A 236664-nucleotide genomic window follows, 5' to 3' on the forward strand; every position below is an offset into this window, starting at 1 on the left:
AGATGCTGGAGAGGATGTGGAGAAACGGGAACCCTCTTGCACTGTTGGTGGGAATGCAAATTGGTGCAGCCACTCTGGAAAGCAGTGTGGAGGTTCCTCAGAAAATTAAAAATAGACCTACCCTATGACCCAGCAATAGCACTGCTAGGAATTTATCCAAGGGACACAGGAGTACTGATGCATAGGGGCACTTGTACCCCAATGTTCATAGCAGCACTCTCAACAATAGCCAAATTATGGAAAGAGCCTAAATGTCCATCAACTGATGAATGGATAAAGAAATTGTGGTTTATATACACAATGGAGTACTACGTGGCAATGAGAAAAAATGAAATATGGCCTTTTGTAGCAACGTGGATGGAACTGGAGAGTGTGATGCTAAGTGAAATAAGCCATACAGAGAAAGACAGATACCATATGGTTTCACTCTTATGTGGATCCTGAGAAACTTAAGAGAAACCCATGGGGGAGGGGAACAAAAAAAAAAAAAAAAAAAAAAAAAAAGAGGTTAGAGTGGGAGAGAGCCAAAACATAAGAGACTGTTGAAAACTGAGAACAAACTAAGGGTTGATGGGGGGTGGGAGGGAGGAGAGGGTGGGTGATGGGTACTGAGGAGGGCACCTTTTGGGATGAGCACTGGGTGTTGTATGGAAACCAATTTGACAATAAATTTCATATATAAATAAAAAAAAAAAAAAGAAAAAAAAAAAAAAAAAAAAAAAAAAAAAAAAAATAAAAAACATTGCAGTGCATGACGTCATAAAAGGATTATGTGAACACACACTGAGACCTTTTATGTTGAAATGTTGTAGGTACACTGTGTTTTATTTACTTCATGGTAACTGATGACTACATATCTGGGTAAAATGGAGGACTTTATGTGAAAATGAAATGAAAAGCTATATATCAAATCATATCTGTAATCCCCTAGCTCTTGGCCTGTGTAGTCTGAACTCTATAGTAACAGCCATGTAATGACCACTGGGATCAATTACAAGCAAGTTGTCTTGGAATTACAGTGCATTCATTTTTCACACTGATGTAAGGAAACTAACATATGCTGTGCAAGAAAACCATTTAATGCTTGTTGAAAAATAATTTCTATTTGGTTTTGTAACATATTTCTTGAAATATCTATTTCTGGTATTTTGGAGTTTGACTAAAGCACACAGGCAGTTTTAAATGCTTGTGATTGGGGTTATCTATATTGTTCAATTTTAAGGGGCGCCTGGATGGCCCAGTCGGTTAAGTGTCCGACTCTTGGTTTTGGCTTAGGTCATGATCTCACGGTTTGTGAGTTTGAGCCCCACATTGGGCTCTGTGCTGATGGTGCAGAGCCTGCTTGGGATTCTCTCTCTCTCTCCCTCTCTCTCTGCCCCTCCCCCACTTGCTCTGTCTCTTTCACAAAAATAAACTTAAAAAATTTTTTTAAAAATCCACTTAATGAGACTATCCAAGAAGAGTTAGCATGTGAAAAGAAAATTATAGGTCAGTTAACGTGATTGTGTTCCTTGCGATTGCTGCCATAGTGCTGTCTCTCTAAACTTTTGCACAGAGAAGACATTTTCCGTCAGCTGTGTATTTTCTGACAATACACGGGAGAATGCTCACAGAATAGAAGCATTTAGAAAGCAACATTTAGGAGATGTAACAGCCTTCACGCAAAATCTCCACAGTAAGTTGTTCTTTATCAGTGTCCCTGAAAACAGCTTTGTAAGAAAAAAAAATCTCGCCATTCATTGTGGGTTTTTTTTTTTTTTTCTATTAGTTGGGTTTTCCTGTGACTCATACAATTGGCATGATTTCTTTGGAGAGATCAGAGTGCTGGGTGTGTAAATATCATTCGGTGGCCAATGAAGAGATCGGTTAGGAAAAATGTTAATGGATCTATGCTCCACTTTGCTTCTCCTGACCCTTCTAATCCCCCATTGTGACAGAGGTTGCTGATTGTGCCCCCATATGTGTTTTCCTCTTCTCACATAAAGTCAGAACTCCTCATTTCCAGTTGGACACATGGCTGCCTGGAATAGATACTATGTCTCCAAGCTTCTCGTGCAGCTAGGCTGCCCTGTCCACCTTGTAGACAGATGTGAATGGAAGGGGTGCATACCACTTCCATCGCGAGCCACTTAGGAAGGGAGCGTGCCTCTCCTCTCCCCTTCCTTCTTCAGGTAGGCCGACTCTAGAGATAGTAGCCAGAACTTAAGCAGACCTCACGGATCAGGATGGGACCTGAGGGACTGTGGTAGTTATCTATTGCTGCATAATAAGTTACCCCACGATTTAGCAGCTTAAAACCACAAACGCGATCTTGCAGTTTTTGCGGCATGTCAGCTGGCTTCTCCCTAAGTGCGGAAGCCAAGAGCGAGCCAGGAGGAAGCTGCAGTATCTCTTGTGACGTAGTTTTGTACGTGTCACGTCAGCATTTCCACCATACTCTATTCGTCGTTAAGTAGCCCGCTACAACTAGTCCACATTCAAGAAGCGTGGAACAGATGCCACCTTTTTTTAAAACTTGTTTTAAATGTTTACGCTTTGAGAGAGAGAGAGACAGAGACAGAGTATGAGTGGGGAAGGGGCAGAAAGAGAGAGAGGGAGACACAGAATCGGAAGCAGGCTCCAGGCTCTGAGCTGTCAGCACAGAGCCCGACGCGGGGCTCGAACTCGTGAACCTAGATGCCACTTCTTGAAGGTATGAGCACCGTGGTAGATAAAATTGTTGCCCCTGCCCATCCCCCTCTCCCAAAGGCACCCATGTTCTAATCCCCAGAACCAGCGAATATGGTACCTGGCATGGAATAAAGAATTTTGCTGATGTAATTAAGGGCAGAAACAGGGAAATTTCATGGATTATGTGGATAGCCTTAACACAATCATAAGGGGGTCAGAGTGAGAATAGGAAATGTCAGGATGGAAACAGGTCAGTGTGAGGTTGCCACGAGTCAAGGGATGCAGAGGCCTCTAGAAGCGGGAAAAGGTAAGGAATAGATTTTCCTTTAGAGCCTCCAGAAATGCAGCCTTTGTAAGGCCAATTTTGGACTTCTGACCTCCAGAAATGTAATAAATTGTTGTTGAAGTTTGTGGTAAGTTGTTACAGTAACAAGAAACTAATACACCAAAGAACTTGTGGACATAGTTCAAAACTGCCACAGTCCACCCTCTGGTCACTACTTATTCATAGTTCCCTCACTTGCAACAAGTGCTCCCCCTTCCCGAGGACCCCCCGGTCTTATCTCATTATAGCATTCACTCGAAGTCCAGAGTCTTGTCCTCTAAATAGGTCCTGGGGCAGAGGAGTCTTCTTGGATATAGTTCCTTACATTTGGCCACTTGAGTATAGTGCCTCTTAATCTGAAGTCCTGTGAACTAAAGGAAAAAGCTATACGCTCTCTTCCTGCAACAACCAATTAAAATGGCAGGACAGATAGGGAGACATTCCAGTTTCAAGGGGCAGAAAACAGGTTTGCAGAAGCCCCCAGTCCATAGCAGTTCTGAAAGTCACTTGGGTATAGGCTGGCAGTTCCATATGAAAGGCCTGGGAATAATTCTCCATGGATTTTCATTCTATCTTCTAGGCTTTTGGTTTTACCCTTGAAGCCATCTTTATTCCATTAAAGGTAGCATATATTCACGTGGAAATAGTTTTCTCAGCCTGCTTCCTGCTTATAGAGCTTGAGGGTCCAAAGACCTCTTTCCTTTTCATGCTCTGACTCCTTCAGCCCAAGCTGGCAGTGTTTCTGACAATTACAATACTCTTTAAAAAAAATTATGAATCTCCTGCAAATCTTGATTGGGTTTCAGTCCCATAAAATAAAAGCCCTACCCATAAATATCTTTGAGTTAAATCTTTTGCTACCTCGGGCTTCTGCAGAAGGACAAAAGCCTTAAGCTTCTTAGAAGCCATATTATTTGAATGAGAGGATCCAAGAAGCATAACCTTAAAATCTTTTGAGAGTCTTTTGCCTGCGATATCTCCCTTAAGCCACCACTGGAATAAATGCCAGTGGAGCAGTAAAATAGAAGACTGTGTCCTTGCAACTATGGTTAGCAATATTCACCCTTGAGTGACCATCTCTGAACCTCTCGAATGTGAGAAATAAAATTCTATCTTGCTTAGGCCACTGTTATTTAGGGATTTTCTGTTAGGTGAAAGAATCTAATCCTAACTACTATACTCTTGGTGCTATTTGGTGAGCGTCTCTGAAACTGACTAATACAGTAACTAACTCATCAATAGACTCAATACTAACAAACTACAAGTGCTCAAGATTGTGCAGCGTCCACAATCTGGTGATCAGACAGACTGAAACCATTATAATCGTTACACGTTAGAAGTTGATGCCTTATGAATAGATGGCAAATGGGCTCAGCTCATTAACAGAGGTGGACTGTAAACAGTGTGTGTGGGTAGGTGGGGAAGTAGGGAATGGAGGGTGGGGTGTTTACAAAAATAAAGGACATGGTCTCAGCACTCATTACTTACAGACTGTTGAGGGACATAAAACACGTACATGTTAAAAGTACTAAAGAATGCCTACACAACAGGATTTGAGATATAAACGGGCACAAGTATCTCTGAAGTAATTAAATGTTTTAACATTTTTTGAGCACTGCATAAACATTTTTGAATTATCACAATTCTGAACGAATGAGAAAACTGAGGCTTAGAGAGCTTAGTTTGCCCCACTGCATACAGTAAATAATTAGGATAATTGACTCAATAATTGAATTTGCATAGATCCAGCTCTAAAGTCCACGCTGCTCACCACAATGTTAACAACGGAGAGCTCAGGTTGGCTCAATCACTGTGAATTTTACCTTTTTGAAAATTTACCTTTACACCTCAAATCATGAGCTTTAGGGGGAAAGTATTTGCAAAACGCTCTCCGCTTGACAGAACATTTACGACTGTAAATGTAGCAAAAACCTTAAAAATGATCAATTTCACTGTCTTGGATTCGTACAACGTTTTAGCGACATAATATTTGGGGCGAGCCGTGAAAAATCGCTTTGTGTCTTTTACCAGTAACATTTCATCTGCAGCATGCACACACACAAGAAATTGATCTTCGAAGAAACACAAAGCATCTCTTCCCAAAGTAAGCGTTAGTCCTCTGAAGGGCAGCCTGGAACCGATTTCAGCAAAGTGTCGGGACAAAGAGCTCTGCGCTGTTGTCCGGTACAGAGCGGTAGAAACCAAGAAGGATGGAATGCTTTCGAAGGCAGGGCGGGAAGTCTTCAAAGGATGGATACAGGATAAGCCTGAAAAGATGTCAGACTGGGGCGGGGCACTGCACCAGGGAAGGAAGAGAGCTGCAGGAAGGGTAGGGAGTGCGGGAAGGACGGCGAAATCCAGGTGCCGGGAGGACAGCGCGCGGGGAGGAGCTCGCGTCTGGGCCGCCGGGCGGGGCCAGGTGAGGTCACAGGCCCTTGTGAGGTGGGGTGGAGCCGCGGGGCCGCAGCGCTGTCCAGTCGGCGCGGAGGCGGCGGCGAGCTCAGCCGCTCCCCGCTGCCCCGGAGCCCCTGCGCGGTGGCGGAGGCGGTGGCGGTGGCGGTGGCGGTGCCCTGGGTCCCGCACTCTTCCAGCGCGGGCCGCTCAGTGGGCGGAGCGTCGGCCTCGGTCAGGTGACCTGGGGGCGGGGCTTCGTCGCGTGGGATCCCGGGAAGGCGGCGCAGCGAGAGCGCCGGGCCACGCGGGGTGGGGGGGGGGCGGGGGCTGAGCGGCCTGCAGCTAGGACCTTCGGATCCCATGGGGCTAGGGCCTCGGCCCTTGAGGCGGGAGGAGGGGGACACCCTTGGGAGCCCGAGGGGGTTCACGGTGGGAGCCCCCCCCCCCCCCCCCCCCCCCGAGGGGACACAGGTGGAGAGGCAAGACTTGCCGAGGAGCGTGCCACCCGGTGCGAGGGACAAAGTGGAACAATTACGGAGATGGACGAAGGTTCCAGAAGGGACAGCGATGTGACTGGGCGGGCGGGGCACTAAAGGGGCAGACGCGGCTGGATCCGATGGTGCCTCGGAAATGGTGGTGGTTCTAGAAGGGTGGAGGTCATGGTGGCTGGGAAGCTTCCCTGCTTCTTGAGCAAACCCTCAAACCACTAGTAGAGCACTTGTTTTCATCTGGTGAGTAGTTTAACGTGTTCACAGGTCTACTCACTTTCTTCGCCAGAAGGCTAAACGAGCAGGGCCTGTTGGAATGTTCCACAGCACAGGTTCTTCCATGAAGTGGAAGTTCAGTCAGTATTGTTAAAGGTGGTAGTTGGGGGTGGTGCCGGTCGTGTGTGAACGTTAAGGGCAACGGGTGCAGTGAAGAGGTGTCTGCAGTTGCTGTTAATGGACGTTTGCGGTCATCGCTGCAAGGGAAGTGAGGGAGGAAGTGAGGGGGCGGCTTGGAAGGGAACCCAAATGGAAAGAGTAGAAAGTACTTTGCAGAAGGCTGTCGCCCTTGGGTGATGGGAGGGAAGCAGATGAGGAGGTGGTGGTAACTCAGCAAGTGAGAAAGTGCAGTTGTGAAAGCGCAATGCAAACATCAGAGCACTGAAAACAAAACAAAGTTAGATTCTCCATATTTCTGCCTAGCTGTGCCTCTGGGTTTACTAAGCAGCAGTGTAAATTTAGTGAAAGTATCCCTGGAGTTGGGAGTCAGGGACCTGAATTTTGCTACTATTTTGTGTACGTTGTGTGAGCAAATCACAATCTTTCTGTGTATCAGCTTCCTTATATATAATTAAGGTATTAGACCAGAAAGATTTCTTTTTTTAAAATGTTTGTTTATTTTTGAGAGAAAGAGAGTACAAGTGGGGCAGGGGCAGAGAGAGAGGAAGACACAGAATCTGCAGCAGCCCCCAGACTCTGAATTGTCAGCACAGAGCCCGATGTGGGGCTCGAACCCCCCCCCCCCCCATAAGATCATGAACTGAGCTGAAGTCAGAAGCTTAACCCACTGAGCCACTCAGGCACCCCTGACCAGAAAGATTTCTGAAATCATCCTAGCTCTGTTGTGGATTCTATGATTTCATGTAACAATAAGCACTCCTCCCCAACTTCATTTACGGCCTTTAAAGTTTGTTTATTTAAATTTCAATATAGTTAACATAAAGTGTTAGTTTTAGGTGTACAATATTCAGCAATTGTATACATTACTTAGTGCTCATCATGATAAGTGTACTCTTAATCCCTTCAGCTATTTGACCCATTCTCTACCCACCTCCCCTCTTGTAACCATTAGTTTATTTTCTATAGTTAAGAGTGTTTCTTGGTTTGTCCCTTTTTTTCCCTTTGTTTCTTAACATATGAGTGAAATCTTGTGGTATTTGTCTTTTCTGACACATTTCACTTAGCATTATACTGTCTAGCTCCATCCGTGCTGTTGCAAATGGCAAGATTATTCATTCTTTTTTATGGCTGAGTAATATTCCTCTGTGTGTGTGTGTGTGTGTGTGTGTGTGTGTATACCACCTCTTTATCCATCCATCTATCAATGGATAGATGGGCTGCTAACACTTGAGCTGCTTCCAAAATTTGGCTATTGTAGATAATGCTGCAGTAAACATAGGGGTGCATATAGTTTTTAAAAAAAATTTAATGTTTATTTTTGAGAGAGAGAGACCGAGCGCAAGCAGGGGAGGGGCAGAGAGAAAGGGAGACACAGAATCTGAAGCAGGCTCCAGGGTCTGAGCTGTCAGTACAGAGACCAATCAATGTGGAGCTTGAACCCACAAACCATGAGACCGTGACCTGAACCAAATTGGTTGCTTAACTGACTGAGCCGCCCAGGTACCCCCATATATCTTTTTGAATTACTGTTTTTGTATTCTTTGGGTAAATATCCAATCGTCTGATACTGGATCATATGGTAATTCTATTTTTAACTTTTTAAGGAACCTCCATACTGTTTTCCGTAGTGGCTGCACCAACTTGCATTCCCACCAACAGTGCACAAGGATTCCTTTTTCTCTATATCCTCACTAACATTTGTTTCTTGTGTTTTTGAATTTAGCCATTCTGACAGGTGTGATGTGATATCTCATTGTGCTTTTGATCTGTATTTCCCTGATGATGAGTGATGTTGAGCATCTTTTCATGTGTCTGTTGGCCATCTGTATGTCTTCCTCCCCTAATTTTAATGTGTGTATTAAATTGTAAAATTTTGAAAATTCTATATTCTGCCAAGGAATGGAAAACCCTTTAATAATAATATGACAGCTTGATCTACATGGGGACTGAATCAGTCACGATACTTAAAAAAATACTTGTGATGTATCAGACGGTTTTGAATTTCCTTCTTTTTGGGAGTTTTTGATGAATCAGATAGCGACCACCAAGATGTAAGGGAAAATGAGGAAAGACTGCGTATCTGGGAATGTGGTGGGCAGAACATAGGTATGGCTGGTGGTGGTGGTTTTCTCTCTCACTCTCCTAGTACTACCGGGACTAGAGGGTGAGTAGATGACCCCTTCTTGATTCTCATAGGTGCTTCCAGACATTTCTTCGTTCCGTTTTCAAAATGCTCAGTTTTGCACCTCGCATTATCAGATTATACCACCCACTACCACTCCTTGTTGCTTTAGTTAAATTTCAGCTCCTGGCTTTCTGCGGCTCTAACTGTACTCCTGTCATGATTCTTGTGACTTTAGCATTCGTGTAGATGATCCTTCCAGTACTCTGATCTCTCAGTTCCTGTCTTCCTACGATTATTTCACCTTTCCTCAGTCACTTGTCCCTTTTTCGTATTCTCAGTATGAAAAATTAATTCTCAATTAATTTATTAATTATTGCTAATTTCTTACTGTGCCTTATTTGGAAATTAAACTTTATTGTAGGTATTTGTGTTTAGGTAAAAACAATATATACTGGGTTTGGTACTCTGTAGTTTGAGGCTTCCACTGGGGGTCTGTGAACAGGTCTCCACGCATAAGGTGGGGGAATACTGTGTGCCATTCTCCAACCATCACATTCCTGTCTTTCAGGCTCACTCTGACTCTGATAATCCTTGGACCCCACCAGGATCTTCAGTCTACCTTTTTTTTTTTTTTTTTTTAGATGTCACTCACCGTCTCTCATACTTATTTCCCACGCACCTACTCCGTTTGTTACATGGTCAATAATTAAAACCATTCCCTTTCATTTCCCCCCGTTTCCTTATCACATTTTCAGTTCATTTTCCTTTCTTGGCTAAGTCATAATCTTAGATTAAATCTAGATCTCTGCATTGAACACAGCTAGAGAAAAAAACCACAACCATGCTTCCTGGTTTCACTTTAAGTTCACTGTCCTTTCCTCAAGGGACCCTTGAGGCTGCCCAGCAACTTTATCAGGTACCCCTGGGCTATTAATTCTTCCATTCTCCTCGATGACTGTTGTATAACAATACCTCTATCCTCAAACCTCTAGCATCTTCTCTCACATCCTTGTTCTCAGTTGATTATGCTGCTTCCTGTTTCACTAAGAAAACTAAAGCAATCGAGAGCAGCTGGCTGGCTCAGTCAGTAAAGCATATGAGTCTTGATGTCAGGGTTGTGGTTTCAAGCCCCACATTGGGTGTGGAGCCTACTTAAAAGCATATATATATACGAAATAATAAACGCTTATCTATATATCAAATAATAAAAGAGAACTCAGCAATCAGATGGTTTCCATCTTAAAATAAAAGTTTATATATATAATATAGATATTAAATAATAAAAGAAAACTCACAGCAATCAGATGATTTTCACAAGCCTCTACAACCACATCTGCTTACTTGGTCTTCATGTAATTAAGCCCAATTACTCTGTCATGTCTCCTATTCTTATAAGTATATTCTCAGCTAAGGACAGACCCTGCCCTTGTGCCCTAAATCTCATCTCCTTTATCCTACTTGAGAATATTGTTTCAGTAATTCTCCCCTCCAGTGTGATCAACTTTTGCTTCTCCACTAGATTATTCTTATCAGCGTATGAACATGCCTTTATTTTCCCCCATCTTCAACCCTCGTAACCCCTTTGCCCCTCACCTACTACCTCATTTCTTTTCCCCTTTAAAGCATACTCTTTGAAAGAGTCCTCTTCTGTTTGTCTCTGTTTTCTCTCCTCCGTTCTCTCTTGAACTCACTCCAAGGACATTATTTCCTTACCATACTACCCAAATGGCTCCTCTTAGGGTCGTTGGTGTCCTCCATGTTGGAAAACCTAATCAGCCATTCAGTACTCCTCTCACTTCACCTGTTGGCAGCATTTGTCACAGCTGATTACTCATTCTTCTTTTTTTTGAAATTTACTTTGAGAGACAGAGAGAGCGAGCAGGGTAGGGGCAGAGAGAGAGGGAAAGAGAGAATCCCAAGCACTGACAGAATCTCTGCACTGACAGTGCAGAGCCTGATGAGGGGCTGGACCTCATGAACCTTGAGATCATGACCTGAGCTGAAATCAAGAGTCAGACCCTTAACCAACTGAGCCACCCAGGCAATTGCTCATTCTTCTTTTGGAGTACTTTTTTCCACTTGGCTTTTAGGAATCTAGCCCCACCTGGTTATCCTCTTTGTGACGACTAGAGTGATCCTTTCAGAAAGGACTTTACATCATGTCATCTCCCTTCTCAAAACGGTCTCATGGCTTCCCATCTCAGAGCACAAGCCAAAGTTTTTACAATGATTTAAGGGCCCTCTATTTCTGCCCCCCTTCCTTGACCCCTCTGATCCCCACTTCTTTCACTTTGCTTTTTCTGCTTCAGCTTTGTGGGCTTTCCCACTGTTCCTTGAACAATGAAGCTGCTTCTTCCTTCTGAGCCTATGTACTTGCTTTTCTCTGGCTGAAATGCTGTCCCCTAACACATTCATTGGCTTCCTACTTTCATGCCTTCAGATCTGTATGCACAAGTCTCCCTCTAAGTAAGGTCTTTCTTGGCTACCCTATCTGTTCCCTGCTTCTCTTCCCTAACACCGTACTTCACTTTTTCCCCGTACTTTACATTTTTTTCCCTTTTAGTACTTATCACAGATAACATACTCCTTGACTAGGATGTAAGCTCCATGAGGAGCCAGATAAATAAACAGGATTTGTTTTTTCCTATTTTTTCACTGCTGTATCCCTGTTGTCTCTGTTTTCAGCCTGGAGGAGAGCCTAATACATAGTAAGCATGCAGTATATATGTGTTGAATTCATGGATGGAGAGACAAACGGATAGATTGGACAAGAGAAATACAACTTCATCTCTCTTGGTTTGTCCTTGCAAGTTCATATATGTATCATAGGATTGAAAGACTCGAGACATCTTTTGTCAGATTTATGGGGAAGGGACTTCCTGTACTATTTTTGCTCTTAGCTTGGAGAGGGTTATGTAGTATTTGATTCATCCAGCAGATGAAAACCAGTCAACTTTTTGATAGGTCAAAAATTATGAAACAATTCTTCCTTTCATGGTTTATTTAAATAAAACTCACTGTGCTTAATTAGGTACTTTGATAACTTAAGAAGCTGTTGGTGAGTAATCTCCATAAGGAAGACGTGCCTCCTTTCCTTTCCTTTCCTTTCCTTTCCTTTCCTTTCCTTTCCTTTCCTTTCCTTTCCTTTCCTTTCCTTTCCTTTCCTTCTTCTCTCCTCCCTCTCTTCCCCCCTCCTTCTTTCTTTCCTTCCTTTTATACATATAGCATTGTGCTTGTTATTGTGAGAAATAGTTCAAAGAATGTTAAGATACCAATCCATTCGTTTCAGTCCATCCATGAAATTTAGGTTATAGTTGATATAGGAGATGTACATGTGGCAAATAAAAATATAAGGCAAATGATTAATGCCAGTTGAGTAATGAAGACAGTTACAATGGTGGAGACCATACTATACCAACTAGTTGCTGAGTAAAGATTGAGCTCATTAGAGAAGACCTCGAAGAGGTAACATCGAGTGGGTTGCTGGGGAAATCTGCATAGCCAGCTAATGTCTTCTGAGATGGCTATTTGTCACATGGTTTCATTGGATTTTTAACATGGTTTGAATTCCAGGAATGTTGGACATACCACATTCAGCAGTAATTAGTATAACATTTCAGAAGTAAGTGATTTTAAAGTACTATCTCTGTTAAGAATATTAATACTTGCAGTTAAACTTCATGGTATGAAAATGACCCTGATCATTGTAACAATGTAATATAACTAGCAATGTAATAAATAGCACATCCACTGTAACTCAGATAGAAGTAAAAAAAACCTGTGAAAATGCGAGGAATTTTGAAAATTGGTTGGTATGTGATGTGGAAGTCTTTGATTTAAAACAGGCTGAGGCATCTTTTGTTTACAATAGTATTTTTTTGAGAGGCGATGCTATAGGGTGCTGAAGACCACGGCTCTTGAGTTAGGCTGTCTGACTTCAGATTCTGACTCTGCTATTTGTTGGTGGTTTAATCTTGGACAACTTGATCTGAGTCTTTATTTTCCTCATCTGTAAAATAAAGATAATGATAATTCCTTAAAAAATATCTGTAAGGAATAAATGAAATAATGTTAAAGTGTTCATCGTAATGTCTAGTATATAGTAAGCATTTAATAACATTGGGAATTGCTGCTATGTTAGTAGTTCTGTTTCTCTGGGTTTATTTGAATAAATAAATATAACTGGATTTCTCTGCCTTTTATGTCATTTGTTTTGGATTTCTCTACTTCTTATACCACAAAAGGTAAAATTAAGGGACGGTGTGATCTGTGAATTAGAATCTGCTAACTGCTTTTTCTAGTTTTTGTACACATATATGGCTTGCGGAATATCTATTTGGTATCATACTGTGTTACATTACAGGGATAACCAGGTAGGTAAGTGTAATTAAGTCTCTTAAGCAGACATATGATTTTTTTCTTATCTTTTTTTTTTTTTTTTGGCAGGAAATCCTTTTGTGCTCATTCATACTTGTTCATCAAGACCTTTGAGTCCTCAAGGGCCGCACTTACCTCTAAACTGAAAAATGGAAAGTAAAGTACCTTTATTCTGCCAGGTATTTTTTTCTAAAACAGTTTCTAAAGGCGGCGGCTGCTTCTTCTTCTTCTTCTTCTTCTTCTTCTTCTTCTTCTTCTTTAAAAATAGTTTACATTAAAAAATTAGTTTATGTTTATCTCACACCCATAATCAGTAAGCAGATTCATAGAGCAATATAGTTATAGGATCTTTTAATACCTAAGGTGAGTTTTGAGTTCTTTTAGTGGGCATATAATGAACTTTCATCCCAGCAATATCAAGAGGTCTGTGGTGTATGTTGAGAGTATTTTGTGGGGTAGGGGACTGGGATAATTTTTTGGGAGAATAAAGGATTTAAACCTACATAAACGGTTGTAGGTAACATAATTAATGATGTGGGAGTCTAACCAGAAGGTAATCGAAAAGATACCAAGTGTCTCTAGCCTTCTTCCCTGTGATTCAGGGGATGTTCTTATCCATTGGCCGGTATTGTGTCAAACAAAAAACAAACCCGGACTTAGTAAGGAGAGACTTTATTTGAAAGGAGTATTCCAAGGGAGGAAAGGGACTATTTATTGAAATAGGAGAGGGAAGGCTGTGACCATAAGATCCTCAAGGAGCTCAAGGGCCAGGCAAAAATGGCTTTTCTTTCATGGAGAGGAGTCAACAAGGCTAGGAACTGGATTTGGGGAAGTGGGATGAAAGAGTGGCATGATGAGATAAACAGATCAGAGAATATTGTAGGGGCCTGGAGGAAGGAGGAAAGCTTAACCACAGTTTGGCTAATAATCCTTCTGTTCTAATTAATCAGTGGGGTTAAAACAGTTTAGCTAATCATTCGTAGAACAAAGAAAAGGAATTTTGAAGGTATTTGGCCTCGTCATAGGTAAACAAGGGGGGCATCTGTGAGTTTTATCTAAAGCTTATGGGGGGGGGGGGAAGGGTGATTCCTTGCAGCAAGCCATTTTCCAGAACACAAAGGGGTAAAGGGATTCCTTTAATCTTCACTGTTTTCCAGGAGCACAAGGCTCAGGAAAAATTCAACATTGTCAACTCAGAGTCTTAACCTTTTAAATTTATGCTTTCAATGGATCTGGTGCTACCATATGACATGTACCTACACTGTAATCCGAAAGAAATTAAAAAAAATTTTTTTAACGTTTATTTATTTATTTTGAGAGAGAGCACATGTGCGCTAGAGAGAATATGAGTGGGAGAGGGGCAGAGAAAAGTAGAGAGAGGATCCCAAGCAGGCTCTGTGCTGTCAGCAGACAGTGTGGTGTGAGGCTGGATCTCACAAACTGTGAGATCATGACCTGAGCTGAAATCAAAAGTTAGGGGCACCTGGGCAGCTCAGTCGGTTAAGCATCCATCTTTGGTTCAGATCATGATCTCATGGTTCTTGGGTTCAAGCCCCACAACGGGCTATGTGCTGACAGCTCAGAGTCTGGAGCCTGCTTTGGATTCTGTGTCTTCCTCTCTCTCTGCCATTCTCCCACTCATCTGTGTCTCATTTTCTCTCAAAAATAAATAAACATTAAAAAAATTAAAAACAAAAGTCAGATGTTTAACCAACTGAGCCACTCAGGCGCCCCCCCACCCCCGCAAAAAAAAAACAAAACAAAACAAAACAAAAAAAACAATTTCAAGGCTTCTTGCTAAGTACCAAGATGTGTGATATGTCTACTAACCTGTTCCACTTTTTTATACCTAATACTTAGTTGATTGTATCCTCATGAGCTGATTTGGAAGAGCTGATTCTTAAAAGTTAAAAGAATTAACAGTATTAATATATCATACCAGTTTGTCTTAGGCTGTGTAGTTTATACTTCACAGACGGTTCACCTTTAACCACAGAATTTCAGAGATTATTTTCTTCCTTTTCTGTATCATCAAAGTTTCTGTTCACTCTTTGACTGCTTCTGTTCATCTGGTCTTTGATAACAGGTTTTTGTGCCTCTCTGTCTGTTTAGATCTTCCTCCTTTTATTTTCCTGGTTTCTGTTTTGAGTCATTTTTCTCAACATCTCTAGGAAACTTTTCATCATCCCTAATAAATATTAGGGCAGCAAATCAGATTGCCTTTTTGAAGCAGGTTGTTAAAGGTGTGCCTCTGTTGTAAGATGAATGTATGCAGACCCTAAAAGTCACTGAAATAGTTCCCTTAATTTACATTTTGTGTAGAAATAGAGATTCTCTAAACCCCCTTAGTGATCTGCTTTATACATTGCCTTTTGTAATTTGTTCAGGGGTTAAAAACTAATGTACCTTTGATCAGCTAGATGCAGTCCAGTTGTTTTAAGCAAGCAGCCATGTGTTTTTTTTTTTTTTAAGTTTATTTATTTTTGAGAGAGAGAGAGAGAAAGTGAGGATGAACAGTGGAGGGGCAGAGAGAGAGAAAGAGAGAGAGAATCCCAAGCAGGCTCTGCGCTGTCAGCAAGGAGCCCGATGCAGGGCTCGAATTCGTGAACTGTGAGATCATGTCCTAAGCTGAAACCAAGAGCTGGATGCTTAACCCACTGAGCTACCCAGATGACCTGCAAACAGCCACATTTCAAAAGAGTATATTTCTCACTTCGTTCCTCTTTTTCTAAACATGTTCGTTGCTCCTAGGCTCTAGTTCCTTTTTTGGAGGGGGAGGTGTCTGTTTAGAAGCAATATAGCTGCTTTATTTTTTTTCTCGATAGACTTTTATTTTTTAGAGCAGTTTTAGATTCACAGCAAAGTTGAGTGGGGAGTTCCCATATACTCCCTGCCTCTATACATGTGCAGCCTCCTCCACTATCAACATCCTACACCACCGTGGTACATTTGTTACAATCAATAAACCTACACGGACATATCTTTATCACCCAAAGTCCATACTTTACATTGGGGTTGATTCAGTATTGTGCATTCTGTGAGTTTGGACAAACGTATAGTGACATGTAGCCATTATTATAGTATATAGAATAGTTTCACTGCCCTACATATCTTCTGTGCTCTGCTTATTCGTTTTTCCCCTCCACCACTGACTACCGCTGGTCTCTGTAGTCTTCATAGGTTAACCTATTCAGAATGTCGTATAGTTGGAATCATATAGTATGTAGCCTTTGCAGATGGGCTTATTTTACTTAGCGATACGTATTTAAGTTTCCTCCGTGTCTTTTCATGGCTTGATAGTTCCTTTCTTTTTAGTGCCAGATAGTATTCCATTTTCTAGACGTACCACAGTTCCTGTACTGAATCTACTGCCATTCATCTGCTGAAGGGCACTGTTTTTTCCCCAAGTTTTGGCAATTCAGAAGAAAGCTGTTTTAAGCATCTGTGTGCAGGTTTTTGTGTGGATATATGTTTTCTACTCCTTTGGTAAATACCAATAAGGTGTAATTGCTGCCAAATATGGTATAAGTATGTTTAGTACTGTCTTTCAAAGTGGTTGTACCATTTTGCATTCCCACCAGCAATGAATAAGAGTTCCTCTTGCTCCACATCCTTGCCAGCATTTGGTTTTGTCAGTAGTTTGGATTTGGCCACTTGAACAGATGTGTAGTGGTATCTTGATGTTTTAATTTGCACTTTCCTATTGACATGATGTTGAGCAAATGATCTTTTCCTTTGCTTGTTTGCCATCTGCACGTCTTCTTTGGTAAGATGTCTGTTAAGATCTTTTGCCCACTTTTAAGTTGGGTTGTGCTTTTTCTTATTGTTAAGTGTTCTTTGTACATATATATATATTTTTTTAATTTTTTTTTTCAACGTTTATTTATTTTTGGGACAGAGAGAAACAGAGCATGAACGGGGGAGGGGCAGAGAGAGAGAGGGAGACACAGAATCGGAAACAGGCTCCAGGCTCTGAGCCATCAGCCCAGAGCCCGACGCGGGGCTTGAACTCACGGACCGCGAGATCGTGACCTGGCTGAAGTCGGACGCTTAACCGACTGCGCCACCCAGGCGCCCCAATGTCTTTTTTGACAAAATAATGTATTTAAGTCTATAATGTGAAGATTTGATATATGTTTACATTGTGAAATGATTACCACCTTTTACTCATTTCACATATTTACCTTATTTACTTAACTATGTTGGTGAGAACACTTAGGTTCTACTCTCTTAGCAAATTTCCATTGTGCAATGTAGTGTTATCAACTATAGCCATAATGTTATACACTAGGCCTACAGACCTTATTTATCTTTTAACTGAAAGTTTCTACCCTTTACCAGCCTCTCCCTTTTCTTATTTCCCCCACCTCCATCCCCGGAAACCACCCTTCTACTCTCTGTTTCTATGAATTTGGCTTTTTTAGAGTCCACATATATATAAGATCATCCAGTATTTGCCTTTCTATGTCTGACCTATTTTTACTTCACATGATGCCCTCAAGGTCCATCCATGTTGCATGGCTGGGTAGCATTCCTGTGTGTGTGTGTGTGTGTGTGTGTGTGTGTGTGTGTGTGTGTGATGACACATCTTTAGCCATTTATCTGTTGATTGACATTTATATTGTTTCCATACCTTGGCTGTTGTGAATAATGCTGTGATGAATCTAGGAGTGCAGATATCTCTTTGAGAGTGTTTTCATTGCCTTCAGATATATAGCCAGAAATGGAATTGCAGTATCATATTGTAGTTATATTTTTAATTTTTTGAGGAAGCTCCACATTATTTTCCATAGCGGCTGCACCAATTTACATGCCCACCAGCAGTGCACAAGTGTTTCCTTTCCTCCACATTCTTGCCAATACTTGTTTCTTGTCTCCTTGAAAACAGCTATTCTAACAGGTGTGAGATGATACGTCATTATGGTTTTGATTTGCATTTCCCTGATGATGAGCGATTGTGAGCCATTTCATGTACCTGTCGGCCATTTGTATGTCTTTTTTTGGAAAAATGTCTATTCAAGTCCTTTTAAAATTGGATTATTTATGTTATTGAGTTGTATGAATTCCTTGTATATTTGAATATTAACTCATCAGATATATGGTTTGCAAATATTTTCTCCCATTGTATAGATTCCCTTTTCATTTTGCTGATGGTTTCCTTTGCTGTCCAGAAACTTTTTAGTTTGATGTAGTCCCGCTTGTTAATTTTGCTTTTGTTGCCTTTGCTTTTTGTGTCAAATCCAAAACATTATTGTCCAGTGTCGAAGAGCTTACTATGTTCTACAAGTGTTACTATTTCCTTTTCAAAATTGCTTTAGCTCTTTGAGGTCTCTTGTGATTCTATACAAATTTTAGGATTATTTATTCTACTTCTGTGCAAAAAATGCCAGTGGAATTTGGACAGGAATTGCATTTAATATATAAATCACTTTGGGTAGTATAAGACATTTAAAAAATATTAATTCTTCCAGTCCACAAACACAAAACATCCTGCCATTTATTTGTGTCTTCTTCAGTGTTTTTCATTAATGTTTTATGGTTTTCGGTGTACTCATCTTTCACCTCCTTGGTTAAATCTGTTTCTAAGTATTTTGTTTTTTGATGCTATTGTAAGTGGGATTGTTTTCTTAATTTATCTTTCTGATAGTTTCTTGTTAGTGTATAGAAATACAACTGATTTTTGTCTATTGATTTTGTAATCTGTTTGACTTGGGTACAGATCAGAGGTTCCCATGATCCCTACTCAGGTTTAATTAATTGCTAGAGCATCTCACAGAACTCAGGGAAACATTTATGTTCAGCAGTTTATTAAAGGACATGACTGAGTATACAGAAGAATAGTCCCATGAAGATATTCATTGGGTGAGGTTTGGGAGGGTCCCAAGCACAGGAGCTTCTGTCCCCATGGGGTTGGGGTGTGTCACCCTCCTAGTCTGTGGATGTGTTCACCAACCTAGAAGTTCTCCAGAGAGGGGAAGGGGACTGGAAATGGAATTAATAATTGATCCTACCTACATGAATAAGCCTCCATAAAAATCTCAATAATATAGGCCTGTTCAGAGACCTTCCAGGTTGGTAAACACCTCCACATACCAGGAGGCTGATGTCCTCCCAAATCCTTGGGGACAGAAGCTCCTGTGCTAAGATCCTGCCAGACATTGCCCTATGTATCCCTTCATCTGGCTATTCACCTGTATCTTTTATCATATTTAAAAAAGTAAACTGGTAAACATATGTAACTATTTTTCTAAGTTCTGTGAGCTCTTGTAGCAAATTAATCAAATCCAAGGAGAGTCTTTTGGGAGCCTCTCATTTATAGGCGATGAGTCCGAAGCACAGGTCACAATCTGGAGTTGTGATTGGCATAAGTGGGGTGGGAGCAGCCTTGTGGGACAGATCCCTTAACCTGTGGAATCTGACAGTATATCCAAGTAGATAGTGTTAGAATTGAGGTAAATTGTAGGACCCAGTTGGTGCCACACCCAGTTGGTGTGGCAGAGAATTGCTTGGTGGTGGGGAAGAATACCTCACACATCTGGTGTCAGAAGTGTTGTGAGTGTGGTAGTCGTGGAGGAGTAAAGGAGAAACACAGAAGAAGAATGGGTTTTTCCCTATCACATTTGGGGTATCACATGTGGGGTGTCACATTTACTGTTTTGCCTATGTTGAACCATCCTTGAATTCCAGAAATAAATCCCACTAGATCATGGTCTATGATCCTCTTAATGTACAATTGAAATATTAGTATATTGTACTAATACTGTACAATATTAGTATTGTACTAATTAGTATTAGTATTGTATTGTACTAATATTGTACTAATATAATGTACTATTGAAATATTGTGTTGAGAATTTTTGCATCTATGTTTATCAGGGATATTGGACGGCAGATTTCTTTCTTGTAGTGTCCTTGTCTGGTTTTGTTACCTGTAATGTTGGCCTCATAAAACAAGTTTGGAAGTGTTCCCTCCTGTTCAGTTTTTGGGAAGAGTTTGAGAAGGATTGGTGTTAATTCTTAAATGTTTAGTAGAAATCACCAGTGAAGCCATCTTGGACTTTGTGGGGAGGTCTTTGATTACTGATTCAATCTCCTTACTAATAATTGGTCTGTTCCCATTTTCTATGTCTTCATGATTCAGGCTTGTATGTTTCTAGAAATTTATAAATTTCTTTTAGGTTATCTAATTTGTTGGCATATAATTGTTCATAGTAATTTCTTATGAGCTTTAGTATTTCTGTTATCAGTTGAATGTCTCCTCTTTATTTCTGATTTTGAGACTTTTCTTTTTTTCTTAGTCTAGTAAGATTTGTCAGTTTTGGTTATTTTTTCAAAAGACAAACTCTTAGCTTCTTTTATCTTTTCTATTGTCTTTTTAGTTTATGTTTCTGAGCTTGGTTATTTCCTTCTATTAACTTTGGGCTTAGTTCCTTTTTTCCTTCCAGTTCCTTGAGGTATAAAATTAAGTTGTTTATTCGAGATCTTTCTTTTTTCTTTTTTTTAAGTTTTATTTTTTAACGTTTATTCATTTTTGAGACACAGAGACAGAGTGTGAGTGGGGGAGGGGCAGAGAGAGAGGGTGACACAGAATCCAAAGCAGGCTCCAGGCTCTGTGCTATCAGCTGTCATGTGAGATCATGACCTGAGCCGATCGGACTCTCAACCAACTGAGCCACCCAGGTGCCCCTCTTTTTTCTTGATGTAGGTGTTTATCTCTATAAACATTTTTCTTAGAACAGCTTTTGCTGCATCCAGTCAGTTTTGGTATATTGTGTTTTCATTTACTTTGTCTCCAGGTATTTTTTATTTCCCTTTTGATTTTCTCTTTGACCAATTGGTTGTTCAGGAACATAGTGTTTAATCGCTACATATGTGATTTTTTTCAGGTTTTTTTCTTGTAATTGATTTCTTGTTTTATACCTTTGTGGTCACAGAAGATGTTTGATATGATTTCAGTCTTCTTAAGATTTTAAAGACGTGTTTTGTGGCCTAACAAATTATCTATCCTGGAGAATGTTGCCTGTGTGCTTGAGAGAATGTATATGCTGCTGCTGTTGGATAGAATGCTCTCTATATGTCTGTTAGGTCCATTTGGTTTCCAGTATAGTTGAAGTTCAGTGTTCTCCTTCATTTTTCTCTAGTTAGTCTATCTACTGTTGAAAGTGGGGTATTTAAGTGTCCCTTACTATTGCTGCATTGCTGTCTATTTCTCCCGTCAGATCTGTTAGTATTTGTTTTATATGTTTAGATGCTCTAATATTGGATACATAAACACTGCAGTTGCTATATCCTCTTGATTAATTCACCCCTTTATCATTATGTAATGATTCTTGTTTGTCTCTTGTTATAATTTTTGGCTTAAGAACATACATTGAGGGGCACATGAGTGGCTCAGTCGGTTGAGCGTCCGACTACAGCTCAGGTCATTATCTCACGGTTCGTGAATTGGAGCTCCTCATGGGGTTCTGTGCTGACAGCTCAGATTCAGATTCTGTGTCTCCCTCTCTCTCTCTGCCCCTCCCTCAATCATGCTCTCTCTCTCTCTCTCAAAAATAAACATTAAAAAAAAAACACGTATTGAGGGGTGCCTGGGTGGCTCAGTTGGTTAAGTGACTGACGTTCGCTCAGGCCGTGATCCCATGGTTCATGGGTTTGAGCCCCGTGTTGCTCTCTGTGCTGACAGCTCAGAGCCTGGAGCCTGCTTTGGATTCAGTGTCTCCCTCTGTCTCTGCCCCTCCCCCGCTCACTCTCTGTGTCTCTCTCTCTCAAAAATAAGCAAACATTAAAAAAATTAAAAAAACAAAAAATATTTATTGAAATTTATTTTGTCTAATATGAATATAGCTAGATTTGCCCTCTTTTGGTTTCCATTTTCATGGAATATCTTTTTCCATCCCTTCACTTTCAGTCTATAAGTGTCCTTAAAGCTGCAGGGAGTCTCTAGGAGGCAGCAGATATTTGGGTCTTTTTTTTTTTTTTTTTTCTTTTAATCTATTCAGCCACTCTGTCTTTTGATTGGAGAATTTAGTCCATTTACATTGAAGGTGATTATTGATAGGTATGGATTTACTATTGCCATTTTGTTGCTTGTTTTCTGGCTTGGTTGCTTGTTTTCTTTGTTCCTTTCTTCCTCTTACTCTCTCCCTTTGTGATTTGATGATTTTCCCTAGTGATATACTTAAAATTATATTTTTTAACTTTTAAGTAATCTTTACAACCAATGTGGGGCTCAAACTTACAACCTCGAGATCAAGAGTCACATGTTCCACTGACTGAGCCAGCCAGGTGCCCTTCTAGTGATATACTTTGATTCCTTTCTTTTTATCTTTTGTATATTTACTGTAGGTTTTTGCTTTGTGGTTACCATAAGGCTTATATAAAACATCTTATAAGCCTATTTTAAACTGGTAACAACTTAACTTCAAATGTATACAAAAGTTCAGCATTTTTACACCTCACTCTCATTTTGTTTTTGATGTCACCACTTACGTCTTTTTATATTTGTGTATCCATTAACAGATTATTGTTGTTATAGTTGTTTTAATACATTTATCTTTTAACCTATATGTGAGTTATATGTGATTTACCTTCCACCATTACAAGATGTCAGTATTCCGAATTTAACTATATGTTTACCTCTACCAGTGAGATTTACACTTTCATTTGTTTTCATGTTACTAATTAGCATCCTTTCATTTTAGCTTGAAGAACTCCCTTTAACATTTCTTTTTTCTTTTTTAATGTTTATTTATTATTTTTGAGAGAGAGAGAGAGAGAGAGAGAGAGAGACAGACAGTGTGAGCAAGGGAAGGGCAGAGAGAGAGGGAGACACAGAATCTAAAACAGGCTCCAGGCTCTGAGCTTTGAGCACAGAACCTGACGTGGGGCTCGAATTCACGAGCTATGCGATCGTGACCTGAGCTGAAGGTGGACGTTCAACCGACTGAGCCATCCCGGCACCCCCACTTTAACATTTCTTATAAGGTCAGTCTATCTAGTGTGATGAACTCCTTTAGCCTTTTTTTTTTTTTTTTTTTGTCTGGGAAACTATCTGTCTTTCAGTTCTGTAGGACAGCTTTGGGGGGTAGAGTACTCTTGGTTGGCAGGTTTTTGTTTTTGGTATTTTTTGCCCCCAGGATTTTAAATATACCATACCACTGCCTTCTGGCCTGCAAGGTTGCTGCTGACAAATCTGGTGATAATCTCATGGAGAATCCCACTATTCCTTTATGTTCAGTGACAAAAGGCAAAATAATTATTTCTAGAACATCGCAATAAAACTTGTCACCTAGGAAGGAATGGGAGATGGTGGAAGTGTTCCTTTACATTCTTTCATTAGCACTGTATAAACTAGGTTACCTGGGAGACACAATGCCCTAGAAGAATAGGGTACAGAACAAATGTTTTCACTTATTCATTATTTATAGTAAGTCATCCCAATTCTGTAAAATGTTTGAGGCAGCTCATAACATAAACACACTTATACTTTAGAAAAATAATAAAGGATTTGAAAAATCATGTAGTAATGTGGAAATCATAATTGTTCCAGAAATATGAAGATCTCAATGGAGATATATGGGTAGAGGATGGGTGATATAAAGTAGCAGTAGATTCTAGATTATGACTCACTTGTGTGTTATAAAATCAACTTAGGAGGTCACTAACTGGTATTTTGTTTAAAAAGAAATTCGAATAGTATTGAAGACACTAGAGTGTTTTTCACATAATAAGTATTACTTTGCGAACTTACTTCAGTTCTCTCTCTTTGTATACGTGTACTACATCTCAATAGAAATGTATTTTATACTCTGGGTCATAATCAAAAGAGTTAAAGTCATTCCCTGTGTGAGTGGAGGACTGCAGAGGAGACTAATAATAGGGCAGATTCAGGGGGGCTAAGAGCAAGGTAATGGCGCTCCGAGGGCAGGAATTCATGGGATTGGACTTAAAGGGATAGAGAGTCAAAAGGGCAAGGCACCTGCTAAGGAAGGGCAGTGAGGTAGGTGCATGATAAAAATTACCTCTATATCACAATTTTGCTTGGGGCCAAATTCATCTGAAGATGTTATAGATTCAATCCATTCATTGTCCTTTGTATTACTTAAGTAGCCCTTGTATAGCAGGTTACTCTAAAAAGGAGCCACTTCTGCTAAAGAGCTTTTAGTTTTGCTTTTAGTTCCTTTATAAGGAAGAATAAGGTATTTCTTATAAAATACTGAGTTATAGACCAATTGATGGGAGCTCTGAATAGGAACAAGCCTGTGGTTGTTTGCATAGCGACTATCAAATTTATCTACACGTTAAAATCACCTGGCTATCTTTTTTAAGTTTTAATTTGAATTCCAGTTAACATATAGTATAATATTGGTTTTAGGTGTACAATTTAGTGGTTCAACCCTTAATCTGTTGAAGTTAATCTGATCAAGTCTTTAAAATTCTACAACCATGGTGATATAATTAGCAAAATCCAGACTGTGGAAAATCTATAGGACAAATTGCCTGGCAATAGTGATAATGAGGATGATAAAAGACATGGAAAAAGAGCCTATAGGTAAAAAAGAGATCTAAATAAGACACATCAATCAACAAACTGTAATGGTGACCTTCCTGAATCCTGATGCAGCGTGTTAATAAATTTTGACATTTACGAAACAATTGGAAATTTGAACACTGATCATGTTTGATGATACTAAGAAATTATTGTTAACTTTTAGGGTGTCATAATTGTGTTTTAAGTGTGTTTTTTTTTAAAAGAAAAAACACCTTGGGGCACCTGGGTGGCTTAGTCAGTTAAGCGTCTGACTTCTGCTCAGGTCATGATCTCGCAGTTTGTGAGTTCGAGCCCTGCGTTGGGAGCCTGGGGCCTGCTTCGGATTCTGTCTCTCTTTCTCTCTCTCTCTCTCTCTCTCTCTGCCCCTCCTCTGCTTGTGCTCTGCCTCTCTCAAAAATAAACATTAAAAATTTTTTTTCAAAAATAAAAGAAAAAACACCTTGTAGAAATTAATATTAAAATTTTCACTCATGAAATAATATGATGTTGGAATTTGCTTCAAAATAATAAGAAACGGGAGTAGGGATATAGCTGAAATAGGATTGGCTATTATTGAAGCTGGGTGATGGGTACATGGGAAGCTTGTCACATTATTCTTTTTAACGTCTATTTATTTTTGAGAGCCAGAGACAGAGCATGAGTGGGGGAGGGACAGAGAGAGAGGGAGACACAGAATCTGAAGCAGGCTCCAGACCCTGAGCTGTCAGCACAGAGTCCAATGCGGGGCTCCAGCCCATGAACCATGAGATCATGATCTGAACCAAAGTCAGACACTTAACCGACTGAGCCACCCAGTCGCCCCAATCATCGCATTAGTCTGTCTACTTTTGTATATGCTTGAGATTTTCTATAGATAAAAGATGAAAAAAAGAAAAAGTAAGAAAAAAAGCAACTCAGGAATTATTCCAATTTTCTGTGCAATTTAGGTATGAAACATCAATATTCCTCTGTGGAGAAGAGAAATCCTCCGATTTTTCAGGAGAGAAAAAGTTCAGAAGAAAGAAAAGTTTACAAGTACAGTTGCATACTGAAAGAACTGAGGTACTTATGATCTGAAAATATTTTACTTTTGAGCGTTGTTTTTAGCTTTCAAACATTCCATCACATTTTAGTCCAAGTATTGAAATGTCACATCAATCAAAATCATTTTTTTTTTTTTTTTGAGAGAAGAGAGAGAGTGCGAGCAGGGGAAAGGGGCAGAGGGGCAGAGGAAAAGGGAGAGAGAGAATCCTAAGCAGGCTCCACACCCAGCATAGAGCCTGACATGGACTTGATCTCATGACCATGAGATCATGACCTTAACTGAAATTCGTGCAGACACTTAACCTACTGAGCCACCTAGGTACCCCTGAAATGTCACAATCTTAAATATTTCTTCTTTCTCTTCCTTCCCCTGTTCCTCCTCTTTTTCTTCTTTTTCTTCTTCCTCCTCCTCCTCCTCCTCCTTTTTTTTTTTTTTTTTTTTTACAAAAAATGTAACAAGGAACCCATTCAGAAGAATATGACATTTTCCCCTTCCTTCTCCATTAGATCTTTATTTTTATTACTTTGCTCTCTGTTAACACTTCTGCTGTTGTAACAGTGACCCTGAGCATTCCTTGGCTGTGGCAGCATAACTTTAATCTTGGCCCCCATCTTGCTCTGTATATGGTCTTCTCCCCTGTGTTTATATCTCAAGTCTCCTTCCATTTTTATAAACACTTCATTGTATATCTCATCTTGAGATCCTTAACTTTGTTCCCTCTCCACAGACCTTTTATCCAAATAAAGTCACATATACAGGTTCCAAGGAGTAGGATATGGACATATCTTTTTGGGGCCACCATTCAGCCTGCCTCATTCACTATATGATGTACTTAGATATACTGTCTATCTCATCTGGGTAATTTCTCCCATCTGCTTTCTAGTTTATCTTTCTCCAGCTGAATCTAATCTCTAGTTTAAACTGTCTATTGAGAATTTAATTTCAGTGCCTATATTTTTTACCTCTAGAAACTTTATTTGGTTCTTCTTTTTTTTCAATTAAAAAAAATTTTTTTAACGTTTATTTATTTTTGAGACAGAGCAAGACAGAGCACGAACGGGGGAGGGTCAGAGAGAGAGGGAGGCACAGAATCTGAAACAGGATCCAGGCTCTGAGTTGTCAGCACAGGGCCCGATGCGGGGCTGGAACTCACGGACCGCGAGATCATGACCTGAGCCGAAGTCGGACGCTCAGCCGACCGAGCCACCCAGGCGCCCCTGGTTCTTCTTTCTAAAAAGAATTTTTTTTAACATTTATTTATTTTTGAGAGACAGAGAGAGACAGAGCATGAGCAGGGGAGAGGCAGAGAGAGAGGGAGACACAGAATCTGAAGCAGGCTCCAGGCTCTGAGCTTTGAGCACAGAGCCTGACGCGGGGCTTGAACTCACAAACCGCCAGATCATGACCCGAGCCGAAGTCAGACGCTCAACCGACTGAGCCACCCTGGCACCCCCATTTGGTTCTTCTTATAATCTGCCTTATGTCATGTTTTTTGGTCATGTTCTTTAGTTGTTTCAAGACTGATACCTGATAAAGATAATATAAAGTCCCTGGGGGATCTAAGTCTTCTGTTTATTGCTTTGTCTGCTTCTTACTCATTAACTTATGTCCTTGGGTACTTTGTACTTTTTGTTTATTTTCTCATATATTGTTGATCTAAATCTGTGGGAATCTCACGTGAGTCTGGATCTAGAGTATTCTCCTCCAAGAGAATTTGAATTCTCTTCTGCACTGCACTTCAGAGATGTGATGAACATGGGACAACTTTAAATGACTTTTTTGGTTTCTGTGCTCCTACCCCACATATTTAGTGTAGATTTGAGTTCTGTACTCATGTGTGGGTAGATCTATCACCATAACTAATCCAGAGGAGTACACTTTCTTCTCTCTCTCTCTCTCTCTCTCTCTTTTTTTCCAGCCTGGAGCTGAGACAAAGACAGATTTTACTCTGCATACTTCTGTGCTTCAAAAGGGGCCTAGACTCCATGTAAACAAGGTTCTAGACTCCACGTAAAATTGAAGACACCTATTATTACAGTCCTCGTTTTCTAAAGTGATGCTTTTCTGTCTACCCAGCTACTTGCCACTTTTGAATCATGCTTATGCATACATGTTAAGTGGATAATTTTCTCAATCATGAGGATGATTTAAAGCATGAGTACCTGTGTTATTTGAAGAACTGTGTTGATTCTCCACATTATTTTGCTCATATAGTCAAAGCCCATATATGTAGCCTAGAATCTGGTGGTCTTCTCTTCACTATACCATAGATTTGTCCTGCTTTGTGAAATCCACTATTTTAAATTGACACGACATTAATTAGATGATTTAGTTGCATACTTAGAAAGACATGACTCTGCAAAAAAAATTCCATAGTTTATTTAAAATTTTAGTGTATGTAAACTCTAATTCCATTACAAAAAGCAATTTTACATCAGTGAGGAACCCAGATATGATTAGCTGTCTTTTTAAGAGGTTTATTTTCCAGTAATGCTGGCTTACCAGTGTGATCTCAGGCACCCACATTCCTGCATTTGGCTCTAGATTGCCTCTTCCTCAGTGAAGCTGTTGAAGGAGAAGATGACTAAGAAAGAAAGGTCTTCACTCAAGTTTCCGAATCAGTACAGTGTTCACAAGGCTTTATCACCCCTTTGTACATCTTCCTCAGTTATTCGGTATTTAAATCATTGTTTTTTTCCCTTAAATGTTGCATTAAGATTTGGGTTTTTCTTTCCAGAATCATCTATCATTTCCACATAAAGTATGCAAAATAGTTTGTGCAAACTAAGACTATGCTCTAGGGAGGGTGGCGTAGAGCTAACTAAGATCACTGTATGTGGAATTCACAAACTTAACGTTGAGTCCTTATCGACCTCCCTTGCTAGCTTAGGCTCTTGTACAATTCACTTTCTATCTCTGGGCCTCAGTCTCCACATCTGTACAAGAATCTTGTACTAGACGGACCCTTGAGATTCCTTCTAACACTAACATTCTATGATTTGAGTTATTTACGTGTTAGGGGATTAGATAAGTCATCTTTTCAAAAAATTTTTACTGACAGGTTGTGGCATCTGGGATTCTTTGCTATTTAAAGATACTCTTGTTTTTCCTTACTATAATAACTTTCTATAAAATTTGCTGTGACTTGAATTAAGAGTAGCAAAAATTGGACGACAGCCAAAGGATAGTGAATCATGGGCACTACTTACTGACCAGGGTAAATTCTGCTCCATAGAGAGATGTCTAAAAGAAGCAAGGTGGGAATTCTGGGATGAAGAGTATATAATTCACTGTCACTTGGATGGTCTTTCAATAAAGGTTTTTATGGAGTAAGAGACTGGAGAATCTCAAACTGTTGATAGGCTTGCTAGTATTTTAATGGAAAAATGGCATAAATACTTTGTGTGTGTGGTGTTTTGTTTTGTTTCGTTTTTGTGCTGCTTTCTAATGTGGCTGTTTCTTTGACAGGGAAAGGGAAATGCTTTCTAGCCTCTGCAAGACATCATGTAATGAAGTACCTCAAGGACACTGACACTCACAAGAATTAAGCGGTAATAATGGATTCTAGAACTTCGTGAATAAATTCCCTGATTGTGTACATTTTAGAAATTGTTTCCGTGATTAGTGTCGCTTTCTTTACTCCTAATGGCATATGGTATCAACTAATATTACATGATGTGACAAATGCTGTAGTCTGTGAGTAAGCATGAGCAAACTAGGTAAAATAAGTATTCATAAATATCTTTTTTTAGAAATATCTTCTGTCATATTGATAGGCAAAATGTAACATATGTGCTTATTTTAGTTAAAATATTTCGGGAAAAAAGTCTGACTATTACATCCAACGAATATATTAGTAAGCACTAGAGTCACTGATTTTACTAGGATTTAGTTCTTGGTACATAGTACCCTTCGCTTCTTTTTTTTCCCCCTTCGCTTCTTGACACTGAACTCTCCCGTATCTTGGGCCTCTTCTTTATATTTATGGAGTCATTTAGCACATTTTTCCTTTCTGATCATCATATTAGGCATCTTTTTATTTATTTTTTTTTTTCATAAGTAATCTCTGTGCTCAACGTGGGCCTTAAACTCACAACCCTGAGATCAGAAGTTGCGTGTTCTACTAACTGAGCCAGCCAGGTGCCCCTATGTTAGGCATCTTTTCTTTTTCTTTAAATTTTTAATGTTTATTTATGTTTGAGAGAGAGAGAGAGAGACAGACAGAACGTGAGCAGGGGAGGGGCAGAGAGTGAGGGAGACACAGAATCGTAAGCAGGCCCCAGGCTCTGAGCTGTCAGCACACAGCCCAATGTGGGGCTTGAACTCACGAACCACGAGATTATCACCTGAGCTGCAGTCGGATGCTTAATCAACTGACTCACCCACGTGCCCCAGACATCTTTTATCCTCCAGTTTTATTGGGATATAATTAAGATGTAGCACTGTGTAAGTTTAAGGTGTATAGCATAATGACTTGACTTACATATATTGTCAGATGATTACCACAGTAAGTTTAATTAATATCCATCATCTCATATAGATACAGAAAAAAAGGAAAAAAAGTTTTCCTCACGAGGAGAACTGTTAGGATTGTAAACAACATCCATAGCCTTCCCTATTTTCTCATTGGAGAAGATTCCCTTTCATGTCACTAATCCCTTCACTCTTAATTTTCTTCCATTGAATTTTCTTCTGCTTCCTCAGGGACTGTGTCAGTATTATACTGTATGTTTTTCAAAGAAGCTTCTTTTTTTTTTTTTTAATTTTTTTTTTTTCAACGTTTATTTATTTTTGGGACAGAGAGAGACAGAGCATGAACGGGGGAGGGGCAGAGAGAGAGGGAGACACAGAATCGGAAACAGGCTCCAGGCTCTGAGCCATCAGCCCAGAGCCCGACGCCGGGCTCAAACTCACGGACCGCGAGATCGTGACCTGGCTGAAGTCGGACGCTTAACCGACTGCGCCACCCAGGCGCCCCCAAAGAAGCTTCTTGAAAGAGTTGGTTTCCTTAATTATTTATTTACTTCCCATTTCACTGAAACCTGGTTTCCACCCCTAATACTCTACTAAAACTCCTGTTATTAAAGCCATCGTGGGGCGCCTGGGTGGCTCAGTCGGCTAAGCATCCAACTTCGGCCCAGGTCATGATTTTGCAGTTCATGGGTTCGAGCCTCACATAGGTTGTACTGACAGCTCAGAGCCTGGAGCCTGCTTCAGATTCTCTGTCTCCAGCTCTCTCTCTGCCCCTCCCCAGCTTGCACTCTGTTTTTCTCTCTCTCTCAAGAATAGATAAACATTAAAAACAAAAACAAAAACATTGTTACCAATATGTTAGTCTTTCTCTGGTATTTAGCACTGTCATCTAGCACCTCTTTTTCTGAAAACTAAGGGTAGTACCCACTGAACTAAATTCAGTTTAATTCAACAGACATTTTTTGAGGATCTGTTCTGAAGTAGACACTGGCACTTGAAGAATGAAAAACCTTGCCCCCTAGAGCCTGATAGTTGAGTGAGGGATATTGACATGCAAGCAATCACAATACCAATGGCTTTGTCTGAGATATGTACCGAGTGATAATGGGAGCATGGAAGAAGGATTTAAACATTCCCAGGGAAAATTGTGACTGCCTTTGCTATGTGAGCTTTGCATGACTTTTCTCAGTTTCTGAGAGTTGTTTAGGAAACCTGTAGACTTGGAGGTCATTTACTCTAGACATACCTAAATAAATCATGAGATTGATTTAAAAAATTTTTTTTCTCAACGTTTATTTATTTTTGGGACAGAGAGAGACAGAGCATGAATGGGGGAGGGGCAGAGAGAGAGGGAGACACAGAATCGGAAACAGGCTCCAGGCTCCGAGCCATCAGCCCAGAGCCTGACGCGGGGCTCGAACTCCCGGACCGCGAGATCGTGACCTGGCTGAAGTCGGACGCTTAACCGACTGCGCCACCCAGGCGCCCCTTGAGATTGATTTTAAAGCAAAGAATTAGAACACAAAGACTTGCTCCTCTTTCTTCCTTTACTGATCATTGTTTTTTCATTGGGAGAGAGTGTAGCGGGGATGACGATAATTATTCGTTTGAATTAATTAACCGTTTTGTCGTGTGTATTTAGCACTTCAGAAGGCCTGTAAAAGTTTTAGCAAAATTCAAAGTGGTAAAATTTATGTGAATGATCTGCCAACGATCCATCACACCTTGAAGATTTTTATAAGTGCTTCGGAAATGCAAAAGGCACTAAAGACTGTTGCTATTGATGGTAAGTTTTGTGTTTTCATTATTAGTTTAAGGTTTGCAAACATGGATGTAAGTTATATGTTGGTCAGATTAATTACAAATCATAGGAAAGCTAAGCTTTATAATATGTCCTAAAAACGTTTTTTGCACCTTTACGATAATATTAAAAAATTGGGCCTCCAGTATAATTGGATTGATTGATTACCAGATTTGATTATGACATACTTTCATCAACATCTGATATTTTTAGACTTTTAATTTTTGCTACTTGCATACGATAGGGAAGATTTCTTAAGGCAAAGTGTTTGAGTATAAAAGACCAGATTAATATATTTAACTATGTTAAAATTAAGAACTTTTATTTATCAAAAGACACTTTAAAGTAAAAAGACAAGTTATGAACTTGGAAATATTTGCAATTCACAGAAGTGACAAAGGATTAGTTTTCAGAATGTGTAAAGAACTCATAGAAATTAGTAACAAACAATGGAATGGAAAAGTGAGTAAGACTCACGGATAAGAATATCACATACAAGAAAATATATGTAGCCAATAATCATATAAAAATATTTTCCATCCTCAGTAGTCAAAAAAATGCAAATCAAAATCCTAATAATTTTATTTTAAAACATCTGGAAAAGTAATTGTTCTTTTGTTGTCAGTGTCCAATACTTTAATCAAAGAGGTAAATAATAGAGAACTGATTACATTTACAGATCATTCCAAGCTTATTAAGGAGGAGAGATAAGTTTAGAATAAAAATGGTATAGGTAAGTTGAAGGATTGGTCAGAAATAAAATAAACTTAATACACACAATGGCACAGTAATACTCTGAGGTTAAAAGCATCAAGCTACTCAAATAAAAGATGTGGATTGGTTATTATAAAAAATTTGTAGATGGAGAATACTAGGAGTCAAATGGACCACCAATAGAATGTTACTTAGCAACCTAACAGGAATTGACAAGTTGCAATGGTGTCATTCGTCTATCTATCCGAGTCACCCCAACATTTTTTGAGTGCCTACTGTACACAACTTTCAGAGGGTATAAAAATAAAATAATAAATATAAATCTAACTTTTAGAAAGACTAAAAAGCAACTCTATTTTTTCTGACATGTTTATTTACCCATATGTTAATTCTCTTGACATATAATTTTTTGGGGATTTATTATTAAAATAATTATTCAAAGTGGAAATAACTTTATTCTCTGAAAGCATAGGAGAATAGAAAGGAGAAAATAAAACTTATGTGTAATCCCACTACCCAGAGCTGAACTTTGGTATTTTTACATATATTTTTCTAGGATTTTTCTAAGCATGTGTGTGCGTGTGTGTGTGTAACTGTGGTATATACATACGCATAAACACATAATTGGAAAATATATATGTTGACTCACATGCATACAATTTTGTTACCTTTTTCTATTAACTTTATATGTTAGGCAACCTTCCATGTAAACAAATATAGATCCACACTGCCTTTTTAAATATTTAATTTTTTTTTTTAACATTTATTCATTTTTGAGAGAGAGAGAGAGAGACAGAGCATGAGTGGGGGAGGGGCAGAGAGAGTGGGAGACACAGAAGCAGAAGCAGGCTCCAGGCTCTGAGCTGTCAGCACAGAGCCCGGCGTGGGGCTCGAACTCACAAACCGGGAGATCATGACCTGAGCCGAGGTTGGACGCTTAACCGACTGAGCCACCCAGGCACCCCAACACTGCCTTTTTAAATGGCTGTGCGCCGGGGTCCAGCCCCAGCAGGTCCAGGGGTTCCCGAAGGATGCACGGCGTCGGCGAAAATAACAAATGGACACGGACAACAACAGTGTGTTAGACTGGCCGCTTTATTGCGGCAAACGTGGCATTATATTTGTTAGCAATTTCCTTGTAGCGTGCGTCATCTATGTTTCTTGGCTTTACCTATTTCTAAAAATGTTCCTTTGATCACCCATTAAGGGACAACATGGTTATTTTCTTGTAACGTTACAAGAAATTGATTAATTTCTTCATATTATTTTCATTATGTATCTACGTTTATTTATAGTCTATAAAGCGTTTGCTTTGCTATTTTCATGAAAGGTCATCTATCTCTCAACACCTCAAGTGGAACATTTACAGGGACATGACTTCTTAATTGTTTCTTTGAACCATTTGCGTATAAGGAACAAAAGTTATTCGCTTTGGTCTGGGGTGCCGGGAGGGAGCCAAGAGGGCCCTGGGAACCCACGCCTTCTGCGCTCCCAGGGAGACAATGTATACCTAGGAACTAATGAACCCTTCTGTACCGTAACCCACCAGGTCCAGTTATCATCTGGAATGCCTCCTGGGGGCCAAGTGGGCCTAGGGGTTGGAGTAATTTGTATCCATAGATACATTCCTTTGTTGCCAGGGTGGGGATTTCAAATCCATTTGTCCCCCTCCCTGGCTGGGAAATATATGGGGCTATCCTTCCTTTAGGTAGAGGAGTCTTTACAGGGGGTGGCAAGGGCTGGATGTAGGCCCGCATAATTTCCCTGCGGAATCTTCTTTCTTTCCCCCGTGGTCCTTTTCCCAGGGGGCCTGTCATGGGCAATTCCCCAACCGACAAATCCCCAGTATACTTTCATTGGTAGGGGGGCTGCCCTGACCAATGCTAAGGCCAAATTACATAAAAGCAGGGGTACAAGAAGCTTCACTGTCGGTGGGCCACCATGCAGTCCCGATCCATCCATCACCCGGGCCCTGCCATCAGGCTGGTTGGAGAGCTTGGCTTTTGGCAGCTGTGAATTATTCTGTGGAACAGGTCAAAGCACAAAAACAAATTGTTTTGAAAAATAAGCTATATAACAAATAATCTAAATAAATATGTTATTTCTAATATTTTTGCTGTTATAAGCAGGGTTTTTTCTCTTTATCTCATCAGACAAAAGATAGGTCACTAAAATTGAAATTGCTAGGTCAAAGGATGTGAACATTTTAAGGCTTTTAAGTAATACTGTTATTATAAATCTTTAGAACTTTAGATTTCAAGACTTCAGATGTAGTTTCTTCCAGTTACCTGGATTTACAGTTGGGGAAACTGAGGGACAGAAAGATAAAAGTCTACTCCAAAGCCATACAACCTATTTTATTTTATTTTATTTGTTTTTATTTTATTTTAATTCTAGTTAGTTAGCATACAGTGTTGTATTAGTTTCAGGTGTACAATATAGTGATTCAGCAATTCCCTATATTACGCAGTGCTCATCAAGATAAGTATCCTTTTCATCCCCTTCACCTATTTCATCCATCCCCTCATCCACTTTCCCTCTGGTAACCCCCAGTTTGTTCTCTATAGTTAAGAGTATGTTTGTTGGTTTGTCCTGTTCCCCACCCCCGCCCCCCACCACTTTGTTCATTTGTTTTGTTTCATAAATTCTACATGTGAGTAAAATCATATGGTATTTGTGTTTCTCTGACTGGCTTATTTCACTCAGCATTATACTCCCTAGCTCCATCCATGTTTTTGCAAATGGCAAGATCTAATTCTTTTTATGGCTGAATAATATTCCTCTGTGTGTGTGTGTGTGTGTGTGTGTGTGTGTATCACATCTTCATTCATCTGTCGATGGACATTTGGACTGCTCCCATAATTTGGCTATTTTAAATAATGCTGCAATAAACCTAGGGATGCCTATATACCTATGAATTAATGTTTATTCTTTGGGTAAATTCCCAGAGGTACAATTACTGGATCATATGGTAGTTTTAATTTTTTGAGGAATCTCCATACTGTATTCCACAGTGGCTACACCAGTTTGCATTCCCACCAACAATGCACAAGGGTTCCTTTTTTTTTTCTACATCATTGCCAACACTTGTTTTTCCTTGTGTTTTTAAATTTAGCCATTTTGATAGGTGTGAGGTGATATCTCATTGTGGTTTTGATTTGCATTTCCCTGATGATGAGTGATGTTGAACACCTTTTCATGTGTCTGTTGGCCATATGTAGGTCTTCTTTGAAGAAATGTCTGTTCCTGTCTTCTGCCCATTTAAAATGGATTATTTGTTTTTCTGGTGTTGAATTATATAAGTTCTTTATATATTTTGGATACTAACCCTTTATTGGGTATGTCATTTGCAAACATCTTACCCCATTCAGTAGGTTATTGTTTAGTTTTATTGCTTGTTTCCTTTGCTGTACCAAAGCTTTTTATTCTGTGGTAATCCCAGTAGTTTATTTTTACTTTTGTTTCCCTTGCCTCAGGAGATGTATCTAAAAAGATGTTGCTATAGCTGATGTCAGAGAAATTACTGCCTCTGCTCTCTGTTAGGATTTTTATGGTTTTAGGTCTAACATTTAAATTCTTAATCCATTTTGAACTTTTGTGTATAGTGTAAGAAAGTGGTCCAGTTTCATTCTGTTGCATGTTGCTGTCCAGTTTTCCCAACACCGTTTGTTGAAGGGACTCTCTTTTCCAAATGCATATTCTTGTCTCCTTTGTTGAAGATTAATTGGCCATTTAACTGTATGTTTACTTCTGTGTTTTCTATTCTGTTCCATTGACCTATGTGTCTATTTTTGTGCCAGTACCACACTGTTTTGATTACTACTGCTTTGTAATATAACTCGAAATCTGGAATTATGATACCTCCAGCTTTCTTTTTATTTTTGAAGGTTGTTTTGGCTATTTGGAGTCATTTCTGTTTCCATACAGATTTTAGGATTGTTAGTTCTAGTTCTGTGAAATGCTGTTGGTATTTTGATAGGGATTGCATTACATTTGTAGATTGCTTTGGGTAGTATGGATATTTTAACAATATTCTTCTAATTCGTGAGCCCGGAATGTCTTTCCATTTGTTTGTGTTATCTTCACATTCTTTCATCAATGCTTTATAGTTTTCTGAGTACAGATCTTTCACCTCCTTGCTTAAGTTTATTCTTGGTATTTTATTCTTTTTGGTGCCATTGTACATGGGATTGTTTTCTTAATTTCTCTTTCTGCTGCTTCATTATTAGTGTCCATACAAACAATTTTAGATAACATATGTTAGTTTAAATTTGTATTCCTTAATTTTTACATTGAAAAAAGTGTAGACCTATATTGAATATCTTGGTAAAAATTGCAAATACAAGAAAAAGTTTAATAACTGAATATAAAGGTTTTTTTTGTTTTAAGTTAGTATTTTTAGCTTAAAGAAGTTTACAAATTACAAAATGGAAATTATCTCTTCACCTCAATCTTTCACTACAATTCTTCATAGTACACACTGTTAATAATTTGGTAGGTAGTCTTCCTGGATATTTGTTATATACCTTTTAATTGGTCTCATATTGATTAGTGGTGAAGTTACCTCTAAAATTTTTGCTATTACAAATAATGCTATAAAGAGCATCCTTGTTCATCAATTCTTGCACATTTGTGTAAATATTTTTATAGGATAGATTTCTAGAAATGAAGAAGCTGGGTCATAGGATATGCATATACCTATAGGAACATGGTTTATGTCAAGTCATGTTATCTTGTCCAGCTTTAATGAGATATAATTGACAAATACAAATTGCATATATTTAAAGTGTACAACGTAATGATTTGATATACATATACATTGTGAAATGATTACCAGCTATCAAGTAAATAACATCTCCATCACCTCACATAGTTACCTTTTTTGTGTGTGATGAGAACACTACTCTCTTAGGATATACTCTCTCAGCAAATTTCAAAGATACAATATAGTATTATTAACTATAGTCACCATGCTGTACATCAGATTCCCAGAACTTGTTCATCTTATACCTAAAGTTTGTATCCTTTGACAAACATCTGCCCATTCCCTCCACCCTCCAGAATATGTCATATACATAGAGGTTACATTTTCTTTATTCATCTGTTGGTGAGCATTTAGGCTGTTTCCATTTCTTGGCTATTGGGCATAATGCTGCAATGTTTGAAGTGCACATAGCTCTTTGAGATAGTGCTTTTATTTCCTTTGGGTATCTATCCAAAAGTGAGCTTGCTGGATGATATGATAGTTCTGTTTTTAATTTTTAGACAAAACCTCCGTACTGTTTTTTGGAATTGGCTATTTCAATGGATTTTAAATTATCTGCGTATTTTATAGTTTTATTGAGGTATATACTTGACATATTTAAAGTCTACAATTTGAAAATTTCTACATATGTATATACTTGTGAAAACTCAATCCCATTATACCCCTTGGTAAGCCCCCATTCTCTTTCCACAACCCCCCCTCACTACTTCCCAAGCAAACACTAACCTGCTTCTGTCACTACAGATTGTTTGTATTTTCTAGAACTTTATATAAATGATATCATGCAGTAAGTACTCATTTTTTTTAGTTTGATTTCTTTCACTCAGCGTAATTATACTGAGATTCATCTATGCTTTGGTACATATCAGGTTTATTTCTTTTTATTGCTAAGCAGCGTTCTCTCTTATGGATGTACCATGATTTGTTCATCCATTCCTTAATTGATGATGTTTGGATTGTTTCTGGTTTTTGGCTATTACAAATAAAGCTGGTGTAAACATTCATTTATGTGTCTTTGTGTAGTCATATACTTTCATTTATCTTGGGTAAATACCTGATGGTAGGATAACTGGGTCATATGGTAGGTATATTTGAATTTTTTAGAAACTGCTAAACTGTGCTTGCAAAGCAGCTGAATTATTTTACATTGTTATGAACAATTTATGACAGTTTCAGATGCTCCTCATCCTTGTCAATCCTGGAATTGGTGAGCCTTTAAAAATTGTCATTCTAATAGATGTATGGTGTTTTCTCATTGTGGTTTTAATTTGCATTTCCTGAATGATCAAATGATTTTGAATATATCTTCATGTGCTTTTTTGCTACCTGTATATCTTATGCCCATTGAAAATGTGTTTGTGTTCCTACTATTGCGTTTTGAATGTATATATTCTGAATACGAGTCCTTTACTGGATATGTGAGAGAGAGCACAGGCAAGGGAGGAACAGAGAGGAAAGAGAGAATCCCAAGCAGGCTCTGCCCTGTCAGCACAGAGCCCTATGCGGGGCTTGAACTCACCAACTGTGAGATCATGACCTGAGCCCAAATCAAGAGTCGGAATTTAACCAGCTGAGCCACCCAGGCACCCCAATTTTTGAAGAATATCTTTCAACTTAAGTTCATACTTCTGAAGAAGTCTAGTCTACAACTATTTCTTGTATGGATTGTGCTCTTGATGTTTTATCTATAAGGTTTTTGTTTAAACCTAAGTCACATAGAAGTCAGAAAACAAATCAAAATAATTGATTGAAATTTGCACAGATGTTTCATTGTTTCTTTGAAGGAAAGGAGAAACCACTCTCAAGTTATGACACTGAAAAAGAAATTTCGAGGTAGACAACTTGACAAATTTTCCAATCCAGAAACTGTTTCTGTGGTTTAGCAATGAGAACAACTAAGCCTTGTCAATTTCTCTGACAGTAGAAGCCTGCAGACCACCAGAAGCACTGAAATGTTCTTTTATAAGTTACTTTGTTCAGATTACATTAATTTAAAATGTAAATTTATAATAAGTTTCTTCCAAACACAGATAAACCCTTTCCAAATTGGCCTCATTTACTATATGAAGAGGAAAATGACGTTAGAGTTATTTAACTTGAAGAATCTTGAAAAATTCAGATGTTCCTTGACGCAGATCTATGCTTGTCTAGAAAATGAGACAGAAGAATCCTGATTCTGTGTTTTGTCACACTTTGTAAATCTGGATTTTCAGCTCTAGTTGCTCATCAGAGATGACCTGTGCATTATCATGCAGAAAAAAAAGCTCCATAATTTCAACTTCTCATTCAAACCAAGCAATAATTTCTTACTGAAATTTTCATTTGTACAATTTAGATTTCTTTCTTTCTTTTAATAAATAGGCATTACTTTTTGCACGATAAATGAGAGGATTTTTTGGGTGAAGACTTTAATATTGTGCAATATTTTGTGCATTTGTTCAATGCATTTGTGTGTGTGTGTGTGTGTGTGTGTGTGTGTGTAATGAGAGAGAGAGAGAGAGAGGAAAGGAGGAGAGGAGAGAAGGAGATGGAATGATTTGAGGCAAAGCTTTCATTAGAGTCTCATCTGGATCTGTAATCTCCCCTAAAACCACTGGTATAGAGGGTCTTAGCTAGAACACAATGAAATCAGTCCTATTCTTTTCAGGTAAAACCATTATATATGTAAAATTGACAAGTTGCATGACTTTTTTGCATCTAATGACAAGTATAAAAATTAGAGCTTTGAGTAAAGAATATTGCAGTATCTTAAATTCTAGTCTATATCATTTTGATTATTGCTGGGCACTATTTACTACATAATTAAAATGTGTAATTATGTTTTATGATAGGTTTTCTTTTTACAGTCTATATTTAATGTTAGTGCTCCTCTAGACTATCAGTTAATTCTACTCACATTTTTAGTTTGCATTTTTATCTTATATTCTTAATGAGTTTGCTAATGCAGGTTTTTTCCTTCTGTTTCTGAACCATTATTATAGTTAATGGAATGCTGGATTTTTCAGATTTCCTTAAGACTGTGAATGATGTTTTGTTATTTGGTCTCCCAGGATCCAGGTAAAAAAACGATTCTTCAAAATTGCAGAAAAGAATGATTTTGATTGTCACTGATTTTAGGGTGGGATGGTTATATGGATTTATGTTTTTTTCAGATCTCTCACATAGTGTTTTCCCCTGTAGCCTAGGTTGAGAAAAATTCGACACGAGTTATTTCATAAAAGGCACTAAAAACCTGTCCACAGTATCCTAATTTTCTATCCATAATCTCCACTTTTTCCTGCATGCAACGGCTAGATTTTCTTAACACACGATTTTTGTCATATCATTCTCCTGCCCAAAAATGTAGATGCTTTTTCCTGTGATGAAATGAATGTGGTCCAAACCCTTATGCTTGACCTCCTCACCCCCTTATAATTTTTCTTGCCACTTTCCTCTTGGTAGAATCTTTTCCAGGCAAGAACCCCGTGCTCCAGTTAGAGACACAAATGTCTATACATGCCAATTTCATTCTTGTTTCCAGGCCTTTCTTTGTTCATGTGGTTTTTTTCTTTTTTCCCTTTGAAATCTCATATCTGCTTTCTTCTCCAATGTGAATAGTACTTTCTTTGCTCTCTTTGGAATCTGCTTGTATTTCTCCCTAAAAGTTTCAGACACTGATGGATCTCCTAACAACGTTTAGTTTACACTCCTGTAAATAGCAAAGAAAGTGATTGGAAGAAATATTCCTGTTACTGATAGAAACAGTGCTTCCAATATTCTGAAATCTCTAGGGTTTGTGACCTAATTTTAACAGTTCTTTGTGTTAGAACAAATCAAAACAGAAACCAGTTCCTTGGTTTTGCCATTAGGCAAGATCAAATTCCTATAATCTGTCCTTGGGGTTATATATTTCTGTCAACCAGCCTGTACTTTCTTGGAATCAAGGATATATGAATGTGATAATCTTCATATACCTGGATAAGAAGCAAGAGGCAAGAAAACTCTTTAATGTTTATTCATTAATGTAGTGAATGTTATTTAATACATTACCGTATGCATCAATTAGCAATATAGATGTGATGCTTGGCTTGCTTTCCCTCTTTGAATTTCTTCCTACTTGGCATTTTGATGAACTCCTATAGCACTGGGTTTCCTCTTTGTCTACTTGGTTTTCAGCTTATAGCTTTTTCTTGACTATAGATTTGTAAGTGTGTTTGGGTACCTAAGTACGGCCTGCTTGTCGAGCCCCAGTTGAGCTATCATGTATTCCTTTGTTTTTGAAGTTCTGGTTTTCTATTTTGACCTATTTTTTATTTATGGTCCAGTGTTCTGAGACCAACCAAGAAGTGCCAAATTTCTTTTCTTCCTCTTAAAACAGTATGCCTAATTCTCAAATACACTATTTTTAGTAAAATATCCAAGCAATATAATAGTATATAAATGTAAAATACCCTCTTTAATCCTTCCTATCTTAAAGTTAATGTTGACTTTAGCATCTTTTATTATATGCACTTATGAATGTATATAAATATTTACATATTACATATTTTGTAAGAGAAAATGAGTTATCAGTTACTAGGCAGAAGAGAACTAGAGTACCTGGGTCTTATAGAGGCAAGTGAAAAGATCAAGCATACAGGTAGAAATCAAGAGACCCTAAGAAAATAAAAGGGGAAAATATGATCATCTTATACTTTAAGAGAAAGGGATCATGCTATGTACTTTGTTGTCTAGCATGATTTTTTTTTTTTTTAACTGAGTAATATGTCTTGGAAAATTTTCCCCGTGCCAGTAAGTGTAGGTCAGCCTTTTACTTAAAAAAAAATTGTTTTTAAGTTTATTTTTATTTATTTTGAGAGAGAGAGATACAGAGCAAGTGAGGGAAGGGCAGAAAGTAAGGGAGACAGAATCCCAAGCAGGCTCCATGCTGTCAGTGCAGAGCCTGATGTGGGGCTTGATCTTAGCATCCATGAGGTCATGACCTGAGCCAAAATAAGGGGTCGGGTGCTTAACCAACTGAGCCACCGAAGTGCTCGATCCTTTTATTTTTTAATAGCTGCATGGTGTCTGAAAAATGTAGATATACTATAATTTATTTAATCCTTTATTGATTCTAATTATCTTCCTAGTATAGACACTTTCACAATGAATATCTTTTCTTATATTTCATACATATTTATTTTCACATTATAGTTTATACATGTATGCTTGTGTCCTTAAGTGCCTTTTAAGGCAAAATTAGTTGCCAATTATTAGGTAGAGGAGAACCAGAGGGACCCTATGTGTGCATTGGGGCATGCCTTCAACACTCAAACAGATAGTTTTCAACTCTTCCTTAGCCTTCATTTTCTGCGTGTGTATATCCTCAACGTAAGCCAGACCTGAGAGTTCAGAACCTACTCTGGTTTTCCTGGGTACAGACCTGTTTATGTGTGCAGCCATCTAGATGCTCAGGAATATGTTGGAACTTTTCAAAGACATCTCATTTCCCAGATTTTCCTTTTAAGCTTGTTTGCTAGCCTATTATTTGCCCCAATTGTTTTTTTTTTTTTTTAATGGCATGAATCTACATTTATTGACTTGTAAATAGGTCCATGGCATATTTTTAGTGAAAAGGCAGTATACTATATGTACTGTCTTAATTGAGTGAAATGTTCACAATCGTTGATGAACGTAAAGAGACATAGAAAGGTATCCAAGTAGGATATGAATCAAAATCCATCATTTTTTGCATGCCCTGGATGGGAAATTTGTGTTGCTTTTATCTTTCTTCTTTGTACAGTTGTGGGTTTATTTGATTTTTAAAAATCATTGTGTCGGGGCCCCTGGGTGGCTTAGTCAGTGGAGTATCTAACTCTTGATTTTGGCTCAGGTCACAATCCCAGGGTTGTGGGATCAAGCCCCAAGTCAAGCTCCACATTGAGCATGGAGCCTGCTTGGGATTCTCTCTCTCTCTCTCTCTCTCTCTCTCTCTCTCCTCCCTCCCTCCCTCCCTCCCTCCCTCCCTCCCTCCCTCCGTCCCTCCCTCCCTCTGCCCCTCTCCCCTGTTCTTTCTCTCTCTCCAAAAAAAAAACTTTTTTTTTAATCTTAAAAAATATTAGTATGTCATTGGAAGAGCAGCAATAGCATTTAAGAGCCAGGCTCCTGAATCTGACTGGTTTTGGTTCATTTGTCTCAAGTTTTTACTTAAACTAATTAGTTAGTATATAGTATAATACTGGTTTCAGGAGTGGAATTTAGTGCTTCATCATTTACATGTAACATCCAGTGCTTGCTCCAACTATTACCCACCACTTCAGACAGTTATAATGTTAACTAATTGCCTCTGATTGTGTTTGAGGAGTACTTCCAGGGAAAAGGCTCTTTGCCTTGGGCAAGCTTTGAGTCCCGTCAAATAAGGCAGCTTGGCAAGTAGGGTCTTCCAGGGAGCCACAAGGCAGGTCTAATAATGAGAGTTCTTAGAGAATGGGGCTTTGAAGAAGTTCCAAACTCATTCTTCTCCATTGGCTGTCAGGCTGCTGTTTTTCATCATGAGGGTAGGCTCTTAGTTTTCAAGGCTCCTGGGAAGCTGGGATGGTAAGATGGGAATAATGGCAAGCTAAAATGCCACAAAGCTCACGATTACTGAGGTTCAGCCGTTTTTCTGAAAGAAAACACTCTTTGGATGACTCTAAGCCTTTGATTTATAGCCAGAGTTTTGAAAAAAGTTGATTCTGACAGTTTGCGTCCATGTTCTCACAGCTTTTATGGAGGAGAGGATTCTCAGAGGTCCTTCCTCTGCTACTTTTGCTCGCCTGGTCAATAACAACTGGTTGGTTGGATGAGTGAATAATGCCCAGTTCTTCCTCCATGACTGTGCAAATCTAAGAACTTGTGGATCAGTAGGCTCGTTATATCCTGAATTCCGAGAAAATGTAGTCTGACAAAAAGTGATTTGCTCTCTGAAGTGGATTATGGGAATTGTGTTTCCTTATCAAATTAAGGGGTGCGGTAGTCTGAGGATCACTTAAATTTAGCATTAGGACGCAGGTATCAATCTGTTTAGATTTTAAGGAGGACATCTGTTTAGGGAAAATTCTCTCATTAATATGAATATTTTCATTTAGCTGTGTTCTTTCCAATTCATTTTAAAAAAATCATTTATTTAGGGGCGCCTGGGTGGCGCAGTCGGTTAAGCGTCCGACTTCAGCCAGGTCACGATCTCGTGGTCCGTGAGTTGGAGCCCCGCGTCAGGCTCTGGGCTGATGGCTCAGAGCCTGGAGCCTGTTTCCGATTCTGTGTCTCCCTCTCTCTCTGCCCCTCCCCCGTTCATGCTCTGTCTCCCTCTGTCCCAAAAATAAATAAACGTTGAAAAAAAAAATAAAAAAATAAAAAATAAAAAAAAATTATTTATTTAAAGTCAAATTAGTTAACATACAGTGTAGTATTGGTTTCAGGAGTAGAACCCACTGATTCATCACTTACATAGAATACCCAGTGCTCATCCCAACAAGTGCCCTCCTTAATACCCCTCCCCCATTTAGCCCATCCCCCTACCCACCTCCCCTCCAGCAACCCTCAGTTTGTTCTCTGTATTTAAGAGTCTCTTATTGTTTTTATCTTATTTTTCCTTTCCTTCCCCTATGTTCATCTGTTGTGTTTTTTAAATTCCATATATGAGTGAAAACCTATTTGTCTTCTTCTAACTGACTTATTTCACTTACACAATACACTTGTTCTATCCATATTGTTGCAAATCTTTCCAATTCATTTTTGATGTTAAGGACTGTTAGCATAAGAAAATGAAGTTTCTATGGAGAAATAGAAGACCTTTAAATAGTGGTTAAACCATTGCTAAACTCTTTGTAATATAAAAAAATCTGAAGAGAAATTTTGCATCTGTTCTGTTCTTTCTTTTACACTATTTTTTCTAAATTACATTTTAAAACAATTAATGATGCCCTCAAATTTTAGATTAAGCTGCCTTGCTATTATAGATTATACCACTGATAGATATGAAATTATTTTAGTTACAAGGCTTAACTAAGCGGTGAATATAGTATAATGAGATAATCCAGAGCTTTTAGCACAATGTTTGGCATATAAATAGCATTCAATAAATAGCACCTATCTTTGCTAATATTATATCAGTAGTGATAATAGCAAAAATTACATTTTATATTAGGAATGTGGTCAGAATTGGGCAAATGCCTACTTGCAGGTACATTTTTAGAAAACCCTATGCCTATGGAAAGGTATTGTACCCTGGTAGGCTATTGACACAAAATCAGCCCCTCCAAGAAAAGCTGTTGATTCTCATGATAAAATAACTTCTTTGTTTATTATATTTTTGCAGCATTCCAGAATGCCTTGAAGATTTTCTGTAGGATAAAAAGTGGTCGAGTTGCGACTGATGAACTGGCTGCTGTTTTGGATAGCATGGATATTCCTGTAATTCCTGAAACTTTTCAGGAAGTGATAAAACATGCTAGTATAGACAGTGAGTTATTTGAATTACTATGTAAATATATCTTTCTTGGATATCAGTGTTCTGATTCATCCTTCATCTCTCCTTCTTGATTCTTACCTCTTGCCACCTATCAACATTGCTTACTGGTGTCTGTGGTAAGAGATAGTCTAGAAAAATTAAATGAGAAATTTCTAAAATTATTAGATTTTGGTATGTTTGATAAAAATGTAAGAAAAAAATGTATTTATTTTCTTTTCAAACGTTCCTCTCTTTTCCATTTCTTGTTTGTGGAGAGATGGTTTCTTTAATGTCAAGGGCATTGGCTTCACAAATTAGGAGACCTAAATTTCTTGAATTTTTAACTTTATTAGATAGCTTTGATTACACAATCTTCTCATGCTATTCAGTTACTCTTTGCAAAATGTAGATTTTTAAAAAAACATTATGGAGATATTTAGCAGATGTTTTGTATTATATGTTTATATGTCACCAGGGGGTGTCTGATAATAATGGATTGATAAACGATTGATTCATTGATTATCCATGTATTTAATGAGTCAGATAGTCATTTAATATCTACTGTGCTTGGAACTATGCAAGGTGATACAGAGATGAATAGAACACATTTCTTTTTCCAAAGGAGTTCCCATTCTAGTGTGGAAAGAGTCAAATAAAATGAAAATGATAATGTTGTATAGCAAATACTGTTATAGAATGTAGTTAGGCTGCAAATGTATACTGGAAACACCAGGGAAAGATCATCAGAGGATGTGATGTCTGAGCTAAATCTTGAAGGATCAATAGGGGTTAGTTGGTTGAAGGTGGTAATGAAGGTGGTAATGAAAGACATTTTAGACTGAGGGAACAGTTTGTGTAAATATGGCAGGAACATTATCAGACATGGCATCCTTTTCCATGGGCTTCCACAGGTTTTTGTCATTTGTCAGTGGTGGCTTTTAGGGGGTCTTTGGTGGCTGGGATGTACTGTGAAGATAGAACCAGGCTGCATGAATTTTAGTAGGTAGTCATTTATGGTGAGTTCTGGGTTGATAGACATAAGTGGAGGGATGTTCTGGAGCATAAAGATGCCCATAAAATAGGGATTTTAAAGCTTAATCTCAAGTCATATTATTAAATAGCCTTTAGGGCATGCTCTACCAGAAGCAACAGAAATTACATATGAAACCACTGTGGCTTTTTTTTTTTTTTTTTTTTTTTGGCTTATGGAATTCTGGTCTGGATTTCCAGGCTTTGTACTTGGGGAGCTAAACTGAAAAATTATGCTGATATCATAGATTGTTGTAGGAATTAAATAGAACCTATTGGCACTAGAATAGTCTCAAGAAATAGGAAGCAGAAACCTGGGAATTATCCTTGGCAACTCTGTTTTCTCTGTTCTCCTCATGCAACCGTTGTGAATTACTATTATTTTAAACTTCTAGATATCTCTTAAATCTCTCTATTTTCCACCATTACCTTAGTCCGAGTTACCATAATTTTTCCTTAGGACCATCACTGTTCATCCTAACAAGTCCACCCACATCCAGTCTTTTTTTTTTTTTTAATGTTTATTTATTTTTGAGAGGGACAGAGACAGAATGCGAGTGGGTTAGGGGCAGAGAGAGAGGGAGAATCCGAAGCAGGCTCCAGGCTCTGAGCTGTCAGCACAGAGCCCAACGGGGGGCTCGAACTCACGAGCTGTGAGATCATGACCTGAGCCGAAGTCAGACGCTCAACCGACTGAGCCACCCAGGTGCCCCCACCCACACCCAGTCTTATCCCCCTTAACACTATGGACAGAATGATCTTTTCAAAACACACATCTGTGGGGTGCCTGGGTGGCTCAGTCAGTTAAGTGTCCGACTTTGGCTCAAGTTATGATCTCAGGCTTGTGGTTTCAAGCCCCATGTTGGGCTCTGTGTTGACAGTTCGGAGCCTGGAGCCTGCTTCGGATTCTGTCTCCCTCTCTCTCTCTGCCCCTCCTCCCCTCTCAAAAATAAATAAACATAATAAAAAAAATAAAAAAACCCCACACATCTGATCATGTTACCTCCTTGCATAAACTCTAATAATACTTCTTGGGATGAAGAGCCCTTTAAGGTCACGTACAAGGACTTGCAATGTCTGGCCTTTACCTTAGATCTCCAGCTTCATCTCAGACCACATTCTGCTTTGCTTACTGTGCCTTCTTAGAGTTTCAGTGATATACCAGGCTTCCTCCTGCCATAGCCTTTACATATAGTCTTTTCTTTTCCTGGAGCATTCTTCCCCTCCTAGTGAATTACTACTTATACTTTGGATCTAAACTCAACTCTATTCTTTAAGGATGCTTCCATGACTTTTCTGACTAGGTCAAGTTCTCATACACTCTCACAGCACTAATCACAGTTGCAACTTTTATTTCTTATATTTTTTAAAAAGTTTTTCAATGTTTATTTTTGAGAGAGAGAAATAGAGTGTGAGTGAGGGAGGGGCAGGGAGAGAGAGGAAGACACAGAATCTGAAGCAGGGTCCAGGCTCTGAGCTGTCAGCACAGAGCCCAATGCGGGGCTCGAACTCACAAACCACGAGATCACGACCTGAGCCAAAATCAGATGCCCAACCGACTGAGCCACCCAGGTACCCCTATTTCTTATTGTTTTGTGAAGATCTGTATCTCAGATAAGACGAAATACCAAGAAAGCAGATATCATGTGTACTTTTGCTCAATATTGTATCCTCAGTACTCCATACAGTGCTTATGGCACATATTAACTGCTCAACAAATATATGTTGAATGAATTAATAAGTCTCACCCTTCACTCCATCTCCTCCAACCAGAGAGAATAAGATTTTTTCATTTTGTCATTTTTAATAACCTGGCTGTGACTTAAGGTAAAATTCCTCATTGGGGAGGTCCTTGTCTTTTGACTAGGAAAATCATTTTAACAGGTATGTTTGATTATGAGAGCTAAAGCCTATTGGGAGATACCTAGTTTGAGCAAAAAGGTAAGGTAAAGTACTCTATATAAGAAAACGACAGGAACTTAGAATACAACAGTGGCTAATCGGCAGCTGGAAGAGGAACACTGAGGGAACCTGAGAGTGGATGGGGTTCTAGCAATCAATAGAGAGTGGCTGTAGAACTCTAGGACAATACTATGTAGTGCTTGCTGTGCTATAAAGAAATCCCTGACTCTCATTAATTTCAAGTTATCTAGTAAGAGTTGGTTATATACAATAGCCTTGTGTTAGTCATATGGTGGGTCTATTTTCTTTTTCAAGGAAAAAGGTCTGTAGGTTCTGTGTTAGGTAGGCTTGGGGTGGAGAGAAGATAGCACCTATAGGATGTGATAATGTGAGAGAGATCAGGAGTCCACGGGAATAGAAAACAAAACGAAAATCAACTGCCAGCGTATAAAGCACTCAGGAATCTTCAAATTTTGGAGGGAGTATTGATTGCTGTTCATATAATGTATGGTGTGGGGTCGGGGCTATTTTACTTAAACATTAAAGGAAAGGACACCCTCAGAATGCCAAAAGTTTTGGGTTACCCCGGTAGTGGATATGGATTCTTCTGTGACAGAATTTTGAAGTAAGGAGTGATATAAGTCAGTTATCCCACTAGTGGAAGCCGTAGCACCCTGGTATAGGTACTGTTTTAACATCTTGTTTTTGTATTTGGTTTGGTTTTTTGGAGCAATACTGATACCATGGAGAATATCTTCATGAGTATGCATGATGAAGAGGAATGCCGCTGGAATTTGCAAGGAAGTCCAACAAGCATTTGCTTCATTAAGATCTGGCAAGAGGAATATGGAAAATCACTGTGTGACAGTTCTGGTAGTTTGGTTTCTGAGATAGGATATTGGTGCAGTAGTTTTTTCTCTCGTGGTATTTACCGATCTAGTAATTGAACTGGGTGAAAAGTAGTAACTAGCACGATTTTTGATGAGAAGGTCTTTGATATTGTGGAGCTATTGTGGAGATTATGGAAATGTGTTAATAGTCATTTTACACCTTCAAAGTAATGTTGCCCTGAATATGACTTTGATGATGAGGATAATTTTTTTTCACATTAGATAGTTACATTTTCCAGGTTGAATGGAAAGGAAAGTTCCAATATGAGCTTCCTCCAGAAGGACAAATGTAAGAGTGGGAAGCTGTTTTGAACTTCTCTTATGAAGTAAATGCTACCTGTAACTATACTGATTGTCTCAGTCTCAACCAGGAATTATTCATTGAGGTTTTGATAAGCTAGGTAGGGGTCAAAATAGTAATTTCAGATTCTGTAATGCTTATTTGGCCACCAGAGACTATATAGATGGATAGTATTTGTCTTAGAGGTGTGTGAGAAATGTTTGTCATTGCATAGAAGAAGGAATAAATTTGAGCGAGAGCTAGTAAATCTGTAAATGGTTGGCTACTGCATGCTCACTGCAATGTTGGACCTCTTTCCAGAAAGGGGAGTTCTTTAAGTAGAGACCAGATATAAACAATACAGCCTTCTCCATTGGATTAATTTATGGATGATCCAACAGAATACTTTTCACTGATCAAATTCAGGAGTTTGAGGGCTGAAGCCTTGAATGATTTTAGGACTTATGCTTTGATCTAAGAACTTGGGATATGGACTCTACAGAAGTTCCAGAAGTTCACTGGGGTGTTAGAACCACAACCAAGAACAGAATGAGAATAAGTACCAAGAAAATAAAAAAACAGAATGTAAGAGTGGCGCCTGGGTGGCTCAGTCAGTTAAGCGTCCAACTTCGGCTCAGGTCATGATCTCGTGGCTCATGAGTTCAAGCCCCATGTCAGGTTCTGTGCTGACAGCTCAGAGCCTGGAACCTGCTTCAGATTCTGTGTCTCCCTCTCTCTCTGCCCCAACCCACTTGCATTCTGTCTCTGTCTCTCTCAAAAATAAAGAAACATTAAAAATTAAAACAAAACAAAACAAAACAAAACAAAACAAAACAAAACAAAAACCCAGAATGTAAGAAGCAGTTCTAATCAGAAGACAACTTAACATCAATTGGGCTAGCACTTCTTTGGTTGGTCAAATACTTACTTGCTTTGCAGTGATTTAAAGTCCTGGACCTGACATAGCTTACCAATTTTTAAAGAAGCAGAATGAAGCAATCTTACCCAACACCGAAACCATAGTGTATATAATAATTCTTGGACTCAAAAGGCACTTTAAAAACTGGCATCTTCTTTTCAGGGTCTTTGCTTATGCTTATAACTGAATAGTTGATTTTTTAGGCATAGGCTGAAGAACGAACCTAGTATTTTTTTTTTAAATTTTTTTTTTCAACGTTTTATTTATTTTTGGGACAGAGAGAGACAGAGCATGAACGGGCGAGGGGCAGAGAGAGAGGGAGACACAGAATCGGAAACAGGCTCCAGGCTCTGAGCCATCAGCCCAGAGCCCGACGCGGGGCTCGAACTCACGGACCGCGAGATCGCGACCTGGTTGAAGTCGGACGCTTAACCGACTGCGCCACCCAGGCGCCCCCCTAGTATTTTTATAAGTAGGTAAGTCAACACCTGGTCTTTCTCACTCACCTTGGATGTCAAGCGAAGCCAGACATTTGGAGGCAAGAACTATTGGGTGTCCAATTGGAACAACATTATTTGAGGTCACTGTCTCTGACCCCATTCTCTGTCATACACTGTCCAAGAAGGAAAATGGTTTGAGACAGAGGCAAGGGCAGGAATGGTAGGAAGTTATAATTATGGGAGTGCTGTACATGTGTAAGACGCCAAGTAAATGGTTTACTGCTATCCACAATGTAGACATTGCATGATTCTTTACAGCCTTTAGTATATTTATTCATTCAAAAATATTTTTTTAATTTAATTTTTTATTTTTTTAAATTTACGTCCAAATTAGTTAGTATGTAGCGCAAGGATGACTTCCGGAGTAGATTCCTTAGTGCCCCTTACCCATTTAGCCCACCCTCTCTCCCACAACCCCTCCAGTAACCCTCAATTTGTTCTCCATGTTTACAAGTCTCTTATGTTTTGTCCCCCTCCCTGTTTTATCAAAAATAATTTTTAAAAAATAATTTTTTTAAAGTCTGTTTATTTATTTTGAGAGAGAGACAGTGCAAGTGGGAGAGGGGCAGAGAGAGAAGGAAAGAGAGAATCCCAAGCAGGCTCTGCACTGTCAGCGCAGAGCCCAACGTGGGGCTCGAACCCATGAACTCTGAGATCATGACCTGAGCCCCAATCAAGAGTCAAACACTCAACTGACTGAGCCACTCAGGTGCCCCTCAAAAAAATTAGTTTTTAAGTGCTAGGAAGTATATAATTTGCTAGGCATTGGGGAAACAAATGACATCCTGTACTCTTGAAGAGCTCACAATCCAGTGAGAAAGACAAAAGAGCTAAAACTTGAAATTCTACCTATAGTAAATTCTCAAAACACTATTTATTAAATGAATGAAATATTAACCTGATTACCTAGCTGTGGAGCTTAAAATGTGACTAATTTCTTTTGATGGGAAACTCTTTTATTAAGGGAAAAAGACAATAATGGTCTTTTATGTTTCAGTGTGTACTGAGCTATTAACAATTCTAGATATTATTCACAACCTCTGTTCCTACTTTCACACATCTCTGTGTTGTTTTTGTATTAGAATGGGATGGAAACTAGATTTGTGTTCAAAAAAGAAATAACAGTACTTGAACTTACTCTTTCTATTACAGGTAACCACATGGTGGATATTAGAGATATTCTATTTATTTTGGATGAACTACAGCACCAGTATGAAGATTTTTGTAAGTGAGCTCTCGTTGCTACAGCAAGTATTATTTATAAATAAGTTGCCTTTAAATTAAATCCTAATTTGTAGGTTTTATCATATGGACTCTGAAAGCCTTCTCTGACCCCATGACTCTAACTCTTTAAAATTTTTTTTTTAATGTTTTATTTATTTTTTGAGAGCAAGAGAGACAGAGCGTGAGCGGGGGAGGGGCAGAAAGAGAGGGGGAGACACAGAATCCAAAACAGGCTCCAGGCTCTGAGCTGCCAGCACAGAGCCCGACGCGGGGCTCGAACTCACACACTGCGAGATCACGACCTGAGCTGAAGTTGGACGCTTAACCGACTGACCCACCCGTGTGCACCCCCCCCCCCATAGATAACTCTAAACTCTAACTCTTTAGATAAAAGTTTAAATCCTAAACATACCTAATCAGTATTGATTATGTAACTACCATAATTTTCTTTTATCTTTCCCTTAATATTTTGCAACATGAAGTCAACTTTAAAACAAAATAATAACACTAAGAAAAAAAAACGTAATTTGCAACTTGTGGGTCATTCTGACATCCTGACATTGACAGTTAAAAATTTTTAATATAGGGGTGCCTGAGTGGCTCAGTCAGTTAAATGTCCAAATTCGGCTCAGGTCATGATCTCATGGTCCGTGAGCTCAAGCCCCTCATCAGGCTCTGTGCTGACTGCTCAGAGCCTGGAGGCTGAGGCAGATTCTGTGTCTCCCTTTCTCTCTCTGACCCTCCCCTGCTTGTGCTTTGTCTGTCTCAAAAATAAATAAACATTAAAACATTTTTTAAAAATTGTTTTTAGTATATTATTCAGTATCATTCATGATTAGTTTTGTTTTTCTTCATTAAGTACGTTTTTAAAAATCTCTTCCTGTTGCACATGGTGTCACTCCCTTTTCTTTCTCTGTCCGGACATCCTTTGGTCAAGATTATCTATGTGTATAATTTTAAGCTCAATTTGGCTCAGTTGGTTGAGCGTCTGACTTCAGCTCAGGTCGTGATCTCACGGTTCGTGAGATCCTCAGCTGCTTCGGATTCTGTGTCTCCCTCTCTCTCTCTTCCTCCCCTGCTCACAGTCTGTCTCTGCCTCTCTCAAAAATAAATAAAGATTTCAAAAGATTAAAAAAAAAGAATTATATAGTTCTAATAAACTTGCTACAAATAGAGCAGCCTCTTGCCTGATCCTTTCCTCAGTTTCTCCAGAGGCAAACATTTTAGCTGATTACCTGATATTTGTTTTCATGACTGTAAATAACATGTTTGTATTGCTTCTTGTTGATTTTTTTAAATTTTGGGTAGACCTAGTAAACTCCCTAATATGAAAAATAAGGATTTAGCTCTGTTTCATTTTCCCTGTCCCCACCACATCCACTTCCCATACCTATCCATCCTCCTAATATAGTCATAGGGTAATTGAGTAAGTTTTAATTCTGTATTTATGTGAATATATTTATGTACACACTATTCACTGCTGAGCCACATGTAAGTATCTTGTGGCTACTTTCTCTTTCTGTACAATTTTTCCCTCTTTGAGTTGTCTTACTTACTTATTTGCTTGGTTTAAAAAAAAAGTATATATATTACTGATTGAAGCTTAAACTCTGCCAACTGTCTAAATATCCTCTTCGTAAGTTTGTCTGCACAAGGTATTCTAGTAGTTTTGTCTTCTTGAAGAAATCTTCTTTAGAGTATTTTGATGTTCTTCAGTATGAATTTGTTGCCCTCTACATTTTGTGTGCAACTGTCATCTTGAGATCTTTCTTCATTAACATGCTGGAGACTTTTCACTTCTCTCCTCCTATGACAGATTCTGTCTTCGTATTTTATGGATGGTTTGGGTACAGAATTCTAGATTGTAAATAATTTTCTATGTTTTCTAGTTTTCAGTATTGCCATTGAAGTGCAAAATTTTCTGACTCTTGACTTTGACACTGATTTTTTTTTTTTTTCAAGCATATAGGATATTTTCTAGTCTTCTGAAAGTCTCCTGGAAAGAAGTTTCTTTGTAACGATTGTGCTGAATACAGCGTCCTTTGATTCTGGAAAATTAAAATAATTTGTTGATGATTTCCTTTCCTCTATTTTTTCTGTCTCTGTGGAAATCTTGATATTTGGATATGTGACATAATGGGATGATTCCTTTTTTTTTTTTTTTAACCTTTTTCTCTTATCTCTTTGTTATGCTTTATTTATTTATTATTTATTTATTTATATTTATTACACGAGTGGGAGTGGAAGAGGGGCAAAGGGAGAGGGAGAGGGAGTCTTAAGCAGGCTCCACACCCAGCGCAGAACCCAACATAGGGCTCAGTCTCACGACTGTGAGATCATGACCTGGGCTGAAATCAAGAGTCGGATGCTTAACTGACTGAGCCACCCAGGTGGCTTCTGAGAGAGTTCCTTAAATTTATCTTCCAATGCTTCTATTTCGTTTTTCATTTGTACTTTTAAATTTCCAATAATTTCTTTCCCCTCTGTTATTGTATTATAATAGCCTCCTCTTATTTCATGGGCATTTCTATTGTTCCACAAACAATATCTTCTGTTGCAACTACGAACTTCTGTTGCAGTGCTTTCGAGATTTCCTTTTTCATTCATATTCTGTCTCCTCCAAGGTATTTTTTTCTGTTTGTTTTTCATTGTAGAACTGTTCCTCAAATGTCTGGTGATCTTTGGTTGTCTACTCATATTTGAGAATGGTGAACTCAAAAGCTATTTGGAAGCTCTGAGACTGAGGGCAAAACTAGCTGATTATGAGCTGTAGGATAGTGATTCTTAACCAGAGATGATTTGGAGATTTCCCCCACCCCCCACCCTGAACTTCCCCTTCCCCCAGGAACATTTGGAAACATTTGGAGACATTTTTGGTCATCACAATCTGTGTTACTGGCATCAAGTGATGAGAGGCCAGGGATGCTTCTGAGTATCCTACAATACACAGGACAGCTCTCTCAATAAAGAAGTATCTGTCTCTGGGGCGCCTGGGTGGCGCAGTCGGTTAAGCGTCCGACTTCAGCCAGGTCACGATCTTGCAGTCCGTGAGTTCGAGCCCCGCGTCGGGCTCTGGGCTGATGGCTCAGAGCCTGGAGCCTGTTTCCGATTCTGTGTCTCCCTCTCTCTCTGCCCCTCGCCCGTTCATGCTCTGTCTCTCTCTGTCCCAAAAATAAATAAACGTTGAAAAAAAATTTAAAAAAAAAAAGAAAAAAAAAGAAGTATCTGTCTCAAAATGCCAGTACTGCTGAGATTGAGAAACCCTGCTATCATCGGCTGGTCTGGCTGGGCTATTTGCCTGGAAAACCCTTAATATGACTGTCTTTAGGGTATATTTCCTTTTGAGATGGTCAGAGTGTTCAAAGAAACTTTGAATATCCTTCCCGGAGGTATAGCCTTGCTTCATAGAATTCCAGGTGTTAAATAAGACGAAAGACTGAAGTTCCCATTATTCAGTGTAAGCCTCCCTCCGAGTTTTGCAGGTAACACTCCTACCCTCTATTGTGTTTAGTATTCCATAATCCAGAGACCTTGTGTTTAACCCTTTCTGATGAATTGTCACTTTCCTGCTGGAGTAGGAGAAGATCAATAACTGGCTGTGCCCAGTGGATAAAAGTGAATATCTGGCCGTGTGAAGAGACCCTAGGTATCAAATTACTACTTAAAGGGATTTTAACCAGTTCTTTCTTTTTAGCTTCACTCTTACCCTCACTTTTAGACGTACCTAAATGCTACTAATTTATGAGCTTTTGGAGTTTTTGTGTTATGAATTGGGTTGCTTCTTGGCTTTCCCCATTCTGCCTTATGGTTCAGCCTTTTCAGGTCTACTAAGTTCATCCGCTTTCCAGATTCCAAAATTTAATTGTAGTAGTTTCTTTTCCTCTTCTTTTTGTTATTATGGATTTGTGATGGTTTAAAAATTCCTTTAGTTTATTTTTGAGAGAGAGAGAGAGAGAGAGAGAGAGAGAGCGAGCCGGGGAGGGCAGAGAGAGGGGAAGACACAGAATCCAAAGCAGGCTCCAGGCTTCAAGCTGTTAGTACAGAGCCTGATGTGGGGCTCCAACTCACAAACCGCGAGATCATGGCCTGAGCTGAAGTTGGACACCTAACTGACTGGACCACCGAGGCATCCCCAAAATTCCTTAGTTTAAATGGAGTGTTTTGGGGCGCCTGGGTGGCGCAGTCGGTTAAGCGTCCGACTTCAGCCAGGTCACGATCTCGCGGTCTGTGAGTTCGAGCCCCGCGTCAGGCTCTGGGCTGATGGCTCAGAGCCTGGAGCCTGTTTCCGATTCTGTGTCTCCCTCTCTCTCTGCCCCTCCCCCATTCATGCTCTGTCTCTCTCTGTCCCAAAAATAAATAAACGTTGAAAAAAAAAAAATTTAAATGGAGTGTTTGAAGGCTGTTCAATTTGCTATTTTTACCTGAACGTTTCAAAGTTTATTTTGAGGGGCACCTGGGTGGCTCAGTCGGCTAAGCGTCCGACTTCGGCTCAGGTCATCATCTCACGGTCTGTGAGTTCGAGCCCCGCATCGGGCTCTGTGCTGACCTCTCGGAGCCTGGAGCCTGTTTCGGATTCTGTGTCTCCCTCTCTCTCTGACCCTCCCCTGTTCATGCTCTGTCTCTCTCTGTCTCAAAAATAAATAAACGTTAAAAAAAATTAAAAAAAAAAAAAAAACAAAGTTTATTTTGAATTCTAATTTTGTCTTTGATGTAGAAGTTTTTTCATTAATTATTCTTTTCTGACATAGATATTCCTAATAATCACATACCCACTCCCATGCATAATAATTCATGTTATTCATTCTTCTGTATCTTTGCTGATTTTTAAAAAAAATTTTTTTTTTTAACGTTTATTTATTTTTTTGGGACAGAGAGAGACAGAGCATGAACGGGGGAGGGGCAGAGAGTGAGGGAGACACAGAATCAGAAACAGGCTCCAGGCGCCGAGCCATCAGCCCAGAGCCCGACGCGGGGCTCGAACTCACGGACCGCGAGATCGTGACCTGGCTGAAGTCGGACGCTTAACCGACTGCGCCACCCAGGCGCCCCTCTTTGCTGATTTTTTTTACTAGTTCTGTTATAGAGAAAGGAACATTGTCTCCAAATATAATTGTAGATTTGTCTATTTCTCCGTTCAGTTTTGTCAGGTTTTGGTTCATGCATTTTGAAGCTCTGTTGCTAGGTGAATTCACATTTAGAATAGTTCTATCTTCTTGGTGAGCTGATTCTTTTATCATTATGCAATATGTATGTGATCACTGGTAATTTTCTTTTCTCTCAAGTTTACTTTTTCTGATTCTAATATAACTCCAGTTTTCTTTTGATTAGTGCTTAGATGGTAAGTATTTTCCATCCTTTTACTTTTAACCTTCTTATATCACCAGTCTTGAAGTGTTTTGTAAACCACACAGAGTTGGGTGATGTTTTTTGTATTTATTTGTATAATTCCTATATTTTAATTGGAGTGTTTAAATCATATGTAATGTAATTACTTATACATTCAGACCAGGTATACCATATTATTATTTGTTTTCTATTTTTTCCTCTGTTTTTCAACCATTTTATCCCTTCTTTTTTGGGGAGCATTTTTTTAGTATGTGAATTTATTCCATATGTATTTTCACTATATCTCTGTATTTTTCCAGTGGTTGTTTTAAGGATTATAGTATACATACTTAACCTTTTCTAGTATACTAAAATAAATATTTTACCACTTCAAGTGGAATATAGAAGTTTTACCATTATATAGACCTTTTTACCCTCCCTCCGTTAAGCTGTAATTTTATTATGTATTACCACTATACACACTGAAAGCTTCGGACAATGTTTTATAAGTTTTGCCTTCAATGATCAAACATATTTTAAACTTCTAAGAGGAGAATAATAGTCTATCATAAAATCAAGTATTATAACATTTGAAATACTTTAAAATGTGTTATTCAAATGTAAGGTACTATTCTGAGCCGTCAGATGAATTTTATAAAGGAAGCCCCAGTGGGACATTGTATTAATATCTTTCTGAAGAGGTTATTTTATATATAAACTATTTTTTCCCACAAGTACTGAGAATCTTTAGGAGAGTAAATATTTGTATTCTGATGTTAAATTAAAAACAATTTTTTTAATGTTTATTTTTGAGAGAGAGGGAGACAGAACGTGAGTGGGGGAGGGGCAGAGAGTGAGGGAGACAGATTCTGAAGCAGGCTCCAGGCTCTGAGATGTCAGCACAGAGCCCAATGTGGGGCTCAAACCCATGAGCAGTGAGATCATGACCCGAGCCGAAGTGGGATGCCCAACGAACTGAGCCACCCAGGTGCCCCTGTATTCTGATTTTATAAGTAAAAATTTCCCCACTCCAACTTCCTTATACTTCAGTATGCTCATAACTAAGGGATTTGTAGCTGTATTGGCATATTTAGCCTATAATCTTTCAAAATTGGCAGAGTGGGGAATGAGAACTACAAACTTCAGTAGGCTATCACTTTTGATTTGGTGTAACTTCAAATAGCTTTGGATAAAAGAATTTAAATATATTAAACCAGAAGATTATATTTAAAAATTTTTTTTCAACGTTTATTTATTTTGGGGGGGACAGAGAGAGACAGAGCATGAATGGGGGAGGGGCAGAGAGAGAGGGAGACACAGAATCGGAAACAGGCTCCAGGCTCCGAGCCATCAGCCCAGAGCCTGACGCGGAGCTCGAACTCCCGGACCGCGAGATCGTGACCTGGCTGAAGTCGGACGCTTAACCGACTGCGCCACCCAGGCGCCCCCAGAAGATTATATTTAACCTAGTTAATATTTCAGTCTTAGTTATCAGCTCTGTTAGTTTTTCAACATATTAACCTTATTTAACTTTTTAAACTGTGTTTATTTAAGCAATTGATAATTTCTTGAATAGTTTTCATGAGGACTTAGTTGTTACTTTTTAAAAACTATTACAAATGGTACAGGTAAATAGAATAATTAAATATGTTTCTCTTGCTTAGCAGTTATGGAATCATCAGCCTTGGATGAGTCTACTTCAAACAGAAAGTTATCAAATATATCAGAATGTTATCCACAGTATAGGATGAAAAGCAGTTTCTCTTCCAGACTACGTGAACCATCATTATTCCCAAAGTTAAATAGAAAACACCTCCAATATCATAAAGTTATGGAGGATAATGATTACCTTGAATTTAAAAGATCAAAAAATCCTTTGCAAAGAAAAAAAATCCTAAATGGGGTTGATAGCAGTGATATAGGATTCTGGGAACCATATTCAAAGGATGGCATAAACTTTAAGAAAAGTTCAGAGAAGATTGAAATTCATGACTCAAAGTCTACGTCACATAGCTTGAAGAGCATCACAAGCCTCAAAAAGTCTCTGGATAAAAGTGATCATTTTAGTACCCCCAAACTTCAGAAGCCAGCTGTGAGAAGGCATTCCAGCCTCCTAAAACAGGTTTCGTCGAAAGAAAAGATTGCAGTGAATGCTCTGGGTCAGTATCATATATGTAAGTCAAAATATAGGTCCTGGAGTTCTTGAGTCATCACAGAAACAAGCTGAATTAACCATTGATTAGACCGTTGTTTGCATTTCATTTGTCAATACTAATGAGTAATCACCACTTCTGGTATATAGACCAGTGTATGTAACACTGTGGTTTTAAGTTGTGCCTTTTCAGATGGTTGTGTTCCCTTTTTCAGATGCCTAACTTTGACCAAGAAGTTTATTCAGAGATTAATCCAACTCACTCAAGTTCCCTAGAAATAGAGGGCCTGTTTTCTTTTGGAAATGCTTGTTTTATAATTTTTAAGCTAAATATGTAAGGAGTCTATGTGAAATTTTTGTTCAGGTTCCATCATTTAAATATATGATATCCATATCCAATATGATATGATAATGCTTCAGATATCATCTCTTTTGGACATGGGAATATGAGGAAAGATAAAATAACTACTATTTTACAGTTTGGTTCCCCAGGGCGTTATGGTCTTTCTCCAAGATGAGCAAGGTTTTCCAACCAATGTATAGTTTCCTCCTTCCGTGGTACCTCTATCACAGAAGTCCTGTGTGTGGAACTTAATTAAATACTCCTTCCTATAGTCCTTGGCTGAAGTTACTTAAGTTGTTTATTTTCTTGAAAGAGACTTATCTTTTTATTGCATTTAATATTGAAGGCAATTGTTAAAATGAGTGCTTAGTGAAATACTAGTGGTTCTTACACAGTAATACATATTTTAAACAACTCAGTTGAACAGAAAATGTGCTCTTTTAAGGAGGCACAACAATGTTCTTTCTGATTCCTTTACCGATACGCTACTATTACTCTGTGCCTCATTCCTAATTCTGAGTTCTTTATATTCCAGTAAGATGAAAACCCTTGTTAAAGGAACAGTGGAGTAGTAGGCATTTAGCCCTTGGGTAGAAGAAGCCTGTGGAAGAAAGCGCTTATCTATCTTGCTGGTGTCGCCAACCTTTGCCATACTTAATATTCTTTGTAAAGAGAAGTGTGAAATCGTTTATCTGGTATAACTTCTCAAGATAAATTGATGGTAATTGAACATTTCTGAAATGTGACTGTCATTGGATATACATTTTAAAAACATTTTTAACTTTTCATTGTTATGATAATTTTTAAATCATAAGAATTACACAAAGGGAAAGACGTTTCTATATACTCTTCATCTCGTTTTCCCAGGTGTTAAGATCTTGTATAATCACAGTACAGTGAACTAAATCAGGAAATTGACACTGATACAATATTATTTATATTCTGAAGATCTTATTCAAGTTTTTTCAATTGGTCCATAAATGTATTTTTCCTGGTTCAAGGTCTCATCTAGGATCACACATTACATTCAGTTGTCACGTGTCCCTTAGTCTCCTCTGACCTAGGATAATTTCATGACCATGACACTTTCGAAGAGTATTGACTAGTTAATTTGTAAAATGTCCCTCATTTTGGGTTTTCCTTATATTTCTTCGTAAGTTCAGGCTATGCATTTTTGGTGGGAATTACAGAGAAGTGATACTATGCCTATCTCAGTGCATGATATGAGGGGACTCACGATGGCCATGTGTATCTCCTGCGAAGATTGTATGATTTTGAAGATTGTGAACTGAAAACATGGTAGCCTAAAATGATGGGAAGGGGAAGAACTCTCATTGTTTGCTTGGAATCCTGGAATTTAAACTAAACACTTTGTTGTTGTGATCTCTTGAACTCGTTCATTATATTTTAATCAGAACCAAGCAGCATTGGCTGGGTCACTGGAACAGGCTGTTCCTCCAAACAAGTAGTTTATAAACATTTATAGAACTTCAAGATTGTTTTCTGTTTGAGCTATATGGGAAATATTTAGGTATAATGTAAGACACAACAGAAATACGAAGAAAAAAGCAGTCATATGAGGTAATAATAATTAGATAAAACTTGTTTTCTAATTGCTAAAGACTTTGGGTGCTAATTATTGCTTAAGACACATAAATTCTGTGGCTGAATAGTTTTCTACATTTTGTATATTTAGAAAACATCTGTGAAGCTATCAATAAACTCCAAGAAAATTGCATTGCTACAGAAGAACTTCAGTCAGGGGCGCCTGGGTGGCGCAGTCGGTTGAGCGTCCGACTTCAGCCAGGTCACGATCTCGCGGTCCGTGAGTTCGAGCCCCGCGTCGGGCTCTGGGCTGATGGCTCAGAGCCTGGAGCCTGTTTCCGATTCTGTGTCTCCCTCTCTCTCTGCCCCTCCCCCGTTCATGCTCTGTCTCTCTCTGTCCCAAAAATAAATAAACGTTGAAAAAAAAAATTTAAAAAAAGAAGAACTTCAGTCCATTTTGCCTTCAATGGGAGTTACTTTATCAGACAAAGAGTTCAAGGAGATTGTGGCAAAGACTGCTCAAAATGGTGAGACTGATAATACCAAACTTTTTGAAAAAATTAGATACTTTTATGGGATAGTATTAAATGATGGAGTAAGTTCTCAACTAGGAATGGAACAGAATGGGCCATGCTAAAGAAGATTCTAAAAGAACAGATATAAAAATGGAAAGTGGAAAAAAAATTCCTGGAAAATCTGCCCTAATGGATTGGTTTGGAGGGACTAGTCCTTTTATAGCTCAGAATTGTTATGTAACACTCTATCACTATCCCTAGCTATGCCTTCCCGTATGGGACAGGTACTGGAAAGGCTGACCCAGTTGTGGGGAGGTTCAGGCAATAAGAGCACAAAATCCAAGGGGTACAAAAATCTCTGAGCAAATAGCCTAAGCATCCAAGAAGAAATAACTGGAGATTCCAAAATGGTAAGGAAGTGCTACAACTAGGAATTTAGGGCTAATGATACTTAACCAATCAAGGCAGATGATTAGCATCTAGATGTTAAATAGCATATCCCAGTCACCAGCCTAAGTTCAAGGCAGATTTTAAGTTTCCAGGAAGAGCTTTTGTATTGGAGAAGTTGTTTTATCATTAAGTAAGAACCATCCACAACAGAAGTTCAGCTGAGGAGAGGGCAGAGGCAACATTTTGGGGAAAGACTGACTTGGGAATATATTAGAAATGAATTCTTAGAACCTGAGCAAAATTTCTTAGCTAAGGCAAATGGGAAAGAAGATTAAAAAAAAAAAAAAATCTAAGGTGTAGGTAGGTGCTACTAAAATTATTGAGCCCTTTCATGTTGCTTATCAGGATTGGTAGGATCACTGTGGAGGGTGTATATCTAAAAATAGGTAGTTAATTGGATCAGCTGATAGTAATGGGGACACTTGGGTCTGTCAGGATTGGTCAGTATTGTCAAGGTGTCTTAATGGATAGCATTTTGACTGGGTTTTCATGATGGTATGAAATAGACTCCTTAAGTTTCTCATGGTCCATCTATATGGTCACCTTTCCTTTTTCCTATATCTATCAAAAATTGAGGACCTAGCTCAGTCCATTGCACTTTATAATAGGTGTTTAAAAATTATTGAGTAATTATCAAAATGAAACGAACTGACCTAATTCAGAGACAGGATATGAAAGGAGAAATAGAATTACGATGAAGTGAAGAAGTAGTTTTTTTTCATAGTTGTATGAAACTATGAATTTACCTTTTATGCAAAAATATAAAGAATGCATGATCTAAAGTCTTTATTTTACAGGAAATGGAATGGTGAAGTTAGATGACTTTATGAGCGCTCTCTCCAAGGAGCAAAGTCTCCCTGAATGTGATGGTAGGTAGGAAATTTATTTTAAAATGATTTGGAGGAAAGAAGTGGTTAGGTTGAAAAGAGGTTCAACTGAACCGAGTTTGCTTTTTGGGTAGGTACTTAATAGTTCTGAAATTCTCAGGCAAGCCATGAAAACTTGATGTATTAGGGTAGTGATAGCTAACTTGCTTCCCTCACAGAATTGTTAGATGGATTTTAAAAACTGTAAAGTACTACACAAATGTAGAGTAAGGTAATGAGGAATTCCAATAGGGGATTAGCCCCATTTTTAGCAATGGATGGGTGATTTGATTTTTAATTTTTTTATAAGGAACTTGTTTGAATGAAATACTGGTTGTGTTTCCCTTGTTTTAGAACATTTCTAAAAAAAATTGTATTAAGCTATAATTTACATACATAAAACTCACTCACGCACTAATTTTCATGAAATGTATAGAGTCATACAATCAACACCACAATCAGTTTGTTAAAAATTTTTGCTTGCAATGATTTTGGGTTTTTATGCAAATAATTAAATATTTTTCAGCAAGATTAACATGAGAAATGAAAGATACTAAGCCTTGGTGTTTTTATTTCCTTTTGTTTATTCATATGCTGAAAAGGAAAGATAAGCTTTTTGTGTCTTCCCAAAGGATTTCTCAGATAGAGAAAAATTAATCCAAAGGAAGAGATTTTTTCTCTCATACTTACATGAAGTCTCATGTTAAAAACTACATTATTGTGGCGCCTAGGTGGCTCAGTCAGTTAAGTGTCCGACTCTTGGTTTCGGCTCCGGTCATGATCTCACAGTTTGTGAGTTCAAGCCCTGTGTTGGACTTCTTGTGGACAACACAGGGCCTGCTTGGGATTCTCTCTTTCTCTCTCCGCCCCTACCCTGTGTGCTCTCTCTCTCTCAAAATAAATAAACTTAAAAAAAAAGCTACATTATAATTTGTCATGAATTGCTTAAGTGGTGTTCTTAAAGACACTATTAGCAAATTTCTTGAGTGCTTTACCTTGTAATCATTCATTCACGAACTCAGTCACCGTTTCATTGCTGTTTTGTGAAGTAGTGTCTTGGTTGTAGCCGACTCCTCCCTCCCATTTCCCCCATTATACTGTTTTTAAAATTTATTTTATTTTAACGTTTTATTTATTTAAATAATCTCTACACCCCACATGGGGCTCAGACTCACAACCCCAAGATCAATTGTCTCATGCTCTTTGGACTGAGCCAGCCAGGTGCCCCTAAAATTTATTTTTAATGGTGGTATCTGACACGTAACATAAAATTTGCCATCTTAACCATTTGTAACTGTACAGTTCAAGAACATTAGGGTTAAGTATATTCACACGGCTGTACAACGAATCTCTAGAACTTTTTCACCTTGCAACACTGAAACTCTATACCCAGTGAACAACAACTACCCATCTGTGCCTCTCCAGCTTCTGACGACCATCATTCTACTTCCTGTTTCTGTGAATTTGCCTACTCCAGATACTTGACTGGAATCATATAGTATTTGTCTTTATGAATGAATGGCTTATTTCACTTATCATAATGCCCTCAGGATTCATCCATGTTGTAGCACGTGTCAGATTTTTCTTTCCTTTTCGTGCTAATATCACATTGCATGTATATGCCACATTCTGTTTGTCCATTCACCCGTTAATAGACACCCTCTTGGCAATTGTGAGTAGTGCTGCTGTGAATGTGGGTATGCAAATACCTCTTTGAGCCCCTGCTTTCAATTCTTTGGGATATATAATCAGAAGTGGACACAATCCAGGTCTGTAACATTTCCTTCACTCCTAAAATTCTCTTGTGCCCATTTACCGTTAATCTCTACCTCCATTCCCAGGCGACCACTGATTTGCTTTCTGTTTCCATAAAGTTGCCTTTTTTTTTTTTTTTTTAACATTCAATATAAATGAAATCATAAAACATGTGGTCTTTTGTGCCTGACTTCACTTTTTTGAGGCTAATTCATGTTGTCGTATGTATCAGTGGTTTGTTCCTTTGTATGGTTAAATAAGTCCATATTACATTTTATAGGTATGTTCCCTTTTGTTGATGGTTCACCAGCTTATGACATTTGCTTATTTGCAGTTTGGGACTGGTATGCATAATGTTGAAATTAACATTTGCATTGCAGTCTTTCTGTGGACATGTTTCCATGTCTTTTGGGTAGATTCCTAGGAGAATAATTGCTAGTGTGTATGGTAAATTTATGTTTTACTTTTAAAGAAATTACCAAACTGTTTTCCAAAGTGGCTCTACCATTTTCATTCTCACCAGCAATGTGTAAGGATTCTGGTTTCTTCCTATCCGCCACATGTAGGTATTATCTTTTTGTTTATAATCATTATAATAATTGTGTAGCGGAATTTCATTATGGTTCTAATTTTGCATTTCCCTAATGACTGATAATGTCAAATTTATTTGCACATGCTTCCCAGCTGTTCATATATCTTTGGTGAAATAGATATTCAAATCTTTGGCCCGCATTTAGAATTCCATTTTGATTCATCTATAGTGTTTCGGAGTATATCTCTCTGTATACCTTTTAAAGTTGTTGCTTCAGGTATATATACATAACTTATCACACTCTATTGGTGTCATCATTTTGCCAGTTCAAGTGAAATACAGAAGCCTTATCTCCATATACATCCCTCCCTCCTTCCTTTATGATATAATTATCTTAAATATTTCCTTACATATATTTAAAACCACATCAGGTGGTATTACTTTTACTTCAACCATCAGACTTGATTAAAAAATTCAAGAGAAGGAAAGCCTACTATATTTACCCATATTTTGACTTACCATTTTCTTTTTTCCTTCTTGATATTCCAGAGTTTTTTTTGTTTTATCCTTTGTTTTCTGTTTAAGAACTTCCTTTATCCATTCTTAGGTCTACTGACAACCAATTCTTTTAGTTTCCTCTCATCTGAGAACATCTTGATTTCCTCTTCCTTCCTCAAGAATAGTTTTTCTGAATATGGGATTTTACGTTGATAGTTCTTTACGTTCAGCACTTGAAAAATATTGTGTCACTTATTTCTGGCTTCCATGGTTTCTGCTGGAAATCCTGTCATTCAAATTGGTTTTCTTTCCCTAAAGTGTTTTTCTTAGGCTGCTTTCAAAATGTTCCCTTGTCTTTAGTTTTCAGAAGTTTAATTATGATGGATCTTGACATGGATTTCTTTGGATTTATCCTGTTTGAGGTCCACTTTTGTCTTGGATCTGTAGGTTAATGTCTCTTGATAAAAATTTGGGAAGTGTGCAGGCATTATTTCTTTGAGTGCCTTTTTAAGTCTCTTTCTCTTCTTCTGGGACTCTGATGGACACAAATGTTAGATCATTTTTATATTCCTACAGGTCTCTGGAACTGTTCGTTTTTTCTTCAGTTTATTTTCTCAGTGTTGTTCATCGGATGATTTCAGTTGCTGTCAATTCATTGATTCTTACCTTTCTCTCCTCCTTTCAGCTGTTGAGTCCATCCACTGAACTTTTAATTTCAGTCATCATATTTTTTAGTCATTAAATTTCCATTTGGACTTTCTGTGTTGGTGTTTGTGCAAGAGAAAAAGCAGGCAGCTGTCCCAGTCCTCACATACTGTCCCTATACAGGAGAAGACCCCCACCCATCGGCCCAGCCTGATAGGCCCTAGGCCTCTACCACCTTTTTCCTTCCCCAGGCTCTAGGACTGACGAGATAAGCTGATGGTTCTTTGGGACGCCCTGAAAAAGTTGACGTGCTGGATAAACTCTTTACCTCTCCAGGAGGAAACTAAGAGCTGGGAATTTTAATCTCATCCTGTGCTGAACAGAGGGGAGGATCACTGCCTTCTACCAGCCCAAGCCATCGCTTTATTCTACCCCAAATACTAGACTGTGCTAGACCCATCAGAGCTCCAAGGCTGGCAAAACAGAAGCCAATCTTCTGGGGAGGCATTTTGGAAAAGCTGAATTTCTGGATATGTGGACCAAACTCTTCTTCCCCTTGGGTGAAGCTGGGAGCTAGAGTCTTTTTTTTTTTTTTTTTTTTTTTGGATCCTATGGTGCTGCATTGGAGGCAGCACTTGTGGGAGGGTGTCCCAAATGTCTGTACCAGCTTCAGTACGTCTTGTTTTGCATTCTCCTGGGATACAAGAGCCTGTCAGTTAGTTTCTAATTTATCACAAAAGGAATTTATTTTTTAATTTCTGCTGAATCAGTGTGTTTGTGGGGAGAAGAAGGGTCCAGGGCGTCCTACTTAACCATCTTACTGACATCACTCACAAGCTGTTTACTTTAAAAAAAAAAAAATTTAATGTTTATTTCTATTTGAGAGAGAGAGACAGAGAACGAGAGTGGGAGAGGGGCAGAGAGAGACGGAGACAGAATCTGAAGGTTTCAGGCTCTGCGCTGTCAGCACAGTGCTCAACACAGAGCTTAAACCCATGAGTCATGAGATCGTGACCTGAGCTGATGTCAGGTGCCCAACCAACTGAGCCACCCAGGTGCCCCATCAGCTATTTACTTTTAAGTGAGAATTTTTTTCTTCTAAAAAGTCCTTTCACAAGATAGTATCATATATCTTGTTCTACATATTTATACATAAAAATTACCTTTTTAAGAATCATTTTAAGAATCATCTAATTCAGACATCATTTTGATCATTTCTTTGTTTAGTAATCCATAATGACGTCCAGTGACTGCCTAAAGTCGATTAACTCCTGATAATGGCTTTAATGCCCTCCACTGCCCAGCTTCCTCGCTTTACCTATCCTGATCTTCTATTAGAGAAAATCTATTTGAGTTTAGTTTGTTCCAAAATTGACACAAAAACACACCCGCATGCATACCTGTCGACCCCCTTAATAATTCTATGTGTTTGTAAGTTATTTTAAGAAAATTTTATTGCGTAGGCACCTGGGTGGCTCAGTTGATTGAGGGTCCACTTTGGCTCAGGTCATGATCTCGCCGTTCCTGAGTTTGAGCCCCATGTCTGGCTCTGTGTTGACAGCCTGGAGCCTGCTTCAGATTCTGTGTCTCCCTCTCTCTCTGCCCCTCCCCGACTCATGCTGTGCCTTTCTCTCTCTCTCAAAAATAAACATTAAAGCTTTCATTGCAGTAAAAATTTGTTTAAATTTAATGGAGGGAATACTGCCCAAATTTGTGAAGCATATATTCCAAAGTATCATAAAAAGACATGTGGGATAGTTATTTCCAAGTGATAATATTTATGTATACAGAAGATAAAAGATTAACCAGGGACTGAGCCATGTATTGCTACAAAACCTTACCCCAATTCATTATTCAGGACTGAAAGTTTTCTACTTATTTCTGTATCTGCTACCGAGAAACAGACTACTAAGAAAGTTTAAATTGTTAGAAAATTAAATGGGGAAATTGTATAATATTTTTGTTCCTATGCACTTAAATTGCAATTAAATTGGCACTTCCTTCGATACAGAGATGATAGCAAAGTAGAATATATTTTTGGCTCTCATTTTGTACTTTGTTGGTTTTCAGTATTAAAGATCTGGTAATTCTTTTCACATATAACATTTCTGAAGTTATTTTCTATGCTTGTTTATTTAGTGTTAGAACTAAAATTCATCTTACTATTGGTGTTTTCTTTTTGACTTATATTTAATACTCATTAGCATACTGCTTTATTTTCAGTGTTGACTGATGTCATTAAAGCCATTGATAAAATTAAAGATGAAAATATTGATTATGAGGATATGAATACTTGTCTTCAGCATTTTGGAGGTTACCTTTCTAAGCCAGAATTTGAGAAGATCGCAGAGTTGACTGAAGCTGACAGTAAGTGAAAACTGGGTTGACACATGTGAAAAGATGGTCACTTTGCGATTTTTTTTCCCTCAGAATAATGACTTTATTTTTTTGATTAGAAAAAAGTCCATTAAAATGAAGTCAATACAGAAAAATGCTCAAAAGTACAACAAAACATACAAAATCCCATGATCCAGAAATATCCAGTATTAACAGTCTTTCCAGACACTTTTTTCCTACAGGCAAAAGTACAAACAAAAAGAAAGTAGAGTTTATGGTTTTGCTTTCTGACAAGGAAGAGGTCAGGACAAAAGTCGTTAAATGGGACAAACGACTCTTTATTATGCCAAAGCCTATAATTCATAAGGAAGGTACTAGTTTTGAGTATCTATACCCTTATAACTTAGCAGCATCTTTTCTAAAGAGAAAGGGTGGTTGTGAGATAGACAAGTGTGTGGGGCTATAGATGAAATAAGAATGGCCATGAAGAGTATGTGAAGAGTACAGGAAGAGTATGTGAACTTTTGTTACAATATATTTCTTCTTTTGCGTGTATTAACATTTTTCCATAATGAAAAGCAAAAAAGGAATAGAACAAATGTAAGTTATGTGCCTTACGTGAGAAAATGATAAGACTTTGTTAAAAGACATTATAGAATACCTAAATAAATTGGAATATATCCCATATTAATGGACTCAGAGACCCCCAAGTCTGCCAATTCTCATAATTAGTTTACTTATCTAAAGCAATTCTAATAAAACCCTGACTTTTTGATGAATTAATTCTAATATTGGTATGCATAAACAAAGATCAAGAGTAGCTAAAACACTCTTGAGGAAGAAAAACGTGGATAGGGTGTGTGAGTGGTGTTGGAGGGATCTTGCTACCCTGGATATTAAGACTCATTATAAAGTTACAGTAAGTAAAACAGTGTGAAAATGGCACAGGGATAGAGAAATTGATAGGACAGGATAAGTAACTTCCAAATATATCTACACACATATAAGGAAACATATATAATGAGGTGGCAGATTACTGGGGGGGAGGGGAAGCACCAGTTAATAAATGGTGCTGGAATAATTAATTATTCAAATGTAAAAAATAGAATTGGATCCCTACCTATGTATCATATTCAGTAATGCTTTCCAGATACGAACACTAAAATTCTCGTTAGAGAAAGAAGAAAAATTTTCTGACTTGGAGTTACAAGGAATTATTTTTAAGATACAAAATCACTAACCAGAAAAGATTTATACATTTGACTACATTAAAAATAAGAACTTCTCTTTATTAAAAGGTAATACAAACAGAATGAAAATACAAGCCACAAATGGAGCAAAGATTATTATTAAAAAAAATTTTTTTAATGTTTATTTATTTTTGAGAGAGAGAGAGGTGCAGAGTATGAGTGGGGGAGGAGCAGAGAGAGAGGGAGACAGAATCTGAAGCAGGCTCCAGGCTCCCAGCTGTCAGCACAGAGTCCTAAGCGGGGCTTGAACTCATGAATTGCGAGATCATGACCTGAGCCAAAGTTGGATGCTTAGCCGACTGGGCCACCCAGGCATTCCAGAGTAAAGATTATCTGTAACACTCATAACAGCGAAAGATCATTGTGGAGAATAAATAGGAAACCCCTATAAATTAACAACCCAAGAGAAAAATGGCCAAATTACAAGAACAGCCATTGCCAGATGAAGCAACGTAAGTTGCTAATAATCATATGAAGTCTTTTTATACATCATAGTAATCAGGGAAATGCAGAATTTAGGTCACAATGAAATACCTTTTGATGCTGACCAAATTGGCAAAAATTAAGGTCTGTTAATTTAATTGTTGGTAAATAAGGCAAAAGTGGTAAAAGAACTTTGAAAAACATTATGTAGTATTCTGTAAGGTTTTCATACTTCATGGCTTAGAAAATCCATTTTTTAGTGATACATCCCAGAAAATCTCTGCACTGATGTGCAAGGAGACATGTTAAAAATGCTCATAGCAGCTCTGATCTTAATAGAAGAAGGAAGGAAGGAAGGAAGGAAGGAAGGATGGAAGGAAGGAAGGAAGGAAGGAAGGAAGGAAGGAAAAGGAAGGAAGGAAGGAAGGAAGGAAAAGGAAGGAAGGAAGGAAAGAATGAACAAAAAGAAACAACATGATCGGTGATAGAATGTATAAATAAATTGTGGTATTTACCACTGATGCATGATGAAATACTGATAATGTGTACATTAGTGAAAATGAACTATAGCAATATACTATATGGATGGTTCTTGGAAATATAATATTGAATGAAAAAAGCAAGTCTAGATTGCTATAGTGTGATAATTTTTATAGAGCTGTAAAACAAAATTAAGGAATATTTTGTTTATCCTGTGTAAAATTATATGTAAAAAAGCAAGACCTTGGTTAATTTTAAAAAATTCAGCAATGTTCTCTCTGTAAAGAAGCAGTAGAATAGAATGGGGGAAGCACAGAAGCAGATGCAGTGGTGTTAATAATGTTCTTCAACTGTGAGGGAGAGGAAGGGGGAAAAACGTTACGGAGAGGGAGTGAGGCAAACCATAAGGGACTCTTAAATACTGAGAACAAACTGAGGGTTGATGGGGGTGGGGGAGAGGGGAAAGTGGCTGATGGGCATTGAGGAGGGCACTTGTTGGGATGAGTACTGGGTGTTGTATGGAAACCAATTTGACAATAAACTATATTAAAAAAATAATAAAAATAAAAAGTAATTTTGTCCTTAAAACAATAATGTTCTTCAAATGGGAGGCGGGTTCAGTGGTTCAGCTAAAACATTTGTGTATCAAATAGACATTATCAAAAATAGGGAATCTATTGCTTTAGAAAGTTATATGTTCCTGTTAGTGGATGTAAATCTTCATTAACTCTAACATTCCCCTAGGATTTTTCAAAGTCTCATTTTTTTCAAGTCTTTAAATATTTGGTTAAGAATACAAAGTAATTTGGTGCTCCTTAAAGTAAACTTCTCAAAGATTCTTTATCTTGGAAATAGGCAATAGGCTGTGCCTTATCTTTTATAGATTAGAATTGGAATTTGATGTTTTTAGTGGGATAAACAAAGGAGTAGTGTTATCAAAAGCTCATCCTATTTATATAAAACCTGTATATGCGGCCTTAGAAAATTCTTAGACATCTTTATCCATTCTAATATTGGGATATTATATATAATCAAGGAAAGACATTTTCTAAGTATAGAATGACTATTAAAACGTTTAATAGTTTCAAAAGTATACTGGAATAAAGATAACAATGTGAATGGTAGCCTGAGGTGGGAGAAACCAGAGGTCAAGAAAACTCACTTCTAATCTCTGATCTCGTATTTCCTTTTGTGACCTGGGGAAAAAAAATCATGATATCATGTCTAAGTATTTTTTAAAATGTATAAAACAATACACTAATCCTTTACCGACATATCTTTGAGTTGTTGTCAGGCCAAGACAAGATAATGTAAGTTAAAATTACAAATGTTGTGCGCTTGTAACTAGAAGGATTTTGATTAACTTTCCTGGCATTTTTCAGTTTTACTTTCTCCTTGTGTGTTGAATTGCTTTTTCCTCTTAGAACCGTATATTTTGAGTGGTATTAGCTGATGGCTATAATCATGTTATCTCCCTATAATTTATTTTACATAATTCAATAGTTGTCATAATTAACATTTGAAGATATTGAAGAAAATATTCTTTTCTCCTTAGAAACGAAAAAAGTGAATTTTAAAGGTTTCATTGATACAATGATGACCAATACGGAACGCTTCTCTGAAAAATTATGTAAGAACATCACATTTTGTGCTTTCATTTACTTTTTCAAGTTTATTTATTTATTTTGAGAGACAGAGAAAGAGCAGGGGCAGGGCAGAGAGAGAGAAAGGGAGAGAGAGAGAATCCCAAGAAGACTCCACACTGTCAGTACAGAGCCCAGTGCACAGCTCGATCTCACAAACCATGAGATCGTGACCTGAGCGGAACTCAAGAGTTGGACACACTTACCCGACTGAGCCACCCACCCCAACATATGTTGTGCTTTTAGTGGACCAACTGGTGTGACAAACTTTAGAAGAGTGTAGTAGACTAAAAGAGGCAGTCATCCTGTAGGTCGTCAGCCAAACAGATGCCTGGCTTACTGCTGATGTTTGGTTTCAATCTTCTCTGTTCATGATTTCTAAATCTCGAGCACTTCCACGTGCAAATGAATTGAAAGTTTTTACGAGCTTACTGTTTATCCTCACACTTACTGTAAAGAGCTAGAACCGTGTATATAAAATTCCTTTTTGGAAGATGTAAAATGTCTTCCCAATTTGGGGAAGTGATGCCATCTAGTGACTAGCGCTGGGTACTCACATGCAAAATTTCCTCTTTCATTTGTTTATATATTTTTTTCCATCTTCCAATTTATTCAGTAATATTTACTGAGCCATTGTTATATATGCTTTCTGTTAAGCTGATGAGCTGTTAAGATGAGAAAGACAGTCTTGGCCACTCAGAAGCTCACTGTAAAGAAATATAAGGTCCTATATGTATATTTTAAATGGAGTGAAGTTAGTTTAGAAATTGAAGCTAAAAGTAGCATTTTGTTATTTTGTGCTTAGCTATTGGGTAATAGTGCATTTTAAGTAACAGTTATTTTACCTTACACTAGAAATCAATTTAATTTGCTTTCTATACAAGGTGGAACATAATAGATTAATTGGATGAAGAGATTATTTGCATGGTTAGTCACTTCATTTATCCTAGGAATTTTAGTTTCATGGAAATAAAAAGTTTTTGTTTTTGTTTTTAAACATTTTTATTATTTTTGAGAGACAGAGAGAGAGAGAGCACGAGCCGGGGAGGGGCAGAAAGAGACAGAAACACAGAATCTAAGCAGACTCTAGGCTCCGAGCTGTCAGCACAGAGCCCGACGTGGGGCTCGAACTCACAAACAGCGAGGTCATGACCCAAGCCGAAGTAGGATGCTTAACCAACTGATCCACCCAGGCACTCTGAGTTAAAAAGTTTTATTAGCACAGAGTTGTATAGTATATTATCTTACTCGTATCTAGAGTTAAATTTCCTTTCTTGTTGTTAAATATTGCACATTTATATTCACTGCTTTCCTTTTTTCTTCATCTGGCTGCTCATTTCTTCACCAGACAGCTTATTGGTTCTGTATACCTCATTGGGACCTTCCATCCATTTATCCCTCAACTTCGTCCTTACCCACCAGTCTCCCTGTTTTCACTTTTCTTCCTTATCCACTTGAAAATCTCTGGTCTGTGTACCTCGAATACCCTAAAGTCTTCAGTACCCTAAAGTGCCCTTTGGTTGCACCTGTCTGACAAAACTCCCAACCCTGGCTTCTCCTCGTGGCTGACATCATTTCTAGAGAAAATCATATAGCTCAGCAGATTGAACACTTTGAAATCTTGACCATCAGTGTCTGGTGGCCCTCAGCACTACCTAGGAATTATGTGATTCCCACCCTCTCCCAGTTAGTTTATTCTTTTACTCTCTGAAATAACTAATTAACAATCTCCATTCTCTCAAACTTCCATTCCTACTCCAACCTTAGCCCTTCTCACATTTAGCAGATAACTTAGCCTTTATAAGGAAAATAGAAGCCTGTCACTATTTTGAGGACGTTAAGGTATTTCCCAATATTTTCTCCTAAAAGTTCTTAAGTTTTTCTTTTTCATAGTTAAGTCTTTAATTCACCTGAAATTGATTTTTATGTTTAGAGTGAAATTGGGATCCAATTTAGTTTTTTTCCATAAAGATATTAGCTGGTGACCGTTTTATATTAATTCTTTGAGATTTACGTATTGTATAAATTGATTTGGAACCTGACACTCACACATGATGGCCTTGGGATTTAGGTTATCATTGGAGATTTTATTCCTTCTATCCATACCTCTGGCAGAGAACAGCCTTTCTTCTTGAATTCCTAAAAAGGTGACTAAAGTGTTTTTATTAATAATTTTCAGATGGAAAGATTTTCCGGGGCCCTGTCTTTTTTGGGAAAAGTTTTCAATTAGCAATAATCGCGCCTCGGATAAACCTCATTGGCTATGATACTGCCACTGTGCAAAGCTGGGCCCTGTCTTTTGTTTGTTTGTTTGTTTGTTTTGTATTAAGATTTTTTTTTAATGTTTGTTTATTTTTGAGAGAGCAAGGGACAAAGTGCGAGCAGCGGATAGGCAGAGAGAGAGGGAGACACACAATCCGAAAGAGGCTCCAGGTTCTGAGCTGTCAGCACAGAGCCCAATGGGGGACTCGAACTCACAAACTGAGAGATCGTGACCTGAGTTGAAGTCGACGCTTAACTGACTGAGCCACCCAGGCCCTGGTTTTAAGTAGGCATCTCAATTATAATTCTAGACTTGTCTGTACCAAGTAATAACAATAATACTTATTATCTTACTCACATTTATTGAGGGTTTACTGTGTGCCAGTACTGTTTTAAATGTTTTATTTATTAACTCATTTAATTCTCACATCAACTCTATTATTTTTATTTTATGGATGGGAAAACCACGGCACAGAGGTTAAAGAAGTCACATAGCTAGTATGTGGTAGAATTAAGATTAGAACTCGGGTAGAGTGGTGCCTGGTTGGTTCAGTCAGTTGAGTGTCCGACTCTTGATTTTAGCTCAGGTCGTGACCGCAGCGTTGTGAGATGGAGCCCCACATCAGGCTCTGTGCTGGGCATGGATCCTGCTTAAGATTCTATCTTGAGAGGCCCTGTGTCAGCTTGGCAGAGTGGTGCCACCCCAGAACCGGGTGTGTGGAGTGGGATCCTTTAAGATGTTGGGGTTTGAATCCCAGCTGAGCGCCTGGGAGGTGCAGGAGACTGTGGAGCGGGACAAACTGACCAGCTCGTGCCTGTGCTGTGCTGTGAGGGCTGCCTGAACAGGGTGGTTTGGTCTAGGGAGGAGAAACTGCCATGATGCCATTTTCCTCCAATCACCAACATGGTGGGGCTTCAGGGAACAGGACAGCAGGCCCCCAGGGGAGGTTGGACTGCTTACACCAAACCCTGCCTCACCATGCCTGGCAGCTGCATATCTGCTGGAGGGAGAATTGCCACTTACCCAACCAGAGGGTCCCTCCTCCAGACCAGCACAACCGCTGGCTCCAGGGCACCTTCGGACAACGGTCCGGCAGTTTCTCATTTTCTGATTTGATTTTTGGTGATACCTATTTTCTTTTCTTGTCTTTTCTCCTCCTTCTTCTTCCTTCCCTTCTCTATTCTGGTTGTTAAGTTGTGTAAGCAGGCATTTTTAATCTATGCATTTTACACCTCTTCTGTATCTCTTCCTCTAGATTAAGCCGTATAGTTTCTCTGATTCTCTGTCCGCTCAATTTTTTTCCTCTTTCCCTGCCCCTGTCATTTCCCTCTTTCTATGGGATAAGGCTTCTTCCACCCCCTCCCCTTTTTAGTTTTTTCCAGGGTTACTTCAATGAACAAATCGAAGCACGCCTGGTGGAAGGTCCACACCACCAGTGCGAGTAGGGGTATAAAGCAACCAGAGTCACAACAACAGAGAGCATGCGACACACTCCAAAAACACCTCCTGAAGGGTCAGGCCCTGGATAGTATATGACCCCTTTTTAACACAGTAGTACTCACAGGGGCAGGACACATAACAAACTATTAAAACACGTAAAAGACAGAAAACTAGACAAAATGACTAGACAGAAGAATTCTCAAAAATTCTAGGAAGAAATGACAGCCAGAAAAATTGCTCAAAACAGATATAAACAATATATCTAAACAAGAATTTGGAATAATCGTCATAAGACTAGGAGCTGGGCTTGAAAAAAACTATAGAAGACAGCAGAGAATCTATTGCTGCAGAGATCAAGGACACAAGAGATAGTCATGATGAATTAAAAAATGCAGTAAATGAGATGCAAAATAAACTAGATGCAGAGACAGCAAGGATGAAGGAGCAGAGGGAAGAATAAGTGAAATAGAAGATAACATTATGGAAAATGATGAAGCTTAAAAAAGAGAGAGAGAGGAAAATATTAGACCATGAGGGGAGAATTAGAGACCTAAGTGATTCAATGAGATATAATAATATCTGTATCATAGGAGTTCCAGAAGGAGAAGAAAGAGAAAGGGGCAGAAGGTTTATTTCACCAAATTATAGTTGAGAGCTTCCCTAATCTGGGGAAGGAAGCAGACATCCAAGTCCAGGAGGCACAGAGAAATCCCTTCAGAATTAACAGAAACAGGTCAGCCCCAAGGCATATCATAGTGAAATTGGCAAAATACAAAGATAAAGAGAGAATTCTGAAAGCAGCTAGGGACAAATGGGCCTTAACCTACAAGGGCAGACACATAAGGGTAGTAGCAGACCTGTCCACTGAAACTTGGCAGGCCACAAGGGAGTAGCTGGAAATATTCAATGTGCTGAATAGGAAAAATATGCAGCCAGGAATCCTTTATCCATCAAGGCTGTCATTCAGAACGAAAGGAGAGATCAAGGCTTTTCCAGACAAACAAAAACTGAAGGAATTCATGACCACTAAACCAACCCTGCAGGCACTCTGTGAGTGGAATGCTGCAAAGACTACAAAGGCCCAGAGACATTGCCACAATCATGAAACCTACAGATAACACAATGACACTAAATCCATATCTTTCAGTCATAACTCTGAATGTAAATGGGCTAAATGCCTCACTCAAAAGGCATAGGGTATCAAAACGGATAAAAAACCAAGTTCCATCTATATGCTGTCTACAAGAGACTCATTTTAGACCTGAGGACACCTGAAAATTGGAAGTGAGGGGATGGAGAACCATATATCATGCTACTGGAAGTCAAAAGAGAGCTGGAATAGCCATACTTCTATCAGACAAACTAGATTTTAAAGTAAAGACGGTAGCAAATGATAAAGAAGGGCATTATTGTCATAATTAAGGGGTCTATCCATCAAGAAGAGATAACAATCGTAAATGTTTATGCCCCCAACTTGGTAGAACCCAAATTTATAAATTAATCACAAACATAAGCAATCTCACTGATAATAATACGGTAATTGTAGATGACTATTTTTTTTCAATATATGAAATTTATTGTCAACTTGGTTTCCATACAACACCCAGTGCTCATCCCAAAAGGTGCCCTCCTCAGTACCCATCACCCACCCTCCCCTCCCTCCCACCCCCCACCAACCCTCAGTTTGGTCTCAGTTTTTAAGAGTCTCTTAGGCTTTGGCTCTCTCCCACTCTAACCTCTTTTTTTTTTTTTTTTTTTCTCCTTCCCCTCCCCCATGGGTTTCTGTTAAGTTTCTTAGGATCCACGTAAGAGTGAAACCATATGGTATCTGTCTTTCTCTGTATGGCTTATTTCACTCAGCATCACACTCTCCAGTTCCATCCACGTTGCTACAAAAGGCCATATTTCATTTTTTCTCATTGTCACGTAGTATTCCATTGTGTATATAAACCACAATTTCTTTATCCATTCATCAGTTGATGGACATTTAGGCTCTTTCCATCATTTGGCTATTGTTGAGAGTGCTGCTATAAACATTGGGGTACAAGTGCCCCTATGCATCAGTACTCCTGTATCCCTTGGGTAAATTCCTAGCAGGTGCTATTGCTGGGTCATAGGGTAGGTCTATTTTTAATTTTTTGAGGAACATCCACACTGTTTTCCAGAGTGGCTGCACCAGTTTGCATTCCCACCAGCAGTGCAAGAGGGTTCCCGTTTCCCCACATCCTCTCCAGCATCTATAGTTTCCTGATTTGTTCATTTTGGCCACTCTGACTGGCGTGAGGTGATATCTGAGTGTGGTTTTGATTTGTATTTCCCTGATGAGGAGTGACGTTGAGCATCTTTGCATGTGCCTGTTGGCCACCCGGATGTCTTCTTTAGAGAAGTGTCTATTCATGTTTTCTGCCCATTTCTTCACTGGGTTATTTGTTTTTCGGGTGTGGAGTTTGGTGACCTCTTTATAGATTTTGGATACTAGCCCTTTGTCCAAATGATATGTCATTTGCAAATATATTTTCCCATTCCGTTGGTTGCCTTTTAGTTTTGTTGGTTGTTTCCTATGCTGTGCAGAAGCTTTTTGTCTTCATAAGGTCCCAGTAGTTCATTTTTGCTTTTAATTCCCTTGCCTTTGGGGATGTGTCGAGTAAGAGATTGCTACGACTGAGGTCAGAGAGGTCTTTTCCTGCTTTCTCCTCTAGGGTTTTGATGGTTTCCTGTCTCCCATTCAGGTCCTTTATCCATTTTGAGTTTATTTTTGTGAATGGTGTGAGAAAGTGGTCTAGTTTCATTCTTCTGCATGTTGCTGTCCAGTTCTCCCAGCACCATTTGTTAAAGAGACTGTCTTTTTTCCATTGGATGTTCTTTCCTGCTTTGTCAAAGATGAGTTGGCCATACGTTTGTGGGTCTAGTTCTGGGGTTTCTATTCTATTCCATTGGTCTATGTGTCTGTTTTTGTGCCAATACCATGCTGTCTTGATGATTATAGCTTTGTAGTAGAGGTTAAAGTCTGGGATTGTGATGCCTCCTGCTTTGGTCTTCTTCTTCAAAATTACTTTGGCTATTCGGGGCCTTTTGTGGTTCCATATGAATTTTAGGATTGCTTGTTCTAGTTTTGAGAAGAATGCTGGTGCAATTTTGATTGGGATTGCATTGAATGTGTAGATAGCTTTGGGTAGTATTGACATTTTGACAATATTTATTCTTCCAATCCATGAGCACGGGATGTTTTTCCATTTCTTTATATCTTCTTCAATTTCCTTCATAAGCTTTCTATAATTTTCAGCTTACAGATCTTTTACATCTTTAGTTAGATTTAGCCCTAGGTATTTTATGCTTCTTGGTGCCATTGTGAATGGGATCAGTTTCTTTATTTGTCTTTCTGTTGCTTCATTATTAGTATATAAGAATGCAACTGATTTCTGTACATTGATTTTGTATCCTGCAACTTTGCTGAATTCATGTATCAGTTCTAGCAGACTTTTGGTGGAGTCTATCGGATTTTCCATGTATAATAACATGTCTTCTGCAAAAAGTAAAAGCTTAACTTCATCTTTGCCAATTTTGATGCCTTTGATTTCCTTTTGTTGTCTGATTGCTGATGCTAGAACTTCCAACACTGTGTTAAACAACAGCGGTGAGAGTGGGCATCCCTGTCGTGTTCCTGATCTCAGGGAAAAGGCTCTCAGTTTTTCCCCATTGAGGATGATGTTAGCTGTGGGCTTGTCATAAATAGCTTTGATGATGTTTAAGTATGTTCCTTCTATCCCAACTTTCTCGAGGGTTTTTATTAGGAAAGGATGCTGAATTTTGTCAAATGCCTTTTCTGCATCAATTGACAGGATCATATGGTTGTTATCTTTTCTTTTATTAATGTGATGTATCACATTGATTGATTTGCAAATGTTGAACCAGCCCTGCAGCCAGGAATGAATCCCACTTGATCATGGAGAATAATTCTTTGTAGAAGCTGTTGAATTCAATTTGCTAGTATCTTATTGAGAATTTTTGCATCCATATTCATCAGGGATATTGGCCTATAGTTCTCTTTTATTACTGGGTCTCTGTCTGGTTTAGGAATCAAAGTAATACTGGCTTCATAGAATGAGTCTGGAAGTTTTCCTTCCCTTTCTATTTTTTGGAATAGCTTGAGAAGGATAGGTATTATCTCTGCTTTAAACGTCTGGTAGAACTCCCCTGGGAAGCCATCTGGTCCTGGACTCTTATTTGTTGGGAGATTTTTGATAACTGATTCAATGTCGTCGCTGGTTATGGGTCTGTTCAAGCTTTCTATTTCCTCCTGATTGAGTTTTGGAAGTGTGTGGGTGTTTAGGAATTTGTCCATTTCTTCCAGGTTGTCCAGTTTGTTGGCATATAATTTTTCATAGTATTCCCTGATAATTGCTTGTATCTCTGAGGGATTGGTTGTAATAATTCCATTTTCATTCATGATTTTATCAGTTTGGGTCCTCTCCCTTTTCTTTTTGAGAAGCCTGGCTAGAAGTTTCTCAATTTTGTTTATTTTTTCAAAAAACCAACTCTTGGTTCATTGATCTGCTCTACAGTTTTTTAGATTCTGTATTGTTTATTTCTGCTCTGATCTTTATTATTTCTCTTCTTCTTCTGGGTTTAGGCTGTCATTGCTGTTCTGCTTCTATTTCCTTTAGGTGTGCTGTTAGATTTTGTATTTGGGATTTTTCTTAATTCTTGAGATAGGCCTGGATTCCAATGTATTTTCCTCTCAGGACTGCCTTCGCTGCGTCCCAAAGCGTTTGGATTGTTGTATTTTCATTTTCGCTTGTTTCCATATATTTTTTAATTTCTTCTCTAATTGCCTGGTTGACCCACACATTCTTTAGTAGGGTGTTCTTTAACCTCCATGCTTTTGGAGGTTTTCCAGACTTTTTCCTGTGGTTGATTTCAAGCTTCATAGCATTGTGGTCTGAAAGTATGCATGGTATGATCTCAATTCTTGTATACTTATGAAGGGCTGTTTTGTGACCCAGTATGTGATCTATCTTGGAGAATGTTCCATGTGCACTCGAGAAGAAAGTATATTCTGTTGCTTTGGGATGCAGAGCTCTAAATATATTGGTCAAGTCCATCTGATCCAATGTATCATTCAGGGCCCTTGTTTCTTTATTGACCGTGTGTCTAGATGATCTGTCCATTTCTGTAAGTGGGGTGTTAAAGTCCCCTGCAACTACCACATTCTTATCAATAAGGTTGCTTATGTTTGTGAGTAATTGTTGTATATATTTGGGGGTTCCCATATTTGGCGCATAGACATTTATAATTATTAGCTCTTCCTGATGGATAGACCCTGTAATTATTATATCATGCCCTTCTTCATCTCTTGTTACAGCCTTTATTTTTTTATTTATTTATTTTTTTTAATTTTTTTTTTTTCAACGTTTATTTATTTTTGGGACAGAGAGAGACAGAGCATGAACGGGGGAGGAGCAGAGAGAGAGGGAGACACAGAATCGGAAACAGGCTCCAGGCTCTGAGCCGTCAGCCCAGAGCCCGACGCGGGGCTCGAACTCCCGGACCGCGAGATCGTGACCTGGCTGAAGTCGGACGCTTAACCGACTGCGCCACCCAGGCGCCCCTCTTGTTACAGCCTTTAATTTATTTTTTTTCTTTTTTTTTTTTCTTTTTTTTTTTTTTTAATTTTTTTTTTCAACGTTTTTTTTATTTATTTTTGGGACAGAGAGAGACAGAGCATGAACGGGGGAGGGGCAGAGAGAGAGGGAGACACAGAATCGGAAACAGGCTCCAGGCTCTGAGCCATCAGCCCAGAGCCCGACGCGGGGCTCGAACCCACGGACCGCGAGATCGTGACCTGGCTGAAGTCGGACGCTTAACCGACTGTGCCACCCAGGCGCCCCCAGCCTTTAATTTAAAGTCTAGTTTGTCTGATATAAGTATGGCTATTCCAGCTTTCTTTTGACTTCCAGTGGCATGATAAATACTTCTCCATCCCCTCACTCTCAATCTGAAGGTGTCCTCAGGTCTCAAATGAGTCTCTTGTAGAAAGCAAATAGATGGGTCTTGCTTTTTTATCCATTCTGATACCCTATGTCTTTTGGCGCATTTAGTCCATTTACATTCAGTCTTATTATAGAAAGATATGGGTTTAGAGTCATTGTGATGTCTGTAGGTTTCATGCTTGTAGCGATGTCTCTGGTACTTTGTCTCACAGGATCCCCCTTAGGATCTCTTGTAGGGGTGGTTTAGTGGTGACGAATTCCTTCAGTTTTTGTTTGTTTGGGAAGACCTTTATCTCTCCTTCTATTCTAAATGACAGACTTGCTGGATAAAGGATTCTCGGCTGCATATTTTTTCTGTTCATCACATTGAAGATCTCCTGCCATTCCTTTCTGGCCTGCCAAGTTTCAGAAGAGAGATCGGTCACGAGTCTTATAGGTCTCCCTCTATATGTTAGAGCACGTTTATCCCTCGCTGCTTTCAGAATTTTCTCTTTATCCTTGTATTTTGCCAGTTTCACGATGATATGTCATGTAGAAGATCGATTCAAGTTACGTCTGAAGGGACTTCTCTGTGCCTCTTGGATTTCAATGCCCTTTTCCTTCCCCAGATCAGGGAAGTTCTCAGCTATGATTTCTTCAAGTACACCTTCAGCACCTTTCCCTCTCTCTTCCTCCTCTGGAATACCAATTATGCGTAGATTATTTCTCTTTAGTGCATCACTTAGTTCTCTAGTTTTCTCCTCATACTCCTGGATTTTTTTTATCTTTTTCTCAGCTCTCTCTTTTTCCATAATTTTATCTTCTAGTGCACCTATTCTCTCCTCTGCCTCTTCAATCCGAGCCGTGGTTGTTTCCCTTTTATTTTGCAGCTTATTTATAGCATTTTTTAGCTCCTCCTGGCTGTTCCTTAGTCCCTTGATCTCTGTAGCAATAGATTCTCTGCTGTCCTCTATACTGTTTTCAAGCCCAGCAATTAATTTTATGACTATTATTGTATATTCACTTTCTGTTATATTGTTTAAATCCTTTTTGATCAGTTCATTAGCTGTTGTTATTTCCTGGAGATTCTTTTGAGGGGAATTCTTCCGTTTGGTCATTTTGGACAGTCCCTGGAGTGGTGCGGGACTGCAGGGCACTTCCCCTGTGCTGTCTCGAATAACTTGCGTTGGTGGGTGGGGCCGCAGTCAGACCTGATGTCTGCCCCCAGCCCACTGCTGGGGCCACAGTCAGACTGGTGTGTACCTTCTCTTCCCCTCTCCTAGGGGCAGGATTCACTGTGGGGTGGCGTGGCCCGTCTGGGCTACTTGCACACTGCCAGGCTTATGGTGCTGGGGATCTGGCGTATTAGCTGCGGTGGATCGGCAAGGTGCACAGGGGCAGGAGGGGCAGGCTTCGCTCGCTTATCCTTCTGTGATCAGCTTTGGGAGGGGCCCTGCGGCACCGGGAGGGAGTCAGATCCGCCTCCGGTGGGATGGATCTGCAGTAGCACAACGTTGGATGTTTGCGCAGTGCAAGCAAGTTCCCTGGCAGGAACTGGTTCCCTTTGGGATTTTGGCTGGGGGATGGGCAAGGGAGATGGCACTGGCGAGCGCCTTTGTTCCCCACCAAGCTGAGCTTTGTTGTCCGGGGCTCAACAACTCTCGCTCCCATTGTCCTCCAGCCTTCCCGCTCTCTGAGCAGAGCTGTTAACTTAACTTATAACCTTCCAGATGTTAAGTCCTGCTTGCCGTCCGAACACACTCCGTCCGGCCCCTCTGCTTTTGCAAGCCAGACTCGGGGCCTCTGCTTGGCCGACAGGCTGCCCCTCTGCCCCGACTCCCTCCCGCCAGTCTGTAGCATGCACCGCCTCTCCACCCTTCCTACCCTCTTCTGTGGTTCTCTCGTCTACGCTTGGCTCTGGAGAATCCGTTCTGCTAGTCTTCTGGCAGTTTTCTGGGTTATTTAGGCAGGTGTAGGTGGAATCTAAGTGATCAGCAGGATGCGGTGAGCCCAGCGTCCTCCTACGCCACCATCTTCCCTGTAGAGGACTTTCATACTCCACTTACAGTAATGGAGAGATGACCTAGGCAGAAAATTAATAAAGAAACAACGGTCTTGAATGATACACTGGACCAGATGGACTTGACAAATATATTCAGAACTTTTTATCCAAAGCAGCAGAATACACATTCTTCTCGAGTGCACATGGAACATTCTCCAAAATAGATCACATACTGGGTCACAAAGCAACCCTAAATAAATATAAAAGGATTGAGATCATACCATGCATATTTTCAGATCACAATGCTATGAAACTTGAAATCAACCACAAGACAAAATTTGGAAAGCCTCCTAATGCATGGAGGTTAAAGAACATCCTACTAAAGAATCAGTGGGTCAATTAGGCAGTTAAAGAAGAAATTTAAAAATATACGGAAGCAAATGAAAATGAAAATATAACATTCCCAACCCTTTGGGATGCAGCAAAGGCAGTCCTAAGAGGAAAATACACTGCAATCCAGGCCTATCTCAAGAAACAAGAAAAATCCCAAATACAGAATCTACCCTCACACCTAAAGGAACTAGAAGCAGAGCAGCAAAGAAACCCCAAAGCCAGCAGAAGAAGAGAAATAACAAAGATTAGAGCAGAACTAAACAATAGGGAATCCAAAAAAAAAACCCCAAAAAACAAAAAACACAGTAGAACAGATCAATTAATCTAAGAGGTGGCTTTTGGAAACAATACACAAAATTGATAAAACCCTAGCCAGACTTCTCAAAAAGAAAAGAGAGAGAACCCAAATAGATAAAATCACCGATGAAAGAGGAGAGATCACAACCAACACCACAGAAATACAATTATTAGAGAATACTGTGAAAAATTATATGCCAACAAACTGGACAATCTGTAAGAAATTGGACAAATTCCTAGACACCCACACACTACCAAAACTCAAACTGGAAGAAATAGAAAATTTGAACAGACCCACAACCAGTGAAGAAATTGAATCAGTTATCAAAAATATCCCAACAAATGAGTCCCAACAAATGGGCCAGATGGCTACCCAAGGGACTTCTACCAGACATTTAAAGCAGAGTTAGTACCTATTCTTCTCAAGCTGTTCCAAACAATAGAAATGGAAGGAAGGCTTCTGGACTAATTCTATGTAGCCAGCATTACCTTGATTCCCAAACCAGACAGAGACCCCACTAAAAAGGAGAATTACAGGCCAATATCCCCGATGAACATGGATGCAAAAATTCTCAACAAGATACTAGCAAATTGAATTCAACAGTATATTAAAAGAATTATTAACCATGATCAAGTGGGATTCATTCCTGGGCTGCAGGACTGGTTCAGTATTCGCAAATCAATCAATGTGGTATATCACATCGATAGAAGAAAGGATGAGAACAATATGATCCTGTCAGTAGGTGCAGAAAAAGCATCTGACAAAATACAGCATCATTGTGTAAAAACCCTCCAGAAAGTTGGGATAGAAGGAACATATCCTAACATCATCAAATCTACATATGAAAAGCCCAAGCTAATATCATCCTCAATGGGGAAAAACTGAGAGTTTACCCCCTGAGATCAGGAATACAACAGGGATGTCTACTCTCACCACTGTTGTTTAATATAGTGTGGGAAGTCCTAGCCTCAGCAATCAGACAAAAAAAGGAAATAAAAGGCATCCAAATTGGCAAAGAAGTCAAACTTTCATTTTTTGCAGATGACATGATACTCTACATGGAAAACTCAAAAGACTCCACCAAAAAACTTCTAGAACTGATACATGAATTCAGCAAAGTTGCAGGATATAAAACCTATGTACAGAAATTGGTTGCATTTCTATACAGCAAGAATGAAGCAATAGTAAGAGAAATCAAAGAATCGATCCCATTTACATTTGTATCAAGAACCATAAAATACCTAGGAATAAGTTTAACCAAAGAGGTAAAAGATCTGTATGCTAAAAACTGTAGAAAACTTATGAAAGAAATTGAAGAAGACACAAAGAATGGAAAGGCATTCCAGGCTCATGGATTGGAAGAAAAAATATTGTTAAAATGTGGATAGTACCCAAAGCAATCTACACATTCAGTGTAATCCCACTCAAAATTGCACCAGCATTCTTCTCAGAGCTAGAACAAACAATCTTTCAATTTGTAGGGAACCACACAAGACCCCGAATAGCCAAAGTAATGTTGAACAGGAAAACCAAAGTAGGAAGCATCACAATCCCAGACTTCAGCCTCTACTACAAAGCTGTAATCATCAAGACAGTATGGTATTGGCACAAAAATAGGCACATAGACCAGTGGAATAGAATACAGAACCCAGAACTGGACCCACAAATGTATGGCCAACTAATCTTTGATGAAGCAGGGAAGAGTATCCAAGGAAAAAAAGAAAGTCTCTTTAGCAAATGGTGCTGGAAGAACTGTACAGTAACATGCAGAAGAAGGAAACTGGACCACTCTCTCACACCATACACAAAAATAAACTCAAAGTGGACGAAGGGCCTAAATGTGAGACAGGAAACCATCAAAACCCTAGAGGGGAAAACAGTCAACAACCTCTTTGACCTCAGCCACAGCAACTTCTTACTTGATACGTCTCTGAAGGCAAGGGAGATAAAAGCAAAAATGAACTATTGGGACCTCATCAAGATAAAAAGTTTCTGCACAGCAAAGGAAACAATCAACAAAACTAAAAGGCAACTGATCGAATGGAAGAAGATATTTACAAATGACATGTCAGATAAAGGGCTAGTATCCAAAGTCTATAAAGAACTTACCAAGCTCAACACCCGACAAACAAACCAGTGAAGAAACGGACAGATGACGTGAGCAGACGCTTTTCCAAAGAAGACATCCAGATGGCCAGCAGACACATGAAAAGATGCTCAACATCGCTCATCATTAGGGAAATACAAATCAAAACCACACTGAGATACCACCTCACACAGGTCAGAGTGGCTAAAATTAACAACTCAGGAAACAACAGATGTTGGTGAGGATGTGGAGAAATGGGAGCCCTCTTGCACTTTTGGTGGGAGTGCAAACTGGTGCAGCCTCTCTGGAAAACAGTGTAGAGGTTCCTCAAGAAATTAAAAATAGGATTACCCTACAACCCAGCAATAGCACTACTAGGAATTTATCCAAAGGATACAGGAGTGCTGATTCATAGGGGCACATGTACCCCAATGTTTATAATAGCACTATCAACAATAGCCACATTATGGAAAGAGCCAATGTCCATCCACTGATGAATGGATAAAAAAGATGTGATACACACACACACACACACACACACACACACACACACACACACACACACAGACACATACCAGAATACTACCGGCAATGAGAAAGAATGAAATCTTGTCATTTGCAACAACATGGATGGAACTGGAGGGTATTATGTTAAGTGAAATAAGTCAGAGCAAGAGAGATATCATGTTTTCACTCATATGTAGAATTTGAGAAACTTAACCGAAGACCATGAGGGAAGGGAAGAGGAAAAAATAGTTTCAAACAAAGAGGGAGGAAGGCAAACCATAAGAGACTTCTGAATACAGAGAACAGACTGAGGATTGATGGGGAGACTGTGGGGGAGGGGAAAATGGGTGATGGGCATTGAGGAGGGTACTTGTTGGGATGAGTACTGGGTGTTGTATGTAAGCGATGAATCATGGGAATCTACTCTTAAAGCCAAGAGCACACTGTATGTTAGCTAACTTGACAATAAGTTATATTTTTAAAAAAAAGCATTCTGTCTCTCTCTCTCTCTCTCTGCCCCTCTCCCATATGCACACACTCTGTCTCTCAAAAAAAAAAAGGCAACTCATGGGGCGCCTCGGTGGCTCAGTCAGTTAAGCATCTGACTGTTGATCTCGGCTCAGGTCATGATTTCACAGTTTGTGAGCTCAAGCCCTGCATCAGGCTCCATGCAACGGTGAGAAGCCTGCTTGGGATTCCCTCTCTCTGCCCCTTCCACATGCTCTCTCTCTCTCTCTCTCACTCAAAATAAATGAATTAATTACAAAAAAAAAAAAAGCAACTCAGAGCTTATGTTCTCTACTTATGCGTTATACCATCTGACTGCCATGGCGTCAGCTCAGGCACACACACGATAATTCTTCCTCACTTCTGGCATCTGGTGATTTCCGTTTCTATTGAGCTTAGCATTCAGTTGTTTAGGCTGAAAAGTTAGGAGTCATTCTTGGTCTTTTTTTTTCCTTATGGCCCTAGCTCCACCACTTCCACTTCTCTGATTCAGTTCATCACCAAATATTATTTTTATTGATATTTTAACTCAGTATAGAGTGTGTTTTGCATTGGAAATTGAAGGGGAATCTGGCTATCGTCATTCTATATTGCCAGTTCTCTCCTTATAGGGGGCACCTGGGTGGCTCAGTCGGCTAAGCGTTCGACTTTGCCTCAGGTCATGATCATGCTGTTCATGAGCCCTGTGTCAGGCTCTGTGCTGTTTGAGCCGTTTGAGCCCTGTGTCAGGCTCTGTGCTGACAGCTCAGAGCCTGGAACCTGCTTCAGAGTCTGTGTCTCCCTCTTTCTCTCTGTCCCTCACCAGCTCATGCTCTGTCTCTCTCTCTCTCTCTCTCAAAAATAAACATTCAAAAATAAAAAATAAAAACACTCATTCATGGGGTGCTTTGGTGGCTCCGTTGGTTGAGCATCCAACTCTCGATTTTGGCTCGGGTCATGGTCTCACAGTTTTGTGGGTTCAAGCCCTATGTTGGCCTCTGTGCTGACTGACAGCATGGAGCCTGCTTGGGATTCTCTCTCTCTCACTGTCTCTCTGTCCCTTCCCTGCTCTCATTCTCTCTGTCTCTCTCAAAATAGAAATAAAATAAACTTAAAAAACCCCACTCATTCAGGTTTTTGACCTTGACATTCCACCTTAGCTTTTTACAAAAGTTAAATCTCACTTTGTTAACTCCATTTGCCAATTTTCTGTTTTCATCTTGTTTACCTCTAGTAGTTTTTTTTAACTCAAGTATAATTAACATACAGTATTACATTAGTTTCAGGTGTGCAGCATAATGATTCAACCATTATTATTTTTTTTTTATTAAAAAAATTTTTTTTCAACGTTTATTTATTTTTGGGACAGAGAGAGACAGAGCATGAACGGGGGAGGGGCAGAGAGAGAGGGAGACACAGAATCGGAAACAGGCTCCAGGCTCTGAGCCATCAGCCCAGAGCCCGACGCGGGGCTCGAACTCACGGACCGCGAGATCGTGACCTGGCTGAAGTCGGACGCTCAACCGACTGCGCCACCCAGGCGCCCCTACATGTTTATTTAAAAACCACATTAGGGGTGCCTGGGTGGCTCAGTCGGTTGAGCGTCCAACTTTGGCTCAGGTCATGATCTCGCGGTCTGTGAGTTCGAGCCCTGCGTCCGGCTCTGTGCTGACAGCTCAGAGCCTGGAGCCTGCTTCAGATTCTGGGTCTCCCTCTCTCTCTGCCCCTCCCCCACTCATGCTCTGTCTCTCTCTGTCTCAGAAATAAACATTAAAAAAAAATTTTTTTAAAAACCACATTAGTGGGTTTCAGGGACAGGCTAATCGTAATGTACACTGATCCTACTGTTTGTCTTGGAAATCCTTATGACTTTTTGAAGCAGCCCATTCCGTAATTTTTGGACAGCTGTAGAACGAGTCAATTGTTTCACATATTTGATGGAAATCCTGCCTTATAATTCCATTCCCAAACTTAACATTTGGACTCTTCCCCCTGTCAGTAGCCCTCCAGGGATGGGAGGAGAGCTCTTATATTTTCTTTCTTTTACGTTGAATCGTCTTTTCTCTGGACTCAGATTTCCCTTCAACCATTCCTCACATGGCCTATTTTTGAAACTTCTTACCAATGACTAATGACTAACTCATGGAACAACATAATATATTAAATTATACTTTCACATAAATTAGCTAATTTTAAAGGAATTTATTATATATTTCTCTTAATGAATTCTGAAAGATTATTTTTTTAGACATGTACTTTAGAAATGTGAAGAGGTTTTTGTTTGTTTGTTTGTTTTAAGGGGGGGGGGTGGTCAGTCATGGATTTCCTAGTTCAGATGTTTGATATTATCATGCTAAACATAATAGGCTTTGCTGATTCTCTAAATTGGGTAAAGTGAGCTGACAGGAGCAAGGGGTGTAGGGAAAGAAAGTAGAAAGGGAAGGATTGGAGTTTGGGAGCAGTTGTGACGAATGGAGGGTATTTTTTATGAAATGGTGAGCTCGTTAATAGAATGACTAGAGAAACTTTGGCATACTTTTTTGTTCATAAAGGAATAGCCCACGCAGAACCCGGAGTTTTAACAAAATAATCTTAAGAATAAAGATAAGGGACTATAGAAAACTATAGTGGAGAATGGATTGCTCTACCTTTTTAAATGGCCACATGTGGGTAGTGGCTGCCATTTTGGACAGTGCAAAACTGGAAGAATCCATCAGTTTTACTGTTATGTTCCAAAAATTTAGATCCGTGGACTGAATTACATGTTGCATGTATATTCTCTGTGTTTGTAGCATTGAATGACATCATCGGTACATTGGAATGTATGGAGGAAAGTGATCAGTCTGGCAAGGACAACTATGCAGATGTACTTGGAAACACCAATAGAATTTATTTCACTGATAATAGTTTTCAAGAAATGCTGGATGATTCCTTGCTCGACGGTGAGTTGATTGAGCAGATAACCAGTAACTTGTAATAAAAATTTCTTCTAAAATTTTATCCAAGGTTTTAAAATATTTTACCAAATACTTAATTAATTAAATCTTAATACTTAGTTCCTAAATCCTACTGTAAATGTATTGAAATGCAATTTACTACAGATCAGATTTAGAGATCTATCTTATATTCTATATTCACGGAGGTTTAGTTATTACAATATCAAATTCCTGGATGATCTCTTGGACTGCATTGTAAACTTGGTCTGAAAGTATTTATATATATTGTCATATGGCTTTAAAATGTTTCTTTCGGGGCGCCTGGGTGGCGCAGTCGTTTAAGCGTCCGACTTCAGCCAGGTCACGATCTCGCGGTCCGGGAGTTCGAGCCCCGCGTCGGGCTCTGGGCTGATGGCTCAGAGCCTGGAGCCTGTTTCCGATTCTGTGTCTCCCTCTCTCTCTGCCCCTCCCCCGTTCATGCTCTGTCTCTCTCTGTCCCAAAAATAAATAAACGTTGAAAAAAAAAATTAAAAAAAAAATAAAATTTTTCTTTCTAGAGTAATTTTATTTCAAAGTTAATCCCTTTCCTTTTATGAATTTTAGAGAGGTCCTAATAGTTGTCTAGCTTTCTTTTTCTTTTAGGTGAAAGGCTCTTTGAAAAATACAAGTTATTGTTGAACAATTAAACCGTTGGTCTATATAACATTCTGTGTAAGTGTTGATCTGGCTATTTGCTCTATTTACAAAGAATTTACCTGATCCATCCATATTCTTATCTGGGATATACCCAGATGGATTTTATCAATACTTGGAAAGCCATCTCCTGCCTTTAAATTTAACTTCAGCTAAAAAATGAGATCAGATCTGTGTCTCAGGGAAAAACTGGCAATATGCAAAGACAGTTTAGATTGTCAAAACTGATGGGGGAGGAGTGCTGGGATCTGGTGAGTAGAGGTGAGGGATGCTGCTAACCACCCTATAATGTAGAGGACAGCACTCCCCCACATAATTAGCTGGCCCCAAATGTAATTTTGCTCAGGTTGAGAAATTCTGTTTTAGAGTTATCTTGTAAAATTGCCAAACCTACTATTTTGAAAGTACTTTTTAATAGGTTAGTTATATTTTTTTTAATCCTGCTTAGATCACATTTTAAAAACTAATGTAAATATAATGTATCTTGATTCTAACCCCCTTTTGCTTCAAGGTAATACCTGTACTAGTTGTGAGTTATTCTAAACTGCTCTCTAACTGCAATGTGGTCCATCTATGCAAATGGACATATTTTGTTTCTGTCACTTGTCCCTCAAATAGATCTCTGTATCAATTTGCATTTTTGTAGAAAATGTATAGGATGAAGGGTATCACTGCACCTTGTCCTTAGGAAAAGCTCCAGAATTACATAGATAGATAGATAGATAGATAGATAGATAGATAGACAGACAGACAGACAGACAGACAGACAGGCAGGACTAAAGAAGGACAATTCAGACTAATAATTAAACATGTTATTGAATATATGAGCCTGGGGATTAAGCTGTTCTCTTAGGGATAAAGGAAGCATTTGTAACATTAGAATCTCAGCCACATTTAAGAAGCTTGGTGGAGCTTGACGAATCCATGGAGTCTAAGAAGTAAGAGGAAGATGAGTAGAGAACGTTATTCTGGAAGCTAGTGGAGGATTTTGAGAAGAAGGGAATGGTCAATGCTAAATGTTATTGAGAAATGAAGTATGTAATTTATCCATTGGTTTTCTTCCAAACTGGGTAAAATCATTATGCTGTTCCTTATGGCCTAATCTCTCTATTTAAATTTGCAGACTTTAGGAAAGAGGCTTTGTCTTCAAATCTGAAACTACCAACAGCAGATGGTAAGGACTTTATATATGTATACAAGAAAGCATTCCCTATGAAAGAGTTATTTTTTAGGATCATTGCCAGGTGCCAATGGATTCCTAGTCCATTCGTCCCACTCCAGCCAGAGTAATTGTTTTTTTTCAAAAAAGTAATCTGATTGTGTGATGTCCCCCTATTTTCAACTCTTTAAACATTTTCCATTGTTGTTAAAGATCAAAATCCTGCATGTCCTAGCTCTCTGGTATAATTTTGTACCATTACCCTTGCTTTCTGCATTTTCTTTCATTTCCTTCGAAATCCAACTACAAAGCTTTTGCGTATTTTGTTCCCTGGAATAGGTTTCCCTGACACTCTTTGCCTAGTTAATGTTTACTCATCTTTCAAATGAGTGATGGGGTGCCTGGGTGACTCAGTTGGTTAAGTGTCTCACTTTGGCTCAGGTCATGATGTCGTAGTCTGTGAGTTTGAGCTCTGTGCTGAGCTTCGTGCTGACAGCTCAGAGCATGGAGCCTGCTTCAGATTCTGTGTCTCCTTCTCTGTCTCAAAAATAGACATTAAAAAAAAAAATTGAATGAATGTCAATTTCCTCTAGGGAGCCTGTCATTATCTGGTAGTCGAGGTCAGCTTCTTTTATTATAAGCTTTCATTAAACTATGTCTTTTTCATAGCATTTACTTCATACTATAAATACCCATTAATATTTTTTTAAATGACACTAGAAATGCTCAATATATTTTAGCTTATAAAGTGACAAAAGTAGGAGCATCTGACTGGTTCAGTTGGTAGAACATGCAACTCTTGACCTCAGGGTCATGAGTTCAAGCCCCATGTTGGGTGTAGAGCTTACTTAGGAAAAAAAGTAGCAAAAATATTAGAGAACTTTGAATTATCTTAATTCATTAAGACCAAAATAATATAATTTCTCATTAAATTTTTTTATTTGAGTACGGTGGACACACAATGTTATATTCGTTTCAGGTGTAGTGATTATACATTTTGCTATGCTCACCACAAACATAGCCATTTGTCACCATACAACAATATTACAGTATCACTGACTATATTCCCTTTCCTGTGCCTTTTATTCCCATGACATAGTCATTACATTCCTGGAAACCCGTATCTCCTACTCCCCTTTACCCATTTTACCCATTATCCCCCCTTCTCTCTGGCCACCATCAGTTTGTTCCTGTATTTTTAGGTCTGATTTTGCTTTTCTTTTTTTTTTATTTGTTTTTTAGATTCCACCTATGAGTGCAATCATATGGTGTTTGTCTTTCTCAGTCTGACATATTTCACTTAGTATAATACCCTCTAGGTCCATCCATGTTGTTGCAAATGGCAAAAAAACAATCTCATTCTTTTCCATGGTTGTGTCAAATTCCATAATATACCACCTCTTTATTCATTCACCTATTGATAGATAGTTGAGATACTTCCATATCATGGCTATTGTAAATAATGCTGCAATAAACATATAGGGGTGCATATACCTTTTTGAATTAGTGTTTTTGTTCTCTTTGGGTAAATACCCAGTAGTGGAATTGTTGGGTCAAATAGTATTTCTGTTTTTACTTTTTGAGGAACCTCCATACTGTTTCCACATCAGCCGTACCAATTTACATTCCACCAACATTGCACAAGGGCTGCTTTTTCTCCACGTCCTCGCCAGCACTTGTTACTTCTTATGTTTTTGATTTTAGTCATTCTGACATGTGTAAGGTGATATCTCATTGTTGTTGTGATTTGCATTTCCCTGAGATTGGTGATGAATATCTTTTCGTGTGTCTGTTGGCCATCTGTATGTCTTCTTCAGAAAAAGGTCTATTTAGGTCTTCTGCCCATGTTAAAATCTGGTTGTTTTCTAGTCATATTTTTGATTATTTGGTTAATGATTCTTTTTCTTACGTGCCTGGAAGCATCATTGGGCCAAGAACCATGTTTCCATTTTGCCAGAAGTCCTAGCATTGTTTCTCCAGATCCTAGCACAATTTTGGCTTTCAGAAGCCCCTTATTAATAGCTAATTTAATAGCTAATATTATATGATATTTACTGTGCTAGGCATTGTTTCAAATCTTTTATATTATTGACTTATATAATTGTGAATATTTATGGAATTAAAGAATGACAATAAATCTGTCTTCTTATCTCATTAGCCTCATCTCTCATCACTTCTGCATTTGTATTTATTCTGTAGCCATATTACTTATTATAATTTAAATTGGTTCCATATCTTCCATGTGCTTTTGGTTCCATATATTTGCATGTGCTGTTTCCTTTCTGTATATTTTCTGTCAAACAAATTCACATTTTCCCCCCAAACTCAGCTCAAACATCACTCCTCAACCCATAAGACTTTTCAGAGTTATAGGTTAGGTGAACTGTCTCAGTGCTTTATATCTGAGTGCTCAGTGCTCATATCTGGCACACATTTTTCTCATAGTACCAACTATATAATGTATTATAATTTTATTTATAGACAAGACAAATTCTAAAGTCCCTGTCTTCAAGGAATTTAAAGGAAACTCTTTAAGAGGGCTGAAATTTTCATTGTTGGTTTTAGTAGCTATAAAATAAATGTTAGTAAAAATGAATATAGGTCTAAAATGGTATTATGGTATTCTTTCCAACTGAAGGTTTAGATCTGTTAGTATAATGCAACGATTTTCGGACTATGGAAACATACACGACAACTTCATTTTGGGGTTGAGAGAGAAATGGGGTGAGAAATGGTATTGACAAAAAATTGAAACTCCCAGTAATGATCATGTTTTATATTTTAAATTGGTGTGGTATCAACAGGACTACATTTGGTTGCATGGGTTGTGCTTGCACAGAGATGCCTGGTTGAAAGGGTACAAGTAGAGACTGAAATGCATTCTACATTCCACTGTGCTCTCCAGGCTGGGACCACCAATGCTAGATTGCAGCTACCTAGAGGAAGGTATGCCTCTTTGTAATTGATACATAGAGAGGGGTGCCTTTTTTCAATTCACACAAAAGCACAATATAGACTGGTAGTGGCCCTGGAGATCAAGAGCTTTAATCTCAAATTTTAGCTTTTTTTTTTTTTTTTTTTTTGGTTTATTTCATCAGTTGATAGAAGTCTTTAGATCTACATGTACAGGACGTTACTATTATTTAAGAAAGGGTCACAGCTTATTCAGTATTTAATGGATGAATGGATTCAGATAACCCATCAAATTCTGCATATAATTTTTTGGTTTAATTTTTCTTTTCTTAAATGTTTAGTTTTAAGAGAGAGAGAGAGAGAGAACAAGTGGAAGAGGGGCAGAGAGAGAGACACAGAATCTGAAGCAGGCTCTAGGCTCTGAGTTTTTAGCCCAGAGCCCAATGCGGGGCTTAAACCCAGGAACCATGCGATCATGACCTGAGCTGAAGTTGGATGGCTAACCGACTGAGCCACCTAGGCGCCCTTAATTTTTTTAAATGCTGCTTGAAATAAATAGGTTGTCAGTTACAAGTAGAAAATACTTTGCTTTTTTTCTGCAGAGATTTTAGTTAAATATATATACTTAAATTGAGAGTTCACCTATAGTGGACTCTGGACAAACTATTTTGCATTTTTTAAAATAATAGTATCTTATATATATTTATTTATCTTTGTAGCATTTAAAGAAGCTGCTTGTATCTTGACAAGTGTTGATAATGGCAAGATTGGCATACGTAACTTGGAGCATGCCCTGAAAAGTTTGAATGTTAATTTAGCTGCGGAGGACGGCAGTGAAGCCCTTAAATATTGTGACATCAGTGGTGAGCATTTTTTTGGCTTGAGATTCTGCTCATTTTTCCCTGTTTATAGGAACCAGTTTTAGAGTGTTTTATATGGAGGTAAAATGCTAAAGGCAGTCGCGATGAGGCTTAGGTTGATATAAATTAGAGCCAAAATAGTCTGCTAATTTATTTACTGACCATATCTATCTGTTCATACTCTACATATGCTAATTTAGATAATTAGCATTCATTTCTTGTAAGCATGGGTGGGAAAATACCATTATGTAATAAAACAAAGACATGACATCAGCAGCTTCATTTTGATCTGCAGTCTTTCTTCAGAGGAGACCCACTTTCACCTTTTATTTTGCTTGTCCCATTCTGCTTTTTTAACCAAAGGAAATACCCAAAGTTTCATTACATCTCAGAAGAATAATTATTTAGTCTTGATCATTGTTTCCAAGTGGTCACATATTTATCTTTGTTTTCCATCTTTGACTTCATGTATTGTGTACTTGATCTCCTTTCCTATTTACATCCACTCTTAAGTGTCAAATCGTGTGGGAATACTTCTAGAAGCTGGTGAGTTTTACCAGTTTTAGGTGGCTTTTTATTTGGGGTTTATCTTAACCAGCTTGTTTTTTCTATGGGAATCCCATGAGCATGTCTTAGGTTTAAGAGTACCTCCCCAGCATTGTTTGGTTATTGCTTTTGCCATAGATTATTATTGACCTCAATCAATTTTTATGTTTTGACCTGGGGTTTTTCATATCATGGGAGTGGTATAAATTTAGGCCCTAAGCCCACATGAGATGCAGGAGATTTTTCACAGGTGATCTTTTTTACCCACTGCCTCTCAAAATTGGGAAGATTTAGGTCACCTTGGTGTTTACATGGGCCAGTGAATATAATATTTTAATCTCCCTTTCACTGGATTGAAATTCTTTAAGCATCCCAGTTTCATTTGGTATCTAAATTCAAACTCTCTGTGTAGCAGGACCCAAGTTTTCTTTTATGAATATGCATGAACATTTAAATCAAGCACCTTGCTGCTTTTGGATCTAATATGTATCCCCAAATAGCTGTAGGCTTAGTATTCACTTGGTTTTCCCCTCTGGATCTCTGTGCCCACTTAACGTTTTATTATTTCCTTTTCATACAACTTGATAATGCATTTATAGAATAAAATATTTCATACAGCATCTTTAGGAATTTGTAATCGTTCCTGTGCTACCCAGCTTGCCATTTTGTTATAAGTTAAAGTCTTTTCAATGTAGTTATAGCCCTATATTTTCTGCTGTGGTTACATTACTGCATTTTATTTCCTGTGTGTGTGTGTGTGTGTGTGTGTGTGTGTGTGTGTGTGTGTGTCCCAATAGTTAACATTGTCACCTCTGGCCTTAGACTGCCTTAGTTCAAATACAGCCTCGAGCACTTTCTGGCTCTTGTGACCTAGACAAGTTATTTAATTTCTCTTTGCTTTCATCTTTTAAGGATAGGCATATCAAGCATGTTATAGAATTCTTGTGCATATTTTAGTTAATAAATGTGAAGCATCATAAAAGGATACTTAGTATATATACATAAGGAACTCAAAGTTATTTTAAGTTCTTACTTTTGAGTAAGAAGTCAAAAAAAGTGAACTATTAATATCATTAACTGATCAATGGGTGTGGTTCCTGAAAGTATGAAAAATTACATTGAAATAGTTTCAGCCATTTGAGAGAGAAATGAGGTAGAATGAGATTTTAGGTATTGTTAGTCAGAGCCTTTATTTTGTGTACCGATTGAGTATCAGGGTTTTAATGACAATATGCTTGATTTTGATATTTCCAGATGATAATGAGGTGAATTTAAAAGATTTCTTTGAAAGAATTAAAGGAAGTCCACCTTTCAAAGAGTCCATAGGTAAGTGAATACTTCCAGTTTAAAGAAGTGACTGTAAAATAAAGATAATGAAATCACATTTAAAAAAAATCACTAAATGGATTTCAAGTGTTTAATTTGTAGTGTCTATAGTTTCAAAAAGGATTTCAAGCAGCTTATGTGATATAAAAAAAAAACAAGTGAAAATGGGGCAAAGTTATAAAGGAGGGAAAAGAAATAAAACAGCGTTGAAGAAGATACACAGTAAATACCTTTGCTGTTAATATAAAGTCCTTCCTCAAGAGGAGATAAATTTTTCTTCACTCAAGGGGTTCTGGATCTATGAATTAAATCAGGTGTGGAAATTGGGTGAGGGACCACTACTACCCTCTGTGCTGTCTCAAGTCAGGCCTTTGGAGTTTTCAGGTTTACCCAAATGGACTGGCCACTGATTTCACTTATAGAAATCTTAGCTTCATCTAGCTAGTTTCTTTAAATGCTTGGGCCATTAATCCCTGTATCATTCTTACTACCATGTCATTTCTGTGGCCTAACCACATCGTTTTGCCCCTGCTGCATAAAGACAAGTGCTTGGTCTTTGTCCCCAAAGTTCCTCTCGTGCTCCTTGGAATTAGGGAAACCATTTCAACACCAGCATCTTTCCCTAAACCCCCATGTCTACAGAGAACACCTACCGAAGAACCCTCCACAAATGCAGACACCCCTGCCAACAATGGATTTCTAAATGCCTTGGGGAAACAAATGTCTTTTTTTCTTCACGTTTGAATATCTCTAAAATTAGAACACCTTTATAATCAATGGCATTATTTATCAAATGTACATTTTTACTGAGATATAAATCACATACCATAAAATCTCATCCTTTTAAGGTGTTCAATTCAGTGGTTTTTGGTATATCCACAAAGTTGTGCAACCTTCACACTCTAATTCTGGGACATTTTCATCACGTCAAAAAAAACCCCTGTACCCTGTAGTGCTTATTTCCCCGCTCTCCCCAGCCACTGACAACCACTAGTCTGCTTTCTATCTGTGTTGATGTTTGAACATCATATAACTAGAATCGTTATTCTAGTTATTCATATAACTAGAATACGTGGCTTTTTGTGTCTGGCTTCTTTCATTTGGCATACTGGTTTTTTTTTTGTTTTTTTTTTTAATTTTTAATGTTTATTTTTGAGAGAGAGAGAGAGCGGGGGAGGGACAGAGAGAGAGGGAGACACAGAATCCGAAGCAGGCTCCACGCTCTGAGCTGTCAGCACAATGTGGGGCTCGAACCCACGAAACCATGAGATCATGACCTGAGCTGAAGTCGGCCGCTCAACCGACTGAGCCACCCAGGCGCCCCAGCATACTGTTTTTAAGGTTCACCTGTATCATAACATAAATGAGTACTTTATTCCTTTTCGTGGTAGAATAATATTCTGTGGTTATACCACATTTTCTTTGGCCAGTTATCAGTTCATAGACATTCGGGTTGTTTCCCTTTTTTGGCCACTAAGAATAATGCTGCTATGAACATGTGTACATTTTTTTGAGTACAGGTTTTTGTGTGGATGTACATTTACATGTCTCTCAGGTACCTACCTGGGAATGGAACTGCTGGGTCACGTGGTAACTTTACATTCAACTTGAGGAGCTGCTGGAACCTTTTCCAAAGCAGCTGCCCCATTTTACATTCCCAACAGCATTGTACATTTCTTTAAATCCTTGTCAGTACTTGTTACATTGTCCGTCTTTTTTATTCTAGCCTAGTCTCACAAGTATCTCACCGTGGTTTTGTTTTGCATTTCCCTGATGGCTAATAACTTTGAACATCTTTACATGTGTTTACTGGCCATTTAGAGATATGTATCCTTTGCTTATCTTAAAATCGGGTTATTTGTCAAGTTGCTAGGGTTCTTATATCCTGGATACTGTAGCTTTATCAGATAGATGATTTGCAAATCTTTTCTCCAATTTTATGGGTCTTTTCTCTTTCTTGGTGGTGTCCTTTGAAGCACAAACGTTTTTAAATTGGGTGAAATCCAGTTTATATTTTCTTTTGTCACTTCTTTTGATATCATGTCTAAACATAATCCAAGATCATTAAGATTTATACTAATGTTTTCTTCTAAGAATTTTATAGTTTTAGCCTTTTAATTTCAATCTTTGATTCATTTTGAGTTAATGTCTGTATGTGGTGTGAGATGGGAGTCCACTCTAATTCTTTTGCATGCAGATAGCCAGTTACCCCAGCATCGTTTGTTGACAAGATCATTCTTTTCCCCCTTAAATAAATGGTTTTGCCATCCTTGTAAAAAATCAATTGATCAGAAATGTATGGATTTATTTCTAGACTTCCAGTTCCATTCCACTGATTTTTATTTATTCTTATGCCACATGGTCTTAATCACTATAGCTTTGTAGTAAAGTAATAACCTAAACAGTAATTTTCAACCAGAGCAGGGCATCAAATTTACCGATAAAGCTTGAGTTACCTGGTTCTACTTCTGACTATGATGGAGTAGCTTATGTGAAACCAACCCTCCTGCTGAGAACAACTAGTAAAATGTGGACTAAATTAAACAGCATCAACAACCACAACTGTTTGAAGGCATTGGAAAGTGACCAAGGCTGTCAACATTTGTGGGGCTATAAGATAAATATAAAGAGCACGACTTACAGAAACAGCACCTTCTTCTTCTTATTTTGTCTCTGTAACATAACTTTAAGTGAAATAAGGCAATAAAGTTTTGATGTAAACTTCTTTGTAATGCTTCACAATTATTTCAGGGTCCACATATGAAGTATTATGTAGCTGTAGGCATAATGGTTGACCAGTTACATATGTCTACCTGAAAGGCACAGTAGTTAAGAGCATGGGCTTTGGAAATATCGTGCCTGGATTTGAATCCTGGCCCTGTCACTTAATACCAGTATATTCTTCAGTAAATCACTTAATCTCACAAACCTCGGGGCGCCTGGGTGTCTCAGTCGGTTAAGCGCCCAACTTCAGCTCAGGTCATGATTTCGCGGTTAGTGAGTTTGAGCCCCACGTTGGAGTCTCTGCTGACAGCTCAGAACCCGGAGCCTGCTTCAGATTCTGCATCTTTGTCTCTCTCTGACCCTTCCCTGCTCATGGTCTGTCTGTCTGTCTCTCTGTCTGTCTGTCTGTCTGTCTCTCTCTCTCTCTCAAAAATAAATAAACATTAAAAAATTTTTTTAACTCTCACTAACCTCAATTCCTTCATCTGAAAAATGGGGATAATAATGCCTATCTTGGAATTATTACAGGTAATAATAGACTTAAATAGGTAAAGTAGAAGTACTCAGAAGAGTCTCCAGCACTTAGTGTTCAGTAACTGCTAGCTATTATAATACACAATGGTTTTTAAAACTACTAGTAATTTCATGTAAACTTCTTTTATGCAACTCAAGCCCATTAAGTGAAAGTGAACAGTGTACTCTTATTTCTGCTGTTGAAGCATGTTTTTGCTCTTTTTTTTTTTTTTCTCAGTTACACGGCTACTCTTCGTTACTGTTCAAATTCTCCAGAATGATCTGATTGATGTCTCTGACCTCAAGGCATTATTGATGAACAATGACTTTCATGCAGCTAATGTTTTACTTGATGAAGTATTAAGACATGGACCTGAACACGGTTAGTAGTCTGAATGCATCTAGTTGTAAAGGCCATCATCTACCAGTGGGGATGGGAGATGTATGGATGGGGTATACAGCAATGGAGGGCACCCTGGGGCGGGGGGGCTGCAGTGAGATGACTGGTGAGCACCGGTGCCACCATAGTGTGCCAAGCCTGAGCTCTGTGAGACTGAACAGATGGGGGAGTCTGGGCCTACTTTATCCCTGTGGGTGGTGGTACTTGGGAGATGAGGTCACTTTGCGAACTGACTGGCGCGGGCAGTATTCAGTCAGAATGCCATGCACAGAGTACAACAGAGTCCGTGAGGCCCTTTGCCACGTGTTAACCCTTTGGAAGGGAAACTATGGAAACTATGCTGATATCCAGGAATACCTCAGGGGGTGTTGCCTGTGGCATTGGCTCAGGGAAGCAGATGTTTATAAATGTAGAAAATAACTGCGTTATTTTAATGACTGGTATTGTTGAATATCATTTTTGCTACGTTTTCAAAAGAGTTGGGGAATATTCTTTACTTTCCTATTCTCTGTAAGAGATTTTTTTCTTCCTCAAATGTTAAGCAGAACTCACAGGTGAAGCCTTATGGGCCTAGAGTTTTATTTATGGAAAAATTCTGGATTATTGATTTAATTTCTTAAATTGTATGGTATTACCAAGAAAATATTCTATTTTCCTGTCAGTTTTGGCAGGCTGTGTCTTTATAGGAATTTGTCCATTTCATCTGACTTTTCAAATGTATTGGATAAAGTTGTCCTTGACATCTGCTTCTTATCTTTTTTGATTTCTGCTTCATCTGTAATGATACCTTCATTTTCATCCTCGATATTAGTGACTTAGAGCTTTTTTTTTCCCCCACTCCACCTCCACAGAGTTTTTCTTTTCCTTTTTGTAAAATTGAGATATAATGGGCATATGATAACATTATGTAAGTTTAGGGTGTCCAATGTGCTGATTTGATACATTTATATATTGCAATATAATTATCACTGTAATGTTATCTAACACCTCTATCACATCACGTAATTATCACGATTTCTTTTTTTGTGGTGAGAACATTTAAGATCTAGTTTCTTAGCAACTTTCAATTATGTAATACAGTATTAGATCAGCACAGCATTAGATTTCCAGAATTTATTCATTTTAACTGCAAATTTGTACTTTTTAACAGTATCTCCCCAATCACCCCACCCCCTAAGTCCCTGGTAACCACCATTCTACTCTCTTTCTATGAGATCGGCTTTTTTGGATTCCACATATTAGTGACATATACAACATTTGTCTTTGGCTTATCTCCTCTAAGCATAAGGACTTCAAGATCCTACCATGTTGTTGCAAATGGCAGGATTTCTCTCTTTCTCATGGCTGAAAAATATTCTGTTGTATATTTTCACACTACCTCTGTTTATTCATCTGTTGATGAGCACTTAGATTGTTTCCATATTTTAGCTATTGTGAATAATGCTGCAGTAGACACAGGAGTATGTCTTCGAGATCCTGTTTTCGTTTCCTTTGAATATACACTTATAAGGGGAATTGATGGTTCATATTGTAGTTCTATTTTTAATTTTGAGGGGAATCTCTATACTGTTGTCCATAGTGGCTGCACCAATTTACATTGCCACCAACAGTGTATGAGGGTTCCCTTTCTCCACATCATCACAAATCCGTATCTCCTGTCTTCTTGGTGATAGCCATTCTAACAGGTTTGAGCAATATCTCATTGTGGTTATGATTTGCATTTCCCTGATGGTTAGTGATGTTGAACACCTTTTCATGCACCTGTTGGTCGTTTGGATGTCTTCTTTGGGAAAATGCCTATTCTATTACTCTGCCCATTTTTAAAATAGTTCATTTGTTTGTTTGTTATTGAGCTGTGTGAATTCTTTGTTATATATTTTGGATAATAATCCTTTATCAGATATATGGTTTGCAAATATTTTCTCTCATTCTGTAGGTTGCCTTTTCATTTTGCCGATTGTTTCTTTTGCTGTACAAAAGTTTTTAAGTTGAAGGTAGTTCTGGGGTGCCTGGGTGGCTCCGTTGGTTAAGCGTCCGACTACAGCCAGTTAAGCATTCGACTTCAGGTCTCGATCTCATGATTCTTGAGTTCAAGCACCACGTCGGGCTCTGTGCTGACAGCTTGGAGCTTGCTTCAGTTTCTGTGTCTCCCTCTCTCTCTGCCCCTCCCCTGCTCATGCTCTGTGTCTTTCTCTCTCACAAACAAATAAACATTAAGAAAAAGAAAAATCTTCAATTGGATCTAGTTCTACTTGTTGATTTCTGCTTTTTGTTGTTTGTGCTTTTGGTGTCATGTCCAAAAAATCATTGCCAAGACCAATGTCTGAAAGCTGTTTCCTTATGTTTTCTTTACAGTATCAGATCTTACAATTAAATCTTTAATTTATTTTGAGGTGATTTTGGGGAGTATCCCAAGTGGTTATTCAGTTTCCCAACACCATTTGTTGAAGAGACCATCCTTTCTCCATTGAATGTTCTTGGCTGCCTTGTCAAATATTAGTTGAGCGTATGTGGGGTTTATTTCTGGGCTCTGTCACTTCTGCTGTAAACTTTTCTACTTTTTTTTTTTTTTTTTTTGCATGGTTTGTTTTTTTTCTTCCTTTTCTCTCTCCCCCTCCTTTTTTTTTTTTTTTTTTCCTTTTGGTTCTTTTCATGTCTATCCTTTATGTCCCTTACTATAGTTTGTCATATCCATTCCACCTTGTGTACCTTTACTTTACTTGAGTCTTTATTTTGGAGCTGACTTGGTCTTTCTACACAATCTATTTTCTGAGTTGTTGGCTCCCATCTCAAATCTTCCTTTGTCCATTTCTATCCTGATTTGTTGAAAGAGTTGAGGGTGTTGGGTGGCACATTCAGTTTGGAGCTCTGTCTTCAGTTTCTACTGAAGTAAATGAAGTCCGTTTACTTTAATGGCACCTTTGGGGCAGAGGGTGGGAAGTGGGGGTAGTGAGCCTTCTGACATTTTGATACTGTTTGGTAGGGACTTCATCTTTAACTGCTTCTTTCTTTTCCTTCACCACCAAATCCTATGCACTGAGTTCCACATCAAGATGCCATCTTTGGTCCTATGGATTTCTAAGCCTTTTTCTTAGATTTCTCCAGAGTAAATTTAGGTGGTTACCATTATCCTAAAAGTAGTGTTTCTTAACCTTTAAAAAAAAAAAAATCACTCCCCTAAGGAGACTTTTTAGACGTTTTTGTCGTTTTCACCATCCCACACGCTATGAATGTTTAATGCCAAAAATAAATACTTGCTTATGTACTGTGGCCACAAACCATTGTAATGGCTAAGATTTTTTCCCCTCCAAGAACCTGTTTTCCTTCCTGAAAGCCTATCACCCTCAGTGACAATGCATGTCCTAAAGGTATCTAGAACTTTAGTTTCTGCTTATACTGCTAAACCCTATTTTCTAGAATTTCACTTAGATGTTAACACATTTGTAAGGAATATTGGCCTATAGCCTCTTTGCCTACCCACCATGTGTTTGTTTTGTTTTGCTTTTGTAGTTTTTGGACAAGTAGGAGCTACTGAAGGGTTTTATTCAGAGGAGTAACCAGATTTTTTTTTTTTAAAGAGAAAGACCTCTCTTGCTGCATTGTTTAAAATAAATGGAGAGCAATGAGACTGATGCGATAGATTTTTAGCAATGCTATTGTAATAGCATAGGCATTAACTAATATAGTGATATACTCAAGAAGTATTTGGAAATAATTGAATAGAAATTGATAATCATATGTATGCAGAAGTTAAGGAAGAAGGAACAGTACAGGCTGACCCCCGGGCTTTTCACCTTTGTTATAACTTGACTATTAACTGCTGACAGATTAATTCAGAAGCAGTAATTCCTTCATCTACATTTTACTTTGCATTACAGAAAATGGCAAGATTACCTTTCAAGAATTTTTTATTAAGTTCTGTGATACATTGAACATGCCTAAAGCCTCAGGTGAGTTCCACTTAATATGTATCTACTGGCTCCGTGTGGAAGGACAGGCAGTGGTTTTCATGTTAAAACAACACAGGATTGGGGCGTCTGCGTCACTCAGTCGGTTGAGCAACTGACTCTTGACTTCGGCTCAGGTCATGATTCCAGGGTCATGGGCTCAACCTGCATCCATTCGCGCTGAGTATGAAGCCTGCTTAAGATTTCCTCTCTCCCTTCATCCTTCTCCCCAGCTTGTGCTCTCTCTCTCCCTAAAATAGTAAACAAACAAACAAAATCTTTTAAAAACCACACAGGATTAGATAAAGCACAGGTAAGTAAGAAACAATATAAAGATAAAACAATATAGGGGCACCTTGGTGGCTCAGTTGTTTAAGCGTCAGACTTCGGCTCAGGTCATGATCTTGTGGTCTGTGAGTTGGAGCCCCCCCATCAGGGTCTGTGCTGACAGCTCAGAGCCTGGAGCCTGCTTCGGATTCTGTGTCTCCCTCCCTCACTGCTCCTCCCCCACTCGTACTCGGTTTCCCTGTCTCTCTCTCTGTCAAAAATAAACAAACATTAATTTTTTTTAAAGATGAAACAATACAGTATTAGTTTATATAACTTGTGTTTGAATTATATGGCAAAGACTGCTAAGTTTACCCCAAACTCAAAGTTATGGGTAGTTTTACTTTGATAGTGCTAGAAAAATATTAGATTATATACTGTTCTCTGAGATTATTCACTAGGTATATCTGACCTGAATTTATCAGAATATTATAAACGATGAGAAAATAATTTTTAGAATGCAAATTGGTGCAGCCACTGTGGAAGACAATATGGAGTTTCCTCAAAAAGTTAAAAATAGAACTACCCTATGACCCAGCAATTTCACTACTAGGTATTTACACAAAAGGTACACAAATACTAATTTGAAGGGCCACGTGCACCCTGATGTTTATAGCAGCATTGTCAACAATTGCCAAATTATGGAAAAAACCCAAATGTCCATGGACTGATGAATGAATAAAGAAGTTACGGTGTATGTATATGTATATGTATATGTATATGTATATGTATATGTATATGTAATGGAATATTACTCAGCCATCAAAAGAATGAAATCTTGCCATTTGCAACAATGTGGATGGAACCAGGCTGGATTATGCTAAGCGAGATAAGTCAGGCAGAGAAAGACAAATACCATATGATTTCACACATGTGGAATTTAAGAAACAAAACGGATGAACGTAGGGGAAGGTGGGGGAAAGAGAGAGAAGCAAACCATATAAAGAGTCTTAACTATAGTGAACAAACTGAGGGTTGATGGAGGGAGGTGGCGGGGGATGGGCTAAAAGGATGATGGGTATTAAGGAGGGCATTTGTTACGTTGAACACTGGGTGTCACATGTAAGTGATGAATCACTAAATTCTACTGAAACCAAGAGTACACTATATGTTAACTAACTAGAATTTAAATAAAAATTTGAAAAATAAAAAGAAGACAACTTTAAAACTTTTGACCAACCTAGCAAAGTGGATTTTATACCTATCTTTTCTGTTTTTATGTATTCTCAACTACTCTCTTGACTATATTTTTGAGGAGCAAATTTATATTTATTGCAGTATAACTTGCATGTAGTAAAATTCACCTTTTTTTAGGTATATCGTTTTTTGAATCCTTAAAAATAATGTCATGTAACCATTACTAAACAGCACATAGACTGTATCACCACAGAAGTTTCTTTGTGTCCTTTTGTAGTCCATCCATTTCGCTAACCCTCATTCCTGGTGACCCCCGATCTATTCTTTGACTCTAAAGTTTTGCCTTTTCTAGGATGTCATGTAAATGGAATCAGAACATATGAAGCTCATTTGAGTCTGGCTTCTTTCACATAGCATATTATACTTTACATTCATCAACTTTTTGCATGCAGTGTGTTTATTTTTATTGATGAGTATTATTGCATTACATGAATGTAATGTTTGTGTATTTGCCAATTGATAAACTATTGAAATTTCCTGGGTTTTGGTGATTATGAGTGAAGCTTCTATAAATATTTATGTACAGGTATTTGTGTGGACATATATTTTCATTTCTCCTAGTTGAATACCTAGAAATGGGATTGCTGGGATATATATAATTAAATTGATAGAAACTGCCAAACATCAATTTATGATAGATAACATCCATTTATGATTAAAAACAAACCTCTCAACAAAGTGTGTACAGAAGGAACATACCTCAGCTTAATGAAGACCGTATACGAAAGGCCACATATATGCTCAATGGGGAAAAACTGAAAGCTTTTCTTCTAAGATCAGGAACAAGACAAGGATGCCTATTCTTGCCAGTTTTTTTGTTTTGTTTTGTTTACTAAAATATAGTTTACATAAAATGTTATATTAGTTTCAGGCATACAACATAGTGATTCAATAATTCTATGTATTGCTCACTTCTCACCATGATAAGTGTAGTTATCATCTGTCACAATAAAAGTGTCACAATACAGTGTTATTGACTATGTTCCCTATGCCGTAATTTTTCTCACTATTTTTACTCAACTTGTATTCACAGTATTGGAAGTCCTACTGAGAACAATTAGGCAAGAAAAGGGAACAAAAGTCATCCAAATTGGAAAGAAAGAAGTAAAACTGTTACTATTTGCAGATAACACAATCTTATATGTAGAAAACCCTAAAGGCCCTATTAAAAAAAACTGTTAGAACTAATAAACAAATTCAGTAAAGTTGCACCATATGAAATCCAATAGAAAAACCAGTTGCATTTCTATTTGCTAATAAACTATCAGAAAGAAATTAAGAAAACTATCCCATTACAATTGCATTGAAAAGAACAAAATCCCTAAGAATAAATTTAACCAAGGAGGTGAAAGACCTGTACACTGAAAACTATAAGACATTGAAGAAAGAAATTGAAGATGATGCAAATGAATGGAAAGATATTCCATGCTTGTGGAGTCAAAGAATTAATAACGTTAAAATGTCCATACTACCCAAAGCGATATACGGGCTCACTGCAATCCCTATCAACATTCCAATGGCATTTTTCACACCTAGAACAAACAATCCTAAAATTTGTGTGGAGCCATAGAAAACCCTGATAGCCAAAGCAATCTTGAGAAAGAGCAAAGCTGGAGCCATCATACTTTCTGATTCCAAACTTTATTACAAAAGTATAGTAATCAAAACTCTATGGTATTGGCATAAAAACAGACATCAGTGGAACAGAACGGAGAGCTCAGAAATAAACCCTTGCGTATACGGTCAATTCATTTATGACAAACGAGGCAAGAATATATGGTGCGGAAAGGACAGACTCTTCAATAAGCGGTGTTGGGAAAACTAGACAACCACATGCAAAAGAATGAAACTGGATTCCTATCTTAGACTATGATTAAATACTTGCACTTGTAAGACCTGAAACCATAAAACTCCTGGAAGAGGGGCGCCTGGATGACTCAGGTAATTGTCTGGCTTGGCTCAGGTCATGATCTCGCGGTCTGTGGGCGTCGGGCTCTGTGCTGACAGCTCGGAGCCTGGAGCCTGCTTCGGATTCTGTGTCTCCCTCTCTCTCCTCCCCTCCCCGGCTCATGCTCGCTCGCTCTCTCTCTCTCTCTCTATCTCTCTCTCTGTGTCACAAAAACAAATGAGAAATGTTGAAAAAAAATTTTTTTAACGTTTAAAAAAAATCTAGGAAAAAACATAGGCAGTAAGCTCTCTGACATCCATCTTGGAAAAAATTAAAAAAAAAACAATTTTGTCTATTAATACGATATCATAGGTAAAGTCAAAGAACAAATAACAATATGGTAGAAACTACAATGTATATCACAGAAGAAAAATAGAAAAATGGGCAAAAATCATGGATATATAAATCATAAAAAAGATCTTAAATGGCTTATGAACATATTAAGAGATGTTTGATTTTACTCATAATACGAAATATGCAAATTAAAATGGAGATACAATTTCTCACCCATTAGATTGGCAAAAATTGAAAACCTTCACAGCATACTCTGTTAGGTTGTAGAGAAAAAGACGTTTACCTATAGCTGGTGGGCATTTAACATGCTACCATTCTAATGGAGGGAATTTGGCAATGTCTAACAGAACCACATATGCCTTTACCTTTGGACCCAGCAATCCTGCTTCTAGGAATTTTCCCTGAAGATACCCTCCAACAATGTGAAAATATAGATACATAAGATTATTCATTACAGAATTATTTGAGATGGCAAAATATAATGAAAATACTTAATGTGTAAACATTGGAGGTTAGTTGAATAAACTTTAGTTTCTATGTACAGTAGAGTATTATACAACTATAAAAAAGAATTTTTTAAAAAGGAGTTTCAGGGGTGCCTGCATGACTTAGTCGGTTAGGCGTCCGACTTTGGCTCCGGTCATGATCTCACGGCTCGTGAGTTCAAGCCCCGTGCCAGCCTGGAGTCTGCCTTGGATTCTGTGTCTCCATCTCTCTCTGCCCCTCCCCTACTCATGCTCATGCTTTCTCTCTCTCTCTTTCCAAAATAAACATTAAGAAAAAAGAATTTCATACCTCTGCTTTTTGTACTACTGATTTTATACCTTTCCAGCATTTAAAACTACAAATTTCCCTCTGAGCACTTTCACAGCATCTCACAAAATTTTATATGTTGTGATTTGATAATCACTTATTTCAAATATTTTCTAATTTACCTTGTGATATCTCATTTGAAACATGAGTTATTTAGAAATGTACTATTTAGGGGCACCTGGGTGGCTCAGTTGGTTAAGTGTCCGACTTCGGCTCAGGTCATGATCTCATGGTTCCTGGGTTGGAGCCTCGTGTCGGGCTCTGTGCTGACGGCTCAGAGCCTGGAGCCTGCTTCGGATTCTGTGTCTCCCTCTCTGTCTGCCCCTCTCCCACCCACGCTCTGCCTCTCTCTGTCTCTCAAAAATAAATAAACATTACAAAAATTAAAGAACTATATTATTTAATTTCCAAATATTTGGACATGTGCTAGGGATCTTGTTACTGATTTCTAATTTAATACACCTTGGTCAGAGAATTTATTTCGTACAATTTAAATTCTTTTAAATACATTAAGATTTGGTTTAAAGACTAGCATGTGGTCTACCTAGGTGAATATTCCATGTGCACTTGAAAGAATGTATATTCTGTAGTTGTTGGGTAGTGTTCTATAAATATCATTAGGTTAGATTGTTTGCTAGTTTTGTTGGATATTCTAATTTCTGATTTTTTTTAAACATTAAAATTTTTTTTTGTTTTAATATTTATTTTTGAGAGAGAGAGGGGGAGAGAGAGAGAGAGAGAGAGAGAGAGAGAGAGAGAAAGAGAAAGAGAGTACGAGCAGGGGAAGGGCAGAGAGAGAGGGAAACACAGACTCCAAAGCAGGCTCCAGGCTCTGAGCTGTCAGCACAGAGCCCAACACAGGGCTCTAACTCATGAACTGTGAGATCGTGACCTAAGCCAAAGTCAGACACTTAACTGACTGAGCCACCCAGGCGCCCTTAATTCTTACTGATGTTTATTCTAGTTGTTCAATTAATTACTAAGTGCAAGATTTTCAAATCTGCAGTTCTGATTATGGGTTCATGCATTCCTCCCTTTAATTCTGCAAGCTTTTGCTATATTTGGAAGGCTCTTGTTAGATGCATACACATTTGATATTGTTGCAAAATTTAATGTATATGACCTTATGAAATGTACTTTGTCTGTTGCTCTCTTTTGTCTTATTTTTGCTGCTCTTCTGTTTCTTTCCCCCAGTTTCCTTACTTATATTTATACATTTATGTGTACCTATTGTCACCTATTTTAAATTATTTTAGGTACATAAATAAATACAAATACTGCCTTTTCTCTTAAGTATAATTTTATATCTTGGGAGATTTTTTCCCCCACTCTTTTTTAAATATAAAGGAGACGGGTGCCTGGGTGGCTCAGTCGGTTGAGCGTCTGACTTCAACTCAGGTCATGATCTCGCGGTCTGTGAGTTCGAGCCCCGTGTCAGGCTCTGTGCTGACAGCTCAGAGCCTGGAGCCTGCTTCAGATTCTGTGTCTCCCTCTGTCTCTGCCCCTCCCCAGATCATGCTCTGTCTTTCTCTCTCTCTCTGTCAAAAATAAATAAACATTAAAAAAAATTAAAGTATAAAGGAGAAACATGAAAATTCCTTTCTAAGTGAAGGTGATTATCTCTTCCCAGGAAATAAAAATCAATTTTACAACATCAACATTTACAAAAATGAACTTAAAGACATTCCTGTACTTCAGCAAAATTTAAATGCCATTGGAATCTATCTAACAGATGATAAAATAAAGGAGACTTTGGATAACACTCATCCTAACGGTGAGTAATTATTTCAATTTAAAATAACAAATTTTGCGTATTTCAGAAGTTTCACTCTAAATGCCAAAGGAAATATACTGCCATATATCTTTTAAAAGAGAAATTAAAAATTGTTTCTTGTCTATCAATTTATGGGTTTTTATCAGAGGAATTGATGTTCAAAGTGCATCTCTGACAGCTTTATTTTAGGTCGATTCTGCATATCACACGTGTCACAATAGGATTACCAGTCCTCTCCATTATTTTTGTGTTTATAGCTCTGGTGTTATAACATCAAGTGGTCCTTTTTACAATAATATCTAAATTCTTTCTTTTTTTCTTTTTTAAAAAAAGATGAAGTGGTGAGTTTTAAGGATTTCATCAGAGAATTGGACAACAGTGATGAATTTATCGAGTGCCACAGTAAGTATGAAATTCAAAATGCATATGAACAGGAACTTCATTTTTGGGGGTCGGTGTATGTATAGGTATGTGCGTATATAGACTTTATATATACTCTACCAAACCCCCCTTTTATGCATTTTCTCATTTAAACTCAGTTGATGTTGTAAACTCTAGGTTTTCACACATAGATACATATTTTTCATACTGTAATATTCTTGAATTATTTAAAAAAATTTCTGTTGTCTCTCTTTCTTCCTTGTCATGTGTTTTATTGCTATATTCTTTCTTTTGTCCTTCCTAATGCTGATGGGGTTATCCATCTTATAATCAAAGTAATCAAGTTTGGTTTTTTAAATCACATCTAATGACTTTTCCCCTCTGTATTCTTATCTTTCTTGTTTATTTCTTCATATATATATATTTTTACATTTGCTCTCTATCTCCTTGTGAAAAACATTGGCTAAATGCTTAACTTTTTTCGGTTTGTTTTGACATTTCAGCACAGTTCTATCATGAGGACACTAAAACAGCCTTGGACCACAGACATTGAGATTGAGAATTGTAGTCCTAAAACGGGGGTTTTAAAAGAAGTATTGAAATAAGTGGATTCTCTCTAAAGAATCTGTACTTGGGATGCAGTTCCACTCACTATCTCAGGATAAGTTTGGTGGGAACCTTGACAAATTAATTCTATATTCATTATAGAAGATTATAGATCTATGAATAGCTAAGACCCTTTTGGGAAAAAAAAAGATAAAGATCTTGCTTTGTCACATGTTAGTACATAGCATAATGCTGTTGTAATATAGACCTGTGAAAATAGACCAGTGCATCACAATACAGAACCCGGTAGAGACTTCTATTAATGGGAACTCGGAATGTGATAGAAATGACATCATCAGTTAGTGGGGAAAAGATGTATTATTTAGCTTCTGATTTGAGAAAATTGTCTTACAATGCAGAGAAAATGAAGTAGAATCCCTATGTCATACCATATACAAAAATAACCTTCAAAGAATCAAATGAATGTTAAAATGGATCTCAAAGATTAAACTATAAAGCTGATGGAAGAAAATGTAAGAAAAACTATTGTGCCTTGTGGTTATGGATACCTTCGTAAAGATGTTACTCCCCAAAAGCACAACCATGGGGTAAAAAAGGATTTGATTACATCAAAATTAAGGATTTCTGGTAAATCAAGGACTCTAAAACATGTAACAGACTGGAGAAGAAGATAATTACAAGATAACCAACAAAAAATTAATATCTCAAATATAAGGAAATTCTGCAAATCAACAGTAGAAAGAAAGAAATCAACTGGAAAAATAAGTAAGGATATAAGACTTAGTATACAGGAGGAGAAACCCACATAGCTAAATATGTGTATGAAGAGAGTTGGCAATACTCACAAATTGCTAGTGAGTAGGTAAAGTGGTACAGCATTCCAGATTGCAATCTAGCAGTACTTGTCAAATTCAGTATGCATATTTCTTATGATCCAATAATTCTATTCTCAGATAAATAGCCCAGAGAAGTTTCTTGTAGAGACATGTACAGGGATGCTCCCTGCAACATTATGGGAGGAAAGAAATGAAAACAATCTATGAGTCCACGATTGGGGAAATGGTTGAATAAAATACGGTCCATACATACACGTCATAACAGTAAACTAGATTTACATTTGCACCAGAGAGAGACCTCAGTAACAATACGGTTCCATGAAGAAAGGAAAAAATGGAATAAGTGTATAACAAAGAATGCTTTATATAGGTTGGGTTTCTACTAATGCCCATAAAACACAACCATATTTATATCTATTTCCAGGTAAACACTGAATTCTAAATAGAAAGATGAGATTGAAATAGACGGATTGAAAGAAATTGAGAAAGAGATTGAGATTGAAGTGACAGTATTAACAAAGTTGACTTCAGAAACAGATTAGAGTACTCTGTATCCTAAACACATACACATTCTTTTCAAATACTTATGGAATAGCCACAAAAATAGATGATGTATTTAAGCCACAAATAAAAATTTCAGTGAATTCTAAAAATCAGAAGTCATTCACACCACATAGTCTGACCATGATGTTGTGACATTAAAATTATTTGTGAAAGAAAGGAAAAGTGTTGCTTTTAAGATGAAAAACAAATTGCCTTGTAAGTAATTCCTTGGTTGAAGAATAAAAGAAACCTGAAAGATTTTAGAAATGATGACAGTGAAAGCACTATGTATCAAATCGTGTAGAGTGTGACCAAAACAATCTTACAGGATATTTTATAGCATTAAATGCTTTTATTAGAAAACAAGAAATATCAAAAATAATTTATCTTTTTTTGAGTTTATTTATTTTCGGAGAGAGAGTGCGTATGGGGGGGCGGGGGGGGGGGAGAGCAGAGACAGAGAAGGAGAGACAGAATCCCAAGCAGGCTCCTTGCTGTCAGCGCAGCTGACATGATCGTGACCTGGGCCAAAATGAAGAGTGGGACGCTTAACCGACTGAGGCACCCAGGCGCCTCCAGAACAATGTATCTTAAACGTTCAGCTTACAGAGCTAACCAGCAGGATAAACAACAAAAGAGCAGTACAATCCCCCTGAAAAGTGCTAGTCAGGAGCTAACAAAGTGGAAAGTTGAAGTTAGTGAAATAGAACACACACACACGCACGCACGCACGCACGCACACACACACACACACGCACGCACACGCACTTATCCATATAACCAAAAGTTGGTTCTTTCAAAAGACTAATAAAGAACTCTTTAGGAAGTATGATGAAGGGGAAAAAATAGGGAGGACATAATAAAGAAGACAGTTGTAACTTGGATACAAGGGAGATTAAAAGATATAAATGAATAACACTTAAGTTAGTAAAGCAACAAATTATTGGCATGTCATCAACAACACTGTCATTCTTTCCAAATGTTTAGATAAAGACAGAAAGGGCTGCCTTTTTTTTAATGTTTGTTTATTTATTTTTGAGAGAGAGAGAGTGAGCGAGCATGAGTAGGGAAGGGGCAGAGAGAGAGAGTGCCAGATCTGAAGCTGGCTCTGCGCTGACAGCACAGCGCCTGATGTGGGGCTCGAGCTCACAAACCGTGAGATCAAGACCTGAGCCAAAGTCAGACACTTAACTGACTGAGCCACCCAAGTGCCCCCTTTTGTTTCCCCATCATGGCACTATTTTCTTAGAGATAATTTTGGTATTTTGTTGTTTTGTTTAGCTTCCTGCATTGAACTAGTAAGGTAAACTATTTCAGTGTGTCTTGTTTTCTGATATAAGCATTGTAAACCTATAAATGTTGTAGAGCTTTCAGTTTGGAGAATATTTCAGAGAGACAAAAATCTCTCAAGACTGGGTATTCTAGAAAATGAATACATTTCACCCAAATCAAGTTGTTATGTGCGTCTCTGGATAGACTGACCTACTAGATACCTTTGTATTTTGTCATGTCTCTGTTTAGGAATAGAAGATGCATGTAACATTGTTAATAGTGTCTTTGATAGGAAAGTTGAAGTTAAAGACCTTTTATCTGCATTGGAGGGCCTGGAGAAACCTTTAAATGAAGAAAAACCTGAGGGGTTACTGAACTCTGAAACAGATGGTGAGTTCTTGAGTTACCTCTCAGTTTTCCTGTTTAGACTATATGTGTTCATGCTGGCTCATTTTTTTTTTTTTTTTTTTTTAAGAATACTAATACCATAGGTTTAGGAAGATTGTTATGGGACTGCTATGTTTATAAATTGGTTACTGAGAATTGTTGTAACCCTTTTGGAAAGTGTGTGGATACTCTTCTTTATTTGGAGAAGACTAGTAGAAACAAGTACTGTTTTTATCCAGGTTTTAAAATCGGATACGTCTTGGGGCGCCTGGGTGGCTCAGTCAGTTAAGCGTCCAACTCTTCATTTTGGCTCAGGTCATGATCTCACGGTTTGAGATCACGATCTCACAGTGCTCTGCACTGACAGATGGAGCCTGCCTGGGATTCTCTCTCTCTCTTTGCTCTCTGCCCTTCCCCTGTTCTCTCCCTCTCTCTCTCCCTCTCAAACATAAATAAATAACCATTTAAAAAATGTTTAAAAAGATGTTTTCAAACATTTTAAAAAATAAATAAAATCAGATACTTCTTTTTTAAAGATTTTTAAAAATGTTTTTATTTATTTTTGAGGGAGAGAGAGTGGAGGAGGGTCAGAGAGAGGGAACACAGAGTCTGAAGCAGGCTCCAGGCTCTAAGGTGTCAGCACAGAGCCTGACGCGGGGCTCAAACTCATGGACCATGAGATTATGACCTGAGCCGAAGTCAGACGCTTGACGACTGAGCCACCCAGGCGCCCCATCTTTTTTCTTTTTAGGTCATTTATGCTAGTGGTTTGTCAATTTTAATAACTCTTAACTAATTCCTGGCTTTCTGATCCTCTCTATCGTGTGTGTTTATTGTTTCCTCGATTTATGTTTTCATCTGTATCATTTTCTTCTCTACCATTGATTTTGTGACATTTTGTATATATATTTCACATATAGAATGAAATGATCACAACGATAGATCTAGTTAACACGTCACCATGCATAGTTAAAAGAAGGGGTTTTTTTCTTATGTTGAGAAATTTTAAGATTTACTCTCTGAGCAACCTGCAAATATGCAATACAGTATATTTTTGGATATATATGTATTTTCTATTCTTTTAATTTCACTCTTTCTGTACTCTTCTAAAAAAAGATAAATTTGAAAACATGTAAGGGAAACTAAAATTTGAAAAGAAAGAAACAGGACATAAAGAAATTAAAAATATAATAAAATTAATTAGCAGACAACAATATTAGCAGATTAAACATGGGTGAAGAGAGAAATATGAAGTGCAAAGGAGTTTGAAGAAATTATACAGAATGCAGCATAGAAAGACAGAGTTGGAATATAGGAAAGAGGTTAGGGGCGCTGGGGTGGCTCAGTTGATTGAGCATCAGATTTCTGCTCAGGTCATGATCTTGTGGTTTGTGAGTTAGAGCCCTGCATTGGGCTCACTGCTGGAAGCATGGAGCCCTCTTCAGATCCTCTGTCTCCCTCTCTGCACATCTCCTACTCTCTCTCTCCCCCACATAAATAAACATTAAAAAAAAGAAGAAGAAGAAGAAGCTAAAAGGAAGGCAGAATGAAGAGGTCTACTTATTATGGCAATCAGTTTGAAATATATATGTGTATCTCTGATTACGTTATATATTAGTTACAACTAATATAATGTTCCATCTCAGTAAAGCTAGAAAAAGAAAGAATGAAAAGATGTGATATATATCCACACAGGAGAGAAGAGACAGAGTGGTTGCAGAGAAAATATTTGGAGAACTATAGCTGAGAATTTTCCAGAATGAGAAAGACCTAAACCTACCAATACAAGAATTCCAGTGAATCCCACATAGGATGAAAGGAAATCCATACGTAGGGTTATCATGATGAAACTGTGACATACCAAAGAGAAAGAAAAATCTTAAAGGTAGCTAGAGAGAAAAGTCAGATTATCTATAAAGGAGGAACTGTTTCTTATTCTTGATATTTTTTTCTGGGTCTTGAAATCTAGAGAAACATTTTTGTAAATTGAGGATAACCACCCCACGTTCCCCTCCACTTTGGGAGGAACTTAGGCTTTGTCTGAGCCTTTGAAAGTACAAACTAAAATTCATCCAATTTTGTTTTGTTTTAGTTTTGTGTTTGGCAAACACTCTTTGGGTAAAAACAGTCGCCGTGTTTCTGGATTACAGCCTTTCATCAGTTGTTTGGTCTGGGAATTTCTTACTTTCTTGGCAGCACATTGATGAATTCAAGATTTAAAAAAAATTTTTTTTTTTTAACATTTATTTTTGAGACAGAGAGAGACAGAGCATGAGTCGGGGAGGGTCAGAAAGAGAGAGGGAGACACAGAATCTGAAACAGGCTCCAGACTCCAAGCTATCGGCACAGAGCCCGACGCGGGGCTCGAACTCACGGACTGTGAGATCGTGACCTGTGCCGGAGTCGGACGCTTAACCGACTGAGCCACCCAGGCGCCCCAAGATTTTTTTTTATAGCAATAATTTTATTTAGAATTTTTAGTTGTTTTTAGTAGGAGGGCTGATCCAGATATCTAGCTACTAAATACCAGAAATTGAAATCATTTTTTTCTTTCAATTAAATTAAATCAGACCCTGGGGGCAGGGTGGTTGATTACTGGCACCCTCTCCCATTCCAAAGTCACACCATAATGTGGGAGACAGAGGTAAAACTTCCTTGCATTGTGTTTCTACTGACGCTTTGTTGTTGGAGCCTGTGGTAATCCTGCATCTGTGTGAAGGGAAGCTCCCACAGGGTAATTCTCACTCTTTCCCATCAAACCTCTAGTCTCTCAACCCCTCCCTGTCCCTCTCTTTCCTTCTGTCTCTGTCTCCAGACAAACTCTGCCTCTCTATTTAGGCATTTGGCATATTTTCTTCAATGACTCTAGGTTTTTGCAAACACAGTCCCTACAAAAACTCTCAGTCTACAAAAATCTCAGGAGTGAGGAAATATTTAAGGCCAAGCTAACTGCTTCGAATAGGAAAGATGGGTCAAATTATCCTGCCACTTCAAGAGGTATAGTGCCATAGCTCCAATATTTGCTATTTAGATAAATTACAATAGACTTCAATAGAGAAGGGTAACTTTTGAATCAGGCTCTGCAGAGTCCGCTAACTCAAATGCCTGCAGTAGCCAGGCACGTAATGCAAAATTAATAAAATGAGTTGGTTATAAGACAAAAGGAAGGGGTGTGGACTGTAAGGTAACTTGAGAGCATGTGTCCTAGATGAAGATAGTTAAATTCAAATGGAAAGAAAACCCCACCACTCCCTAGGACAATGAACATGACTGAATCTCAGCTATATTCAGTCTGTGGGCTACCAGCCTATGATCCCTGAAGCAGGCTTCTGTAGGAGTGGGAACACAATCTTTTCCTTCTACCCTTCTAGGTTCCCAGCTGGAGCCCTGTAACAAAAGACAGATCAACAAGAGAAAAGCATTCAAATTTAATATAAATTTTACATGAAAGGGGAATATTCATAAGGAGTTGTTAAACCTTGGTGTTTAATGTTTTGGTGTTAGCTTTGATGAAGCGTGGAAAGTGGTAGAAAACTGTGATGGGACAAAATGATATGAGCTGAGGGTGGTCAACCAGGGGAAACTTAGTAAGGTCTGTTCGTTCAGATTCCTCTTGGTGTCCCTCCAACCCTCAGTCTTCAGAGATAAGGATGCACCCTCCCTCTGGGTATAGCAAGGGCATCTCTCACATGAGTGTCTTATGACCTGCCTCGGGGCAGGGGATGGGGAGGTCTGAATCCTAACTGTACCTTGCAATTCCCAGATTGTGTTTCCTTGCATTCCCTGTTTGTGTGTGTGTGTGTGTGTGTGTGTGTGTGTGTGTGTGTGTGTGTACACGCACATGCTCATAATCTAAGTGTATTTCTTACCATGCATTATGGTCACAGAAGTTTGAAAGCTGAATGAAATTGAAACAATACCAGATCCCTGCTTTCATGAGCTTAAAATCTATTTAAATTCCATTTTGTTTCTTAACTTTGCAGAAAGTAAAAAGATCTTAAAAGATGTAACTGATGTTTTCACTAATTCACCTAAACCATCAACACCATTCAATAGTAAGTATAGTAAAAGAATGAAAATTAAAAGTAAATTTCTAAGATAATTCAATGGTATTCTTTTTCTAAAATATGGTTTGTTTTCCCCTGTATTTTTAATTCCTTAAGTTTTCTTTTTAATGTATCAAGATGTTATAATCTGCTTTCTTATTCCTTATCATATTTAATCTGTGCTTTGACTGTAATGAATTATTTAGAATTACATTCCTAGAATATGCTTTCTTAAAGCGAAATAGTTTGTCTCAGTATATGCTCCAGTATAAGGTACACATTTTCTCCCCTGGTGAATCTAATACAATTTTCTCTCACCTCCAATAATTTCCATATGCTTCTTTTTCTCACCTATAGTGAAATGTTAAAAAAAAGTACAAAAAAAAAAAAAAAAAGGATTTACTGCATGTAATACTAGTAGGTAGGCTAGCAAGAAAGAGAGGCTTTCTGATGCCTAGGATAGGGTGTGGCTGTTTTTCAGTGCATAACAGATTTATATTTTTCAGTTTTCCTTTTGCCAACTAGCTGGGTTCTATTTTTGATATTTGACTTCATTCCAAGAGCTATTTATTATCAAGCTGTTCTTGAAATGCTTTACAGTCTCTGAAAGACTGGAGCATGTAGTAGAAAAACCTTTGAGGAGAAATAGTTAATAAATAAAAGCAAACTTGTACAAAAATGTTGCAGAAACTCAACTTTTAGCTGGCTAGGGGTATGTTAAATTTTGCTTATTGTTTAAGTGACTTCTGAAAACAAAGCCCACTGACATGTTTTGAAAGCCCTCTAACTCAGAATTCCTTTTGTAATGCATCTACTCTGTGCAGGTTAGGGTGTTAAGTCTAAAAAAGGGCTTTGCCTCAACTTCCTCATCAGTTCTCTATTCTTGACATGTCTACAGATTTATTTAAAGAGATTACAACTCTTGATAAGATCAGAAATGATAAGATGCCTATAAATGAGCTGAGGTCCCAACTCCGGAAGGCTAGAATTCCATTAAGCAACAAGACGTTCCAGGAAATTCTGGGTCAAGCATCTATTGATGGTGAGTCCTTTTTAAAAGAACAATCTCTGTTGAAGTCCTAGTTTTACTGTGTGCTTGGGATATGTTTTATATATGTATGTTTTAGATAAACTAGGTCTTAGAAACATAATGAGAATGTAGGCATACTGAGAACAAATTAAAATTAATATTTTTTTACTCTTGGAAGTATTTTTAAGAGTCACCCTCTGTCTGACATCACATTTGTAAAATGCATACATCAATATTTAATTAAGACAAATAATACGGTTAGAATTTTTTCTTGTTTTAAGGGAATAGATTCGTGGTAAAATTCTTTTAAATTGATTAGTTTTTATCTGGCTAATTTTCAGACATTAACAAAATTTGTCCCCCCCCCCCCCCACACCATTCCCTGTCATGGTTATTTTAATGATGATTATTCACATTGACACCTTTGCCATTTTGTAATCCTTATACTTTACTTTTTAGAAAATAGTGAAGTAAGTCTCAAACAAATGTTGGAGGCTTTGAACACAAATAAGCCAGCTCCTGAATTTGAAGGTGGGTCATATTTCCCATTGCCTTTTGTTATTATTAAACAGTATTGTGAGCTATAAATGATATTCAAAAGCTGTATATTTTTATAATTAAAAGTACACAGTTTGACATATGCACACACCTATAAACCTGTCATCACAATCAAGGTAATGAACACATCCCTGACCTGCAAAACTGCCTCATGCTCCTCTGTAATCTCTCCTGCCTTTTTCCCATCCTGTTCCTCATCCGTAGGCAACCACTGATCTGCTTTTTGCCAGTATAGATCCATTGGCATTTACCAGACTTTTATAAAATGGGTATATTCTTTTTTGCAAGATGCTTTCATTCAGCATAATTATTTTGAGATTCATCCACGTAGCATGTATCAGCAGTTCATTCTTATTTATTACTGGCATAGCACTCCATTTTACTGATACACTGGTTTATCTACTTACCTGGTGAGGCTCGTTAGGCTATTTCCAGTTTGGGGCTCTTATAAATAAAGCTGTTATGAACAGTTGTGTACAATTTATTGTATGAATGTATGCTTTTCCTTTCTCTTGAGTAGTTACCAAAGATTGGCTGGTTCACATGGTAGGTGTATGTTTAACGTTTTAAGAAACTGCAAACGGTTTCCAGAGTGGCCACACCATTTTACATTTCCACCAGCAGTGTATGAAGAGGTCCAATTCCTCCATATCCTCGGGAGTGCTTGGTGTAGTCAGTCTTTTTAATTTTAATCATTCTAATAAGTGTGTAGTAGTATCTCATTGTGGTTTTAATTTGTGTTTCCTCACTGATTAATGATGTTGAGCATCTTCTCCTGTGCTTATTTGTCATCTGTGTATCTTCTTTATAAAGTGTCTATGCAGAGCTTTTGCCCGCTTTTAAAGTTGGATGGGTTTTGGGGCACCTGGGTGGCTCAGTCGGTTAAGCCGCCGACTTCGGCTCAGGTCATGATCTCGCGGTTCGTGAGTTCAAGCCCCGAGTCGGGCTCTGTGCTGACAGCTCAGAACCTGGAGCGTGTTTCGGATTCTGTGTCTCCCCTTCTCTCTCTGACCCTCCCCCGTTCATGCTCTGTCTCTCTCTGTCTCAAAAATAAATAAACGTTAAAAAAAATAATAAAAAAAAATAAAGTTGGATGGGTTTTTTTTGTATTTCTGTTTGTATTCTGGATACATGTCCTTTATGAGATATATACTTAGCAAATATTTTCTCCGAGTCTTCTACTGAGCACATTTTTCTCTGAGTGTCTTCATTTTCTTAAGTGTCTTTAGAAGAGCATTAGTTTTAATTTTGATGAAGTCCAGTTAGTTTTTTTTTTCTTTTACATATTGTGCTTTTGGTGTCACATGTATGAAAACTTTGCCTCACCCAAGGTTACAAATGTTTTATTATATGTTTTCTTCTAAAAGTTTTATGGGTTTTGGTTTTGCATTAAAAAATATTTTTTTAATATTTTTATTTATTTTTGAGAGAGAGAGAGAGAGAGAGAGAGAGAGAGAGAAAAAGCACAAGTGGGGGAGGGGCAGAGAGAGAGGGCGACAGAATCCAAAGCAAGACTCCAGGCTCTGAGCTATCAGCACAGAGCCTGAGGCGGGGCTCAAACTCACCGGGAGATCATGACCTGAGCTGAAGTTGGCTGCTTAACTGACTGAGCCACCCTGGCACCTCTGGTTTTGTATTTTAGCTCTGTGATCTATTTTGAGTTAATCTTTGTATGTGGAATAAAGTATGGATCAGAGTTCCTTTTTGTTTTGTTTTGTTTTTGCATATGGACCTTCATTTGTTCCAGCACCACTGTTGAAAAGATTGTATTTTCTCTATACTTTCTATACTGAAATTCCTTTGTAGTTTTGTAACAAATCATATAAATATACATATATATTTATTTCCTGGATTCTCTCTTCTGTTTTCAATATAAAGTAATACACCAGTAAAGAAAGTGGTGAAAATGAATAAGAGAATATGATAAAAATAATTTGTAATAACATTAGTCAATACTTTTATATATCTAGCACATCCAATTATCCTAGTTCTTTTTTCTCTGCATCCATTGTGCAAATTGACACTAGACACTTCAAACTAGATTCATACTTAGAGTCTGTGAAAACTTCGTACAGTGTTCATTAAAGAAGGATGTAAATACGACTGTCAAAACCACAGAAAGTTCAGAGCCATGTCGAGAAAGAAGTTGCTGCAGCTGAGGTTAAACAGGTTGTTTGTTGCCTGTTTTCTCCTCTATGGTTTTGATGGTTTCCTGGCTCACATTTAGGTCTTTCACCCGCTTTGAGTTTATTTTTGTGTATGGTGTGAGAGAGTGGTCCAGTTTCCTTCTTCTGCATGTTACTGTCCAGTTCTCCCAGCACCATTTGCTAAAGAGACTGTCTTTTTTCCATTGGATACTCTTTCCTGCTTCGTCAAAGATTAGTTGGCCATACATTTGGGGGCCCGATTCTAGGTTCTGTATTCTATTCCATTGGTCTATGTGTCTGTTTTTGTGCCAATACCATACTGTCTTGATGATTACAGCTTTGTAGTAGAGCCTGAAGTCTGGGATTGTGATGCCTCCTGCTTTGGTTTTCCTGTTCAACATTACTTTGGCTATTTGGGGTCTTGTGTGGTTCCCTACAAATCGAAACATTGTTTCCTCTAGCTCTGAGAAGAATGCTGGTGCAATTTTGATTGGGATTGCCTTGAATGTGTAGATTGCTTTGGGTAATATCGACATTTTAACAGTATTTGTTTTTCCAATCCATGAGCGTGGAATGTTTTTCCACTTCTTTGTGTCTTCTTCAAGTTCTTTCACAAGTTTTCTATAGTTTTCAGCATATAGATCTTTTACATCTTTGGTTAGGTTTATTACTAGGTATTTTATGGTTCTTGGTGCAATTGTAAATGGGATTGATTTCTTGTTTTCTCTTTCTGTTGTTTCATTGTTGGTGTATAGAAATGCAACCAATTTCTGTACATTGATTTTATATCCTGTGACTTTACTGAATTCATGTATCCGTTCTAGCAGCTTTTTGGTGGAGTTTTTTGTGTTTTCCATGTAGTGTATCATGTCATCTGCAAAAAGCCAAAGATTGACTTCTTCTTAGCCAATGTGGGTGCCTTTTATTTCATTTGCTGTCTGATTGCTTAAGCTAGGACTTCCAACACTCTGTTAAATAACAGTGATGAGAGTTCCAAAAGCAAGGGAAATAAAAGCAAAAATGAACTATTGGGACCTCATCAAAATAAAAAGCTTCTGTACAGCAAAGGAAACAATCAACAAAACTGAAAGGCAACTGATGGAATGGGAGGAAGATATTTGCAAATGACATATCAGATAAGGAGCTAGTATCCAAAATCTATAAAGAAGTTACCAAACTCAACACATGAAAAACAAATAATCCTGTGAAGAAACAGGCAGAAGACACAAACAGACACTTTTCCAAAGAAGACATCCAGATGGCCAACAGACACATGAAAAGATGCTTAACATCACTCATCATCAGGGAAATATAAATCAAAACCACACTGAGATACCACCTCACACAGGTCAGAGTGGCTAAAATTAACAACTCAGGAAACAACAGATGTGGGTGAGGATGTGGAGAAATGGGAACTCTCTTGCACTTGTTGGTGGGAATGAAAAGTGGTGCAGCCTCTCTGGAAAACAGTGTGGAGGTTCCTCAAAAAATTAAAAGCAGAATACCCTATGACCCAGCAATAGCACTACTAGGAATTTATCCAAAGGATACAGGAGTGCTGATTCATAGGGGCAAATGTACCCCAATGTTTATAGCAGCACTATCAACAATAACTAAATTATGCTGATTCATAGGGGTAAATGTACCCCAATGTTTATAGCAGCACTATCAACAATAACTAAATTATGGAAATAGCCCAAATGTCCATCAACGGATGAATGGATAAAGAAGATGTGGTTTATATATACAGTGGACTACTACTCGGTAACGAAAACGAATGAAATCTGGCCATTTGCAACAACGTGGATGGAACTGGAGGGTATTATGCTAAGTGGAATAAGTCAGTCAAGGAAAGAGAGATATATGTGTACACTCATGTGTGGAATTTGAGAAACTTAACAAGAGATCATAGGGGAAGGGAAAGGGAAAAAATAGTTTCAAACAGAGAGGGAGGCAAGCCATAAGAGACTCTTAAATACACAGAACAAACTAAGGATTTATGGGGGGGTGGGGATCAGGGGAAAGTGGGTGATGGGCATTGAGGAGGGTACTTATTGGGATGAGCACTGTATGTTGTTGTATGTAAGCGATGAATCATGGATTCTACTCCTGAAGCCAAGAGTACACTGTATACATTGAATGTTAGCTAACTTGACAATAAATTATATTAAAAGAAAAACACACACAGAGAAAGTTGTCCTCTCTCTTTTCTTACAGCTTCTTAAGTTATGAAGGTAAAACAAAATGCAATTAGAATAATCCACTAGGATCTTTATTTGCCACCTACCATTCTCTGAATGCCTGCTGATCAAAGTTTTTAACTGCAGATTTTCCTTGATAGACTGGAATGAGGAAAGTTTCTGTCTGCTGTCAATGCTCCAGCTGCCACAGGGGGATAAATGTAGAACCGGTCAAATTAAAATTTGGCAATATGGAAGTAAAAAAATGTATCTGATCTGTCCCAAAGAGTTGTTATTTGCATGGAAATAAAATCATCAGTTCATTTGAATTCACTGAATTCATTGAATCACATTCAATATATCGCACATTGAATTCATTGAACCACATTCAATATATCACACAAAAAGGAAATACTGTGTTTGAGGGCATGGAGTGGACACGGAGTTGAAGATGTGCAGTAGACAATGGTCTAGCCTAGAAATAGAAACTTGAGAGTCAGCAACATACAGTTTGTAGTGACAAGAGAATTCAGGAATGGTTTATAGAGTGCAACAAGAAGAGGGCCAAGGACACTGAAATGCTAACATTTAAGTAATGGTGGAGAAAGAATAGTTTATAAAGGACGTAACAGGAAGTAACTAGAACGAACGGTAGGAGAGAAACCAAAAGAAAGCTATAGCAACAAAACAAAGAGAAAAAAGAGTTTGAAGGAGGAAAGTATTAGATAAGACCAACAAATTAAGAAGTATTCATTAATTTGGGAATGAAAGAGGAAAGTATTAAATAAGACCCCAAAAAAGTATTCATTGATTTGGCAATAAATAGTTAATGGGTGAACTTGGTAAAAGCAGTTTTGAGAGGGTGGAAGCTAGATAAGACCAGTTTGATGTGTGAATGACAATATGATTGTGATGAATAAGAACACTTCTTTCCAGAAAATAGTTTGGGAAGGAAAGGAAAAGGAAAGAGTAGTGGTTAGAGGGCATCATCTAGGTTCAACAGAAGGCTTTTTAGAAATCTAGACTTAGGAGCTGGTTTTGACATGAATAGGATTTAAATAGGCAGACTGTAGATTGCATTCAGGACAAAAGTTTACGTAGCTAGAAAACCATAAGATGCCTTAAGGGCCAGCAAGAGAACCGATTTAGCTCGCTGTGGAAGTACTTTATGTTTCTTGAATCTACTAATTTTTCTTTGTTCTGTTTTTGTCTTCACAGAAAAGGGAGATACTTCTCTAAAGACTGCCCTTTTAGCACTGAAGAGCATTAAGCGTTTTCGAGATTTTAGAGGTGAGAATAATTAGGAAGTTTTGAACACAGAATATAGGAAATTTTTAGCTAGTTGTTGAAAAGTGATGGGCTACTTACATCAACATATAACTAATATGCTACAAGATTAAATGAATGGTATACATTCAGTATTTTGGGTATTCAGATGAAGGTGAGCTTCCTGTGTTCATGTAAGTCTAGTTTGAAACATTATAAGTTTGTAATTGAAGCAAATAATATGTCTTCTAACAAGGTTGCCAAAAATACGTGACCCTAAAAATGTTTTAATAAATTTAAGGTTTTTGATTAGGTAATACATTCACACAGATCATAAATAAAAAAGTATTGGAGCACTGGGTGGCTCAGTTGGTTAAGCGTTCGACTTCGGCTCAGGTCATGATCTCACAGTTCATGGGTTCAAGCCCAGCATCAGGCTCTGTGCTGCCAGCTCAGAGCCTGGAGCCTGCTTTGGATTCTCTGTCTCCCCCTCTCTCTGCCCCTCCCCTGCTCATGCTCTGTCTGTCTCTGTCTCAAAAATAAAAATAAAACATTAAAAAAAATTTTTTTAAGTAAAAATAAATAAAAAAGTATTTAAAGATACACAATGAAAATCTCCTTCTTGCCTGGTCTGTTCAGTTCCTATTCCTTTTCCCCAGTAACTAACTAATAAGTAACTAGTTTCTTTTTTTTTTTTTAATTTTTTGTTAATGTTTTATTTATTTTTGAGACAGGAAGTACTTAGATCGTTCGAGAAAATATGAATATATGTATGTATATATATGTATGAATGTATATATATATATATATATATATATATATATATATATATATATACACATACCTATCCCTCCCTCACTTTTTACGTGAGAGCATGACATGTACATTGTTCTGTATCCTTGATTTTTTAATACAGTAATATATTTTGGATATTTGTTCATATCAGAATATAAAGGCCTTTCTCATTCCTTTTTATAGTTGCATAGAGAACATGTGAATTCTCATTCTGATGGAAATTTATTTTTATTTAAAAAAATTTTTTTTGTTTATTTATTTTGGAAAGAGAGAGAGAGGCAGAGTGTGAGCAGGGGAGGGGCAGAGAGAGAGAGGGAGACACAGAATCCGAAGCAGGCTCCAGGCTCTGAGCTGGCAGCACAGAGCCCGAGATCGTGACCTGAACCAAAGTCAGACGCTCAACTGACTGTGCCACCCAGGCACCCCTGATGGAAATTCATATATTTAACTTATTGGGATCAGTGATCCTTCCAACTTGAATCTTTGTCTTTTCGATTGTGGTACCAAGAAACATTTTGCAGCGTCCCATGATGGATGCTCTAACTTTTGAGTATAATTTTGAAAATATCTAACTCACTTTAAAAATGAGTTAATTGCCTAATGTTTTAGGAACTTACCAAAACTCTTCTTTAACTCTTATTTTCAGTATTAAAAGTATCTTAGGGTCAAAAGTACATAGTTTTATCTCATAGTCTCTAAAGGTATACTTTATTTTCTTTGGTTTCAAATAATATCATTAATGGTTGGCAAATAATATTTTTGCATAGTGTTTGATGTTTTACCAAGCACTTTCACATAATTTATTTTTTTATAATTATTCTTTTTTTAAAAATATTTATTTATTTTGAGAGGGACAGAGACTATGAGCAGAGGAGGGACAGAGAGAGGGACACAGAATCCAAAGCAGTCTCCAGGCTCTGAGCTATCAGCACAGAGCCTGATGCAGAGCTCGAAATCACAAATTCACAAATCGTCATGAGATCATAACCTGAGCCGAAGTTGGACGCTTAACCGACTGAGCCACCCAGACGCCCCTCACATAATTTATTTTTTAACTATTCTTTATGACTATCCTGTTAAGTAGAAATCTTACAATAAAGAAAGAGAAAAGTGAAGTTCGAGGAAATTGTACCTTACCTAAGACCCCACAGCAAGTGTTGGACTCCATGTGCAGATATTTCTTTTACTGTATTGTAGTTTAATGGTTCAGTTTCAAAATTCATTCAATGCTGTAACTTACCGATTAATATTATCGTGATCAGCACACATGTATTGAACACAAAAATATGCATAAAGTAGGCCGTGAGAAATCTTAAAATCTAGATGAAAAGATAGGTCATTGACATGAAAATATAACTAGTATTCTGTAAGGGCAAATTAGTGATGCATATTATTTTAAGAGTTTGGGTGAAGATTAGATTCCTACGAAAAAAATGGAGGAACTGTGAAGGAAGGGTAGCATCTTGCTTGATAGGTAGAGGGAAAGCCAGAAAACATTGACACCTAGAGATTTAAAAGGGAAGAAAAGATCAGAGGTGTAAGTAGGATTTGAAAGATAAGGAATGAGAGATAGTTGGTAGGTCTACATTGGAGGAGCTGTTAAATGTTTTGCTCAAAACAGGTCTCAATACACTCTTTGGGCAAGAGAGTGTCAGGTACTAAGCTGTCTCTAAAGATTGATTTAACAGTGGATTGGACTAAGGAGCCACTAGAAGCAGGAAGATCGTTTATTTAATCCATTCAGTCAGCAAATGAGTGACACTATGCTGGTAACCAAGACAGGTAAATACTGGTCTCTGACCCCAGAGAATTCACTGAAGAAAGACAGATGAGCAAATAAATAACTACAAATTGTGCTAAATGTTAAGGAGGAAATGTACAAGGAGGCGGTAGAGCGTTAAGGTGCAGTGACTTAATTTAAATAGGATGGCCAGGGAAGCGTGTGTTCTGACATGTGACATTTAGGCTGAAACCTACAGGATTAGAAGGAATCAGCTGCTGGAAGAGTTGGCAGAAGCGTCTTTCAGACAAGAGGAAGAAGCTGTGAATGGTTCTAGGGTAGGAAATAACACATATGTTTAAGAAACTGAAAGGCCTTTCTGGCTGAAGTCTAGTGAAAAAAGGAGAGACTGGCAAAAGATGATGTTCGAGTGATGGTCATGGACCAGATCATTCAGATTCTTTAATGAAAATAAAGGTAAGGAATTTGAATCGAGTTCAAAATATAATGGAAACCAATGAAGTGTTTTTATTTATTTATTTATTTTTTTAATGTTTATTTTTGAGAGAGAGAGAGAGTGAGCAGGGGAGGGGCAGAGAGAGAGGAAGGCACAATCTGAACAGGCTCCAGGCTCTGAGCTGTCAGTACAGAGACCAATGTGGGGCTCGAACTTGCGGACTACGAGATTATAACCTGAACCGAAGTCAGAGGCTTAACTGACTGAGCCACCCAGATGCCCCCAATGAAATGATTTTAAACAACAGAGTGATATGATCAATCTAGTCACTCCCGTTGCAGTGTGGAGATTGGATTGAGAGAGGGAAAGAGTGGTATTTAATAGTATTTAGAAACATTTGGAAATAATACAGGCCTGGGGAGGTGAGGACCTGAAAAGGGTCCTCAGTATGGACTAGTAGGGAAAAATGAATGAAAGAGATATGCTAAAAGGGGAAAAAACTGTGGTGTCTGGGTTTAGAGAGAAACAAATGAAAACAGAACCATGGGTTCCAACTTAGGTTAATGAAGGAATGAATCTAGTTGAAAGTATATTTATTTCAAGTTAGTAGCAATGATGGTACCTCAGAGACTATCCAGAGAAATAGGCACATGAGAAAAGCTGGAGCTGTAATTTGGCCATGTAATTGCCTCATGGAGGTAACAGCTGGATAACAATCAGGAGAAATAAATCTCAGAGATAATATAGAGAAGAAAAAGCAATGACCAAGACCTTCTAGGCTAGATTCTTAATCTGTTTAGTCAATTTCTTTACTTTGATTGTTTTATCAATCTTTGAGTTAATGCTAATCCCCTTAAGGTAAAATGAGAAAGATTTTACCATCTTATGGATAGATGTCGCATATCATGCATAAGTCACTTCTCTTTAATTGATAAATGTAATATAATTCCTGAAGAGATGTTTTTGTGGGAAGGTGTTGGAGGAAATGATTGACAGCATGATCTTACAGTTCTTCCAGAAGAATAAGAAGAGAATAAGGAGAAAATAGGAGTTGGAAAGGATGTGGTGAAATGAATGGCTTTTTTTTTTTTTTTCACTTCCTACGTATTCGTGTAAATTGGGCCAATTCTTCTGAAAGAAAATTCTAAGAGGGTTCATTATTAGGATTCCACTGAATTTTGGTTTAGAAAGATAGGATGCAGTGGAATACTATGTGGTCATTTAAAAATAATACTCCTAGAATAATATGCTGACAAGGGAAAATGTTGAAAATACATTGCTAAATGAAATGAAACTTGATATTAAAGAGTATTAAGACCAAACACCGTTAAAATGTAAATCATTAAGCACGTGGCATGGCGTGTACTCATTCTGTAATTGGAAGGAAGGAGGCTAATTAAGACGTGAGGGCAGGTAGTCAGCTACCCAAATTGTACAGAGGACGGTGAAGGCTAAGATTATTAGATCTGACAAAGAAGGGGGTTGAGAGGTTATTTGCTGTTCTTTGTAATAGCAGAAGCATTGTGCTCTGCATCAGAATGTTTGACCTGTAGTCTCATGTTTTCTTCCTCATGATCTTGGACAAATCACTTCATCTAAATATAAAATACAGGTATATGTGCTGAACTATAGATAATAGTACATGTCCTATATATTTCATAAGATTTTTTTGTGGCTGTCAAAAGAAGTAATATAGAAGTACCCCATAAGTTATAAAAAGTGGTCAAATGTAAAGTAGTATCATTCCAAGAGGGCTATGGGGGCTTAAAATAGAGATTGGGTGATGAAATAGGGGCAAGAAATACTAAATTACTCATTTGAGAAGCTCAGTAATACAGAATGGAGGGAAGTAGAATAGTAGGTAGGCATGACAATAGGCTAGAGGAATGGAAACATTAAGGGAGCAGAGGAGAAAATACATTAGTCAATAATCAAGTAACAATTAGTGAGTCTATTTGGTATGCATGGTAGAGATCGTAGAAGTATTATAGCACACGGGTCTTGTGCTCATAAGGGAGGTTATGGTGAGATGAAAGAAAAAAGACATTTAGAAGATTGTATACTAGATCATGTGGCACCAGCCACAAGAGCTACAAGAATTTAAGTATAATGAGAAGAATACATCTTATATATACTGATATTATGCCATTATTATATATCATGGTATATCAGAATGAACTATGATAATCTGGGGAAGCCTAAAGGAGCAGATGGACCTTGAACCGGTTGCTGGACTGGGGAGAGAATTTAGATGTATATTCTAGATGAGGAGACTAGCCTGCCCAAAGAAAACATGTGAGAATGACTTAGATGTCTGTGAGGAATAAAGTAGAAAGATGTGGGATAGATTTGGGAATGCACAAAATCTGAATGATAAAATACCTACTTTATAACAGTGCAAATTATAATATGGCTGAATTTGTCTTTCCCCAAATACATAATGGAATTACTAACTACCTTATAGCTATCATATTTTTAGGTGTCTATTTCTAGGCAGAAAAGTTTTACCTGAATACAAAGGCAGTGTCAGCACATTTTGTACCTAGGAAGTACAGTCATCACAGTCAGAAGTTATAAATCCATATTCCAAAGTGCTAAATTCAGATTGATTATATACTATTAGAGAATAAATACGGGTTTTTCCTAGACAGAATACGTAAGTACTTAAAGTGCTAGGAAGGATAGTTAACCTCTAAAAAAAAAGCTCTCTAGGATCTTTCACAGCATCAGAAATTACGATCATTAAGACATTCTTTTGTATTACCTATCTTAGGCCACTATTAAAGTATTGTTATTAAATAAGAAGGAAACTGACACGGAGGGGGAAGCAAAGCTCTCTCTTCTGTTAACATTGGTTTCCAATTATTAAAAAAATAACAATTCTAGGTTGATGGGGGGTGGGAGGGAGGGGAGGGGAGGGTGGGTGATGGGTATTGAAGAGATGGCATCTTTTGGGATGAGCACTGGGTGTTGTATGGAAACCAATTTGACAATAAATTTCATATATTAAAAACAATAACAATTCTATCAGCAGATTAATTAGCGGTTACTTGTGTATACCAAGGTTCTCAGCTCTAAGTACAAGAGAATCAGTATAAGACAAATTAAGTTTAATAAAGGGACGGGAAAGAGGCAGATTTGAGGTGGCAGTGACTAGGGGCAGCAGAGAGATCCCTGGACACATACTGAAAGGATGTAAGAAACTTGAGAGGCAAAGATAGATGGACAGAAGGAGACAGATATCAAGGCTTAATTTCTACTATGAGTTTGCCCTATAAGTGATCTATTTTGTAGGTATACAATGAGAGTTAGATGTGTATGTACCTCAAGAGAGTGTTTAAGGTGAATGCTTAAAAAATGCTAGGTATCTATATTAGTTTTTTGAATCATAGTTTAAGCTAATTGTTTAGAATTTGCATCTAAACTGAAAGTATTTTCTCCGGATAGAGGTTAATGAACTTGCAAAGGCGTTAAACAAAGTCACCAATGAAAAAGTTGTTGTTGATGATATAAAACCTATACTGAAAGGCTTGGGGATTTATTTGCCAGAGGAAGAATTGCAGGAGATGCTTACATCCATTTCTCTGGATAGTAAGTATTTCTTTTCTGAGTCATTTATTCCATATCACACTCGTGTTTACTTTCACTCATAAACCCACAGAGCTGATTGATTAGGAATCAGATGCAGTGAGTTCAACAACATTAGATTTTCCCTATTAGGCTTGGCTGAGAATTTGCTTTGGATTAGTCTCATATTGAATTATCCTAGGGATGTATAATCTTCCTGTCTTCATCCCATCGCTTTGCCTCCTGAGGTTTGAATCATACGTTTTTATTGGACAGGAGCTGTGCAGCTCTCTCAAGCCCCTGAAATGCAGGGCCAAGCCTTAGTGTGGTGACACACACTTACCAGTTTGGTTTCCCCACGGTCCTCAGAGGGCTACAGTGGTGTTTTTGGAATCCTGCCAGTGGGAGGTTTAACTTACATGCAGAGCAAAGGGGTACTTTTCTTCTTCTTCAGTTCCAAATACATGGCTAATAAAAAACAAAAGATGCACACTTCCTTTACTAATATATCTTTGCTTATAAGTATATATATAGTCTCCATTAGGTATTTCGGTTGGGGTTTGGTTTATGGTACTTGTAGGGAATATCTTCTTCCCTCGTAACATAGATAGTGGTAGTAGGACTTGTAATGCTGAAAAATTCAGAGAATGTCATACCAGAGAGGAAACTTACCAAAAAACAATGGTCCCAAGTGGTTAAAATGTGTGTAAAATTCATGAAACACTCATTGGCTCTACAAGAAAAAAGACTGCAAGAGTTATCATAATCATGTTCCTTTTTATAGTCTGAGGTGTGTTTAGCAGAATCAGAGTTAGAAAACAGGACTAACTTGGTTCTGAAGATTTGGTAAGCATGCATATCTTTTGACCTCATCCCTTTGTATCTTTGGGTGAAAGACCATTCATTTCTTGATGTTTCATTTTCAGACGAGGGGAAAGTGAACTTAAAAGATTTCCTGACTCAGTTAATGAAAATGCCATATCTTACAAAAGTTCAAAGTAAGTGAGAATTTTTTAACAATAAAAATTTTGAGTGGAATCCTTTAGCTTTGATTATATGCATTTGTGCAGTTTTCTAATGCTGAAGCACATCATGTATGTAACAAATGTACTTTGGATGATGAATCAGGAAGGGATCCTAGTCCTGACCTTTTCTTGACTTAAATTTTATGAACTTATAGTATTTTTCCATCACTCAAAAGGGATTAACTAAGTGTTAATAGCTGAATGAATAAGGAAACCATAAAAAGGATGAGATCATGCCATTTCAGACAACATAGATGGACCTAGAGGGTATTACGCTAAGTGGAATAAATCAGACAGAGAAAGATGAATGCCATATGATTCAAATTATAAGTGGAATCTAAAAAAAGCCAAACAGGGTCACCTAGCTGGCTTAGTTGGTAGAGCATGTGACTCTTGATCTCAAGCTTTTAAGTTCAAGACCGAAATTGGGGGGGGGGGGGGCGCCTGGGTGGCTCAGTGGGTTAAGCGTCCGACTTCGGCTCAGGTCACGATCTCACAGTCCGTGGGTTCGAGCCCCGCGTTGGGCTCTGTACTGACCGCTCAGAGCCTGGAGCCTGTTTCAGATTCTGTGTCTCCCTCTTTCTCTGACCCTCCCCTGTTCATGCTCTCTCTCTGTCTCAAAAATAAATAAATGTTAAAAAAAAAAAAAAAAAAAAGACCCAAATTGGGTGTAGAGTTCACTTAAAAATACAAAGAAGAATTATAAATAAATAAATAAATAAATAAATAAAGCCAAACAAACAACAAATAAATAAATAAGCAAATAGCAGAATCAGACCTATAAATACAGAGAACAACTTCATGGTTGCCAGAAGGGAGGGTCTTGAGGGTTGGACAAAAAGGGTGAAGGTGAGAGGGAGATACAGGCCTCCAGTTATGAAATGAATAAGTCACAGGAATAAAAGGCACAGCATAAAGAATACAGTCAGTGATATTGTAATAGTGATGTAATGGGACAGATGGTTCACACTTGTGGTGAACAGAGCATAACGTATAAACTTGTCAAATTACTAAGTTGTATACCTGGAACTAATGTAACATTGTGTGTCAGCTATACTAAAAAAAAAAAAAAAATCAATGTTACCTTTTCTTTTTTTATCCTATTATATGTTCATAAAAATGGGATTTTATCATGAGAAGATTAACTATTGAAACATGTAGGAATATGTTGAAACATACAAGCTTCCTCCATATTTTGTAAGAGGTATTCATCTCATTATTCCACTGCCTTAGCCATGAGGCATTGAATGTAATCTGGTTTTAATGTGTTCATTTAATTGACATCTCCAACTGTGAGATATCTGTGATATCTGTGGAACTTCTGGGTCTCCTTGGAGCCTTTGTTCTTGAGATTAATTGAAATGGCTTAATTTCCTCTAAATTTTAATTCCCAAGATTGAAACTGAACAAAATTCAGAAGGCCTAATTTAGGTAGCTACAAAAATGAAATTATTCCCTAGAGTGTAGGTGTTTAGGATGTGACCCAAATGGTATGTTTTTTCAACTGACAAAATATTTTGTCCTTAATCTCTGGTTTTCTGAATGGGATCTATAAAACTCTCCTAGGTATGTGGTTTATAAGCAAATCTCTTACAGGATTAATGTTTATGATGTGATAGTGTTTATCATAATACGTTTAAAATGTGTTTTCTTACTTGAACAATTGAACCATGATACTTTCAGAAATGAATGTTACCTTTTTTTGGTATTGATAGCAGTGCTAACTAATCCTTCCATTATTTGGGGGACTTTTTGTATGTATGTGTTGGATATATCCAAGTATCCACTGAATGAAAAAAATTAAGAATAGTCACATCAAACTATGGCTGGTTATCTAATTTTTGGCAAGAGAATTGCTAGAATTACTTTTATGCTTAGTTATCCTAGCTTTAATGGAATTCCCAGCCTCTGATATGCCAGAGATGAGTATAAGCGGATGTCCTGAGATTCCTTTATATGTAATCATTCCTCAATCTCAAATTAAATATTTACAATGCCCTGTTTAGCCTAGCGCCTAAACATTCTATGAAATCAGCCTGCACTTCACACTTGGCTTTACATTTAATAACTGTGTATGCTTAGACAGACTAGCCTCTCTAAGGCTAGGTTTCCTTATCTGTTAAATAAGGGAAATATTGGTAACAACCTCACAGAATCTTTGTATTAAAATGGGATGGTGGAGGGGTGCCTGGGTGGCTCAGTCAGTTAAGCATCCGACTTCAGCTCAGGTCATGATCTCGCGGTCTGTGGGTTCAAGCCCCGCCTAGGGCTCTGTGCTGACAGCTCAGGGCCTGGAGCCTGCTTTAGATTCTGCGTCTCCTTCTCTCTCAGCCCCTCCCCCACTCCCACCCTGTCTCTGTCTCTCTCAAAAGTAAATAAACATTCTAAAAATTTTTTTAAACGATAAAATGGGATGGTGTGTATAAAGCACTCAGCATAGTGCTTAGCAAGCACTAAGCTGAATACTTAATAAGTGGTAGAAGTAGCAGTAGTAGTACTACTAGTAGTAATTATTGTCACTCAGGACCCACTGAATATTGCATATTTTTTAACTTCATGTATTGCATATTTTTTTGAATATAGAAAAAGAAGGCCCCTTGAAAACTTTGGCCGCCATTAGGAAAAATGAGGTCACTCCTGATGATCTAGACTCCATGATGAAAAATATAGGAGTTCCATTACCCCAAGATGCGATTCAAAGATCCCGGAAGAATGTGGCTATCACGGGTGAGTATTTAACATTTCTAGGTATCCTTTATCTTAGCTGACATGCATGTGTTTGAACTTTTCAAGAATCCTTAAAGCGTTTATCCACTTCATGGATTATCCGAGCTCTTTTCTACCAACTACCCACTTGGGTTCTACTTATTTTAAGTAGCATCATACAGAGGAGGATCTATACGGTAGGAGGGTATGTGTCTGAATGATACGCATGAGTCTGTCTTTTTGATGGAATCTACAAAATATCAAACGTTTTTCAGTATAGCAATTACAGTTGCCAATCTCTGTTCATATTCCTTGTTCTCTGACATGCATGTTTTCTTTCAGAAGATGGGAAAGTGAATTTAGAAGGGTTCATTGGCAATTTAGTCAGTTCAGGATTTTCATTTCTACCTGAAAGTAAGAATTTTCAGTTGAATGGAGATAGCTAATGATATGTAGGTTATAGATCTCTTGGGAAAACCCTAGCTAGATTTTGAGATGGTCTTAAACTGATTTACCACTGGCATAATTTTCTAGTATCTTTACTCCACACATGTCAAATGTGTATGTAGCACATGAGAACATGCCCTTTAGAGAGTTCTAGTTACCTCTTCTGCCTAGTCTGAGACCAGAGTCTTGACTGCAGTTATCTTTCCACTAAGGACCTTGTGAAGAAAAAAAATCACATTAATTAAAATGACTAAACCAGCACTTAGAATTACACTGTTTGCAAGTTACTCTACTTTAACTCAAGTGTAATTGTGTGAGACATATGAGTATGATATATAGTGGGTTCCTGATATTGATTTACAATAATTCTTCTTTAAGAAATGAGTGAAAATCTTTGTTACTGTTAGGAGAATTTTTCTTCAGGTTTGTTTTTTTTTCTTTTGTTATTTCAACGTTGTTTTCTTCGGTTATTTCTTTGTATGAGCTCCATGTTTTTGCCCCTAGTTTCTCTTTATACACTAATTCAAAGTTTAATTTTAGCACAATGTTTGTCAATTACAATGTTAAGGACCCTTTTCTTCTTTTGGTTTGCATAGTATTTCTGTAACCTTAAGCCTCTGAATTCTCTGATAAGCTGCCCTTTCTTGCCAGATGGTGCTGAAAAGGAAGGAATGATTTACATTTTGCACATTTAAGTGAGAAGAATATCTCTGACACCAAGCCAAAATTATACACACATTCAAACCACTTCATATTGTCCATTTTTAAGTGCCCTCTATGGTTGCAGAAATTCAAGGTTTACTTCTTTGACCATTTCCACCTACTTTTGGATAAGCACATATATGTAGCTTTGATAAGCAAAAAAATATTTATGGAGAGATGTTTTGTAGAAATGCCTGGGATCCATACCTGAGCTGAGATCAAGAGTCGGATGCTTAATTGATTGAGCCACCCAGGCGTCCCTAGAAATGCCTTTTTTGAGACAACTTCCTGATAGTATATATCAACTGCTTTTGGGAACTGGTGTTAAAAATAGCCATATCAAGAGTGTCACTATATCGTCAGAAGATGTTGCCCATTAGATTATTTAGTGATGAAAAGTGTCTTGAACTTTAGATGATTGATTGATTGATTGATTGATTGATTGATTTTTTAGAGAGAGACAGGGCACGTGTGCTCACCAGCAGGGGAGGGGCTGAGGGAGAGGGAGAAAGAATCTTAAGTAGGCTCCATCGTGAAGCCTGATGTGGCTCTCCATCCCACAATTGACCATGAGATCCTGATCTGAGCTGAAATCAAGAGCTGGATGCTTAACTGACTGAGACACCCAGGCACTCCTTGAAATTTAATATCAGAAAAAAAAATTCTCTCTTCCAAAGACCAGTGTGCTTCTTTGTGTAGGTAATAACCTGAGTTCCCTTTTATGCCTTAGCTTCCAAAAAGTTTCAGATCTAAACTTAATATTTAAGCACTATTAACCATGTTGGCCTTGTTTGTTATTTACTACCTTTTTCTCATGTGTTTTTGATGCTCACATTTCTCATTATGATTGTTGTATTTTCTATTTCTCCATGAAATGTTGTCAGTTCTGTTATATACTTTCTAGACTCTCTAATTTGGCTCATCTGCATTTATGATTGTTATATCTTCCTGATGAATTGGCTGGCAGAGAATACCGAATGTATCATATTGGAAGAGAAATCACTTTTTCCTCTGAGTACAAGCTGAAAATTGATTCCTCATTCTATGGCTACATGACTCTTTATTTACCACATTTTTTTAATGTTTATTTATTTTTTTGAGACAGAGAGAGACAGAGCATGAACGGGGGAGGGTCAGAGAGACAGGGAGACACAGAATCCGAAGCGGGCTCCAGGCTCTGAGCTGTGAGCACAGAGCCCGACACAGGGCTCGAACTAACAGACCGTGAGATCATGGCCTGAGCCGAAGTCGGACGCTCAACCGACTGAGCCACCCAGGTGCCCCTACCACATTTTACATACTGGCTCCTAACTGTTCCCTCAACATCAGCCAGTAACACTTCTTGTCTAATATCATATGGGCTGTACTGGGTTAAATGTTCCTGTGCTTATAGCCATATTCTCTTTAAAATGATCAAAAGAACATGTTTCTATTTCTGATAGAATAACTGAAAGTGTGCATCTGAATACATGTCAAAAGACTCTTCTTTTCACACTGAAATGGAATATAGCGATGTGAAGATAATAGGAAGTATTTTTCTGAAATTGAAAATTATTAGCATTTCCCATTCTCATAGCTTTTACCGCTTCTATTTTTCTCCTAGGAAGTAAGGTTGATGACAGCAACTTAGACACTTTTCTAGGAAACATGAAGATGGAGATGTCAGGTAAAGAGTTTTGTAAGATTCTGAAGCACCTGTCAGTGGAAGGGGACATAGACATAGACATGGTTCACATGGTTCTATGTTGTGAGAAGTCTTTTTATTACTGTAAACTTCTTAGATATAAAATTCTTATAGAAAGAACCATAGAAAATGATAAAAATAAAAAAAAAGTTACCTTAAGTGTTATGCTTTAGGCTCTCCTCCTTGAGAATAAATGTTATGGTTTCCAAAAGTTCCATTTGGGAGGTGTGGAAGAAAGATGGAAATGTATTTGCTATGTTATGTTAGTACTTTAGATCCAAACTTACGTTTCTAGGAATACTTTGGCAACCTTTCCTCTGTATCACTGATTCAAAAAGCATCATTAAGATCCCACAATATTCTTTTTATTATTTAAAAAAAATTTTTAATGTTTTCTATTTTTGAGAGAGAGAGAGAGAGAGAGAGACAGAGCATGAGCGGGGAAGGAACAGAAAGAGAGGGAGACACAGAATCCAAAGCAGGCTCCAGGCTCTGAGCCGTCAGCACCGAGCCCGACGAAGGGCTCGGACTTTAGGAGCGGGGTAGCATCCTAAACTGCCACCGTTACCATGTATACCCAGTCCAATCCACCAAGAAAGGCCTGGCACACAACATTCTGCTCTTTAAACTTTTTTTTTTCAATTTTTCCTCCTTTCTCCTTTTAAAATGCTATTCTGCACTTTGAAAACAGAATCAAGACATGATAAAGAATCAGCTTCCGAAGAAAAGGATTTCTATAGAATAAATACAGCTGTATTACACTGCTATTAAATAGCTCAATGCAGGAAAAAATTTACAAGATACAAGTTTGTTTGTTTTTTACAATATTAAAAGGCAGGAGTTTCAACTTTATAAATCTAAGAACATTTTATGCATAGGGTAACGTGCATTACTGTCATTTAAAGAAACACTGACAAATCCTTTAACTTGCAAATCTGATGAAAAAATATCAAAATGTTGAAAGTTGTGGAACAACCTAACCATTAAGCAATTTATCTACTATTTTTATATGATTACAAAATGTGAGGAGCACCTGCGTGGCTCAGCCGGTTTAGTGTCCGACTTCAGCTCAGTTCCTGACCTGGCGGTCGGTGAGTTTGAGCCCCGCTTCGGGCTCTGTGCTGACAGCTCAGAGCCTGGAGCCTACTTTGGATTCTGTGTCTCCCTCTCTCTCTGCCCCTCCCCCTCTCACGCGCTGTCTCTCTGTCTCTCAAAAATGAATAAATGTTAAAAAAAATCAAAATGTGATAAAAAGCCCTTATCTTGCCTCCCCCCTTTTGGTGATATGATCATACCTGAGACGGTCACAAGGTTGACCAAGGAGGGCGATGAGCGAGCAATGGGAACCACAGCTAGGACCAGACAGGGTTCCACAGGCAAGGGGAGCATGAAAGTGGAAGGGCCTAACTGACATCGACAGGGAACTGGATGTGAAGGAAACAGGACTAAATGAATCAGTCTGTAAAAATGGAATTATTTTTACATGAGATGACTGCTCATGTCCCAGACCCCCTAGTTTGCAGAGAAGTGGGAATAGAGGTGAGGTAGTCCTAACGTGGACTTTATAGACCAGGGCAGGTAATAAAAGCATTTTGAATGGCAATACTGGTGTGTAGGGTTATGTACCTGGTGGGGTGGAGCACAGAAAAGAATATGAAGGCACGGGCGGAGCGGGGGGAGAGAAGTACAGTTGTAGTAAAAATCATGGGAAATTGTTGATTTCTTATGCTCTGTTTCACAGTTAAGAATTTCATGTGTTTGAGGGGCGCTTGGGTGGCGCAGTCGGTTAAGCGTCCGACTTCAGCCAGGTCACGATCTCGCGGTCCGGGAGTTCGAGCCCCGCGTCGGGCTCTGGGCTGATGGCTCAGAGCCTGGAGCCTGTTTCCGATTCTGTGTCTCCCTCTCTCTCTGCCCCTCCCCCGTTCATGCTCTGTCTCTCTCTGTCCCCAAAATAAATAAACGTTGGAAAAAAAAAAAAAATTAAAAAAAAAAAAAAAGAATTTCATGTGTTTGAATCTCATTATGATCTCTGTAATTTGTACCTCATTTTACAGCTGATGGAACAGTTGAACCTAATAAACTAATGAATAAAGCTGAAACCGTTACAGGTAAGAAGTTGATATAAAACTGAGAGAGCAATGCTTTAAACTTCTTTAAATGTTTTATTGATTTGCGAGGGGGGGAGGGGCAGAGAGATGGGGAGACACAGAATCAGAAGCAGGCTCCAAGCTCTGAGCTGTTAGCACAGAGCCTGATGCAGGGCTTGAACCCATGAACCATGAGATCATGACCTTAGCTGAAGTCAGACACTTAACCAACTGAGCCACCCAGGCACACCTGAGATAGTAATGCTTTTAAAACATATTTTTGCAACAGTATTCTTAGCAATATTTTTTAAATTATTGAAGTGTAGTTGACATACAACTTTATACTAGTTTCAGGTGTGCAATGTAGCGGTTCAATAATTATCTATTTAACTGCTCACCATGGTAAATGTCGTTACCATCTGTCATCATACAACGTTATTATATTACTGACTATATTCCCTATGCTGTACTTTTCATCTTTGTGACTCTGTTTACCTATTTCATGCATCCCCCCCCCCCAACTCCCCTTTCCTCTGGCAACCAACAGTTTGTTCTCTGTATTTATGAATCTATGGTTTAAGAAAGTGCAACTGGGGGGAGAAATAGAGATAAAGATCTCTCTCTCTCTCTCTCTCTCAAAAAAAGGTTTAAGTGTTCTTGCTGCCTGCTGCACATCCCCGTCATCTCTACCCTCAACCCCTCTTTCTAATCAAACCTTGATAGGAGGTAAGATAGAAGAAAAACTCTAGATGTGTTGATGGGATGGGAGTGAGGGTATAGAAAAAACCAAGGAGACCTTTTGTCGTGCTTCCTATTTGGAACTCTGGGATGTCACCACCTCATTGGGTGTCCAGACAAGATGCCATTTTCACCAGAATAGATATTGTGGTATGGTGTTCTTAGGCAGAGGGAGGGCTGGAAACAGGCCGCCGCTTTGCCCCCTTTGGCTTTGTGTGGTATGAAGGATATCCAGTTTTCCCACGTACTCCCAGTAAGCAATGTAGAAGGTTTCTCAGAGATGGAGGTCAGTGGGTCTGCCATGGGACACCAAGTCAAAGGGAGAGGTGATCCCTCCAGAGGCTATGGAGTAGGCAGTATGGTCTCGGGACTAATAGAATACTTGACTGAGACACAGAGGACCTCATCACCAGTGAATGCTAGGGCTTAGCCAACCAAGTTAGTGAAGGAAGGACCAAAGAACCTTGACTTTGCTAAAAAACAAAACAACAACGACACAGACCACAACGACACAGACCACAAGTTTCTCAGGCCATCAACTTCAGCAGGAGATGTCAGGACTCATGAAATGGGCTGTCAGGGCTCATGAAATGTGGATTTTGTTGAAGAAGCTATCGAGAATCCAGAGGGCAACCCAAGGTCTGGCCGCCCTCCTTTACGGGCAGCAGGACCCCCAAGCTTTCCCTGATACTACGAGGAGGCCTCTCAGAGCGGACGTGCGGAAAGATTTGAAAAACTGAGAATTTCCCAAAATAAACTAGGTCAACCAAAAAGGAACTTTTTATATTAAACCGGAAGAAGCTAGGTTAACTCTATTTTTTAAGTTTTTGTTTAAATTCCAGTTAGTTAACATACAGTGTGATACCACTTTCAGATGTGAAACTGTTTCTCCGCCATCACCTGTTTCTCCTCCCCTCACCCACTCCCTTCAGGTAGTTAACAGACTTTTCCCCTCCTCTTCTTACCAAATAGGATACGGGAAGAAGGGGGAAAGGGAGCTTCCTTGTGTCATTTTTTTTTTCCCTTTCAACCCTCTGGTTCACAGTAAAACGAAATGTTAGATTTTCAGGTTTGCTTTATAAAAAGTAGCTTTTGAAAATTAAAAAAAAACCCTCTTTCCTCTGAGTTATATAAATTCTATGGCTGAATAGGAAAAATTTTATGGAAGAAAAGGAATATGAAGAAGAAAAATACATGAGTACAATTTACAATGTCATACCTGTTCCACATGTTTCAACATGGCAGGATGTCACTCACAGCTGCTTCAAGGGGAAAAGATTTTGACCTAGCTTTTATATTATTATGGAGATAGGTATTCCAGATGTATAAGCCAAATGAGAAAAGTGCTTCTTTATGAAACTTAAGCAGTTCTATGAATTCCACTTCTCTTTCTCTGTGATTTGAATTTTGCCTTGTCTTTAGCTAACAGGAAGCTGTATCATTGTGAAATCTTACCTTTCCAAGGTGAGATTGATGATGAATCAACAAACCACTCGCAATGGATCACTTATTGTCTTACTTCCTAATCGTGTGATAAAGAATCCTGATACTCTCCAACATATGGATTCAATATAATTGAAATTATTTTATCTTGGCAGGTTGTTTTCTTTGGGGCTTTTATATTGATCTTATTGATATGAATTTTAACAAATTTTCCAAGACAAGAGACAGAATTTATTACTGCAGGTTAATTGTGAAATGCAGAATAAGAATGTAATTATTCTGTGATTTTGGTTAGCACAGGCAATGAATCTAGTTAGAGCTAAAAAAAAAAAAAAAAAAAAAAGGAAGCCAATGCTACTTTGGCTTAGATGTAGTTATTAAAATGTATCACGCGGGGCGCCTGGGTGGCTCAGTTGGTTAGGTGACCGACTTCAGCTCAGGTCATGATCTCCCTGTTCGTGGGTTCGAGCCCCACGTTGGGCTCTGTGCTGAATGCTTGCCTGCTTCAGATTCTGTGTCTCCTTCGCTCTCTGCCCCTCCCCCGCTTTGCTCTGTCTCGCTCTGTCTCGCTCTGTCTCTAAAAAATAAATAAATGTAAAAAAAAATTTAAAACAAAACGTATCAAACGTCTGCTACATACCTGACAGAATCCTAGATCTTTTCATAAGTGTTATTTTATCTTCACAGAAGCTCTGCAAGATAGTCTCATCTTTGTTTCATACAACAGAAAACTAGGACTCAAAGTTAGGTTATTTACCTAAGTTCCAGTAGATAATAAATAGTAGAGAACAATATTCAACCCTTGTGTTCTTACTCCAACCATGGTGATGTTCTCGTTTCACTGGAACTGCCCATTTATTTTTCTTAAAAATGTTTAACATTTATTTTCTTTTGAGAGACAGAGACAGAGCATGAGTGGGGGAGAGGCAGAGAGAGAGAGAGAGAGAGAGAGAGAGAGAGAGAGAGAGAGACAGACAGACAGACAGACAGAATCTGAAGCAGGCTCCAGGCTCTGAGCCGTCAGCACAGAACTAGATGTGGGTCTTGAACCCAGGAACTGTGAGATCATGACCTGAGCTGAAGTCGGACACTTAACTGACGGAGCCACCCAGGCGCCCCCTGCCTGTTTCTATCATAAAAATTATACACTGGAAACTAATTCTGTTCCTTTAGAAGTTTATGGTGTATATGGTTATTTTTCCAAAAAGGTTTAAGAGAAGTGAGCTTAATTCTAACCGTATTGAAGCCCTGCCGTAAACTGAAACATGTTCCATGGATCTTGCATATTTCTGCCAAGTCTATAATAAATGGGTAAAATATATGGAACATTTCAGCATTAGTAGGAATTTTCATATTTTTTTCTCTTTCCCTGAGGAGAGACAGTAGCTGTCAGAGACCTGGACGAGATACTAGGGAACATGGGCTTTGAACTCGCCAAAGAAGATTCTGGAGAGATGAAAAGAAAACTTCCACTTTATGGTGACTCATTTTAGATATAAAAAGTCTTTCAGGAAAATTTGGTCTCGAGGGTCTATGTAAGCGTTATTCTGAAACCAGATTAATTTTGTGATGTAAAATGTAGGGAAAAATGTAGTTCTAGAACAAGAACTAATCCTGTCTTCCATTTTCTGAATGTATATAGAACACAAAGCACTTGACTAGACTGATTCCAAGACCATCTTTCACATCTGGGAATGTTGAGGAAGCACAGTTAAACGATGGGAAAGGAAATAAATGCAAGCCCACTGTGTACCCTTCCCACATTCCCCATCATTCCTCTCTTCGGACACAGCCCCATAATACCACTGAAAGTTCTCTCCGGGCACCAGTAACCTGCCATTTGCTAGTTGCATTAGACATTATTCACTTTTCATTGGAGCTTTCTACGGTCTTTTGTATTGGTGATAATCCTCACCTTCTTGAAATTATTCTCCTTTGGCTTCTGTGTTTTTTTCCTCCTAACCTGGATCTTCTCATTTTTTGATTTTCATTTTGCATACTCTACCTGGGTAATCTCATCACTGTCTTTTGTTCAACCTATCATCTACATGCTTATGACTGTAAATCTGTGTTTCTATACAGCTTCAGACTGGTGTATCCAAATGCCTGCTAGACATTTCTACTTGGATATTCCATGGGATGCTTCTTTTTCCCAACTGAACTGAATTTAGAATTTAGAACTGAATTCAGTATTTTCCTGTCCAGTCTCCTAGTCCTGTATTCTCAATCTCATTTGTGCTCTCCCTATCCATCTATTCACCTAAGCTAGATATATGGAATTCATTTTTGATTCCCCCAATTCCTGTCAACCACTATCTGGATTATCTGTCACCTAATTTTGTAAGTTTTACCTTTATATAAACCTAAATTTAAAAATTACTGCACACAGATGGGTAGATGGATGGATATGTGACAAGCCAAGTATAGTAAAATGTTAAATAGTAGAATCAGATGGTGGGCATATGGGTGTTTATTGCACAGTTCCTTCAACTTTGCTATATGTTTACAAATTTTCATAATAAACCATTGGAAAAAATCCCATAGGTAAATGCATCAGTTTCTCTCACTCCCTGCTACCACTGCCCTATTTTAGGTCCTTTCATTCCTGACTTCAGCTACTACAACGGCTTCCACAAAATATTAGACGTTAGAGTGATCCATATAAGATGCAAATCTGATGACATTCTGCACCAATTTAAAATCCTTTAATGGCTTTCAGTTAGGTACTTGGGATTGTCTCAAGTCCTTTTTATGGCAAACAAGCTCTTTCATTATCTGGGTTGGCCTTATCTGTTCAATCTAGTATTTTACCCTCACTAACATTGAACTTTTATTCCAAGCATACATATATCATGCTTTTTGTCGCATCTTTGTTTTGTTTATACTTTCCCCGCTATTCAGAGGGTTTCCCCTTCCCCTTTGTTTGACCTACTCCTCACCATTGCTTATTAGAGTTGAGGGCACTTTTTCTAGTAAGTTCTTTAAATACCCAGGCTCCATTAGATGTCTCTTCTCTGTGTTTCCACAATAACTGCATACATTTTTCATTATAATTGCCACATTGTGTAAATGTATGCTTATTTGCCTGTCTTGTCACTTTAATGTGACCTTAGAATAGAAAAGGTTATTCTGTATCTAGTACGTAGCAGAGTGTCTGGCCTATAAGTAAGCACCCTATAAATGTTGAGTGAGAGATGATAGAGTAAATGAGCGAAAAAGTGAATGATTCCTAAGGAAAACAAAAACTGCCTTTGGTCAGGCCACTAATACTTACTTCTAGTACATTGTAATCATTTGCAGCAATTCTGAGCAACAGGGAGAATCAGAGTATATTAGCAATGAACCAGAGATGAAAATAGACTTTTCTTCACTAGAGACTCATACTTAAGAGTCATAGCATTACCAGAATTGAGGGCCTTTAGAGAATTAACTTGCATGGATGGTATTTTCTATCCTGTTTATAAGGACTAAAAGAGCTGAGTAAAAGCATATTTTTCCATGGGCCAGACTTTATGGTTCAAGGGTCAAAGGCCAGCTTACTAAAATAGAATCAATGTCTTGGGGCACCTGGGTGGCTCAGTCAGTTAAGCGTCCGACTTCAGCTCAGGTCGTGATCTCACAGTCTGTGAGTTCGAGCCCTGCGTCAGGCTCTGTGCTGACAGCTCAGAACCTGGAGCCTGCTTTGGATTCTGTGTCTCCCTCTCTCTTTGCCCCTCCCCTGCTCCTACTCTGTCTCTCTCTGTCTCAAAGAAAAATAAATTAAAACATTAAAAAAATTTAAAAAAGTAAAATAGAATCAATGTCATAAAACTAAGAATTAAGCAATTCAAGTGAGCCCAAATGGTGATGTGGAATAATGAAATGTAGCTTATTTCTGGTTTCTTATTTTATAATTTTTTAAAGAACCTGCTTTGTATCTCCATTATGTCTTATTTTTTAGCTAAAGGGAAGACTGATCTAAAAACATTGATAGATTCAGTACAAGTTATTACAGGTCAGTGAGAAATTACTATAAATATGAGATCCCAAGTCTACACTAAATTATATTTTTTCCTGTGATAGAGATTTTACTGAAGTATGAAACACGTAATTACTACATTGTGTAATGTGTCCAGCTTAAGAATTATTACCAAGTGAACATACGTATTTATCTATCACCTGGATGAAGGAATACATTATCAATAATACAGAAGAGCCACTCTACCACTTCACAGTCATGTCCTCTGGACTCTCTGGAGGTAACTGCAGCCTGTATTCTAGGACCACAGATTAGTTTCACCCGCTTTTGAAATTTGTATAAATGCAGTCATCTGATCTGTGTTCCATGATGTCTGACTTCTTTCATGTAACATTGTATTACATCTTATTCTCTGAGATTTGTCCACATTGTTGCATGTAGCGGCAGTTTGTTAGTTTTCATTGCTGCATATTGTACAGTCAAATTATAGTCAAGGAGATCTTTAGAGAATGTGCGGTAGTAGGTAAAATGATTTCTGACTAGCTCGTTGTACCTGAATTGCCGTGCGATATTCCACTGGGTCAGTATACCACAAGATATGTATCCAGTCTACCATCACAGGACATTTCTAGTGTGGAGCAGTTATGAAGAACATATTGCTATGAATATTCTTGTATATGCCTTTTGGTGAACATATGTGCACAATTCTAGGCCATCCACCTAGAAATGAAATTTCTTTGTTGTAAGATGGGATTGTGTGTACTTGAGTAGATATTGTCAATCCATTTTCTAAAGCAGTTGTACCATTTGACACATCAACAATTGCTTTACATCCTTGCTAATACTTGGTATTATCTCTCTTCTCCATTGTAGCCATTCTGGTGAGCATGCTGTGGTATCCCACTGTTATTTTTGGATTTCCCTAATGATTAATGATGTTGAGCATTCATGTTTACTGGTTATTTGGATACCTCTGCTATAAAGCTCCTTTCTTTTTTTTTTTTTTTTTTTTTAATATTTTTTTCGACGTTTATTTATTCTGGGGACAGAGAGAGACAGAGCATGAACGGGGGAGGGGCAGAGAGAGAGGGAGACACAGAATTGGAAACAGGCTCCAGGCTCTGAGCCATCAGCCCAGAGCCCGACGCGGGGCTCAAACTCACGGAGCGCGAGATCGTGACCTGGCTGAAGTCGGACGCTTAACCGACTGCGCCACCCAGGCGCCCCTATAAAGCTCCTTTCATGTCTGTTGCCTATTTGCTTGGATGTCTGTGTTCTACATACTGAATTTTTAAAAAAATTTTTGTTTTTTAAATTCAAGTATATGTATCATAAGGTGTTATATTAGTTTCAGGTATACATTCTAGTGACAGCTATACATTATTCAACAGCTCTATACATTACTCAGTGCTCATCAGCTAAGTGTACTCTTCAGTCCCCATTACCTACTTCACTCATCCCCCAACCCACCCACCCATCTGCCTCCTGGTAACCATCGGTGTGTTCTCTGTACTTCAGAGTCTGTTCCTTAGTTTCTCTCACTCTTTTTTTTTCTCTTTGTTTGTTTATTTCTTAAATTCCACATATGAGTGAAATCCTTTGATATTTGTCTTTCTCTGATTGACTTATTTCACTTAGCATTATAGTCTCTAGCTCCATCCATGTTGTTGCAAATGGCAAGATTTCATTCTTTTTATGGCCGAATAATATTCCATTACATATATATTCCATTATATATATATTCCATTATATATATAATTTCCATTATATATATATTCCATTATATATATAATTTCCATTATATATATATTCCATTATATATATAATTTCCATTATATATATATTCCATTATATATATATTCCATTATATATATATATATTCCATTATATATATGTATGTGTATGTGTGTGTGTGTGTGTGTGTGTGTATATATATATATATGTGCGTGTATATATACACACACACACACACACACACACACACACTACATCTTCTTTATCCATTCATCAGCTGATGGACACTTGGGCTGCTTCTATAGTATGGTTATTGTAAATAATGCTGCAATAAACATAGAGGTGCACATATCCTTCTGAATTAGTGTTTTTGTATTCTTTGGATAAATACCCAGTAATGTGATTACTGGATCATAGGGTAGTCTATTTTTAATTTTTTTGAGGACTCTCCATAATGTCTTCCACAGTGGCTGCACCAGTTTGCATTCCCACCAACAGTGCACGAGAGTTCCTTTTTTTCCACATCCTCACCAACCCTTGTTGTTTCTTGTGTTTTTGATTTTAGCTATCCTGACCGGTGTGAGGTGATATCTCATTGTAGTTTTGATTTGTGTATCCCTGATGATAGGTGATATTGAGCTTGTTTTCACATGTCTGTTGGTCATCTGTATGTCTTCTTTGGAGAAATGTCTGCTTGTGTCTTCTGCCCATTTTTTAATTGGTTTATTTGGGGCTTTTTGATGTTGACTTGGTGTAAGTTCTTTATACATTTTGATACTAACTCTTTATCAGATACATCATTTGCAAATATCTTCTCCCATCCAATAGGTTGTCTTTTAATTTTGTTGATTATTTCCTTTGCTATGCAGAAGTTTTTATTTTGATGGCATCCCAATAGTTTATTTTTGCTTTTATTCCCCTTGCCTCAGGAGACATATCTAGAAAAAAATGTTGCTACGGCCAATGTCAGAGAAATTACTGCCTGTGCTCTTTTCTAGATTTTTATAGCAGTAAGTCTCCTATTTAGGTCTTTAATCCATTTTAGTATCCCTTGGTGTGGGGTGTAAAGTGGTCCAGTTTCATTCTGTTATATGTAGCTGTCCAGTTTTCCCAGCACCATTTGTTGAAGAGATTGTCTTTTTTCCCATTGTATAATCTTTTGTCAAAGATTAATTGACCATATAATTGTGGATTATATGCCTAAATATGCTTTATATGCTTTCTACCCTTTTCTATTGGTCTATATGTCTCTTTTTATACCAGTACTATATTGTTTCGATTGCTACCGCTTTGTAGTATGACTTGAAATCTGGAATTGTGATACCACCCGCTTTGTTCTTCTTTGTCAAGATTGTTTTGGCTGTTCGGGGTTTCTGAGGTTCCGTATAAATTTTAGGACTATTTGTTATATTTGTTACTGGTATTTTGATAGAGAATTCATTAAATCTGTAGATTGCTTTGCATACTATGGACATTTTAACAGTATTTGTTCTTCTACTTCATGAGCATGGAATATCTTTCCATTTGTTTATGTCATCTTCCAATGTTTTCATCAATATTTTATAGTTTTCAATGTATGGGTCTTTCACCTCTGTGGCTGAATTTACTCCTAAATATTTTATTATTTTTGGTGCAATTGAAAATGGGATTGTTTTCTTAATTTCTCTTTCTCTACTTCATTATTAATGTGTAGAAATGCAACAGATTTCTGTATATTGATTTTGTACCCTGTAACTTGGCTGATTTCATTTATCGGTTCTAGTAGCTTTTGGTGGCTTTTGTAGTTCTTCTTTGTTCCTTTCTTCTCTTGCTTTCTTCCGTTGTGGTTTGATGGCCTTTAGTGATATGCGTCAATATCTTTTTCTTTTGTTTTTTGCATATCTATTACACGTTTTTTTATTTGTGGTTGCCATCAGGTTTATATATAATATCCTATGCATATAAGCAGCCTATATTAGGTGCTGGTTGCTTAAGTTTGAACCCATTCTAAAAGCACTAAATTTCTCCCCTCCCCCCCCCCACACACACATTTTATATGTATGATTTCATATTTTACTTCCTTTTATTTTGTGAATTCCTTGACTGATTTCTATAGCTATAATTGATTTTACTGCTTTTGTGCTTTAACTTCCATACTGGTTTTATAAGTGATTGATCTACCACTTTGGTTATGTTTGTATGCCCCCGTGAATTTTTTTCCTTTCCTAATTTGCTTGCTCCTGATTATGGCCTTTCCTTTCCAAAGAATTCCTCTTAACATTTCTTGTAAGACCGGTTTAATGGTGAGGAATGCCTTTTACTTTTGTTTGTCTGGGAAACTCTGTCTCTCCTTCTATTCTGAATGATAGCCTTGCTGGATAGAGTATTCTTGGTTGCAGGTTGTTTTCTTTCAGCACTTTGAATATATCATACCACTCCCTTCTGGACTGCAAAGTTTCTTCTGAAAAATCAGCGGATAGACTTAAGGAGTTTCCCTTGCATATAACTTTTTTCTCTTGCTGCTTTTAAAGTTCTCTCTTTACCACTATTTTTTGCCATTTTAATTATTATGTGTCTTGGTGTAGACTTCCTTGGGTTTATTTTGTTGGGGACTCAGAGTCTTCTGAATCTTGATTTGTCTCCTTCTCCACATTAGGGAATTTTTCAGCTATTATTTCTTCTAACAAACTTTTCTGGCCGCTTTTCTCTCTCTTCTCCTTCTGGGATCCCTATAATGCTAATGTTATTACATGTGATGGTGTCACTGAGTTCTCTATTCTCATTTTATATTGTTCTTTTACTCTTTCCTTTTCAGCTTAGTTGCTTTCCATTACTGTTCTTTCAGTAATGATCTGTTCTTTTGCTTCCTCTAGTCTACTATTTATTCACTCTAGTGTGTTTTTAATTTTAGTTAATGAGTTCTTCATCTCTGGTTCTTTTTTTGTATTTTCTCATATCTTTGTTGAATTTCTCACTATGATCCTCTACTCTTTCCTCACATCCAGTAAGTACCTTCATGACCATTACTTTAAATTCTCTATCGGGTATATTGCTTATCTCTGTTTCATTTAGCTCTTTTGCTGTGATTTTGACCTGTTCTTTCATTTGGGACATAGGCCGCAGCTTCATTTTGTCTAACTCCCTGTGTCTGTTTCTATGTATTGGGAAAGTCAGCTATGTCCCTGATCTTGAAAAAAGCGGTCTTATGAAGAAGAGGCCCTGTAGTGTCCTGTTGTGTAATGTCCCCTGTTCACCAAAAACTAGCATTTCAGCTGTCTTCTCTGGGTGTTGCATGCCCTAGGGCTGTGATTGTTGAGTCATGTTTGCCATCAGTTGTCATCTGCAATGGCCTTCTTTGCCTGTTGTGGACAAGGTTTGGTCCCTGTGATGCTAAAGGGCCAGTCTGGGGCCACCTTGGGCTTGAGTTGGGTCAGACCAGATGCCTGCCCTCACCCCATTTGCCAGAGCTGTGGTTGCACCAAACATCAGGGTGCTCACTTTCTGCTGCCCGCTGTGAGATCTTCATTGGTGGGTAGAGCTGGCAGTCAGAGGTCTGTACCCATCCCAGAGCTGGGAATATAGTCAAACTGATGTGTGTGATTATGTTCCCTCTCCCAGGGCAAGAGTCACTTGGGAGTGGTCCTGGACAGTGTTGGAGCTGCCTGCTGCTTACAAAATGAGAGGCATCTAGTGCTGCTTTGGATGGACTCCTGCCCAGTGGGGATGGTTGGAGGGGGCAGTCTGCAGGAGAATGCAGGGGTGGGTCAAGCGGTGTTAGCAAGCTACATGGCAAGTGTTCCAGCTGGTTCCTGCAGCTGTCTGGGTATCTGGATTAGGGTGGGGGTAGGGGAGAGAAATGGTGCCTGCCAGGTCTTTTATTCTTGGAGAAGTCTCCTAAAGATCCCTGCCCTTCCAGGAGAAGTTCTGAGATTAGTAAATAAATCTCCTTTCTCTATATCCCAGCCACTTTTCAAACTGCCACTTCTATGCTGGATCCCTGCAGGGCTGTTTGTTATGCTGTCTCTTTAAGGATGGAGACTGTTTCCTCTTGCCCTCCAGCTCTCCCAGAGCCAAGCCAACTGATTTTTAAAATTCTAGGTGTTAAGCTCCAGTGATTGTAAAAGTTAAAAAAAAAAAAAGTTAAGCCCCTCTGTCTTTCAAAGCCAAATATTATGGGGGTTTGTCTTTACAGTGCAGGTCACCCATGTCTGGGGTGCCTGGTAGGAGATCTCTTCCTCTCCCTTTTCCGTGCTTGTGGCGTCCCTCACATTTGTGGTTGGTTTTCCTGGGGGTCTGGTTCTAACCACATCTCCATTATTCCTCCCATTCTTTTCATTGTGGCCTCTTCTCTTCAATTAACTGTGGGGGGTCTGTTCTGACAGTCTTCAGGTTATTTTCTGGGTTGGTTACACTGATATGGGTGTATCGAGGGGTATCCATGAGACAAATGAGCTTAGGATCCTCCTACCTTGCCATCTTTCCCAGAAATTCCTATTGCATTTTTCGTTTATCTTTTACCTGTTTGTTTGTTTTTTTTTTTAATGTACTCTAGATACAAGTCCCTTGCAGGTTATATAAACTATAAATATCTTGCTGTATAGTTTGACTTTTCACTTATATTTTATCGTCTTTTTTTTTGATAGGGAAAAATGTTTTTTAATTACACACTCAATCCATTGGATGTATTTCAAAATACCCCCCAAAACACTTTTCTTCATTTATCAGTGAAAGAAGTTAGAAAGTAACGTCAAAAAAATAGCATATGGCAATCAAATTTCCCTGAAAGTCACAGTCACATATAGAGTACATCCTAGAAAAGAGGAGGGGCCAGACAGGTTCTCCCTACTTTCAGGAATTTCATCCAGTACTGGGCCTACTCATGGGTGGAGAGAAAAGGCAACTTTTAACTATGAGTATGTTATTAAATGAGGCATTTACTATACTCCTTCCTAAGAGCACCAGGTGGGGGACAAGTGTTCTAAACTTGATCTAGGAAATGGAATGTGGAGTCAGTCCATCCTCTTCCCCCTAAGAGCTGTCCAGTGGCTAATGAATTTAAAAAGCATGACTAAATAAAAACAAATGCCCACATACTCTCTCCTCCCCGCCAATAAAGGTAAAAGAAAAAAACTGGATTTCCCAGATTGTTCTCCAGAATAATAGTTGCTTTATATATTTGGTATAAGTGGGATGTTAAAGTCCTTTACTGTTAGTTCATTGCTATCAATTTCTTCCTTTACATATCTATTAATAGTTGCTTTATGGATTTGGCTGCTTTCATGTTGGGCACATAAATATTTGCAACTCGAGAGTGGATGGAGCCTGGGAGTAGCTTTAACAACCCAAATTCGTCGATTACAGAGTCATCACAAGCATGCCTTGCTTTTAAACAACAAAAAAAATATTTTTGAAACAAGATAAAAACCTAGTACTAATCCCTTTCTGACAATACACAATTACTGAATTAACTAATATTGAGAAAGGGAAGGGAATCATACCTATGGGCCTTGTCTCACACAAGTGCATGTTTGTAGGTGCAAGGCACTTGTCATTATTGCAGAAATGAATTTGAATTTTTCATCTTTAGTTTAACATTGCTTTTAGTACAATGCTGACACCAGCAGTGCAGAAAGGGCTCTGGAGAGTTGTTCATAGCAGCAGCTCTCCTTTGGTTCTGGAGGCCCCAGGCCAGCCAATATTGCCTCGTCACATACATTCTTTAGGCCTTTCTGTGAGTGCAGAACCCGCCACATATTTGACCACCTTCAGGTCATGGGCCAGCTTTTCACATCATTTCGGCAGTCTCCGGAGGGATAGACTTCTCTTTGTTCTTGGTTTCTCAGTCGTAGAGGAGTCATCTTTAAGATCAATTTGGGTCCCGACAAGCAAGAAAGGAGTCTTGGGACAGTGGTAAGTTATCTCAGGCACCCACATTTCCTTCACATTTTCGAATGAGGAGGCAGAGATCACTGAATAACAGACTGGAATACATTTGTAGAAATGTATTCGTAGATACATTGAAATACGTTTGTAGAATAACTTGGCAGTTGTAATCTGTCATAGTCCTCTTGCCCCGCAGTATCAGAAAGTCCAAGAGTGTATGGCCCCCTATCGATCATAATGGTGACTGCATAGTTGTCACCAAGAGTCGGTACATCCTCGGAAATGTGTTTGTTGTGTAGGATATCAGGAGTCATGTTTTACCAACAGCAACGTCACCCACAACAACGCACTTAATTGTCTGCATTACTGAAACAATTTTGAATCCACTTTAAATATTTCAAATTCGGTGGTGATCTCAGCTTCTCCGCGGGGGCATTGGCAGTGCTGTGTGGTGTCTCCTCTTGTATTTTATCTTCTGATGAACAAAAGTTTCTCTTTGACACGTAGTTGAATTAGTCAACCTTTTTTCTTTTATAGTTAGAATGTTTGGGAGCCTGTTGAAGAAATCCTTCCATACACCGCGGTCATGAAAACGTCTCCTATTTTATCTTGTGGGAGCTTTATTATTTTCCTTTCACATTTAGATCTATAATCCACTCAATTGATTTTTCTACATGATGTGGGATAAGGGTCCCTTTTTCTTCTAAATGGATATTCACCATTTATTGACAAGATGATCCTTTCCCTACTTTAATGTAAGGCTAGCTTTTTCATAAATCAAAGATAATAAACGTGTGGACTTTTTATTCTTTTTGTTCTTTGGTCTATCTGCTGGTCCTTGCACCAGTATACCTACTCTTTTAATGTAGATTTAATCTGTCTTGATATCTGAAGCATAAATCCTCCCAATTTTATTTACTTCTCTAAACTCTTCTTGGCTATTCTTAGTAATGTCCTTTTTGTCATTAGAAATATTTATTCTTTGTGCTTTCTCTCTTTTTTTCCTTTGTCAGTCTTAGTGCGGGTATGTATCACTTTTGTTGGTCTTTCCAAAACCCAACATTTGGCTGTATTGATTTTATTTAAAGTTTGCTTTTCATTTCAGTAGTTTCTGCTTTTGTCCTTAGAACTTTTCTTCTCCTTTTGAGGGGTTTAATTTGCTGTTCTTTCCTAACTTTTTAAGATAGAACCTTGGGTTATTGATCTTTTCATCTTTTCTATTACATGCATTTAAGGCTGTGAATTTCCCTCAGCACAACCTTACCATATCCTTTAAGTTTTAATATGTAATATTATTATTTTTACTCAATTCAAAATATTCTAACTTCCAGTTTGGTTTATTTTTTTGACACATGATTTATTTAGAGAGGCATTCTTTAGTTTCCAAAGTTAGGGGAGTTTCCTAGTAGCTTTTGCTATTGATTTCTAGCTTAATTTCCATACCCTATATTAAGTTATTTGTACCGATCATCTTTATTATTCTAATAATTTTTAAATTATATGAACCTTATTCAATTGTGAAATATTACTTTATAACCATTATTATGGGAGCATCTCTTTTGCCAGTGTTAAAGAAACACTGTTCATTTTGTGTCTGTAGCTGACTGCTTATTTTTTAGCAGGTATCATTATGCTTTATTTCTCTTTAATAACTGGAAATTATGCTATTTTTTAAAGTGTCATCTTTCTCTACTTCTTTTGTTCTGCAGGAGGAGAAGTTGACCTCAGTGACCTGGAAAATGTCTTGCAAAATATGGGGATAGAGTCCTCACCAGAGCATTCGGAGCTAAAGAAATTACTTCCAATTAATGGTGGGCATTTCAAATATCAGAATAGTCTTCAAGAGAGTTAATATAGTCATCCAGGGAGTTGTTCAGCCATTGCAAGTATCAGGTAGAATCTTGAGGGAATTAGAATTATAGCCTACAAATTTTGTATAATCCAAATCTCCATGTTTATTCTAGATCACTTAGAAGTTAGAGTTAAAAATATCCATAATTCTAAAGATAATTATTTTTCATATTTAGGAATACATAAATTGCCATTTAAAAATATGTCAAAATCAAGAGGCTCATCAATCATCAGTCTTGCCATCTGGACTAAGGAATATTGATAGTTATTTTTCCTTCCATTGAGATGCCTTGGGTTAAGACCTCTAGGACAAAGGAGGAGGACGAGGAGAGATGTAGAACTATCCTTACTAGTAGAGGGGGAAAAATGTGGACTCAGAAAAAACACAACATAAGGAAGTGTTTTTGCTTTGGCCTGGCAAATATTAATAATTGTCTCAGGTGCTAAAGAATTGATTTACCATATTAAGAATTTCGTTTACATTTTTTGTTTTATTATTTCTAGAAGATACTAGGTAAATTTTAGGAGCAAATTATTTTATGCTGTATATTTCTGAACTTGGATATTTGATATTGTTTTAGCATGTCTAGATATTTTCTCTATGACCTAAATTATGTGTTTCTTGCAGCTACAGCTAGTAGAAAAATATATAAGACTAGTTTGCTGAATTGTGCAGAAGATGTAAAAGGTGAGTGAGATTCAAATAAAGATGTCAGATTGAGACTCTTGTGTTTTGCTTTTTTTCTTATTAAATATTGCCCCCTGCCATTCTCATATATATTTCCATGATTAGTTTTAATACACACATATGTTCCTACTGATTAAATAATTTTCTGTCTTGTTTTTAAAAGGTGTTCTAAATATTTAGGTTTACCTAGATTTTTGATGTGGAAATAATAAAATTTAGGCCCAGCTATAAAAATTTAAGATAGTATATCTTGAAATACAGTGACCAAACTGAATCTCCTTGTATAAATGTTTATATAAAAAATAACTATTATATTTGCAGTTTTTGCTGCTAAAATTAACCCGAGTGGTGTCTCAGCCTTATTCTGATGTATTGTGTTATGTAAGCTTATCTTCAGTGTGGGATATTTTGGGTATAAATGAATAGATAATTTTAGTCCATTAGTATTTCTCTTTAAAAATTTAAATGTCCTTAGCCTCTTTTTTTTATGATGAAATTGATACCACCATACATTAGGAATTTATATTATATTTTGATTTTTATTTTAATATCCTCGTATCTTTCTCTTTTGTTGGGTTGCAAGATGATGACCATGACCTTGACTCTATTCTTGAAAACATGGCAATCAGACTTACAGCTGAGGAACTTAATGATGTACGAGTTGCTTCAGATGCTTCAGATGTACCAGTTGATGGTGAGTGATTTAGATATCATTATGCCTTCATGAAAATTTGGGTTTTGCAGCTGACATTTTTTATAGGACTTATGTAGCTGAAATAAGAATTATTTTTTCTCTCAATATATTAATCTAAAGTTGATACTTATTCGTTTATTTAACAAATATTTACTGAGCACTATATAGCATGTATTCTGCTCAGTGCCAGAAATACAATGACCACGAAATACAGACATAGTCCTTGACCCAAGGAACTTAATGTCTAGTGTATCACAATTCTTAGTATTCTAGTAGAGGCTGAGAATGTTGCTGGGGCCTCAGTCAGGTTAGTAGTTTTCACAGGAACAAGGGCTTTGGTTTCAGCCAATATGAATGACATTTTTGCCACTTCTATATAGGCATGGATCATCATATCCTTGGACCAGACTTCACGATTCAAGGTCAGTATTGTATGTATTAAATAAAATATTAGGATTGAAGTGTGATGCATCACAAAGTAATCCCCACTTTAAATAAACCAAAAAAGAATATATTTAGCTGAGCACAATCCACTGAGGTCAAGCAATATCACCTAGAAACATTTTACTGAATACTGCCTCTTACCTGAAAAAATATTTTTTTTCACATGATTCATATACTATTTAGTTATGTCTTTGCCATGGGTTTTATACCCTTCTGATAGGGTGAGTTTTTTTTTTCCCCAAAAGATATTTTTATTGAATCATTCCTTAATTTTCAAGTACTACTGTGTACCAATGAAAAACATGTAGTTAGTTTTTTATTTGCTTATTTTCTTTATGCTTTTAAGTTTCCCTGGGACATCTGGAAAAAAATAACTAAGTGGGACTATCAACAATTGCCAGAGGTTATTTTTAGCTTCAGAAACTCACTTGGGGATGTCAGATAAAAGGCAGAATAGGAACCACCGAAAAACTCTCTCCTCCATAAGAGCAATGAGCAAACTGGCAAAAATGGTCAAAATTAACATTTTCAGAACTGGAAATTAACCAAAGGTTTGCTGCAATCTGGGAGGATTTAAGAGAAAAAAGACTGAATCTCAGTAAGAATAGTGAGCTTTGTGATATTTTAATTTGCCCTATTCCCATCCTCTGTCTTACAGCTCCGTAATAGCCTTGAAAAATAACATTTTCTATTTGCAGTGAAAGCTAGTAGCCTGGAAACCACTGGAGGGAGCAGAGGGGAACTGGAGCTCTTTCAAAGCCTTATTGCCTAAGAACTGTCATTATTTGGTCTGTTTGGTGGTTCCTTGGAGTGAGGCTTTATATCTGTCTCCCTTTATGTATGAATTAATAAATGAATAATTCATGAGTATGGAAAGATGAATCAAGAGATAAACTGAAAAGAGCAGAAAAGAATAAGAAAAAATAATAATTATTTGGAGTCATAAAGAACTAATAGCAATTACTGCAGTGGTAGAGTAATAATTAGTCAGCAGCCATACTGAAATGGACGCAGTGATTAAGAAAGAAGAGGAGAAAGTATGTTAGTAAAAGACAAGAGATGAGAATTATGGCCTTTACTTCTTTTACTCTTGGTACCTGCATGAGTCTTGTCCCTGCCAGAACAAAGATGAACACAGAGAGCATGAACTGTCCTGTAGAGTTTATGAACTAGTGTGGCATCATAAAATGTTTTTCCTAGACTCCGAGTCCATTTTGCAAATACAAATTGAACCCCAGAAAGCCTGAAATTAAAAATTAAAAATGGACTCAAATAAAATAGTGGAAATACTGGACTCTGCCTTAAGCTTTTTTACAGTATGGGTACTTTATGTTTTCATTCTAAAGCTCTATCTATCATTTTCTGGATCCCAACTAAGTCTTTTTTTTTTTTTTAACAGCTAATGGGAACTTTGATGTTGGTATCTTAATGGATGGAATGGATGGAATAAAAGCCAAAACAGGTAATAGAATAACAACTAAGAGTAAGATGCTACTAGAAATCTAAGAACCAAATTCTTTCCACTAAATTACAATATAATGCTCTTTCCACATCATGATTGCATGGACTTTTAAAATCTGTCTTACACATCTTATAAAAATGTTTATGTATAAATGCCTACAGTTAGATAATAGATTATCAGAACTTTTAGCAATAAAACTTCAGCGCTCTTTGTTGTTTCCCAAGTCATTATCTGAAATCTCTGCCAATAATTAGCATACCTTCTTTTATGGCGGAAAGCTAAATTCCAGTTTAACACAGTAAAAAGTGAAGGAAAGTTTTGGTAAAGTTAGAGGCGATCTCAAAGCAATAAAAGTGCTGAGAAAACTATTTAGATCAGCAATCTGTATCATTCTAATGCACTGCGAAGTTTATACTCATAATCGCATGCTCTGTTGCCCTGCCTATCATTCAGAGATTATACTAGAAATAACAAGAAACCTCTGTAGGCCCAAAGGCCTATTTTTTAGGCTGGGTCTCTTTTCATTCAGCAGTTAGCTGTAATGCTACAAAGGCAATTTTTTTTTTTTAATTGTGTGGAATCACGACATCATTCACAGTAATACCAGAAGTCTCCCTTCTTTTGCTTTGAAGGAGAGGTTGAGGTCAATGACATGAAAAAAGTTCCAGGAAACATGGGGATAGAACTCAAAGATAAGAAACAGGGAGAGTTGGTGAACAATCTGCCAGTCGATGGTGAGAATTTCTCTAACAATTCTATTTCATATCTAAGTGAAAAAGATTGTCCAAAAAAATCTTTTACAAGGTAATGACTGTTTTCTCTTACGAAGACATACCTACGGGGTCCTCTCATTCTTAGTTGGGAATGAGGTGGCTTTAGTCAGAAATCCTGCGACCATGGTTGAGAAATCCTGGCTATTATTCTTGAATACACTGTGATTCTGAAATTTTAAAATGAGAAGAGGAAAAGGAAGGCATTGAAAAGTATGAAATGGAAATAAATGAGAAATTACAAAGAATAAATGGATGGGAGGGGTTCTGCCTGTTAGAGGGCCAGCAATAAGTGCCTTAGGTGCCAGTGAATGAAGAGTGGCCTTATTTTCTCCGTTTCATATATTTTTAAAAATCATTGAGAGTATATTTGTACTGTATGGAAAGGTAAAGTCTGACTTTGTGAAATGATGGCTTCTCTGTTGCTTAATAACGAATTTTGGTGAGATTTTGATTTGTATGCTTCTTAAAGCTGATACATCTATCAGGATAGGCTGATGGTTGGCACAGAGGCCTTTTTCATTAATTTATTCTAAATCAAAGGATAACTGACATATAACATTAGTTTCGTGTGGACAACATAGCGATTCAACAATTACACACATTATGAAACACCATGGTAAGTGTAGTTGCCTTCTGTTGTCATAGTTATTACATTATCGACTCTGTTCCCTATGCTATACTTTTCATCCCTCTGACTTATTTTCTTTATAACTAGAAGTTTGCACCTCTTAATCTTCTATTTCACCTAATCCCCCACCCACCTCTACTTTGGCAACCACCTGTTCTCTCTATTTATGAGTCTGTTGTTTGTTTGTTATACTTTTTAGATTCCACAAGTAAGCAAAATCATATGATATTTGTATTTCTCTGTCTCACTTACGTCATTTATCATAATAGCCTCCAGGTCCATCCATGTTGTCATTAATGGCAAGATTTCATTCTTTTTTACGGCCGAGTAGTATTCCGTTATGTGTATGTGTACCACCTCTTCTTTATCCATTCATCGGTTAATGGACACCTAGGTTGCTTCCCCGTCTTGGCTATTGTAAGTAATGCTGCAGCAAACAAAACGGCATAGTATCTTGCCAAATTAGCGTTTCCATTTTTTTCTTGTAAATACCCAGAAGTGGAATTACTAGACCATATGGTACTTCTATTTTTAGTTTTTGGAGGAACCTCCTTCCTATTTTCCAGAGTGGCTGCACCAATTTACATTCCCACCAATAGTGCACAAGGGCTCCCTTTTCTCCTCACCTTCACCAGGACTTATTATTTATCTTTTTGATACTACCCATTCTGATTGGTGTGAAGTGATATCTCATTGGGTTTTGATTTGCATTTTCCTGATGATTAGTGATGCTGAGCATCTTTTCATGTGTCTGTGGGCCATCTACATGTCTTCTTTGGAAAAGTCTATTCATGTGCTCTGCCCATTTTTAAATTGGATTATTTGTCATTTTTCGGTGTTCAGTCGTATGAGTTCTTTGCATATTTTGGATTTTAACCCCTTACTGGATATATCATTTGCAAACACCTTCTCCCATTCAGTAGTTGCCTTTTTGTTTTGTTGATGGTTTCCTTTGCTGTGCAATGAAGGCCTTTAAAGATGAAAATATACATAAGATGTTAAATTTTGATACTTGCCACTTTTCAGATATTTTGATAGCATATTTATGCTTCTTTTAATCCGCCCATACTTTTGCAGACAATGTATGTTCTATCCTGGGGGATAGAGTTCCATAACTTATTGAAAAGTTTATAATTTGTGGCAAAGAAGAAAATAAGTCTAGTCTGAAAAGTGATTAATAAACAAAAAAATTAGTAATGGTTAAAGAAATTTACTCAGAAAAAGATATTTTTCTCTGGGTATCATCCACAAAAAAATCATGCTTATTGGATGGAAGGATGAAATTTGTTATCCCCACTAGTGTATTTCACTGAGTAGCTCACCGATTACCTTTAAAGCTTTCTGCTCTATGGACTGACCAAAGGAAGATATTTTATTCTAACTCTATTATTGAACATATTTTAAATATTTGAACAATGTAGTTAGCTATGTTTTTTGTGCTAGAACTTGTAACTATATATTATCCACGAATTAATAGTTTTGGTCACATTTAAGAGTGACTACATTTTGGTGTTATTTCTTTCAGTTTCCTAGGGGTGAGGATGATTGATATCAACAATCATGTTGATATAACAACAATCACTGTTCTGGAAAACATGAGGTTGAATCTTACAGAAAAGGAACCTAAAAATATGAGACAGAATCTACAAATTAATGCTGCGCATTTAATATAGCATTGAACCACTTGGGAAATCTTGGGCTTAGGAAGTGATGGAAAGACTCTCGAAAGCCACTAATTTGGCACTAAGAAGACATTTTAAAAACTCACAGAACACATCTCTAAATAGAAATGAATGCTATCCTAAAAACTTATATTAAGTTTATTATATCAACAACTTCTTTCACTGTGAATCATAAGTAATGCTGAGGTTTCCACAGGCCACAAAAGGCCAGAGAAGAGTCAGAGGGATAGGGAGCATGGAAGTAAGATGAAAAAGCATCTTAAATTGGAAAATCAAATCTAGGTCTATACCGCAGACATTGAAGTGAAGTACTGGCAATGGTTCAGTGGAAGTGACCTGGGAGTTCAGGAAAATGAGAATGGCTCCTGTTCTTGTCTGTAGCAATGAGATCTGTGGTCTAATAGCCCTAAGGTGCTAAAATATACCTTAGGCACCTTTTGCTGTCTCAAGTTGTCCCAAGATAAGGTGAAAGGCGACAGGTTCTAGTTTTACCCATCCTATTAAATTTTTCCAGATAATTAGAAAAGTCAAATGAGTCTTGGTACTCCTATTTAAAATGTTAAATGATACTATGAAGACATAAATTACACTTTCTCTCTTTTTTCATATCCTTAGCACGGGCTAATTAAGTTAATAATACACAGAAACGAATGCATTTTTAATATTGTAGAAACATTCCATTTTTCTTATTTCCCATCCCTATTGCGTTCCTAAGGTGGGAAGGGTAATGTGGGTAATTTGGACAGCATTCTGGGGGAAATGAGGATTAAGCTCCCAGAAAAGGAACAGAAAAAGCTGACCGAAAACCTGCTACTTAATGGTGAGGATTTTAGAAATAACTGTGTCTTTGAAGGGAGTTAGCGCTTGTGAACACGCATACCAGAATTTCTAAAGCACTCAGAAGATATTTGCAGATCTTAAGGAGGGATTAATTCCTAATGTAAAAGTCCTATTTCTTCATTTTTATAAACTCCAGGGAGCAGAATGAAGTTCTGTTTGTAGTTCATTATTTCATTTAACACTCTCTGAAAAAACTTCCTTTCCCCCATCATCCCTATATCCTCAAAATACTCAGATTTATGTCTTCAGATCAATTTTCCCACTCAAATATTGTGTGTTGTAAGTTTTATAGGACTTTTCTTTCTTTTTAAAGTTTATTTTTGAGAGACAGAGAGAGTGGGGGAGGGTCAGAGAGCGAGGAGAGAGAGAGAGAATCCCAAGCAGGCTCTGCATTGTCAGCACAGAGCCCAACGCAGGACTGAATTCCACGAACCATGAGATCATGACCTGAGCTGAGATCAAGAGTCAGACACTTAACCAACTGAGCCACCCAGGTGCTCCGCTCAAGGAACCTTGTAATCTGTTGCAGTCTGTTCAAGTCTCAGTGACATGGTAGAAAGATGGTTTCATAGACAATGCAGAGATCGAGACCGAAACTTCCCTTATTTTCTTCCAATTTCTTCTTTGTCGTCTCCCCATTCTACCCCCATGTCCTTCTAGTCTGAGGCACCGAATGTCCCTTTTTGGGTTATCATTTACTTTATTGGGACTAATTACAATTTCATTATAGTTAGTAGCTTTATCAAAGGACTCTGTGAATACCCAGAACACCCCAAAACGAAACCCTATATCCTTTAGCTATCACCCTTTTATTCTCTCCCCACCACCCTACGAGCCCTAGGCAACTTACTAATCTATTTTCTGTCCCTATAGATTTACCTATTCTGGACATTTCATATAAGCGGGATAGTATGTAGTCTTTATGATTAGCTTCTTTCACTTAGTATGACGGTTTCAGGTTCATCTATATTGTAGCACGTATCAGTATTCCATTCTTCCTTTTTTCCAATTTATTTATGGTGGTAAGATGCACATAACATAAAGTTTACTACCTTAACCATTTTTAAGTGTCCAGTTCAGTGTTATTAAGCACCTTCACATTTTTTGTGCAATGACTACCACCATCCGTCTCCAGAATTCTTTTCATTTTGTAAAATTAAAACTCTGTATCCATTAGGGGCGCCTGGGTGGCTTGGTCAGTTAGGCGTCCGACTTCGGCTCAGGTCACGATCTCACGGTCCGTGAGTTCGAGCCCCGCGTCGGGCGCTGTGCTGACGGCTCAGAGCCTGGAGCCTGTTTCCGATTCTGTGTCTCCCTCTCTCTCTGCCCCTCCCCCGTTCATGCCTTGTCTCTCTCTGTCTCAAAAGTAAATAACCGTTAAAAACAAAAACAAAAACAAAAACACTTCCCATTCTCCCCTGCCACGAGCCCCTGACAGCCACCCTTCTACTTTCTGTCTGTATGGTTTTGACTAATCTAAATACCTTATATAAGTGGAATCATGCAGTGTCTATTTCCGTGACTCGTTTATGTTACTTACCCTACTGTCCTCATGTTTCATCCAGGTTGTAACATATGTCAAAATTTCCTTCCTTCTTAAGACTGAATAATATTCTACTATAGGTATATATATTCATTCATCCATCAGTGGATACTCGAGTTGCTTCCACATTTTAGTGATGGTGAATATGTTCTGTGAACATGCGTATACAATTTCATTCCTTTTTGTTGCCTAATAACACATTCTGTTGTATGTGTATATGTTGTGTTTATTCACTCATCCTTTGATGGGCATCTGGGTTCTTTCTGCCTTTTGGCTCTAATGAGCATTTCCAAATATATACAAAGTAGGAAGAATAATATAATGAATGATAAGGAATAAAGAATAATAGAATGAACCTAGATTCAACAGTTATGAAGATTCATCTCACTTGCTTCTTATTTATTTATTTAATTCATTTTTGAGAGACAGACAGAGACAGAGCATGAACGGGGAAGAAGCAGAGAGAAGGAGACACAGAATCCAAAGTAGGCTCCAGGCTCTGAGCTGTCAGCACAGAGCCTGACGCGGGGCTCGAATTCACAAACCGCGAGATCCCGACCTGAGCCGAAGTCCAATGCTCAACCGACTGAGCCACCCAGGCGCCCCTCTTATTTATTTCAAAGCAAATTTTCATTTAGTCCTTATATACTTCAGTACACATCTTCTTAAAAGTATGGATTTTTTTGGGCGCCTGGGTGGCGCAGTCGGTTAAGCGTCCGACTTCAGCTCAGGTCACGATCTCGCGGTCCGTGAGTTCGAGCCCCGCGTCGGGCTCTGGGCTGATGGCTCAGAGCCTGGAGCCTGTTTCCGATTCTGTGTCTCCCTCTCTCTCTGCCCCTCCCCCGTTCATGCTCTGTCTCTCTCTGTCCCAAAAATAAATAAAACGTTAAAAAAAAAAATTTTTTTTTAAAAAGTATGGATTTTTTTACATGACTGCAATACCATTATACAGTTTATTTTTAAATTTCCCTTCTTTAAAATATTTTTTACAGTGAGCTTATTCAAATAAAGAACCCAACAAGCTTTACACACTGCATCTATTATGACACTTAAATCTCACGTACTCTACAGCTATTCCTCTACCTTCTTTGTCTTTTCTTTTTAGGCACTGATTTTTTTTTTAGAAACTGGGTTGCCGATCGTCTGGTAGCATTTCTATATACTAAAAAAAGAAAAATTTCCCATCTACTAAATTTACCCGTTTTTGTCTGTTTTCTCATCTCTCGTTTCTCTGTTGTCCGTATTCCTCATAAACCAGGAGTCAGCTCTGATGGCTTAATTATTTTCATCTTCAACATTTTTTGACAAGAATACTTCATAAGTAATACTGTTTATTTCACATTGCATTCCATCGGGAAATACAAATCTAGTTTATCTTTTTGAAAACGGCTCTACAGGTGTCCCAAATCATTTATTTAAAAGTCTGTCACCACATCCTTGAATTTGAGATGCCATCCTAACTATATACTTGATTTCTATGTGCACTTGTCTATTTTGAGAATTTCCATTCTGTTCTATTGGTCTGCTTATTCATGCTCTAAATTGTGTTGAGTATAACAGCTTTATAGTCTTTTGATATGAGTAGACCTAACCCCTCACTCCTCAGCCCTTGTACGCACACACACACACGCACACACACACGCTCCCTTGTCCACCCCGCCCAGTTCTGGCTGTTCTTTATAGAAACATCTTTTTTGTGTGACTTTTAGTAGGAGTGTATTTGTCTTGTTTTTTTTTTTTTTTTCTTTCATTTTCCATTTGCTGTGTAACATATTTCCTGGTGAGAAGATTGATTTGTTAGGGTTTGAAAACCACTTGTATTATGAGAGGACTTATCACATGTACGTGTTTACTGTTGTGCCAAGTTTAAATCCCAACATAATGAAGAAATATGAAAGCATATCATGCACCCTTATTTCTTGTTTTCTGTGGTATAGAAATACTGACTACCCTTTCAACTTTAACATCGAAATCTTCCACATTCAATACAGATCCGCGTTATTGTGAGTCAAGATTTAACCACGTGGTGATGTACCCACTTGGCTGTAGCTCCGGCCTCCGTGGGTGCAGACAATGCCATATGCACGGTGTGCACCAGTAAGAGTGCCCCATAGACACCGTGAGCTGCCCACTAGGAAGCTCGGGAAAGACACACCACCGCTACTTGGCACTAAACCAAGGATTGTCCCAAAGGACTTTCCCGCAGCCCTAGATTCACTAGTGGGTAGAGGATGAGTTCCATGTGGTTCAAGGTCCCCTTCATGTTCCCATACAGCTGTCTTGTTTCCTTCCTCCCTCCTTCCTCCTCTTTCCCCCTTCTTTTCATTTCTAAGCATTTTTTTCTCTTTTTCGGCTATCCTGGGTCATTTTGTATTGTTTCCTATCTCCTGCAGATGCAGATACTTTTAGCTTGTTTTCCATTGCTTTACACATAGGAAGCACAATAGTTTTGTAACTTGTGACTGATAACTTCTTTATTTATTTATTTATTTATTTATTTTTTATTTATATATGAAATTTATTGTCAAATTGGCTTCCATACAACACCCAGTGCTCATCCCAAAAGGTGCCCTCCTCAATACCCATCACCCACCCTCTCCTCCCTCCCACCCGCCATCAACCCTTAGTTTGTTCTCAGTTCTCAACAGTCTCTTATGCTTTGGCTCTCTCCCACTCTAACCTCTTTTTTTTTTTTTTTTTTTCCTTCCCCTCCCCCATGGGTTCCTGTTAAGTTTCTCAGGATCCACATAAGAGTGAAACCATATGGTATCTGTCTTTCTCTGTATGGCTTATTTCACTTAGCATCACACTCTCCAGTTCCATCCACGTTGCTACAAAAGGCCAGATTTCATTTTTTCTCATTGTGCCTGATAACTTCTAAATCTAAAGTTTTTATGAGCATGTTGCTGCTGCCTGTTATTTCTGCTTATTCTCTCTCAAGTAGCTTGTTTCGCTCTGTGTTTGATTCTTTTGAGTGTGAGCTATTTTCCTTGGAAAATTATAGAAAGAAACCTTTGAGGGTGAGGATGGAAGCATGTTCCCAAGGAATACTTGCCTTTGCTTCTGCTGGGCACTTGGACAGAATCACCCACACTCCATGAGGTCATCAACATGACAGTTCAAATCCAGATGGAGCAAGTATATTTAGAACAGAAGCAGTACCAGGGCTCTGCTTACCTCCCTAGGTTCCTACTTTTGATGAGGCTTTGCACTAGTAACGTACTCTCTTATCAGCTCTTTAGCACTTTTGAGGAGATGCTTTTTACATTTTATCCAAGATTTCAGTTTCCAGAGGAAGGTTGGTCTGAATAACATCGTCCTCCACATAAATGGAAACAGAACTTGATGATCGATTTTTGTCAGGAGTTGAGGCATCTAATCTGGGAGTTCAGGAAAAAAAAAAACAAAAACCCTCATTGTCAGCCACAGTTTGATTTTACCACTTGCTGTGAAAGATTTGAAAATTGCTCATTCACCTGGAAGATTTCTATTCGAATTCTAACATCCTTATTGACCCCCTTGATATATGTGAATAGACTATATTAAATCTTGTTTTCCCCATGAGACTGATAATCATTAATGCACTATGAGTAATGCGAGTGGTCACATTTTGGAATCAGTGAGTTTTCCCCGTATTCTTTACTTTTTCACAAGGAGAGATTATTGATGTCGATAAAATGGATTCTCCTTTGCAAACTATGGGGATGAACCTTTCAGAAGAGGAAATTAATGATCTGACACGTGACCTACCAGCCGACGGTGAGTATTGAAGATACGTTTGAATCGGTTAATCTGAGCTTCTATAAAAGAATCTCTGAAAACTCTACTTTGGCATTAAGAAGACGGAAAACATGAAAGATGACTCAGACTGGAAGTAAACATGTTTTGCCCCTTGGCATTTTCAGTAACTTCATTTCCACTTGGAGTATGGCCAAGGCCAAGGCCGCTATTAGAACTGAACAAAATTAGAGAGAGACACTGCTGTGGAGGGAAGGGAGTGGGGTGCATTAAATAGAAGAAACTTTAACACAGAAAAAATTTTTAAAAATTATAGAGAAAAGAGAGCAGAGCCCGAAGTGGGAAATTATTTTTAATTTCTTTTAAGTAAGCTCTAGGCCCAGTGTCGAGCTCAGTTCACAACCTGAGATCAAGAGTTGCATGCTTTACCACCTGAGCCAGCCAGGTACCCCTAAGTGGGAGGTTATTAAAATAGCATTTCTGTCTTTGCCTCACCATTTTCAAGGACACGTAGAAAGGCAGAATAGGGGCGTTTGGGTGATTCAGTCTGTTGAGCGTCCAACTCTTGATTTCGGCCCAGGTCATGGTCCCAGGGATGTGGGATCGAGCCCTGCATCCAACTCTGTGCAGAGTGTGGCCTGCTTTGGACTGTCTCTCTCTCTCTGTCTCTCTTTCTCTCTCTCTCTCTCTCTCTCTGTCTCTCTCGTGCACACGCGCGCTCACTCTCTCTCTCTTAAAAGAAAAAAAAAGCATGATAAAGGAGGAATATGAAGTGTAGGACCTATTTCCTGCACCAAAAGAATAGGACCAAGTTTTCCAGATACCCTTGAGGGGAAAAGGAACAGTAACCACTCAGGCCTGAATGTGTGGAATGTCTGAATGCTCAGCGGCCCCACCTATGCCTCTGCTTACATCCCATCATTCTGAGCTGGATTCCATGGTCCAAGGACTGACTGTTCCCAAAGCTCTAATCTCCCTTGATGGGCTAGAGACAAAGTCTCAAGTTTAGTACATTCTGAATTGGGGCTAAAAGAATTCTCAAGCTAAATAAGCAAATGTTAAATATCAGCCTGAGAACGTTATAGTAGGGCTAAGAAGTATCTGTCTGGAACATGCCTTAACTATCATATAACCTTAGATGAATCAATACTTGCTCATCTTATTAAGGTGCATTTATTCACGTCATTGTGTAAGATAAGCAGTGTACCCTTAAAAATATTTTTGTTAATTCATTTGATTTATTCTCTAATTTTTACCTCTGGTAGTGTACTAGAAGGACCATGCAAGTGGTCTTCACTGTCTTGTTTTCTTTGCTTGCAATGGTGTATCCGTGAATGAGACTAGATATGGAACAATCAGCTTTCATAATAGAAAACTATTTTTTGTCTATTTGAGATTATGGTGGAATTTTTTTTCATATTGCTAAAAAAAGCAGAATTATGGGTGGAAATATAGCAATTATTTGAAACTATCCTCTGGTATTGCCAATGATTTCTGTTCCTTATTTTAAAATAATAATTTCAGATCAACCAACATAATGAAAATCATTGTGAGATTAAAAAGTACACATGAAATAAAATGGACATGTGGAATGATTAATCCTTTTTTCTTTAAATCAGAGTTAGAATTTTTTTTAAGTTAATTTATTTATTTTGAAAGACACAAAGAGAGCGTAAGCGGGGGCTGGGACAAAGAGGGGGGTGGACAGAGGATCCAAAGTGGGCTCTGTGCTGACAGCAGCAAGCTTGATGCAGGCTTGAACTCATGAACCGTGAGATTACGACCTGAACTGAAGTCGGATGCTTAACCGACCGAGCCACCCAGGCACCCCCAGAGTTAAAATTTTTAAGTTATTGCTTATTGGTGATCTGCTCATCTGAAGAGTTACCATCAGTATTGAGCTTAAAAAGAAGTTTTGTGAAAGATTAAGGCTCAAGCATAGAGCCCCAATTATATCATTTGGGACAGAAAGACCCCATTTAGGGCAAAGCTTTTCTCATACTGTGTCTGTCAGGACGGAGATATGAATTTACTGGAGAGGGCAAGATTCAGTTGAAATGGGACCCAAGTTAAATAGCGAATTTTACACCAAATAGGTGTTATCATCTTTGTTTCTGAGAATTTCCGGTGGCCCCGTAAAACTGACACATATCTTCATGCTTTCCTGACCTCACTAATTGGTTTTACTACAGAAATAACTTTTGGAATGTTCTGCCTCAAAAGATCCAGAAGAAAAACAAGGAAGATTCTCGTTTAGCCTAGATTTAGCAACCAATGAATAAATGTATATTTATCCTGCTCACTGTTCTAATACTTGTTATTGTGTACATGTAAGTGTCACACAGCTTCTGCTAAGAGTCACTGCGTACTTCTAATACTTCAGTAAATCTTTTTGAGTTATCCAGGACCTTCATTTGTAAATTTTCCATGGTATAGGGGTTTTTAGATACTGTATACTGTAATTTATTACTTACAATCTAAAATCAGGAATTTTTCAAGTAACTTACCAACAGTGACAGTTTTTTAGGTCGTTTTTCTTTCTTGGCAAAATATAGATCTCAAAAATCATCTATTCGTGAGATATTTCTGTTCTTTACCATATTAATGTCTTTTTAAATATTAATTTGTATGAAATTCAATTTGTCTACTATGTCTACTACGAAAACTATGCAAATCATTAGAGTTGGGAAGTTAAGCTCAAAATGAATATTGCCCTCAAGCAAATCGTACGTCATGCAAATCAAGAGTAAACTGGTCTGCCTGGGTCAGTGAACATGAAAGGAAATAGTAATTAGAATCTCAGTAAAGAAAGAGATCATTTCAAAAGTCCCGTTAAAACAGTGGTGAATAAGATCCCAGTTTTAAATTTTGTTTTCCCTGGCGTGGCCCAAATCATCTTTGGTTTTCCAAAGTGTAAAGCTAAAAACAAAGTCTGATGAAAAGAGGTGACTTTTGAATCTCACACCTTTAGCGTTTTGCCATATGACAATGGATGAAAGCAGTTGTTAAAACGGGCACCTTTATAACAAGCAGAGTGATTATTTTCCATGTCCTTTTGTGCTCCTTGGGGTAGGTGGGGGATAAAAAGTAGCCAATGAATGCCATTGTGCTTCCTGTTTTGCATTTCTCAGTGAATGCCACTATGTATTTGATTTACATTTTCTTACAGTTCATGGGAAGGTTGAAATGAGAACGCACATGGATGGAATGAAACCTTTTACAGGTAAATAAGAGACTGTCACTTTTGTCCTGGAAAATATTTTGCTCACAGGGATGGATGATCAAAAACAGTTTGGGGAAGGGGGTCAAAATGCCACAAAGCTCTCTTACTATAAGTCACCTTTTTCTCAATTCTGCTTTCACTTGGTTGAGGTACCAAACTTTGACTATTTTCCAGAGTTCTAAGGAAGTTGATTCTGATAGTTCTTTCTCACTCATTGTGTTCCGGTGGAAGGATAGTTTCATGAAGCAACCCACTCACTGCTCAGCTGTTTTTGCCAATGTCGCTCAATCTTTCAATAAGAAATTACTTTTAAGTAGATCTAGAGGATACAATGTTAAGTGAAATAAATCAGCCAGAAAAAGACAAATACCGTTTGATTTCACTCATGTGGAATTTAAGAAACAAAGGAATGGGGTGCCCGGGTGGCTCAGTCAATTAAGCATCCGACTTCGACTCAGGTCACGATCTCATGGTTCATGAATTTGAGCCCCTCATTGGGCTCTGTGCTGACAGCTCTGAGCCTGGAGCTGCTTCAGCTTCTGTGTCTCCCTCTCTTTCTCTGCCCCTCCCCCACTCACGCTCTGTATTTCTCTCTCTCTCTCTCTCTCTCTCTCTCACAAATGAATAAACATTAAAAAAAATTTAAAAAACAAACAAACAAAAAAAAAAAAAAACAGAAACACAAACCAAAAAAAAACTAGACTCTGAACTATAGAGACCACATTGTTGCCAGAAGGGAGGTGGGGGAGGGGATGAGTGAAATAAATTGATGGGATTAAGAGTTCATTTGTTATCATGAGCACCGATTAAGGTCTAGAGTTGTGGAATCATTATATTGTGCATTGTACACTTATTCCAGTTACATTGTAAAGCCCTGACAGGATCAAATTATTGTCATTATGAAGAAAAAAGTCACATTATTCAGAGACAAGAATAAATACAATAAATGATAGCTGAATTTATACTATTTTCATCTAGTATCTTAATTTGCTGGCCAATTATAAAACAAATTTGTTCTCAGCAGGGCAGACTTGTTCCCAGAAATAAAAGACCTTCCTTTTGTAAACACTAAGGGGTTATGTTCTATTATGTGACTTCCCCATAATTCTGTGTAGACGTGTCTCATTGTCCCCTTCCATTTCCTCAAATGGGGGGGGGATGCATTATAATGAGAATGAATTTTTCACCATTTCATGGAATGATTATTCTCAGACATTAATGTTCTTGTATTTTCAAAGGAAAAAAGGTTCATGTCAGTGATCTGGAGAAAGTTCTGGGAAGCATGGGGATCGAGCTCACAGCTGAGGAGCTTAAAAAGCTGCAGGAAACTCTGCCAATTGATGGTGAGCTATACAGAAGCCACAAAGACTTTCTAGGGAACTTGGTTTTGTGGCCCGTGTGAACAATTTAAAATTTTTACCTGTCGAGGGCTTTCTGACAAATCCTGAAATTGATTAGGAAAAGGCATTGTCATTTGGATTTAGTCTGCAGTTTACCAAACCCTTCAGCCATAGCTTTGCCATCTGAGTGTCAGGTAGTTGATCAGCCTATATCCTCAGGAAGAAAAGGAAGGAAACTGGAGGGGACGAGGAAAAGAAATAAAAGGGGAAGTGAACAGAAAAAGGAAAGGTGTGATTGTTTCAACAGAATAGTGTTTCCCTCAGCTGTCAGTCTCCTACTTGCCAGAAAATATATATATTTGTCACACTGAGACAGTTTTCTTTTCCATAACTTCTTTTTAAATTTAATACTGAGACAGAACACATGTCCCACTCAGTTACAGTTGTTTTACTGAAGTTATAAGTAAGTGGATGTTCATACCATTTCCCTTCTGACATGAATTGTTCCTTTTCCTATAGCTGCTGGAAACGTATTTCAGAATGCAATGCTGGATGGGGTGAAATCCACTCAGGGTAGGTTAAAAGCCTGATAAGAAAGGCAGAGACATCTGAAATCTTCAAGGTTCACATTTATCATTTAGACAGCGTCCTGTCTAGCTTCCTATGTATAGATCACTTAGTTACTTTCTTTCATTTTAAGTTTGTTTATTTACTTTGAGAGAGAAAGATGGTAAGTGGGGGAGTGCAGAGAGAGAGAGAGAGAAGGGGAATCCCAAGCAGGCCCTGCACTGACAGTGCAGAGCCGGACGCAGGGCTTGAACTCCCCGTCGCTGAGATCACGACCCGAGCTGAAATCAAGAGTCGGATGCTTAACCGACCGAGCCACCTAGGCACCCCAGTTACTTAGTTACTTTCGTCATCGTAATATTTTACGCTATCATGTCTCAATCCATCTTGCTAGGAATCCATACTCACAACCCCAAAAACCTAATCATACACAGCAAATTATGAAGAAAAGAATTACCGAATTTTTAGGGAGTTGTGTAAGGAAAGCTTGTTATGAAGGAAGATTGAAGGCACATCCATAGAAACAAAAAGTAGGTTAGGGTTGCGGGGGGCTGGGTGGAGAGGGGAGTGGGGAGTGACTACTTAATATGTATGGGCTCTCCTTTGGGGATGATGAAAATGTTTTGGAACTGGAAGTGATATTTGTACAACATTGTGAATATGTACCAAATTCCACTGAGGTGTTCACTTTAAAATGATTGATTTTATCTAAAAAAGTGCTAAGATTCTGCTTGTTTTTAAGGTTACCTTATGATCGTCACTCTGTTTTAATATTAGTTAGTTAATAAATTAGTGAGGTCCTATCATCAAAGCTCATTCCTATTCTCTCTAATATTGGTTATAATCAAATCACGTAGCCTATCCCTTCATGAGCTGTTTATAATACAGGCTTCCATTCAAGGTTTAAAGGACGAATTACTAATTCTGATTTTTCTGTTGATTATTTAATGCTCTTAGACATGTTAAATGGGAGTTCATACAGAAAAGTAATAATCACAGAAGTACATTTTCTCTTTTGTTTTTTATTGTAATAATGACAAAGTATATATATTCAGATAACAATTCGCATTCACAAATATATTTCTAATATTTTAAACTCATTTTTTTTTCATGTTTCGTTCCTGTATGTTTCCTAAGCAGGCAGAGTTAAGGTGAATACCCTGGACACTGTCCTGGAAAACTTGGGAATCAAGCTCACACAAAGGGAACACGAAGATGTGACAGAAAATCTACCACTTACCGGTGCGTGTTTCACATACTACTGTATCTTACAGGAGACTTTCTGCACTTGTACATGAGTGTGTCCATAATTAGTTTTACCTAGTATCAAAATGACATTTTTGCAAAGCTTAGAGAAGAAACTAGGCTTCTCTTCATTTCTATAAGCCCCATATCTTTAACCTCTTCTCTTTTGGATTCCAGGCATCACACACAGAACTATTATAACTACTTTCTGATCCAGTAATGAATTTACAAGGAGCAAAATGAATCTCATAGGCTGGCGAATAGAAAGGAAGGAAGAAAAATATGACTAATTTCCGTATTATTAGTATCCCTCAAATAGTTGTGTCCTAAGCCCATTAATCACTTTAACTTTTACAATTCCGTGTTACAATTCTCAGTGGACAGTGTTATCCACACTCCTATTTCCAAGTGTCATTATATGCTGAAAACTTCTAGATGTTTTTCTGCAGCCCAAATTCCTCCCCAAATATGGGTTGGGTAAAACCACATCCAGATTCCTGTTGGGTTGTATCTGCCAAATTCATTCTTGCTCAGCAAAGCCTCAGATCTTAAATTCACTATATTTAAAAATACCTACCCCAAACTATCTCCTAATTATACATTCCCTTTCTCAGCTGGTGGCACCATCATGTTCTTAGTAAAACAAATTTAAAAATTGACATTTTTCAGGGCACCTGGGTGGCTCAGTCGGTTAAGCCTCCAACTTTGGTTTAGGTCATGATCTCGCTGTCCACGAGTTCGAGTCCCGTGCTGGGCTCTGTGCTGACAGCTCAGAGCCTACAGCCTGCTTCAGATTCTGTGTGTGTCTCTCTCTCTGCCCCTCCCCCAATTGTTCGTTTTCTCTTTCTCTCTCTCTCAAAAAATAAATAAATATTAAAAAAAAACCGAATTGGTATTTTTCACTGCAACTTTTCCTTAGTGCCACATCTCATTGAATACCAAGTCCTACCAATTAGGAGTGCTGACTATTTCATACATCTGTGATCTGACCCTTGCTTTCCTTTTAGCTTTATCTTACATTATTTCCTGCTTCCACATTGCCCTATAACACTGAGGTGTCTGAACCATAGTATTGGATATAGGCAAGATTCTTATATAGTCGGCTCTCCACCCTGTTGCAAAGCAGTAGCTATAAATGGATGAATTTTAGCGGGAGCATCTCCTGATTTTATCATTTGCTGTATGTCAACCCAACTACTCTATTACAGTATGTTTACTTGTCCGTCTCACCCCAGAAACTGACTTGTTCAGAAATTATATTAAATTTATTATTAAATATATTTTAATCTTTGGTGCCTCATATGGTGCCTGAAATTTAGTAGATAATTCATAAAATTTTCTTCAATTAATATACAGATCTTCTTTGTTATTTAATGCTTATACCATGGCATCTGATTTGATTATCCAATTGTCCTTTTCCACATACTCTCCAACTCCTAGAACAAAAATACTTAGGCATATTTCACCAGCCAATTCTTGCCCATAAAATTAATCTCAAAGTTTACCTTTCCCAGAGCTCCCTGATCCATGGAATTCACTTTATTTACTCTTCCTCTTAGTTTAAAATTCATCCTATTCACACATATATTATTATACACTTAGCATATTGTATAAAAAGGGAGTGTCTTTATATCACTCTTCTTTGTTTATGAACTGTGATTTTCTTGTAAGTAGAAACCATACGTACATCATCTTATATTTAGAGGCAATAAATATTGAAGAATGAATGGAATGATGGAATAATTAGACTAAACAAATGAAAAACAGTGAAAAATACAAATAATTCAAAGTGACAGAAAGTCTTCAAGAGGAACGTCAAATATAGGCTGGCCTTCTAACACTTCATTTGAGCAGTACATAACCAAAGGGCTCCAAATCATTGGTATAAATGTTATCAAAGCAAAAAGACAATTGCCTAATCATCACTCATGCAGTTTTCTGCTTTCCAAAGAAGGTTTGGCAGAAATTATACTCATTTTGAAACAACCAGCAACATCCTGGCCAATTTCAGTGGCATACAAGGGAATACTTGTTCATACTCAGCACACGGGTGCAAACTTGGCCTTCTCTTGAACCCCCCCCTCAGAACCATCCTCATTCCAAGTTATTCCCAATAAGGCATAATATTCTTCTAAAGTTTATTGCTTTTTTTTTTATGACTCGTTACCCTTTAAAAAAAAAAATAATTCCTAGTGTTACACAAGGACTTCATGAAGCCTTAGGACATAGGAGAGCAAGTCTACACATTCAACTCATCATGTAGAATTTTTTTTTTTCAACGTTTATTTATTTTTGGGACAGAGAGAGACAGAGCATGAACGGGGGAGAGGCAGAGAGAGAGGGAGACACAGAATCGGAAACAGGCTCCAGGCTCTGAGCCATCAGCCCAGAGCCTGACGCGGGGCTCGAACTCACGGACCGTGAGATCGTGACCTGGCTGAAGTCGGACACTTAACCGACTGCGCCACCCAGGCGCCCCATAGAATTTTTATTAACCCATTAGCTTTCAGTGAACTGTTGAATCCCCTTTGTGACTAGTTATGATGTTACCACAAGTCCTTTCAGTTTGGAGACTCTCTGAAATATCTACCCGTCTTTTAGGGTTAAAGAGAAATACATACCTATCTTTACACACAAGTATATGTAGTGTTAATAGAAGAAACAGGTCACCAATTTGTGTGATCAAAAATCCCAAGATAGTTGTGATAGACACAGAAACTAGAGAAAGACAAATTGGGAAAAGGTAAGAAGACAAGAAAGGTGGTCCCCAAAGACTCCTCTGACAAATGTGGCTGAACCAAAGCTGATAAATGGCTACACAGCCAAATAAGTCACTGGGACCTTTCACCCTGCCAGTAAGATGGAGAGCAGCCTTCAAATTCAAGAGGTACATTCAAGACTCCATTTCGTCCAAGAGATAAAGACTCTCCCTCAACTAATGTGGAGTTAATTCTTTAAATCCAGGGTTTATATCCTTATAGTTGAGTCAGATAAAGCAGTGGAGCTAATGAACTTCGATCTCTTATTTCCCAATTTACCCTATTTTTTGTCTGTTTATATATGGCTCTCTGGCCTTATTACCTTATTTTGGCTTTCCTTGTAGCTAACGGGAAGGTTGAGCTCAGCACATTGATGGATGCAGTGGCCACTGTTACAGGTTAGTGAACAATTACTGTGACTCTAAGCTCCTAATTCGTACATTAAGTTATATTTTAATGCTCTATTCCAACTCTCCCATCACTACCTTTTTACTCTGCCATTTTACCATTTTATTGGGGAAGTGTTTCTACTTTAATTGTCTAAACTACGGGTTGGCAAACTCTGACCCTTGGGCCAAATCTGCTTCCGTTTGTGTAAACGATTTCATTGGAACACATCCAGCCCATTAGTTTGTGCGTTATTTATGGCTGCTTTTACCATACAAAGGTGGAGCTGAGTAGTTGTGACAGAGATCATAAGTCCTACAAAACCTAGAATATTTTCTATTGTTTATAAACTTTTATAGAAAAGTTGGCTGACTCCTAGCCTAGAGTTTAACTTCAGAGTGATCTTACATCCTAGATTGTTATGGTTTACCACTGAGGGAGATTAATTTTAACGAATTATTTTTAATACCCTCTTTTACTCCAAGTAGTCCTTGTATACGTGATAAATTGTATGGAATTTTAACTTTTGATATTTACACTATATACTGAAGTGCAATGCTTGATAAAAAATTCTTGATCCTCTGAGGTTTCTTCCAAACAGTACTTTGATATGCATAATCTGAGTGTCAAGGGAAACAGACTTTCTGCAATTGTAGCCTCAAAGTACTAGCCCAGAGTACGCAGGACAGAAAGGCTGATGGACCCAGTTAAAATGTTTGAGTCACACAGTATTAAATCATTTAAAAACACACAGCAAAAAAAAAAATAAATAAAATAAAATAAAATAAAATAAAATAAAATAAAATAAAAACACACAGCAAAAATGGGGCAGAAATATGGAATACATTAACAAATTCAGGGTAGAGTGAATGGAAGGACTACACTACTTGAATCTAAGGTGTGTGATGTGCATAATAAGTTTTGTGTCTCTCTCTGTTCAGCAGCATTAGTTTTTCCTGCTGCTGATGTGGTTATAAGGACCAGAATTGAGATTCAAGCAGATGGACCACAGATGGAAAGTGCTCTAGCCTGTGACACAAACCCTTTCAGAAAGACTCAGGGTTAGGGGCACCTGGGTGGCTCAGTCAGTTGAGTATCTGACTCTTGACTTTGTATCAGGTCATGATCTCACAGTTCGTGAGATCGAGCCCCATGTCAGGCTCTGCACTGACAGCACAGAGCCTGCATGGGATTCTCTCTCTCTCTCTCTCTCTCTCTCTCTCTCTCTCTCAGTCTCTCTGCCCCCTCCCCCACTCTATCTCAAAGTAAATAAACTTAAAAAAACAAAAACAAAAACAAAAAAAGAAAGACACAAGGACAAGTACCTGTTGTTAATAGTTGTAGCTTGCCATTAAGGCCATCAAAGAGCCATAGGTTTTGTGTTCCTTGAGCAGAGGACACAGAAGACCTAAAAATGGTGTCACCAATGGATTGCCAAATTAGAGTCATTTGAACAAGTGTCATAAATATTTACCACATCTTGAATATTTGGTGCCTCAAGCAATGTTAGAGTATCACAAATATTTAGCGCTTCTTATACATTTAGTCTAACATGTATTTAGTGAACATGTTCTCCATGTGCATGTAATGCCTCATGAGTATTAAATATTGCTCAGTTCTTTCATTCCCTTCTATCTAACTTACATACCCTTTACTTAAAAACTACTTGTCTGTACTGCAAAACATCTTTTTTTTTTTTTAATTTTTTTTTTTTCAACGTTTATTTATTTTTGGGACAGAGAGAGACAGAGCATGAACGGGGGAGGGGCAGAGAGAGAGGGAGACACAGAATCGGAAACAGGCTCCAGGCTCTGAGCCATCAGCCCAGAGCCTGACGCGGAGCTCGAACTCACGGACCGCGAGATCGTGACCTGGCTGAAGTCGGACGCTTAACCGACTGCCCAGGCGCCCCTGCTCTGTACTTTTAGAGCCAGAAGATAATAAAGAACAAAAGTGACATGAAGCTTCTATTTACATATTTGTCATCTACAAATTAGACAAAACATAATAATGTGTGCAAATGCAGTGTCTTAGTTGTTTTTGGTCTAGTAAGGAAAAATGAATCTGAGATCCTATAGAATCCCAAATTTCTATCTTTGTAATATGCTTTCATGTTAATGTCTTTAAATATTGATTTAAAAATATACAGAATCTCTACTTTTAAAATTATCTCAAGCCAATCACTGAAGTGATCATTAATTTACTCATAGGGAATAAAGGAGTAAGAAACTCTGTGTCAAAAAAAAAAAAAAAAAAAAAAGTCAGGAACTACTAAGTATCAGCTTATTACATAAGGAGATCAATTGTAAGAGCCAGATACAAACATTAATATGTAGCACACAAAAATTGTAAATTCTGTTCCTTGTGCCTGATGTAAACAGTGGAGAGTTTCCCAACGTATAGGAGTCATGAAGCCGACTCTGTGGGAAATGGTGACTTAATTTTATATCTCATCCTTAACTACCAGAGGTTTAATTTTCTGTAGTTCAATGAATCAAAGCTCTAGTAATATTTTAGAACTTCTGGCTCAAGATGAATATAGGATAAAATATTGGAGTATACATATATTGCTTTCTTTTTTAAATTCCATATTGCTAATGAGTGCCGGTGTTAGATTTGTATTTGATTTACGTGGCTCTCTTAACAGATAATGGGAAGGTTGAAGTGAAAAAGTTAATGGATGCATTGAAAATGTTTTCTGGTGAGTGGCAAGTTACTATAAAATTGTACTATTTTAAAAATATCTCCTCAACTGCCCCAAACTGTTTATATGTCTTTATATTATGTCTCATTGAATACTTGTTTTCAGAGTCTTAGGCTGTATTTATTTGTACAACTTAAATTTTAAAAATACAATGACGATTCTGTGTCTTGGTAAGAAATCTGGCCCAAATGTTTTTAATAAAGCAATAATATCACTTACCTCACTAATATTCAAATAATCCCATACCTTGATAGGCATATATGAAGAGAAAAATCACATAATTTAGGATCTCCCCAGAATTCTAAGTTCCCCTGCCAAAGTTATAAATTTCCATGATTTCCATCATTCTAACTTGCTGGCCAATCTTAAAAGCAAATCTACCCTCTGCTGCATTAGATGCACACAGATCCATCACTAAGAGAGTATGCCTTTTAGGAGATTAAGGACCTGTGTTCTATTTGTGGCCTCCCTGTGATTCTGTGTAGTTGTATGTGTTTCCTTTTACTCGCTCGCTACTTCCGAGCCGAAGGTGATCATTTTTTCATTATCTGGAATCATTAGATTCCAAATTGTCACGCACTGATGTTCCTGTCTTTTGAAAGGAAAAAAGATTGATGCCAACGATCTGCTAAAGGTCCTGGGAGCCATGGGGATCGAGCTCCCTGAAAAGGAACTAGTGAGGCTGAGACAGACGGTACCTATCGACGGTGAGCCATTTAAGTCTCAGAACAGCCTTTCCGGGGACATTGGTTTTGTGGGGTCATTGTCAGCAGTTCTTTTTTTTTTTTTTTTTTTTTTTTTTAATTTTTTTTTTTTTCAACGTTTATTTATTTTTGGGACAGAGAGAGACAGAGCATGAACGGGGGAGGGGCAGAGAGAGAGGGAGACACAGAATCGGAAACAGGCTCCAGGCTCCGAGCCATCAGCCCAGAGCCTGACGCGGGGCTCGAACTCCCGGACCGTGAGATCGTGACCTGGCTGAAGTCAGACGCTTAACCGACTGCGCCACCCAGGCGCCCCATTGTCAGCAGTTCTAAATTGTTGTCTCTTTGTTTCTCCTAAAAAGTACTGAAAATAATTTTTAAAACAAATTAAGTTTGCTGACGTACAGATTCAATCTGTCAACCCAGCTCTTTAACCATAACCATATTGCCATCAGAGTTGATGCAGGTTGTAATAACACTACCCAGTCACGGCCCTGAGAGGCCTGCATGATAGGAAGGAAACTGAGGGAAGTGAGACACAGGTTAAAAAAAAAGGGGGGAGGGGACACAAAGAAGTAGTGATTTTTTTTTTTTTTTCCTGCACAGTATAGTCTTCCCAGCAGTCTTCTTGGTTGCTGAACACTGGGTACATTTTTGTCACAATTTTTTTCCTAAAATAATTTTATTTGATGAGGAGATAGAACAGATTTCCTAGGGAAAGAGTAAAAAAGATTGCTCCTAGAATTACCCAGTTGCCCAAAAACTGTGTGTCCATGTTCTTTTCCTTTGGATATAAATTATGGTTTTTCTTTTCTAATAGCTGCTGGAAAGGTGTATAAGAACAGATTGTTGGATGGTGTGAAGTCTGTAAAAGGTATTTAAGAACCATGATTAGCAGAAAAGTCTGCTAAATGTCAACACAAATATCAACACAAACATCTTACCACCAGGTTTTGAGTCATGTCTACATTCCTGTATTTAGATTTTTTTATTTCATTATGTTAAGCACGTTTGCATAATCACCCATGGTATAGTATTGCAAGGGATCCATTCACTCTTGGAGAATATTTCTAAATAGCACCCCCAAAGAATCATTTGAAATCTAATTTATACAACACATAATATACAGAATATCATAGGCAGTTTTTCTGAGCGTTTGCCCAACAACAATACAAAGGATTTTGGAGTGACCTTTAATAATTTTATGGCACAAATCAAGTTATTTTCTTTTTTATTTTTATTTATTTATTTTATTTTATTTTATTTTATTTTATTTTATTTTATTTTATTTTATTTTATTTTATTTTATTTTATTTTATTTTTAAGGCAGAGAGAGACAGAGCATGAGTGGGGATGGGGCAGAGAGAGAGAGGGAGACACAGAACTGGAAGCAGGCTCCAGGCTCTGAGCTGTGAGCACAGACCCCGACGCGGGGCTCGAACTCACAAACTGTGAGATCATGACCTGAGCCGAAGTCGGACGCCCAGCCAACTGAGCCACCCAGGCGCCCCTCAAGTTATTTTCTCTAAAACATTCTTTCCTAAAGACCAGTTAACAACAATAGCAGCAACAGCAAATGTGGAAAAGAAGCATGGTATTGTGGCCAAAATGCTTTTTTACTTCCTCTTCCTGTAGGTCCTTAGAAAAAGAGACCAGAAGGGGAAGTAGGAAGGGAAAGAGGAAAAGGGTAGAAGGTTTGCTGCTATTTAATGAGAGAAGCCTCTTGCAGGTGGCACTTGGCCTCCTGACATCCCAGATACTTGGAATAATTCCAGTCAGCAACATTCTTGGAGAATTTTGTGGTGAATGTGTTGTTCATGACAGTTTTCTCTTCAAGAGCATTGAATCCATTTTTATAGTCTTTTCATCTTTCATACACTTTTTGTATATTGCAATAGCAGAACATTGATGATCTGAATCTTGAACTATCCCTCTCAGCTGATACCTTGGCTTTGTTTTGGGGACAGACCTGCACAGTACTCTCTCTGTTTTCCCCATGGGGACAGTCCTATCATTGGTATTCTTTCGGCCCCTCTTTTAACAGATGAGTATTACTTAATACTACAAATAGTAACTTTAAACACATAATCACAGCCTGTCACCCAGTAATGCTTCAACCTCAGAATATTTTTTAAGTAGGCTAAATGCCCAATGTGGGGCCTGAACTCACGACGCCAAGATCAAGAGTCACACATTCTACTGACTAAGTCAGCCAGGCACCCCCAACCTCAGAACATTTTATCTAAGTTGTTCTTGACATCATTTTAGGTGATTTACTGAGTCAACCTTATATGCCTGTTCACTAATACAAATAAATTGTACTTTTTCTTTGTTTTTTTTATCATACTAAAATGCATGTGAGAAAAAAAATTATATATAATCTTTGGAAATCACGTAATTTTTTTTTCATGATTACTTCCTGTTTGTTTCTTAAGGAGGAATGGTTAAAGCCAATATAACCTAGACAATGTTCTGGAAAATCTGGGAATTGAACACACAGAAAAGGAACGTGAAGCTCTGGCAGAAAATCTGCCACTTAGTGGTAAGCATTGTAGATAATAATGAGCCTTAGGAGTTTACATTTATGAGCTTGTGTAAGAGAATGTATATTAACTAGTGATATTTGGTATACCAAAAGAAATTAGAAGCATTTGCAAAGATAGGGATGAACAGTCTTCATTTAAGAACAGATCACGTATTGTTTAGGGTAAACTACATTTTTATTTAAAAACAAACCTAAAATTATGTCCCGGGTAAATGCAGCAGAAGTTAAATTCTTTCCCCCGTGAAAGTCCAAGGCGAGAGTATCTTTGGGTAATGGACAGTGGCTCTTCTCCATTCAGCGATCCAGGGACCCAGGTTCCTTGCCTCTCGGATTCCTTTTTAAGGCCTTGTCATCGTTTCTGTCTAATAATGGAATGGAAAGGAGAGCATGAAGGAGAGAGAGTGCACGCGTTATTTCCGTAGCCATTCCTCTGTGGAGAACCGGTCACGTGGCTGCACCTAAATAAATGTGAGGCGGAGGTGGGGCGGTAGAGATGTAGTATCTGTCTGGGCATCCACTTCCATTTATGATTCTATGCTCTGAGAGGAAATCAGAGTATTGGTAGGTAGTTAGCTGCTTTTTGTGTTTTGTTTTGTATTCATTGACAGTTGCCTCAAATATACATGCACCATGTGATTTGAAGCCCAGGAGACCTTCCCTAAAAAGTCTCCGTGAGACTAGAACTGAAGAAGATAAAATAAAACGAAATCAAATCAAAATAAATCCATAAAGGAAAACTGTTTCCTAGTCATCTTCATTGAGGTTAACAGTATATATTTCCAGGTAACAAGCCCAACACCAGATTGCAGCAGATAGTTTTGCTTTGTCCCCAGCTGAGGACTGTTAATGCCTAAAGGAGCCTGTAACCAACCACAACTTAGACAAGCCTTGAGTTCCGCAATGGGGAAACTGGCTCGTTAGCAGAAAAAAGGTGTAGTCTTGGGCTTCTTTGCTTCTCTTGCACATGCTTGGCTTCTCTGTCACCTGCCCATTCCAGCTTCACGTTCTTCAAGTCGAATCACTTACCTTCTCATTATGTTTTAAAACATCACTCAGAAATGTTAGAAAGACCTAAGGAACAGGGGTTATGGTTTATGCAGTCAGCTATCCTCTTGAGGCTTTTGGTTTATAGATTTGTGGCATTGTAGGCCTTCCTTTATTTTGCTTTGGGGAATGGTGGTGTGCAACCAGTGAGGTTAGTTGGACACAGCCGTGATCTCAAGAGTGCCATGCTTGGGGTTTAGTGCTCTGATTTGGCCATCAAGAGGGTCTTCATAATTTGCTTTTAAATTTTTTAATGTTTATTTATTTTGGAGACTGAGAGAGACAGAGCGTGAGCAGGGGAGGGGCAGAGAGAGAGGGAGACCCAGAATCTGAAGTAGGCTCCAGGCTCCGAGCTGTCAGCACAGAGCCCGATGCGGGGCTCGAACCCACGGATCGTGAGATCGTGACCTGAGCTGAAGTTGGACGCTTAACCGACTGAGCTGCCCAAGTGCCACAAGAGAGTCTTCACAATTCTATCTTTGAATTTGTGTTTCCTAATTGAAGTCTGATGGGAAACTAGAGCATGGCTGGGGCTTGGCACCCTGGCTCAGGCATGTGACTGCCGCTGCCATTTAGTCCCCAGGATGTATTCTGGGTCAACCACTCCACAGCCTCTGGTATGGCCAACCTCCCTTTCACCACCATGCCTGGCAACATCTGCATCCCCTGACCCCAGCAGGGACCTGGGCATGGATGCAGGGAGGGCTGGCATTGGCAACCTGTACCTGAAGGCATCTTGTGACAAGACGTGGCAGCAGCAGTCCCCACTTTGGGCTGGCAGGGTCAAGCCTGTTCCTCATCCCCTTCCAGGTATCTAGTGTGTCCCCACGTCAAGGCTGCATTACTCTTGGGAGTCGCCTGTCCATAGTGAGTTGAGGCAACCAGTGCATTGGAAAGTGAGACACGTGACTCACTTTTCAGATGTGTGGTTCTGGCGGCAGGAGGAAGGAAGGAAGTCTGCTGCTAGTGAGCCTCGTGCATGCTGAGTAATGGGACCACCCAGGGTGCCTGTGAGGTTCTGCACTCAACCCTAGAAGATGCCATGCCTGTGACAGTGCAACATTTACCAGCTGACTTATAAACAAAAACTAAAACAAAAACACCACCATGACAGTTTGGGAACAAGACTGTGGAAGAAAAAAAAAAGCAAAGTTTTTCTTCCTGATTTTTGAACAAGGGGTCCCACGTTTTCATTTTGTACTTGGCCCAGTAAATAAAGTAGCTGGTCTTAGGGGGTTGATCAATCCTTCCTGATATTGGCACAATGCCATATTGCTATAACTCTCTAGCTTTAGCTAATGATTTCTTTTTTCCCAAACATAGAAAGGTAGAAACATTTACCCAAACTTTATGCATGTGCTGGTAACAAAAGATTGAGAACACATAACCAGCCATTCCAAGTTAATAGTTGAAATAACTAAAGAAAAGTATTAGTAAAAGATAGAACATGAAAAATGTTTTCAACATCAATCATGGGAAGAACCTTGCATTTGCATCAGAAGGGCTATCAGAGACCAAACAACAACATACTTAGCCTACCGTAACATTCCTGCAAGTGTAAGACAGAGAAAGCTTTCTTGGGTAAACCCTCTATCTACCATAGAATGAATTCTTTGCAATCCATTGCATAAAAGTTTTTGGCTGGTGAGATTAAATTGTGGGGAGAATCTCTATTTCTTAATTTAGCTCCTTTATCTTTTTATAATATTGCCAAATTATGGTATTTCTTACAGCTAATGGGAAGACTGAGCTCAAAAAATTGATGGAAGCAGTGGAAACTATTACAGGTTAATTAGAAGCTTCTATAAATCTAATGTCTTTATTCTTTAGCTAATTTATATTTTTATGTAGAACCATCATTTTTACATTCCCTTTTTTATTCTATTCTACCCATTTTTCTTCTATATTGATGAATATCTGCATACAGTTGCCCAGAATTACACATTAGAACATTTGCATTTTAGCACTAATTTTTCTGTGTGAATTTATAGTAGCAAATTTCTTAGTTTCTGGAATATTTGCCAAGAATAGTCACTATTCTTGATGATACAGCAAACTTTCACAGAGATAAAATTCTGTTATCATTAAGAGATTAGGGGAGAGAGAATATCCTTACAAAATAAATGGATCTTATGCCTACAGTGTCCTAATTTGTATTATATAAACTGCATCAGTATGTCTATTACTTTACTAAGCGTAAGAGAGAAATTCTATTTCTACCCCCAATTAATGACAGTGGCGAACAGTTAACATATTGTGTGTGTTTGCTCATTCAGCTATTGTAGCTGAAGCTGTAAAGGGTCAACAGGTTTGGGGGGGGCTGTGGTTAGGCCCTTCTCTCTACTAATCTGTGACCATTTTGTTATGTTGAAGGGGGAGAGGTTGATGTCAGTGATGTAGGAGGTGTTCTGGAAAACATGGGAGTAACTGTCACAGATAAGGAATGTGTAGAGCTCGTAAAAAAGCTGCCAGTTAATGGTGAGCATTTAAAATATTAATATGGTCTTGAAGGAAGCACACATTTCTTATTTTGTTTATGAGAACTTCTATATACTTTCTGATAGCATAGAAAAAATGCTTTCAAAAACTACTTAGTATGAATGATTTCACTCATGTAATTATGTATCTTCACATACTGATAGATAATATGTAGGTATATTCTAGGTTGTTAACATGAATCATCTAGGGACTTGTGGCTGCACCATAGACTGAGAAGGAAGAAGCAGAAAAAGGCACTTAAACAAAAACAAAGACCGAAAAAGTACAGCCATTGTGATATGGTTCAATTTATACACTTATGTATGCAAATAATTTTTTTAAAAAAATGAATGGTACGTTTTCACCTTAAAAGGATGCTATCTAATGGTAGAACATCAGTAACTGTAAGCTGAGTGTTTATGGGGATTCATTGTTTCCATTCTACTTTTGTATATATTTAAAATTCTTTACAATAAAAACATTTCAAGAGAAGATTTTTAAGAAGGAATTCCATTAATTTTTAGTTGGAAATCAGTTGCTGCTTTATTCACAACCTGCCATCAGGGCTAAGAAGTACCTTTTGTAGTTGTGGTTCTATAGATGGGGAATTGTAAAAGTTATACTGGGTGCTAACCAGGTGAGAGAACAGAAAAGGACATTAGAGAGCTGAAAAGGAATTAAAAAAAAGCACCAAGATTACAAGATTCACATGCTTAAGTGTCAATAACTGAATAGAGTGGATACATTGGTGGCTATTTCATTTTTAAAAATTTGAAAGTAAATTGGAAATTTTCTAGAGAAAATTACAAATCCTCCTTACATTAAATAATGACTTGCTGCCTTGGTGAATCTCCACATCACTTACTTGTGTATGACCTGATTTATGTTTCCACGTAGCTAAAGGAAAAGTCTACAAGCATAGGTTACTGGATGGTTTGAAGTCTCTTAGTGGTAAGTGAGAAGCATAATACCAAGCCAGATGATTCTAAGAGACACATTATACTGTCTCCTAGATATCCAATTGTGAACTTCACTAACCTCCTTAAATACTGATATCATTCCTAGCTTCTGATATAGACCTGTGAGCAAATTATCTCCATATAGAAATTTAAATAAATTTTACATAAGAGAAAATAAAGTCTGTGTCAGAACAGTAAAATTAAAGGGAAAATATTTGGGGAATTTGGTTAGGCGTTGAGACAATAAAATAAACAAAAATGAGCCCACTTATTAGTGAGAAGATAAAATAATGTTTTTCATTACTATGAATTATTAAATACTAATGCAGGCCCTTTTAAAGCTTATGCTTTGTAAACCTGTCCCCATGATCCCACTAAAGAAAGAGGTTCTTTTTAAAGAGCTATTATCTATTATTATCTATTATTGACCCGCTTTGTACTATAGACACTTGATGTTCCTGCTGAAAATGACGTTAGTATATGTCAACAATTTGATGTATTTGCTAAAACAAGTCAACTGTCATGCTATATATGAGCCTATTTAAGTTATTTAAATCCAAAAACTATACAGCATGCTAATTGACTATAATAATGCATCTTGGACAATTAGTTCAAGATTTCAGTTTTTGGTTTTTTTTTCTGCAGACGGAACTTTCTAAGAACTAAAATCCCCCAAACAAAAATTTTAGAAAAAGATCCCTTGCCTGCAAAAGAAAAATATTTCTGACAGGGGACACCCTTTATATTTCCACCTACACTACAGCCATGTGGGCCCATAGGTTATTTAAATATATAAACTGTATTTTTCTTTCCTTTGGCTATTTCTTGACCATTTTGCTTTTCTAAGGAGGGATTGTTAATGCCAATAAACTTGATTCAGTTTTGAAAACCATGGGATGGAAACTCACAGAAGACGAAATTAAGGATCTCAAATGCAACCTGCCCACTGATGGTAAGCATTGAAAATATTTTTAAGTTCTTTGGGAAAAATCTTACCATGATGATTAGATTCCCAGCTCATTGTTCTTTATGGATCTTGGTTATGGGATTGAAGAAGTTCTACCTTTTTCCATTCTTCTTCTTCTCACATCTGAAGAAGGCATTGAAGAATAACCCCTTCTTGGGGGCTGGGGCAACTTTCTTAGCGTACTTCCTATTTGTAGAGGGCAGGAACCCCACTTTAAGTCATGAACAGAGTACCTTTTAGTTTAAGTTTTATACTAAAATAGGGTTGACTTTTTATCTGATTGATTACAACTTGCTTAATGTGCCAATAGTTACATCTACAATTCTTTTTGAGATGTGCTTCTCATTAGATTTAATTGTAGACCCCTTGAGTTTTATCAGACTTCCCTGGGGAGAAGCACAACCTAAGATGCTTGTTCCTGAATTATTTTTTTCAAATTTGGAGGATTTACTAGGCACCATGTTAATCAAATCAGAGGTTTCAACAAAAGGAATGATGATCACACTCTTCATATTGCCTTTGCCAGAAGACTTAGTTTTGAATGCCCTTGGTCACTAAAAGAAATTCCAGGTGTTATCTTCTATTTGTAGAAGATGAGAACTAGTTCATTTTTTGTGCCATGTCGCACCCTGAATCTCTGGATTCTCTCTGTTCTCCTTTATCCTTGCTTGCTAGCCAGCCAGTTGTTTTCTGGGTTCATTTCTTTTTGTAGTAACTTGTCCGTTGCTGCCAATATCAACCAGATACTCTAGTAACACTGTATTTCCTAGCTTCTTCTTTTTTTTTAAGTTTATTTATTTATTTTTGAGAGAAAGAGAGAGAGGGAGTGGAGGAGGGATGCAGAGAGGGGGAGAGAAAGAGAGAATCCCAAGCAGGCTTCAGCATGGAGCCCGATGTGGGGCTCGAACCCACAAACTGTGAGATCATGACCTGAGCCAAAACCAAGAATTGGAGGCTTACATGACTGAGTTACTCAGGCGCCCCACACAGCTTCTTCTTTTAAAGTACAAGCATATTCAGTACATTTTCTGCCTTCTAAGTTGTTGAAATTGCTAAACTCACCAACACCATTGCAAGGCATGGGTTCATTCCAGCCTCCAGTAACAATTTCTTCACCAAACACTTCCAGCACCAGAGCCAATGCCACATAGTTTTGGTGTTTTTGCTACTACTTTTGTTGTTGCTAAGACAGCAACACACTTGTGGTTCCAGTTCCTTTTTTTTTAAGTTTCTTTATTTTGAGAGAGACAGAGATGGCCTAAGCAGGGGAGGGGCAGAGTAAGAGGGAGAGAGAGAGAGAGAGACAGAGAAACCCAAGGAGGCTCCTCAGTGTCAGTGCAGAGCCCAACACTGTGCTTGAACTCATGAACGGTGAGATCATGACCTGAGCTGAAACCAAGAGTCAGACGCTCAACCGACTGAGCCACCCAGGCGCCCTGTGGTTCCAGTTCCTATTATCAGCTAGCTATGCTGCAGTAGCAACAAACAACCCCCAAATCTCAGTGGCAACAGAGTTTTTTTGCATGACACTCAATATTAGACACTGCCCATAGGTTGGCTGTCCATCTGTTCTCTACTATAGGACATAGGATGCAAGAACAGTCCCTGTCTGGACAGTGTCACTTTTGTAACAGGAAAAAGAGAGATGATGGAGCCATGTGATAGTTCTTAAAGTTTCTACTCAGAAGACACTCAAATATTTCATTTGACAAAGCAAATTGCACGATATCATTGGGAACAGAAGTACAATCCTCCCATAAGACAGACTTGATACAGAGGGGAAGAGAATATTTGAACAAACAAGATATATTCTCTTAAAACAATATATCTGAAAATGCAAGGAAAAGCAATTTATACCCATTTTGATGCATTTTAAAATTGATTCCATAATTACAGAACATCTAGTCAATTTAATATATGGAGCCATCAAAAGAACCAGTCAGCTCTATTCTTATATACAAATATATGCATAGAGTATCTCTAAAAAAGATAAACAAAAAATGTCAATGTTTGTTCCTTAGAAGGAAGAGAATTCTGACAATGGAGATGTTTATAAAGGAGACATATTTTTCACTGTATTCTTATTGGTAACATTTGAGTTATGTAATTTATGCTTATGCTGCCTAGTAAGAATAAATTGATTTAGAAACATATTATGCGAAAAGCATGATTCACAAAAGGAAAAAATTGATAAATTGTACTTCATTAAAATTAAAAGCTTTTATTCTGGAAAGCTGTGTGGAGATGGTGGAAGACAACCTACCGTCTGGGAGAAAATATTTGCAAATGATACATCTGACAAAGCAGCAGCATCTATGGCATTTAAAGAACACGCAAAACTCAGCAATATAGGGGCATCTGGTGGTTCAGTCAGTTGAGCGTCTGACTTTGGCTGAGCCTCGTCTTGGGCTCTATGCTGACCACTCAGAGCCCGGAGCCTGCTTCAGATTCTGTGTCTTCCTCTCTGCCCCTCCCCCTCTCGTGCTCTGTCTTTCTCTCTCTCTCTCTCTCTCAAAAATAAACATTAAAAGGGGTTTTTTTTTTTTTTATTTGAGAAAACCTCAGCAACATAAAATACAAACAAACCAATAAGAAGATGGGGAAAATATATGAAACTATATGAATGAAAATACATTGCACCAAAGAGGATATACAGGTATCAGATAAACACATGAAGAGATGCTTGACGTCATTAGGTATTAAGGAAGTGCCATTTGAAACTGCAGTGAGATATCATTGCATACCTATCAGAATAGCTAAAATAAAAAATAATGACAACACCAAATGTTGATGAGGATGCTTGAGAAACCGGACTACTCATACTTGGTAGTGGGAATGTAGTGATACAATCACTATAGAAAAAGTACCAGTTTCTTACAAAACTAAGCATAGAGCTACCGTAGCAATTACACCTTTGAAACTTAGGTTCGCACAAAATCTGTACATGAACGTAAGAGCCAAAAACTGGCATCAGCCCAAGTCTCCTTCAACAGGTAAATGGCTAAACAAACTTGTGGTACATACATATTATGGAATACTATTATTCATCAGTAAAAGTACACTATCTGATTCATGCAACATCTTGGACAAATTTCCAGATAGTTATCCAGAGCTAAAAAAGCCAACCTCAGAGCTTACATACTGTAAGATCTTTACATATCATTTTTGAAATAACAAAATTTTAGAAATGGAGGACAGATTAGAGCTTGCCTGGATTTAGAGATAGGGGATTGGTGGAGGCAGAAGGAGGTGGATGTGGTTATAATAGGGTCCTTGTGGGACTGGAACTGTTCAGTATCTTGACTGTGGCAGTGCATACGTGAACCTACACAGGTAATAAAATTGTCTGGAATTTAATAATACAGAGACATACACATGAGTACAAGTAACACTAAGGAAATCTAAATAACATCGGTGGATTGTATCAATGCCAGTATTCTGTTTTTGGTATTATTCTATGGCTTTGTAAGTCTTATCATTAAGGGAAGCTGGACAAAAATGTACAAGGCATCTCTCTCTATTTTTTCCTACTAACTTCATATGCATCTACAATTACCCAAATAAAATTTTCAAAAAAAATATTAAATTGGAAATAAAATCTGTTAGTCTATCAGTGTGATAACTGCCCCCCCCCAATTGCTAATATAAAGGATTTGTCTTCAAAGTGCTTAATAATTTATCTTGTAATCCAAATGGAGGAAATAAATCTTTCTGGGTCTGTTAAAACACCAGGGAATATTGAATGAGAACACATTACCTGAGAAAATCACTGCTGAAACCCAAGTTTAAACATTTTTGAATAGCATGTACCAAACATAAACCCATTGTCATGGCCTGATAGAAATAAGAAAGTTCTTCAAAGTCTGAGAGCTAAAAAGTAGACCCTGGACAGTAAGTGGCTTTTGACTCTTATCCCTTGACTATTGTAGGTTTGATTTTTTTATAGAAGAATTAAGTCATAGTTGTATTGTTGATGTTATATTTTTCATATTTAACCTCTTTACACTCATTCTCAAGAAGTGGGTAAAAGTAGAGAATATTATTAGTACGGAAGTGTTGCTGGAATATTTTCCTCTCCTATTATTTGTGTGTTTCACTGTCTCTTTTTATTATTTGCATTTCTTCTTACAGTATATGGGAGAACTACAATGAAAAAGTTGTGTAGTGGATTAAAAGCTTTTACAGGTCAGTGGGAAGTTATATAAAACCAAGATCTGCAGACTTTATGTAGTAGTATAGTTTTAAATAATATTTTTTACCATTCTATTGCTGATTTGTAAATTGTAGCTTTCAACCTTTTCTAATGGAACATTTGCTCCTAATGTCCCACGGTTTACCTTTATATATAGTAATTAAAAGCCTATAACTTACTAATAACTTCTGAACTTTCTGGAGTTTTTATACTAATAATACTTACTTCAACATTATTAATAGATTCCCAAATCAGAGTATATCAAGCAACAGCAAAATAAAGCTTTTTTTTTTTTCCATTCTTGGAACTGGAAAGAATTATGCTGAGTGAAATAAGTCAGAGGAGGACAGGTATCATATGTTTTCACTCATGTGTGGATCTTGAGAAACTGAACAGAAGATGATGGGGGGAGGGAAGGGAAGAATATAGTTACAAACAGAGAGAGAGGGAGGCAAACCACAAGAGACTCTTAAATACAGAGAGCAAACTAAGGGTGGATGAAGGGGTGGGGGAGAGGGGAAAGTGGGTGATGGGCATTGAGGAGGGCACTTGCTGGGATGAGCACTGGGTGTTGTACGTAAGCCAATTTGACAATAGATTATATTCATTTAAAAAAGTTTATTTATTGTCAGTATCAAGAGCAAATAACATATTTCAGAAAAAAATTAAAATATATAGTATTCTCTGGTAAGATGGATAAATGAATTGATGTTGATATTTCATTAATCAGACAGTTATTTAGGTAAAATCTATTCTCTTCTACTTTGACTTCTTGTCAGATTAAGAAAACATACTTTTCAGTATTTTTAAGCAAATTTGATATATGACCCTTCTCAATTCTGTATGGATGTATATATCTTATTATATCTTTGAACTTGCTCAAGTTAGGAAGAAACATGCTTAACACTATTAAATTATTACTTGAAATAATTATTCTATAAAATTCTTGAATGATCACGTTTCATATTTTCAAAGGAAAAATATTAATGTGCAACATCTATCAGATTTTGTGAGGAACATGGGTATTGAGCTAACAGATAAAGAACAAAAGAGGCTGCTAAAGAAGCTTCCAGTTGATGGTAAGCCATAAAGATACTTTAGTAGCCTTCTAGAATACTTAGCTTTATGGTACCATGGGAGAAGTTTTAAAAGTTCTCTTTAGGGGCGCCTGGGTGGCTCAGTCGGTTGAACGTCCAACTCTTGATTTTGGCTCAGGTCATGATCTCACAGTTCGTGAGACTGAGCCCTGCGCAGGGCTCTGTGCTGGCAGCATGGAGCCTGCTTGAGATTCTTTCTCTCTTTCTCCCTAGCTCTCTCTGCCCATCTCCCACTCACTCTCTCTCTCTCTAAATATATAAACTTAATTTTTTTTAAATTTCTCTTCTAGCATTTAAAATATATATATATTTAAAGTAATTAGAAAAGGCAGATTTTAAGTTATATCTATCAATCTATATATCTCTCTCTCTATATATAACCCAGGCCACCAGGGGCAAAATAAATGCTGTCATGTCATGCCCTCTGGCCAATGACAAAACTATTAGAAAAAAAAATGAAGGAATGTGATTAGGGGAGAGAATTTTAGAAGAATTGGACAAGAGAAATCAAAGGATAAAGAAACCAGCATAGAGAGACTGTCAACTGTTCTGTCAGGGGTTTAGAATGGCATAATTGTCACTATTGTATCCCGTCTCATTTTTTTGTTGTTATTCGAGGATGAATAAGAACATATTTACTCAGTAAATGAAAACTCTCCCTGAAATTCTGAAGTATATGTATTATGTTTCTGAGCATCTATATAATGCTTTGTCTGACATAGACACAAAGCAAATTCAATTAGTTGTCTTTAGCTTAAGTTGCAAAATCCCTTCATAAATTATTTCTTGTCCATAGTTTCATCAAGGCAAAGCTTAAGGCTCTTTAACACGATGTTAAAATAGAGTTTGGTACTCATGTTTCAAAGCAATATTAATAGTACTGAAAAGGATTCTATTTTTCCTTATTCCTAGTTTTTTCATATTAATAGTAAAAACATTTTCAATATAATAGTAACAGAGCACTGATAGATTTCTAGTATTTAATGTTCTTTCATATTTTAGTATTTTTTGTCATTCCTTATGTCTCTTTCCTGAGGAGGGAAGGTTGAAAGAAGTAAAGTCAATACTGTTCTAGAAAACATGGGAATCGTGCTCACAGGAGAGGAGCTTCAAAGTCTAACAGATAACCTACCAGTTAACGGTAAGCACTGTGGTTATTTCTCTGCGTTTCTGCAGAGCTTTGCCTGTGAATGTGCATATGAAAATTTTTGAAATTAGGACTATTTGATGCTGAAAGGAAATGTATCTTAGAGTAGAACCCATTCTAAAGTAAAAAGAAATCCTGCCTCATTTTTAAAATTTAAAGTTATCAACATGTTTTCATACAGAAAGCAGAGAAGCCAGAATGCTTATCTGAGGAATAGTCAGAATGTAGAATAAAACTTCTACGGATTAAATTTAAAAGTGATCATACGCTGGCTAACGCTTCATTTCTTAGTTCTTCCAATCTGAACCATTTGCTTTTTTGTCTTATGTGTTCTCCCTGAGTGATTTTATGAACCCCTACTTTTAACCATCTGTTTGAACCATCAGTTATGTTCTTTCCAGTCTTCTCCCCAGTCTTCAAACTATTTTATTCTAAATCTTCTGAGACATTTCTATTCAGTCCACCCCAAATAGCTGTTCAAGGATAAAATTTGTAATCTAATATATTCCATATCTTTTTAAACTGATCATCCTTTTTTCTGCTTCACTGACCCTGCCAGAAATCTCTACCCACTTAATTACTTGCTGCTGCCTATTTAAACTCCTAAATATTTTTAAAATCCATTCCTACTCTTTAGCCCTGTATCACTACCCTTCTTTCTATTTCTTTTTATCTCTTCTTAGACTGCTAGATAACTCTCTCTCTGCCTATAATTTTGTTACTTTTAAATCCACTCTACACACAGTGGGCAGAATGATCCATTTCTATGTAAACCTGATCATAAAACTAGTTGGGGTTTTTTTCTCCCCATCTTATCTTCCCCTCTTCTACTTTTCTGTACCTTCTTTCAAAACGTTGAAATAACTCAAGGCTCTGATGGGTTCTCTAAGTGATCTTACCTACTTTTTGAGCTCTGAATTCTATCTGTATGGTAATGAATCACTGATAGCTATTCCTAACCTAAAACACTCCTTGGATCTCTATTTGGTTTATTCACTACCTATTTGCAATCTCCACTTGGATAGCTCAAATAACTTGTAACTTAACTTGTCTTAGTCTGAGCTCTTGATTTTTCTACTAAAACTCATCCCTTCCCAGTATCATTACAAGGCATCACCACTGGAGTTTGTCTTGTGATGTCTTTGTCTAGCTTTCGTATTAAGGTAGCACTAGCCTCATAGAATGAATTGGTGTTTTTTCCCACTTCTGTTTTCTGAAATAATTTATGTAGGACTGATATTATTTCTTTAATTATTTGTAATAATTTACCAAAGAAGCCATCTGGACATAGTCCCTTCTCTCTGAGAAAATTTCCAATGCTAAATTTTCTTGTGTGTTGCAACACTATTCAGATTTTCTGTTTCTTTTTTATTCCATTTTGGCAGCTTGTGTCCATTTTGGAATCTATTTCATGTAAGTTGTTTAATTTCTGGCATAAAGTTGTTCACAGTATTCCCTCTTTAGCCTTTAAATTACTGTTAAGTTCAATGGGTTAATCCTTTCTTTCATTACTAATTGTAGTCATCTGTGTCCTCTCTCTTTTTTTCTTGGCTAGTCAATTTTGATGATGTTTTCGAAGACTAAATGTTTGGTTGCATTGAGTTTCTCTGTCATTGTTCTCATATCCTCTCTAATCTTCATTATTTTCTTCCTTCTGCTTGTCTTTGGTTTGGCTTGCTCTTACTTTCCTAGATGAAGATAAAGACTTAATTATGGATTTGAGATCTCTCTTCTTCTCTAACATAGTTATTTAAGGCTATAAATTTTACTTTAAGCGCCACCTTCACTGTGTCTCATGTATTTAATTTTTATTCAGATAAAAATACATTCTAATTTCTCTTGTAATTTCTTCTTTGACTCATGGATTACTTTGAAATGTGTTGTTTGATTTCAAAATATTTGAATGTCTCGGATTTCCTTTGGTTGTTCATTTCTAATTTAACTCTGTTGTGGTCAGCGAGCATACTTTGCATGATTTCAGTCCTTTGAATTTTATTAACACTTGTTTTACGATTTAGCATACAAGATAATCAGACGCTCTTTGGAGTCTCCAAAAACTTCTAACAGTGTAAAGGGATTCTGTGACCAAAATATTTGTTTTAGAGCCTTTTTTTTTTTTTTTTTTTTTTTCTGATAATTCTAACACTTGAGTCATCCAAGGATTGGCATGTGTTGATTGCCTTTTCACTTGATAATTGATCTCATTTTCCTAACTTTTTGTATGTTAAATAATTCTGAATTGTATCCTCAACCTTGTCAACTATTTTGTTGTGTAGACTCTGGGTCCTTTTAAAATTCATTGAACAATGCTGGTGGGTTTTGTTTTAGCAGGTAATCAACTCTGAGATTCAGAACACAAATTCCATCTCCCATTTCTCTGGATGGTTCCAGTCTCAGTTCATTCTACAAAGCTCTGTTTTACTGCTATGGGTCTGTCTGCATGTGCCACTTGGGTTAGTCTGAGACTTGGGCCCTGGTTTAAATCTTAATTCAGTTCTCAAAGCCATTGCAAGAATGCTTTCTTTGTATCTGTCTCATGCATGCACAACTCAAAAGTGAGCCCAAGACTTTTACAGATTCATACACAGAATTAGGGGATCCCTTTCTCCATTGTTCTCTCCTCTCTGGAATTACCCCATATTTTCCAGCCTGAAGGGGCCTCTTTTCCAGGTTTCCCTGGTCAAAGAGATGGAGTTTTTAATCAGTCTTAGCTTCCTGCTCTGCCTTGCAGTTCTGTGATTGGGGCCCCACCCTCAGGACAAAGCCATTAGGGAAAAGAGAAAACCAAAACAGAAGGCTCACCCCCGTTGCCAGTCACTTCTGCAAGTTTTGGTTCTCTTCTATAGTCTAGTGTTGTTGCTTTTTGTGTTTTCTTTAGACTTTTAGTCTAATCATCAGGAAAAATAGATTGTAGAGAGCTGATACGGCCATGGCAGAATCAGAATCAGCCTCATATTTCATTATTTAAAAAATATATATTCTTTAAAATTAAAAAAATTAAAAAATATATATATGTAAATAATACTTTCACATTTTAGCATGTGAATCAGGATGCATCTTATAATTGTTACCAATCACATAGTAGAGTTATTACATTCTTGTCATTGAGTCTGCATTTGTGAATTTGGTTTTAGCCTGTCACTGTGGCACATTACCACTTTCAGTTGTGTATTGTTGGTACCCCATGCGTTGAGTTTAATTGCTGTTTAAAAACTTCTCCAAAAAAATTGCGCTGTCATTAAGAATTGAAGGGAAAGTTGTGTATACAGGAAAAGCATGGGAACAGTGGCAAAGTATAAATTTATGATTAGTGAAGAAAACATCTCACCATTGGAGGAAAGACCACAATTCTGTTTTTCAAAATTTTATTGCAAAGCTACAACAAAATGCTTTTTGGACCTAAGAAAGAAAGAAACCCACAAGTAGAAAATCTATACTACCTGTTGTTAATGATGCATACACAAAAGAATTGCCTATGATACACCATACAGTGTAAGTGAAGGCAAAAGAAACTGCCAAATCCCTCACAAAGGTAAAATAAAGTTCCAAGCAATGAGGATGGACATCAGACATCAACTTGTCAAAATTTCTTGTTAACTTTAATTGCACCAAAAAGAATGAAATAGGAATAAATTTAACCAAAGAGGGAAAAAAAATCTGTGCTCTGAAAACTATAACACATTGGTGAAAGAATTTGAAGATGACACAACAAACAAATAGAAAGATATTCCATGCGTAGGGATTGGAAGAACAAATATTGTTAAAATGTCCATACTATCCAAAGCAACCTACAATTCAGTGCAATTTACCAAAAGCGCGTTCTACAAAACTAGAAAAAATAATCCTAAAATTTGTTTGGAACTGCAAAAGACCCCCAATAGCCAAAGTAATCTTGAGAAAGAAAAACAAAGTTGGAGATGTCACAATTCCATATTTCAAGATCTACTTCAAAGCCATACTAATCAAAACAGTATGGTGCTGGCATAAAAACAGACACAGGGATCAAAGGAACAGAATAGAGAGCCCGGAAATAACCCCGTGATGATATGGTCAATTAGTCTATGACAAAAGAGGCAAGAATATACAATAGAGAATAGACAGTTTCTTCAACAAATGGTATTGTTGGACCATTTGTCCGGAAAACTAGACAGCTACATATAAAATAATGAAACTGGACCACTCTTTAATACCATACACAAAAATAAATTCAAAATGTATTAAAAACCTAACTGTGAGACGTGAAACCATAAAAGTCCTAGAAGAGAACACAAGCAGTAATCTCTTTGATATCAGCTGTAGCAACATTTTTCTAGATATGTCTTCTAACACAAGGGAAACAAAAGCAAAAGTAAACTATTGGGACTACCTCAAAATAAAAGCCTTTTTTGCACGGTGGTGGAAACTATCAACAAAACAAAAAGGCAACCTACTGAATGGGAGAAGATATTTGCAAATGATATATCCAATAAGGGGTTAATATCCAAAAAATATGAAGAACTTATACAACTCAACACCAAAAAAAAAAAAAAAAAAAAAAATCTGATTTTTAAAATGAGCATAGGATCTGAATAGATACTTTTCCAAAGAAGTCATACAGATGGCCAAAAGACACATGAAAAGATGCTCAGTATCACTCATTATCAGAGAAGTGCAAATAAAAACCACAATGAGATATCAACTCAGACCTGTCAGACTGGCTAAAATCAAAACAATGAGAATAATAAGTGTTGGTGAGGATAACAATTGTTGGTGAGGATGTAGAGGAAAAGAACTCTTGTGCACTACTGATGGGAATGTAAATTGGTACAGCCACTATGGAAAACAGTATGGAGGTTCCTCAAGAAATTAAAACTAGAAATACCATATAATCCAATAATTCCACTACTGAGTATTTACCCAAAGAAAACAAAAATACTAATTCAAAAAGATAGATGCACTCTATGTTTATTGCAGCATTATTTATAATAGCCACAATATGGAAGCATCCTAAGTGCCTATCAATAGATGAATGGACAAAGAAGACACACACACACTGGAATATTACTCAGCCATATTCGTCAAGAAAGATGAAATCTTGCCATTTGGGACAACACAGATGGACCTAGAGGGTATTATGCTAAGTGAAGTAAGTCAGAGAAAGACAAATATATCAATTCACTCACACGTAGAATCTAAAAAAAAGTCAATAAACGAACAAAAAAACCAATCAGACCTGTAAATACAGAGAACAAACTGATTGCCGGAGGGGTGGGGATGTGAGTATTAGCAAAATGGATGCAGAGGAGTAGGAGATACAGGCTTCCAGTAATGGAATGAATAAGTCATGGGAATAAAAGACACCGTATAAGGAATATAATCAATGATATTGTAATAGCGTTGTATGGTGACAGACGGTAGCTAGACCTGTGGTGCTGTGGCATCACGTATAAAAACCTATCCGATGACTGCGTTGTACACCTAAAACCAATGTAGCCTTATGTGTCAACTACTCTCAAGAAACATTTTTAATTTCTTGTTTGCTTTCAATAAAAAACTCTAATGGAGCCCTCATCTAAGAAATGCTGTGTCACCAGTGCTGTTGATAGCACACTGGACAATATTTTGGAGACAAAAGCAGACACCAGTGATTCTGAGTTGAAGAGCTGAACAGCAATTTAAAAGAATTAGATTCTAAATATGAAATTATAGTAATTGCAAGTGTATCTCACATATTTTTATGTTTGCATAAGCATGACATTTTAATTTTTTTTAATTTTTAAATTTTTTTTAATGTTTCTTATTTATTTTTGAGAGAGAGAGAGAGAGAGAGAGAGAGAGAGACTACAAGCAGGGAAGGGGCAGAGAGAGAGGGAGACACAGAATCTGAAGCAGGCTCCAGGCTCTGAGCTGTCAGCATAGAGCCCGAGGTGGGGGGCTTGACCTCACAGACTGCGAGATCTTGACCTGAGCCGAAGTCGGACGCTCAACCAACTGAGCCACCCAGGCGCCCCTGCATAAGAGTGATATTTTAAAAATCGGCTTAACTCTAAACATCATTCAATGATATAAAATAAATTTTCTAAATTATAGGGAAAAAAAAGGAAGTTAGCCGATTTCCAGGCCTAGATGATTTTCATATTCTTCTTACAGTTTGTAATCTATCTTTTACAATAGGACATATGTATATTTAAAATACTTTGCTTAAAGGCAACAACCTCTTTGACCTCAGCCACAGCAATTTTTGCTCGACACCTCTCCAAAGGCAAGGAAATTAAAAGCAAAAATGAACTATTGGGACCTCATCAAGATAAAAAGCTCCTGCACTACAAAGGAAACAATCAACAAAACTAAAAGGCAACCGATGGAACGGAACGGGAGAAGATATTTGCAAATGACATATCGGATAAAGGGCTAGTATCCAAAATCTATAAAGAACTCGCAAACTCCACACCTGAAAAACAAATAATCCAGTGAAGAAATGGGCAGAAGACATGAATAGACACTTTTCCAAAGAAGACATCCAGATGGCCAATGGACACATGAAACGATGCTCGATATCACTCATCATCAGGGAAATACAAATCAAAGCCACACTCACGCTGGGATACCACGTCACACCAAGTGATCAGAGTGGTCAGAGTGGCTAAAATGAACAAATCAGGTGATTATAGATGCTGGCCAGGCTGTGAAGAAATGGGAACCCTCTTGCAGTGTTGGTGGGAATGCAAACTGGTAGAGCCGCTCTGGAAAACAGTGTGGAGGTTCCTCAGAAAACTAAAAATAGAACTATCCTATGACCCCCTGCTAGGAATTTCCCCAAGGGATACAGGAGTGCTGATGCATAGGGGCTCATGTACCCCAATATTTACAGCAGCACTTTCAACAATAGCCAAATTATGGAAAGAGCCAAAATGTCCATCAACTGATGAATGGATAGAGCAAATATGGTTTATATATACAATGGAATACTACTTGGCAATGAGAAAGAATAAAATCATGCCATTTGCAGCAACGTGGATGGAACCGGAAGGTATTATGCTAAGTGAAATAAGTAAGAGAAAGACAGATATCATATGTTTTTACTCATGTGGATCTTGAGAAACTTCACAGAAGACCATGGGAGATGGGAAGGGGAAAAAAAAGAAATAGTTACAGAGAGGGAGGGAGGCAAACCACAAGAGATACTTAAATACAGAGAACAAACTGAGGGTTGATGGAGGGTGGGGGAGAGGGGAAAGAGGGTGATGGGCATTGAGGAGGGCACTTGTTGGGATGAGTATTGAGTGTTGTATGTAAGCCAATTTGACAGTAAATTATATTAAAAAATATATATCAATAAATAAAATACTTGGCTCGACAATAATAGATACTAATCTCCTAATTTAACTTGTTATTTATGGAAAAGGAAAATTCCTATGTGGTGTATATGGGAAAATTTCAGGCAATTTGATCAGAGTCTTCCATAAAAGTACACTATCTCTGAATTTTGTTTACTCAGCATAACCAGTTTTTCCGAACTCTGAAGTCCTTGAAAGTAGAAAGTGTACTTTAATTATCTTTGTGCCCTTAAGACCTAGCACATTTCAAATATTAGATACGTAATTTGAGGGAAATGGTTCTTCTCTCACAACTTTGCACATCTCCACCTAGGCCACATAAATACATCTTGACCACAATCTTACCATAGTCTTTCTTGAAAGCGTCACAGTTCCTCCTGGAACAAGGGGAAGTAGACAGCCTTGTGAAGAGCTGCCACCAAGCAGTGTCTCCATCTGTTTCCCTATCTACAGGAGACGGTCACAAGGTCATTTCTCATTCATCTCCTTAGTTTCAGTTGAACACAACTTTCCGCCTCTCTCCCTTAGGATAGAGCTGCAGATTTCTGTATAAGTCTATAAAACTTGTTGGGTACCATTTGAGTGAGCTTCCCAGCAGCAGAACGACTCATCGCATGTCCCACCCGTCCACTGTCCAGCTGGTTCCGTGTTGTATTCTGGGACTAAAGTGGCAGAGATCCAACACCATGCTGATCTTACTTCTTGGGTATAAGTAATAAACTATCTTAATCCATTTGGGCTCATTGTCTCATTACCATCAAAATCTGTGGAGATGTGACGAGCCAACCTAGCAGTTTCAGTGGCAATCTTTTGTGATCCTGTTAAATACCATACCTCTTCTTAGGAACTCTTCTTAGGAACTTCTTGACCACTTGTCAGTAACTAATGTATGATGACTAAGTAAAGAGTGGAAAATAAGAAAAAAAAGGGAAATTTGCCTATGATGAGATGAATGAAGTTTTTTAACAATTGCTTCAAAAATACACCAGTCATATGTCACTGGCCATTCCATGATTATCATAGTAATTGAAAAGACTTTTCAAAAAAAATTATATTGGGAATATATGAAAGATTACTTCATTTTTCCTTTTATCATACAATGATAGGTAGGCTTTATGGATATACCATAATTGAGCAGGGTCATAGAACATGGCCAACATCAATAATAGTTTCTTCCAGGTTTATAAAGTAGGGTGAATCTAAACAATTCAGGAGTATAAATTGCCTCTGAGTGGACTCTATCTTCTAGGGCAGGGTCAGCAATGTTTCTATAAAGGTCAAATAATAAATACTTCAGGCTTTGTGGTTGATGTGATCTCTGTCCTACTTCTCAGTAATGTTGTTGTAGTACAAAAGCAGCTGTAAACAATGTGTAAACAAATTAGTGTGGCTGTGTTCCAATAAAATGTTATTTATGGACACTAAAATTTTAAATTTGTGTAAGTTTTATGTGTCACAAATAATATCCTTTTGGGTTTTACAATCATTTGAAAATGTAAAAATGATTCTTAGCTCATGGGCCATATAAAGCTAGGTGGTGAACAAATAAAAAGGTACGTGGCAGTGGGCTGGATTTGGCCAATGGACGATAGTTGGCTCACCTCTGATAGGGAATAGGGCACGTCTTCTATCCTAGAATTTCTGAAGAACTGGATTTATAAGTTGAGGATTGACATAGAGCACAATGAAAAGAAGTGGACTTTCACAATATAAGGTTTTCATACTCTGTTTTTCTGAGTCTGCATCATTTTATTATTTTTATCTTTACCTTTTTTTATAGATAATGGGAAGGTTGATCTTGATAAATTGATGGATGGAGTGAAAACTCTTACAGGTGAGAAGTTAATATAAATCTAAGAATATAAGTTTTACTCAAAATTATATTTCAAAGACTTTTATTTCTTTGCTTTTTCTACCATTTTATCCTTCATTTGATAGATCGTTTTTTATCTAATTTCTTAGAGTTACACTTTTAAATCTCTGCATGTTAGTAATAAAATTTAAATTCTGGGGTGCCTGGGTGGCTCAGTTGGTTAAGCAGCTGACTTTTGATTTTGACTCGGGTCATGGTCTGAGGTTCATGATATCAAGCGCCACATGGGGCTCTGCCCTGAAAACATGGAGCCTGCTTGGGATTTCTGTCCCTCTCTTTATCTCTGCCCCTCACTCACTCATTCTCTCTCTCTCTCTGTCTCTCTTTCTCTTTCAAAATAATAAATAAAAATAAATAATTTCAATTGTGTGTCTTGGTAGCAAATTCTTTTTTTTTTTTAATTTGACATTAATATATGACACCTCTTCTATGTGGGGGAAAAATATTCTGTATTAAATCAGTGAATAGTAGAGTTAGGACGGAGAGGAAGATGGCGGCGTAGGAGGACGCTGGGCTCACCGCATCCTGCTGATCACTTAGATTCCACCTACACCTGCCTAAATAACCCAGAAAACCCCCAGAAGACTAGCAGAACGGAGTCTCCAGAGCCAAGCGCAGACGAGAGGCCCACGGAAGAGGGTAGGAAGGGCGGAGAGGCCGTGCGTGCTACAGACTGGCGGGAGGGAGTCGGGGCGGAGGGGCAGCCCGCCAGCCAAGCAGAGCCCCCGAGTCTGGCTTGCAGAAGCGGAGGGGCCGGACGGAGTGTGTTCCGACAGCAAGCGGGACTTGACATCTGGAAGGTTATAAGCTAACAGCTCTGCTCCGAGAACAGGAGGGCTGGAGGACAATGGGAGGGAGAGTTGCTGAGCCCCGGGACAACACAGCTCAGTTTGGCGGGGAAGAAAGGCGCTCGCCAGCGCCATCTCCCTCGCCCACCCCCCAGCCAAAATCCCAAAGGGAACCAGTTCCTGCCAGGGAACTCGCTTGCGCCACGCAAACACCCAACGCTGTGCTTCTGCGGACCCACACCTCCGGCGGCGCGCCTGACTCCCTCCAGCTGCTGCAGGGCCCCTCCCAAAGCGGATCACAGAAGGAGAAGTGAGCTGAGCCTGCCCCTCCCGCCCCCCATGCACCTTGCCTATCTACCCCAGCTAATACGCCAGATCCCCAGCACCACAAGCCAGGCAGTGTGCAAGTAGCCCAGAGAGGCCACACCACCCCACAGTGAATCCCGCCCCTAGGAGAGGGGAAGAGAAGGCACACACCAGTCTGACTGTGGCCCCAGCGGTGGGCTGGGGGCAGACATCAGGTCTGACTGCGGCCCCACCCACCAACGCGAGTTATTCAAGACAGCACAGGGGAAGTGCCCTGCAGTTCCGCACCACTCCAGAAAGTATCCAAAATGACCAAACGGAAGAATTCCCCTCAAAAGAATCTCCAGGAAATAACGACAGCTAACGAAATGATCAAAAAGGATTTAAACAATGTAACAGAAAGTGAATTAACAGTAATAGTCATAAAATTAATCACTGGGCTTGAAAACAGTATAGAGGACAGCAGAGAATCTATTGCTACAGAGATCAAGGGACTAAGGAATAGTCAGGAGGAGCTAAAAAATGCGATAAACGAGCTGCAAAATGAAATGACCACGCTTCAGATTGAAGAGGCAGAGGGGAGAATAGGTGAACTAGAAGATAAAATTATGGAAAAAGAAGAAGCTGAGAAAAAGAGAGATAAAAAAATCCAGGAGTATGAGGGGAAAATTAGAGAACTAAGTGATGCACTAAAAAGAAATAATCTACGCATAATTGGTATTCCAGAGGAGGAAGAGAGAGGGAAAGGTGCTGAAGGGGTACTTGAAGAAATCATAGCTGAGAACTTCCCTGATCTGGGGAAGGAAAAAGGCATAGAAATCCAAGAGGCACAGAGAACTCCCTTCAGACGTAGCTTGAATCGATCTTCTGCACGACATATCATCGTGAAACTGGCAAAATACAAGGATAAAGAGAAAATTCTGAAAGCAGCGAGGGATAAACGTGCTCTAACATATAGAGGGAGACCTATAAGACTCATGACCGATCTCTCTTCTGAAACGTGGCAGGCCAGAAAGGAATGGCAGGAGATCTTCAATGTGATGAACAGGAAAAATATGCAGCTGAGAATCCTTTATCCAGCAAGTCTGTCATTTAGAATAGAAGGAGAGATAAAGGTTTTCCCAAACAAACAAAACCTGAAGGAATTCGTCACCACTAAACCAGCCCTACAAGAGATCCTAAGGGGGACCCTGTGAGACAAAGTACCAGAGACATCGCTACAAGCATGAAACCTACAGACATCACAATGACTCTAAACCCGTATCTTTCTATAATAACACTGAATGTAAATGGACTAAATGCGCCAACCAAAAGACATAGGGTATCAGAATGGATAAAAAAAACACAAGACCCATCTATTTGCTGTCTACAAGAGACTCATTTTAGACCTGAGGACACCTTTAGATTGAGAGTGAGGGGATGGAGAACTATTTATCATGCTACTGGAAGTCAAAAGAAAGCTGGAGTAGCCATACTTATATCAGACAAACTAGACTTTAAATTAAAGGCTGTAACAAGAGATGAAGAAGGGCATTATATAATAATTACAGGGTCTATCCATCAGGAAGAGCTAACAATTATAAATGTCTATGCGCCGAATACAGGAGCCCCCAAATATATAAAACAATTACTCATAAACATAAGCAACCTTATTGATAAGAATGTGGTAATTGCAGGGGACTTTAACACTCCATTTACAGAAATGGATAGATCATCTAGACACACGGTCAATAAAGAAACAAGGGTCCTGAATGATACATTGGATCAGATGGACTTGACAGATATATTTGGAACTCTGCATCCCAAAGCAACAGAATATACTTTCTTCTCGAGTGCACATGGAACATTCTCCAAGGTAGATCACATACTGGGTCACAAAACAGCCCTTCATAAGTATACAAGAATTGAGATCATACCATGCATACTTTCAGACCACAATGCTATGAAGCTTGAAATCAACCGCAGGAAAAAGTCTGGAAAACCTCCGAAAGTATGGAGGTTAAAGAACACCCTACTAAAGAATGAATGGGTCAACCAGGCAATTAGAGAAGAAATTAAAAAATATATGGAAACAAGTGAAAATGAAAATACAACAATCCAAATGCTTTGGGATGCAGCGAAGGCAGTCCTGAGAGGAAAATACATTGCAATCCAGGCCTATCTCAAGAAACAAGAAAAATCCTAAATACAAAATCTAACGGCACACCTAAAGGAAATAGAAGCAGAACAGCAAAGGCAGCCTAAACCCAGCAGAAGAAGAGAAATAATAAAGATCAGAGCAGAAATAAACAGTATAGAATCTAAAAAAACTGTAGAGCAGATCAACGAAACCAAGAGTTGGTTTTTTGAAAAAATAAACAAAATCGATAAACCTCTAGCCAGGCTTCTCAAAAAGAAAAGGGAGATGACCCAAATAGATAAAATCATGAATGAAAATGGAATTATTACAACCAATCCCTCAGAGATACAAGCAATTATCAGGGAATACTATGAAAAATTATATGCCAACAAACTGGACAACCTAGAAGAAATGGACAAATTCCTAAACACCCACACGCTTCCAAAACTCATATATACCCTCATATCCCATTGTATATATACCCCACATTTTCTTTATGTATCCCTCCATCAATGGATGCTTAGGTTTCTTCCATGTCTTTGCTATTATAAATTATGCTATAATGGATGTGAAGATGTAGTTATCTCTTCAAGACAGTGATTTTGTTTACTTTGGATATATACCCAAATCATAATTTCTGGATCATATGTAGTTCCATTTTTAATTTTTTGAGGAACCTTCATACTCTTCACGTTGGCTGCACCAATTTACACTTTCACCAGCAGTGCACGAGGCTTCCCTTTCTCCCACATCCTTACCAGTACTTTCTATCTCTTGTCTTTTTGATGATAGCCATTCTAACAGGTGTGAGGTGATACGTCATTGTGGTTTTGATTTACATTTCCCTGATGATTAGCGAGGATGAGCCACCTTTTAATGGACCCGTTGGCCCTTTGAATATCTTCCTTGGAAAAATGTCTTTTCAGATATTTCACCCATTTTTAAATTGTGTTATTTGGTTTCTTTGTTATTGAGGTATATGAGTTCCTTATATAGTTTGGATATTAACCTCTTATAAGATACATGGTTTGTAAATATTTTCTTCCATTACATAGGCTGTCTTTTCATTTTGTTGATTCTTTTTTTATTATTATTATTCTCAAGTTAGTGAACATACAGTGTAGTCTTAGCTTCAAGAGTAGAACCCAGAGATTCATCTCTTACATATGACACCCAGTGCTCATCCTGAAAAGTGCCCTCCTTAGTGCCTGTCACCCATTTACCTCCCCTCCAAACCTCATCAACCTCAGTTTGTTCTCTGTATTTAAGGGTCTCTTATGGTTATTTTGCCATGCAGAGAAGCTTTTCAGTTTGATGTAGCCCTACTTATTTATTTTTTATATTGTTGCTTGTGCTTTGTAGGAGTCACATCCAAAAAATCATTGCCAAGAGCAACATCAAAGAGCTTTTTTCTCCGTTTCCCTTGGGAGTTTTATGTACGCTTTCAGGCCTTACATTTAATTCTTTAATTCATTTTGAGTTGATTTTTGTGAACAGTATAAGACAGGGGTCTAATCTCACTCTTTGTCATGTAAATATCCAATTTTCCTAACACCATTTAATGAAGACACTCTTTTCTCCATTGAGTATTCTAGGCTTGCTTGAATATTGTTGGCTTCTGTGTCAAATAGAAGTTGGCCATATATGTATGAGTTTGTATCTAAGCCCTTGATTCTCTTTCATTGGTCCAAGTGTGTGTTTTTATGCCAGTGCCATACTGTTTTGATTACTATAGCTTTATAATACAGTTTGAAGTAAAAAATTGTGATCCTCCAGCTTTACCCTTCTTTTGAGGATTGGTTTAGCTTTTGTGGTTCCAAATGAATTTTAGGATTATGTTTTATGTATGTGTAAAAAATGCCATTGGAATCTTAAGAATTACACTGAATCTATAGATGGCATTGCCTTAGTGTGGACATTTTAAGGTTAATAATTCTTCTAATCTATGAACACAGGATATCTTTCTATTTGTGTCTCTTCCAAATTTACTCCTAAGTACTTTATAGTTTGTGATGCTGTTGTAAGTGAGATTATTTTCTTCATTTCTTTTTCTGATAATTCATTGTTAGTATATAGAAACACCATTGATTTTTGTATGTTGATTTTGTATCCTGCATCTTTACTGAATTCATTCATTAAATTTAACAAGTTATTATTTTTTTTTGGTTGAGTCTTTAGGATTTTCTATACTTAAAATAATGTCATCTGCAAATAGACACACTTTTACTTCTTTCTTTCTTTCTTTCTTTCTTTCTTTCTTTCTTTCTTTCTTTCTTTCTTTCTTTCTTTCTTTCTGATTCTGGTGACTTTTATTTCTTTTCTTGCCTAATTGTTCTAGCTAACACTTCTAGTACTATACTGAATAGGAGTGGTAAGAGTGAGCACTTGTCTTATTTCTGATTATAGAGGAAAAGCTTTCAACCTTTCACTGTTAGAATATGATGTTAAGTATTGAGTATTGTCATACATGGCCTTTATTATGTTGAGATTCTTTCCTTCTATACCTAATTTAGTGACAGCTTTTATCATGAATGGATGTTGAATTTTGTCGTATGCTTTTTCTGCATCAATTGAGATGATCATGTGATTTTTATCTTTCATTCTATTAATGCAGTATGTCACATTTATGGATTTGCACATGGTGAAATATCTTTGCATCCTAGGGATGAATCCCACTTAATCATGCTATATGATCCTTTTAATGTGCTATTGAATTGGTTTGCTAGAATTTTGTTGAGAATTTTTGCATTTATATTCGTCAGGGACATTGGCCTATAGTTTTAATTTTTTTGTAGTATCTTTGTCTGGCTTTGGTATCAGGGTAAATGCTACCTTGTAAATGAGTTTGGCAGTGTTCCCTCCTCTTAAATTTTTTGGGAAGAATTTGAGAAGGATTGGTGTTAACTCTTCATTAAATGGTAAAAATTCAGCAATAAAACCATTTGTCCTGGACTTTTGGGGAAGAAGATTTTGATTATTGACTCAATATCCTTACTTGTTTTTGGTCTCTTCAGATTTTCTGTTTCTTCATGATTCAATCTCAGTAGGTTGTATGTTTCTAGGAATAACTTATCCGTTTCTTCTAGGTTGTCAATTTTGGGGTCTCTGCTCAGGCACCATTATAACCAGATCTGTAGGATGGACTATGCAACTTCCCAGGTGTTCTGGTTAGGCTTCTTGGTCAGATAAGGCTGGAAGCTATATTCATCCCTGGTCAGGGCTTTGAATTTCCTTCCCAGCCCAGTCTCTATATCATAGGCTCCTTTGCTGATAAGGCTTATTGGCTGGGTACCTGAGTCGGGCAGGAGTATCCATCAGTATCCCTGGCCAGATAGTGCCACTAGCTCAGTTCTGCAGAGAGACAGAGCCAATGAGTGGGCTCTTCACTCAGGCGCTGCTGTAAGAGGGGCTGTAGGGTAATCTACACAGTCTCTGGGATGGTCTCAATAGGTTTTCTGGTCAGGCAGGACAGAGGACTATCTATACTCAGCAATAGGCAGGAGCCATGAATTTGCTTCCTCATCTGGATGGGGTGATCGAAGAGGTTCCCAGGCCAGAAAGGCTTATTGGCTGGGGACCCAACTCAAGCAGAATGGTTCCCTGGCCAGAGGGACCACCATTTTGGCTCTGCAGATGGGCAAAACCACTGTGTCAGATATCTACTCAGGCACTGCTGCTAGGAGAAACAATCTGCCAAGATCCAAGTGCTGGTTAACGTAAGCCATGTTTCCCTTCTCCATCTCATTCTGATCTCAAATGGTTAAGACCCACGGATACCTCCCCCCCAATACCTATGGGACAGGACCCAGGTGGGCCTTCCAGGAAGCAACCCACAACTCTGGAGGAGCTGGATGTCTACCTTGGGCTCTCTTTTTCCCACCAGAGAAACCATAGCTCTGGGAAGCCCTCTCAGTGCAGCACTATACTAGCCTGGGAGAGGGCAGTGCAGTCAGAGCATAGCTGATTGTCTTACCCTTCTAATGTGGTCCTTCTCAGTCTCTGTGGTTTCAGGGAGATTCACAGCCTCACAACCATACCCTGGGATTTTCACAATGGTGTCTTGTCTGTGGATACTTGCAAGATGGTCTTTTTGTGAGGGGGACTGAAGTCAGGAAAAACTTATGTCACCATCTTGATGACATCACTCTCTATATATTTCAATATAAATGTAATTTTGTAATAATAAAATTAATTATAATTTAAAGTTAAAGAAAATTAAAATAAAATGCAAATTGGTCCATATCATTCTTGAACTTATAACCAACCACTCAATGATTCTATATAACCTAGTAGATAAAGGCTAAGCTTCTTAAAATTACTTACAAATCCCTTAATAATCTGAGTCCAACCTTCCTCTCTTGTATGAACTTTCCTTTCCCAAATCCATACTTTATTCTTCTGCAGTGCTGAACCGACTATAGTTCTCCATGCACTGCATATGTATATGTTGTATATGTTGTACCCAGGTGTGGTTTTACTTTATATTTCTCAGCCTCTCTTCCATGTAGAAGACTCTTTCTATGCATTCCCCTTTCCTTTAGTTAAAATCTGATATTTTAACTTGCCAGGCACTACATACTCTATGATGTATTCATTTAACACTCTAGTTTGAATTAGTGGTTCCTATATGAGCTATGGCACTCATGGCTCACAGCAGTACCTGAAGTGCTACCAGAGAGCTGATAAATACCAATGATCCAGAAACACTGGAAAAATAGATCAGCTTAAATCCTTGAAATTCAGAGATTTAATATAAGTGTGTATAAAATTATGATATTAATGGAATTTATCTGGAATTTTCCATCAACGTATGTCCTTTGTATATGTTTTTTGGAGCTCATGACATTGATTACATGTCTCAATTGTCCCTTCTCTTCATAGCTAATGGAAAAGTTGATCTGAATAAAGTGACGGATGGCGTGAAAGCTGTCACGGGTGATTGAGAAGTTAATGTAAACATAGGATCCTAATTTTTACAGAACTGTTTTTCTTCATGCCTTAATTGCTAGGCTAATTCTATCATTTTTACCTCCTATTTGTTTAAGGTTTTCATAACCAGTAGCCCAGAAATTGGAGAATTTTCTGATGTATTCTTCACGAATACACTTCATTTTCCTTATTTTAAGACAGCCAAAATGTACAATAAAAGGTGAAATGGATCTTTGGAAAAGTCCCTGGTAATTACTTAAAGGAGAGGTGATACATTCTTCATGTCAATAGAATTATGAAGATAAGCCATCTGCAGCTTGAAAATTGACAAAAGAGATCTATAATACCCACTTTGTGTCATTGTCATTTTGAGTATGTTAGTCCAAGCCTCCCAAGAAGCAAAAGCCGGGGCAGGGTTAAACATGCCAGGACATTATTAGGGGAAATGCCTGCGTAAGAGAAAATAAGGAGGATGCCTGAAAGGCTGGGAGGCTGTCAGACTGCAGGGCAAATCTGTCACCAGGTGAAGGAAAGAGGAAGAAATGTTTGGGCGGAAGCATCCTAGATTGTCATGCAGTCTGAGGAGGGCCTGGCAAAAGTGCTTTCAAGAATCCTCTGGTTAGAATCACCATCCTGTATCTTCCAGGAACAGGGCTCCCCTAGTATCTTGGCTGCACTTGTGATTGGCCAGTGCCAATGATACATATGGCATTAGTGCAAAAAAACACAGGTTACTTTCAAAGCAGAAGGTGGGGCCCTTGGTTAATTATGTTCTCCATAGTTGGAACTCCTGTGGATACATTCTCATGACCACCGTTGAGAGTGCCATCTCTCTCTCTCTTGTTTTTTTATTAAGTATAATTTATTGTCAAATTGGTTTCCATACAACACCCAGTGCTCATCCCAACAGGTGCCCTCCTCGATGCCCATCACCCACTTTCCCCTCTCCCCTACCCCCGATCACCCCTCAGTATTGTTCTCAGTATTTAAGAGTGACAGTGCCATCTCTTATTAGCCTTTAGAAAGCTGGGGCACCTGGGTGGCTCAATCGGTTAAGCGTCTGACTTCAGCTCAGGTCACGATCTCACGGTCCGTGAGTTGGAGCCCTGCGTCAGGCTCTGGGCTGATGGCTCAGAGCCTGGAGCCTGCTTCTGATTCTGTGTCTCCCTCTCTCTCTGCCCCTCCCCCATTCATGCTCTGTCTCTCTCTGTCTCAAAAATAAATAAACTTATTTTAAAAAAGGCAATTATGTTTCCATAAATGACATTATCTCCATGTATTTGGGCAGAGCTCAGTGATCATTACTTTCCCCAGCTCATAATCCTATTGTTTTAGCATCCTAATTTAGTTTAATTATTTGCAATAATTTGATTGTACTTAAATTCCATGTATGTCATTGTTTTAATCTTTTTATTAAGGAGAAAATGTTGATGTCAATAGCGTTAAAGCTGTTCTGGGAAACATGGGGATCGAGCTCAAAGGTAAAGAATGCTTGGAGCTGGTGAAAACTCTTCCTTTTAAGGGTAAGCATTTTAAATATTGATGTATTCAAAGAGAGGTTTTTTTTTAAGTTTATTTATTCATATTGAGAGGGTGAGAACATGTGTGAGTTAGGGAGGAGCAGAGAGAGAGGGAGAGCGAAAGATTCCCGAGCAGGCTCCGCACTGTCAGCACAGAGCCGGACTCAGAGCTCGATCTCACAACCCGTGAGATATGACCTGAGCCAAAACCAAGAGTTGGATGCTTAATTAACTGCACCACCCAGCTGTCCCCAAAAAGAAGTTTTAGATTTCTGTGTCTGCGAGAAGCTCTAAAATTATCTCCATTTCCTAAGTTCTAGAAAATAGAAAATCCATTTCAAAAAAAATTTTTTTTAGAATGTCCACTTATACCTGAAATGAATCCCTAAGTGGTTTTACTTTTAGATTAGGAAGCAGCATTTCCATTACGATGGGTCTTTTTATCAATAGTGAAAAACAAACAAGGAAAAAACAAAGGTTAAACTGGGATTTGTGAAAGAAGAAAGGATTAATAATTGGAAGTGAATAAAGGCAGGATTGGGAAGAAGAACAGAGGTGTGCATGATGTGCTAAATTTCACCCGATTTTCTCTCAAATTTTATTAAAATAAGAGAAAACTCTTGAAAAGTCATTTTTCCTAATTTCTCTGTGATTTTCCACATTTCTCTGTGACTTAAATTCTGCCTTTTCTTATAGATGATGACAAGATCTTTCAAAACAGGTTGCTAGAAGTTGTGATGTCTCTAAAAGGTACGTGAGGAGCATAATGAGAGTGCAGACCAATATGGGATCCTTGCTTTTATACTGTTTCCAAGGTGTTAGTGGTTGCTGCTATACTGATCATATATACTGACTGCAAATTTATGCTCCCACTGAAGATCAAGCTTCACGTTAGCTGCTGATCTTTTACTTTATATCTAGGAAGAAAGCCTTCTACTTTCTCAAGATTCTTCCAAACTTTTCAAGAGAAAAAATACCAGATTTCAAGTTTGCATAGCAAAATGTGACAGACAAGATTAGCACTGATTCAGGGAATTTAATCAGCTGCAGATAAATACTAAACTGGGAATTCAGTCATCAAAACTTACTGTTTAGAAGTAAAAAATGTTTGCCTCCAGAACTAGAATTCACTTAGCATTTATTCAATGGTATTTAAAACTTTGTATTTTATAGTCTGATCCCCAAGACAAATCTCACGAGAAGTGACCTTCGTTCTAATGTCATAGTTGACTTTCTCTATAGGCATAATAAGGTCCTTAGTCTCTTGTTCTAAAATTGGTGTGTTTTTTTTTTTCACATTTTAGAACAAGGATTATTAACCTTACTACTAAGGGGGGTCTGTGAATAGGCTTTAGAGAATATATGACCCCCCCCCTCCCGAAATGATATGTAATCTTTGTGAACACTAGCATATAGCTCATGCAATTCACAACAGGGCATGTGTCTCTAAAAGCTTTATGAACCTCTTTTTTGAAGTTACATAATTTTCTTCATGGACTCTCTTTCCTTAGATGGGAAAGTCAATGTCAACGACTTGAACGCAATACTGGATAATATGGGAATCAAGCTCTCAGATAAGGAACTTGAGGCTCTGACTCAAAATCTCCCTGGTGATGGTGAGCAAGTTTCCAGATACCATAGTTCCATGTTGGGAGAGCTTGGACAATAAAGGTTGCGAGGGAAAGGGCCCTTAGGAATGGTAATCTACACTGATAGTAGGAAGCTATAAGTACGGGCAAAGCATGTAAACAGCATATAAGCAGCCAGCTACCAAGTCACCGTGAAAACATTGCCCTTTGTATGAATGTCTTTTATGTTCTTTACCCATATTATGGTCACTAGAGGACAGTCTTCCACATTTTAAAAAGAAACATGCAGGCCACTTAGATGACGGTACTTCTGAATTTCTTCCCATTACTAATGCGTATAGCTTTGAAATGGTAGAGAACTATAAGTAAAATTAATATTTTTGAAATGGCATGTTTTTATGTTTAGGCTTTTCTTTCTAGTATTAATGAAGACAATGAAAACTGAATAAATTAATAGCCTAGAAAGATATTCTTCAGTAAATAGTTCTTAAGTAAGCATATATAAAGTACTTAAGATAATGCCTGGCACATAGTAAGTTAGGATTTATTATATTTATTCCCACATTGTTTTTCACGATATTTCATGAGTCTTTTATATCTCATTATGACTTTAATTTTCTTTTGCAGTTGATAGGAGGACTTCTCCTAAAACACCGATGAAGGAACTGCAAACTTTTACAGGTAAATGAGAAGTTGATGTAAATCTAGGGTTTCGGTCCTTTATAATAGTTTTTTTTCAGTGGTATTTCTGGTATCTTATAAATTCTGATGTTTTATTTTTAAATATATGAATCCTGGATTGACATTAGGAAAGTTTCTACACTAGGATACAAGACTATATGTCAATTTTAAATCCTAAGTTTTCTGTTACTTGTGCAAGTAACATGCTTTGGGTCACAAATGTTTAAATGAAAAATATCTAGAAATGTATAGAAAATGGCATGGTGAAGCTTAGAAATGATCAAGATAATGTATTCCTGATATCATCAATAATTCTTACCAAAGCAAATGTTTTTGAAGAATAATTTATATACGAATCTGCGTTATCTTAATTCACTCATCAGATTTTATTCTGAAAGTTGTTTTTTTCCAGCTTTAGGAAAAAAGGTCTTTAATTTATAATAAATGTGGTATTTTATTACCATAAGATACCATAAGATATGCTCCTAAAGATATGCTTTATTACCATAAGATATGCTCAACGGTTCTGCAATTGAGAACATCTTCGCCTAACACCTCATCTTGATATTAGGATATCATTAAACTTCATAGAACATATTTTACAACTTGATAGAATACCAGAGTTCCAAAAGCTTATATGTCTATTGTTCCCTCTCTTAAAAGATGAGAAGGTCGATTCTAATGACCTGAAAATTTTCCTGGGAAGCCTGGGGATTGAGCTCACAGATCAGGAAAAAGAGAAGCTACTGAAAACACTGCCAATTGACGGTGAGATTGATAGAGGTGTCATGGAGGTCTTTTGTTGGTCTTTAGGTCTGTGTAAATATTTCCAACTTTGTTTCTATTTATTTTTCTCCAAAAGTATAAAAGAAAAAATATTAAATTGAGTTTTAAGTATATAGAAACCTGTTACTGTCGCTTAGAATTTATATTGGAAGTTAAATAACCCTTTAGACAAGAGTTGACATTAACAGCTAAACATATTGTTACCTATCAAGCTACTAATTTGTTCATATCATGAGAAGAGAAAAAAAAAGAAAGATTGGAGATCCATGACAAAAAAATAAAGATGGGAAGCAGAAATTTAAAAGCACAGGGAAGCTATACTCATGTTTGAGCAAGGAGACTTCCTCAGGTACTGGAATAAAGAAGTTTGTCACAAGGAGAGAGGTTTTTGTTTCCAAACTTCATTATATTAGATGAAATAAACTAAAAATTAGAGACAACTCTTCTTAAAATGTTATTTTTGAAATTATTTATTTAAATTATTATTTATTTCACACCATTTTTGTGATTTCATGTTAATTTCCCCATTGCATGAATTATGGCTTTTCTTACAGCTGCTGGAAAGGTATATCACAACAGGTTGCTAAAGGGTGTGAAATCTCTCAATGGTGAGTAAGACCCAATTAAAAGTCATACTGTCTGACATTCCCCAACTTGACACTTTTATTCCAATTATGAATTCTGGCTCCTCACTTTGGTATCATTCCTTATTTATGATTCTTGCAGTCTACCCACATTTTAACTGATAACAGCGTATATTTTATCTTGTAGGAAGTTCCATATGGAACTTGCATTTTTTTTCAACTCTGTACACCCCTTCTCCATGCACGAAAAAATCACTTCACCTTAAACAAACAAACATAATAAGTAAATAAATAGAAAGTTGATATGCATGCAGAATTTTGGCATAATACACTTTTTTTTTCATGTTCCTACCTTCTGTCTTTCCTAAGGGGGAAAGGTTCATGTAAATAACCTGGACAACACCCTTAAAAAATTGGGACTTGAGCTCACGGAAGAGGAACTTGCAAAGCTGTCCAAAAATCTACAAGTTGATGGTGAACACTACAGATGTCCTCAGGCCATTTTTTAATTTTTCCTTTATATCTGATAGGTTTGAAAATAGATTTAATTGACAGATACATGTTAGAAAGTTTGGAGGAGAGCCCAATTTTATTTTTTTTACTTAAGTCTTTAATTTTAATTCCAATATAGTTAACATAGAAAATTATATTATTTCAGGTATACAATATATCAACAATTCTATATATATGTGATAAGTATACTCTTTAGTCCCCATCACCTGTTTCACCCATTCCCCCACCCACCTCCCCTCTGGTAACTACCAGTTTGTTCTCTATAGTTAAGAGTCTACTTCTTGGTTTGTCTCTCTCTTCTTTTTTTTTTTTCTTTGTTTACTCATTTTGTTTCTTAAATTTCACATATGAGTGAAATAGTATAGTATTTGTCTTTAACATTTCTCTTAGCATTATACTCTTTAGCTCCATCCATGTTGTTGCAAATGGCAAGATTCCATTCTTTTTTAAGGCTGAATAATACTCCATCACACACACGCACACGCACGCGCGCGCGCACATGCACACATGCACACACACACACACATATGTGCTACGTCTTTATCCATTCATCTATTGATGGACACTTGGAGGAGAGCCCAATTTTAAAGTCAGAATAAATCTTGGATCTTCATTACAATTAACCTAAAACAGCATCATCTTTCCGTAAATATACCAAAAACTGCAGAGGGTGCTGTCAGGACTCTAATAGCCTAAATAATAAGAAAGCAAAATAATAGGGATATGAAAATCTATTTATAGAGAAGTCAAGCCATTCTTCTATCTATCCTTCTGTCTAATGAAATCTTCACTCGAAAATGTGTTCAAAGATTTTTATCATAGTGCATGAGACCTTCAAGCTCCATCTGCCTGTGTGGACATATCTTCTCTCATTTTTCTAACTGTTCAAGCCATGTTGAGCTGCTTGTAGTTTCACATGCATAGCATGATGTCCCTGGACATTTTTCTCAACTTCTCCTCCATGTGAAGTCTCTTCCATCCTTCCATATTTCATATCAACTGCTCTGATACATTAATGTAGTTCACACACATCTCCTGCAGGAAGCAATCTTAGAACATACCAAGCTGGATTAGTGGTCCCTTCCTCAGCTGTTTGTTGGTACATGAAGTAAAGTTACCAGAATACCTGGCCAACTCCAATAGTATCTTCAGCTATGGCTTATAATGGCATCCAAAATACTAGGAAGAGCACACTTTTCCTGACCCAGTTTCTAGTATACAAGAGACCTTTGTATTAATGGAGATCATCTTAACTCCCTGAGATCCAGGCATTTTCTAAATGGTCTCAGGTAAAATGAAGATGTAAGGAATTTTTAATGGAATTGTTTCCTTAAAATATATGCCTTAAATTTGTCTTCTGGGCTTCTGACATTATTTTCATTGTGCCTTTTCTTGTAGCTAATGGAATGGTTGGTCTGAAAGAGGTGATGGATGGAGTAAAAGCTACTACAGGTAAGAGAGAAATTATGAATCGAAAACATTTAGTATTTATAGTAATTATATTGCATCATTATTGCTCAATTGCCATATTAGTTATGGCATTTATTTGTTCATTAAATTACTAGCAACTCATTTGTTTTCTGGTATATTTTTTATTTGTATATTTTGCTCTTCTCTTTTTTAGAATGGCCAAACTCTGTACTAGTGAAATAATATATGAAGTAAAATTTTGATAAAGACTACAGATAACTGACAAAAAATGAGACTAACAGATCTTACCTTATTTTATACATTTATTTGAATAAGTAATTTATAATATTCCAATTGAATAGCAGATACATAATGTAAATCTCACAGGGTTCAGAGTTGCCTTGCCATTGTCATTGTGACTGTGACTTCTTTTATTAGCACTTAGAGATCAAATTCTTTTTCTGTGAAAGTCATCGTCAGTATATCTGGAGAGGTCTCATTGGCCTATGCTCTTTATTCTGTACCGATTTAATCTACATAGCCATAGATTAATTTTCCCTGTTTGGAGTCATTAGATGATCCTTTAAATTCGTATATATGTAATGATGTCTATTTTTTTAAGGAAGGGAGGTTGATGTCAAAGATGTGAAAGCTATTCTGAAAAACATGGGAATAGAGTTCACAGATAAGGAACGTTTGAAGCTGCTGAAAAATCTGCCTTTCAACGGTAGGCATTTATATACTGATGTGACCTTAAAGTCTTCTTTGAAGCTTTTAAAGATTTTTTAATTTAAATTCCAGTTAGTTAACATACAGTGTAATACTAGTTTCGGGTGTACAATTTGGTGATTCAACACATCCACACATCACCCTGTGCTCATCACAAGTGCCCTCCTTCATCCCCATCACCTGTGTCACCCTTCCCTCACCATCTTCCCCTCTGGTGACCATCAGTTTGTTCCCTATAGTTAGGAGTCTGTTTCTTGTTTTGCCTGGCTTTTTTACCCCGTGTTTGTTTTGTCTCCTCTTAAGCTTTTTTTTTTTTAGAAACTCAAACTATCCCCATTTACTAAGATGCAACAGTAAATAAACAAACAAATACCAAACAAAATAATTTAAATGTTCACTCATTCTAGAGGGAAATTTCCATCTATGCAGTTTAACTCTCTGTTTTGGAATAATCATCCCCATGATGCTGACTCATGCCATCAAGGGGACTACATTTCTGAGGCTACCCTTACCTTTTTAGATACGTATAGGCAATTGTGGGAAGCAACCAAGGGAAAGAAGTGGTGTTAGACTAGAAGGGGATAAAAGGTCAGAGGTGATATTTTCCAAAAAAGCTGTGTATGTTATAGAGTGCCTTCTATGCTAAATTTTAGATAGACTTGCCATATTATAAACTTTCCCTAATTTTCTCTCAAACTTTATTTTAATGAGGGAAGTTTCTAGGGCAAATCATGAAAATCTCAGTTTTACTAAAGTTTTAGTGAATAGCCACATCATTTCTCTATGACCTTAATTGTGTTCTTTTTTATAGATGAAAACAAGGTCTTTAAGAACAGGTTGCCAGATGGTGTAAAGTCCCTTAAAGGTGAGTGAGAAACATAATAAGAATACAAATGAATATGAGATCTTCATTTTATACTGTTTCCAAGATGTGAATTTGAATGCTGCCATCTGTCATATGTACTGATTGCAAATGTATGCTTTTTTGGACCTCAATCTTTATTTTAGCAGTTGAATCTGATGTTCTATCTTGGAAGTAAAGCACCACACTTTCTTGTCATTTTCGAAATTTTCAGGAAGAGAAATATCAAATTTCATGTTTACATGGGAAAAAATATAAATGATTAGCAGTGATCCAGAGAACGTAATAAATAGAAAAAACTAAATTGGCAGTTCATTCATCAAAAGTCAACCTACTATTGTTTAGAACTAAATAATGTTTGCCTCCAGTACCAGAATTCCCTAAGCATTCACTGAACACCATTTTCTCAACCAGATTTTTTTTTTTTAATTCATTAAGAAAATCGAGGCTGGCAAGAGTGATAGCCCTCAGCTTTACATCTTCAATCCCTCCCTATTCAGGTATCTTTAAGCACACCCATGTTAGTATAAAGGATGAGTGAGAAGTCCCTCTTCCTCCTCAAAGCTTACCAGGATGCCCTTGACTCCACTGTCTCCCGTATCTTTTAAGACCTTGCCCCACTGGCCATTTTCAACCTCTTCAGCCCATTCACATGTTCCACATACACCATCCTATAAAATAAGCAAACTAGAACTCTCCACACCCCTTTTTGGCCACAACTCAATCTCTTTCTTCCCTTTTTCATCCATTTCTTGAGAGACTTTTCTGTACTCTGAGCCCATATTTCTGTACCTTATTCTCAAACTAATTTCAGTATTAAATGCCATTTAAAACCTTGTGTTTCTGTAGGCTGGTCCCCAAGACAAGTCTCAAGGGAAGTAGCCATAGTTCTAAATTTGTAATTGACTGCTTAGAATATTTTGTCTCTGTGCTAAAATTGTTGAACATTAATTTATTTTTTTCACTTTAGAGCAAACATTTTCTGTTTGGTCCGAAGCAAATTTTGTGAATAATGATCTACTGCTTAAGAAATTCACAATGGGATATGTGTATCAAAAAAGTGTAAGAAATTCTCTTTTGAAGTCATTTAATATTCCTTATGGACCGTCACTTTTCTTAGGTGGGAAGGTCAATATGAACAACCTGGGCACTGTTCTGAACAACCTGGGGATAAAGCTTGCAGATACGGAACTTAAAGATCTGGCTGAAAACATACATGTTGGTGATAAGCATATTATCATATATACTAGTTAACCCCGGAGAGAGGTTAGTTACAAGAAACTTGGGGGGGGGGGGGGGCGGGGAAATGCCCTTTTTCATAGGGAGAAGGGAAGGCCCAAGAGCAGTGTGAGACACCATATCAATGACTAAAACACAGAGAATGTCATTTGAGTTTATGAGTATCCAGTTAACAAAGTCAAAATTAAACCAGTTTTCTATATGTGTGATATGTATGACTTTTATGTTCTCTGTAAGTATCATGTTTAGTAGTTGAGTCTTTCCAGTTTTGAATACAAGAATGCAGATTCTTTAGACACATTCACTTCTAAGTAACCTCCCCTTACTAACACAAATAAATTTGAGATATTATAGGCCAAACTGCACCATTGCGATTGCGTGGTTTTCATGTTTAGAATTTTCTTGTTATTCATGCTTGTCTTAGAATAAAAGTGGACTAGAATAATAATCTAAAAAGTGTGTTCAAAAATATTTGTTTAAGTAAATATTAGCAATTATGATGGGGCCTGACACATAGTTAAGTGCAACTGTTATAGTTCTTCCCATGTTTTCCCACAAACTTTTGTATTATATCTAGAATGTAATATTTGAAGTCTATATGATATATGAGATCCATAATATATGGGATCTATAATATACTGCGATTTTATCTTCTCTTATAGTTGATGAGAAAATTCCTCTAGAAACACTGATGGAAAACATCACAGATTTTACAGGTGACTGAAAAGTTACTATAAAATTAGGATTCCAATTATCTACATTAAATTTTGGTTTTTGCTAATATTTCCTGGTACTTCATCACTGACTTGTAAATTCTGACATTTCTCTATATTTATTAATGAAATATTTGCTTCTAGTGTTACATGTATTGATATAAAATTATCTGATTTTGCAATGAAATTACCATACTATTTCTTGCTTTCAAATTCTACAATCTCTGTTGTTTATGCCAATAATGTAATTCACTTCACCAGTGTTTAATAACCACAGTATAGAATGGCACAGCAAATTAGAGAGTGAAGCCTAAAATTGATGGAAGTAATGAATTTATTGTATTTATCATATAATTCTTATTTTTTAAATTAAAATACTTTTTCAAAGAAAAATTCATATAAGCATCTATTTTTCTTTTTTTAAATTTTTTTTTTTTCCACGTTTTTATTTATTTTTGGGACAGAGAGAGACAGAGCATGAACGGGGGAGGGGCAGAGAGAGAGGGAGACACAGAATCGGAAACAGGCTCCAGGCTCCGAGCCATCAGCCCAGAGCCTGACGCGGGGCTCGAACTCACGGACCGCGAGATCGTGACCTGGCTGAAGTCGGACGCTCAACCGACTGCGCCACCCAGGCGCCCCAAGCATCTATTTTTCTAACTAATAGATCAAATTTCATTCTGAAAGTAGTCTGTCCTGATTTTAGAAGACTCTCTTGTTCACATTAAGAAAATAAATTTGACCTATCATCTACATTGATTCTGTAGTTGAAAATGTTTGTTTGTTTTTATTACTGTAGTTTTCAGTCTGAAAACAAGGAGATGGTATTAATTATCCTAAAATAACTTTTTTCATTAGAAATAATTACTATTATCTGGAGGTGCCTGGGTGGCTCAGTCGGTTAATCGTCCGACTTCGGCTCAGGTCATGATCTCGCAGCTTGTGAGTTCAAGCCCTGCATCAGGCTCTGTGCTGACAGCTCAGGGCCTGGAGCCTGCTTCAGATTCTGTGTCTCCCTCTCTCTGCCCCTCGCCCACTCGCTCTCTCTCTCAAAAATAAGTGATAAAACATTTAAAAACTTAAAAAAAAAAAGAAATTATTACTGCTATCTGAAATGAAGATGTATACCAAATTTCTTATTTTCAAAGGTGAGAAGACTGAATCTAGTGAGCTAAAAAATGTTCTGGGAAATCTCGGAATTGAGCTCACAGATGAGGAACTAGAGAAGCTGCTGAAAATACTGCCAATTGATGGTGAGTCATACAAGTGTCTGTGGGAGCTTCCAAGGAAATTAGATTTTTGCAGATCTGCATGAAAATTTTCACTTCTTCTCAAACATGATGGAACATTTTAAAAAAACTAAAATGTAAGCTACATCTTAAAACAGTAAGTGTCGTTTAGAGTTTATTTTAGAAGCCAAGCAACTCCTCAGATGTAAGTTGCCATCAGAGCCAACAAATGTCTACTGTCTCCCTTCAGGGCTTATACCATAAGAAGGAAAAAGAGAGAGATAAGCGAGCAATGGAAGAAATTAAAAATAAAAGTCAGAATTAAAAAGAAAGCAAAGAGATATTTGTACAGTACAGTAGGCCCACTCAAGGGGACCAGCTTATCATATTGAAAAAGCCTTCTCTTCCTTAATTTCACTGTTATATAAAGATGAAAATTTTAGGTGAAACATTTTTTAAAAATTTTTTAATGTTTATTTATTTTTGAGAGACAGAGAGTGATAGAGCACGAGCAGGGGAGGGGCAGAGAGAGAGAGGGAGACACAGAATCCGAAGCAGGCTCCAGACTCTGAGTTGTCAGCACAGAGCCTGACGCGAGGCTCAAACTCACAAACTGCGAGATCACCACCTGAGCCGAAGTCAGACGCTTAGCCACCTGAGTCATCCAGGCACCCCATAAGTGAAATATTTATAATGGTACTACCGAATTATCATCCACATATTGTACAAGTAACCCAATATAGCATACAATTAAGTGAATTCTAATGTATTCACCACATTCATCACAACAATCAATTTTAGAACATTTTTATTATCCCAGAAAGATATTCCATACCTATTAACAGTCACCTCCCAATTTCTCCATCTCCCTCAGCCCTGGGCAACCACTAATCTATTTTCTGTCTCCATCAGTTTCCCTATTCTGGATATTCCACATAAATAGAATCATATAATACGTGGTCCGTAGTGACTAGTTTCACTTAACATAATGTTTTCCAGGTTTATCTCTGTCCTGTTATGTATTAATACAGTTGACGCTTGAACAACACGGGTTAAGAGCACTGACTCCCTGTGTAGTCGAAAATCTGTGTATAACTTTTGACTCTCCAAAAACTTAACTACTAATTGCTTACTGATGACCAGAAGCCTAACTGGTAACGTAAAGTCAATTAACGTACATTTTGTTGTTATATGTATTATATACCCTATTCTTACAATAGGTAAGCCAGAGAAAATAAGATGCTAATAAGAAAATCATAAGGTGGGGCACCTGGGTGGCTCAGTCAGTTAAGCGTCTGACTTGAGCTCAGGTCATGATCTCACGGTTTGTGGGTTCGAGCCCTGCATCAGGATCTGTGCTGACAGCTCTCTCTCAAAACTAAATCAACATTAAAAAAATAATTTAAGAAAATCATAAGGAAGAGAAAATACATTTACAGTGCTATACTATAAAAAAAAAAAACAAAACCCACGTATAAATGGACCTGCACAGTTCAAACCTCTGTTTTTCTAAAGTCAACTGTACTTTGTTTCTTTTCGCTGCTGAATAATAGGCTATTCTATGGATATAACACATTTTATTTATCCATTCGTTGGTTGATGCGCATTTGGATTGTTTCCACATTTTAGCTATTATGAATAATTCTCCTATGAACGTTCATGTACAAGTTTTTACATGGATATATATTTTCATTTGTCTTGGGTATATACCTAAGAGAGAAATTGTTGGGTCATATGGTAATTCTGTGTTTCACCTTTTGAGGAAGTGCAGGCTGTTTTCCAAAGAGGCTGCATTACTTTCCATTTCCACCAGCGGTGTATCAGAGTCCCAGTTCCTCCGCATCCTGGTCAACACTTGTTACTTCTGTCCTTTGATAATATCCTAGTGGGTATGAGGTGGTATCTTATTCTGGTTTCGACTTGCATTACCCTGATTGCTAATGATGTTAAGCATCTTTTCATGTGAATATTGGCTAAACGTATACCTCCTTTGGAGAAAAATCCACTCATAACCCTCATCCGTTTTTAAATTTGGTTATCTTCTTCTTATTGAATCGTAGAAGTTCTTTATACATTCTAGATACAAGTCCCTTATATTTTCTAGATAGAAGTTCCTTATCAGATACATGATTGCAAAAGTTTTCTCCTGTCCTGTGAATTATCTTTTTACTTTCTTGACAGTGTTCCTTGATGCACAAAAGATTTTTAACTTTGATGATGTCCAGGGTATAACTTTTTCTTTTGTTGCTTGTGTTTGGGTGTCATATATTACAAAAATGTCTAATCTAAGGTTAAGAAAATTTACAGTCATGTTTTCTTTCAACATTTTTATAGTTTTAACACTTACAATTAGGTCTTTGATCCATTTTGAGTTACTTTTTGTATAAAATGTGAGCTAGGGATCCAAAAGAATATTCTCTTTGCATGTGACTGTCCAGTTGTCCCAGCACCATTTATTAAAAAGACTGTTCTTTCTTCATTGAATGTGCAAGTACCTTTGTCAAAAATCAGCTGACCAAACATTGGAAGGTTTATTTCTGGATTGTAAATTCTATTCCATTAATGTATATATCTAGTTTTATGCCAGTACCTCCCTGTCTTGATTACTGTCACTTTGTAGTTTTTAAACTCAAAAGTGTGAGTCCCCTACTTCTTTTTCCTTTTTAAGATTACTTTTGCTTTTTGGAGCCTGAGCTTTATCATATGAATATTAGGACCAGCTCATCAGTTTCTGCAAACAAACCAGCTGGAATTTTTTATAAGAATGTATTGACTCCGTGGATCAGTTTAGGGAATATTGTTACATTCACAGTATTAAGTCTTCCAATCCATAAACATAGGATGTCTTTTCATTTATTTAGGTCTTCTTTAATTTCTTTCTATAGTGGTTTAGAGTCTCCAGAGTATAAGTTTTGTACTTCTTTTGTTAAAATTATTCTTAGGCATTTTATGCTTTTCATGCTCTTGTAAATGAAATTGCTTTCTTAAGTTTTCTTTTCATTTGCTTGTTGCAACTCTATAGCAATACAGTTGATTTTTGTATGTTGATACAAGACTGCATTTTCTGCTTCTGAAATTATTCAGTTCATGCTATTTTTGTGAAACTCGTATTCATTCTACCATTACATGAATTATGACTTTTCTTACAGCCAATGGAAAGTTATATCGTAATAGACTACTGAAGGCTATGAAGTCTCTCAAAAGTAAGTAAAAAACGAAATTATAAGGCATGTTATCTAGGTCTCCAGGTACACCATCCAAGCATGAATCTTGGCCCTATATAAGCTTTTATTTATAATTCTCCCAGCGTAACTACATCTTACCTGCTGTTAATATACACTTTCTCTTGGCAGGAAGTCCACTGTCTTCTTAGATTTTTTTCAACTTTTTCTCAAGAAGAAAAACCAACCCTGGCAAAAACAAACAAAAAACCCTGGTTGTTATTGAAAAGCAATGGTCAGCTACAATAATCACTAATAAGTCAAGCCAGTAAACAAAAAAGAACCCTACTTTTTATGCAGAGTAATTAAGTTAGTGGTCTGCAGTTCTGTTTGTTCCAGCACCTTAACCTTGTCTTACTTTGTAGGCTTGTCCACAAGAATAGACTAAAGGAAATGCGGTTCTGACTCCATTGACTTTCTATTTGAGTCTTTAAGTGGAAAAGCCTATTTGGGATTTCAGCCTTGTCAAAGTGTAATAATAACAGAGGCATGAAATATATTTTATCTTTTGTTTCTTTTGTTTTAATAATATGTGGTCATTGAAGTTAATAATAGTTTTCCTAAAAAACATTTTTAAATTTTACTATTATACAACTTTTTTTTTTCAAGTGTTGCTTTACTGTCTCTTTCCTAAGATGGGAAGATTAAAAAGAATTACCTCCATACTAGTTTGGGAAATATGGGAATGGGGCTCACAGACGAGGAATTTGCTGGATTGTCAGGAGACCTACAAGTTGATGGTGAGTACCAAAGGTAGCATTCAGGATCTATTTATCTTGATCTTCGATTTAAAGGGGTATCAATTAAAATTATGTTGTGAGACAAATTTAGCTGGACTTTATTATACTCTAAAAACAAAGTGTATCTTTTTCTGAGCTCATGTCATTGATTACATGTCTCTTTTGGACTTCTGTAGCAAACGGGAATGTTGATCTGCATGACGTGATGGAAGGAATGAAAGCTATTACAGGTGAGCACAAAGTCACTATAAACCTAAATTCCCATTGGAACACTGACTATATTTTACCATTAACCTTAAATGCCATGTTGATTCTGTTACTGTACTCCGTATTATAAATATTTGCCCAGAGTTGGGCTTTGTGGTATTCGTGTTTTGGTAATAAAATTTTAGCTTCAAGTCTTGGTAAGAAGACCCTTACTCTCTTAAAAAAATAATCTAAAAATAACTTTTTTAGAGTCACTAAATTTCCCTCACGAGCCTTTCTCTTTCTGATTAAGGGAAAGTTGACATCAAAAACCTGGAAACCGTTCTAGGTGACATGGGAATCAAGCTCACAGACCAGGAACTTGAAGATCTGAAAGAAAACCTGCCAGTCAGTGGTGAGCACGTGAGATACCATTGGATTTTGAGCTTTAGGTGTTATGTACCGTTAGCAATGAAAGGAATGGAACGAGGGAACTTTTTACGCAGAAGAGGTCCAGATTGTAGATGGGACAAGAACACTGACAAAGAAGTTGAGAATGTAGTATTTGGACACAGGTGGCATGGCCACTAGAAGAGTCTGCGAAGTTCTGAGGACAACAAAGTTTGCCTTTCCAAAATGGCCGCTTTTGAATCTCATCTTTTTGTTATCAAATTCAAGAGTTGATATTTTATGAAATAGAAAGTCAAATTTACATTTTTTAAATAAGTATATTTTTAATATTTTAAATCTTTTCTTCTGTTCTATATTCAAGCATATTCTTTGAATCAGCTTGAATTGCTGAATGGCTATTTAAAGTGCATAACAAAATGCCCAGTAACAAAATGCTGTTATAATCTGAAGGGGAGGAGAGCGTTCTTATGCTATTTTATATCATTTTATGAGCTTCAAGTTATGTGTTTTTTCTGTTACAGTTGATAATACAGTTGCTCTGAAAACTTTGAAGGATGAAGTGAAAGCTTTTACAGGCAAGAATTTGTTATAAATGATTTGCAACAAATTGTGGTTTACACTAAAAATTTTAATAGCATTTTCTCAAAATTCTACTACTGCTTTACAGATTCACATACTTTCAGTATTCATTTTGATAAATATGTGCATCTACTGATCAACATCTTAATCTAACATTATCTGGGTTTATAAGTAAAACAAAAGGACTATTTCTTCATTGTAAGTCATATATTCTTTGATGCTTTTTTTCAGTAAAAGTGCCTGGCTCTTATTTATACACCCAAACCTAGATGATCACAGCAAAAGCAGGGTGGAGCTGTAGAAATAAAAGTCCATTACCAACAGCTAATTACATAGTTTTAACAAAGTAAAGTAAAATATGTCACACTTTGTTAATTGTGTCTTGTATCATACTAACCGTCTCTTGACCTTATTTCTGGATAATTATATGACCAGATTTGCTTCTGTACTATGTGATATCATTCCCAGTGTTAGGGATACATCCCATTTGCTAATATCGAGGGACAAATTCTATTTTTTATTTAGCATTTGACTCTTTTTATTAGAAAATCTTTCACTCCATCTTTCCTTTTCATTCTGGTATCAGAGTAAGGACTAGAGCAGCAAAAGTAAATGTTTAGATCATGTTAAATAATCAGATTGTCCGTTAATAGTTTAACCTGTAACTATTCTGTCTTTTCAAAGGAGAAAAGGTTGATTCCAGGGACCTACAAAATACTCTAAAAGACATGGGGATTGAGCTTACAGACAAGGAGGCCAAGCAACTGAGGAAAACACTGCTCCTTGATGGTAAGTGAATGCCACATAAATGCCACCATGCCTTCCAGGGAACCTGACTTTATGGGTCAGTGCGAGCCATTCTTAATCTTTTAGTAGTACAGTTTTGTCTTAAAATGCCATAAATTAATAGAGAAAGGCACTTCTGACTTGAAAAGAAATTCTTTCATTACCTCGTGGAACACAATCTGAAATTCATCACTACATTGCCATATAGTAATCTGAGTGACTAATACTATCCTCTCAGATTGGTATTAGTTTTGCAATAAGAGCAAGGAAACATAATGAAGGAGAAAGAGGACATCAGTAGAATAAAAAGGAAGAAATATTTTAATGTATTTTTTAGAATGGCACCATGGGAGAGTTTAATAAATGTCTGTAATTCCAAAGAATGGGTAAGTTTGTCACTGTGGAAAACACCTATCTATCTCTATCTATCTATCTATCTATCTATCTATCTATCTATCTATCTATCTATCTAGAGCACATGAGCAGGGCAGGGGTAGAGAGAGAGAGAGAGAGAGAGAGAGAGAGAGAATCTCAAGCAGGCTCCACACTCAGCACAGAGCCTGACATGGGGTTCAGTCTCATGACGGAGATCATGACCTGAGCCCAAATCAAGAGTCAGATCCTTACCGACTGAGCCAGTCAGGCACCACAAACATTTATATTTTTAAATGTCCACGTCGTATAACTATAAAATAAATGCATTTTTAAAGCAAATCATTGAAATGTATCTTTCTACAATCATATAATTTGTAATGTTTTGGTTTTCTGGAGATCTGAATTGTACTTTTTCTTACAGCCCACGGAAAGGTGTTTCAAAGCAGGTTGCTGAAGGATGTGAAGTATAATAAAAGTGAGTAAGAAGCACAAAGATGAGGCATATGAAATATCCTTAAGCATTAAATTTATATCACTAGGATATAACACCTTATTTTGCTTCTTGTACCACATCTATGTTTTTGCTGGTAGTAATCCTTACTTTATCTTAGATGAAAAGTTCTCTACTGCATTGTGGTTTTTTTTTTTTTTTTAACGTTTATTTATTTATTTTTCAACGTTTTTTATTTATTTTTGGGACAGAGAGAGACAGAGCATGAACGGGGGAGGGGCAGAGAGAGAGGGAGACACAGAATCGGAAACAGGCTCCAGGCTCCGAGCCATCAGCCCAGAGCCCGACGCGGGGCTCGAACTCACGGACCGTGAGATCGTGACCTGGCTGAAGTCGGACGCTTAACGACTGCGCCACCCAGGCGCCCCCCGTTTATTTATTTGTTGAGACAGAGAGAGACAGAGCATGAACGGGGGAGGGGCAGAGAGAGAGGGAGACACAGAATCCGAAACAGGCTCCAGGCTCTGAGCTGTCAGCACAGACCCCGACGCGCGGGCTCCAACTCACGGACCATGAGATCATGACCTGGGCTGAAGTCGGACGCATAACCGACCAAGCCACCCAGGCGCCCCTGCATTGTGTTTTTGAAGCTTTCTCTGAAGAAACAATTATATGAACAGAAATAAAGATGGAAGGAAAGTAAGGAGGGAAGGAAGGAAGGAAGGAAGGAAGGAAGGAAGGAAGGAAGGAAGGCAGGCAGGCAGGCAGGCAGGCGTGTGCAAGGGAGGAAGGTGGCAAGGAGAAAGGAAGAAGGTTTGGGACTTACTCCAAAATGTGAGCAGAAGCAAACAAAACAATCTCAGAGTAAGAGTTTAGGAAAGGACTATAATTTCTACTTCTTGGTGGAGATTACTGGTTATTGCTCTTTAGTTACACTTGCTCAGCCCTGCCCCACCTAACTTTTTCCTGGGCCTGTATGTTTAACGTTTGAGGAAACAAATTCTAATTCTAACTCTGCTTTTAACTCTTTATTTTTTTTATTTTTTTAATGCTTTTTTATTTTTAAGAGAGAGACCAAGAGAGATAGAGTGCGAGTGGGGGCGGGAGGGAGCAGAGAGAGAGGGAGACACAGAACCCAAAAGCAGGCTCCAGGCTCTGAGCTGTCAGCACAGAGCCCAATGTGGGGCTCGAACTCACAAACCATGAGATCATGACCTGAGCTGAAGTTGGACGCTCAACCAACTGAGCCACCCAGGTGCCCCTGCTTTTAACTCTTTAAATTGTAACTCAGCTTGTAAAGAGCTGTACATATATATTGTCGTTTTGTTCTTTGCTCGAAAATTTTAGCAGTTATGCTAGATTGTGAAGTCATTCTCTTTTAGCAGTATATTCATGTAACAGCACCAACTATTACTATCTTAAAGAGATATTTGCACCCCCATGTTCATTGCAGCATTATCTGCAATACCCAAGACAAAGACACAACATGTCTCTTGACAGATGAATGAAGAAAATAGAATATATATATATATATATGTACATACATAATACATAATAGAATATTATTTGACCGCAGAAAAGAAGGAAAGCCTGCCATTTACAAGGATGAAACTTGAGGGCATTATGCTAAGTGAAATAAGTCAGACAGAAGAAAACAAATACTATGTGAAACCTCCTATGGGTGGAATCTAAAAAACCAAACTCATAGAAACAGAGACCTGATTGGTAGCTGCCAGAGGCAGGGGGTTGGGGAGAGGAATAGGTGAAGGTAGTCAAAAGGATGCAAACTTCCAGCTATAAGAGGAGTAAGTTCTGGAGATATAATGTAAGGCACGTTGACTATAATTAACAACACTATCATATTTTTGGAAATTGCTGAAAGAGTAAATTTAAAAGTTCTCACCATACACACAACCAAAAATGTAACTATGTGAGATGACAGATGTGTTAACTAACCTTATTGTGGTAATCATTTTGCAGTGGATATATATGCATATATTGTACACCTTAAACTTATACACTGT

General features: G+C 37.8%; 2 protein-coding genes, 5 long non-coding RNA genes and 1 pseudogene across 7 annotated transcripts; 6 read left to right on the plus strand and 2 right to left on the minus strand.

Annotated features, from left to right (window-relative positions):
* The first annotated feature begins 5928 nt into the window (after positions 1-5928).
* Positions 5929-181934, plus strand: LOC147571242 (EF-hand calcium-binding domain-containing protein 13-like). Its single transcript, XM_086696508.1, is given in 32 exon segments — positions 5929-5958; positions 27895-28025; positions 28819-28901; positions 31466-31609; positions 40085-40134; positions 40136-40160; positions 45418-45561; positions 52222-52293; positions 59283-59777; positions 61810-61848; positions 62087-62185; positions 63421-63492; positions 69143-69286; positions 72965-73065; positions 128031-128103; positions 134499-134642; positions 135545-135616; positions 138227-138370; positions 141102-141164; positions 143237-143290; positions 146825-146929; positions 158714-158815; positions 159484-159543; positions 160127-160237; positions 160618-160659; positions 171264-171368; positions 174517-174570; positions 175809-175913; positions 176430-176483; positions 177618-177719; positions 180826-180879; positions 181810-181934. Coding segments are annotated over 32 exon segments (3198 nt in total).
* Positions 75213-75339, minus strand: LOC147571243 (U4 spliceosomal RNA; annotated as a pseudogene).
* Positions 106457-126967, minus strand: LOC147571244 (uncharacterized). Its single transcript, XR_015247590.1, has 2 exons — positions 126921-126967; positions 106457-106764 (listed from the first exon to the last, which is right to left on the minus strand). It is a non-coding gene; the product is annotated as an uncharacterized LOC147571244 (long non-coding RNA).
* LOC147571245 (uncharacterized) lies at positions 120817-122521 on the plus strand. The gene is made up of 3 exons (XR_015247587.1): positions 120817-120907; positions 121797-121940; positions 122388-122521. It is a non-coding gene; the product is annotated as an uncharacterized LOC147571245 (long non-coding RNA).
* A 1580-nt stretch (positions 181935-183514) lies between the features above and the next one.
* Positions 183515-190343, plus strand: LOC147571246 (uncharacterized). Its single transcript, XR_015247588.1, has 6 exons — positions 183515-183569; positions 184175-184279; positions 185097-185150; positions 186712-186818; positions 189599-189652; positions 190239-190343. It is a non-coding gene; the product is annotated as an uncharacterized LOC147571246 (long non-coding RNA).
* A 941-nt stretch (positions 190344-191284) lies between these two features.
* LOC147571247 (uncharacterized) lies at positions 191285-196455 on the plus strand. The gene is made up of 2 exons (XR_015247589.1): positions 191285-192254; positions 196401-196455. It is a non-coding gene; the product is annotated as an uncharacterized LOC147571247 (long non-coding RNA).
* Positions 196456-198593: 2138 nt separating this feature from the next.
* LOC147571248 (uncharacterized) lies at positions 198594-208258 on the plus strand. Its single transcript, XR_015247592.1, has 2 exons — positions 198594-198699; positions 207802-208258. It is a non-coding gene; the product is annotated as an uncharacterized LOC147571248 (long non-coding RNA).
* A 9200-nt stretch (positions 208259-217458) lies between these two features.
* LOC147571249 (EF-hand calcium-binding domain-containing protein 13-like) lies at positions 217459-234664 on the plus strand (the record flags this gene model as incomplete). The annotated part of the gene is made up of 20 exons (XM_086696509.1): positions 217459-217559; positions 218253-218306; positions 219068-219172; positions 219773-219826; positions 220490-220594; positions 221167-221220; positions 221566-221670; positions 223108-223161; positions 223742-223846; positions 224660-224713; positions 225831-225932; positions 226612-226665; positions 227811-227915; positions 231041-231094; positions 231748-231852; positions 232029-232082; positions 232352-232453; positions 232971-233024; positions 233713-233817; positions 234611-234664. Coding segments are annotated over exons 1-20 (1540 nt in total), but the record flags the coding sequence as incomplete, so codon positions are not given.
* Between the last annotated feature and the right edge of the window lie 2000 nt (positions 234665-236664).

This window comes from Puma concolor, unplaced genomic scaffold, assembly GCF_028749965.1.
Source record: "Puma concolor isolate L17-30 unplaced genomic scaffold, mPumCon1.1.hap2 unalloc_scaffold_38, whole genome shotgun sequence".
NCBI classification, from domain to species: domain Eukaryota; kingdom Metazoa; phylum Chordata; class Mammalia; order Carnivora; family Felidae; genus Puma; species Puma concolor.